The sequence below is a fragment of the Sus scrofa genome, chromosome 3 (assembly GCF_054392235.1).
Source record: "Sus scrofa isolate SSC_HxYL_T2T_F1_AM1 chromosome 3, Sscrofa_HxYL_maternal_Yorkshire_Landrace_v2.0, whole genome shotgun sequence".
In the NCBI taxonomy this organism is placed as follows: Eukaryota; Metazoa; Chordata; class Mammalia; order Artiodactyla; family Suidae; genus Sus; species Sus scrofa.
Window position 1 is genome coordinate 40,258,563 of NC_139385.1, and position 283,566 is coordinate 40,542,128.

The window sequence follows — 283,566 nt, forward strand, 5'->3', positions numbered from 1 at the left end:
TACACCACAATCACTGCAATGCAGCATCTGAGCCATGTCTGCCACCTACACCACAGCTCACGGCAATGCCCCAGATCCTTAACCCACCGAGCAAGGCCAGGGATCGAACCTGCATCCTCATGGCTACCAGACAGTTTTGTTTCCACTGCCTGGGAAGGGTTTTAAGGATTAAACCTCTTTGAGGGGAGGGGGTAGAGATTTGCGGAGATTTCCTCCCCCACCCCATCCCAGCTCCCATAAACCCTCCTGTCCCTGCCAGGCCCTGGGGCACCAGGGACCCGGAGGAAAGGGACAGGACCAAGACTGTCCCTAAGAGTAACGGGGCTGGAAGGAAAGGCAGAGGGGGCGGGCAGGGCATCCTGGAAGTCTCCAGGGGAAGAGTCTGGACATGAGGGTGAGCACATTGCTCTCTTGCTTCTGGCTGGAGCCCAGAGGAGGGAAGCCAGAGCCACAGGCAGCCTCCAAGGGGCCACAGAGGATGGCGACTACTAGGCCAACGTCCAGCATAATCAGAGCCAAAGGTCAGTTCTTTTTTTTTTTTTTTTTTTTTTTTTCTTTTTAGGGCCACACTCCAGGCACATGGAAGTTCCCAGGATAGGGGTCAAAATGGAGCTGTAGCTGCCGACCCACACCACAGCCACAACAACGTAGGATCCGAGCCTCATCTGCGAATTGCACCACAGCTCACAGCAATGCTGGATCCCTCACCCACTGAGGGAGGCCAGGGATTGAACCTACATCCTCATGGATAATCTGCTGAGCCACAATGGGAACTCTTGAAGGTTAATTCTTGCTGGTGTTCATTGAGCTTACTCAGCACCAGCCACTAGCCACAGGTGAATGCTGGCAGGAGTTAAGACTTGGGGTGGGGAGTTCCTGTCGTGGCTTAGCGGAAATGAATCTGACTAGTATCCTTGAGGACGCAGGTTCAATCCCTGGCCTCTATCAGTGGGTTAAGGATCCAGCCTTGCTGTGAGCTGTGGTGTAGGTCGCAGATGCGGCTCGGATCTGGCGTGGATGTGGCTGGCAGCTGTAGCTCAGATTCAACCCCTAGCCTGGGGAACTCCATATGCTGCAGGTATGGCCCTAAAAGGACAAAAAAGAAAAAAAAGGCTTGGGGTGGGATAACAAGGAGGGAGAGAAATCATTGCGGGGCTCTTGCGCTGAGGGACTGGCGGGCTCTGGGATGAGGGGAGGGGCTGCCAGCAGGTGGAAAGAGGGTGATTGAGGCCCAGTGGGTTTGTGGGGCCCCCCGAGCATCCTGGGCAGGCTGTGGGATGCAGGAGAAAGGAAGAGGCCAAGATGGCCCTGGGGGGTACCAGGGTTTCTGAGGGGTTGCACAGGATGTGGCCAGAGCATCACAACAGAGACTCCTGGCAGGTAGGAAAGAGGACACAGTGCCTGGTGGGTGTGGCATTTAGTAGCACGAGGGTCACTGGTCAGCTGGACCATGCCAGGCTCTGTGCCAGGAGCGAGTGGCAGGTGAGGCCATTGCAGGTTCCCTTGCTGGAGTTGGAGAGAAGTTTTCGCGAAGATACAAGAAGCTGGAGCCGATGAGAAGCTGCAGAGCTTCTCTGTGAACTGGAGCTGACACAGTGGACTGCGATTTCCAAGGGCTAGAGGAGAAGGGTGGGCCACCGGGCCACCATCATTCCTCCACCAGGTGAACCACCCCGTGCCAGCCCTCCTCAAACCCAGAAGCCACCCCCCACATACCACACGATGCTCAAGACCCCTGTGGAGGTGAAGGGCAGCCACTAATCTGGCCATGAAGGTGCCGGTGCCCACACTCACCTGGCCTTCCACTGCAGGAGGGCAGGCAGGCACCACCTCAGTCCCTGCATCACCCCTCAGGGCTGGGGCTGGGGGAACCCCAGTAAGACAGATACAGGCAGGCAACAGTCGCTTAATCGGCATTTATTTCACAGGCGTTTGTAGCAGAAGAGCTCCTGCTGGCATACAGGGCACGTATGCAACACGTCCATCAAGCTGTCCACGCAGAAGGGGATAAGGCAGCAGCCCATGATACACCTGCAGCTCGGGGACAGTGGGCCCTGGGACTCACCTGGGGCCAAGCCAAGCCTGGGACCGCCCCACCCCGTTCTGTCCTTAGTGCTGCCTGGCCCCCCAAGGTGAGCTAGGAAATGGCCCCTCCCTCCAGCCCCGTGCCAGCCCCCCAAAACCCGGCAGCCCCCCACCGCGCACACTGATGCTCAAGACCCCTGCAGAGGCAAGGGCCAGCCCCTCACCCAGCCATGCAGATCCCGGTGCACAGAATCCAAGTAAGGGTGCCTGGGACGGCCTTGGTCACTGTGATGATGTGGGTCCCACAGTAGGGACACACGGACGGTGTCGGATCTGGAGACAGCAGCTGAAGCCCGCTGGGAAATGGTCCTTGGGGGTAGGGGTAGGGGGCAGTTCAGAGCCAAGGTCCCTAGTGTCCCCATCACCAGCATCCCCCACTGCAAGCCTGCCTGCACCTGCAGGTTCTCTGGGCTCCCCTGAACACCCCAGGCCACCCAGACAGGCACGGTTTCCCCTCGTACTGCCTCCTACCCACCAGGGCTCCCTCAGTCTAACGGCCCTCCCACCCACAAAGCATCAGGGTATTGGGGGTGTCTTTGGGTATGAACTGGGTCCTTTCAGCTCAGTGAGTTTCCTGGGATAACCCTGCCCCATACAGTCTCCTTTTGGGTGAATTCACTGAAGTTCTCAGCTTCGGTCTGTAACCCTGCATTTTTTTTTTTTTTTGTCTTTTTAGAGCTGCTCCCATGGCATATGGAAGTTCCCAGGCTAGGGGTCAAATCAGGGCTACAGCTGCCAGCTGATGCCACAGAAACATGGGATCTGAGGCACGTCTCTGACCTACACCACAGCTCACGACAACACCAGATCCTTAACCCACTGAGCAAGGCCAGGGATCGAACCCACATCCTCATGGATCCTAGTCAGGTTCGTTAACCACTGACCCACGATGGGAACTCCTAACCCTGCACTTAAAAGCTCTAAGAGACCCCCATGGCAAAGCAGTAGCAAAAAAACCTTCCCATTGGCCTTCTTGTCTCTTCCTCTTGCCCAGGTACAGTAGAACCCCCAAAATATGTGTTTAGCGATTTTTAACATTTTATTTTATTGTATTGTATTGTATTTTACTTTTTAGGGCTGCATCCACGGCCTATGGAAGTTCCCAGGCCAGGGGTCACATCAGAGCTGCAGCTGCCAGCCTACGCCACAGCCACAGCAACACAGGATCCAGTGTAACCCAAGTCTGTGACCTACACCACAGCTCACAGCCATGTGGATGCTTAATTGACTGAGCAGGACCAGGGGTCGAACCCACATCCTCATGGAGACTAGTCAAGTTTGTTACTGCTGAGCCATAACGGAAACTCCTGTTTAGCGATTTTAAATGCTGCAGCTGTTTTTAAAATCTTGGGTGTGCAGAGCAGTGAGGTCTTGGATGGTGGCTGAGTATTTTTTTTAAGAAAACACCATTCCAGCAATTTTCCAGGTTCTGGATGGAAGGCTCAGGGTCTGATCCGGGTGGACTGTCAACACTGTCAGGAGGAGCTTATGACCGGGCTTCTTTGGGGGCAGGGAGGAAGGCTTCCTGGAGGAGGTGCTGTTTGGGCAGAGTCTTGGTGAGCGGTCAGGGCCGTGCTGAGTGAGAGGGCAGGCCCGGAGGTGGGGCCAGCAGGCTGACTTACCTGGGGAGCTGTGCATCGGGAGAGGTGGTCCAGGTCTTGGAGGCAGAGGTGGGTGAGGAGGAGGCCCTTCAGGGAAACAGAAGGGAAAACCCTTCAGATCTAAAGCCTGACTATGGGCCAGGTCTGGACCTGAAAACCTGGCCTGTCTGGGCAAGGGTGGTGGTGGGGGTGTGCCCATTTTATAGGAAGGAAAGCTGAGGCCTGGAAGCATGGATCAAGTTGCCAATGGTAGTTCAGCTAGTAGGTGGAAGAGCTGAGATTCAAACCCAGGCATTTCCGACTCCATTGTGCCCTCATTGTCCTAGGATGTCAGCTCTTCCTGGAGCCAGTGCCAGGAGCCTGAGGATGCAGAAATAGCTCGGAGCCCCATAATATCTCCCTCTCTCTTCTTTCTTCCTTCCTTCCTCTTTCTCTTTTTCTTTCTCTTTTTTCCTTTCTCTCCCTTCCCTTTTTTTTATTTTTTTTTTATTTTTTATTCTTTATTCTTTATGTATCTATTTTTTGGCTGCTTCCAAGGCCTGTGGAAGTTCCTGGGCCAGGGAACAACCCAAGCCCATACAATGACAGTGTCGGATCCTTTAACCTACTGTGCCACAAGGGAACTCCTTTTATTCTTTAAAAAAAATTTTTTTTATCTTTTTAGGGCCGTACCTGTGGCATATGGAAATTCCCAGGCTAGGGGTCATATCAGAGCTGCAGCTGCCAGCCTATGCCACTGCCACAACCATAGCCATGGGGGATCCGAGCTGTGTCTGCAGCCTACACCACAGCTCATGGCAGTGCTGGATCCTTAACTCACTTAGCAAGGCCAGGGATTGAACCCACATCCTCATGGATTTTAGGTCGGGTTCGTTACAACTGAGCCATGACGGGAGTTCTAAAAACTTTTTTTTTTTTTTTGTCTTTTTCTAGGGCCACACCCATGGCATATAGAGCTTCCCAGGCTAGGGGTCTAATTGGAGCTCTAGCCACCACCAGCCTACACCACAGCCATAGCAATACCAGATCCAAGCCACATCTGCGACCTACACCACAGCTCACGGCAACGCTGGATCCTTAACCCACTGAGCAAAGCCAGGGATCAAATCTCAACCTCACAGTTCCTAGTCGGATTCATTAACCACTGAGCCACGACAGGAACTCCCAAAACCTTTTTTCTAATATAACCTTTTTTTTGGCCGCACCCACCCAGGGCACACAGAACTTCCTGCTCCAGGGCTTGAACCTGCCCCACAGCAGTGACCCCAAGCCCCTGCCATGACAATGCTGGATCCTTTAACCACTAGGTCACTAGGGAACACCTCTTTTTTTCTTCTTTAACATCAAGCATTTATTACATGGCAAACTCTGTGCTAACCGCTGCATCTCGTTTCATTTACCTTCGCCAAAACATCAACAAGGCAACTCTGTGGTATTCTTCCAGCTTTGTAGATGTGGAAGCTAGGCTCAGAGAGGTAGAGTACCTTGCCTGAAGTCACCCAGGAAAGAAGCCTGAGAGTCAAGGTTGGAGCATAAGTACACCTGCCTCCGGAGCACAGGCCACTAAATGCCATGCCCCTCGCCTCTGGGCAGGACAGCTCCAAAGGAGCAGCTTCCAGCAGCTCCTCTGAGAAGAACCATGTGGACCCCGGGCGGGCCTGCCTCCGTTCTTCCCAACCCTGTCTCCCTGCTGACCCCCAAGGGATGGTCACCCTGTGTGGACGCCCAGCCCTGCCCTCACCTCCCAGCAGTCAGCCCTCGGCCATCCCCGGGGGCCTCAGGCAGCCTCCCCGCCCAGGCCAAGGAAGCCGGGGTGAAGCTGTTGGGACAAGGGACGCTGGGATCCTGGATTCCCAGAGTGTGGTCTGGGGAGAGGAGGATGGGAGCCCCTTCATCTTAGCGATGGGTGGGGACCTTCCGTGGGGTTTTTTTTAAGCTTTATTTTACAAAATCAGGAGGTAGGCCATATTTGGCCTGTGAGCCATGTTTGCCAAGCCCTGTCCTAGTGCTTGGATACCTGGAATATAGAGGCTGTTCTTTTGTTTTGCCCATTTTGTCTTTTTAGGGCCGCACCCATGGCATATGGAGGTTCCCAGACTAGGGGTCGAATCAGAGCTGCAGCTGCCGGCCTAACACCACAGCCACAGCCACGCCAGACCCAAGCCGTGTCTGCAGCCTACCCCACAGCTCATGACAATGCTGGATCCTTAACCCACGGAGCAAGGGCCAGGGATGGAGTCTGCATCCTCATGGATGCTAGTCAGCTTCTTAGCCCACTGAGCCACACCGGGACCTCCCGGATCCTGTATGTTTTTGTTGGGAAGCTCTCAGGTGCTTTGCATGGGGACCTGCCCCTCCCTCCCAGGCAAGGAGCCTGGCAGCTTGAGGGGGGGGCGCCTGGCCTCTCCTCTGCTCCCCTCCTCCCCGGTGGGGGGCAATGGGGGAACAGGAAGCCCCTCCCCGCTTCTCACCACACTGACACTGTGGGACAGGAGGTGGTGTCACCCCCATCCTGTCCCCAGCAGCCCCACCTGGGACTGGGTTTTATACCCTTTTTAGAGGTGTGGGAACTAAAGGTCAGAAATCAAGTCCCTGGCCCGGGACTCCCCACTGGAAAGTCGTCCTGAGCTCAGACTGAGTTACCAAGTCCCCAGCCCTATGGCCTCCATCTCTTTTAATCCTTTCAACCATGTTCCAGGCAAGAAAAGAGATTGGAAGAGACCACAGCCAGGTGGCCAGGACCCCCACTTCCACCCCCACCATTCTAGCTGGTCTCAGGCCCCTCGGTGGGTGGGTGGGTGGGGGGTCATACCTGATATGGGGACATTAATAGCCTGGTGACACTTTAAGGGTGTGGAGCCCTCACCTTGTCCTCATTGGGTCTCATGGTCCCCAGGTTAGTGGGGGCAGCAGGCCTTGGGGGTGAGCCTGGAATCAGCCCCAGTTCAGCAAGGGGACCCAGAGTCTCCGGAATGAGGGGACCCTCACCCTGGGGGTGGCTCCCCGTGGGGACCCAGGGGGTCCTCTGCTCCAGCAGTGGCATTGGGGCGGTGTTGGGTTCCAAGCTTCTCGCAGCCAAGTGCTGATCTCGAGAGGCCCCCATCGTGTGGCCCAGGCGTGCAGGTCACCCCAGAAACTCTTGCTGGCCCTGGCTCGGGTGGAACAGCCATTGTGATGTGTGTTCTCACAGTGGCCAGAGGGTGGGCTTCGTCCCCATTCCCTGCAGGAGGGGGCAGGGTCTCCTGGGCCCAGCTTGAGGAGCCTTTGAAGGTCAGGTCACCCCTTCCCCAGGCTGGGGGCCAAGCGGACGCTGGGCAGGGGGGCAGAGGGGCAGGGTGGGAGCCTCAAAAATAAGAATCCAATTAGAGCTGGTGATTCTTCTGTGAGAAACTCATCCGGGGGATCCAGGCTGCAGAGATCCAGCTGTGAGGACATGGCCATTTGCATTGGACATGCGGGTAGGTGTATGTCCCAGGCACGCATACATGTATGTACATTTACACGTGTATACACGGATACACATGCATGCACATGTGTGCACATGGTTAGACATGCATGTTGCACTGCGTATGCACGTGTGTTAATATGCATGTACACACACATGTGTGTGTGTACATGTGTGGCCTCACAAGTCCAGCTGCCTCTCCTGCTCGTTCAGCTGTGAGTTTGGGTAAACACCTACCTTTCTCTTCCCTTCCATTGCCTGGCCTCCGCATCTGTGAAGTGGGGATAAGAGAGCTGCCTTAGGCGTTCCCGTTGTGGCTCTGCAGGTTAAGAACCCAGCTAGAATCCACGAGGATGTGGGCTCAATCTCTGGCCTTGCTCAGTGGGTTAAGGATCTGGCCTTGCTCTGAGCCGTGGTATAGGTGGCAGATGTGGCTCTGACCTGGTGTGGTTGTGGCTGTGGCTGTGGCAGGAGGGGGCGGGGTCTCACTGGGCACAGCTCAAGGAGCCTTTGAAAGTCAGGTCCCCCCTGGCAGCTGCAGCCCTGATTCAACCCCTAGCCTGGGACCTTCCATATGCTGCAGGTGCAGCCATAAAAAGTTAAAAAAAAAAAAAAAAAGCCTTCTTATAGACTTATTATGGGATCAAATGCCAAAACCAGGTAATGGGTTCAGACCAGGGAGTGAAGCCAGCTTTTTTTCCCCCGCCATTACAATAGCCATCTTTATCTGTAAAACTCCAGATATAAAATGTATTCTTTCTTTCAGTCTTTCCAAGTTTTCCTTTCTACCAAAAAAGGCAGGCGTTCCTGCTGTGGTGCAACGGGATCAGTGGCATCTCTGCAGCACTGGGTCACAGGTTTGATCCCTGGCCCAGCACAGTGGGTTAAGGATCAGCAGTGACCTGCAGCCGTGGTCACAACTATGGCTCAGATCTGATCCCAGGCCTGGGAACTGTATACGCTGCGAGGCAGTCAAACAAGCGGGGGAAAAAAGCCCCATTAAAACCTTCTTCACTGTTGTTTCCACGGATGGATGTTTCTCAGGCAGCCCTTCCCCTCCCCTGGAAGCCAATCTTTCTATTGTGAAAGGATCCGTGGCCCGAAACAGCCAGAAGAGACAGTCCCAATTGTGAGGGCACTGGCTCAGCCTGGGGCACAGCCAGCAGGGCAGAGCTGGGATTTGTGGAAACAAAGGGGACACCGTAAGGTCTATGGCTTTGCCCACAATGCTACGTGGCTCCTTGTTGTGCCCTTGGATATTGGGGGATGTCCAGGAGAGTCCTGCCGTCTGTCGGATGGGCAGAAACCAGGAGTTACGGGGAGTCCGCTGGGCGTGGGGGGGGGGGGGCAGGCTTTCCCATACAAGTACTATACGGGGGATTTGGTGATGCCTAGCAGAGTTACAGATGTGGGACCCTTTGACCCAGCAATTCTATTTCTAGAAATCCATCCTAAAGATAGACTGGCAAAAATAGCAGGTGGCATAGGTACAAGGCTCTTCAGTGCAGCAACAAACCCCAGAAATAACCCAAATGTCCATCCTTACAGCTATTCTGCAGCTACCAAAAATAGGGGGCCGGGGAGGGGCAGCTGGAGGGAAGAAAGGGAACAAGAGAGAGAAAGGGGGGAACAGCTCCATCTGTTACAATGAAGCAGTCTCTCCAGATATAACAATAAGATATGTATGTTGAGAGTTCCTGCTGCGGCACAGAGGGTTAAGAATCCAACTGCTCAGGAGGTCCCGTTGTGGCGCAGTGGAAACAAATCTGACTAGGAACCATGAGGTTGCGGGTTCGATCCCTGGCCTCGCTCAGTGGGTTAAGGATCCGGCGTTGCCGTGAGCTGTAGTGTAGGTCGCAGGTGTGGCTTGGATCCTGTGTCGCTGTGGCTGTGGTGTAGGCTGGCAACGTCGCTCCGATTAGACCCCTAGCCTGGGAACCTCCATAGGCCGAGGGTGCGGCCCTAAGAAGACCAAAAAAAAAAAAGGATTGATTAAGAACTTAAATGGCTCATGTTGAGGGAGACAGGATGGAAGCAGGTCTTCTCTAAATATACCTTGTTTATAGGTTTGGCTTTGGAACCCTATCATTATTTTTACTAATTAAAAAGGAAGCACATCAAAAAGAAAAAAGCAAAACCAAAAAACGGAAAGCAAACTAAAGCTAACAAATGTGATCTTGCATGAAGATTTCTTACATGAGGCACAAAGCACGAGCCATAAAAGAGAAACTTGAAAGACAACTTAAGCACATCACCTGCTTCTTAAAAGATACTGTAGATACAACAAACAGGCAAGCTACAGGCTGGAAGAAAATGCTTGCCGTCCATATATGTGACAAAGGACTGGTATACAGAATATATAAAGGAATTCCTTCAGAGCTCCTGCTGTGGTGCAATGGGATTAGCCACACCTTGGGAGCACTGAGACGTGGGTTCAATCCCCAGTCCAGCACAGTAAGTTAAAGATCTGGCATTGCTGCAGCTGTAGCTTAGGTTGCAACTACAGCTCGGATCTGATTCCTGGCCAGGAGCCCCATATACAGGGGGGTGGCCAAAAATGAATAAAAGGGAGGAATTCCGTCAACTCAATAATTTTTAAAAATTTGCAATATTAAAAGTAGGCAAATGGAGTTCCCGTTGTGGAGCAGTGGAAACAAATCCGACTAAGAACCATGAGGTTGCGGGTTTGATCCCTAGCCTGGCTCAGTGGGTTAAGGATCCGGCGTTGCTGTGATGTAGGCCAGCGGCTATATCTCTGATTAGACCCCTAGCCTGGGAACCTCTAAATGCCACTGGTATAGCCCTAAAAAAAAAAAAAAAAAAAAAAAAAAAAAAAGCTAAATAAATAAATAAATAAATAAAAATGGGCAAAAGACCCAAACAGACGCTTTGAAGAAGAAAGTATAGAAAAGGCCAACATACACATGAAAAGATGCTCCGCATCCCTATTCATCTAGGAAATGCAAGTTAAAAATCAGAGGTACCACTGGCTAAAATTTTTTTTTCATTTTGGCCACCCTGCGGCATATGGAGTCTCTGAGCCAGGGATCAGACCTGAACTGCAGTTGTAATCTACCCAATGTTGGATCCTTGATCCACTCTGCCAGTCAGGGGGATAGAACACAACACAAGTTTCTGCCAACAGGTGAGTGGAATATCGTATCATGTATGTTTACACCAAAGAATTCTGCAGATCGATGAAAGGAATGCAGTGTTTATGTACTCAGCAAGATGCTTATGTCTGGAAAAAACTATTTTGAGCACAAGAAACTTGTCTCAAAAGGGTACCTCTAGGAGTTCCCATTGTGGCGCAACAGATTAACAACCTGACATAGTGTCCTTGAGGATGCGGATTCAATCCCTGGCCTGGCTCAGTGGGTTAAGGATACAGCAGTGACCTGAGTTGTGGTGTACGTCACAGGTGCAGCTGGGATCCAGTGTTGCTGAGGCTGTGGTGTAAGCCTGCAGCTCTGATTTGACCCCTAGCTCGGAAACTTCCATATGCCACAGAGGCTGGCCTAAAAAGAAAAAAAAAAAGTACATCTTCTACGAGCCTATTTACTTGAAGTTTTGAAATAGGTCAAGCTGTGAGGGCAGTGAAATGGAGGTGCCACCTGCAAAAGCAGAGAATCGGGCATGAAAGCAGGTGCCGCTTACGTCACAGACCCAGTAGCTTTGTGAATTGTTACAACCCTTTTACAGCTTTTGGGGAAAAAGGTGTCTTGGGGAAGCCCTTCATCTGATTCCCAGAGTGACACTGTCTTCATGGAAAAAGGAGATGCCTCTTCTGAGGTCAGAGCCTCGTTCCAGAATCACCTCCCACCCCGAAGATGCTGGGACCTCCTCTCTCTCTGGCTCTTTTACCACTTCCACGGTGTCCAAAGCTGAGAGTCTTGCAAGAGCCAGCTTGGCATTCCTCCTCAGTCTCTTCTCACTGTCCCTGGCACCCCTTTGGACTGGAGTGCATTGCTCTCTGAGCTTTAATGCCTGTTTTCTGTTCCAATCCCTAGCACAGGCTTGAAGGAGATTCTCCTTTAATGTAGACGATTGACTGACTGGATAGATGGATGGATGGATGGGTGGGTGGGTGAGTGGGTGAGCTGCATACTCCACTCATCGCAGCCCTCCCCATTTGTCTTAAAATCCCCCAAATGTTTCACCCTGGAACCTGTGTGGCTTTGTATAGACTTGAAGTTATGCATCTTGGGATGGGATTGGAGACTGCCTTCTCGGCACATTTTGAGGCCAAGGGTCCCCCTAATGCAGGGTTGGGACCCCTGCCCCCGCATCTGAGTTGAGCACATAGCATGGAAGGAAGGAAGGAAGGAGGAAGAGAGACGGGCGATGCTAAAGGATTCCGACCATCCCGGCCATCTCCACCAGAGGACAGCACCAGGCTGCGCGAGCCAGCCTCGTTTCCTCCCTCGGCGCTCCGCAGGGCAGAGAGGTCCCCACCCAGCGCTGGGACAATGTCGCTCCAGCCACCGTCCCTTTAGGGCTGGCCTGGTGCCTCCACACTGCTCTGAGGCTGAGGACTAGCCAGGCTGCAAGGAATGAGGAGGCCCGAGAGAGGGCTTGAGGCCCGCCCAAGGCTATGCCGCGCCTCAGTCCCTCTGCTCCCTGCCCCTTGGGGCAACCACGAGGCCTGGCTGGGCTCCTCCCGGCCCTCTTCCGTGAGAGTTCGTTCTCCAGCCAGGCACAGGGCTCCTGGGGGACTGTGTTGTTGTTTGTTTTTAGCCTTTGCATCCCCCAAATGAGGCTGGCATGGTGGGCTCTGGCACTCCCCGCTGTGTGACCCACGATAGGGGTCTTACCCTCTCTGAGCCTGTTTCCTCCTCTGTAAAATGAGAGTACTACTACTAATAACGGTAGCAATATAACGTCCTACTGAGAGTGTTAGAAAAATTCAGTAAGACAGCTTGACCTCACTGGCACCCACACATGCTTACTGTCTGTTCCTTGGATCCTGCACCTGCCGCCCCCTACCCTCCACCCCCCCACACTCACCCCACCTTGCAGCCTTGCAGCTCCCACTGCCTGGAATGCCCTTTCCTGAGAGATCCCATGGCTCATTGTCTTCATCACACTCAGCTCACCAGTCACTTCCTTATGCAGGGGTGCCAGGGACACCCCCACCCCACCCCCACCCCATTAGAGGAGCCACCCTCTACCACCAACGCCCCCTGGTTCAGCGTTGACAGCAATTCCCTCTGCCCGGAACCAGCCCTGTTTCATTATCTGTTGCCCCTAAAGCTTCAGCTCCAAGAGGGCAGGGACCTGGTCGATTTTTCTCACAGCTGCCTCCCCAGTACCTCCAGGGCCCCCTTGACCCTGGGACATCGCAGATGCTCAGTAGAGATCTGTGCATGGATGATGAATGAAAGCAACCCTCGTGAAGCCCTTTGCTCTGCGCCTGGCATACGGAGAGCTTGTGGTGGGTGAGCACCGGATAACAACACTAATCATGAGAAGAATAATAATCCCAATAATTATTATTAATGATGTAAATCATGAATTAAATAATCAGAGCCCCCACATCCGAGGCAGGCCATCCTGGGAATGGAGCGAGCCTGGAGAACTGGCTGCTGGGAGGCCCCCATCCTCTCCTGCCTGTGACCCCGGATTCCTCACTCACCCTCTCTGGGCTCTGCTTTCTTCTCAAGCCGTAAGGAAGACTCTACAGTCTGAACCACTCAAGGGAAAAAGGAATGGGATATTTTTTTTTTCCCTTCCTGCTCATCCTCTTCCCAGAAGCACCCAGCTCCTGCAGGGAAGCGATGAGATAAGGAAGAAGGAATCCAGAGAGAAGGAGTGGTACCCATAATTACTGTGCAGGTGACAGTGATGGGGGGGGGGCTGCTCGTAGCTGGGGGGAGGGGCAGCCAAAGACGCTCCAGCCTGGGCAGGGCCTGAGCTTTCCCAGAGCCCTCCCTCCCCTCTCCGTGTGCCCTTCAGAGGGGTCCCATCTGGGCGGGAGCTGCTGGCCATCCTGAGAGGTCCCCTAATCTCTCTGGGCTGAATGTCCAGCTCTGCTTTCTCTTCCTCCAGGCTTGTGGTGAACTGGGAGCCGGAGTGGGAGTTTCTCCCCACCCCAAGCCCCATTGCTTACTGGGTGGCTGGAGGAGAGGGGAGAATTCCTGTCCCCTTGAGCAAGGGTGGTCCTCTCTCTGAAGAGCCGGCATCCCAGATGGGGACGGGGGTTGGGGGTATGTCAGGATCACTTCCACCCCCTGCCCTCAGAACTCTGGGATCAAGCCCCGAGGCCTGCCTGGAGGAGGAGGCTGGGGGGGGTGTTTCTAGACTGAGAAAGCTCTGGGGTCTGAAGTCTAAAGGAGACCCCAGGGAGCTGTGTGGCAGGAGAGTGTGTGGTTAGGCATGTGTCCATCTCTATGCGTTTGCAGGGGGGCATGTGTGTGTGATATTGGTGTTGTGTGTGGTGTGTGTCTTGCCTTCTTGTGTGTGCCTTTCCATGAATATCTCCTCTTCATAGAGTGTGTGCCACACAGGTTTGTGTGTGGAGGTGTGTGTGTGCGTGCACGCCTAGATTTCCACGCATCTCGAGTGGGCTCTGTGTCTGTGTTCACGGGGGAGGGTGGTCCAGCCCCCTTGGACTTCGAGGCCCCCTTCCCTTTTGAGTTCCAGCTCAGAGCTGCCCGTGGGGGCCAGTCCGGGGCAGGGGGGGCAGGGCAGAAATCAGGCCTCCCACACAGCCTTGGGGGGAATTTCTATCTCCCTCTCACCTGTAGGCTCTTCGATGCCATTTTGCAGAAGGGGAGACAGAGTCATCAGCCAGGCCCCTCCTGCGTGGCCAGCCTCACTCCACCCCACGACCTTGCCACCAGCCTTGTTCTTCACCAGGTATTTACTGAGCATCTACTATGTGTCAAGCATAAAAAAACGGAGAGAAGTTCCTGTCACAGTGCAGCAGAAACAAATCCGACTAGGAACCATGAGGTTGTGGGTTTGATCCCTGGCTTCACTCATTGGGTTAAGGATCTGACGTTGCTATGAGCTGTGGTGTAGGTCGCAGATGCAGCTTGGATCCGAGGTTGGTGTGGCTGTGGTGTAGGCCAGCAGCTGTAGCTCTGACTGGACCCCTAGCCTGGGAACCTCCATGTGCCACTGGTGCAGCCCTAAAAAAGCAAGAAACAAAACAAAACGGAGCAAGACAGACGAGGTGGGCACCCTGGTGAGCCCACATGTCAGTGGGGGAAACCCAGGCCAAAGACATCCCCAGGGGAGAAGCATGATGGAACAGACCAGATGGGTGGGGAGTCCCCTCACTTGGGCTGTGATGACCAGAAAGAGGCAGCCTGGGGAGGCATGGGGGAAGCGTTTCCCCAGAGCTGGATGTTGGCAGAGTCAAGTCCACCCACCATCTGGCCCCAGAGCCTGCCCTCCTGGCCCCGCAGCACCAGAAGGGGCCACTCATCCCGCTGACCAAGACAAATTCCAGAAAATGTAAAGTAGCTTCTCAAAATGATGAAAGCATGAGGCGTTTCCGTCGTGGCGCAGTGGTTAACGAATCCGACTAGAAACCATGAGAAGGCATCAGGAAATGCCACAGAGAGAATGTGTCAAACCTTAGCAGGGGGGCAAAAACCCCAGAAACAGCAAAGGAAAGGAGGGCCGGATTAGACCCCGAGGAGGGGCTGGACCTGCGGAGGATGCTTGCTGATGAGGGGGTGTCAGTCACCGGTGTAACAAAGGTACCACTCGGGTTGGGACGTTGCTGTGGGGGAGGGAGGTGTGGTTGTGTGGCGCAGGGGGACAGGTCTAGGTAGTGTTCCCCCTACACGTGTGTGGGGTGGGATGCTGGATGCTGTGTGGACGCGGGTAATTCTCCATCAAAACTGCGCAGCATGCCAGCATCTCCTTAATCACAGCCCCTTGTTCTCCACTCCAGGGACCCCCTGAGTCATAGGGACTATCCACGTCCTACCCCATTCCCCAAACCCCTCTGAGCGGCTCTCCTTCTCAGAGCGGGCAGGGAGGGAGGGGTTATGCAAATTCTCTGCCTGGAATGCCCCGCCCCCGTCAAGGCCCTGCTCGGGCTTCTCCTGCTGGAATCCTTCCTGGAGTCTTGGGGCAGGACGAAGAAAGAGAGCCACTCAAATTCCCTAGGTCAGCATTTCTGGGTGTTTGGAGAAGACGAAGAAAGAGATTCTGTAAGAAAGGTATTCAGTCACTGATTGGAGAATACGAACGTGGACACGCCCTGGACATAGGAGCAAGCCGAGCCCAGTGGACAATATTTTGTGTTCCCAGAATTATGGTCTACTGGGGAGACAGAAAATTAACTGGTAGACAAAATAATGAAAGGTTTATTTATTTATTTGTGTATTTATTGTCTTTTTAGGGCCGCATCCCTGACATATGGACGTTCCCCAGACTAGGGATCCAGTCCAAGCTACAGCTGCTGGCCTACATCACAGCCACAACAACGTGGGATTTGAGCTCTGTCTGTGACCTACATCACAGCTCACTGCAAAACCGGATCTTTTGACCCACTGAGCGAGGCCAGAGATCCCACCCGCATCCTCATGGATACTAGTCTGGTTCGTTACCCCTGAGCCACGCTGGGAACTCCAATGAAAGGTTTAGAAGAAAACTCTTAGGAGAGCCCGGAGAGGGGTGAAGGGCTTGTCAAGAGTGTCTGAGACTTGAGGGATGACACTCTTTGCCTCTCCCCTCTAAGCGTGTTTGCTCATGTGTGATGGCTGGAGTTCCAGCAGCCATTTTGGATCATGAGGTCACCTCAAGGTTATTAACCAAACATTATATGATGGTGGAGCAAGAGAATGGGGGACACCCAGGTCCCTAAGGACTAGAGACCTGATGTGTCAACCCCAGACATATTGTGCCCAGTCTTCTTTTACATGACAGATATAAACTTCCACCTTGCATAAGCTTCTAATCAGAGTTTTCTTATATTCAATTAAGTCTCCTCTGAAGTGTTACAGCAGAAGAATGTAGGTTTTTTTCTTTTTCTTTTTTGGGCTGCACTTGCAGCCCAAGTGGGAACTTCCATAAGTTCCCAGACTAGGGGTCATATCAGTGCTGCAGTTGCAGGCCTACAGCACAGTTACCGCAACACCAGATCCAAGCCACATCTTTGACCTATGCCGCAGTTTGCCTGACTCTTAACCCACTAAGCAAGGCCAGGGGTTGAAATTGCATCCTCATGGATCCTGGTTGGTTTCGTAACCTGCTGAGCCACAATGGGAACTCCAAAAATTCTTTGACCAAATTTTAGTTTCTTCTAAGTCCTCTGCTCAGCTAGGTTTGACCTTGGGATTCTGTGTCTGTCCCTGTAGAGTCCATGTTTAGTGAGAACTCTGTCATGTTGGTTTAGCAGAATCCTGCATCCTGCACCTGCAATGTCTGACCAAATTTCTCACCCCCCCCAATGCTGTCTGATCACCTTGACCTGCCTTCAACAAGAATCCCACCAGCTTGGTTTAGCCAGAATCCCCCTTGACCCATGATGTTTTTTTTCTTCTTAGTCATTTTCCATGCATCCTGCTCCCCTCTCCTCCTTGGCTATAAGTTTCCACTTTTCCTTTTTGCACTTGGAGTTGAGCCCAATCTTTCTCCCTCACTTCGAAACCCATTGTGTTGGTCCTGACACCTATTGCGATAGTCCTGAACAAAGGCTGCCTTACTGTGTTAACAAGTGTCATGAGTAATGTAACATTTAACAAAGGTTGGATTTATGCTTTTGAAAGATCACTCTGCCTGCTGCACAGAAAACTGGAGCCTGGGCTTGGATATTAGGGGGAGGCAGAAGGCGTGGATGAAAGCTGCTGCTCCTGGTGAGACTGGAGGGGCCCAAGTCATGGTGGGAAGAAGTGAGGGGAGTATCCTGGTGGTCCAGTGGTTATGATTCAGCACTGTCACTGCTGTGGGCTGGGTTCAATCCTGGTCTGGGAACTGAGATTCCACATCAACCCCATCAGTGGTTGTGGGTTTGATCCCTGACTTTACTCAGTGGGTTAAGGATGTGGCGTTGCTGTGAGCGCTGGTGTAGGCCAGCAGCAAAAAACTCCGATTAGACCCCTAGCCTGGGAACCTCCCTCCATATGCCACGGGAGTGGTCCTGGAAAAGGCAAAAATACAAAAATAAATAAATAAATAAATAAACCCTTAACTGACTCCCATCTCTCTCTAACGGAGACCCATCAATTTTACCTAGTCTAGGGGAGTTCTCATCGTGGTGCAGTGGCTCACGAATCCAACTAGGAACCATGAGGTTGCAGGTTCGATCCCTGGCCATGCTCAGTGGGTTAAGGATCCAGCGTTGCCGTGAGCTGTGGTGTAGGTTGCAGACGCGGCTCAGATCCCGAGTTGCTGTGTCTGTGGTGTAGGCCAGCGGCTACAGCTCCGATTCGACCCCTAGCCTGGAAACCTCCATATGCCAAGGCAGCAGCCCTAGAAAATGCGAAAAAAAAAATTTTTTTTTTGCCTAGTCTAGCAACGACCATTTCATCCCACACTCCCTTTTCTCTATGTCTTAGCCCCACCATGCTCCTCCCTGCCTCAGGGCCTTGGCACATGCTCTTACCTCTCTTAGAAATGTCCTTTCCCTTTTTTTTTTTTTTTTTTTTTTTGTCTTTTGTCTTTTCAGGGCCGCACCTGTGGCATATGGAGGTTCCCAGGTCAGGTTCAACCCAGAGCTGTAGCTGCTGGCCTACACCACAGCTCACAGCAACGCAGGATCCAAGCCGCGTCTTCGACCTACACCACAGCTCACGGCAATGCCAGATCCTTAACCCACTGAGCAAGGCCAGGGATCGAACCCGCAACCTCTTGGTTCCTAGTTGGATTCATGTCCAATGCACCACGATGGGAACTCCCTTTCCTTTTTTTAATTCATGATCTTCTAGAGGATCTCAGGTCAATCAGCACTTTACAGAGTTCTCTCCTGGTTCCTCCAGTCTGTGGAAGTTCCTGGGCCAGGGGTCAAATCTGAGCCTTGGCTGCATCGATGCTGGATCCTTTAACCCACTGCCCTGGGCCAGGGATTGAACCCACACCTCCGCAGAGATCTGAGCTCCTGCAGTCAGATTCTTAATCCCACACAGAGGGATTTTGTACCATGCGTGATTCCTGGTTTAACATCTGCCTCCCCTGTTAGATTGTAACACTCCAGGGGGCAGGCCCAGGGCCAGGAACAGAGTACATGTGCAATAAATATTTGTCAGCCAGCTGGCTGGCTGGCTGAATGGATGATTGGGCATTTTTTGCTTTTTTAAGGCCATACCCACGGCATACGGAGGTTCCCAGGCTAGAGGTCTAACTGGAGCTACAGCTGCCAGCCTACATCACAGCCACAGCAACGCAGGATCTGAGCCACACCTTTGAGGTACACCACAACTCATGGCAACGCTGGATCCTTAACCCATTGAGCAAGGCCAGGGATCAAACACACAACCTCATGGTTCCTCTGCACCACGAAGGGAACTCCTGGGTAGAAAATTTAGGCCAGATCACCTCATCAGCTGTAAACTCCTGTCTGGCCAGCAGGCCAGGGCCATCAAATCGGGCCAGGGTAGTGAGTTGGTATCACCGGCTGCAAAAGACTTAAGTCACCCCACTTAAAAGATGGAACTCCCTGTGACCTGTCTCATCCTCTGGCCCAGGGCGGGCCACTCACTGAGCCTTGAGGCTTATCCAACCCACCAGCTGGCACCCTGGTTATCGGTTAGCAAACCCAACCTGTGGGCCTGCCTCCCCAGGCTGTGGCTCCTCCAGGGTGGGAACCGTATGGGCATTTTATTTCTGGATTGCTCCATACCCAACACAGAACCTGGCACGGATGACACACCTGGCAAGGGATTGTCGACTCAACCTGCACCAAACTCAGGTGTGAAACTCTCAGTGGCTTCAATTAGTTGAGAAGTTGAGAGGGGCTTTGAGGAGAAAAAGGCACTGCCTCAGTTTGCTAGGGCTGTGATCACAGAATACCATAGACCGGTGGCTTAAAGAACAGAAATGTTTTTCTCCCAGTTTTGGAGGCTGAGAAATCCAAGATCAAGGTGGTGGCCAATTCATTTTCTGGTGGAGGACACACTCTCCCAGGCTTGTAGAAGGCTGCATTTGCTTGGGTCTCTTCTTTGTGTGGTTGTATTGTGGAGGAGGGGGACAAAGAGGAAAGGGAGACAGAAGGGGGAGAGTGTGTTTCCTCTGAAAACTGGGTTTGCTTCTTTTTTTTTTTTTTTTTTTTTTTTTTTTTTTGCCTTTTCTAGGGCCGCTCCCTCGGCATATGGAGGTTCCCAGACGAGGGGTCAAATTGGAGCTGTAGCCGCCAGCCTACACCAGAGTCACAGCCACACGGGATCTGAGCTGTGTCTGCAACCTACACCACAGCTCACGGCAGCACTGGATCCTTACCCCACTGAGCAAGGCCAGGGATCGAACCTGCAACCTCATGGTTCCTAGTCGGATTCGTTAATCACTGGGCCATGACGGGAACTCCTGGGTTTGCTTCTTGGTGGGTGTCAGCCAAAAGATATAAGGAAGCTGAAGCTCTGGAGAAGTGTTTATTATTACCTGCATCACATAAGAACACCTGAAATCATCCTCAAAGCTGTGTCTTCCCAACAGCAAAATTGAGGAAGGTTTAAGCTAAGGCTCCACGTGCATAGTCATGAAGGGGCTTGAGCAGAGAAGTCGGCATAGAACTGTGGCCAAGGTGGACTGAGTACAAGCTTTCAGTGACTGAAGTCACAGGGTCGACATCATCGTTCCTTTGCGGAGGAACCAAGACTGTTTCATCCATGATGAAATATTGCGTCTTTTTTTTTTTTTTTTTTTTGCCTTTTAATGCCGAACCTGTAGCATATGGAAGTTCCCAGGCTAAGGGTTGAGTCTGAGCTGACGCCACAGCCACAGAGATGTGGTATCTGAGCCGTGTCTGCGACCTACACCACAGGTCATGCCCACCCCAGATCCTTAACCTACCAAGTGAGGCCAGGGATTGAACCTGCATCCTCATGGTTCCAAGTGGGATTCATTTCGCTGAGCTACAGTGGGAATGAGCTATTGTATCTTGACTGCTTTTCCTTTGCTCCTGCATTCCTTCACTTTCCTTAACATCAATAATTTTCAGACCTGGCAATTACTGCAGGTTCAATCCCTGGCCTCGCTCAGTAGGTTAAAGATTGGTGTTGGCGTGAGCTGTGGTGTCGGTTGAAGATACAGCTCGGATCTGGCACTGCTGTGGTATAGGCTGGCAGATACAGGGCCAATTGGACCCCTAGCCTGGGAACTTCCATATGCTGCAGTTGCGGCCCTAAAAAGATAAATAAATAAAGGCTTAGATCACAAAAGGGCTTCTCATGTCAAGAAAGCCATGCCTGGTTCTTTTTCCTGGGACCCCCCCACTCCCACCCCCACCGCAAGCGATCTGCATATATGAAAGGCAGGCAGAGCTAGTGGGTTTCAGGAGAGACCCCCATGCTACCCCCAATCCTGGACCCTGTTGTCGCAGGACAGTTACAGGATACCTCCCCACTTCCCGCTGCCCCTCAACAGCCAGCCTGAGCCTTGATCCAGAGCTGGGCTCCCTTTCAGGGGCTGTTCCCAACTTGTTGTGTGTAAGGGGTTGATCACCTCTCTGTCTCAGTTTCCTCTCTTGTTAAATGAGAGTAAGGTCATTCACCTGCAGATACAGAGGACTCGAGGAGGAAGTGGAAATTAAGAACAAAAAACACAAACAAAAAAAGAACGAAATCAACAGCTCCCGTTTTTTTTTTTTGTTCTTTCTTTGCATTTTCGTTTTTTTCTTTCCCTCCCTTTGGCAGCTCTCATTCCTTCTTGACATTCCTAGATCTCTTTCTTTCCGCTAAGACGGAGGTGCCCCGGACTCATCCGGATTCTGGAGCGAAGGTCAAGTGGGGGCCGGACCGACCCGGTTGGCTAGGGGAACAACAAATTCTCCCACTTTCCAGGGGCGTTTTCTGGCCGGGGGTGCAGCACAGGCGAGAGATCGGGTTCCCCCACCCAAGGCTTTGCGCCCGGCGATCCCGCCACTCCCGCGCGCAGACACAAAGGTCCGGTCCGGGCTGGTCCCGCCCGCCCCGCTCTTGCTCCAGCCCGCAGCCCCATTGGCCGAGAGCTCTGGGGGGCGGGGCCTAGGCAGGGGCGCCGCGAGACCGTCCCGTGAACCACGCCCCCTTCCCAGCCCAGTTCTCGCAGTTCGAGCGGAGCAGCTGGCGGAGCTGAACGGATCACCAGGTAGGAGCTTCTCCCGGGACCCCAGGAGGGGTGTGGTGGGGTGCCCCTGCCCTGTAGGAGGCCCAGGGATGGCCGGGATGGGACCTCGGCCTCTTCGTCAGCTGCTGCCCCGATGCGTCTCCCCTCTACAGGGTCTTCCGACTCTTCGGTCGGGGTCTCCGGGCTGGGTTTCTCTAGGCCCCTAAAAAAATACCCGGGCCGCCGTGACCTGTTTGGGGAGCACGGGTTACTCATCCTTCCTGGAGAGGGGTGGGTGTGGCAGCAGCTGGAGGGATTTGGGGGCAGACGTCAGGTTGCATTTCCCGCCTGGCCACCTGTTTTCTTCTTGCGGAAAAAGCCTTCCCTCCTTCTCGTCCTCCCCCCCCTCCGCCTGCCCCCCTTATCTCCCTCCCCTTTCGCCTGTGGGCTGGAGCTGAAAGGGGTGACTCGCGGTGCGCTGGGGCGAGGCGAGGGGGGCGCCGCTCCAGAAGGTGGAGCCAGCCCCCAGCCAGGCCTGGTCGCGCCAGCTGTGGACTCGGCAGTGGGACCTCCGCCAGGCCTGGCGGGGTGTGGGGGGGTATCCTGGCGCCGCGCGATTGGCCGCGTCTGGAGAGGAGGAGCCGCCGGGCGCCGGGCCGGTGCGTTTGCGTCGGGATGGGGGGCCCCAAGGCAGTGCAGAGAAACTTCCCCCGCGCCCACAGGCTCCCCTCCCCACCGGCCTCGCTGGCAGCCCAAGTTTTCAGGCCGGAAATGCAACGGTTTTTTTTTTTTTTCCCCCTAAAAAGGAAGCCCCTGGCTCCCACAGCTTTTCTGAGGTTGGAGTGGATGTGTGTCTTGCGGGTGGAGGGCGCGAGACCAGCCCACTCCAGGCACCATCTCTGTTCCCACAGACGGGGGTGTCTCTTTGCAAAATAGGAAGCTTCCCTGAGCCTCCGTTTTCCCATCTGTAGGCTGGGAAGATTGTTTTTCCTACCCTAGCAGAGTGAGTGAGGGTAAAAGGAGATGGCGCACCCAGTGCGGGGAGAAACGTTAGCTATTGTCAGTTTTCACATGCCTTTTTGATATTTCTCCGTCTCTCGGCTCCCATTCTCGCCCCTCCAATCCCTTCGTCACCCTGAACCTAGAGGGAAGTTGTAAAAACAGGTTCAAGTCAACCCTCAGCTTAAAATCATCTCCTAATGTCGCACGGTTGTTTAATTTCCAAACTTGTCCGCAGAGCTTTCTGTTATCTCCTACCCCACCCCATTTTCTGCTGCCTGTCCTCCCTCTCCCTGGCCTTTTGCCCCTGCCGGACCCTCTGCCTGGAATGACTTACCCACGCCCAACCCAGTTTAGGACTCGAAGCAGCAGCCTCCTCAGGCCCGGGCCTCCTCTGAGCCCGCTCTGTGCTTCCGGTACTGGGGAGGTCTTGATGACCACGGCTTCTCAATGCTGGCGTGTCTGTCACCCTCCCCTCCATCCCCACCCCCCAACTGGCGGGGGTGCCCCCGTAGAGCACCAACAGGGCCCTGTAGCGTCGTCATGGAGCCCGGCCTGCAGCAGATGCTCAAAGGGGAATGAGCTGAGCCAGGCCTAGCGCGGGGCTCTGGAGTCCTGGGTGGGGTTGCGGGAGGGCTCCCTTGGGAGAAGAACTGGCCTTTCTTTGTCTCAGCGAGGGGCAAAGTCAGGGCATTTGGTTTGTGTCCCATCAGCAGGGACAGGGATGGGAGGGATTATTCTAGATCCTCATGCCTGACAGTTCCACCATCAGCGGCTCAACTCTTGCTGCCTGAGCCCATTGTCGCTGGCACCCTCTGCACAACGCCCTCGCACGACATCCGCCCGGCTGAGAGGCTGCGCCACAACTGTCTCATTTGACAGATGAGGAAGCTGAGGTGGGGGCGGCGAGGTCGCCTGCCAGGGCTCACGGAGCGAGCGGAGAGAAGAGTTAGGCTGAGACTCAGCTCTGACCGAAGCCCTGGGAGAATGGAGACAGACTGGAATCCAGGAATGCTGGAAGTGGGGGTGACGGGGTGCTGAGTCGACTTTTAGTTACAAACAAGGGCTCGAGCTTCCCCCCCTCCAGGGTGCCCAGGCGGGGGGCGGGGCGGGGCGGGGCGGTCCGGAAGCGCTAAGCCGGGCCTGGCAGTTGTGCTGGAGGGGCGCCTCAGCTTCCCAGGAGCTAGTCCTCGGCTTTCCGGCTTTCCAGCCTCTTCCCAGCACTCTGGGGCGGGCCGAGCGGTTCCGGCTGGGCGCTGGCTGGGCATCACCGGCTGCACCCTCCAAGCCTTGTTTGTACTTCTCTTCGGTGGCCAGGCCTCCCCGCCCCTGCGCCCCTTCCCCTCGGGGTCTCAGCTCCCTCCCCCAGGACTCCCCGCCCCTCCCTTGGCCCCGCCCCTTCTGAGTCTTGCCCCCCCACTCCCCATCAACCTTTTCCCCTTCCCCTCCACTCCCCCACCCCCATCTGAGCTCCCCACTCTCTCCCAAACAATGGAGGTGAGTGTGGCCAGAAGAGTCCTCAGGCTTATTAAGGGCCTCTCCGACTTCCTCGGGATCCCCCTGTCCAGCCTCCCCTGACCTGCCAGGCCTGTTGGCCCATGTGCCCTCAGTTCTTGGGAGGCTGGAGCTCAGCTGGGCTGGAGGTCGAGAGGGGAAGCACTGGCATGGAACCTGGGTCTACTAGGGTGACTGTGACTCATCTAGAGCCCTCTCCCCCTCAATCTCCCTCCCATCCTCTTACTCGGGCTGAGAGGTGCAAGACTGTTAACCCCTGCCACTCTGTGTTGGATGACCAGCAGCATCTGCCTTGCTGGGAGCTTCTTAGAAATGCACAATCTGAGACCTCTCCCCATCTTCAGAATCTGCATTTTCTCACTGTCCCTGAAGAGCAGGGTTGGTTCTCCAGTGCCCTGTCCTGTTCCTTTCAGGTGGGCTAGGACTCATCCCTACCTGCCAGCAGTGGCCTGGCCCCAGGGGTGGAAGGTATCTGAATATGGTGCCCAGCCCTGGCCACCCCCATCCAGAAACCCGTGAAGGCTCAAGACACTGCATTTTTTCTGGTTTTGCTGAGAACCATGCTGAGAATGAAGCTCCCAGCTTGAATCCAGCTTCTCCTATCCAATCTTCCTGCCCTCAAGGGTCTGAAAGCTACTGAGAATGGAGCCTTGTGAAATGAACTGCAGTCTCCTTCTCACTAAAGTGTAAATGACTGATAGAGGCAATGGCCCCTCCCTGGAGTCGAGAACTGGCTGCTTGGCTCAAGACAGACTTGCCTTTGATATGGCTGGTGGACTTTGAGGCCAAGAAGGCAGGAAGGGAGGGGTTAGCAGGGTCTCTGCAGGATTGGGTCTCCCTCACCTTGATAGGTGGGCGAGTGGAAGAGGGGTTAGGAAGATCAGAGCCTGGTGCCCAGCTGAACTCTCAGAACCTTCCAGGAGGACCTGCACAGCCTGTGGAAAATTCCCAGGCTATTTTGGGCTATGGCCCCCCTTCCTGCCCTTTCCCAGGGTAAAGGCCCTGCTGACACACCCCTTCCTGGGGCCATTGGGATGGGAGTGGTTTCCTGGCCCCCCCACCGCCCACCTCTAGGCTCTGGGTCCCCCTCCCCCGCTGGGCACTCTTCAGGACCTAGGGTGTGACAGGAGGAGGGGGAGCATGGCCAGCAGCTCACCCCCACCCACGCCCCCACCCCTGCTTGCTTTTGCACCACAGCATTGTCTGACAGACTGTGAGTTTCACCACTTTTATTTATCAGAGGTGGGACCTGGCAAGTCACCAGAGACCTTGCCTCAGTTTCCCCATCAGTGAAATGGGGCTGAGCTGAGTCGTGTGAAGCGCTGTGAACCCTCCCTGGCTCTGGCAGGCCGCTCTTGTCTTGGTGGTGCTGGGTCTTCCCCTCCCTGAATATAAACCCCTGGAGGGCAGTGGGCGTCTGGTCCACTGGTGTCCGCCTGTGCATCTGGCTTCCGACACACACACACACACCACATGTGCACAGAGCCAAACACACTTGGACAATCATGTGCGCACACAGCCACACACATATGCACACGTGCACACACAGACCACGTGCGCACACAGCTCAGCAGTTGCGACATGGACATGCCTTGGGCGTGACGCTGGTCTGTTTGCTGCAGGCCCGGGGCCCATCTCAGGTCCGGCCTTGCCCCTCCTGCCAGCCCGAGCCTCTGCTCAGGTTTGCAGACGCCCCGCAGCTGTAAGGTAGGGGAGGAGGGCAGTGGCAGAGGGAGGGGCCCTGCCTCCTCCAGGGTGGGCTCCAGGACTGCCCCTGCTGTTGCTGGGAGAGCAGTTGCCCCTTGGGAGCCTGGACTATGCTGGGGGGTGGGGGTGGGGCTGCTGCACCCCGATCTGTGTGTGTTGAGGGGCAGCAGCGGCCGGATCTGGTGGCTCCCGGGGCCTGGCTGCCCCCTCCCCCAGCTGTTTTCCTTACAGCTGGACTTTAACCCAGGCCTCCCCACACAGAGGCCATTCACTCCTCCTCCCACTCTGGCCCCCAGGGGCTGGCGCCTGTCCAGGCCTGCTCCAGCTGCCCCAGCTGCTCTAGCTGCTCTCAGCTCCAGCTCCGAGGGCCCATGGGAGGCGGGCAGGGTGGTGGTTAAGGCTCCCATGTCTCCCTCCCCTCACCCCCCCATGGCTCTGGTGACCCCCTTCCCCCCACCGGGCCTCCGTTTCTCCCACTGCCAGGTGCGTGTAGCCCCTGCTGCTAGATCGTGCAAGGTGCTGGGCGTACAAGTGATCTAATGCAGGTTAGGACCCTGCTCTGTCCCAGCCCCAGTGCTGGGCCCCCATGGATGTGGAGGGCCCCGGCTGCACCCAGGTTGTGCCCCTCAAGACGGTGGGTTCCTTTAGCCTCTGCAGGATTGGGCGGCCTGGGGGAGTTGAGGGGGCTGGAGTGGAGAGAGTAAGGGGGCCACAATTTGGGTCTGCTTCACTAACCCCGGGGCGGGGAGTTGGGTGTGGGAGGGACAAGGGGACAGGCAGACAGGCATGGTGGTGAAGAACAGAGACATGTGGGGATGACAGAGATGCTCCCCAGTTTCTGACCTGGCCCTGCCCTCCTGTCTGCCACGCCTTCTGCCTCTCATGCCTCCTTCCGCAGGACCCCCCTCCCCTGGGCCTGTCCCCTTGCTGGCCTTCAGTCACACCTCAGGGCCTTTGCACAGGCTGCTCCCTCTTCCTGGAAGAGGCTCCCTCTTTTACAAGTGTTCCATTCTTTCTTACTGTTCAGGACCCAGCTTGCACCCTCGATAGGGTGGCGCCCCCGCCCTGTTCCTTTTTTTGTCCCGTGTATTTCTTACTGGCCCTTTCGGCCGTCTGTAATTATCTGATTTATATATTATTGACCTGTTTCTTCTCTGCCTCCAAGTTCAGCTCTGTCTCTAGAACCATGAACAGGGCCTGACACCAGGCACATATCTGTTGAATGACTTTATGATGACAGTTATAACAATAATCATAGCTAATGCTTAATGCTCCCTTGTTCTGGGCAGAGGGTGGGCAGAGTGCCTAGCATGTGTAATTTCATTTCAACTTCCTGACAATGGTGTGAAGTCAGAACTGTTAAACTCTCCATTTTCCAGATGCAGAAGAGGGTTAAGAGAGGTTAAGTAACTCACCCAAGATCACGCAGCCAGCAGGTGGTAGGATTTGAAGTCAGATGTGCCTGACGTCAGGGGAACAAGGGAAATTTGGGATAGAGTGGGGGGAGGGCAGTCCCCCCACCCCCACCCTCACCCCCGTGTCACCAGGCCGTCCTAGAACCCCAGGCGTTAAAACATTCTAGGACTCTATGACCTGCGCTAGTGGGTCGTGCTGGAGCCCTGACCCCCTGGCCGAGCAGCTGGGGCCTTTATGAGGTGGGAGCTCCCCGGACTCGCGGTCCTCCCTGGCCGCGGCTGCCACTGAGAGAAGGGTCAGGAGGTAGGATGTCACTTCCTCCAGGAAGCCAGCCAGCCCTCTCCCTTCCCAGCCAGACAGAACTGAGTCCTGAAAGGGGAGTGTGCGGGACTGCAGGGTGTGGGAGGGAGAGGTTTCTTTCTTTTGGGGGAGGGGGTGTCCCTTTCCCTGAGGAGTCAGGCCTGGTTCTTAGGCAGCTTGAGTTGGGGGCAGAGGGTTGTGGCTGGGTGCTGCAGGTTGAACACTGACTGGTGCCCTGGGCCGCAGACTTACTGCGGGGAGCGGGTGCAGGGGTGGTGGACTGGAGCCTCAAGTCTCAGAGCTGCTGATTTGTTCAGACTGGCTGGAAACCGAGACTTGGGCGCAGACTCTGCATAGCTCATGTTTAAAATAGGGAGTTCCTGGAGTTTCCGTCGTGGCTCAGTGGTTAACGAATCCGACTGGGAACCATGAGACTGCGGGTTTGATCCCTGGCCTTGCTCAGTGGATTAAAGGATCTGGCATTGCCGTGAGCTGTGGTGTAGGTTGCAGACGCGGCTCAGATCCCGCGTTGCTGTGGCTGTGGTGTAGGTTGCAGATGCGGTTCAGAACCCACGTTGCTGTGGCTCTGGCATAGGCCGGCGGCTACAGCTCCGATTCGACCCCTAACCTGGGAACCTCCATGTGCCATGGGAGAGGCCCTAAACAAGGCAAAAAGACAAAAATAAAATAAAATAAAATAGGGAGCTCCTATGGGAGTTCCCGTCGTGGTGCAGTGGTAACAAATCCAACTAGTATCCATGAGGATGTGGATTCGATCCCTGGCCTCGCTCCGTGGGTTAAGGATCCGGCGTTGCCTTGAGCTGTGGAGTAGGTGGCAGACACAGCTTGCGTCCCGAGTGTCTGTGGTGTAGGCCAGCAGCTACAGCTCCAGTTCAACCCCTAGCCTGGGAACATCTATGTGTAAGAAAGAAAGGAAGAAAAAAAAAACGGCCTGGATCTGAATGAGAGGCCTGGTGAAGATGCCACCTTTGAACTGCCCCTGCCCCTTAGGGTCTCGTGCACTCGCCTGCCAGGCCTCCCTCTCCTAGATGCAGGCTTGTGACAGCCCTTCCCGGACCCAGGCTCGAGTCTGAGCCTTCTTTGGTTTGTGTCCCAGTATTTCCTGGAGGAACACTGAGTGCTGGGCCCTTTCTTGCCTTCCCCTTCCCCATGGTGTCTGGCACTTAGGGGTCAGATGTTTGATGAGTGGCTGGAGTCCTGAGCTGGGTCGTTGGCACAAAGCATCCCCGCCCACCCCGCTGCCTCCCTGCCCCCTCCCTCCCTCCCTTTCACAAGGATTCACTGAGAGCCCCGAGCATGCCAGGGTCAGTGCTGGGTGCTGGGGATATAGAGGTGCCGATGGTGTCTTTGTAGGGGGGGACCTGGCATTTCCAGGCAGTGCTATGATGGAGGGAGCCCCATGGCAGCCCCAGGAGCACAGATCAGGCCCCAGGGAGAGCCGGGCGTGTTCCCGGAACAGGTGACCTCTGTGCTGAGCGAGCCTGGAGCCTGCATCCCACAGTGAGAGGAATGAGTCTCAGGCGTGGGGTGGGGATGCATTGGGGTCCCCCTGGCGAGGCGTGAGCCCCTGAAAGCCCCCTGTCTCTCTCCAGGTCAGCCATGTCATCTGAGCCTCCTCCTCCATCACAGCCCCCCACCCACCAGTCCTCGGTCGGGCTGGACACTCAACGGGCCCGAGATCGCTCACCGTCCCCTCTTCGGGGCAACGTGGTCCCAAGCCCGCTGCCCACTCGCCGGACAAGGACCTTCTCAGCGTGAGTCTTGGGCTGACTGGGGGAGGCTTCCTGAGTCCCTGAGACAGAGGGTCTCCGTGACTCTGGCCACCTCTACCTCACGGTCCCTGCCTGTCAGGTGGGAGACTTGGGGTTGGGAAAGGGCTGATGGTGAGATACTGGGCAGGCGCCTGGTAGACTCTGGACCCCAGCACTGCCCCCAGGCCCACTTGAGCCTGTCAAACGCTGGGGGCGAGGGACGACAGTGGCGATGGGTGGGCAACTGCTGGGGCCTTAAATCACTGGGCCTTAAATCACACGTAAGCCTCTTCCCCATCCGCTGCGAAGTGGGAGCAGGAGCAGGTGGCCACGGTGCTGCAGAGCCCCACTCGGGGCCTGGCAGATGCTGCTCTCGGATTAGTGAGCGAAGGCTGTGGCTGCTATTAAAAATTAGCCTCTCGGAGTTCCCGTTGTGGCGCAGTGGTTAACAAATTTGACTAGGAACCATGAGGTTTCAGGTTCGATCCCTGGCCTTGCTCAGTGGGTTAAGGATCTGGCGTTACCGTGAGTTGTGGTGTAGGTGGCAGTCGCAGTTAGGATCCCGCATTGCTGTGACTCTGATGTAGGCTCCGATTCAACCCCTAGCCTGCGAACCTCCATATGCCGAGGCAGCGGCCCAAGAAATGGCAAAAAGACAAAAAAATAAATAAATAAAAATAAAAAAAGAAGAATTAGCCTCTGGAGGGACTTTCAGAAAGTTTTTAGTGATGGGGAAGCTGAGGCCTGAAAACACCTGCTGGTGTCATTCAGAGTCACCAGTCTCTGAATGGCTCCCAGAGTTGTGCAGTGCATAGCTTGCACAGCTGTACATGGTGGTCCTGGGTCCTGGGTGTGCCCCAGAGAGTGGGAGCGCTGTCCTGGAAGGCTCATGGGGCCCCTCACACATCCCCTGTCTCTGTCAGGACGGTGAGGGCTTCGCAGGGCCCCATCTACAAAGGAGTCTGCAAGTGCTTCTGTCGATCCAAGGGTCATGGCTTCATTACCCCGGCTGACGGCGGCCCTGACATCTTCCTGCACATCTCTGAGTGAGTCAGCAGCTGGTCTGGGGTGGGTGCTGCTCTGGCCCCGAGGAGGCGGGGAGAGTTTGTGACTCTGATGAGTGCCACAGGCATGATGAGGGTGTGCAGCCAGGCATGGGCGACTCTGCTTGGGATCCGGACGTGACTGTGTTCAGGGGCGGGGTTGTGAGCCTGAACATGGTGGTGGCAGAATGTTAGAGGCTGCAGGCAACGGTGTGCATGCATGTATGCGTGCGTGCGTGCATGTGTGTGTGAGTTGAGAAGCTCTCCAAGCGGGTCGGAGTGCCTGTGTATCTGGTGGGTGGGGAGGAGCAGCCCTGGGTGTCAGGGGAGCTGTATTTGGCCTGGGAGCTGGCTTCCTGACTGCCTTGGGGGAGGCCGCCTGGTGAGGCTGGGGGCTGCCTGAGCTCCGCTCCAGGAAGGAAGTTTGGAGCTGGACCCTTTCTCCTGCCTCTTGCTTATTGACGTCCTTCCTTCCTGAGTGTCTGGAAACCCTCGGGGGTGGCAGGGGAGTTGGGGGACGCCCAGGGCGGGACCCACACATCCTTGGCCTCTGGACTGGAAGGCATCCAGCAGCCTGGGCTTCACTTCCCATCTGCTGGGCAGCCTGCAGATCTCTAGGGACCTGATCGACACCCTCCCCCACCCTAGTCTTTGACCTCAGAAGCCCCAAATCCTCAGTCCATGGCAGGCAAAGTCTTTACCCTACACAGCAGACATGACAATGTTTTTTTTAGGATCCTTTTGGAAGTGTCTGCTGTGATGGGACTGTTATCCCTCCTTACCTTCCCCCAACATTCTTGGGGGAATGTAGTATAGACATGAGGACGATACCAAAGCAATGCATGTCATATATATATATGAATCATACCTACACGTGGATGTAGACATGTTTCTCCGTATTGGCTTTTTCCAGAAAGGATTTGTATTGGTTTTTAAGGACACACACAGTGCAACAAGAAAAATTAGGAAGGGAAGCATGGGTTTGGGAGCAAATAAAGATGGAGATACTGGGGTGTCTGGTTTCACTGCTAGAAATAGGCTTCACATTTATTCCTGAGCTTCCTGGTGGCCAAATCAAAGAGGGCAATGTGACTTTTTTAAATCAAGACAAACCAGTTCTGGGGAGCTGGCTGGCCTTGACGTTGAGGATCTAAAGGGGATTTTCCTCCTGGAGTCTCATCAAGGGGGCATCAAGAGGGGCACCTCACTGTCACAGGTGAGGTAGTGACTCATGTGTTGCAGGACTTTCTTGAAAGCTCACCAGGATTCTGAGGAGTTGAACAGCCTGGTGTCTGGGACTCCTGGACCAGGGATGGGGCAGGGGTGATGCTCAGGAAATCCTTGCCCAGGCCATCTCCCAATGCTGATTCCCTGGCTCAGACTGGCTCCCCCATGTCCATCCTTAGGGCCCAGGGTGCCCACTTTTTTTTTTTTTTTTGTCTTTTTAGGGCTGCACCTGCGGTATATGGAGGTTCCTGGGCTACGGGTCTAATCAGAGCTATAGCTGCTGGCCTACACCACAGCCATAGCAACGCGGGATCTGAACCACTTCTGTGACCCACACCACAGTTCACGGCAACACCAGATCTTTAACCCACTGAGCAAGGCCAGGGATCGAACCCGAAACTTCATGGTTCCCAGTCGGATTCGATAACCACTGCGCCATGATGGGAACTCCCAGAGCACCCACTTTTAACGCGAGCATACCCAGGGGGCAGAGCTCCATCTCTTTCAGGATCCAGCTCCCAGGGAAGGAGCTGATGGGCTCAGGCGTGCCTCAGCCATGACCAGAGGCTCGAGGTGGCGCCTTCCGGTGGCCGGGCAGGGGGGCAGGTCCTCTGTGTGTTGCATGGCTTCCCTGAGTGCCCACCCTGAGCGCTCTCTCCCCACCCCACAGTGTGGAAGGGGAGTACGTCCCCGTGGAAGGCGACGAGGTCACCTATAAGATGTGCTCCATCCCGCCCAAGAACGAGAAGCTGCAGGCCGTGGAGGTGGTCATCACCCACCTGGCGCCGGGCACCAAGCACGAGACCTGGTCCGGCCACGTCGTCAGCTCCTAGGAGAGGCCGGAAGCATCCATTCTTCCCGGCTTGGGGGAGCCTCGGGGAGAAGGAGGCAGGACCAAACTGGAGAGGACATTCTGTCGCTTGAGATGGGGCTTCAAGGGGGGAGTGTGGTCCCTTTCAAGTGCTCCTGGAGGAAGGGGTGTGGGGGGCAGGCACTGGGTGCTCCTGGCCACCAGCACAGCCTCTGACCATCGCCACCAACATCTCACCGTCTGAAAAACATTAAAAGCATTGAAAAAGGAGAGGTGCCCCGCCGGTGGCTGAGGTGGCTGAGCGGAGGGTCCAGGCCCTGCCTAGGGGGCTGGGTCAGTCTCTGTTCTCCAGCCCACAGAGTCCCTCATCCCCCTGGAACCGAGGGCACAAAAATCCCCAGATCTGGCCCCCTGGGGGGTGACAGGGACCCTGATTGTTTCCCCGGAGGAATTCCCAGCCAAGCGCCCCAGCCCCACCCTTGTGTCTCTGCTGGCCCTGCTGGGCAGAGCAGGCTTCTCGGATTCTCAGCTGGTTGTTCCCAGGGGTGGGGAGGGCAGGGGGCTTTGGTGCCTTGGTAGGGGGAGGTGTCACAGCTGGGTGTCCGGGAGCCCTGAGCCCTCCACTTGGCAGGGATGTGCTCAGGGCCGAATCCTCACTCCCTTGGAAGCCCAGTGTTTCCTGTCTCCAGGTTGAGTGGTCCTGGCTCAGCAGCCCTTTCGCATCCCTGGCGCCGAGGAGGTGGGTTGGGATGGGGAAGGGTGGGGGATGGGCATGCAGAACGGGGAGGGTCTTTGTTTATAAACAGACCTTTTTCTTTTCTTTTTTTTTTTTTTTGAGAGTTTAAGTTTTATTTGGAGTGAAACTAGGACTTAAGCCCAGGAGACAGTACTCAGCCCTGAGACACCCCTCCGAGGAGGTGAGGGGGAAAGCTAGGACATATGAGGTTTTGCAACCTACAAACAGACCTGTTGCCAGATCCATCCAGGGGAGATCGGGTCGTTTGCTTCCTAACAAGCCTGGTAAAGCCAAAAGCTGAAGGAGAAAGACACCTTTGGTGGGGTTTTCTGGAAAAGCGGTCTGAAGAACTGCTTAGGTGGTTGGTTTTTTTTCTTCTCTTTTTTTGCATAACTGAAGTGCTCACCAGAGCTGGCTGTGTTTGCACTTTGCTGCTGACGTTGCGAACCTTCATAGAGTATTTCCAGTAAACCAATCCTTCGGATTTTCTTTGCGTGGTTTGGTTTGCCTTTAGCTATGATTTAAGAAATAGAAATAGCTGGGAAATGTGTGGCTGAGAGGTAGTCAGGATGCAAGTTGGTGCAGGGAGGCCAGCCCAGGAGAGAGATCGGTGGCCTCTCCTAATGTCCTAATTCTGGGTGCCGGGGATTGGCTTCATCTGAAAGGCCTGGAAGGCTGGAGGTATTTTGCCGAGGGCTGGGACTGCTGTGTTTTGAAGTATAACTGACCCACAGCGCTGTGTTTCCCAGCGCATAACATAGTGGCTGGATTTCTCCGTACATCACAGAATGGGCACCATCACAGAATGGGCACCGGAGTTGCTTTAAAATAGGCCAGGAAGTGTGTAGGTGACAAGTGTTCAGTGAAACATCACAGTTAAGGAAGCTGATCCTTTCCTTGGGGCCTGCGGTACCCTAGAAGGGTCCACCCCCAAGGTCCTGCTTCCTGCTGGCCGGTGTGCCTTTCCCCTTCAGCCTTGGATGTGGCTCCTGGAGCCCCCTGTGTAGGATACAGACCACACTTCCAGAGCTACTTGTATTTTTTTTTTTTTGTCTTTTTTAGGGCTGCACCTGCGGCATATGGAGGTTCCCAGGCTAGGGGTCGAATTGGAGCTATTGCTGCTGGCCTGCACCACAGCAACGCAGGATCTTTAAGCCACTGAGTGAGGCCAGGGATCGAACCCACATCCTCATGGATACTAGTTGGTTTGTTACTGCTGAGCCACAATGCGAACTCCTTCTAGAGCCACCTCTGCTGAGACCCACACAGGCCCCCGGAGGTCAAGAGCCTGTGTCTTCACCCCTACCTCAGAACACCGCCCACCGCTGGCAACTTCATCGCTCTGTCCTCACCTGGGCACAAGGTCGGGGCTCCTGTGACCCCACCAGCCCACCGTCACCATCGGGGCTGGGAGCTGGATCCACTCTTAAGAGGCTGCCTCTGGGCTTTCTCGCTGGGTGTCCGCCTTTGTAAATGGCTCTCGCTCTGCGCTTCCTGTGTGACCCCTTCTTTCTCCCTCGTTAGAGCTGGATTCCCCTCTCTGCACAGGCAGAGTCTCAATTTACAGAAACTCATGGGGGCCCTGGGAGGATGCATGGTGTTGGTGACAGAGCTGGGAACAGAATCCGGGATTCCTGACTCCAGATCAAGCCTCCCACCAGCGCTTTTCTCTCAATAAAGGTGGTTTTGCCGTGAGGCTCTGCGTTGTGTGTTCATGTGGACGCGGGCGAGGAGGCCGCTTTCCAGGAAGCTTTTCCTTGCAGCTGGCAGGTGAGGGCCTCTCCCCAAAGGAAGCTGACTCAGTCATTGTACTTCACATTCTGTGTTTTGGGGATGAATAAGAAAATGAGGTCATTCCTTCCTTAATTGTCATCCTCACGCATAGGCAAGCTAAGCAGTAGGATGTGGCTTTTCGACAACAGAAAGTGCCACGTACTTGGTCAGGTGTGGGTAAATGCCCTGGTTTTGGTTTTGGTTTTTGGTTTTTTTTTTTGTCTTTTTGCTATTTCTTTGGGCCGCTCCCATGGCATATGGAGGTTCCCGGGCTAGGGGTCGAATCAGAGCTGTAGCCACCGGCCTATGCCAGAGCCACAGCAACTCGGGATCCGAGCCGCGTCTGCAAACCTACACCACAGCTCACGGCAGCGCCGGATCGTTAACCCACTGAGCAAGGGCAGGGACCGAACCCGCAACCTCATGGTTCCTAGTCGGATTCGTTAACCACTGTGCCAAGACGGGAACTCCTGGTTTTTGTTTTTTAATTTTATGATTGCACCTGTGGCGGATGGACGTTCCTGAGCCAGGAATTGAATCTGAGCCACAGCTGCAGCTATGGCAACGCAGGATCCTTTCACCCACCCCACTGAGCTGGAGATCAACCAGCACCTCTGCAGTAACCAGATCCCCTGCAGTAGGATTCTTTTTTGGGGGGCGTACACACCTGCTAGGCTAGGGATCCAGTTGGAGCTACAGCTGCTGGCCTACACCACAGCCACAGCAAAATGGGATCTGAGCCGGGCCTGTGACCTACACCACGGCTCACGGCAATGCTAGTGGATATTAGTGGGATTTGTTTCCGCTGAGCCACAAAGGGAGCTCCGTCCCTATAGTCAGACTCTTAACCTGCTGTACTGTGGCGGGAACTCTGGTAGATGCCCTGTTGGTGCATTTAAACTCTTACTGGGTGAGCATGAGCAGTCCGGGGAAAGGCCGTCCGGACGTCCAGATGGAGGAAGGGAAGTGGGAGATGAGGTGGCCTTGGTTTCCAGAAGCGCCATGGGGAGATGCTGGGGCTGGGGATCGGGCGGGAGAGGCTGGGAAGGTCTTACTCAGCCCGAGTTGACTTGGGCGGGTGCGGAGGTGCTTTGGGGGGCGGTGCTGATAGTGATTTTTTTTTTTTTTTTGTCTTTTGTCTTTTTTGTTGTTGTTGTTGCTATTTCTTGGGCCGCTCCCGCGGCATATGGAGGTTCCCAGGCTAGGGGTTGAATCAGAGCTGTAGCCACCGGCCTACGCCAGAGCCACAGCAAAGCGGGATCCGAGCCGCGTCTGCAACCTACACCACAGCTCACGGCAACGCCGGATCGTTAACCCACTGAGCAAGGGCAGGGACCGAACCCGCAACCTCATGGTTCCTAGTCGGATTCGTTAACCACTGCGCCACGACGGGAACTCCTGATAGTGATTTTCAAAGTGCATTAGGAAACATTGTAACCAGCCCATCGAACCTGTGATAGGGAAGAACTTTTGTATTCTAGATGTAAGTTAATCACTAAAGGGGGGATGTCTGCAAGCTTAAATTATACCTAATGGCCCACCCGTGGGAGCCCTGCCTCCCAGGTAATGAGCATTAAGCTAAAATACCTTTGTTAGCTCAGGGGAACCAGCCTGACCAGGCCCACGTGCGCATGGCTGCAGGGGAGAGAGAAATTAACACATCCCTTCCGGGCCGGACAGGAAGTAGGAACCGTTGGGCCAAGCTCCCTTCTGTTTTGGTGTAAAAGCAGCCGGAGACCTAACCTGGGCAAGATGGTTCTCTGGGCTCCAAGTCCCCCATCTTCGTGGTCTGCTGGCTTTCCAAAGAAACTCATTCTTCCTTGCCCCCCCAAAACTCATCTCTTGATTTCCTGGCCTGTCGTGGGGTGAGCAGTACAAGTTTGGACGTGGTAGCAAATTTTGGTGAGCCAGGTGGAAGCTGCTCGCGGCCAGCCGGCCCCGGTTGGGGAGGTTTGTCGTAAGGCCCTGGCAGCTACTGAGACCCCTCGTCCCGAGGATCTGCCCTTCAAAATTCCCTGAAGCAGCACCTGCCCCAGCGCTTGGCAGATGGAACAAGGAGTCGACATCTGGGAGCTGACAGTTGGGTAAGTCGCTCCAGTGTGTACAGCTGGAAACTTTATTTCCTCTGCATTTGGGGGCTTCTCTGGAATAAGTCAGTTGGTTTTGTATTTGAGTGGGGTGCCCTTTTGAAGAGCCGCGAAAACTGCTGGGCTTTATCCACTTTGCGAACCACTTGGTTTGTTTCTTGGGATGCGGTAATTTGCGTGTGCGGTTTGTGTTGTGTTTGTCTTTAATTTCTGTCTTTAAAAATGGAGACTATTTCAGGAGTTCCCATTGTGGCTCAGCAGGTGTAAGAACCTGATTAGTATCCTTGAGGATGCGGGTTCAATCCTTGGCTCCGCTTAGTGGGTTAAGCATCTAGCATTGCCGTGAGCCGCAGTGTAGGTTGCAGATGAGGCTCAGGGCTGGTGTGGCTGTGGCTGTGGCATAGGATTCGACCCCTAGCCTGGGAACTAACATGTGCTGTGGGTGCAGCCCTAAAAAAAAAGTAACAGAGAAAAAAAGGGGGAATATTTCAACTATCCCTAAAGAAAGTCCTCCGAGGCGCCTTGCGGGTAAGTGAAGTGATTACAGCTGTGAACGTGGGTGCGAGGAAGATATTTCCGTGTAACGTGTGGCACCTGTTAGGGTCTCCACAAAGGTCTTGGGCAGGGTCATCTTGGGACCCTATGCACCACATGCTGCTGCCCTTGCTGTGTGAATTATGTCATTTGCGGTCTCTTGGGTTGCTGGTATGTGTAAAAATCTCAAGATCAACCTTGAGGGTTTATTTAGCATTTTCTGTTTGCCCTTTGGGTTTTTCATGTCCTTTTGTTTCATACTGTTTCTGCACTTACAGCCAAATCAATGTTGTGATGTATAAAACTTTTATTGATGTTCAATCGAGCTAAGGAACAGGAGAAAAACAACAACTACCCTGTTCTTGTCCAAGAGTGAGGCCCTCCCGGGGCAGGGAGAGGGGGGAGAGAAAGCTTCCACCTGGTTCCTAGAATCCCCAAACGCCCCAGCTCAGAATGCAGGCTGATGGATTGATGCAAAGGCCAAAAGGCATGCTTTCATTTATTTTTTCAATTTTTATTTTATTTTTTTGTCTTTTTAGGGCCGCACCCACAGCATATGGAAGTTCCCAGACTAGGGGTCGAATCAGAGCTACAGCTGCCAGCCTACACCACAGCCACACCAGATCTGAGCTGCGTCTGTGACCCACACCACAGCTCATGGCAACGCCAGATCCTTAACGCACTGAGCAAGGCCAGGGATGGAACCCACCACCTCATGGTTCCTAGTCGGATTCGTTTCTGCTGCGCCATGACAGGAACTCCAAAGGCATGCTGTTCATGGTTAAAGATGATCCCCATCGTGGCTCAGTGGTTAACGAATCCGAGTAGGAACCATGAGGTGATGGGTTCGATCCCAGGCCTCATTCAGTGGGTTAAGGATCCGGCGTCGCCATGAGCAGTGGTGTAGTTTGCAGACGCGGCTTGGATCCTGCGTAGCTGTGGCTGTGGTGTAGGCCGGCAGCTACAGCTCCAATTTGACCCCTAGCCTGGGAACCTCCATATGCCATGGGAGCGGCCCTAGAAAAGGCCAAAAAAAAGATGAAAAAAAAAAAGGTGATCAATTGCTATTTGTGGTTTTACAATGGCTTTTGAATGACTCTGTAGCTATTGTGTGAAGTGGGAAGAGAGATGAAATCCTTTACACGGAAGCTCTTGTGCTCTCACGTGAGGGAGAATGAGGAAGGGAAGGGAACGAGAGTGAGGACATGTTGCGTTGAACCTGAACTCTTGCGGCGGAGCTGGGCTGCCCCAGCTGCCCTGGCTGTTAGGCCAGGATATCCGCCCCTTCCCCGCCTCCCATTCCCGTCCAGCCCGATTCCCGACCCTGGGGCTCAGGACGGTCCCTCCTTAGGAGGACCCATTAAAAATCCTATGTTAGTTTCTGGGGCACAGGCACGTGGTCTGGTATCCCCATCTAAGGCCTGAGAGGGCACCCAGTTGGGGCCAGGAGCCACTGCCAGGGCAGGGCAATTTCCATTGCTGTTGTCTCCTGTAGAGGCTGAATGCAAATGACCAGCCAGCTGGTCATTTAACAGGAAAGATCACAACCCCACTACACCCGCAGCCCACTTGGCCGTACCCATAGCTGAACCACATGTGGGACCCCGGTGAGGGTGGAAGGACCTTATTTAGAACCCTGCTTACTAGCTGGTGCATCTTGGCAGAGCCTTGAACGGGGGAAGCAGAGCACAAGAGTTTCTTCTTGAAATTCAGCAGACACATGAAGACCTCTCTGAGTTTTTGGAAAGGACTTAGCAGGCCTACAGATGTCCTACCAATGCAGATCCCAACATCCCTGAAAATAGTAGAATGGGCAACTGGACCTTGCTGGGGGGTAGGGGAAAGTGCCTCGGGTGTCAGGAGAAAGATGCGAAGGTTAGACATGCATTTGGAACGAACCCTTCTCATTGGTTGCTTTGAAAGTGTTGGACAGGGAATGACCAGGGACAAAATATAAAAAGAAAGGGACATGGTTAGGGGTAGTCAGTCACCAGTGGGGAAAGAAAACAGATTGCCCTGGGCCAAAACATAAGGAGAACAGTAAGCTGAGAGCGTCTCACATGGTAGCGAAAAACACTAACGAAGACGCCGGCTCCCTTGCACTTGGGCCTCAGGTGCACCAAGTTAAACTGACAGTGGAGGAGTTCCTGTTGTGGCTCAGCAGGTTAAGAACCCACCTAGTATCCATGAGGATGTGGGTTTGATCCCTGGCCTTGCTCAGTGGGTTAAGGATCTGGTGTTGCAATAGCTGTGGCGTAGGCCCGCAGCTGCAGCTCCGATTCAACCCCTAGCCGGGGAACTTCTGAATGCCGCAGGTTGGGCCCTAAAAAGCAACAACAACAAAAAACCAAACCTGTAATGAGTCTTACCCCCAGTACCTGCCACCTCAGTCTTAATCAGTGGTGGAGAAATGGTTTCGGAACTGTTTGTCTCAACTGGCATTTAAGTTAAATAGTAAGACAGGTTAATAATTGCACTGGAAAACCTTCAGAAGGAAAGAATATTTTATGGACTGCTATTTGTTATGTATGTGACACAGTTTTGTTATTAGGTACTTTTTTTTTTTTTCTTCTGTCTTTTTGCCTTTTCTAGGGCTGCTCCCGCAGCATAAGGAGGTTCCCAGGCTAGGGGTCTAATCAGAGCTATAGCCACCAGCTTACACCAGAGCCACAGCAACGTGGGATCCGAGCCACATCTGGGACCTACACCACAGCTCAGAGCAATGCCGGATCCTTAACCCACTGAGCGAGGCCAGGGATCAAACCTGCAACCTCATGATTCCTACTCAGATTCGTTAGCCACTGAGCCACGATGGGAACTCCAGTTATTAGTTTTTAAAATCAGTACCTTTTTAATTGGTTAAAGCCCTCTTTAAGGAAATTACTTCTGCTTTGGGTTAAGGCATTGGAACTACCTTTACCCTGGAGGCCACAATCCACAGGAAAAACGGGGGGGGGGGGTCTGTTATGACGTGGCAGGTTAAGAATCCAACTAGTATCCATGAGGGTGTGGGTCCGATTCCTGGCCTCGCTCCGTGGCCAGGCTCTGGCATTGCCGTGAACTGCAGTGTAGTTTGCAGTTGCGGCTCGGATCTGTTGTGGCTGTGGCTGTGCCTGTGGCTGTGGCTAGGGTCTACGGCTGCTGCTCTGATTTAACCCCTAGTCTGGGAACTTCCATATGCCGCAGGTGTGGCCCTAAAAAAATATAAACCAGGAGGAGGTCCCGTCCTGGCTCAGTGGTCAACGAATCCCACTAGGAACCATGAGGTTGCGGGTTCGATTCCTGGCCTTGCTCGGTGGGTTAAGGATCCAGCGTTGCCATGAGCTGTGGTGTAGGTGGAAGACGTGGCTGGGATCCCCCATTGCTGTGGCTGTGGTGTAGGCTGGTGGTGGCTAGAGCTCTGATTCAACCCCTAGCCTGGGAATCTCCATATGCCGAGGCAGCGGCCCAAGGAATGGCCAAAAAAAGACAAAAATATATATGTATATATAAACCAGGAAAAACCAAGACCAGAAGGACTACTTGCACTTGGGCTAAAACGTTGCCAGCTGCCCTGCTACAGATCAGTGGCTCCAGGAGCAGGCTTCATTCAGTTAAGCCCCTTGGAAATACGTATGATGGTCCATCCCAGGTTTCTGCGCAGTTTGGGGAGTCTCCGAATGTTCTGAAAGACCCAGCAGCTGGCAATCGCGTAAAACTTTGGGCGCTGCCCTCCTCTGTCCATGAGGGTGCCTTCGGCAGGCCCGCCTCTCCATCCGAGGGGGAGGTCATTTCATTGCCGCTGGAGAAGGGTCAGCTCGTTTTTGGCCCAACGGTGCAGGAACTTAATACATGTGGGAAACAGCGACCCCAACCCCACCTTCAGTTACACATTTGACCACAGTGGTACGGGGCTTCGTCAGCTTTACAATAGCTACAGACAAAAAAGGACGAAAGCGTCTAAGGAGCATTTGTTGCCTCTGGAAGTAGCCGCAGTGGTGTCCGTCCCCCTTGTCCCACAAGATCAGGGCATGGACATGGACAGTGGGGAACAGCGATAGGGGGAAATCTTTTGTATTTGACGTCAGGTCATCACTGAAGGGACGTTGCCTTAAGCTTGAATTACACGTAACTGCAGGTCTGCAGGCGCCCTGAGCTAATGAGGTTAAGTGGAAACAGCTGTTAGCCCGCGGGGCCTCCTGGCCAGGCCGGCCTGTCACTGGCGGCCTGTGACTGGCGGCAGGAGGCAAGCGGTGCATCCCCTGGGGTGCAGGAGGGTCTGGCTGGGCAGGGCTGACTGCCGCTGGGCTACTCCAGCCCTGCCGCCTCCGCTTTGGTGTAAAGGCGTGATGGTTCTTCGGGACCGAGCCGCATCTTCTTGGCCTGCCAGCTTTCCGAATAAAGTTGCTCTTCCTTGCCCCAACGAGGCATCTTGTCTTACTGGGCCTGTGGTGTTCGTTGGTGAGGGCTGTGAGTTTGGACTCCGTGACAAAGCTGTTTAGGGAGAGGTCCGAAGTAGGCATTTAGCTTCAAACAGACATGTCACCCCGAGGCAGGAGGGAGGGTTTGGCAAAACCTGAGCAGGTGGGGCCGCAGGCCAGGCTGTCTCCGGCTCCTCCCAGCAAAGGGGTGGGATGAGTTCTTGGGGCACTGTGGAGGGCGAGGCGGAAGCGGGAGGGGGCCCAAGGCCCGACTGCCTGGCCAGGTGGCCCCGCCTGAAGAGGACGAGGAAGCAGAGGAAGTGAATCAGGGTTACCCAGGCCTGCCTTGCCTCATCCAAACATCTGCCCAGCTCGTTTCCTGGCCGGCCTGCGGTCACTCCCCACCCGGGAGCGGGACAGACCTGCCGTCTCTCCCAGAGGGGCCTCCCCAGGTCCCCTCCCTCGGGATCAAGTTCAGGCTCCTCCCTGCGGTTTGTAAGGGCCTTCCTGGGGACCTCTCCCACCAGTAGCTGTTGATGGGCTTTCCCTGGAGGCTTCTTAAGCCCTGAGTGACCTTGACCCAGGGCCAAATACTGGGTCACCTTCTGGAGTGCAGGGGGCGGGGGCAGCCTGCTTTCTCATCACGCCAGGCTGACCTCGGGCCACCCCTGCCTCCCTGTTGCTCAACACTGAGCAACTGCTATTTCCCGTGAGGCTCTCGACTGTCGCAGAACGGGACAGGAGGGTCCGGGGAATGACGTGTCTTCATCTGGGGTGACAGTCCCACCTTGGAGGGTTTCTGGGGACGATCACATTAGCGATGGCTCACACACTGTTCCAAGTGCTTGAGTGAGGTTAAGTCCGTGAGGTTAGGTGCGTGGTCGGGATGACAGCCCACTTGGCAGAGGGGCAGACTGAGTGAGGCTGGCCTGCACCCGTCCCTTCGTCACACAGCTGGGCAGCAGCACAACTCGGATCTGCATCTCAGTAGCCGCCCTCTCCCCTGCCAGCTGAAACGGATGGCACTTAGGACTTGAACCCAGCCTAAACCCAAACTGGGACTTGAACCCATGGTTTTTTAGTTTTGCTTTCTACGGCCTCACCTGCAGCATGTGGAGGTTCTCAGGCTAGAGGCCTACACCACAGCCACAGCCACACCAGATCTGAGCGGCGTCTGCCACCTACACCACAGCTCACGGCAGTGCTGAGCGAGGCCAGGGAGTGAAGCTGCGTCCTTACGGGTACCAGTTGGATTCATTTCTGCTGAGCCACAACAGGAACTCCTGGTTTTTAAATTAGAATCATTCACCTGGTGTCTGGACTCACTGAGGTTCAGGGTCTTTGCGCATTAGCGCAGAAGGAATTCAGCAAGAGACGAAGGGATAGGCAAGAAATAGACTAATTAAGATAGGTCGCTCGTGAGGGATGCAAGTCAGCAGGCAAGGAGGCTCTGCCCCCAGGATCCTGTGGGCTACAGTTTTATCCTCCAAGGGGAGAGTGGGGCTGGGAAAAGCCCGCCTCTTCCTTTCTTCAAGTAGTGGCTCCTCCTCGGTATCTGGTTAGAGTATTTGACCCGAAGGAGGTCGAAGGTCGACCAGAGGAGGCCTGTCCTGGTGCTTATTCAAATCAGCAGAAGGGCAGTCCTCAAATCCTGCCCTGGGTCTGAACCAGAATGCAGCCCCCCCTCCCCCATGACCTGAGGCAATTCTTGGCCACTGGTCAAGCAGCCTGCCACATTCTGGTGGCTTTTTTGAACAATTATTAACTCACAGTGACCTCTCAAGGTCCCCTAGGTTTCTCTCTCTACGGTCCCTTATGGGGACACCTGCAGCTACCTGGGGGACCATCTGGCTGTATCACACCCGGAACCCGCTGCCGGGAGCATGTGGAGGCCTCAGCCACCGCTGCCTGGTCTGCTCAGCTACTGTGACCTTCGGTTTGTGGCCCAGAGCCCGGCTGGGGAGGCTGGGGTGGGCGGGTGTCCGTGGAGCGCCCTAGGAGACGCGAGATGGATAAACCTCAGGGGGCGGGGGGCATCACGGCCCCATGCAGGGTGGTGAAACGGTGGACCTTCCACAGGCTGGGACAAGTTTGAGTAGGATGTGTTTTACCTAGTTTTGCTGTAAGAAGTTAAGAAACCTTCTAGAGAATCCTGGAGCCTCACCTAGTGGGTGGAAACACGTGAGGGAAGGGTCTGGGCTGGCAGGAAAGTCCAACCCTCCATGGGACAGAAATGCAAGGGCCATCTCCCTCCGGAATCTGAGACAGTCGGCTCCCCTTTCATGTCACCCCTCAGGTAACAGCCAGGAGGAAAGAGCAGTCAGGAGGAACAGGAAACCTCAGAATCACTTTAATTTGCTCCTTGTCATTTTGGAAGGTCATTACAGTATTATTTGTAAAATTCAACCAGGAAAAGATGCCACTGGATGGGGGTCCCGGGAGCCACTGGGAAACCTCTCCCCTGTGTGTGGTCGGGGGGTGGGAGGAGGGCACCGGGGCTGACCTCACAGCCTGCTTCTTGCTGTCACCTGCGCTGATCCTGAGGGACGCCCGGCAGGGCCGGGGGAGGCGTGGGGAACAGGCTCCTCCGTGATGAAGGGGGTGGGGAGGTGGGGTAATCAGAGCCCCCCCATTGGGTTTCGGGTCCGCCAGCCCCCAGCAGAGGCCCAGCACCAGCCTGTGGCAGGACTGTGGGTCCCAACGTTTCCAGATGCTGAGAAGTGACATGTGAACCGTTTTCTTGGAAGGCTCTGCTCTGGACCAGGGCTGCCTTCCACTTTCGTGAGGACCGCACGGGGGGCAGAGGGAGAGCTGCAGGTCCAACCCGGCTGCTTCCAGCCCTCAGGTCAAAGGCTGGGTGAGGGAGGCCTGGGTGGATGTGCTCAGAGATCAGCAGAGAAACAGTGCAGCCCCTGGTCTGTGAGGAGTTCAGGCCCTTTCCTGATCCCTGAGAAGGAGGGCGAACAGCCCTGGGAACTGCTTCTGGGGTGTAGTGTGCTGCCCCCAGTGCTACCCCGGGCTTGGGCAGGGGAGGAACGCTGGGTCCCTTACCACCCACCCCTTGGGGCTCTTCACAGTGTGGTGGACATAGGGCTCCCCTGCATCCTGGGCCCGTGGGGTGCAAAGTCCTTGGGGCGGTGGTCACTCGGCCAGCTGCTGCCACGCGCAGGTGGCACGGTCATTCGGCTGAGTCCGTCTGATGACCACAGGCCGGTGCAATGCCGCACTCCTTCACTTCCACAAGTTTTGAACCGTCTGCCCTGGGGTTGGAGGTCATGAAGCGTCCTGTCCTTTCTCATCACCAAAGCCCCCTTTCTGGTACCGATGCCGGGGGTCCCGTTAGGGATGTGGTTACATTGTCCGCAAGACCCAGGAGCAGGGAGGGCCCCAGCGTTCTGTCTGCAGTAGGATGATGGCAAACCATGCGCCCCGGGTAGACGGAGTGCCCCGACCAGGGCTGGGCTGGGCGGCACAAAACACCCCTTGGTGGAGGTGGTCCCGTGAACCCCTCCTGACAAGCGTTTTTCCTTCTTCCTGGACTGTACCGTGGTTTCATGCCCACTGTTCTGAAGAACCTCCACGCAGGGTCCGCAGTGGCAGTACTGGGCTCGCTTCGCCTCAGCGGGGGAGGCAGGGGCCGCCCCACAGCGTTGCCAGTTCTTGTCGCTGGACGTCTTGGTGGCGACTGCCGTTCGGACAGGTGCGAGGCGCTCCCTTGCCGTGGTTCTGACGTTCGCTTCCCTGAGGCCGCTGTCTACCTGCCGGCCATGTGTACGTCTTCCTTGGAGAAGTACCTGTGAGGTCCTGTGCCCATCTTTTACTTGGGCTGCTTTTTCTGATAGTGGGTTGTCTGCATCCTCTGTCTTTTGCGGATACGAACTCCTTGTCGGCTTTGCGACCTGCCCGTACCTTCTCCCATTCAGCATGTCGCCTTTCCATTTTGTTGATGGTTTCCTTTGCTGTGCAGAAGAGTTTCAGTTGGATGCAGTGCCACTTGTTTATTCTGGCCTTTGTTCCCCATGCCGCGGGAGACAGGTCCAGAGAGGTCATTGCTCAGGGGATGTCAGAGACGGTGCCGCCGCGCCTTTCTCCCGGGAGTTACGTGGCTGCAGGTCTCACACTTCAGTCTTTAATCTATTTTGAGTTTAGACAAGGCTTTCCTTCTCCCTTCTGCTCAGGAAGAGCAGGGGCTGCAGTGAGGGCTTGCAGGCCGGCATGGTGGGGGGGGGTGCCCCACTGCCAGTATGCCCCCCGTCCCCTCCGCCTTCCCCGGGGAGAGGCACGGTCAGCAGAAGAGCTCCTGGCAGATCCTGCGGGTGTCCTCGGGCGCCGTCACGGTGTAGCTCACGGTCCGGGGGTCCTCAAAGATCTCGTGGTCGTTCCCGCCCTGTGAAGACACGAGCAGATGCAGGTGCCGCCCAGCTGCTCCTGGGCCGTGGCTGCTGCCACCTGGGGCCCAGCACAACAGGGACCCTGTGCGTGTGCTGGGCAGGGCTTACCCTCCCTGAGCTTGCAGCAGAGGGAGGACATAGCCGGGCGTCACCGAGATGGCGTCTTTCACCTTCCCCTGACCTGCAGTTTAGCGTTGGAACATGTAATTACACCTGTGAACAAAACAAGGATGTTCCCGTGCAGATCCGTCTAAGGCTCATGTCTCTATCGAGAGAGCAGGCACAAGGGGTGACAGTTCTCACTGCCATCGATTTGTGTCCGTGGAACCCAGGCTCGCTAACAGGCACTGGGGGCTGAGGTCGGGCAGGTGGTCCCGAGCAGCACTGCCCTCAGAACTGTGACGACGGACACAGTCCATCTCTGAGCTGACAGGGGCCGCTGGCCACGAGTGGCTAGTCTGACAGAGGAACTGAGATTATCTGAGTTTGACTCACTGCAGTTTAAAGAGGCCCGCGTGACTGGTGTCGGAGCCGGGGGGCCTGGGTTTAGGCCCTGGTTCTACCCTTGGCCGGGGGGTGCCGTGGGTGGCTCCCCCTCTGTGGAATGGAGGTGGTGGTGGCACTTGGCCCAAAGCACCACAACCGCTGGTTGATGAGCGACCCTGGGGCAGCCCCCCACTGGGCTAGAGAGTCTTCCTAGCATTTTCCCCTTCTTTCACCTGCTGCGCCCCCAGGAGCGGAGGGCATGTGTCTGAGAGGGCCTGGATGTGCTGCTGGAGTGGGGGGTTTCCAGGCTGTGGGTCCCCAGGCTGTGCTATACCCCCTCCCCAGTCCCACCCCTCTGAGAGGAAGCTGCTTTCACAGGAAAGCCCCTACTTTCTTTTTTTTTTTTTTTTTTGGTCTTTTGTTGTTGTTGCTATTTCTTGGGCCGCTCCCGCGGCATATGGAGGTTCCCAGGCTAGGGGTCGAATAGGAGCTGTAGCCACCAGCCTACGCCAGAGCCACAGCAACGCGGGATCCGAGCCGTGTCTGCAACCTACACCACAGCTCACGGCAACGCCGGATTGTTAACCCACTGAGCAAGGGCAGGGACCGAACCCGCGACCTCATGGTTCCTAGTCGGATTTGTTAACCACTGCGCCACGACGGGAACTCCGCCCCTACTTTCTATTTCCTATACTTTCCTCATAAAAGCAGTCTAACTCAAAATTGTGAAAAAAAAATTATTTCGTTTAGAACACGATGCAAATAATGGCAGAGAAAATGGATTTTTCTCTTAAAGTGCAGGAGTTCCCATCATGGCGCAGTGGTTAATGAATCTAACTAGGAACCATGAGGTTGCGGGTTCGGTCCCTGCCCTTGCTCAGTGGGTTAATGATCCGGCGTTGTCACGAGCTGTGGTGTAGGTTGCAGACACAGCTCGGATCCCGCATGTCTGTGGCTCTGGTATAGGCTGGTGGCTACGCCTCTGATTAGACCCCTAGCCTGGGAATCCCCATATGCCTCGGGAACAGCCCAAGAAATAGCAAAAAGACAAAAAAAAAAAGTGCAGAGCACGAAGCCAATGAGGAGAAAACAATTCTTTGGAAACATCCTTTTAGAGGGCTGACACCTGAAAGTACCTGCTGCTCTCAGCTTTGTAAGAACCACCTCTCCCCAGGCTGACAGCTTCTCAGGCAGAGGTGACGTTCAAGTTCAAGACCCCAGGAGGGAGGGCTGCCGGGGGCGCTGGGTGGGGTCATGCTGGTGCTGGGAGCTGTGGCCTTGGAGCCCCTGGGGGATGTGTTTTCCCAGCGTCGACTGGACCCCCCCGGGGAGGGGGGCTCAGGAACGTCGTCCTGGGCAGGGGCTCAGGTCATTCAGCTGGTCCCTGAGTTCATGGCCAGCAGCCCCTAAACAAGCACATGGGAAACCAGCTCTTATGATGGAAAAAAGGTCAGATTTCTTTTAGGAATGGCTGGGTGGCAGAGAGCACCTAACAAAGGGAGAAGGGATTCTTGCTCGTTCCCCAAACCCCCACATCCACCTGGGACGCGTTCACTCCCGTTTCGTTCACCCACTCAGGAAGGAGGGAGTTTCATGGAGTCGCCCGACAAACCCTGTGCAGCGCCCCCTGCCGTTAGGCCTGGTCTCAGCCGCCGGAGGCACAGAGCCCACTGTCCACCTGGGGGCTGCCCGCAGGCTCACGCGTGAGACTGAGGAGAACCCGCAGCTCTGAGCTGCGTGGCCTGCGTCCGCAGAGAGTGAGGGGAGAGGCCTGGGGGCAGAGATGAAGGAAGAGAGGGGACAGGCCCTGGCACAGGGCCTCTGGGCGGCCCGGCGCCAGGCTTCACACGGTGGGTCTTTCTGGGAAATGGATGGGGGGACCCAGAGCGGAAGCAGAGGGGCCAGGCAGTTGCTGCCAGCAGGCGGGGCGCAGGGCGGACAGAAGCCATTTCCAGACATGCGAGCAGGGCCTCTGGAACCACAAGGCTCACGGCTGCCAGGCCTGCTCTGCCCCAGGGGGGATGTCACGTGTGGGGACAGAGCGGGGCGGGCCGCTCTCTGTGGAATCAGCCGGGCTGAGCTCTGCCGCCAGGCGAGCCAGGTCCAGAGGTGCAGTTGGCCGGGGGTCACACTCCCAGAGGGCAGCGAAGCCCCGCTGCCAACACCGCCAACCTCGGACCTGCTGCCCTCTGCTGCGGGGACCTGGCCTCGGAGCTCGGTCAGGTCAGGAGCAACACCCGTGAGAGAAGAAAGGAGGCTTCCGAGAAGGGGAACTTTCACAAGCAGATTTGCATTTGCACCAAAGGTTACTGAAGCCTGCTGGGCTTGTAGGCCTCCCGGGAGCTCTGTTTCCAGGGAGAAGCAGAGGGAGGGAGAAGGGGAGGGAGGAATGAGGGATCGTGTTTCCAGCGGGTGGGCCTGGCAGGCAGGCCCAGGAGGCCTCGGCTGGGTGCTCTGGCACAAACGGCCTGTTAATATTTAATCCCCGCAAGGCCAAGGTCTGGAGATGAAACCAAAGACAGGGTTTGCCAGGCTAGGCCACGGGGGCTGCCCCATCCAGCCCCCCTGCCTCTGAGCTCTGGGGAGGAGGGTCCTAGCGAACAGAGAAGGGGGGTGGGGGGTCGTGGGGTTCACAGTCTCCTCGCACCATGCCAACTGGAAAGGAAGAGTGTCCAGAGGGGGAGAATGATGGGGTGGGGCTTCAGGTCCCATTAGGGCCCATGGGTGGGCCCCCTCCTTCCCCGGCTGAAGGCTGCAGGGAGGACCCCAGTGGGGCGGGGTGAGGATGGGGAGACGGCCTGGGCCTGATGCTGGAGCACGTTTGAACATTTTAATTTCCTTCCTCTTTCCAATTTGATGTTTGAGTTTTAAAAATTTGATATTTAAAAAATTTTGAATTAGAAAAATTTGATATTTATTTTTCACTCGCTAGCACCTTCCCGCCGTTCAAAAAGTTAAAAACGGGATCCTGTCACAGTGGTAAGTCTCCCCCTTCCTTGTCCCCAGCCCCACGGCGACTGCGCAGTTTGGTTTTGGACGTCCCTTCAGACGCCCATGTGCACCTGCAAGCAGACGGCTAAGACGTGGGCTGTTCCTCCTGTGCTCTGCGCTGGCTGCGGGCCTGGCCACCCAGCATCCGCTGTGGGGCTGGACCACCCTTGGTTTACTGTCTCTCGGCCAAGGGCGGCTCATTCCTGGTCCTGCCCCCTCTGTGGCCCCTTCACATCCTCAGGAGTGAACTGACAGTCGCATTAACCAAAGAGGAACTGGGGAGTTGGAGTCCATCAGTGAGTGACGATTCCCCAGTGTCCACAGGTGTTTTCATGTCGCAGTGGTCTGAAAGCCACGATTTTGTGGTTTTTTTTTTTTTTTTTTGTCTTTTTAGGGCTGCACCGGAGGCATATGGAGGTTCCCAGGCTAGGGGTCTAATCTGAGCTATTGCTGCAGGCCTATGCCAGAGCCACAGCAATGACAGATCCTTAACCCGCTGAGTGAGGCCAAGGATCGAATTTGCAACCTCATGGTTCCTAGTCAGATTCGTTTCTGTTGTGCCACAAAGGGAACTCCATAAAGCCATGATTTTGTTTTTACAAAAAGCATTAAACAGGAGTTCCTTCCGTGGTGCAACAGAAACAAACCTGACTAGGAACCATGAGGTTTTGGGTTCAATCCCTGGCCTTGCTCAGTGGGGTAAGAATCCGGCACTGCCACGAGCTGTGGTGTAGGTTGCAGACGCGGCTTGGATCCCTTGTTGCTGTGGCTGTGGTGTAGGCCGGCAGCTACAGCTCCGATTCAACCCCTAGCCTGGGAACATCCATATGCTGCGGGTACGGCCCTAAAAAAAAAAAAAAGCCATTGAACAGGCACTGTGGCCCAGGAATTCAGAGAGGCTGAGCTCAGGGGACCTGGCTGGCACAGCCCCATCGCCTCGACGCTGAACTCGGAGGTGAGTTTTAATGGACACTGGCTGTTGCAGCTGCCAGGAAGGATGGAGGGGTTTCCGGGACCTACGAGGGGTTAGAAAAGCAAGCACCAGCCTCTCACTTCTGTACTCAGCTTTCGGGAGATGCCTGGGGCGGGGTGGGAGCAGGGACAGACACACAGAGGGGACCCGCTGTGACATCAGACCCTGTCGGATGGAGGTGGAGCCGCTGGGAGGGAGGACGCTGTTGGGCAGGCTGCTGAGGCAGCTGACCCTGATAGGGAAAAGGCACTTAGCTCTGGAGCTGTTTGCCTGGAAGCCAGCAAACACATCTGCCTTGACACAAAGAAAGAAAACTGCTTTCAAAATGTCTATTGCTGAAATGTGAGAAGTTTAAAGCTCGTCTTGGGCCTGCTCTGCGCCTTAACTCGTTAAGGTTGAGACGGCAGCACTGTTACCCATTTCCAGGAAACCGGCGACAGAGGGGCGGGCCGAGGAGGACGCAGGAGTGTCTGCCAGAGTCACACCGGCAAGATGCCACCCCCACCTGGGGCCTCTGCTGGGAAAACAGGTACGTTGACGACGACTATGCCCGAATGCTAGAAAGTGACACGGCCATGCAAAGCTTGGTTTCAAAGAGCAGTCAGGGAACAAAAGCAGAAAAGAGTGAACATGACAGGTCCCACATCTGGGATCGCATACCTGCAAAAGGGCTGGGAGGCGTGTCAGCTGTGATTTGTAGGGACACTGACTTTATACTTCGTTTGATTTTCTACAGTGAACACACATTAAGAACTGAAGGGGGGGACCGCCATTCAATAGTATCCATTTTTTTAAAAAGTAGGTAAGAATTAAATTTCAAGGCCTGAATTCAAAGCACTTCCAGGTCAGAGCAGTGCAACGAAAGGAGGTGTCACAGCCATGTCCACCTGCCCCTAGAGCACGGCAGCCGGACTCAGCTCCTGGGGGGGGGACGGTCTGCCCCCTGCCCCGTGGCAGAGGCGGGCGGCTGTGGTCGGGAAAGTGGACTCATTCAAAGAGCACGGAGTCGGCTCTCGTGCTACTGGCTCACTCAAGAGCTGTGTGGCCTTGGGTAGGTTACTTACTCTTTCTGGGCCCCAGTTTGATAATTGGGAGAGGGGGACATGAGACGGTACTCTCCAGAGTCCCTTTCGTGCTGGAAGCCTAGCACGCGGAGATCTCAGGGAAGACGGCAGGCCTCCGTGGGACAGAACTAGGCGGGACAGCACGGACTGAGGTGGACCAGGGACCAGAGGGATACGGACCTCGGATATGCAGCCTTTCTGATGCACCTGTGGTACCGCACAGCCACAAAGCCTCAGCCAGGACGCCTGACGCCAAGGGAGCTCCCACCACCGGGGGCATGTGGGAGGCAAGAGAGGGACACAGAGGGATGTAGACGAGGTGGTCTGGCGGGCAGGGACCATGGGGCTGCGGCCCCTCGGGGCCTCACTGGCAGCCATACCCCTCCATCCGGCCTCCTTGGGGATCCACAGTCCCCAGAAGAGCCTCGCTCTGCTGCCTGGGTGGCTCTGGGGACAGTCCTCCTGCTGGCATGGGCCTCTTCACACGGGGCTCTGCTCTGTCCCCAGTTTAGATTCAGTCCCAGATCCGGGATTTCCAACGGCCCTGGGAACAGCTCCCTGTCCCCTGTGTGGGAGGCCCGGCCTGTCCCCATCTCGCTCCTGAATTTCAGACTCATGAGCTTCCCCTGCTCCTACTGTTTAAGAGTCCTCATGGCCAACCTCACTCACTGTCCTGGCAGAAAAATAAAACCGGCTGAAGGCTTAGAAATGCCATGAGGACCAGTGGAGAGCATTGGCTAAAGTTCTGGAAGACAGGTGGGTGACAAATTTAAAGCCAAAGTGAAAGGCTGGACCCTCGGAGCCAATGGGGAGAAGAAGGGGCTCCCTCACCAACCCCTGTCACTTGGTTTGAGCTGGGCGGCCAGGTAAAGGGTGGGTGGGGGAGCCCATTTGCACGTCCCCTGCCCGCCCCCACTTCAAACCCCATCTGAACAAGGAAACTGCCAAGGCGCTTCCACACTTACAGGCATAGTTTTGTCTCCAAAGAAATAAATGGTCTTATAGCCGTCCTTCTCCACGTGCCCCAGGCAGTACCTCTTGTCCCAGCCATCAGGGAAGACATCAAAGCTGATCTGGCCTCCTGCGGGCCGGGGGAGAAACACACAGTCAATATGAAAGGGAGGCGAGTGAGATGTCCCGGCAAAAAGTGTGCCCTTCGCTCTTGTCAGCGACTGGAGTGCTGGGGTTGATTTTATTACCCTAGTTCCCAGGGTACAACACTCTGGGGGTAGGTTCTAGAAATTAATTCTTGCATTATGTTATTTTTTCCCCCCAGCATTATTTCACTAAAAATCTAAAATCTAAAAAAGAGAGGCAGAGTGGTGACTTGGAGCAGGACCCACACCTACATCCACGTGCTGGGCCGAGCGCCTGGAGCTGTCAACAGCCTCCCTCGGCCATGCTTGCTCTGGGCCCGCACCTGCTTGGTGGAAGGGCCTGTAAGCAGCCTGCATCCAGCTCAGGGGGCAAGAAAGAAGCCCCTGTGAAAGAGGACTGAGGGCAGCTTTGTTAGGCAACAAAAGTCCTTTCAAAGCTTTGTCAGGAGAACGTTCACCTCCTGGTTCAAGGGCACTGAACAATCCACCTGTTCATCTCTTATACAGGATCTTTCTGCAAGGCCAGGTTTCCAGCAAGTGCATGCTTATTGGAGCTGGTGAAAGGAGAGGGCTTTAAGAAATGGCCCATCAGCAATCCTGGGAAAGAAAAATGGAGCTGAAGGAATCAGGCTCCCTGACTTCAGACTGTATGACAAAGCTACAGGAATCAAAATAGTATGGTATTGGCACAAACCACAAATACAGATCAATGGAACAAGGTAGAGAGTCCAGAAATAAACCCACACGACTATGGTCAATTAATCTACAACGAGGGAGGCAAGACTATACAATAGAGAAAAGACAGCCTCTTCAATAAGCAGAGCTGGGAAAACTGGACAGCACAGGTAAAAGAATGAAGTTAGAACCTTCTCTTACACCATGCACACAATAGACTCAAATGGATTAAAAGACCAAAATGTAAGACCAGGTGCTGTGAAACGCCTAGAGGAAAACACAGGCAGAACCCTTTCTGACATAAATCACAACACTCTCTTTTTGGATCCACCTACTCGGGGAATGAAAATGAAAATAAAAATAAATGAATAGGACCAAACTAAACTCAACAGCTTCTGCACAGCAAAGGAAGCATAGACAAAACAAAAAGACAGCCCACAGAATGGGAGAAAATCTTTGCCAGTGAAGTGGCTGACAAGGGGTTATTAATTTCTAAAATACACAAACAGCTCAGGCAGCTCAATATAAAAAAAAAGTCTGGTCAAAAATTGAGAAGACCTAAATAGACATTTCTCCAAAGACAGACAACATGGCCAAACAGCACATGAAAAGATGCTCAACACTGCTAATTTTTAGAGAAACATAAATCAAAACTACAACGAGGAGGTCCCATTGTGGCTCAGTGGTTAATGAATCTGACTAATATCCATGAAGATGCAGGGTTGATCCCTGACCTTGCTCAGTGGGTTAAGGATCTGGTGTTACCATGAGCTGTGGTGTAGGTCGCAGACGCAGCTGGGTTCTGGCATTGCTCTGGCTGTGGTAAAGGCCGGTGGCTGCAGCTCCGATTGGACCCCTAGCTTGGGAATCTCCATATGTTGCAGGTGCGGCCCTAAAAAAAAAAACTAAACAAAAAAACCCCAATGAGGTACCACTTCACACTAGTCAGAATGGCCATCATCAAAGAGTCTACAAATAAATGCTGGAGTCAGTGTGGAGAGAAGGGAACCCTCTACACTGGTGGTGGGAATGTAAATTGGTAAAACACTATGGAGGTTCCTCAAAAAAAAAAAAAACCCTAAAAACTACTGTATGATCCAGCAATCCCACTCCCAGGCATTTATCTGCAGAAAACCATAATTCGAAAAGATACATGCACCCCGATGTTCACTGCAGCCCTATTTACAACAGCCAAGACATGGAAGCCACCTAAGTGTCCACAGACAGAGGAGTGGATAAAGAGGATGTGGTGTGTGTGTGTGTGTGTGTGTGAGTACACCTATGTACACACACACACACACACACACACACACACACACACTGGGATGTTACTCAGCCGTAGTAAAGAACGAAACAACGCCATTTGCGACAACACGGATGGACCTAGAGACGATCATACTAAGTGAAGTCATACAAAGACAGATACCACCTACCACTCATATGTGGAATCTAAAAAAAAATGATACAAATGAACTGATTAATAAAACAGAAACAAACTCACATACTTCAAAAAAACCTATGGTTACCTAAGGGCAAAGGGAGGGTGGAGGATCAACCAGGAGTTTGAGATTAATATACACACACTACCATAAAGAAAACAGATGAACAGAGATGTGCTGTGTGGCACAGGGACCTCTATTCACTATCCTGCAACAACCTCAGAGTTCCCCTTGTGACTCAGTGGTTCGCGAACCTGACTAGTATCCATGAGGTTGCGGGTTTGATCCCTGGCCTCGCTCAGTGGGTTAAGGATCTGGTGTTGCTGTGAGCTGTGGTGTAGGCCGGCAGCTACAGTTCTGATTGGACCCTTAGCCTGGGAACCTCCATCTGCCCCTGGCACAGCCCTAAAAAGACAAAAAAACAAAAACAAAAACAAAAAAACGGCAATAACCTACGTGGGAGAAGAACCTGCAAAAGAATGGGTATAAGTATAACGGAGTGGATACACATACACCTGAAACTAATGCCACATCTTAAATCAACTATACTTCAATTAAAAAGAAGAAAGGAATGGTTCATGACGGCAATCGGCCTGCTCTCAGCAGGTGACAGGCACGTTCCACCCCCAGGCGCCGCAGGGCAGCTCCACAGCAGACAGACCCCTTCCCCATTCTGGGCCTCGGGTTTTTTTTTTGTTGTTGCGTCCATGGCATGTGGAAGTTCTTGGTCCGAGGACTGAACCTGAGCCACAGCAGTGACAACACTGGATCCTGAACCTACTGCACTACCAGGGAACTCCTCAAGGCCTTGTTTTTCTTTCTTTTGTTTGATATGAAAGTTCCTGGGCCAGGGATAGAATCTGAGCATCATCTGCGACCTAAGCATGGTGACACCAGATCCTTAACCTGCTGTGCCAGGCCAGTGCCACAGAGACAAGCCAGCTCATTAAGCCACTGTGCCACAGCGTGAACTCCTGGGCTTTGCCGTCTTGATTTGTTAAGACTAACCCAAGTGACGAGTCTGGCTCCTCGCCGTTCAAACCCTACAGGAGTCGGAATACACTCAGGCTCCTCAGGGGCCCCGTCCCATCTCTCTCCTGTGGCGTCACCTGCATGCTGGCTTCTCCCAGAGGTATGGGGCTAAGTTCTTCCTCGTCACTACGTAAGAGGCTCTTATTTACTTTATTTTGGCCGGGTCCATGGTGTGTGGAAATTCTCAGCCAGAGATCAAAGCTGTGCCATAGCAATGACAACGCTGAAGCCCTATCCCTAGGCTACCAGGCAACTCCGAGATGCTTTTATTTTTGACCAGGAGAAGCACAGGGAGGAAGAATCCTGGCTGGGTGAGAATTTTAAACGAAACCCGGCAGCTTGGTAGTCACTCCTACCTCGGCAAGTCTCTGCTACGGCTGCTTATGGAGAGCGGTTCCCCCTCCTCTTGCTCAGCCCTCTTCCCATCTGCAAAGCCAGTGCAGTTCAGGCTCAAGAGCGCGATGGCCCCCAACCACCTGCTGGCAAATGGCTTCCAGACGGTGAAACCCATTCAGACATACAATACCTATGGAAAATGTGAGGCCTTTCCCTGCAAACTCTTGCCGCAGATCCTCCACGAATTTTTGTCTGATGTTTTCTTTCTGAGAAGAACAAAAAGGTAAGGATAGGCTACTGCATTAGAAAGTGCACTTTTCTGGGGAATTCCCATTGTGGCTCAGGGGTGATGAACCTGACTAGCATCCATGAGGACATGGGTTCAATCCCTGGCCTCGCTCAGTGGGTTAGGGATCTGGCGTTGCCGTGGTGTAGGCCGGCAGCTGCAGCTCCAATTAGACCCCTAGCCTGGGAATGTCCATGTGCTGCAGGTGAGGCCCTAAAAAAGCAAAACCCCCCCCCCCCTCCCAAATGCAAGCACACTTTCTTGGCCACAGAGACACACACCTCATCTCTATAAACCCAGGCTATTTCAGACTCACTTTGTCAAGTTCGTAGAACTCAATGCGTTCTTCTTGGCTGCAGCTCCTTCCGATGGGAGACACGTTCAACATCCCATTTCGGAATTCAATGAAGGTACCCCTGGCGATGAAAAAAGGTCCCGGAGAGACATCATATTTTTGAGGAATGTTAGGGATGGAGAAACAGGCGAGAAAGTGGGGCAATTCCAAAGGCAGAGGCTGGTGTGTCCATGATCAACATGTGGCAGAGCTGTGCTGGGCTGTGCGGCAGCCACAAGCCCACGTGGCTACAGAGCCTTGAACTATGGCTCATCCGATCTGAGAGGAGTGTTTAGTATCTGCCACGTGTGGGAGTTCCTGGGCCAGGGACTTCAGTAGAGCTTCAGCCCTGACCTACGCTGCAGCTGCAGCAATGCTGGAGCCTTCAACCCACGGCACTGGGCCAGGGATGGAACCTGCACCTCCACAGTGACCCGAGCTGCTGCAGTCAGATTCTTTTTTTTTTTTTTTTTTTTTTGTCTTTTTGTTGTTGTTGTTGCTATTTCTTGGGCCGCTCCTGCGGCATATGGAGGTTCCCAGGCTAGGGGTCGAATCGGAGCTGTAGCCATTGGCCTACGCCAGAGCCACAGCAACGCGGGATCCGAGCCTCGTCTGCAACCTACACCACAGCTCACGGCAACGCCGGATCGTTAACCCACTGAGCAAGGGCAGGGACCGAACCCGCGACCTCATGGTTCCTAGTCGGATTCGTTAACCACTGCGCCACGACGGGAACTCCTGCAGTCAGATTCTTAACCTGCTGTGCCATGGTGGGAACTCCTAGGAGTGTCATCGTCATTAAGGGTACTTTATATTGAATATATTTGAAATAATTACATTTTGGACATATGGTGTTAAATAAAACATTCATTTTAGGAGTTCCTATTGTGGCTTAGTGGGCTAACAACCTGACTAGCATCCACGAGGATGTGGGTTCGATCCCTGGCCTTGCACGGTGGGTTAAGGATCTGGCGTTGCCGCAAGCTGCAGCACAAGTTGCAGCTGCAGCTCTGATTCAATTCCTCGTCTGGGAACTTTCATATGCTGCAGGTGTGGCCGTAAAAAGAAAATAAAATTAATTTCACTTGTTCCTTTCAACCTTTTTTAAAAAACACGGCCACAGAAACTTAATAGGGCTCACATTCTATTTCTGTTGGAGGGCATAACAACAAAGAGCTACAGAAACAACGACCAGAGTTTCAAGTTCCCTGAGAAATCTGAAAATACGGCTGGGCTGTGTGGCAGCCAGTGACCTAGTGAAATGCTGATTTTCACCAAGCAAAGTGACACAGGAAATGGTGCTGAGGACCAGAGATGAGCCTCAGAAATAGCACTTCAAGGACACAGGCCAGGCTGGGGGGTCGGGGCTTGTTTGCTGAGGACAAGGCTCCAAGGCCACCGCTTATGAGGTGACCCTCCCGAAGCCTCGAAGAGGGGCTCGCGGCCCTCGCTCTACCCCTCTGAAGGGGCTCCTGAACATCCAACGCACCGGTTTATGTAAAAGTACTTTGTAAACCAGGAAGGAATTACTACTCAGCAAGTCAAGTAAGACCAGCGAAATCCCCGTCACCGATCCCGATCCCTCCCCTGCGGTGTCGGCGTGCAGGACAGACAAGTGCCGAGACGCTCCGTCAACCCCCCGTCCCGGGTGTCCTGGACCCGGCGCACACCGGCCCGACCCTCCCACGGGAGAGCATTCTCGGGGGTGATCCTAGGGCTGCGGGTGCTCCACTGTCAGCAAAAGAGGTCACTCCCAAGGCAGGGAGGGAGCGGGAGGCGCAGCAGAAAGAATTCCGTTCGCGAGAGCCAGGATTAGGGCCGCTCATCAAGCATCCCCCTCCTCCCTGGAGATGTGGACTCTCTTCACCTGCCTGACCTGCGGGGGCACAGAGCTGGCCCCACGGGAACCATGGGCAGGTGCTGAAGGAGCAGGCCCTCTGCTCTGCCTCTGGAAGGCACCGGGAGCTCAGGGCACAGAGATACGGTGCTGCACGCCAGCCCCTCTCACCAGATGGCGCCCTCTTTGAGGACAGCGGGCACCTCACCCGTTCTCCCTGAGTGCTGAGGCCAAGGCAAAGACCACACCGACCTGGGATACACTCCACACTTCATTTTCCACAACAGAGAATTTCCAACACACAGGAAAGCAAACAGCAGAGGATAACGAGCCCTCACGTGCCACCTCCCAGCTGCCACAAAGACCAGCTCTGGGTCCTGCCTGTCTCATCCATGCCCTTTCCTGGGACAGACTTGAAAAGGGTGGCCCTTGGAGTTCCCTGGTGGCACAGTGGGTTAAGGACCTGGTGCTGCCACCATTGAGGCTTGGATCACTGTTGTGGTGTAGGTTCCATCCCTGACCCGGAAACTTCTGTATGCTGTGGGCTTGGCAAGAAAGAAAAAGAAAAAGAAGGAGAAAAGGGAGGCCCTTGACCTATGAGAGGAGGTACTGGGCAGGGGTGCACTTATTTCAGGAAATCTCAAAACCGCAGCATATCCTGAAATTCAATCACTTTTTTTTTTTTTTCTTCTTCTTTTTTGGCTGCAACAGAGTTCCTGGGCCAGGGATCAGATCCAAGCTGTAGTTGTGACCCACGCCAGAGCTATGGCAATGTATGCTCCCCCAACCCGACCGTGCCAGGCTGGGTATGGAACCTGCATCCCAGCGCTGCAGAGACACTGCCTACGCTGCTGCGCCACAGTAGGAATCCTCAATCGCCATTTAAAAATGTTTCTCCTCCTCACTCTTAAGGTGTTAACATATTAACAGAGCATATTAAGTACAGAAACGGACACGGAATTGTAAAGTATTTCAGAGAAAAAGCACCTGCAACCTCATCACCAAGAAGCAGCCACTGCTAGTGTGCTGGTCCACTGCTGGCCTGTTTCCTGTCAATCTTTTCAAGGCCTGTGTGCACGTTATGTTATTATTTAAGAATGGGAATTGAGGTGACAATATTCAGAGCAAGAGGCAGGTGCCTCAATCAAAAGCCTAGAGGCCAGAAAAAATGAAACTGGTGGCCTGTGAAAGGCTGATGGGTGTGGGTGGGGGGCAGCGCTGCCCAGCTAGCTGCTGCCACTTGGGAGCCGGGTGGGCATCAAGCTGCCCCATCTTCAGACACAACAGAAGCCAGAAATCCAGATATTTTAAAGTGTGAAATCAGACAGTGACATGACAGCACATGGGGAGTTCCCATCGTGGATCAGTGGAAATGAATCTGACCGGCATCCATGAGGACACAGGTTTGATTCCCAGCCTCGCTCAGTGGGTTAAGAATCCCATGCTGCCGTGAGCTGTGGTGTAGGTCGCAGGCGTGGCTCGGATCCGGCGTTGCTGTGGCTGTGGTGTAGGCTGGTGACCACAACTCCAATTCGACCCCCAGCCTGGGAACCTCCATATGCTGCGTGTGAGGCCCTTAAACAACAAAAGAAAAAAAAAAAATGGCAGCACGTAATTCAGGTTTTACTGAGTATCAGGCCCCAACCAAACAAGGTTTTGTGTGGGCTGTGGCCTGGGGGTCTGCAGTTTAGAGCTGCCGACCTGGGGCTGACGCTGTCCTTCCACACTGCTGTTTCACAAGCATCTGCCTTCACCAACAGCCTCCAAAAGCATATAGTTTTCAATTTCCATCATGTGGACGTGCCGTCATTTACAGTCACTGTCTGCTGTGGCCTTTCCAGAAGGTTTCCAGTGGTCCCTTACTAAGCGCTGGGCTTTGGGTTAAATGAGCCCCAACTACCACCTGACGTCATGCTGCGCCCCCATGGTGGCTATTCGCTAAAAAGCAAACCTACCTCGGAGTTCCCGTCATGGCGCAGTGGTTAACGAATCCAACTAGGAACCATGAGGTTGTGGGTTCGATCCCTGGCCTTGCTCAGTGGGTTAAGGATCTGGTGTTGATGTGAGCTGTGGTGTAGGTTGCAGACAAGGCTCGGATCCTGCGTTGCTGTGGCTCTGGCGTAGGCCGGTGGCTACAGCTCCGATTAGACCCCTAGCCTGGGAATCTCCATATGCTGTGAGAGCAGCCCAAGAAATGGCAAAATGACAAAAAAAAAAAAAAAAAGCAAACCTACCTCTTCTTCGGGAGCTTAATTTTCGCAATGTAGCTCAGACAGTAGTTGATTAAATCTTGAATCAGGGCCTCACCCAGGTGACCTTGAATATTCTAGATAAAGAAAACACGGCAGTTACTTGACACATGGTGGGAGGCATCTTCAAAATGCCTCTACAGCAAACCCAGGTCCTCAGCCGCGACGGGGTGGCGGGTCTCCGGGCCGGGCCACCCGCGCGGACAGGACACGGCCTCCTGCCCTGCTCCTTCTCTCCGCTGAAGACCTTAGGCGAACCAGGAAGGGCTTTAGTCAAAAGCATCTTCCGCTTCGTTATCAAGATTTTTGTATCCATCACCTCTCAAGTGCTTCCTGGAAGCCCGCAAGAGTTTATCGCCGCTGCTTTTATTCAATTAAAACATCCACAGACACGGAGAGGAAATGTGTTTGTCCCACTCTGGCCTCCTCTCATGTCCAAATGGAACGATCTTAACGGTAAAGATGCCCGTGGCAAGGCCGCCCGCCCAAGTCCCTGCTGCCTGCTGGAAGGATGAGATTGCCGATCCTTAAGAACAACTATACACATTGAGTTCCAATGTGGAAGGTGTAACAGTCACATGGCCCAGCATCCAAAATGCAGAGGTGCAGACTCGTGGCCACTCAGCTCCCACACAGGCCGCCCTGGGGCAGTCAGTGTCAAAGACCTTCGTAGAAGACACTTCGCAAGCAGCACGGAGCAGCTGGGAGGTGGAGAACTTACCTGTTTAGACACGAGTTTCCCATCTTTGTATGCTACCAAGCCATTTTCTGGAAACACGTAATCGTATTTTTCAACCACTGCAAAGCAAAGAATATTGAGAACACAACGCACAGAATCCTGTGTTTCTATTTCTTAACACTCATCGCCAATAAAACTGCTCACCTCCAGAAAGGACTATGAGAGGCTCTCTCATCCAAACTGACTGGGAGAGTGGAAAAAAAGCTCCTTAAAAACTTCTTTTAAGAGGGCTCTTTAAAGAGCCCCCGCTGGGGCGCAGTGGGTTAAGGATCTGGCTTGTCTCTGTGGCATTGTGGGTTTGATGCCCAGCCTGGCCCGGTGCACAGGGTTAAGGAGCCAGTGGGGCATAGGTGGCATAGGCAGCTGGGATCTGATCGCTGGCCTGGGAACTTGCATAAGGGTGGGTGCAGCCGGAAAAGAAAAAAAGGGAGGGGGGATTCTCTAACATAAATTTAAAAGATGAGGGAGTTCCCTAGTGGCCTAGCACTTAAGGATCTGGTGGTGTCACTGCTGTGATGAGGATCTAAGCCCTGGCCCAGACACTTCCACATGCCGTGGCTGAAAATAAAGAAAGAAAGGAACAGAGGTGACAACGAGGCTGCAGACTGGACAGTCGGTGCTGGGTCCCCTCCCCCTGCAGCTCATCTAGAAAGGAAAATGGGCTCCCAGTGACGGCTCCCAACCCACTAAGAATGTGCCTCAGCAGGGCAGCTGTGTGCAGCACAATTCCAGATTCTGCTCTCAAGCTTTCTTCCTTCCTTTTTAAAATTTTTGGCCACGCCTGCAGCATATGGAGGTTCCCAGGCCAGGGACCGAATCCAAGCTGCATCGCGGAACCACTGGATCCTCAACCCACTGCACCACAGCAGGGAGTCCTCGAGGTTTCCAAATCAGAATCTGTAGGGCCAGATGAGCAATGAGGTTGTTTTTTTTACATGCATTCAGATTTGGAGACCACCGACATAAATCTTAACCGAGTCTCAAACTTCAGGCCCTTGTTAAAAGGCGGCACTGTCTGTTGGGTGAGGCCCCCGCATCTGTATTGTAATGAGCTCTCCGGGTGATTCCGAGATTCCGACACGGGCGGGGGTGCGGGTGACACTTTCTTCTGGCTTGCGACTGTCTTGATTCTGAGGCTTTGACTCATACTCACTGAGATGTGAGACCCTGGCCTACTCTGACAAAGCCTGAGTCTGTGGTGCAGTATAGGACCAGAGGCAGAAAAGGTGATCAGGAGCAGGCAACAGAATTTCCAGGGCTTAAGGTGCTCCATGCTGTTGCTCACAGTGTTTCTGCAGAGCACCTCCAGGGAAAACTACACGTGAATGAAACAGAGTTTGAAAGGGACTCTGCAGATGACTCTTTTGGTAACTGATCCAAAACACACACCCTACGCAAGTGGACTGCAAGACAGCACATCTAGAGCGGTGGTTCTCACTGGCGGGGACTGTGATCCCTGGAGGACACCTGGCAGTGTCTGGAGATATTTTTGGTTGTCACCATGGGTCTGGGGGCTCTACTGGCATCAAGTGAGTAGAGGCCAAGCATGCTGCTAAACACCCTACCATGCACAGCACAGCCCCCGATGACAGGGGGTGGTCTGGCCCCAAATAATTAAGGCCCCCACAGAATGAACAACCTATCTCTCCACCCACTATTTTTTTTAAAGGCACTTAATCTATTTTTCTTTTTTTCTACCCAGTTAGGTGGAGGGTTTCCTGCCCTTTTTTGGAGGTTTAACTTCTCATGCCAGCTCTCAGGAGTCGTTCCGTGTGAACTGTTCTGAATGGAGATGTGGTTTTGTTTGATGTGTTTGTGGGAGAAGGTGAGCATGATGTCTTACTCCTCTGCTATCTTGATCCTTTCTTGGATCTATTTCTAAAGAAAGTTAATCTGCTAGATATGTTGCCAGGATCGACTATCACCCACTATTTCTTTTAAAATTTTTGGTCACGCCCAAGGCCTGTGGAAATTCCTGGGCCAGGGACTGGACCCAAGCTGCTGCAGTGACAATGCTGGCCCCTTAGCCCGCTGTGCCACAAGATAACTCCTTTTACCCACTATTTCTTAAAGGCCAGGCACCGTGGAGATGAATAATCCACAGTCCACGTCTTCTAACCAGTTTGCAGTCATCAGAGAGTGCTACGCCAGCAGGCTTGTACATCAGAATCTCTTGAAAGTAGCTGCTGAAGTACAATTCCAAGGCCTTGCAGCCCTACTGAGTCAGAATCTCCAGTGAAGGGCAAATAAGAACCTCCAGCTTCCTGGGGTCCTGGGCTAGAGATGCCGGTTCACTAGGCAGGGAAGGAGCCCAGGTGACTCAAGACTAAGGACCTCCTGGGAGACTGAGGTCGGGCAACGGGGTTGGGGGGGGGGGCGTGAAGACCCAGAGCTGACACCTCAACACCTGGGTGGGAAGGAGGCAGGAGGCTCGACGGGTGGTGAATAGGGATTGGCAAGATGTTTTCCGGGCAGAGAAACACACATCTTTCTAGGTGCATTTATCCGGGTACCTGAGTACCAACCGCTCCACTAGCAACTCCAGAAATTAATCTATAGGATTAAAAACAGGAACAAAAAAAGGCAGAGAATATATTTCTCCAAACGAGAAAGCAGGACACCTTGAGGATGATGGCGAGGGGCTGCCTCTGATACTACGTGGCTCTAGGTCCCAGCAGCCTCAGAAGAAGCTAATCTTTTACCAGAACGTAATGAGCAATGTGGAGTTTACCGTCGTTTCCCAGTTGCTCTTGTACTTTCTCAAAGTCCGACCCGCCCACGACGCCAATTTTGATCTTCTGCCTCAGTTCTTGTAGAAAGCAATCCATGTCTTCGGTAATTTTCTGCATTTCCAAAAGGAAATAAAAGAGTGAAGAGCCACAAAATAACTGGGAGCCTAAGACGGCAAGAGTAACAGAACCCTTGCCCTCCTCTCTGGCTGCCCGGCAGTGTACGGAGCTCCCAGACCAAGGATCAGATCCGAGCCACAGGTGCGACCTACACCACAGCTGCAGCAAGGCCGGATCCCTGACCCACGGTGCCAGGCCAGGGATGGAACCTGCGACTCCATGCTCCAGAGATGCCACTGATCCTGTTGCACCACAGTGGGAACTCCAGAACCTGCACTTTCTTATCTGCTGATTTGGTTTCTATGTCTATACATAAGACTAATTACTTAGTGGTGATTTGGGGACATCAACTTTTTTTTTTTTTCCCAAACTCATGGCATGTGGAAGTTCCTGGGCCAGGGATCAAACCTGCAGCATAGCAGTGAGCTGAGCCACAGCAATGACGACGATGGATCCTTAACCCACTGCGCCACAACTCCCAGGACATCCACTGTCTTATCAGAAAAAAATCTGTTAAGTTTTACTTATTTTTACTTTGTTTAACACACATAAGTAGGAGTTCCCATGGTGGCTCAGAGGGTTAAGAACCTGACATAGTGTCCATGAGGATCTGGGTTCGATCCCTGGCCTTGCTCAGTGGGTTAGGAGCGGTGTTGCCGTGGCTGTGGCGTAGGCTGGGAGCTGCAGCTCCGAACTGACCCCTAGGTCCGGGGATCTTCCATATGCCACAGGTGCAGCCCTAAAAAAAAAAAAAAAAAGAAAGAAAAAAATCTCCACACAGGTAATACATTTCTCCAGCTCTTTTTCTGTGCATTTATACAAACAGGCCCTAGTTTTTGAAACATAAGTCACTCTACACCTTGTGCAATAGTCTGTTTTCTCAGCACTACGTTGTGCTGATTTTCCATAATGCATATAGACCTAGCCTATTCCTGCTGAACGCTACACTGTACTCTATTTATTTAGTTGATTTATTTGTTTATTTACTTACTTACTTATTTTTGTCTTTTCCAGGACCGCACCTGCGGCATATGAGGGTTCCCAGGCTAGGAGTCCAATCAGAGCTGTAGCCATCGGCCACGCCAGATCTGAGCCAAGTCTGCAACCTACACCACAGCTCACGGCAATGCTGGATCCTTAACCCACTGAGCGAGCCCAGGGATCGAGCTCGTAACCTCATGGTTCCTAGTCAGATTCACTAACCACTGAGCCACAACGGGAACTCCCAGTTGTTGATTTTAAAACAACAAAATGAGATTAAAGAGGAAGTTCATATATAAATGAAACGCATCAGAGTAAGATCACTAGATTTCTGAGTCTCTCCTGAAAGATAAGATCTATAAACAGTGGTCTCAGTGGTACAATTTCATGCTAAATTCCAAACTGTGTGCTAGTTCAAAAGAAATTTTAAACTTAGATGAAAAGGGATATCCCTGTATTAGGACAATCACAATGAATTTTTAAAAGTTTTATTTATTTTTAGCAATCTCTCTTTTTTGGGGGGGGACATTTTTTTTGGCTCCTTCAGGGCATACGGAGCTCCCAGGCCCGAGATCTGATCAAAGCCACCATCATGACCTAAGCCACAGCTTCGGCAATGCTGGATCCCTAACTCACTGTGCTGAGCTGGGGACTGAACTCCACGTCACAGCAGCTCTCAAGATGCCACCAATCCCGCTGAACCCCAGCAAGAGCTCCACTTTTTTTTTTTTTTTTGCTTTCTAGAGCCGTACCCGTGGCATATGGAGGTTCCCAGGCTAGGGGTCTAATTGGAGCTCCAGCTGCTGGCCTACGTCGCAGCCACAGCAACGTCAGATTCAAGCCATGTCTGCAACCTGCACCGTAGCTCGCGGCAACACCAGATCCTTAGCCCACTAAGCAAGGCCAGGGATCGAACCCACAACCTCATGGTTCCTTGTCAGATTCGATTCCACTGCACCATGATGGGAACTCCTAGCAGTCTTAGTTGTACACTAAACATGGAAAAAGACTCACAAATAAAGTTACCAGAAGTTAAAAACAAAAAACCCCTTCAACCTCAGTATAAAAACATCTAGAGTTCAACTCTCTCCTCTTCTTTAAAAAATATGTATGGAAAACTACCACAGACATGAGTAAGAAGAGACACTGTAAAGGAGGGTTCAGAGGAGAGTGCAGTCCGTCTCTCCCACAACTTCGGGTGCAATCCTGACCTAGAGACACAATGCAGTGGCCTCTGAGTCAACAACTGGGAAGATGAGTCCCAGAGTCCCCCCCGGGTGCTTAACTCAGACCTGACGTCAAAAGGGGAGGAAGTGGGGGAGACTCTTGTGATTGCAAAATATTAAAAATGCAATAGTAACGGCGAATGAAACACTTCCGCCCTCAAACCGAAGCCTAAGGGCACAATTTACTCTATCTTGACCCCTGTGCCCACGGATGAGGCAGCTGGTATGATGTGCCTGCACTATGCATGGGCTGTTAGAGGCACCTTTTCAGCTCCAAGTGGCAGCACATGTCTTTTGACAAGAAATTAGAGCTGGCTCCTTGTGACCACAGAGGAGCATCTAAACTACCCCCTACTTCAGGAGAGAGATCTGGAGCAAAATAACCACACGGCAAAATTACTGTGATGTTTCTAAATAGATTTAAGCCTCAAGATGGTGGGTTGGAGGGACTCGAGCTCACCTCCTCTCATGAAAACACCAAAATGACAACTGCCTCTGAGCAATCATCAACAAAATAGACAGGGAATTCCTGTTGGGGCTCAGGGGTAATGAACCTGACTAGTATCCATGAGGATGCGGGTTTGACCCCTGGCCTCGCTCAGTGGGTTAAGGATCTGATGTTGCCATGAGCTGTGGTGTAGGTCGCAGATGTGGCTCGGATCCCATGTGGCTGTGGTGTAGGCTGGCAGCTGCAGCTCTGCTTTGACCCCTAGCCTGGGAACTTCATACGCTGCAGGTGCGGCCCTATAAAGACAAACAACAACAGCAACAACAAAAAAAGACAAAGAAAAAACAAAATAGATTGGAAGCTACCAAAAAAGATATCCCACACCTAAAGACAAAGAGGAAGCCAGAACAAGTGGGGGGGGGGCGGAAATTACACAACAGAAGCAACCCCATACCCGCTGGGTGGGCAGCCCGCAGACTGGAAAGTAATCATATTCCAGAGACTCTCCTTCAGGAGTGACAGTTCTGAACCCCACATCAGGTGACCCAGCCTGAGGGTTTGGTATTGGGAGGAGCCCCGGAACATGTGACACTGAAGACCAGCAGGGCTTGGGCGCAGGAGCTCCAGAGGACTGGGACAAACAGAGACCCTACTCCTGGAGGGCGAACATGGGGTTCTGTGTGCACTGGGTCCCAGGGCAGAGCAGGGACTCCATAAGAATCTGGGTCAGACCTACTTGCGAGCCTTGATGGGTCTCCTGGGAAAAGAGGGGGCGACTGTGGCAGGACACTGGAGGTGGGGGTCCCAGGGAGTAATCATTGGGGTGAGCTCCCCTGGAAGCTGCCATATTTTTTGGAAAAATATGGCCCCACCCATCAGGGCTGAGAAACCCCAAGCCAAACAACAGACAGGGTGGGAACACAGCCCCATCCACCAACAAACGGGCTGCCTAAAGTCCTCCCAGGCACCCAGCCACCTCTAATCACACCCAGAGACAAAGCCCTACCCAGCACAAGGACCAGACTCAGTTCCACCCACTAGTGGGCAGGTACCAGCCTGTCCCATCAGGAAGCCTGCAACCAACCCCTGTACCAACTTCACTCACATGGGGGCAGACACGAGAAGCAAGAGAGGCTCCAACCTTGTAGCCTGCAAAAAGGAGAGCACACATAAAGCTATACAAAAGGAAAAGGCAGAGAAATATGAGCCACATGAGGGAAGAGGACAAAACCCCAGGAAAACCGCTAAAAGAAATGGAGATAAGCAATCTATGGGTGAAAGACTTTAGGATGATACTAGTAAAGATGATCCAAGATCTTGGGGGGAAAAAAAAAACTGGAGGCAAAGATCAATAAATTACAAGAAATGTTTAACAAAGAGAAGACTTTAAAGAATAAACAAGGAGTTCCCGTCATGGCTCAGTGGTTAACAAATCTGACTAGGAACCATGAAGTTGCAGGTTCAATCCCTGGCCTTGCTCAGTGGGTGAAGGATCTGGCGTTGCCATGGGCTGTGGTGTAGGTTGCAGATGCGGCTCGGATCCCACATTGCTGTGGCTGTGGTGTAGGCCGGCAGCTACAGCTCCAATTAGACCCCTAGCCTGGGAACCTCCATATGCCGTGGGTGCGGCCCCAGAAAAGGCAAAAAAAAAAAAAGAGAGAGTAAACAAGCAGGGAGTTCTCTGATGGCCTAGCAGGTTGAGGCTCCTGCATTCTCACCGCTGTGGCTCTGGTTTCTGCTGTGTGGCATAGGTTCAGTCCTTGGCCCAGGAATTCCCACATACTGCCTGTGTGCAAAAAAGAAAGAAAAAAAAAATCCAAAACAAAACAAAAAACCCAAGAGAGAACCTGAAATGAATGTTGCAATTCTTGTTAAAAAAAACAAAAAAAGAATAAACAAGCAGAGGTGAACAATACAATAATTGCAATGAAAAAATTTCATGAGGAGGAACCAGTAGCAGAATACAGGAGGCAAAAAAGTGAATAAGCGAGGTGGAAATTATTGACGCAGAACAGAATAAAGAAAAAAGAATGGGAGTTCCTGTCATGGTTCAGTGGTTAATGAACCCAAGTAGGATTCATGAGGCTGTGGGTTGGATCCCTGGCCTTGCTCAGTGGGTTGGGGATCCAGTGTTGCTGTGAAGCTGTGGTGTAGGTCACAGATATGGCTTGGATCCTGCACTGCTGTGGCTGTGGTCTAGGCTGGTAGCTATAGCTTCAATTTGACCCCTAGCCTGGGAACTTCCATATGCCACAGGGGCAGCCCTAAAAAGCAAAAAAAAAAAAAAAAAAAAAGACATAAAATATCGAAAAGCAACAAATAACATACAAGGGAACCCCAATAAGGTTATCAGCTGATTTTTCAGCAGAAGCTGTGTAAGCCAGACGGGTAAGATATACTTCAACCAAGAATACTCTACCTGGCAAGATTTGAAGGAGATATCAAAAGCTTTACAGACAAGCAAAAACCAAGAGAATTAAGCACCACCAAACCAGTTTTGCAGGAAATAACAAAGTAACTTCTCTAGGAGGAAAAAAAAAAAAAAGAGGCCACAGCTACCAACAAGAAAGTTACGAATGAGAAGGCTCACTGGTAAAGGCAGACATACAGTAAAGGTAGGAAATCATCCACACACACGTATGATACCAAACTATCAATCGTGAGGAGAGTACAAATGCAGGGCAGTGGAAATGCATTTGCAATTAAGACACTGTCAACTTAAAACACACACACATACATATATATGTTCCTATATCAATATATATATATATACATTCCTATATCAAAACCTCATGGTAACTGCAAACCAAAAATCTATAATAGATACACACAAAAATAAGGAAAAATAATCAAAACACAACACTAAGGATAGTCATCAAATCATAAGAGAACAAAGGAAAGGAAGAAAAAAGACCAACAAAAACAAATGCACAACAATTAACAAAATGGCATTAAGAACATACATATCAGTAATTCTCTCAAATGTAAATGAACTAAAGGCTCCAACCAAAAGACACAGACTGGTTGAATGGATACAAAAACAAGACCCATATATATGCTGCCCACAAAAGACCCACTTAGTTCTAGGGATACAGACAAACTTCAAGTGAGAGGATGGAAGAAGATATTCCATAGAAACAGAAATCAAAAGAAAACTAGAGTAGCAATACTCCTATTAGACAAAACAGACTTTAAAATACAGAGTTATTACACAATGATTAAAGGATCCATTCAACAAGAAGATATAACCATTACAAATATACATGCACCCAACACAGAAGCACCTCAAAATATAAGACAACTGCTAACAGCCATAAAAGGAGAAACTGAAAAAAATACAGTAATACTGGGGGACTTTAATACTGCACTCAACAGCAATGGACAGACCATCCAGAGAGAAAATCAACAAGGAAACAAAGGCCTTAATGATGCATTAGACCAGATGGACTTGCTATTTATAGAACACCGCATCCCAAAGCAGCAGAATACAGATGCTTCTCAAGTGAACACAGTACATTCTCCAGGATAGATCACATTCTGGGCTACAAATCAAGCCTCAGTAAACTTAGGAAAATTGAAATCCTATCAAGCATCCTTCCCGAGCACAACATGATAAAACTAGAAATCAACTATAAGAAAAAAAAAAAAACTATGAAAAACACAAACATGTGGAGACAAAACAATATGTTACAAAACAACCAATGGATCACTGGAGAAATCAAAGACAAATCAAATAACACCTAGAGACAAATGAAAACACCATGATCCAGGAGTTCCCATCTTAGAGCAGCGGAAATGAATCTGACGAGGAACCATGAGGTTGCGGGTTCGATCCCTGGCCTTGCTCAGTGGGTTAAGGATCCAGTGTTGCCATGAGCTGTGGTGTAGGTCACAGACGTGGCTCGGATCTGGTGTTGCTGTGTCTGTGGCATAGGCCAGCAGCAAGAGCTCCGATTAGATTCTAGCTTGGGAACCTCCACATGCCAAGGATGCGGCAATAAAAAGACAAAAGACAAAAAAAACCAAACAAACAAACAAAAAACCACAATGATCCAAAATCTATGAGATGCAGCAAAAGCAGTCCTAAGAGGGAAGTTTAGAGCAATACTAGCTTACCTCAGGAGAGAAGAAAAACCTCAAATAAACAACCTAATCTTACACCTAAAGCAACCAAAGAAAGAAGAACAAAGCCTGTAGTGGAAGGAAAGAAATCATCAAGATCAGAGCCAAAAAAAATGAAATAGAAATGAAGAAAACAATAGAAAAGATCAGTGAAACCAAAAGCTGGTACTTTGGGAGTTCCCGTCGTGGCGCAGTGGTTAACGAATCCGACTAGGAACCATGAGGTTGCGGGTTCGGTCCCTGCCCTTGCTCAGTGGGTTAATGATCCGGCGTTGCCGTGAGCTGTGGTGTAGGTTGCAGACGCGGCTCGGATCCCGCGTTGCTGTGGCTCTGGCGTAGGCCGGTGGCTACAGCTCCGATTAGACCCCTGGCCTGGGAACCTCCATATGCCTCGGGTGCAGCCCAAGAAATAGCAACAACAACAACAACAACAAAAAGACAAAAAGACAAAAAGACAAAAAAAAAAAAAAAAAGCTGGTACTTTGAAAAGCCCAACAAAAGTAATAAACCCTTGGAGTTCCTGCTGTGGTGCAATGGGATCAGCAGTGTCTCTGAAGTACTAGGTTTGATCCCTGGCCCAGGAAAATGGGTTAAAGATTCAGCCTTGCTGCACCTGTGGCATAGGTTGCAACTGGGGCTTAGATCTGATCCCTGGCCCAGGAACTCTATATGCCATGGAGCAGCCAAAAAAGGAAAAAAAAAAAAAAAAACCCAAAAGCTGATAAACCCTTAGCCACACACGACCAGAAAAAAAAAGGGCAAAGGCTCAAATCCATAAAATTAGAAATGAAAAAGGAGAAGTTGCAACCGACAACACAGAAATACAAAGGCTCATAAGAGACTATGACAAGCAACTATATGCCAATAAAATGGAAAACCTCGAAGAAATGGACAAATTCTTAGAAAGGTATGATCTTCCAAGACTGAACCATGGAGGAATAGAAAAGATGAATGGACCAATCACAAGTACTGAAATTGAAACTGTGATAAAAAACTAACAAAAGTCCAGGATCAGATGGCTTCACAGGTAAATTTTATCAAATATTTAAAGACGAGTTAATACCTACCCTTCTGAAACTATCCCAAAAAACTGCAGAGGAAGGAACACTCCCAAACTCATTTTATGAGGTCACCATCACCCAGACACCAAAACCAAAGGTACCCCCCCCCCCCCCCCCACACACACACAAAAGGCCAATATCACTGATGAACATAGATGCAAAAATCCTCAACAAAATACCAGCAAACTGGAGTTCCCATCATGGTGCAGTGGTTAACGAATCCGACTAGGAACCATGAGGTCGCGGGTTCGATCCCTGCCCTTGCTCAGTGGGTTAACGATCCGGCATTGCCGTGAGCTGTGGTGTAGGTTGCAAACGCGGCTCGGGTCCCGCGTTGCTGTGGCTCTGGTGTAGGCCGGTGGCTACAGCTCCGATTCGACCCCTAGCCTGGGAACCTCCATATGCCAAAGGAGCGGCCCAAGAAATGGCAAAAAGACAAAACAAACAAACAAACAAACAAACAAAAAAACCCCAGCAAACTGAAGCCAACAATTCATTAAAAGGATCATATATGACAAAGTGGGATTTATCCCAGGAATGCAAGGATTCTTTAATATCCACAAATCAATCTGTGCGATACACCACATTAACAAAGTGAAGAATAAAAACTGTATGATCATCTCAACAGATGCAGAAAAAGCTTCCAGAAAGCTTCTGGATAAAAACTCTCCAGAAAGTGGGCACAGAGGGAACACTTCAACATAATAAAGGCCGTATATGACAGACCCAGGGCTAACATCATTCTCAAGGGTGAAAAGCTGGAAGAATTTCCCCTGAGATCAGGTACAAGACAAGGATATCCACTCTTGCCACCTCTATTCAACATAGTTTTGGAAGTCCTAGCCCTAGCAATCAGAGAAGGAAAAGAAACAAAAAGAATCCAGGGAGTTCCTGTCGTGGCTTAGCAGAAATGAATTTGGCTGGCATCCATGAGGACGCAGGTTTGATCCCTGGCCTTGCTCAGTGGGTAAAGAATCCGGCATTACTATGAACTGTGGTGTTAGGTCACAGATCCGGACCTGTGGTGTAGGCCAGCAGCTACAGCTCCAATTCGACCCCTACCCTGGGATGTGGCCATAGGTGTGGCCCTAAAAAAAAAAAAGAGAGAGAGAGAGAGAGAGAGAGAAATCTCTCACATTTCCATACCCGCAGCAACAAAAGATCAGAAAGAGAAATTAAAGAAACAATCCCATTCACCAGAGCATTAAAAAGAAAAAAATATCTAGGAATACATCTTTCTTTTTTTTTTTTTTTGTCTTTTGCCTTTTGTTGTTGTTGTTGTTGTTGTTGCTATTTCTTGGGCCGCTCCTGCGGCATATGGAGGTTCCCAGGCTAGGGGTCGAATAGGAGCTGTAGCCACCGGCCTACACCAGAGCCACAGCAACGCGGGATCTGAGCTGCGTCTGGGACCTACACCACAGCTCACGGCAATGCCGGATCGTTAACCCACTGAACAAGGGCAGGGACCGAACCCGCAACCTCATGGTTCCTAGTCGGATTCGTTAACCACTGCGCCACGACGGAAACTCCAAACATATAGCTTTTATTTTTTTGTCTTTTGTCGTTTTAGGGCTGCACCTGCAACATATGGAGGTTCCCAGGCTAGCGGTCAAATCAGATGGAGCAACAGTTGCTGGCCTATATACCATAGCCACGGCAACGCTGGATCCTTAACCCACTGAGCGAGGCCAGGGATTGAACCTGCAATCTCATGATTCCTAGTCAGATTTTTTTCCACTGAGCCATGATGGGAACTCCTAGGAATACATCTTTCTAAGGAGGCAAAAGACTGTACTCTGAAAACTCTAAAATGCTGTTGAAAGAAATCAAAGATGATACAAACAGATGGAAAGAAATACCATGTTCTTGGATTGGAAGAATCAATACTGTAAAAATGGCTATACTGCCCAAAGCAATCTACAGGCAATCCCTATCAAATTACCAACGGCATTTTTTCAGAGAACTAGAACAAAGAATTTTAAAATTTGCATGGTAACACAAAAGAATCCAAACAGCCAAAGCAATCCTGAGAAAAAAAATGGAGCTGGAGGAACCAGGCTCCCTGCTTTCAGACTATAGTACAAAGCTACCATCATCAAAGCCTTGTGGTACTGACACAAAAACAGAAATTTAGATCAGTGGAACTGGACAGAAAGCCTAGGAAGAAACCCATGCACCTATGGTCAACTAATCTGTGACAAAGGAGGCAAGAATATACAATGGAGAGAAGACAGTCTCTTCCATAAGCGATGCTGGGAAAACTGGACGGCTACATGTAAAAGAATGAAATTAATACACTTTAACACCATACACAAAAATAGACTCAAAATGGATCAAAGACCTAAATATAACATTATATACTACACAACTTCCAGAGGCAAACACAGGCCCTACACTCTTTGACATAAAGCACGGCATATCTTTTCCCATCCACCCCCTAGAGTAATGAAAATAAAAACAAAAACAAACAAAAGGGACCTAATTAAACTTAAAAGTTTTTGTACACCAAAGGAAACCATAAACAGAGCAAAACAACAACCCACAGAATGGGAAAAAATATTTGCAAATGAAGCAGCTGACGAGAGATTAATCTCCAAAATACAAACAACTCATGCAGCTCAATATCCAAAAAACAAACAGTCCAATCAACAAATGAGCAGAAGCTTGGAATAGACATTCCTCCAAGGAAGCCAGACAGACGGCCAAAAAGCACATGAAAAGATGTTCAACATCCCTAATTATCAAAGAAATGCAAATCGATACTATGAGGTGCCACCTTATACCAGCTAGAATGGCCATCATCAAAAAGTCTACAAACAGGGAGATCCTGCTGTGGCTCAGTGGGTTAAGAACCCGACTAGTACCCCTGAGGATGTGGGTTAAATCACTGGACTCACTCAGTGGGTTAAGAAGCCGGCATTGCCCCAAGCTGAAGCATAGGTCACAGATGCAGCTCAGATCTGGCATTGCTGTGGCTGGGGCGTAGGCCACAGCGCTGATTCAACCTCTAGCCTGGGAAATTCCATATGCTGCAAGTATGGCCCTAAGAATAAAAAAAGAAAGAAAGCCTATAAACAATATATGCTGGAGAGTGTACAGAGAAAAGGGACCATTCTTACACAGTTGGTGGGAATGTAAATTGGTACAACCACTATGGAGAACGGTAGGGATGTTCTTTACAAAACTAAACATAAGAGTTCCCATTATGGCTCAGTGGAAACAAACCAGACTAGCATCCATGAGGATGCAGGTTCGATCCCTGGCCCCACTCAGTGGGTTAAGGATCTGGCCTTGCCGTGAACTGTGGTGTAGGTCACAGACACGGCTTGGATCTGGTGCTGCTATGGCTGTGGCTTAGGCCAGCAACTGTGGGTCCGATCTGCCTCCTAGCCGGGGAACTTCCATATGCTGAGTATGTGGCCCTAAAAAGACAAAACAAAACAAAAAACCCACAAAAAATTAAATATAGAACTACTGTATGAGCCAGGAATTCCACTCCTGAGCATATATCTGGAGAAAACCATAATTCAAAAAGATACATGCACCCCCATGTTCACTGCAGCGTTATTTATTTATTTATTTTGCTTCATAGGCCTGCCCTAGAGGTATATGGAGGTTCCCAGGCTAGGGGTCCAATCAGAGCTGTAGCCGTTGGCCTACGCCAGCGCCATAGCAATGCAGGATCCGAGCCGCATGTGCCACCTACACCACAGCTTTTGGCAATGCCAGATCCTTAACCCACTGAACAAGGCCAGGGATCGAACCCACAACTTCAAGGTTCCTAATCGGATTCGTTAATCTCTGAGCCACAACGAGAACTCCTGTAGCGTTATTTATGACAGCCAAGACATGGAAGCAAACTTTCATCAATAGAGGAATGGGAGGAGTTCCTGTTGTGGTGCAGAGGAAGCAAATGCGACTGGTATCCATAAGGATGCTCATTTGATCCCTGGCCTCACTCAGTGGCTTAAGGATCTAGTGTTGGTCACAGACCTGGCTCAGGTCCCCAGGTGCTATGGCGTAGGCCAGCAGCTGCAGCTCTGATTTGACCCCTAGCCTGGGAGCTTCCATATGCTTCACCTGCAGCCCTAAAAGGCAAAGAAAAAAAAAAAAAAAAGCGGAATGTGGTCCATACCTAAATGGAATACTACAGACGTTCCTCTCCTCAAGAGCTGCAGGAGCGAATATTTAGGGGTGAAGAACCAGGATCACTGCAGCTTAGGAAGCGGTAGAGCAAAGGTTTAAAAAGAGGGACAGAGACAGAGAGGAGAGAGAAAATTAATTTCTTTTCTTTTTTTAAAATATGGAGCTCCAGGGCCAGGGATCAGGTCTGAGCCACAGGTGCCATCTATGGCTGCAGCACCACCAGATCCTTAACCCACTGTGCTGGGCCGTGGATGGAACCTGTGTCCCTGTGCTCCAGAGATGCCATTGATTCCACTGTGCCACAGCACGGACTCCATAGAGTTCATTTCAATCATGGTTGAATTTTAAGTGTTGGGAGTATGGCTATCAGGGTACTATTTTTTTCCAGTGATTCTATATGCCTGAGATTTTCCACGATAGAAAGTTGGAAAACCACTCACGCAGATTTATGCCCTACTTCTCTCTGCAGGCTTTTAAGTCTCAACTGCTTGTAGATGCAATGGCATTTCTTAGGAAAACACGCAAGACAGCAAAATTCTACTACTAAAACACTGAAATGTGCAGAGCTCTGGATTCCACTCTAATTAGATTTTACCTGTTTAGGTCACACCCTGTTTCAGCAGCTGCAAGAAAGATAACCGATTTGATTGCTTCCAGACTGTCCTTGTGCTTCTCAATGTTTGAGAATGAGTATATTCAGGAAGGGAAAGGCTGTCTACTGGACTGTTGCTAAAACATTTTTTACCTAGAGCACTCGGCACACACAAAAACAATTCCCTCTCTTTTTGTCTTTTTTGGGCCGTACCTGTGGCATATGGAGGTTCCTAGGCTAGGGGTCGAATCTGAGCTGTAGCTGCTGGCCTACGCCACAGCCATAGCAATGCAGGATCTAAACTGTTTCTTCGACCTACACCACAGCTCATGGCGACACCAGATCCTTAACCCACTGAGTGAAGCCAGGGATCGAACCCGAGTCCTCATGGATGCTAGTGGGGTTCGTTAACCATTGAGCCACGGGAACTCCAGAAACAATTCTCTTTTAAATTAGACTTTTTTTCCCTTTTTTCTTTTTATGGCCACATCCGCCTGAGCAAGGGGGTGACTCAGAGCTGCAGCTGCCGGCCTGTGCCACAACCATAGCAACACTGGATCTGAGCTGCATCTGCAACCTACACCACAGCTTTTGGCAATGCCAAATCCTTAACCCACTGAGCAAGGCCAGGGATCACACCCACAACCTCATGGATACTAGCTAGGTTCTTAACCCACTGAGCCACAATGGAAACTCCTAAATTAGACCTTTTTTTTGAGCGTAAAAATTACTTATGTTCACAGAAGAATGTCAAAGAATGTCATGTTTCAAATGCTTTAAGGGACTACATTGCAGGTTGCCTGGTGTTGTTATTCCATGCCTTATGCTTCTTTACTGTCCTGAACCACATGCGTAATAACCAGAACAGCCTCCAACCTTTTGGGCGGTGGAAGAAAATGGCCATCTTAGCAAACAACAACGCCCTGAGGCCCAGAGACTTGCACCAGATCTGCTGTGGGAAATCCAGATCACGTTTCACAGAGTCTCAGTTTCTTTATTTAAAACGAAATAACAACTATCCTACCTGGGATCAAAGAGGGAGAAAGGTTGACAGGGTCCAATGATATGTCAAAAGGCTTGGAAGTAAACTTAAGAGAGCACTCCGGCCAATGGGCCAATTAGAGCAGCAGTTTGTGTCCGTAATAAAGTTTTACTGGAACACAGCTGTGCTAGGTCCACATCTGGTCTATGGCTGCTTTTGGATTTAGGTTGAATAGTTACTACAGACCATATGGTCAGCAAACACGGAAGTATTTGCTATCTGGCCCTTTGCAAACAATGAACTGCTGACTTCGGCTCCAGGCCACTCTGAGTGTTTAACAACTTGCAAGTGTGCACTGATTAAGGAGTCAAAAAGGGCCTGTGGAGAACTTACAATTGTGCATCATCAGTACATACAGAGCACCTGTGGCTCAGAAAAGTAAAATGATACATCTAAGGCCACACGCATTCAGTGAGGAATTCTGGAGCACACCAGTGCTACCACCCGACCCAAACGCAGCAGGGTAGAGAGAGACTGAGGCCATTTAGCGCCAGTCTCAAGTTCAAATGGCTGCTCTTCTAATGTGTGCAAAGGGTAGGTCAGGGTAAGCTTCATCACAACGGTTCATCTTGAGACCTATCCGTGCTCGTGGCAGCAAAATCTGGAAATGGAAAGCAAGTTTCCAGGAGTCCAAGAAGGTTCTCGGCAGGCAGCCTGTGGCAATCTAGGTTTCCTCTATCACCCCCTTCCACTGCAAGGCTAGAGCAGGGAGTGGCGGTGGCAGCGAATACTTACTGAGTATTATTGAGCACAGTCTACCGTATGTAAGATAACTTTCAAGAACTTAAATGATTTCATCCATTCATTCAAACATCACATGGAACAGGTAGACGCCCCATTTAAAGCCACAGATGCTGAGGCTCTGAGGTTAACTAACTTGCTCAAGTCACACAGCTGTCAAGCAGACTCTGCTAGGTCTGTTTGGCCTGGAAACCTATGTCTTTCATGTCAGGCTACGGGCGCAGACCACAGGTGATAGGTCTGAAGACGGCACACAAGCTGGTAAACCCGGCTGATCCGGGATTCAAACCCAGGGGTGCTGATGAGAGTCCAGAACTGCGTTTTCCAATCAAAGTTCCTTGCTCTCAAGAGTTCCTAGCCTGTCCCTTCTCTCCGAGGACCCTGAAGTCTCGAAAAGCTGGTGAAGGCTTTCGTCTCATGACTCCAAGGAACCCAGAGTAAAGTTCAGCCCCTCCGTGGGAGGTAGGCGGTCCTTAGCCGCCACAGGCCGCCTACCTGGACGGTCGTTACACCCACCGGGGAGCCGTAGGGAGTTTTGCACCGGCGGCCGCCAGGCCGCCGGACGCCGCTTACCTGCCTGGGAGCGGTCAGAGTCCCGTCCACGTCGAAGAGGCAGAGCGCTGGGCCGGGAGCAGCCATGACCCCAGTTTCCACGTAAACCTTACACGACTTACTGGCACCTGGCACCCGGCCCGGAACTTCCGGGTCCGGCCCCCGTGCCGCAGGGCACGCCGGGAAGAGAATTCCCCTCCCGCAGTGCCCGAGACTAGCGTCGGCTTTGCTGGCTGGACTACAGATCCCAGAATGCAGCGCGCCCCCACGCTGTCCCATTAGGGCGGAGGACACGTTCTCGGAGATTCCCGGAACGCGAGGGACTCGCTTCCAGCTGCAGGCTGCGGGGCCATGGTAAGAAGGCAATTGGTGGCAAGAAAGGGAGGGGTCGTGCTTTGGGGGTCGGAGTCAGGCCCGGGGCAGGGCTGCGGACGCCTTAGGTTCTGATTCGGAGAATCCGGAGGAGGGACCTCCGACGTGGGTTCCCCGCCGTCCTATGCCCCCTAGGTCACGTGGGCCAACTAAAATTTAGCATTCACCGTGCATTACTGCATTTAAAGGCTTTAAAACTGTTACCTTCTTCAGTATGTTACGGATACCCACTTTGATAGAGAAACCAGGGCCCAGAGAGGTGGAGTAATTTGCCCAACGATCCACAGCCGGTGACTGTAGGAGCCAGGGTTGGAACCCAAAACTGGCTTCAAAGCTCAAAGCACCTTTCGGTGCAATATTCAAGGTGTAGAACTGTGCATCTAATAAAACCCTTGTGCTATGAGTTGACGCCTCCATCCCTTCCTCCTCCATTCTATCCCTTCCCTCAATCCAGGCCAAGGAAACAGCGTTTACGTTCTGCCCCCAAGATGACGCTTTTAACCTAACCGAGAATTCTACAGTTATTATGATGATTAGCTAGCGGATTTGTTCCCCACTGGGACACTGATTTAGTTTCCTGCTTGAGGAAGTGTTCACACAGGCCGTGGATCCGGTATCCAGCCAGAACCGGCCCTCCTTGGGTATGTGCTGAATGAATGAAGCCTGCGCCTACTTGAGCTGCCTGGAGGAAAGAGGTTGGGTTTGAAAGTCAGACTGCCCTACTCCCTGACTGTGTGTCTTTGGGTAAATTTCTCACCTTCTCTGGGCTTAGTTTCCTCAGTGGTAAAGTAGAAGCAGTGGTTCCTTTAGCACACAGCTTCCCTGACTATCACGTGAGGTAGAGGTAAAGCCTCTGATTTCAGCTTTCTTTCCATCTCTGGCAGTCATGCTGACCTCACCAGGCCGGCAGGATCCTCTGTAGCAGATGTTTTGCATGTGGTCCTTGTGTGATTAGCTTGGCTGAGTTCCAGAGAGAAATGGTCTCCCTGTCTCCTTTCCAGGCTGCCCTGCTCCGAGCTGTGCTGTGGTCACCAAGGCAGGCTGCATGGGGAAGGCCTTTCCACAGGCTGTGGCGCTGCAGTGGGCAGGATCCTAGGAGGTGGGCGGGGAGCAGGCCTCTGCCATCCAAGAAGAACCCGCTGGGCACAGAGACTGAGAAATTTCAGATGGTGTACCGGTTTGATGCCATCAGGGTCTTCGGGTACCTCTCTCAGCTGAAGGTGGCACAGACAGCGTTGACAGTGGTGGCCCTGCCGCCTGGCATCTACTGGTACTCCCAGGGCCTCATGACCTTCAACTCCCTGTGCCTGGCAGGCGCAATCGCCAGCTTCGCGCTGGCCATGTTGTGCTGGATGAGCCACTTCTTCCGGAGGCTGGTGGGCATCCTCTATGTGAATGAATCGGGCACGGTGCTGCGGGTGGCCCACCTGACCTTCTGGGGCCGGCGACAGGACACGTACTGCCCCGTGGCCGACGTGGTCCCCATGACAGAAAGCCAGGATCGGCCTCAGGAGCTGTTTGTGCGGATCCGGCAGTACAGTGGGAAACAGACCTTCTATCTCACCCTACGCTACGGACGCATCCTGGACCGGGAGCGTTTCATGCAGGTGTTTGGGGCGCTGGACTCACTCAAGTGAAGGACTGGGAGCCAGGCCGCCTGGGTCTCCCGTAGGAAGGCTCAGGGAAGGGTGAGGCTGAAGTGGGGAAGTCAGGCAGCTGGAAACTGTCAGGACCCCAGGGACTTGTCTTCTGGAATTGAGAAATTCACAAGGTAGAAGCTAGCAACCAGGTTTAGGAAAGAGGCCCTGAGTGCAAATTCTTAACTGCACTTATGTATGACATTGACAACAGCCAGAAGTTTCTGTTAAGAGCCAGATCTTGGAGGAAGCGATGCCAGGCTCGTTCCAACAGTGCACTGCTGGGAAATCAAAGACAGAGAGGTGGGGGTGTGTCAGAAGACCTGGGTCCCTCCATTCTCAAATCCCTGTCCTGAGGCGGGTTATCAAGTCTCTCAGATTGTTCTCACATTTTGTAAAGTGGAAAAATCCTGTCTCCTGGGATGGGTGTGAAAATAAACGATATCACTTAGTGCAGAGTTGCTAGTGCTGCAAAAGGCTTCTATGCCTGTGCTGCGCCCCCTGGTGGCCCCAGATCCGAAGGGACTGGGATGAAGCCTGGAGGTGGGTCCTTGGCGCCAGCCCCTCAGGGCACAGGGTCTGGGGTGGGGGTGTCCTCCAAGCAAGTTCACATCCAGAGGTCTAGGGGCTCTCACATGGGCAGGCTCTGCAACGTGATAAAGTCAGATGAGTGATATGCTGGAGCCGTACTTTATAAACTAAAGCCAGCTATATGCAGTGCCCCTGGTAATTAGTAATATGTTTACTACATAATCTGTAACAAAGGGCAAGTCATGATCTTTATAATTCTGCCACTGAAAAGTCAAAAATCACTAGGATTTGTTTTGTGGCCTTCTAGTCTTTTTTAAGAACTGTAGTAAAACAAACATAAATGTATCCTTTCAACCATTTCAAAGTGTACAATAAGTGATATTAAGTACATTTACAGGGAGTTCCCGTCGTGGTGCAGTGGTTAACGAATCCCACTAGGAACCATGAGGTTTCGTGTTCGATCCCTGGCCTCGCTCAGTGGGTTAAGGATCTGGCGTTGCCGTGAGCTGTGGTGTAGGTCGCAGACTCGGCTCGGATCCCAAACTGCCGTGGCTCTGGTGTAGGCCGGCGGCTACAGCTCCGATTCGACCCGTAGCCTGGGAAGCTCCATATGCCGCAGGAGCAGCCCAAGAAATGGCAAAAGAAATTTAAAAAAATTAAAAATTAAAAAATACATTTACAGTGTTGTTCAACCGTCACAACTCTTCATTTCCAGAACTTGTTCACAATTCCAACCAGAAACGTGGTACACATTAAACTGTAACTCCCCAGCTCCCCTCTTTTCCAGTCCCGGCAGCCACAAATCTGCTTTCTGACTCTATGGATTTGCCTATTCTGGACATTTCATATAAATGGAATCATATACTAAGGTGGCATGTTGTGTCTGGCTTCTTTCACGTGGCATAATTTTTCAGGGTTCATCCATGTTGTAGCATGTGCCAGAGCTCCATTCCTTTCTTTTTTTTTTTTTCTTTTTTGCCACACAGGCAGTATGTGGGAATTCCTGGGCCAGGGATTGAACCTACGCCGCACAGCAGCAACAAGAGCCACAGCGGTGAGAACGCAGGAGCCTCAACCCGCTAGGCCATCAGAGAACTCCCTCCATTCCTTTCTAACGTATAGAATGTCTGTCTCTATCCCATTTTATTTATCCAGTCATCTCTTGATGGACATTTTGATAGTCTCCACGTTTTGGCTATTGTGAATAATGCTGCTCTGTACACTGGGGTACAAATATCTGAGTTCCTGCTTTCAATTCTCTCTCTCTCTTTTTTTGGCCTTGTCCACGGTGTGTGGAAGTTCCTGGGCTAGGGATCGAACCCACTCCACAGCAGCAAATGGAGCCACATGAGTGACAAAACTGCATCCTTTAACCCTGGGCCACCAGACAACTCCTGTTCTCAGTTCTTTTGGATATTTTCTGATTAGTGGAATTACTGGATTATAGGGTAATTCTACAATTAACTTTATGAGGACCTGCCACACTTTTCCATGGTGGCTGCACCATTTTCCCACCAGCGATGCATAAAAGTTCCAGTTTACCCACTTTTTTTTTTTAACTTAAATAGCCACCCTAATAGGTGTAAAGTGGTATCTCACTGTGGTTTCAGTAGTTATTTAAAACATAGATGTTATCCTGTATTTGAATTTATTTGTGTGTGAGTTATAGACGCTCATTTAAAATACTCAGTCACAAGGGAAAAAAAACCTTGTAACTGAGATGGTGGATGTTAACTTATTGTGGTAATCCTTTTGCAATATATACATATGTTTGTGTATATATATATATATATATATATATTTTTTTTTTAAAGGGCTGCACTCGAAGCATATGGAAATTCCTAGGCTAGGGGTTGAATCAGAGCTGCAGCTGCCAGCCTATACCACAGCTACAGCTTATGGCAACACCGGATACTTAACCTACTGAGCAAGGCCAGAGATCAAACCCACATCCTTATAGCTACTAGGCTGGCTCATTACCACTGAGCCACAACAGACACTCCTTAATGTTGTTTATCTTAAAAAACTATTATGTCACTTATATCTCAAAATTGGAAAAAAACAGGCAGTATACCTTACAAATAGAAAAAAAAAGGCCCAGATTCTTTTTCTTTCTTTCTTTCTTTTTTTTTTTTTCAGCATGTGGAAGTTCCTGAGCCAGGGATCAAATTCAGGCCACCGCAGTAAGAATGTCAGATCCTTAACCTGCTGAGCCACCAGGGAATTCCTGATTTTTTTCATTTAAATATTTTTTATGCAAAAGGAATCAGTAATTGCACACGATTCCACTGTGTGGATGTAGCCAGTCCTTTAGCCTTTATTACTTAAATGATTTCCATTTTTTCTTTGCTATAAAGAATGTGATAAATATAAACTCTGTGGGGAGCTGGCCTCCCTCTGTGTAGCTTGAAGATGACATTTCAAGGAAAGTGATTTTGTATTCAAGATAACATGAAAGAAGTTAGATCTTCTTAATTTATTCCACTCCACGGAAACGAGCGAAGCCTGTGATTCAGGACAGTCTGTTCCCACAGGCTTCCAAATCTGTCATCATCCTGCCCACACCTCTTGTGCCGGGTGCTGAGGGCACCTTGGTTCATGAAAGGGGAAGATTTGAGCCTCTGTGGGGCTTTCAGTGTCTTGATGGGGAGGGAGGGCAGATGCTAAGTGCCTGTAGAACTGAGGACAAGTGCAGTGAAGCAAAGATTAGGGTTTGAGGCTGACTTTAAAAGTACGACCAGAGGAGTTCCCGCTGTGGCACAGTGGGTTAAGAACCTGACTTGCGGCGGCTCGGGTCGCTGCGGAAGCGCAGGTTTGATCCCCTGCTGGCACAGTGGGTTAAAGGATCCTGTGTGGCCACAGCCGCAGCTCGGATTCATTCCTTGTGTCTTGGATGAGGCCACTAAAAAAAAAAAAAAAGTATGACCAGAACCTGACCACTTACCCACCAGCCCTGCCATCCTGATGAAAGCTGCCCTCAGAGCCTCTGGATTTCTGCAGCCATGGCTTCCATACGGAGTCTGTCCTCACAGCAGTCAAAGTGATGTTTTTAAAAATGAGAATCACGCCCATTGTGGTGCAACTGAAACAAATCCACCTAGTAACCATGAGGCTGCAGGTTCGATCCCTGGCCTTGCTCTGTGGGTTAAGGATCTGGCATTGCCATGAGCTGTGGTGTAGGTCGAAGACGCCACTCAGATCCTGTGTTACTGTGGCTGAGGTGTAGGCCAGCAGCTGTAGCTCGCATTTGACCCCTCGCCTGGGAACCTCCATATGCCGTGGGTGCGGCCCTAAGAAAGCAAAAAAAAAAAAAAAAAAAAAAAAAAAACTGTAGTGATAATAATAAAATCAAAAAATAAAAATGAGAATCATATCAGTGCTGGAGAAGGTAGAGTCCTTACTGGGAATGGCCTGGCCTGGCCTGGCCCCACCCCTGCACAACTGCAGCTTCACTTGGCTGCATTTCCCTTGCTCTTCCTCCAATAATCAAGGACCCTCCAACCTCAGGGCCTTTGCACTGGCAGTCCCTCTGCCTGAAAGCCTTTCTTCCTAGATAGCTACAAAGAAGTGTCTGTCTCTCTGCAGTTTCTTCCTCTGGAGAACAGGGGTGTTACTATCTTTCCTCAAGAAGTTGTAGTGAGGATTCAGTTACACAGAAGACGTAGAAGATGATTATAGAGTTACCTGCAGCTGTGCCTTTCCTTACTCTTCCCTCCCCGTCCATCTGGGCCGTCAATGCCTGTGACGCTCTTCTTTTTTTTTTTTTTTTTTTTTTTTCTCTTTTTGCCTTTTCTTGGGCTTCTCCCTTGGCATATGGAGGTTCCCAGGCTAGGGATTGAATCGGAGCTGTAGCTGCCAGCCTACACCAGAGCCACAGCAACGCCAGATCCGAGCCGTGTCTGCAACCTACACCACAGCTCACGGCAACACCCACTGGGATCCTTAACCCACTGAACAAGGCCAGGGATTGAACCCAAAACCTCATGGTTTCTAGTCAGATTCATTAACCACTGAGCCACAACAGGAACTCCCTCTTCTTCTTCTTTTTTTTTTTTTTTTTTTTTTGGTCCTTTTGTCTTTTTAGGGCCTCTCCAGCGGCATTTCCCAGGCTAGGGGTCAAATCAGACCTGTAGCCACCCATCTATACCACAGCCACAGCAACTCGGGATCCAAGCTGCGTCTGTGACCTACACCACAGCTCACGGCAATGCTGGATCCTTACCCCACTGAGCGAGGCCAAGGACTGAACCCGAGACCTCATGGATGCTAGTTGGGTTCACTAACCGCTGAGCCACAATAGGAACTCCCTGAACCTCTTCTCCCAGACACACTCTGTGCCTACAACATGTCTTAATGATACAAGAGGGATGATTTGGCCTCGACTTATTTTTAATATAAGTTAATCAAACAGGCCTGTTAGGCTACTTGTAAGCAAGTATCTGAGTGAGCTTCATCCCTGGAGATTCTTTTAAGGGCTGCACCCATGGCATATGGAAGTTCCCAGGCTAGGGGTTGAATCGGTGCTTCACTGGCAACGCCAGATCCCTGACCCACCGAGCAAAGCCAGGGATCGAAACTGCATCCTCGTGGATACTAACTGGGTTCATTATAACTGAACCACAATAGGAACTCCACCTGGAGACTTTTTAAAAAATATTGCTGCCTTGGAGTTCCCGTCGTGGCATAGTGGTTAACGAATCCCACTAGGAACCATGAGGTTTCAGGTTCGATCCCTGGTCTTGCTCAGTGGGTTGAGGATCCAGCATTGCAGGTTGCAGACACGGCTCTGATCCCACGTAGCGTAGGCCAGCGGCTACAGCTCCGATTCGACCCCTAGCCTGGGAACCTCCACATGCCACAGGTGCCACCCTAGGAAAGGCAAAAAGACAAAAAAAAAAAAAAATGCTGCCCAAATAGCAATACCGGTCCCATAGGTGATTCTAATGCGTAGCCTGGCTTGGAAACCACTGCCCAGAAGTATGGGACAGTGGGAGGTGGGAGCCCTCCAGGCTCACCAGCCTTGCAAGAGCCTCCACCTGGATGCAAGGTCCGCTCACGCTTTGCCAGCAGAGGGCACACAGAGCCAATGCATCATTCCAGCCCCTTATTCCTGGCCATGGAGCACAGCCCTCCACGTGCTGAGGGAAAGGGCCTCGCTCAGGCTTTGGGACAGTTCTGGGCAGCTGTCCCCACTCCCCAAATCAGCAACAACAGAAACAAGGAAACTTGGCTGTACTCAGCCCCTGCCCCCCCCCCCCCCCCGCCCCAAGCTGGGCATCTGTGTTTTTATGCTTCCCAGGTAATTCCCAGGTGTCTCAGGTTTTGAGAATCCTTGTGTGCAACTGACCTTCCCCAGAGCCTCTCTGATGGTAAAGCAGCTTCTCTGAAAAGGGAGTGGTCTTTGGACTTGGGAGTGGGTATAGTGTCCATTCCTCCCCTTTGGAAACAATTTCAAAATCAGCAACCGAGAAATCCCAAGCTTATGGAGAGAAGGATGTTCACGGAAAGATTCTAATAGTGAAGCCAACACACAACAACAACAGAAAGTAAACTAAGTTTCCATTAGGAGGCAACACAATTTAATAAGCTATGGAATATTATGCCCTTAAAACGAGGGCGGCTAGATCACGTCTGCTGTGAAAAGGTAACCAAGCAGTAGCATTAAACGGAAAAGCAAATCACAGAATCTTATAGCTCTATAGGATCCTATACGTGCCATTTGTTTTTGTTTTGAAAGATGCATGTTGCAAATTGCTCACAGTGGTTAGTTACCTCTGGGGAGAGGATGAGGGTGGCTGAGATTAAGGGAGAACTTCCACTTTCAACTTTAGAACCTTCTAACATTGTTTAAAATTTTCAGAATGAGCGTGTCATCTATCTTAAGAAAAACGCCACCATAAACCCAACCTCTTCTGCCATCCTTTCCCTGTCCTGCCAGCCTTCTAGGTAAAGAGATAAGTTTCTCTGCATGAATTTCCATTCTGGACATGGAAGGAGGGTGGACGGGGAAACGTCCAGTCACTGGGCATATCGGTGAGGTAACCAGTTAGCATTTTGCAGACTGGTTTTCCTTCCCAAGTCTGCTACAAACAGTCTGGACTGTGGGCCCCTCCCTGTCCAGAGACTGTTTTTATTTCTTTCTCTGCGTATAGTTGATTTATGATGTTGTGCCAATTTCTGCTGTACAGGAAAGTGACTCAGCCACATGTATATATACACATACACACATACTTTCTCATAGTATCTTCTCTCATGTTCCATCACAAGGGATTACATGCAGTTCCCTGTGCTGTACAACAGGACCTCACTGCTTATCCCTTCTAAATGGAATAGTTTGCATCTACTCACCCCAAACTCCCCGTCCATCCCACTCCCTCCCCCCTGCCCCTTGGCAACCACAAGTCTTTTCTCCATGTCTGTGAGTCTGTTTCTGCTCTGTATGTAGGTTCATTTGTGCCATATTTTAGAGTCCACACCTGAGTGATATATGGTATTTGTCTTTCTGATTTACTTTACTTCATATGAGACTCTCTGGTTGCATCCATGTTGCAACAAATGACATTATTTCATTCTTGTTTATGGCCGAGTGATATTTTGTTATATATATGTATCACATTGTCTTTATCCAGTCATCTGTCAGTGGACATTTAGGCTGTTTCTATGTCTTGGCTGTTGTGAATAGTGCTGCAGTGAACATGCGGGTGCGTGTGTCTCTTTCAAGGAAAGTTTTGTCCGGATATATGCCCAAGAGTGGGACTGCTGGGTCACATGGTAGTTCTATAGTTAGTTTTCTGAGGACCCTCCGTACTGTTTTCCATAGTGACTACACCAATTTCCATTCCCACCAACAGTGGAGGAGGGTCCTTTTTCTCCACGCCCCCTCCAGCATCAGTTATTTGTAGACTTACTCATGATGGCCATTCCGATCGGTGTGAAGGGCTGTGATAATTTAGATGCAGGAAATGGGGTGACTTGTAGCATGTCCATTTTCATTAGGTGGTTCCTTGTGTCACCTCCTGAAATTCCTATGTTGAAACCACACCCCAGTGTGATGGTGTTTGGAGGTGGGGGGGCCTTTGGGAGATGATCAGGGTTCGAGGAGGTCATGAGGGTGGGGCCCTCACGATGGAATCAGTGCCGTGCAAGGGCACAGGCAGGTAGAGGCCCTCACCAAGGACCCAACCATGCTCTTCAGGCCCCCAGAACCATGCGAAATAAATGCCATTTATGCCGCTCAGCCTGATATTCTCTCAGAGCAGCCAGGGCTGAGATGCTGGTCCCTCAGACTGTGGTGAGAGTTGGCAGTGTATCCAGCTGGGGCACTGGTTACCTTCCTACACTGGTTACCAAATACGAGACTTAGCTTGTCACAGGGCAGATATCCCACCCCGAGCCCCTCATAAATAACCATGCTTGAAGCACTCCCCAGGGCAAAGGTGATGGCCTTCACTGCTTGCAGGGGGCAGCCTGGGGTGCATTAGCCAAATAACTAGGAGCGTGCCCTTGGCTGCTTGAGGACTTGTGAGTCCCCCAAATGGAAAGCCACAGGGTCTCTGTGAAACCCGGGCAGAGTCCAACTTTTATGGCCCTGTTTTGATCCGGCAGCATTCAGCTATAAAATCTTGCCTCATTAGAGTTAATCAGGCAGGGCCAATACCATCTGGCCCTGTTTGTACCAGTTCTAGTGACAAAACATCCTTTCACTGATTAACAGTTGTAATAGATGCCGGGAACTGGTGGGGCGGGTCCCCGGCCTGGGAAGTAGAGTTTATGTTCAGAACTGCGAGTGAGCCCAGAGATCGGTGACAAAGGAACCACTGTGTATTAAGCATACGCTCCATGTCAGGTGGTAATGATGTGATTTCCTGTTGGGGGTGGGCCAGAGAGAGGGCACAGGTGGAGGGTAAAGCACGAGGCCTGGAAGCAAGACTTCTTGCCTGCTGGAATCCCAGCCCTCCTGCTCCCCAGCGGTGACCTTGGGCCAGTCCTATAACCTCTCTCTGTGCCTTGGTTTCTTCATCTGCGCATCGATGATAAAGGCACCTACTTAGGGTAGTTGAAGTGGCAACCTTACTACATGAAAAGCGCTTAAAACAGCGTTTGGGGGAATTCCTGTTGTGGTGCAGTGGAAACGAATCCGACTAGGAGCCATGAGGTTGCGGGTTCAATCCCTGGCCTCACTCAGTGGGTTAAGGATCTGGTGTTGCTGTGAGCTGTGGTGTAGGTCTCAGAAGAGGATCAGATGTGGTGTTGCTGTGGCTGTGGCGTAGGCCGGCAGCTGTAGCTCTGATTCGACACCCCTAACCTGGGAATCTCCATATGCTGTGGGTGCGGCCCTAAAAAGAAATAAGAAAAACAAACAAACAAAAAAAACCCCAGCACTTGGGATGTGGAGAAAAAGGAACCCTCTTGCACTCTTGGTGGGAATGCAAAGAGATACAGCCGCTATGAGGAACAGTACGGAGTTTCCTCAAAAAACTAAAAATAGAGTTACCGTATGGTCCAGAGATCTCACTCCTGGGCATATATCTGGAGAAAACTCTTAATTTGAAAAAACATATGCTCCCCGATGTTCACTGCAGCACTATTCACAATAGCCAAGACATGGAAGCAACCTAAATGTCCATCAACAGATGAATGGATAAAAAGATGTGGTACATATCCACAGTGGAATACTACTGAGCCATAAAAAAGGATGAACTAATGCCACTTTCAGCAACACAGATGCAACTAGAAATTATCATACTAAGTGAAGTCAGACAAAGACAAATGTATGATATGACATATATGGAATCTAAAAAAATGATACAAATGAACATATTTACAAAACAGAAACAGACTCACAGACAGAAAACAAACTTATGGTTACCAAAAGGGAAGGAGCAGGGGTAAACTAGGAGTTTGGGATTAACTTAAACACACTACTGTATGTAAAACAGACAAACAACTGTACAGCACAGGGTACTAATGTCTTATAATAATCTATAAGGGAAAAGGATCTAAAAAAGAATATATAACTATATATGTACTATAAAAGGTATATATAACTGAATCACTGTGCTCTACGCCTGAAACTAACACAACCCTGCAAATCAACTATACTTCAATTTTTTTTTAAAAGTTAATGGATGAATTGTAAAAAACAAAACCAAAACCAAGAACAAAACAGCACGTGGTCCAGAGAAGCCCTTGCTAAGTATTAGCTGCATGCCTGTTACCAGCCTGACTCTGCAGATGATGCTCAGAGATGTGAAGTGATTTGCTCAAAGTCACCCACCTAGAAAGCAGCAAAGCTGGGCCATTCTAGTGCCTTGCCCTGCCTCCCCGGGGCAGGGAAGAAGGGCAGAAAATAGAGTCACTAGTTTTTGTTTTTGATTTACACAGTCTTCACTGATTCCTCATACCACTGCTGTGAGCTCAGTACAATCTGCATTTTAGGAGTTCCTGCCGTGGTGCAGTGGTTAACAAATCCGACTAGGAACCATGAGGTTGCGGGTTCGATCCCTGGCCTTGCTCGGTGGGTTAAGGATCCGGTGTTGCTGTGAGCTGTGGTAAGTCGCAGACACGGCTCGGATCTTGCGTTGCTGTGGCTGTGGTGTAGGCTGGTAGCTACAGCTCCGATTCAGCCCCTAGCCTGGGAACCTCCATGTGCCGCAGGAGCAGCCCTAGATAAGGCAAAAATACCAAAAAAAAAAAAAAAAAATCTGCATTTTATAGGTGAGGAAAGTAAAGCACAGAGAAGGTAGGAAACTTGCTTACAGGCACACAGCAAGTTTAACGATAAATGAGGGTTCGTATTCAGGCCTACAGGATGCAGCTCCCGAGGAGGCTCGGCGACAGTGCCTGGAAATCCCCAAACTCAGAGCATAAAGTGGCCGAAAACAAGCTTCAAGCAGTCAACAAACCCAGACAAGTAATAGAAACTGTGCACACTGTCCAATTTCCCCACTTTTAGAAGAAAATGCTAGAATTTAAAAATATAGTGCATTCAAAACTGACAACACCGAATGCTGGTGAGACTGTAGAATAGGAACTCTGTCCGCAGCTGCTGGGAAGGGGAAGGGGTGCAGATGCTCTGGTGGACAATGCTGCAGACTGTGTGTCCCCAAAGTGCTACAGCCTGAATTGTGTCCCCCCCCAAATTCCTACGTTGAACCCTAACCCGGTGTGATGGATGGGATGTGGAGGTGAGGCCTTTGGGAGGTGACGGGGATCAGGGCCCTTACAGGAGACCCTGGGGCGCGGCCTCGCCCCTCCCGCTGGGTGCGGACAGAGAGAGGACAGGCGTCTGTGAAAGAGGGAGCAGCACCTTGACCTTGGGCTTCCCAGCCCCCAGAAGTGTGAAGATTCCTGATGCGTTTCAGCCGCAGCCTGTGGTGTGAGTGACAGCAGGTTCTTACGAGGCCAGACACAGGCTGACCAGACAACCACCAATTGTGCTCCCGGGCGTTTATGCGGTAACTGTGCGTCCACACAAAACCTGCCCAGGAATGTTTGCAGCAGCCTTGCTAATAATGAGGAAATGCCGAAAACGGGAATCGAACCCGTGTCCTTCAATAAGTGAATCAGTAAACAGACTCTGGTGCATCCACACAGCAGAGGAGGATGAGTCAGGAGAAAGAGAAACGAGCGCTCAGGCTACAGAACTACAGGGACAAACCTTCACTGCACGTTGCTGAGCAGAAGAAGCCGCTCTGAAAAGGCTCCGTACGTGGGATTCCAACCACACGACATTCTGGAAAAGTGAAACTATGGAGGCGCACAAAGATCAGTGGTGGCCTGAGGTTAGGGGGAGGGCAGGACGAACTGGGGGAGCTCGGAGGATTTTTAGGGCAACAAAAGTATTCTGTATATTTTAATGGTGAACACATGATATGATGAGGCCTTTGTAACACGCACTGAACTGCACACAGCACAAAGCCTGGCCGTACTGTAAATGATGGGCTTTACTTAATAAGACTGTATCGGTGCTGGCTCATCAATTTCTTTTTTTTTTTTTTGTCTTTTTAGGGCTGCACTCGCAGCATATGGAGGTTCCCAGGCTAGGGGTCTAATCGGAGCTATAGCTGCCGGTCTACACCACAGCCACAGCAATGCCAGGTCTGAGCCACGTCTGCAACCTACACCACAACTCACGGCAAGGCTGGATCCTTAACCCACTGAGTGAGGCCAGGGATCGAACCCGAAACCTCATTGTTCTTAGTCATATTTGTTTCCGATGCACCATGACCGAACTCCGTGGCTCATCAATTTCAACAAATGTAGCATAACAAGGCAAGTCAATAATAGGGGAAACTGAGGGAGGCCTATAATGGGAACTCCCCAAATTCTTTTTTCCTAGGAATCTAGCTGTCTACAAAAAATATATATATATATATATATATATTTTTTTTTTTTTTTGCTTTTTAGGGCCACACTTGAAGCACATGGAAGTTCCTAGGCCAGGGGTCGAACTGGAGCTGCAGCTGCCAGCCTATGCCACAACCACACCAGATCCAAACTCTGTCTGCGACCTACACCACAGCTCATGGCAACGCCGGGTCCTTAACCTGCTGAGCAAGGCCAGGGATCAAACCTGTGTCCTTATGAATGCTATTCAGGTTCATTACTGCTGAGCCACAATGGGAACTCTTTTTTTTTGTTTTTTGTTTTTTTAAAATGGTCACACCTGCAGCATATGGAAGTTCTCGGGCCAGGGATTGAATTCGAGCCACAGCTGTGACCCACACCACAGCCGCGGTGAAGATCCTGACCTCCCCCGCCCCCGGCCCCCGCCCTTGATAGGAAAACTGAAGGCTGGGTAAGAAGCAGAGAGCAGCAACCCAACACTCGATGTAAACACAACAAAACATCATTCTATACTAAAAACAAAGACTGAACCAGGAGGTTGTTCCCTCACAGGGTCCTGCTAAAAGCTACAAGGCCCAAGTTTAGTTTGGGCCTGGAAGTCTTTGTTTTTCTTTTTGATTGTGCCCAGGGCATGTGGAAGTTCCCAGATCAGGGATTGAATCCACACTACAATAGCAACTTGAGCTGCTGCAGTGACAACACCAGATACTTAACCCACTGAGCCACAAGAGAACTCCTGGAAGTCTTTTTTTTTTTTTTCTTTTTAGGGCCACACCTGTGGCATATGGCGGTTCCCAGGCTAGGGGTCCAATCGGAGCTACAGCTGCTGGCCTATGCCAGCGCCACAGCAATGCAGGATCTGAGCCATGTCTGTGACCTACACCACAGCTCACGGCAATGCCAGATTCTTAACCCATTGAGCGAGGCCAGGGATCGAACCCCCATCCTCATGGATCCTAGCTGGGTTTGTTAACCGCTGAACCATGAAGGGAACTCCTTGGAAGTCTTCTTAATCTTGATTTTGGTTTCAACAAGAAATTCTGAAAGTGTTTCAGAATCCCCAAGTGAAGGAAGAAGGGCAGGCATCACTGCCCCCATCTGTGAGGAGTGGACCTTATTAAGCTTAGGGCTATAAGCAAAAAGAGGACTTTGAGAGGCCCCAGTGCTTAGAAAGTTAGAAAACACGAGTAGGGAGTTACCTGGCGGTTCAGCGGGTTAAGGATCTCGAGTTGTCACTGCTGTGACTCGGGTCACTGGTGACATGGGTTCGATCCCTGGCCCTGGAAATTCCACATGCTGTTGGCTTGGCCAAAAATTTTAAAAAGTAACCCTTTTTTTTTTTTTTTTTTTTTTTTTGCTATTTCTTGGGCTGCTCCCGCGGCATATGGAGGTTCCCAGGCTAGGGGTCGAATCGGAGCCACAGCAACGCGGGATCCGAGCCGCGTCTGCAACCTACACCACAGCTCATGGCAACGCCGGATCGTTAACCCACTGAGCAAGGGCAGGGACGGAACCCACAACTTCATGGTTCCTAGTCGGATTCATTAACCACTGCGCCACGACGGGAACTCCAACCCTACAACCTCACTCCTCCCTGAGCAAAGCTCTCTGATATACTTTTTTTTTTTTTTTTTTGTCTTCTTAGGGCTGCACCCATGGTATATGGAGGTTCCCAGGCTAGGAGTCGAATTGGAGCTGTAGCTGCCGGCCTATGCCACAGCAACGCCAAATCCCAGCTGCTTTTGCGACCTACACCACAGCTCAGGTCAGTGTGGGATCCTTAACCCACTGAGCCAGGTCAGGGACCGAACCTGTATCCTCATGGATACTAGTCAGATTCCTTTTTGCTGAGCCACGACGGGAAGTCTCCTACACTTTTGAGAGTTATACATCGAGTGCTGTCCATTATGTCCGAACGGCACAAGAACCTAAGTTGTTTCAGAATTCGGTTGTTTCTACTGACGGTTCCAACATCACCCAAGGAATATTCCTGTGTAAATCTCCCACTTCCAGCTCCCACATGCTTTCATGAAGGAGATCACGGAAAAATCAGCCCGCTTCATGGCCTGAGGCCCGGCTCGGGGCTGCAGCCCTGAACCGCTCCCATCACCATCACATCCTTTCCCAGGATGAGGCAGGCCCGCCGGCACCACACCTGCTCCAGGCCGAGCACCCAGCAGGCCACGCTCCCGCCGCCACCACCCACGACCTCACCGCGCCCTGTCCCCACACTGCCGCCGGTGACAGCCGCCACGCGCTCTGCACCCACACGGCCACCCCCTGCGTCGCGCCGCGGCTACTCCACCAGCACCTGGAGGGAGCATCCTGGACCGCCGCTGCCTTCCTGCCAACTTGGATGGTGGCAGTGACTGTTTTAACAAAGGCCCTGGCACCTTCCACCCCACCTGCCTTAGGAACTCACTGTAGTGCTGACCGCTTTAAGTCCACTTTCCCAGGCGGGTGGCCAGGCTGGCGGTGAGAAGGGTCCGGAGCGGTGGGTCTGCCACCAACCCCACGCTGACTGCGCCTGCGCGCTCCCACTCCCCGGGGCGGGTCAGCCTTGGCTTCCGGCTTGTGGGATGCTGGGTGGGTTTCCCAACCTTGCTGAGCGTCAGGCTCCTCGTGTTATAAGCAGGCAGACACAGCCCTAGCTTAAAGGTGTGGTGTGAACATTACCAAGGCCCCACAGAATGTGCTTGCGCTTAGCAGATGCTCATCGTGTGATAAATACGATCACTACACACAATCATTCTTAAAAACACATTTAATGGTAGGTACTGCTTTCCCAGTCAATTATTTCATAGACGGGTGTCCGAGCTGAAAGGAACCTTAGAAATCATGTGGTCCACCATCCATGTTCCAGGTGAGAAATATAAGGACCACGGAGACAGCTGGGTGCCCTCAGGTGCCCACGACCCCCGGTTCCGGGTCAGGACACCAGGAGGACCAAAGAGCCAACTCATTCCCGCAGGTGCTGACTCAGCATCTCTTCCGTGTGATCCCAGGCTGCACCTGCCTCTCAGGTGACTCCAGTCAGTCCACTTACCACCTCAATCTGTGATAGAGAGACTCTGACTTAATTGGTTTGGGGTGGGGCCCCAGCCTTAGGATTTTTTTACAAAGGTCTTGAGGGTGATGCCGGAGTGCATCTGATGTTGAATGTCACTGTCCTGGATGTTTTGGATTCTGTACTTTTCCTTCTTTCTCCATCCAACCCATTATTGTCCTGGTCAGGCCACGCAGGTTATTTTGATGGCCACAGTTTTCTGACTGGTCACTGGCCCCCCGTTCTTCACAGCGGACACTCAGGACAATCTTTCTAGAATGCATGTTGGATTACCCTCCCTGCTCTAAACCTTTGGTGACTCCATCAGTGCATGGAAGACCCAGTCTGGCACAAAAGGCCCTCTGGATCCGAGCCCTGCCTTTCTTTAGCCTGGTCCCCAGGCTCTTCTGGTCTCCCTGTCTCTGTGATGGAGTGATGCTGAACACCATGGAAATGCCTGCCTCGCTTGCCCTCGTGCTTTCAGCTAGCTATTCTCCTGGTCTGGAAAACCTTCCCTCTCTCATCTGAGTCACTGGAGCAGAGTTCCTGCCTGGCCCTAAAGATGAAACTCAGAAGCCTAACTTCCACCCTGACTTGGGGTGTATCCTTTGCTCCTGTACAGCATCCTGTATCCTGGTCCTTATGCCGGGCTGCTGTGACCTTTGCCCCACAAGAAGGTGAGCTGAGGATAAGGATGCACTCTGATGAGATAAATGGCCTCACCGTGCTTCCCGAGTCCAGGGCAGACAGGGCCGGTAGAGAATTCCCTTGAGACATCCCTAAGACCACTGTAACAGGTGCTTCACAGGAACCTGTCGAATAAGTCCATACTCAAACCACGTCCAACCAGAAAGGCCACATTTCCTCTGCTGTTTCCATTATAAATACTTTGTTTTTAATTTAAGAACACAGGAGACAATAGATTGAGTTCATGGAATTGTACATACGGTCATCAGTTACACTGTGTTAATGTGACATGTTAATTTCTTCATCATGTATTGGCACTGTCAACAGAATACTGTAAACAAGATCACTTGGTATGCGTAAGTCGGCGAGGCTTCCTAGCTATGGTTTTCTACCATGAGCTAATATATAGATAGAGATAGGTATAGATACATAGATGTATTAATGTACACAGTTCTGCATGGTTTCTGAGTGTCGGTAAAAATTATTAAAAAAAACACCTATTTATAATAAACGTGAGGATGTGCTAAGATTTGCTATTACTGGACTTTGTTTTCTGTAAAAGTGATGAGACACTGACTAAACTCTATGGCACTCATGTATGATGGATTCATTTCCAGACCCTCGGCCGCAGAAGCGCCTCTGCATGGGCTCCGCCCGAGCCAGCAGCCTGTTCCCCTGGGCTCCTGGTGTTTTCAACAACCTCTCACACATTTCCTGACCAACGCCGAGAATTTTTTCCCTTGAAATTCTTCCAGCTACACTCCGACCTCCAAAAGACGAGGATGTTTCAGGAACTCATTATGCCCTGAGTCAACAAGGACCTGCTGATAAATGGCTTAAAAAGTTTTACGAGAAATAACTTCCCTTGGTACAGAGTGAGTAAGTCTGGAAATGACTTTCCAGATAAAAAAGACTTCATTTTTCTGTCAGTGCCCTGTGGGGAGAGAACAAAATATTGGAGCCACTCTATCCACCAAAGACAGCCAAGTTTCTGGTTGTGCCCTGGCTTAAAAACATCTTGGACTCCAGGAACCTCATTGTATATTTGCATCCAATGGTCAAGTTCTCAGGAGAAAGCATACATATGCGAATACATGACTTATGGTTTGGTTTGCATTTTGCTTGTTTGTTTAATAAGGCCTTGAATCTTGGGATATTGCCTGTGGAATCTAGGTCCCCAGTGAAAGATCTGAGATCGTGAATCGAAATGTCTTTGCATATACTGTTCCCTTTCTGCAACACTCTTCCTTGCCTTGTCTGCTTGGTGAACTCTTATTCATCCTGCAAAGCCCCGCTCAAATGTCACTTTCTCCTGGAACCTCCTTGGACCCTTAGGTGGACTGGGGCACTCCCTCTGATTTCCTGATGTTCCTACATATACTACTGTCATGGCACCTGCCATGCTGCTTTAGTTGTTGGTTTAAAAGTCTTTTGTCCCCAGTGGGATGTGAATCCCTTGAGAGAGCAGGGACGAGGTTTTATTTCACTTCAGATTTCTAATGCTCAGCACTGGGCTTGGGACAGAGCAGGTATTTAATGCAAGTGTCATGAATGAATGATGAGATAAATAAATGAATATACAAATGAATAAGCAAATGAGTGCAGGGAGAGGGAGGCTCTCTTTCGTGGGCAGCACAAATGCTTTGGGACACAGCAGAGCTCCTTAGTTCATGGATCCGTCCATGTCTACTAAACATGTTAGTGCATTTCATTCTTGGCAAACACAGGTTGATGACCAAATCTGCTGAAGAGTAGAAGTGGAAAAAACCAAACCACTTTGAGATCTTTGGATGATTAGTTATTAGAAGAAAAAAGTGCTGAATCGAGAACCTTGATCTGCCCAGTCTCCCCCAACAGTCAACCAAGGCACCAGGAGGTGAAGTGGCTTCCGTTTGGACAGAGGGTACAGGCCAGGCTTCCTTCGTCTCCCCGCTAACCAATCCCTCACTCCCGTGGGACCACCGAATGCTCTTTTCAGGAGCATCTGAAGTCAAATCAGCTCCAAAATTGTCTCGCCTGTAGCAGAGACCCCCTTAGCCTCAGCCATGGTCCATTGATGCCTCTGAGCATCCCCTGCCCAGTAATCTCACACCCATTCACTCAGGAAGATCTCTGACTCCGAGGAGGTACAAGGACAAGGAAACCACTTCGCGCCAACAGGCTGTTTCCCTGCTGGTGCCTTTAATTTATGATGCTTCCCTTGGGAAGAAACGTAGTCTAGTCACCGATTTCCTCTGATGGAACAGCACAGCCGTGCCCGGGGCTGCTCAGAAGTGGGGCAGAGGGGGATGAGCAGAAGCTAGAAAGGGTCTGCCTGGCCAGAGGTCCAAAGTCAGACCCTGGATGCTGTGGGGACAGGAGCGTAAGCCCCAGGCCCAGGGCTCACGCTCCCTATGCTTCTGACCCCATGGCTCGTGTGTGTGCACCCCTGCGGGTGATCGGGTCACAGCTTTCCTTCCATAGAGGTCTGGGCTGACATTTAACAGGAGGGAGGGAATTTGGGGACCAGAGGGTGGGGGCAAGACCCATGGGTGATGCCACCCAGAGTTCCTCCCAGGAGAGGCCCCATCAAGGAGAGAATTCACAGTTTAGGGGGGAACCCTCTGGAGGCCAGAGAACCCCTTCCCACACCTCTGAGCTCCATCCTAATGTCCCTACTGGCCTGCCTTCAGAGGCTCTGTCCTGCCTTCACTGGACCGTGGGACGTGAGCTGCAGGGCCCGGGGGAGAGGGTGAAGCATGCTTGTTTGCACAGGGCGAGGGGAGCCACCTCCCCTCATAGGATGTGTCACTTGAGAGGGACGGAACCCAGGAGTCCCAGCCACCAGTCCCAGGAGCAGGTGCCATTCCCTTGACTGGCTTGCAAAGATATTGTTGGGGTCCAGGGCGGCGGATATAGGGCCAGGACCCGCAGGGCCCATCCTAACACTATGTCTAGGGCTCAAGCAGAATTTCTGGGCTTAAACCAAGGCGCGCCATCAGCTCTGCAGGGAGGGAGACCCAAACCGGCTCCCCCTCCCTGCCCCACCAGCCACCAAAAACCCCCTCTTCCCACAAAGAACCCTCCCGTTTGTGCATCACCTCTGATATTTTGAGTGAAAACATGAATTAGGCAAACTAATCACTTGGACGATTGTTGAGATCGGGGCTTCCTCGGGGCGTGGAGGAAATGGCTTTTTACTTGAAGTCGGCTAAGATGTCGCTGAAAATATTGAGGAACAGGTGTGCGTGGTGATCCCTGAAGACCAGAGTGGGACGGAAGCGGATGGATTTGTCGCCACAGCCCCCCAGCATCACACCTGGAAGGAGGGGCGGTGGGGAGGTTAGGCACCTGGGCTCAGAGGCAGAGCCATGAGGACCGGGAGGGGCTGTCCTTCCGCTCCCGTCCTGCCCCTTCCTCCCGCCGCCTCCCTCCCTCCCAGCTCTGCTGCCCTTGAACTAGGTCTGGTGATGGAGAAACCCTGAGAGAAAGTCCTGGCCTTCCAGAAACTCATGGTGCGGTGGGGAAAGAAAATAAGCAAAGAAATACATTACAGGAGTTCCTGTCGTGGCACAGGGGTTAATCAATTCGACGAGGAACCCTGAGGTGGCGGGTTCGATCCCTGGCCTTGCTCAGTGGGTTAAGGACCCCGCATTGCTGTGGCTGTGGTGTAGGCCGGCAGCTACAGCTCCAATTCGACCCCTAGCCTGGGAACCTCCATGTGCCGAGGGAGCAGCCCTAGAAAAGGCAAAAAGACAAAAAAAAAAAAAAGAAAAAAAGAAAAAAAAATACATTACAAAAGTGTGGGCAGGTCAGAAGCACGTATGTGGGATAGAATGTGCTTATTTTATTTTTTCAATTAGCAATAATCACGCTTTGGATAACCTCATTGGCTACGATGCTGCCACCGCGCAAAGCTTATTTTACTTTTTGTTTTTGGCCACCCTGAGGCATATGGAGTTCCTGGGCCAATGATCAGATCTGAGCCATAGCTGCAACCTAAGCCGCAGCTGTGGCAGCCCTGGATTCGTAACTCACTGTAAGGCCCAGGAATTGAACTTGTGTCCTGGTGCTACAGAGACGCCGCCGATCCTGTTGCGCCACAGCGGCAGCTCCAAGAACCTGCTCATTTTAAAGGGTGACTTCACCTTTGACTAGATGGGGGTCCTTGTCTGGGTTGTGCGCGTCTCTGAGGCTCAGTGTTGGCACTCCCCCTGCCTTTCAGGGCTGCAGGGATTCTGTAAGGTGCAACCCCTGAATGATGCCATGCTCGCCCCGCAGCAGGCTCTCGCTCTGATTCCCCACTTAACGCTCTTCCACGGCTCCCATAGCTCTTAGGCCCACGTGAGGTGGGCCTGGCAGCCCTCCCCCTGCCTCGCTCCCTCTGCCTGTCTGGCCCTCCTCAGACCCTACCCCTTCCATTTCTCCCACTGTAAGCCGCACCCTGCCCAGCTAAAGGCACACCGCCCTGCCTCTGCCCAGAATACTCCTTCTCACCCTCTTCATCTGGCCAACCCCGACTCATCCAACAGGACATAAGGTGAAAGGCCACCTCCTCAAGGAAGCCTCCCCTGATTTCCTGGATACCTGCCCCAGCTATTAACTCTCTAGGTCCTTTTCCTCTGTCCTAGGACGTATAACTGCAATAGACCTTAATGAACTATTGTCTTCGTTTTTTTTGTTTGTTTGTTTGGTCTTTTTTTTTTTTGCCTCTTCTAGGGCCACTCCCATGGCATATGGAGGTTCCCAGGCTAGGGGTCGAACTGGAGCTGTAGCTGCCAGCCTACACCACAGCCACAGCAATGCGGGATCTGAGCTGAGTTTGTGACCTACACCACAGCTCATGGCAACGCCAGATCCTTAACCCACTGAGCAAGGCCAGGGATCGAACCTGCAACCCCATGGTTCCTAGTCGGATTTGTTAACCACTGAGCCATGACGGGAACTCCAATGAACGATTGTCTTCCATGTCACCCCTTCCAGTTAGACTGTAAGCTCCTTGAAGGAAGGGCCCCTGACTCCCGGGAACTTCTCTCCAGTGCTGGCCTTGCTGTCGAATATTGTCGAATGAATAAACGGATAAGGAACGTTCCCTGGTGACTTTCTCTTCTACTTCTTTTTTTTCCCCTGGCCATGCTGGTGGCATGCAGAAGTTCCCCAGGCAGGGATTGAACCCATGCCACGGCTGCAACCTGAGCCACAGCAGTGACAAGTTGGATGCCCAATTCGCTGAGCCACCAGGGAACTCAGAATTTCTCTTGAGAAAGGAGATTCAGATTATTTTTAGTCCCCTGAACCACCTGCCCCCCCTTCCCCCCAGAAATGTGGGCACCCCTGGCTGCCTTACCTTTGTTTCTGGCGATGGAAATGAGTTTATTCCGTATGGATTCGTCTGGGGTGTCGAAGGAACAAAAGGTGCCTCGTCCTCTCACTCTGCTGATGAACTGGGGGTACCGGGCCTGGAGTGGGAGAGATGGGGCCGACATCAAAGCCTGTCACCTGGGTAGCAGCTGTGGTGCCTCAAACCCCCCTGAGGGCCCGGAGGGACTGGCAGGGCCACTATGGGGTCACAGCTGGCTCCTGGGACATCAGTCCTGGGGCTAAACCCCAGCTCTGCCTCCTTCACAGGAGCATCCTTGGGCGAGTCACTTACGCGGCCCAGGCCCCCGTCTCATCTTCTGTAAACTGAAGGGTGTCAGTGCCACTGACTCCAAGGGGCCATGGTGAGAGCTCAGTGAGATGGGGTTCTTAGGTCAAGTCTTATGCCCGGGGCCTGGCACAGAGCAGGTGATTTACGGGTGCCAGTCACTGCTGTTTCATAGCTCTTCTTGTACAAAGTGGAGATCCTTCTAGAGAAAACAGCTTGTCCTCACGCAAGGGTTTGAGGATGGGGGTTGCATGGAGTAGTGACTCCCTCCCCAAGTTTATGTCCACCCGGAACCTGGGGATGTGACCTTGTTTGCAAATAGTGTTTGTGGATGAGCTAAGTTAGGTTAGGATGAGGTCTCAGTGGATTCAGTGAGCCCTCAATCTGAGCACTGGGGTCTGTGTAAGAAGGAAATGTGGGCACAGAGACACAAACACAAGGGGGAGGCCATGTGACAAGGGCACCAGAGGCTGCAGTGACGCAGCTACAGCCAAAGCTGGGAAGGGTGTGGGATGGGCTTTCCCTGGAAAGAGCCTCCAGAAACAAGCAGTGCTGGAGTTTCCATTGTTGCTCAGCGGGTTAGGAATCTGATTAATATCTGTGAGGATATGGGTTCAATCCCTGGCCTCACTTAGTGAGTTAAGGATCCGGCACTGCCGAGGGCTGTGCTGTAGGTCACAGACATGGCTCGGATCCCGCATGGCTGTGGCATTGGTTGGCAGCTACAGTTCTGATTTGACCCCCAGCCTGGGAACTTCCATATGCTGCAGGTGCAGCCTTAAAAAAAACAAAACAAAAACAAACAAACAAAGAATCAGCACTGCTCATACCTCGATTTTAGACTTCTGACCTCCAGGATGGGCGGAGAACATATTTCTGTTTTATTTTTGTTTTTCTTTTTTGACTGCCCCCGGGGCATGTGGAGTTCCTGGGCCAGGTATTAGATCTGGGCTACAGTTGGGACCTAAGCCACAGCTGCGGCAACCCTGGAACCTTAACCCACTGTGCCAGGCCTGGGATCAAACCTGTGTCCTGGTGTAGCAGGGACACGGCCGATCCTGTTGTGTGGCCGCTCCTATAGTCCTGTGGTTTGAAGCCACCCGGCTATGGCAGTTTGTTACAGCAGCCCGAGGAAGCTAATGAAGCCCTCCGGCTCAGAGGATCTTGGGTCCCCCACCAGCCCCACACACTGACCGCAGGATGGACAGCAAACGAGGGCTTGGCCAGCCCTGGATAAGGCCAGGGTCCTGGGGGCAGAGGCAGGGGCAAGTGTCACCTCATTACAGCCCCTCGGGAGAGGCTGGATATGGAGTCAGACTCTGGTGATGAAAAGTCCCCGGCTACAGGCCAGGCGCCGTGCTGGGCACATCCTCGCATGGCCTCGTTCCCACGGGGGAGGAAGCTGAGACTCAGGGGTCAGCCAGGACTCACCCCACCCCTCCCTGCACCTGCCGCTGGGCAGGAGCCCTCCCGCCACCAGAGTGTGGTCTCTGGGGAGGCTGGGAACTGGGTCTCGTCCATTCTGACGTCTTGGTGGCTGTGGACCTCATTAACGCTGGACGTGGGACCCCATCCCCTTCTCAATGGAGCTTCCGACGCTGCCTCCAGGCCTGTGCGTCACGATCCTTCTGTTTTTCCCCTTTGTGTAGCTCATTGTTTTAGGCTGTTCCTGTTATCTTTTTTTTTTTCTGTCTTTTTAGGGCCACACCCCTGGCATATGGAAGTTCCCAGGTAGGGGTCCAACTGGAGCATCCACTGCCGGCCTCCACCACAGCCACAGCCACAGCCACAGCCACGCCAGATTTGAGCCATGTCTGTGACCTGCACCACAGCTCACGGCAACACCGGATCCTTAACCCACTGAGTGAGGCCGGGGATCGAACCTACATCCTCAGGGATACTAGGGGGATTCTTAACCCACTGAGCCACAATGGCAACTCCTTAGCTCCTTCTTGCCTATAGCTTTTTAAGGCCCTGATGGGGACCCCTAAGCCGTTCTGTCCCTTCAAATGAGCCAGGCCAGGGCTCCCAAAAGCCAGGTGCTCGTCTCAGTTCTGGGAGCTCTTTCTCATAAAACCCTTTTCTGTGACACGCCCCTCACACAGAAGCCACCCTGGGAAACACTGCCCTCCACACCAAGTCTCAGAGCCAGGTGCCTCGGTCAGCCATCTGCAGGCCTCCAGGACCTGCCCTCGTAACCAAGGCTGGGCGACATCATTTAAGAGACACACAAAGAGAGCATCTCTGGTGCTCCCACGGCACTGGGCCTTGCTTTTCTGGGGTGACATTGCTCGCAGAGTCTGAGCGCCCGTTTCTGCTTTTTGCTTCTAAGCCACCAGGCTATCTCATTATCTGACTGTGACACGGGGGGCATCTCAGACCATCTGGATGCTACTGCTTCTCTTTTGTCCCAGCATCTTCCGTGTGTCCCATCCGTGCCCTGTGCCAGCCTGTGAGCTCTGCCTGTGGCTTTGTGTCCAGAGCCTGGCATGATGCCCACCCATGAGGAAGGCAGCCACCAGTCCACATGGACCTCACGGCCACTCAGGTCAGGGTAGGGAGCAGCCTACCCTGGTGGCAGCCTCAACAAGGTCCCCGCCGACCTGGCCCTGGCGCGTCCTGCACCCTGGCACTGACAACCGAAAGCGGCGTCCAGCTGTCTTTCCCCTCACCCCCCAACCCCCAAGGACCTAAGTGCGTGCCTGACATTTCTCTTCCTGAGCTGGCAAGGCAGCACTGCAGCTGGAGGGAGGGACCTGACCCTTTCACCTTCGACCCCAACCCTTTCACCTTTGACCCTACAGCCCTTGGCCTTTCCTAGCACCTGCCCCTGCCTCAGTCTAAATGCAAATCCAGCCCCAAAAAAGAAAAACTCCACCAAGAGCTGCGCGGCACTGGCAGCGCTGGAGGCTCACCAACTTCACAGCCTCTCTTAACCCCTTCAGAGTCTTTGCAATCAGGCAGATCTGGGTTTAAAAGCTCCCTGTTCTCATCCAGAAAATGAGGGTAATTATATTTTCCTAATTTCAAGTTGCTCTGAATTAGGGTTGCCAGAAAAAAAAAATGACATTTCAGATAAGCAACTTAAAAATTTTTTTAGTATAAGTACATTCCAAACGTTGCATAGGATATACTTATGCTAAAAAAAAAAAAATTCATTGCTGGTTTTTAAATTTCACCAGGAGTCCGGTATTGTAGCTGCAGTTTGCTACATCTGGGGGTCCTGCTCCTCCCCCCCAGATTAAATGAGGATTAAGTGAGATAAGGTACTTAACACAATGTCTGGCCCAGAGCATGTTCTCACATAATGGAAATAATAATCATGCTAATAAAAATGATACATAATGAAATGATTCTCAGACCCTTGATCATGTTAGAGAGGTAACGACTGGCAAAGAACTTGGATTGTGAAGGGTACTAGAGTCAGGGTCAAACCCCAGGGGAAGCTGTGTCACTCTGGACAAGTCACTAACCCTCCACACCTCAGTTTCCTCATCTGTAAAATGGGGATGCGTGTGGTGTCGACGCCCACAGCATTACCGCTGGACTTCAGCGTTTAGGGTGTGTGAGACCCGCCGGTACAGGACGTGGCAGGGCAGCTTGTCAATAAAGGGAAGCTCTGATGACTCCTGTCCCTTCTCCCTTCGTCAGCATCACCATCCCCACCGTCACCGTCATCACCCCTCGGGGGTTCTGCTCAGCTCCCCGGTGACTGGGTGCTTTGTGCTCCTGGAGGAAGGGCTCTTTGTGCCCAGTCTCCTGGGGAGGGTCATCCCCTCCTAACTCCTAGGGTGGACTGGCCCATCCTGGAAACACTGGGGTTCCTCCCAACAGCACCTCCAAACCCCAAATCCAGGAGAGTGTTCTGGGCAGGGAGTAGGCAGAAAAAAGACAAATCATTATAATAAAGAGCTCTTCTGTCCAGGGAGGCGGCCACCTGTGGCTGCAGATGTGAGTCCAAACTGAGATGTGCTGTTGGAGTGAAATATACACCAGGGTTCAAAGATCATCATGAGAAAAAGGATGTGAATGTGGGAAAAAGACACTCTCTTCAGCAAGCGGTGCTGGGAAAACCAGACAGCTGTATGTAAATCAGTGAAACTAGAATACACCCTTGCACCATGCACAAAAATAAACTTCAAATGGTATAAAGACTTAAACATAAGACATGGTGCCACAGAACTCCTAGAAGAGAAGACAGGCAAAACATTCTCTGACATAAATTGTACCAGTGCTTTCGTAGGTCAGTCTCACAAGGCAATAGAAATAAAAAGCAAAAATGGGATCTAACAAAACCAAAAAAAAAAAAAAAAAAAAGGCGGGGGATCTAATCAAACTTACAAGCTTTTGTACCACAAAGGAAACCATACACAAAATGAAAAGAAAACCTATGGAATGGGAGAAAATAGTTGCAAATGATGCAACTGACAAGGATTTAATCTCCAAAATATATAAACAACTCATACAAGTCAACCACAAAAAAACCAACAACCCAATCGAAAAATGAGCAAAAGACCTAGAGAGACATTTCTCTAAAGAAGACATAGGGATGGCCAGTAGGCACATGAAAAAATGCTCAACCTCATTAATTATGAGAGAAATGCAAATCAAAATTATAATGAGATACCACCTTACACTGGTCAGAGTGGCCATCATGAGTAAGTCTACAAATAAATGCTGGACAGGGTGTGGTGAAAAGGGAAGCCTGCTACACTGTTGGTGGGAACGTAAATTGGTACAACCACTGTGGAAAACAGTATGGAGGTTCCTCAGAAAGCTAAACATAGAGCTACCCTATGACCCAGCAATCCCACTCCTGAGCATCTATCCAGACAAAACTGTAATTCAAAAAGACACATGCACCCCTATGTTCACTGCAGCACTATTTACAATAGCCAAGACATGGAAACAAGCCAAATGTTCACCGACAGATGAATGGATTAAGAAGATGTGGTACAGGAGTTCCCGTTGTGGCACAGTGGTTAACGAATCTGATTAGGAACCATGAAGTCGCAGGTTCGATCCCTGGCCTTGCTCAGTGGGTTAAGGATCCCGTGCTGCTGTGAGCTGTGGTGTAGGTCGCAGACGAGGCTCGGATCCCGTGTTGCTGTGGCTCTGGCATAGGCCAGCAGCTACAGCTCCAACTGGACCCCTAGCCTGGGAACCTCCATGTGCCGCAGGAGTGTCCCTAGAAAAAAAAAGGCAAAAAGACAAAAAAAAAAAAAAGTGGTACAGCTGCACATGCGGCCCCCAAAAAACATGGTACATGGAATACTACTCAGCCATAAGAAAGTATGAAATAATGCCATTTGCGCAACATGGATGCAACTAGAAATAATCCTACTAAGTGAAGTAGGAAAGAAAAAGAAAGACAAATACTATATGAAATCATTTGTACATAGAATCTAAAATACAGCACAATTTAACCTGTCTACAAAACAGAGACAGACTCACAGACATGGAGAAGAGACTTGTGGTTGCCGCGGGGGGAAGGGAAGGGAGTGGGATGGACAGGGAGTTTGGGGTTGGTAGATGCAAACTCTTCCATTTAGAAGGGATAAGCAATGAGGTCCTGCTGTACAGCACAGGGAAATATATCCAGTTTCTTTTTATTTTTTTAAATTAATTAATTAAAAAAATTTTTTTTTGCCTTTTTAGGACTGCACCCATGGCATATGAAGGTTCCCAGGCTAGGGGTCAAATTGGAGCTATAGCTGTCAGCCTACACCACAGCCACGGCAACGCCAGATCCGATCTGAGGCACGTCTGCAACCTACACCACAGCTCACGGCAATGCTGGATCCTTAACCCACTGAGTGAGGCCACGGATGGAACCCACACCCTCATGTATGCTAGTCAGATTCGTTAACGCTGAGCCAGGATGAGAACTTCTATATCCAGTTTCTTGGGATAGACCATGATGGAAGCTAATATAAGAAAGGGAATGGGAGTCCCCAGCGTGACGCAGCGGATACAAATCCGACTAGGAACCATGAGGTTGCAGGTTCTATCCCTGGCCTCTCTCAGTGGGTTAAGGATCCCACGCTGCTGTGAACTGTTGTGTAGGTTGCAGACACGGCTTGGATCCCGTGTTGCTGTGGCTGTGGTATAGGCTGGCAGCTGTAGCTCCAATTTGACCCCCAGCCTGGGAACCTCCATGTGGCGCAGGTGTGGCCCTAAAGAAAAAAAAAAAAAAAAAAAAAAGAAAGAAAGAGAATGTATATATATGTAAGACAGGGTCACTTTGCTGTACAGCAGAATTGGTACAACACTAGAAATCAACTATATTCTAATAGGAAATTTTTTTAAAAAGTAACTGAAAAAAATTAAAAAAGAAGGTGAAATATATTATTTTCTATATTGGTGGCATGTTGAAATAATAGTATTTTGGATATGCTGTGATTGTTAAGCAAAATATGTTATTCAAATGAATTTCACCTCCTCTTTTTCCCTTTTAGTGTGGTTACTAGGACCTTTGAAGTTATATGTGTAGCTTGCAATACGAGCCCCTGGAGAGCATGATCAGGGTGTAAATAGAGTCCAGAGGAGGGAATGGGGGACACAGGGGCGGGAGTGAGAAGGAGGGGGGTTTCTCAAAAGAGGGAGGCCTGAACCTGGTATCAGAAGAAAACCAGGGAGTTCCCACTGTGGCTCAGCGGGTTACAAATCCAACTAGTACCTATGAGAATGTGGGTTCAAGCCCTGGCCTCAATCAGTGGATTAAGGATCTGGCATTGCTGTGAGCTGTGGTGCAGGTTGAAGATGTGGCTCAGATCTGATGTTACTGTGGCTGTGGTGTAGGCTGGCAGGGGATGCGCCAATTGGACCCCTAGCCTTGGAACTTCCATATGCCATGCATGGGGGAGGAAGAAGCAGAAGCAGAAGCAGAAGAAGCAGAAAAGAAGCAGCAGCAGCAGAAGAAGCAGCAGAAGCAGAAGCAGCAGAAGCAGAAGAAGCAGCAGAAGCAGAAGAAGCAGAAGCAGAAGCAGAAGCGGAAGAAGAAGCAGAAGCAGAAGAAGCAGCAGCAGAAGCAGAAGCAGAAGAAGCAGCAGCAGAAGCAGAAGAAGCAGAAACAGCAGCAGCCGAAAAAGCAGAAGCAGAAGCAGAAGAACAAGCAGAAGAAGAAGAAGAAGACTAGGAGTTCAGGAACCAGGAACGGGGCCGGGACGGAGCTGTGGGAAAGCAACCCTTGTAGCAACCCCTGCGAGTCACTGGAGCAGCAGGTGCAGGCTGAGGGCAGCCAGGGACAGGGGTTCCTGGGAGGGCTGGGGCGGGGCCGGGCGGGGTACCTGGAGGTCCAGCAGCCCCGTGAGCAGGACCTTCCCGGCGTGGGCTGCGTTGCTCAGCAGGTCCTCCCGCTTGATGATGTTGATGACCTCGGCCAGCAGCAGGTTCTTGGAAGGGTCCCCCAGCCACGTGTTGAAGATCCGGTAGGGCTGGAAGGAGGCACGGGGTGGGAGACGGGTTCCAGGCACGCCTCGGACACACCTCTCCCCCTTTGAGAGGAGGGAGACTAACCCCGTGAGCATCTACTAAGGGCTGGGAGGATGACACACATGGTCTCACCGAGTCCTCTCCGTAACTACCACCCTCCAGGCAGGTACTACTCTTAGGGATACCAACTCGGCCAGGCCCTGGGGGACGTGAGATAGTTGGCCCCTAACTACTACAATCCTTTTTTTTTTTTTTTTTAGGGCCATACCTGCGGCATATGGAAGTTCCCAGGCTAGGGATCCAATCGGAGCTGCAGCTGCCAGCCTACACCACAGCCACAGCAACGCGGGATCCAAGCCGAGTCTGCGACCTACACCACAGCTCACAGCAACGCCGGATCCTTGGCCCACTTAGCAGGGCCAGGGATCAAACCCGCATCCTCAAGGATACTAGTTGGGCTCATGACCCACTGAACCACAAGGGCAACTCCCACAATCCTCATTTTATTAAGGAGGGAGCTGAGGTTGTGAGAGGTTAAGTGATTTGTCCGAGAAAACACAGCTTTAGGCAGTGGAGTCGGGAGTGGACTGAGGGCAGCTTGACCCTCAAAGGGCATGTGATTTACTCTTCCACGAATTATTCAGGGTGTCAATGCAGCCAACTAAAACATACTTCCTAGCCTTTCTTAAAATTAGGAGGAGCCGTATCTGAGTCAAAAGTGGCAGAAATAGAAGTATTCTGGGATTTCTGGGAAGGCTGCTTAAAGATAAGAAGAGGGCCACTTTGTCCTCCCCTTCTTTTTTCTTCCTACTGCCTTGAATTGAGATGTGATGGCTGGAGCTCCAGAAGCTACTTTGGATCATGAGGTGACCTTGAGAGTGAAAACTACCTATAGGAATGATGGAAGGAAGGATCCCAGGCCCGTGTGTATATATGTAAGAGAGAGACAGAGAGAGAATCTGTATGTACATGTGGCAGTATAGCACTGTGGTTAAGGGCACGGGCTCTGGAGTTCTCTTGTGGTGCAGCGGGTTAAGGATCTAGTATTGTCAACAGAGGTGGCTTGGGCCAGTGCTGTGGCGTGGGTTCGATCCCTGGCCCAGGAACTTCCACATGCTGTGGGAATGACCAAAAACATAAAAGAGAGAGAGAGAGAGAGGGAGCAAGTGACCATGGGCTCTGGGTGTGAATCCTAACTTTGTCACTTAACAACTTAAGTGTGATCTTAGACAACTTAATTAACCTCTCTATGCCTGATTCCTCATTAGCAAAGTGGGAAAGAGAAACAACACTTGGTTAGATTGTTGTAAGGTTTAAACGCAGGAGGAGTCCTGAGAACTGGGCCAGGTGCAGAGCAAATGCTCCAACAGCGGCAGGAACTACTAACAGTATCACTGCAGGAGCACAGAGACAGGTTAGCAGCCTGATGACAGACGGCAGTGCAGTCAGCCTTTCAGAGAGAGCTGGGGCCATGGTAACCACGGGCTTTAAGTTAGACCGATGAGGATGGAGCCTCAGGAACCCCCTGTGATCCTGCCCTGGAAAGAGGGAAGGGTGGGCGGGGTCCCCACTCACAGCGTTGGGTCTGAACTCCTCCTTGTGGAAGAAGCCCCCCGTCATCATCTTCTTGCTGAAGGTCATCACATCGGCCGGGTCGTCCAAGCCCCAGTGCTCGTGGGCCCAGAACTTGCCGGTGGAGCCTCCTCCTGTCTGGACCTCATCCACCAAGAAGGCACAGCCGTGCTGGCCGGGGCGGGAGAGAGAGGATGGAGGTGTAAACACCCAGCACGGCTTGCGCCCTCGGACCCCGAGTCCAGCCAGAGAGCCGATGCCGTCTCAACTGCAAATGGAGCCCATGCTCTTGGGCTGGGCCAAGCCAAAGGCTTCAGAAGGGCGGTTCCAGCAGCGCTGGAATGAAACCAGAACACAAGTGCTCGCTGACCGGAAGCCTGGTCACAGTGCATCGGCTTTGGTCCCTGAGCAAGTTGCCGTGCTCAGGAGGCAGTGCGTCCCAGCTGTAAGGCAGCCCCGTGTCCCAAACTTCTGGTGCCGCCTGCCAGCTCTGTTCATCAGCCAGACTCTTATTTACTGAGTTTTTGTGTTTAAATCATGTTATGCCGCCTTTATCTGGGAATTGACTGGTTGCACAGGCCAGCTATACATGCAACACATTTAAATGAACATGCTGCTTTTTTTTTTTTTTTTTTAGGGCCACTCCCGTGGCATGTGGAGGTTCCCAGGCTAGGGGTCGAATCAGAGCTACAGCTGCTGGCCTAAACCGCAGCCATGGCAACACCAGATCCAAGCTGTGTCTGCGACCTACACCACAGCTCACAGCAATGCCAGATCCTCAACCCACTGAGCGAGGCCAGGGATCGAACCCGCAACCTCATGGCTCCTAGTTGGATTTGTTTCCACTGTGCCAGGACAGGAACTCCTATAAATGTGACATTAACACAAAGTTGTTCATTTGACATCTGCTGAGAGTGGACTCCAATGGGCTGAAAGATGAGGTGGGGTCCCTAGAAAGAAAACGGAGGACGTGGAGGTCTCTCCCCGGCAGTCTCTAGGTTGGGAATGTCGTGGACTAAGACGGCAGATGGGAGGCTGGTTTGGGAATAAGATTTTAGGGAAGAATTCCCTGTCCTGCCTTCACTCCTAACGTCTCTCCCCATGAGGCCAGCAGGCAGCTTCTGAACATCTGGAAGTTTGTAAGGACCCCAGGCTCTGGAAAGCCAACTGCCCGTCCAGCCCCGGGCCCGCGTGCTGACCTTCCTGGAGATGTCCCGCAGCTTCCGGAAGAAGTCGTCGGACGCATGGTTGTCCCCGCCCTCAGACTGGATGGGCTCCACGATGATGCCGGCCACTGTCTTCTTCTTCTTCCGGTATTTCACGATCAGGTCCTCCACCTGGATTCCCAAGGGGACGGGACGAGGGCTCGCGGGGGCTCTCTGGAGCAGCCCCTCCGCCCCCCACCCCCCGCGGATGGGCAAGTGGGGATCTGCGGACCCCGGAAGTGCTGCGGAAGATGTGTTTGCGTTGTGCTTCCACTCAGATCCGCCTGCACATGAGGATGGGAGTATGTCCTGCCTGGGGCTGGAGGATCACGGGGATAGAACCTAAGAACGTGGGGCAGATATTTAACCTCCCGAAGCCTCACCTTGCTGATGCGTACTGTGGGCATCCGGATAGAATCTACCTAACGGGGTCGTGGGGAGGACTGAGATCACACAGCACAGTGTCCGACTTACAGAAGGCGGCAGCTGTTACAGCCCTCACCCTGCATCATTACGGTTGTTATTGTTATTGGTAGAAGAGACCTTTCTGGGCAGAATCGAGATGTCTAAAAAACTGTTGTGAAACTCAGATGGTGCTCAGAAATCCAAGCGGTCGTTGCATGGAGTTGGGGAAGATTGGGGGTGATGAACTGACTTCTTAGACTGACCTGGGGAAATTTTCCGGGGTAATAATTCACCCTTGATTGGAAGGATAGTTACATGAGTTATTTATTTCTCAAAATGTGCTGAACTAGGAGTTTCTGCCACGGAGTAGTGGGTTAAGAATCTGACTGCAGTGGCTTGGGTCGCTGTGGAGGCAAGGGTTCAATCCCCAGCCTGGTGTGGTGGGTTAAAGGATCCGGCGTTGCTGCAGCTACAGCTTGAATTCAGTCCTTGGCCTGGGAACTTCCATATGCTGTGGGTGTGGCCATAAAAAAAAGTGTTGAAGTAGATACTTAAAAGAGTACATTTTATGGTATGTAAATTATATATTAATAAAATTAATTTTAAAAGTTTTAACTTAAAAAAATTTTAAAAATTCAAGGAATTAATTTACAATGTTGTGTTAGTTTCAGATGTAGAGCACAGTGACTCAGTCACACACACGTGTATATATGTGTGTGCCTATTCTAATACTTATATGTATTTATAGATATGTAAGAATATATATGTATAATATATATATTCTTTTTCAGGTTCTTCTTCATGATAGGGCATTACAAGAAAAAAAAAAAATTCTGGAGGTCCCATCGTGGCGCAGTGGTTAATGACTCCAACTAGGAACCATGGAGTTGTGGGTTTGATCCCTGGCCTTGCTCAGTGGGTTAAGGATCTGGCGTTGCCATGAGCTGTGGTGTAGGTGGCAGACACGGTTGGGATCCCGCATTGCTGTGGCTCTGGCGTAGGTCAGTGGCTATAGCTCCGATTCGACCCCTAACCTGGGAACCTCCATATGCCGCAGGAGTGGCCCAAGAAATGGCAAAAAGACGAAAAAAAAAAAAAAAAAAAAAAAAAAAAAAAAAAAAGAAAAGAAAAGAAAAAGAAAAAGAAAAGAAAAAAGAAAGAAAAAATTCTTTTTTTTTCTCTTTATGTGGCCAAACCTGCAGCACATGGAAGTTCTCCGGCTCCGGGGTTTGAATGAGAGATGCAGCTGCAGTCTGTACCACAGCCACAGCAACACTGGATCCCAGCTGCATATGCAACCTACATTGCAGCTTGTGATGACACAGGATCCTTAACCCCTGTGAGAGGCCAGGGATTGAACCCACACCCTCAAAGAGACAACATCAGGTCCTTAACCCAGTGAACCACCACAGGAACTCCAGAAAAAAAGCTTTAAGTTAGCAGTGATGGAGCAATGAGAAAAGCATCAGATTTTCCCCAAGTGGTTATATTTCTTGAACTCTTGTTCTAAAATGGGCATCATCTTGTTGATCAAGAATAGTAATTGTGATACGTTATTAATAATTTAATAATTATGTACAATTTAAAAAACCCAAACCACACACCTAGATACAGTAACAAGTGCAATGTGTTATGCAGAATTAAGGAAGAACCTTCTATTTGGATGTGATTTTGACCTCGGCCTCACCAATTGCCCTAAGGAAGTTCCAAGATGCTTTTCTTTGCTTTCAGAGGGTCATTTGCAATTTGTCAGTGCATGCCTGTTTTCTTGTTTATCTGTCCAGCACTGTGGTTCTGACTAGCCTGCTCTCTAGGAGAGACACAACTGGTTCCTGAGCACTGGGAACGGAGCTGGTCCCACTGAGCAGGGCATTGAGTATAATACACACAGGGGTTCAAAAAGGTTTAACATGAAAAAAAAATTGCATCAATAGTCTTTAAATATTAATGACATGTTGACACAATAATATTTTGGATACACTGGGTTCAATAAAATGGAATGATAATTACTTTCACTCAATTCTTTTCACTTTCTCAAACTGTGGTTACTAGAGGAGTTCCCTCTGTGGCTCAGCGGTAATGAACCTGACTAGTCTCCATGAGGATGTGGGTTCCATCCTTGGCCCCGCTCAGTGAGTTAAGGATGCAGTGTTTCTGTGAGTTGCGGTGTGGGTGGCAGACGCAGCTTGGATCTGGTGGTGCTGTGGCTGTGGTGGAGGCCAGTTCGACCCCTAGCCTGGGAACTTCCATGCTCCACAGGTGCCCCCCTAAAAACACAAAAACAAAAACTATGGTTACTGGAAAAGCTGTAATGAAATGCAGCTTGCCCTATGTTTCATTTAGACTCTTTTATTTACCACTAAACACCCAGCACCTAGCACCCTGCTTCACACCTAGAAGGTGTTAATGATTAATTAAAAAGAATGATGCGCCTAAGGGAAGGCAGTCTCAAACCAGGCTTCGTGGAGATCAAATCCACATCTGAAGAGGGGCAGCCATTCCCCACCCCACCCCCCACTGCCCCCCAGCAACAGAATCTTTCCAGTATCTTACATGGAGTCCTGACACATGGAACAAATCAAAGGGGGTTGTTCTGGCTGAAGCGGAGGTGAGGTGATGGGGATTGCCCGGCCTTAGTCCCTCCCCCCTCCCCCACTTTGACCCCCAAAGCTCCCCCAGAGCCCCAGGACTCAGGGGAGGACCAAAGCAGAGGGACCTGAGAGGCCCAGGGAACCACTGTTCCTGTGAGCTGCTCTTACTCTTTCTATGAATCCACTTTCCTTTACTCTAGCAGCAGGGACGCCTGTCCCCAGAGAAACTTAACTGACAGAGAGGATGGTACTGGAAGTGGGGTGATGAAGGCTGGGCAGCAAATTCAATGTCCCGCTGCCTTCCTTCACAGGGAACATGGGAGCACAGGGCCCCTCTGTCCCACGGAGGGAGTGCCACATGCACCCGTGGGTAGACTCTGTGTGCTCGGCTTCTCTGGGGTGATGGGTAAGGAGTGCAGGAGAGGGGAGGGCGTGGAAGGTCCGGCTGTTACCTCTTCCAGACAGCGGGCCTCTTCTTGTTGGTTCTCTTTCACAAACTCCTCCAGAGGATACTTCAGCCGCGGGAATGGTGCGATGGGCCAGTCGAAGGAAGGGATGTCGATCTTGTGAATGGCTTTGGAGTGCGTGGTCGCTAAGCAACCTGAGCCCAGCACAAGAGAAGAGCAGGGGTCAGCTCAGAGGAGGAGGAAGGACCGTTTCTGAGAAGATGGGGCAGCCTGGGGAGGCCCAGTGCCTGCCAAACCCCAGTTCTTACAACATCCTGAAGCTGAAGTGTGTCCGTGTGTGCGCGTGAGCACGCGAGCTTTCTGATTTGTCACAGACTAAGCACAGACTTCGAAGGCAGAGAGACAAGGGTTCAAATCCTAGCTCTGCCACTGAATGGCCTGGGGATGTTCCTTCCTTTGCCGAGCCTTGATTTCCACACCTGCAAAGTGGGAACAGCCATCCCCGCCCCCTGTCTGTGGGGAGTGGTGTGGAATCAATGAAACAAGAGGCAGCAGCCTCCAGCGCGGGACCAGAGGCAGCTGCCACTATTGCTGTTGCTGTTATTATTACTCTACCTGCCATCTCGGGACCGCGGGGCCCTCCTTACCCATGGTCCTCCCGTGGAAGGCACCCATGAAGGAGAGGATGCTGTAGTCGGGGCACCCGGGGGCCTAGAACCAAGAAATGCCATCAGTCAGGGTGGTGAGCTGGGGACCTATGTGGCTGCCCCCCCTGCCCCCTGAACCTAGAGGAGCACAAGCGTCTCAGAAGAGCCAGGGATCCCCTCTCTGGCAGAAGTACTAACTGGACCCCTGACCTCTATATCCAGCCCACGGATTTTTTTTTCTCCATCAAGAGATTTCATGAGGAGTTCCAGCTGTGGCTCAGTGGGGGTCACGAGGTCATGAGGTCGGGGCCCTAAGATGGGATTAGTGCCCTTATAAGAATGGACACCAGACAGCCTGCTCCCTCTCCCTGAGGACACAGTGAGAAGGTGGCCATCCCCAAGCCAGGACGGGAGCCCGGCTGGGGAAACTGGGCTGGCTGGCACCTGGACCTTGGACTTCCAGCCTCCAGAACTGTGAGAAAATACACACTACACGTGTGTGGCTTAGGCCACCCCATCGGGGGTGCTTGCTATGCAGCCCGAGCTGACCAGCTGGAGGAGGACTGGGCCCGCACACCAGGCAGAAGGGCTGCCAGCTCACCTGGTTGATCATGCACGTCTCCAGCTCCTCTTTGGAGAAAGCCGACTGGCCCCTTTCCTTGCTCTGACAAAAGGAACAGAACAAACTGTTAGAGACGCCCTGGGCTAGGAAGGCTCCCACTTTCCACCCCAGTCAACATGTGGTCCTGACAACCAGGGGGCTTTCTCAAGAGCTGATCGCATATGTTCGATATCACGTATATACCGAAGCAAGGGACTGTTCGTTGTGCCTCCAGAGGAGTAAATACACGGATGCATAAGGCGGGGTGGTATTCTTTGGGCAAGAATGACGACCTGTGAGGTGGTGCATGTTATTATTCCAGGGAAAAGAGTGTAATTATTTGGTATAATCACCACACCCCATGGGATGTTTGGAAAGCTCTGACCAAGCAGTGGCCCTCCCGGGATTTCTTTCTTTTTTTTTTTTTTTTTCGTCTTTTTGCCTTTTCTAGGGCCGCTCCCATGGCATATGGAGGTTGCCAGGCTAGGGGTCGAATCAGAGCCGTAGCCACCGACCTACGCCAGAGCCACAGCAACGCAGGATCCAAGCCACGTCTGTGACCTACACCACAGCTCACGGCAATGCTGGATCCTTAATTCACTGAGCAAGGCCAGGGATCGAACTGCAACCTCATGGTTCCTAGTCAGATTCATTAGCCACTGCGCCACGACGGGAACTCCCCCTCCTGGGATTTCGACCACGGACACTGATGTCCAATACTCTGGCCATCAAAGGTCAAGTGAATGGCTAGGAGCTGGGGAGCCTCTGTGTGTGTGTGTGTGTGTGTGTGTGTGTGTGTGTGTGTGTGTGCGCACACACCACAAACCTCACCCGGTGTGTGCATCCACACCACAAACCTCACCCGGTACCACATAAAGATGGTCTTGAACGCATTTTCATTGGAACAGGAGCCGCAGGCCATTGTGATGAGCTGGGACATCCCTTTGGGAGCCACCTGCAGGGAGGGAAACAGCTGTGGGCTCCCCACTCCCCCAGCTGGAGCTGGGCCTCTGCAGGGGCCACGCGCTGGGCCCTGGAAGCTGCGGGAGGCTGGGAGGGAACCAGGGATGCAGTCCCCAGAAGCAGAGGGGAGGAAGGATGAGATGCCCAGGCGGCCCCTGAGGCCGAAGGCCAGAGAAGAAAATGGGTGAAGTAAAGCCAAGACGTGCCCCTCTTGGCACAAGCCCTGTCCAGAGACACCTGCATTTTATGAGGGGGAGTCATTGTAGCAAATGAAACCCCAAGTCGGGGAGGGTTGAAGGACGGAGGCAAAGCTCCTGTCGTGGGACCAATATTCATTTCCCCCAGTTCCCTTTCTTCCACACACAAGGGAGGCCAGCTTTTCCTGCAAAGGAAAGTTAAAAAGACCCTTCATGAAAGAAACAGCACACAGAACAAGCCTGACTGAGAAACACCCCCGCCTTCATCATTATGGATTTCGGTCCTTGCTTCCCCTGCTGGTCTAGCCTTCCTGAGATCAGAGCTGGGGACCAGCGGGGCGGAGTGGGAGGTGGGTCCTCACGGCGCTGGCCATCCCCAAGGACTCACCGAGAGCAGGGACTCCCGCAGCTTCTCCACGAAGTTCTCCGGAGGAAGGATTCCGAGGGCAGGTCTGTTAATGAATGTACTCTGTAAAAAAGCCAGGAGAAGCCAACGATGCGTTAATAAAAAAGGAGACCGTAGAGGAGGTCCTGTTGTGGCTCAGTGGGTTAAGAACCCGAGGAGCATCCACGAGGATGTGGGTTCGACCCCTGGCCTCGCTCTGTGGGTTAAGGATCCCGCATGGCCGTGAGCTGTGGTGTAGGTTGCAGATGCAGCTTGGATCCTGTGTTGCTGAGGCTGTGGTGCAGGCCAGCAGCTGGAGCTCTGACTGGACCCCTGGCCTGGGAACCTCCATATGCTGCAGGTGCAGCGGTAAAAAGAAAGAAAAAATACATTAAAAAAAACAACCACCAGTAGACCAGCAGTGATGTCTCTGCCCGACCTAGGTCCCACCCACCAGTGAGGCTTTTCAGGGCAGAGGTGTTCAAACAGGCTATACAGTGTTCCACGCTGTGGGAAATGACAGACTTCCTGCCCTTTTCGAGAATTCCACTAGGACTGCTCTGGGTTTTTTAAAAAAAAGTCTTCATTTCTGGGTGGAGATATTGCACTATTGCTGTGTCAGAGGCTACCACTCGGGGAAACTGCATGGAAAATACACAAGACCTCTTTGCCCTTTTTTTTGCAGCTCTCTCTGAATCTGATCTTAAACCCCATGAGAATGACGGAAAAACAACACATGGGCAATAACGATGTCGAGAACTTAGAACTCTCATGCACGGCTCATGGGGGTGCAACGGGGTGGAGCCGCTTTGCAAAATAGGTTGGCGTTTTCCTACGAGGTTAAACAGACGCACACCCCGGGACCCAACAATTCGCTCGGAGGGATTTACCTAGAGGAAAAATGAGAGTTCTTGTCAGGCAAAGATATGGATGAACGTGAAGGTTTGCAGTGGTTTTTAGTTTCAGGCACCAGCCCAAATGTCCTTCCACTGGGGAAGTGATGAATAAATAAGCATACGCACACATGGACCTCTGCTCAGAGACAAGAGAGGAACCATCTATTGACAAACGTAACAACATGTGAGAGAGCCTCTAAGTCAGGTCGCCGCGAGAAAGAAGCTGGAATCAAAGGGTCACCCGTGGCGTGGCTCCAGGTAAAGCTGTAGGGACAGAAAGCAGCCCAGGGCTGTCGGGGGCTGGGGTGGGGCTGCCTACAAAGGGCTCAGGGGACAGATTGGGGAGATAAACTGTCTGCATCTGAATTTTTTTTTTTTTTTTTTTTTTTTGCTTTTTAGGGCCACACCCGCAGCATATAGAAGCTCCCAGGTTAGGGGTCTAATTGGAGCTACAGCTGCCAGTCTCCACCACAGCCACAGCAATGCAGGATCTGAGCCTCATCTGTGACCCACACCACAGCCCACAGCAATCCTTAACCCACTGAGTGAGGCCAGGGATCACACTCGCATCCTCACAGATACTAGTCTGGTTCATTACCACTGAACCACAACAGGAACTCCCTCTTTACTTTTTTCCTTTTTTTTTTTTCTTTTTTTTAGGGCTATACCCATGGCATATGGAAGCTCCTGCTTTCCTTTTAAGGCTGAATAATATTCCACTGCCTGGACGTGCCACATTCCCTTTATCCATTCCTCTGTTGATGGCAGACTTAGGTTGCTTCCACATTTTGGCTACTGTGTGTGTACAAACATTTGGGTTTTGACAGTGACTGTAAGATTATCCACTTGCTGAAACCCACAGACCTGTACATTACAAAGCATGGATCTTACTGGAAGTGAATCATACTTTAATTTTTGAAAAAACATTGGGGGGAAAGGTATTAGGAGGATTCAGTAGCTCTGCAATTTCTAAATAGAATGAAGCTTAGGAGAACAATTTTTGGGGGGGCCACACCTGCAACATGCAGAAGCTTCTGGGTCAGGGATCAAACCCATGCCACAGCAGTAACCTGAGCACAGCAGTGACTACGCTGAGTCCTTAACGGCGAAGCCGCCAGAGAACTCCTTAGGAGAGCAACCTGATGAAGGAGCTAGCTGTTGTAGTGAGTGAGCTGAAAGTGAGAAAAGCAATGTTAGAAAAATTACTTGATATCCCCCCCCATAATTCTGATACATGTGGGTCCAGAGGATTTCCCTCTGCAAGGAAATCAGCAGGGCGAGTCTGATGCTCAACAGACATGTGCTTCTGATACCTACGAAACAACGAAGCATTATTCACAACCAAATTAGAGCCAGTCTAAATTTTCATAGGACTCGAACAAAATATTTTAAAGTTTGTTTGGAAGCACAAAAGACCCAGAATAGCCAACGGTATCCTGAAAAAGAAAAATGGAGCTGGAGGAATCAGGCTCCCTGACTTCAGAGTATACTACAAAGAAAGCATCAAAACCATATGGTACTGGCACAAAGACAGAAATATAGATCAGTGGCAGAGTTTAGAAAGCCCAGAATTCAACCCACACACTACAGCCAACTAATCTATGACAAAGGAGGCAAGAACGTACAATGGAGAAAAGACAGCCCGTTCAATAAGTGGTGCTGGGAAAACTGGACAGCCACATGCAAAAGAATGAAATCAGAATACTCCCTAACGGCATACACAAAAATAAACTCCAAATGGATTAAAGACCTAGCTATAAGACCAGACACTATAAAACTCCTAGAGGAAAACATAGGCCAAACACTCTCTGACATAAACGACAGCCCCATCATGTCAGATCCACCTCTCAAAGTATTGACAATAAAAAGAAAAATAAACAAATGGGACCTAATCAAATTTCAGAGTTTCTGCACAGCAAAGGAAACCCTAAACAAAACAAAAAGACAACCCACAGAATGGGGGAAAACCTTTGCTAATGAATTGACTGACAAGGGGTTAATCTCCAAAATTTATAAACACCTTCTTCAGCTCCATACCAAAAAAACAAACAACCCCATAGAAAAATGGGCAGAAGATCTAAACAGACAACTCTCCAAAGAAGACATACAAACGGCCAAAAAACACATGAAAAGATGTTCATCGTCAGTCATTATTAGAGAAATGCAAATCAAAACCACGATGAGGTACCACCTTACACCAGCCAGAATGGCCATCATCCAAAAGTCTCCAAACAATAAGTGCTGGAGAGGGTGTGGAGAAAAAGGAACCCTATCACACTGTTGGTGGGATTGTAAATTGGTGCAACCACTGTGGAAAACAGTATGGAGATTCCTCAGAAAACTAAAACTAGAACTACCATTTGACCCAGCAATCCCACTCCTGGGCATCTATCCAGAGAAAACCACAACTTGAAAAGACACATGTACTCCGATGTTCATTGCAGCACTATTTGCAATAGCCAAGACTTGGAGACAACTTAAATGTCCATCGACAGAGGAGTGGATCAAGAAGATGTGGTACATATACACAGTGGAATATGACTCAGCCATTAAAAGGAATGAAATTTCGGCATTTTTAGCAACATGGATGGACCTAGAAACTATCATGCTAAGTGAAGTCAGTCAGACAATGAGACACCAACATCAAATGCTTTCACTGACATGTGGAATCTGAAAAAAGGACAGACGGAACTTTGCAGAACAGATACTGACTCAGAGTTTGAAAAACTTAATGGTTTCCAAAGGAGACAGTTTGGGGGGTGGGGGGATGCGCTGGGTGTGTGGGATGGAAATCCTATAAAATTGGATTGCAATGATCCTTGTACAACTATAAATGTAATAAATTCATTGAGTAAGAAAAAAATTAAAAAAAAATAAATGTCAGTCTCAGGTTGAGTAAATGAAAGCACAGTTAACCGAAGGTGATGTTACACGGCTGGTAAAATGTTGTGAGAAAGGTTACAATTTTACATCAGGATTGACTCTCAGTGTTGTACCTTCTATGGATTTTTTTTTCTTTTTTTTTTTTTTTAAGGGCCGCTTATGAAGGTCCCCAGGCTAGGGGTTGAGTCGGGGCTCCAGCTGCTGGCCTACAGCACAGCCACAGCAACACCAGGTCCGAGCTGCATCTTCAACCTACACCACAGCTCACGGCGACGCTGGATCCTTCACCCACTGAGGGAGGCCAGGGATGGAATCTGTCTCCTCATGGTTCCTAGTCCGATTTGTTTCTGCTGTGCCACGATGGGAACACTCCTTTTATGGGTTTTGATAAATGTGTAATGACACGTGCCCACTATTATAGAAAAAACACAAATAGGAATGCATGTGGGGATAAGAATAAAGCCGTCCGTCCCTCAGGGTCCAGCCGGTGCCCCCTGGCAGGATGGGGAAGAGTCTGTGCAATGGACAAGCAATGAGGTCACCCGGAAGGGGGTTTGGGTTAGAACACGGGATTGTACTAAATGGAATGTGGCATCCCAGATTGTGTCCTGGGGACCAAAGCATGGACACCAGTCGCAAAAAAAGTCTGAATAAAGTCTGCAGTTCATAAAGCACCATTACTTTTTTTATTTTTGCACCATGGCATGCAGTGGCCTGATATGGGATCTCAGTTCCCAGACCAGGGATTAAACCTGGGCCACAGCGGTGAAAGTGCCAAGTCCTAACCACCAGGGAACTCCTCGTAATACACCTGTGTTAACTTCTTAGGTTTTTTTTTTTTTTTTTTTGTCTTTTTAGAGCTGCACCCGTGGAATGTGGAGGTTCCCAGGCTAGGGGTCCAATCGGAGCTGTAGCTGTCAGTCTACGCCACAGCCACAGCAACGCAGGATCCAAGCCGCATCTGCAACCTACACCACAGTTCACAGCAATGCCGGATCCATAACCCACTGGGCGAGGCCAGGGATTGAACCCGCAACCTCATGGTTCCTAGTTGGATTGGTTTCGGCTGCGCCATGACGGGAACTCCACTTCTTAGCTCTAATAAGGGTACTATGAGGGGAGAGGTGTTAACCCTGGGGAAACTGGGGGAAAGGTAGATGGGAATGATCTTTACAACTTGGAAATCTGAAACTGGTCTAAAAGAAAACACAAACACTGATTTAAAACGTAGAGGAGGGAGTTCCCGTCATGGCGCAGTGGTTAAGGAATCTGACTAGGAATCACGAGGTTTCGGGTTTGATCCCTGGCCTTGCTTAGTAGGTTAAGGATCCGGCGTTGCCGTGAGCTGTGGTATAGGTCGCAGACGTGGCTTGGATCCCGAGTTGCTGTGGCTCTGGCATAGGCTGGCCACTAAAGCTCCGGTTAGACCCCTAGCCTGGGAACCTCCATATGCCGCGGGAAGCGGCCCTAGAAAAGGCAAAAAGACGGAAAAAAAAAATAAAAATAAAAAATAAAATGTAGAGGAGGATAGGAGTTCCCGCTGTGGCTGCTCAGTGGAAATGAACCCAATTAGTATTCATGAGGTGAGGGTTCGATCCCTGGCCTCGCTCAGCAGGTTAAGGATCTGGCGTTGCTGCAAGGTAAGGTGTAGGTTGCAGATGTAGTTCAGATCTGGCGTTGCTGTGGCTGTGGTGTAGGCCAGCAGCTGCAGCTCCCATTGAACCCCTAGTCTGGGAACTTTCATATGCTGCAGGTGCAGCCCTTAAAAAAAAAAAAAATAGAAGTGTATGAATGGAGCCTGAGATCTGGGAACTTCTCAGGCAGCCCCCCTCTGCAGACTCACATGTGTAATGAACTCAGGGCAAATCCAAGCAGCGGCATCGCCAGTAGGAGGAAAGCCCAGGACAGGGAGGCCCCAGCACTCATCCTCCTGGAGGCTCTGGGATCTGGTTTGGACCGCCAGGCAGCAGGGCAGGTTTATACCTTTGTTGCTATTTCTGTTTCAGGGCCAGGCATGTGGGTCTAGGATAAACAGTGGGGGGAGTTCACACTTTTCACTATAGAGCTTGGGAAACTGAGGACCAGAGAGGTCGAGCAACCTCCCCCAAGCCACACAGACAGAAAGAAACAGAACTATGACTCAAACCCAGGTTTGCAGACTTCAGATTCCATCCTTTGCCAGACCCTGCAGGCGGCCTCAACCCAAAAATGTGACTGCTGGACATGAGTGTGCTTGGCACAGCCTGGAGAACTTGGATGGCCTGTGGGGGCCCTGAGGGGCCTCCTGTTTTGCCTTCAAGCTGTTAATGTGACTCTGAAGGAATCAAGCCCATCATGAGATGAGAGTGGAGGCAAACTGCCATCCTAGGTAGCGGGGGAAGCGGCTCACGGAGGGGATGGCCGGGCTGGCAATGTGACTGCCTATCTGGGCCTGGGAAGAGGTGGGGGTGGTGTTCCTGTTTGGCAAAGCGTGACATTGAGAACAGAAGCTATTTGGGACACTGGGTAGCAGAATTAATTGGGGACAGGTTTCTCGAGTCCTCACCATCAGACTCGGCAGCTGTAAAGTGCAGCAGGAAGAGAACGGGCTTTGGTTTTAAGGGGCTGTGCAACCTGAGGGAAGTCATCTAACCTCTCTGGCCTTCAGGGTCCTTATCTTTGAAAATGAGGATCCCTTCCTGAGCGCTCGTAAGGAGCCAGCGACAGCATACAGAGGAGGCAGGAGCTCAGTCTTAAAGGACAATCCTGCAGGAGGACACGCTGACGCCAGACGGCGCTCATCATTCATTGTAATGACCGTGCGAATCCAACGCCCAATAACTATTGCATAACCTGTGGGCAATGTGATGAGGTGACCCTGGTGACACAGGTTCTCACTGGAACCCCGATACTGGATACGGGTGACACGGCACAGGGATGATGTGGTTGGGCTACAAAAGGGCTGATAAATCCCTCTCAGGACTTTGATGATTGGCAGAAGCCTGCCCAGCACAGGTAAAATACCACAACCACCATCTGAGAGCATCTCCTGCTGAGAATCTGGAAGGCCCAAGACATCAACCAATGGCTGTCCTGCCGGATCCCCCAGCTGTACCCTGCCTAGCTCGTGGCAGTCAACCGTTACTCTCTCAGGCTGTGTCAGTCACCTTGCCCCACACCTAGCCCTCTGCAGAACAAAGTCAGTGCAGACGGCCATCTGGAACTTGATCCAGACTGTGGTCTAGACAGTGACCTAGATGGGTCTAGTCTGTGGTGCAGACTGTGGTCTAGATGGCTCTAGACGGTAATCTAGACTGTGACGGTGCCACCGAACCCAGCACCAAGGACCATGCCCAGTACACAGCAGGGGTTCCATCAACCAGGAAGCAAACAAAAGCCAAAAAGATGAGACTGAAGAAGCAGGAGCCAGGTCACAAAGAGCTTTGCACCTGAAGTGGAGGAGCCAGGATGCATCGTGAGGGCAGCAGGTACCGGGAGAGGGTTCCAGGCACTGTGCAGTTTGGGGGACGGTTTGGAGGAGGTGAGAATGAACGTGGTGGTGGGAGGGGGTGATGAACAGGGGCTGTTGGGAGAAATTCACACGGAAGAGGTGGGAGGGGGGAGCTAGGACTGGTCCCCGCTGGGAGGGGGAAGGGAAGAGGTGGTGTGGCATCCAGGTTCCTGGCAGGGACCGTGGGGACAGACCGGCCCCCGGAAACCAGAATCCCAGGGCCTGGAAGTCACGTGCTGTTGGGGCGACTCTGCCTCCGCTGGCAGCTGACACCACAAATGTGTCTGGCGTGTTTGTTGACACAGTTTTTCAGCACCAACTGCCGAGGCATCTGGGATCTGCACAACGTTTCGAAACAAAGCCCAGCTCTGAATGTAAACACACGTGTGGAGCCACCAACGGGCCTCGCCAGACACTCTCCGGAGGACGTGGCTCCCATGAGAGCAGCCCCCGAAGTGCCACCTGATCAGAGGCGAGAGGTGTCCCCAGGCCCCTCCCAGGTAGACACACCCACAGGGAAAGCGCACCCCCGTTCTCTCCTAATGTGTGGACACCATGTCCAGCTCTGAGAAAAATGAAAGCCCCTAAAGACACGTGGCGCCTGGGAGGCTGTGGGGCGGCGGGAGCTCTCACACTGCTGCGGGAGCAGAGATCCGATGCCCGGTGTGGGAAACCGTCTGGTGGGTTCTGACTGTGTGTGCTCACTCCGGCCAGAGAGGCCGCTCCAGCCTAATACCCCAGAGGGATGTGAGAATGTGTCACCGAAAGATACGCTGGAAGGTTCACAGCAATGGCCTTCGTCGGACGCAACCCAGCTGCCCATCGGCGGCAGGTAGGGCGTTAACTGCTGTGTGTCCACACCCTGGGATGCTTAAGGCCATGAGGAGGGATGGTCTGGGGCTACACACACTAACAACCAATCTCCGGGTGGGTCTGGAGTGAAATGAGCCAGCTGTGATCAAGAGGATACACTGTGATTCTACTGATGTCCTGCGGAAGTCAGGGAGTGGTCACCTCATTTGGTCTCGGGGGGAAGAGGAGCCGGGTGGGGGCACACTGTGGGGATCAGTGGAGGTCAGGGAGGGTGAGAAGCATCTTACGCTGGTAGTGCAGAAATCACAGCCGTCTCTCCAGCACAGGTTGTCGGGGTATACACCGCATCATAGACACACATACTATGGATCGCAGGTTGTTGAGGCACAATTACGGCTCCCTCACCCCATCCCGGGCCTGTGAATATGTAACACGTCGAAGGAGACTTTGCCCATGTAGTTAAGCTTCCTATTCAGTTGAGAAAGGAGACTGTTCTGGATGTTCCGAGCGGGCCTAGTGCAGCCCCGTGAACTCTTTGCTAAGGGTTCAGGCAGAGGAGGAAGACAGGGAGAGGGACCGGACCAGCCACGGCTCCTTGACGATGGAGGGACCACGTGAAACGAACTCTGACCTGAACGAGCCCCAAAGCAGCTCCTCTCCTAGAGCCTCCAGCTAAGAGCTGACCCGAGCCTTGTGAGCCCCAAGGCAGAGCACTTGCCTGACTCCTGACCCACAACAATGTGACGCCATATGTGGTTTGAAACCCCTACGCTGGAGGCAGTTTGTGACGGCAGCAACAGGAAACTCACACAGGGTGGTGTTAAAATTATCAGAGGGGCAAGAACAATTAGGAAAGCCATGTCTCAAAAGGCTCCTTGGAGTTCCTGTTGTTCCTGTTGGGGCTCAGCAGAAACGAATTTGACTAGGATCCATGAGGGTGCAGGTTCGATCCCTGGCCTTGCTCAGTGGGTTAAGGATTCGGCGTTGCCGTGAGCTGTGCTGTAGGTGGCAGGCACAGCTCAGATCCTGTGTGGCTGTGGCTGTGGCTGTGGTGTAGGCCAGTGGCTGCAGCTCCAAATCGACCCCTAGCCTGGGAACTTCCATATGCCACGGGCGTGGCCATAAAAAGACTAAAAAAGGAGTTCCCGTCGTGGCGCAGTGGTTGACGAATCCAACTAGGAACCATGAGGTTTGGGGTTCGGTCCCTGCCCTTGCTCAGTGGGTTAACGATCCGGCGTTGCCGTGAGCTGTGGTGTAGGTTGCAGACGCGGCTCGGATCCCGCATTGCTGTGGCTCTGGCGTAGGCCGGCGGCTACAGCTCCGATTAGACCCCTAGCCTGGGAATCTCCATATGCTGCAGGAGCGGCCTAAGAAATAGCAAAATGACAAAAAAAAAAAAAAAGCTCCTTAAGGAGTGATAAAGGGGAAACGTTGAGAATCACAGGGTCATATGCAGTGGACTCAGTATGTATGCGTGGCTCTGCATGTGCGTTACAGCCAGTGTCGTCACTCCAGCCCCTCCTCGGGCCCTTCCTGGGTCTCTGCTCTGGCTGCCCTGTCCTCTTCTGTTACTCAGTCCTGCTGCCCCTCTCGCTCCCACTCTCCTCTCTCCGCCGGGTCCACCCCTCCCTGGCCTGTCCCCTTTAACCCCTCTGCCTTCAGATCTCAGCTCAAACATTGCTCTTCCCTGACCCTCAGCCCCTGCATCCCTGAGAAGTCCAGTCCCTGTGGGCTCTTTCCAGCACTGCCTCTGGCTGTGTGACGGTGGACAAATACATAGCCTCTCTGTGCCTCTGTTCCCTCATCTGTAAAACAGGGATGACAACAGCAGCTGCCTCGTAGACTTGGCAATATCCGATCTGTGATGTGCTGGGTACAGTGTTTATACATGCTATGCTTCTAAATTTCATTCACTTTTTTTTTTTTTTTTTTTTTGTCTTTTTGCTATTTTCTTGGGCTGCTCCCGTGGCATATGGAGGTTCCCGGGCTAGGGGTCTCATCGGAGCTGTAGCTGCCAGCCTACGCCAGAGCCACAGCAATGCAGGATCCGAGCCGTGTCTGAGACCCACACCCTAGCTCACGGCAACGCAGGCTCCTTAACTCACTGAGCAAGGCCAGGGATTGAACCTGCAACCTCATGGTTCCTAGTCGGATTCGTTAACCACTGTGCCATGATGGGAACTCATCATTCACTATTATTATTGTTACCATTGTTTTATGCCCATGCAGCGCTGCCTGCCTCGCTCTGCAGCACTTAATATGGTTGCAATTCCCTACCTATGTGTATGGTTAATTGACTGCCTCCATGGGAGCAGGGCGTTGTGTTTTCGTTTGTCCAGGCAATCCAGATGCCCAGTGCATAGTATGTGCTCAGTAAATATTTAGAGGATGGATGGATGGATGGATGGATGGACTATTTCCTCTGAATCCCCACAAACCCTCTGCACAATCCGAGGACTCACCACATTCTGAGGCTGTTGGACGAGTTTCACGAGAGCAGGATGGCTGTAACCTGGGGAGAGGAAGACACGGTTAGAGACCAGCCTCGTATCTGGGGCGAGGCCGGGGGGGGGGTCCCCCTGCTCCTCGCCCCAAAGATCGTGCCCTCCCTTCCCTTCCACCCTTGTGACTCTCTTCACACACAAAGACCCACGCCTGGGGACTGCCCCAGATGCCCTGACTCTGAATCTCTCAGGGCAGGGCCCCGAAATCATCCATAAATTCTCCGGGTGATTCCAATGCTCAGGTTTGAGACCCAACGGATCAGACAGATGGTGAATGGAGGCTAAAGCAAACCCCAGGCCAGGGCCAGAGGGATTCACAGGCTGGTGTGACACATGGCAAACGTGGCCTTTGCCTTCCCATCCGGTGCCCACCATTTGAGTCAAATCTCAACAAGCGTTGGGTCAGGGAGTGAAGGATGGGAACTCTGACCAGCCCGGTCAAGGCTGCCTGCAAATGTGGGCTTGTTCCAAGTTCCGCCTTGTTTACTGTCCAGCCCGGGCCTGTCGTCTTGAGACAAGGCTTTGGAGGCCCTTTGATTCCACAATTGCTCTTCCACGAATTTACCCAGCATGTTATAAAGACCTGTGTCCACCATCGCCAGGCTTGAAAGCAACCCCAAAGCCCATCAATACCAGATCGGTTGTTGCCAGGATCAGCAATGATGAACACAAAGTCCCTTGCACGCAGCAGATGCTTGATAAACGGGAGCGTTTATCATTAATGGGGAGGAGTGAGACAGACCTGCACGGCCCAGGAGCCAGAATCCTGGGAGCAGAGCCTTTACTGCCATTTGCTGAGCATCTGCTGTGTGCAGGGGGCTCTCTCTTCCTTGTTGCCAATCCTGGCAACAGCTCCTGCAGGAAGGCCACGTTTGTTGGAATCAGGAGACCAGACGTAAGACCCTCAAAGGCAGGGGCCAAGTGTTCATCCAAACAGGTGTAAGTTGCATGAGTGACCAAGTGAAGATTCAGGGAGTTCCTACTGTGGCTCAGTGGTAATGAGCCCGACTAGTATCCACAAGGACACAGGTTCAATCCCCGGCCTCACTCAGTGGGTTAAGGATCTGGCATTGATGGGTTGCAGATGCGGTTCGGATCCTGCCTTGCTGTGGCTGAGGTGTAGGCTGGCAGCTGTAGCTCCGACTTAACCCCTAGCCTGGGAACCTCCATATGCCACGGTTGTAGCCCTAAAAAGAAAAAGAAAAGAAAAGAAAAGAAAAAAAAGAAAGAAAGAAAGAAAGAAAGAAAGAGTGAAGATCCAGGGACATGGGCTAGAACCAAAGATGAGAAAAAGACTAATCAGTGACTCTTGGAGCAAGAAGTAGCCTTTGGAGAAAAACTCTCAGTCTTCAAGTATAAAGCCTTTTTAAAATTATACATACCTTGTACCTATTTTCTTTAAGTAAATTCACTTTTTCTCCCCCCCTTGTCCCTGCCCTGAGGCATACGGAGTTCCTGAGCCAGGATCAGATCCGAGCCGCAGTTGTGACCTAACCCACTGTGCTGGGCCGGGGATCTGCATCACAGCACTCCCAAGATGCCACCGATTCTGTTGTACCACATTGGGAACTCCTCAAATCACTCTTTTTTTTTTTTTTTTTTTTGTCCTTTTAGGGCCACACCGGCAGCATATGGAGCTTCCCAGGCTAGGGGTTGAGTCAGAGCTACAGCTGCCAGCCTATACCACAGCCACAGCAACGCCAGATCCGAGCTGCGTCTGCAACCTACACCACAGCTCACGGCCATGCCACATCCTCAACCCACTGAGCGAGGCCAGGGATCAAACCCGCGTCCTCATGGATCCTAGTCAGATTCATTTCTGCTGAGCCATGACAGGAACGCCCCAATTCGCTTTTTAATTTATAGAGATTTACCCGGAATGGACACTTGGCTATGGCTAGAGTGAGAAGCCTGCCCAAGTCTCTGAACCTGGGGCCTGATCTCCATAAGAAGGGATAAGCAAGTGTAGACACATGTTCAAGACCCAGTGTCACTCAGGGGAGACTCTCCTTGATGGAATCAAAGAGTGAACAGACTTGAAAAGCCTTGTGGTTGCACTGTGCCTGCTGCAGGGAGCCTGGGCTGGGGCAGTGATGTGGGGGTGGGATGGGGGAAAGTGGTTCGTGTTCTTCCTCTGCCCCCCTCCACCCCACCCCAGCCCCCACCCCACTCCCAGATGTGCTGGGACCAAGGCTGGGAAGCACCTCTTACTCAGGGAAGGAACACTCTTGGGGTTCTTCCAAATGACCTTTGCCAAAGGTCTTTCAGCTCAGACTCTTTATCATACCGCCTGGGTGTTTATGACTTTTCTGCCTCAGTAGATAAGGCAGTTTCAGCGAAATCTTCTTAAGCCACAGCTGCAGCTTTTCTTACTGGCTTCAGAAGGAGAGATGCAAGCAGAGCTGGCTTCTCTGATCTGGGAACACTCCGCCTGGGCCTTTGAAGCCTGGGCCCCCCATGCTGCCAGGTACAGGCAGCTGTCTGGAGGCTGCTGATCTAGAAGTAAGCTTAGGGGGCAGAGTCACTCGTTCAAATCCCTGGGCTCCCTGGACAGCTGGGCAAACCCTGCAACTTCGTGAAACCCAGCTCTCCCTCGGTAAACCGGAAGGGATATTAAAAGATCTGATGTTACAGGACTGTTGTGGGGATCGAGTGAAATAACATCTAAGGCACTTAGCAACATATATGCTAGACGTGTAGTAAATTCTCCATAATTCCTTGTTTAAAAAAATCACCCTGGGGAGTTCCTGTTGTGGCTCAGTGGTTAACGAATCCGACTAGGAACGATGAGGTTGCGGGTTTGATCCCTGGCCTTACTCAGTGGGTTAAGGATCCGGTGTTGCTGTGAGCTGTAGTGTAGGCTGCAGATGCAGCTCGGATCTGGCGTTGCTGTGGCTCTGGCGTAGGCCGGTGGCTACAGCTCCAATTAGACCCCTAACCTGGGAACCTCCATATGCTGTGGGAACAGCCCAAGAAATAGCAAAAAAAAAAAAAAAAAAAAAAAAAAAAAAAAAGGACAAAAACAAAAACAAAACAAACAAACAAAAAAACCACCCTGGGAGTTCTTACTGTGGCTCAGCAGGTAGGTTAAGAACCTGACATAGTGTCTGTGAGGATACAGGTTCAATCCCTGGCCTCGATCAGTGGGTTAAGGATCCAGCATTGCTATAAGCTGCAGGATAGGTTTGAGACTTGGCTTGGATCCCAAGTTGCTGTGGCTGTGGTGTAGGCTGGTGGCTGCAGCTCTGATTTGACCCCTAGGCTGGGAACCTCCATATGCTGCAGGTGTGGCCCTAAAAAAAAAAAAAATCACCTCAAAGACTACAGATAAGGGAGAAAAGCTGGCCAGAGAGAGAACTTCTTAGAATGTCTGCTTTTTATTTTTTATTTTTTTATTTTATTTTTTTGTCTTTTCTAGGACCACACCTGCGGCATACGGAGGTTCCCAGGCTAGGGGTCCAATCAAAGCTACAGCCGCTGGCCACAGCCACAGCCACAGCAACGTGGGATCTGAGCCACATCTGTGACCCATACCACAGCTCACGGCAACATCGGATCCTTAACCCACTGAGCAAGGCCAGGGATCGAACCTGCAACCTCATGGTTCCTAGTCGGAGTTGTTAACCACTGAGCCACGATGGGAACTCCAGAACATCTGCTTTTTTAACAGCCGCTTTTGACCTCTTCTCCCCTCCCTACTACTCCCCCGATATATGTACTGGCAGCAGGGGATGTGACCTGAGGGGGCTTTGAGCTGCTGGGGGGACAGTGTGGGAGTTAGCCTGGAAGGGACTGTCTATAGGATGCTGCCAGGATTTGAGTCCCGGATAACTTATCCCTTTCACTCCAACATGAAATAGAGACAGGGGTTTGTAAATCTTGGATCCTAAATGCCTTCAGAGGCCAAAGCATCTCTGAATGATGAACTGCCCCCCCAAAATGAGTCATCTGCCTACCTTCAGGCCTCATCTTAATGGGAAATAAACAGGTTTGAGGCACTGGGCAGAGGGACAGCAGAGGAGGCGAGGAGACCTACTGGGGGAGTCTCGAGGGAAAGGCCCCAGGCAGCTGACTGTAGTGGTGCGGGGGTGGGGAGCTATTGGTGGGAAGCAGAGGCTGCTCTGGCATCGCCCACGAAGGAAGGGACAGGCTTCATCAGACGCTCAGCCTACAGACCAGTGGATGCAGTGGGGACTCCCCCGACCAAGGAAACATGGACCATCCAAGCTACAAACAGCAGCCACCTGCACATGCAAATCAGTCCTGTCTGACGTCTGCCGAGCCCTCCTAGAGCTGCAAGTCTCGCTCTGGACGGCCAGGAGGTGAGCCTGGGGAGGCGGATGCGGTTGGTGCCCCTCCATCCAGGTCACCTTTCCAGAGTAAGCTGCCCCCTCTCCCAGCTGCTCTGGGTTTGTGGGGGGGGGGCACTGACGGTGGGGGGCATGTGGTGAAGCTGCCTCCTTCATGTGGGGAAGCCTCATTGCCCAAGAGACGGCACATGTAAATTCCCTCTGGCAGTCGATGGGCAATGGCTGACCGGCTCAGGTACCCAAAGGCCAGCCCCTCTGTCTCATCTGGCACCGACTCTGGGGTGCAATGCATACTGCAGAGCCCCCTGTGGAAGCAAGCTGTGGCCAGTCTCAGGTTGAGACCTGGACCTTCTTAACCCCCCGCCCCCTGCTGCTTCCCTCCTGCTCCTTCTCCCAAGAGCTCTCCTCCCATCACCTCCTTGCACTGCATCCCCACCTGGGGATCTTCTCCTGGGACTCCTAAGGCTGCTAACGCTGACGCTGGGTTCACACCTTACCCACGCTTCCTCTCCAAGCTCTGCTTATCTACCTACGCAGCAGGGACATCTACCCAGACCTGGGGGAGGAGGAAGTGGGAGAAGACAGGCGAAGTCCTTAATCACGCACCCTCTGTGAGGTACCTGTTCCTCTTCCCTGCCCTTGAGGGAAGCGCCGGGTCACACGCAAGGACCTGCCTCTCGGAAGGAGCGGCGAAAGTCAAGACCCACAGAGAGAGCGCTCACCCTCCAGGACTGATTCTCCAGCTCTTACCTATGGGGATGGAGGAGATCTGGGAGTAAAGATCCAACATCCGGTTGCCGTCCACGTCCACCAGGTAATTGCCTCGGCTCTCTTCGTAATTGCAGAAAAAGTGCACAGCCTCTGCGTTCTTGGGGAAGGAAGAGACCGCGTCAGGCTTGCTGTGGTTCCCTAGCTCCTCAGTCTTTGAGGATTACCCTTGAATTGCTGAAATAAACCATGTCCTGCCCATTTATGGAGACGTGGAAGGTACACCTGGGTGCTGGCAATGCTCTATTTTTTTTGCCCGGGGGTGGGAACATGATTTGCTGTATAATAGTTTATTGGGCTATAAATTTGTATTTTACCATTTTTTTCTGTATGTGTTTTAGATATCACAACCACAAAGATTGAGAGAGAAATCTGAAGGCAATTCTGAAAAGTTAAGATGTATGTGGTAAGTGTTAGGGCCCGAGGAAATAAAAAATATAGAGTGATTGCGAAAGAAATAAAAATGTTACACTAGAAGATAGCCACGTTAAGTTTTAAAAAAGTCGTAAGAAAGGAATAGAGGGACAAGAAAGATATAAGATAGAACACAAATGGAAAATGTAAATACAACTACCTTAATCATAACACTAACTGCACATGGATTAAACAACTCAATCAAAAATCAGAAGCTGGGCATTCCAGTGGTTAATGAACCTGACTACTATCCATGAGGACTCAGGTTCGATCCCTGGCCTTGCTCAGTGGATTAAGGATCTGGTGTTGCCGTGAGCTGTGGTATAGGTTGCAGATGCGGCTTGGATCCTGTGTTGCTGTGGCTGTGGCGTGGGCCGGCAGCTACAGCTCCAATCAGACCCCTAGCCTGGGACCCATATGCTGTGGGTGTGGCCCTAAAAAGACAAAAACAGAAAAAAATCAGAAACCATCAGACTAGACAAAAATGTTCAAGTGTATGATGTCTTCTTGAGACCTACTTTTTTTTTTTTGGCTGCACCAGTGGTATACAGAAATTCCCAGGCCAGGGATTGAACCAGTGCCACATCAGTGTCCTGAGCCACAGTGGTAACAATGCTGGATCCTTAACCCATTAGACCACCAGGGAACTCCCTTCTTCTTCCTCCTTTTTTTTTTTTTTTTTGGAGACCTACTTTAGATTCAAGAGTACAAACTGGGTTGAAAGTAAAAAGATGGAAAAAGATATATGATTCTCCCAGTAATCATAAGAAAGCTGGAACAGTTTATACTAATATCAGACAAAATTGACTGTTAAGCAAACAAAATGTTCCTAGAGGTAAAGAGAGGTATTTTATGAGGACAGATGGAGCTGTCCACTATGACGACTATAAACATATAAGCACCTGATAACACAGCCCCAAAATACACAAAGCAAAACCTGACAGAATTGAGGGGAAAAATACAATTCTGCAATAATAGTTGGAAACTTCAGTACCTTGATTTCGACAGTGGATAGAACAACTAGGCAATTAACAAGGACACCTGTTAATTAATACTAAATCAACAGATCTGACAAACGTGTGTGGAACACCCCTCTCACAACAACAGTAAGGTACAAATCCCTCTCAAGTGCATAGGGGACATTTTCCAGGATGGACCATACATCAGAACAGAAAAAAGGCTCAATACATTTAAAAGGATTGCAATCACTCAAAATCAGTTTTCCAACCACAACAGGATGAGATTAGAAATCAGTAACAGAAAAAAGTGTGGGAAGTTGAAGGAAATGTGAAAATGACGTAACGCATAAGTAACCAGTAAGTCAAAGAGGATGTGCAAGTTAGAAAAAAAAGGTTTAGAATAAAAGTCAGCTGCATTAAAAAAAAAAAAAAAAAAGTACAGATTAAGTATCTGTATCCTTCATCTACACTGTAAGAAGCAGTCATGGAAAGATGGCTCTTTCACCCCTACTCACCTGAATTATATTCAGCTGTTTCATTAACTCCTGCAGAGGAGAAGAGAAAATTATCACAGCAAGGATACATTTTTCACATCTTCCCAAGTATTGGGGCTTTTCCCCATTCATTCCAATAACCATAATTAGTCAACAACATTATATATATATTTTTAATTTTAACGCTGTACCCTTAAAATGGTAGTTTTTGTGGAAACTTTGTGGAAGTTGCTGGGCCTGGGATTGAATCTGAGCCACAGCTTTGACCTGCATTACAGCTATAGCTGTAGCAATGCTGGATTCTTAACCCCCTGCACCAGGCTAGGGTTTGATCTCACACCTCTGCAGTGACCTGAGCCATTGCAGTCAGATTCCTAGCCCACTACACCACAGTGGGACTTCCACAAATGTTTTTAAATTGCTTAATATAAATAATTGGCATGAAATGATTCCTGTCAGTTAAGTTACTAGTACAACAGACTGGAGATTTAGACACTTCAAAGATAATAATAAACTAAATTTTTTTTTTTTCCCGTACCCACAGCATGTGGAAGTTCCTGGGCCAGGGATTGAATTTAGGCCACAGCAGTGACCCAAGCTGCTCCAGTGACAATGCTGGATCCTTTACCCACTGCACCACAGAACTCCTAAACTTTTTTTTTTTTTTTTTTAAATTAAGCTGAAGGCATTTATCTAATGTCCAGAAAGGCATGGATTCTCTTTCAGTCAGGGGGAAAAAAAAAGGCGGCTTTAACAACACTCCATTGGGAAAATAAAATTAACTGAAAATAGAAATTTGCACACCAAGAACCATTTATAATTATAATCTGAACATTCCATAAACTACTTATGCAATTCTACATACAAACTAGGAATTAGGAGTTCCTCTTATGGCTCAGCGGGTTAAGAACCTGACTAGTATCCATGAGGATGTGGGTTTGATCCCTGGCCTCACTCAGTGGGTTAAGGATCCAGTGTCGCCGTGAGCTGTGGTGTAGGTGGCGGATGCAGCTTGGATCCTGAGTTGCTGAGACTTTGGCATAGGTGGGCAGCTGCAGCTCTGGTTTGACCCCAGCCCTGGAACCCTTCCATATGCCGAAAGTGCAGCATTAAAAAAAAAAAAAAAAAAAGAAAGAAAGAAAAAAGAAACTGGGAATTACTAACTAGCGGCTTTACTGTTACCAGGATTTCGCCCAAAAAACATATCAACAAAAACTTTAGCAATTAGTGTCATAAAATTATGTATTTCCACAAAAACACAATTGTATTAATGACATGAGTATAAAAAATTATTCCAAGTATTTTACTATTATTAAATTAAAATCTACCCCTCCTCAATAGAACTATGCATGAAAAAGTCTTTTTGCAAAACACTGTGCAAAATAATTACAATCACTTACATCAGTACAACAATTTCTGGATTTAAAATAGTTACATGGAGTTCCCATTGTGGCTCAGTGGTTAATGAATCCGACTAGGAACAATGAGATTGCAGGTTTGATCCCTGGCCTCGATCAGTGGGTTAAAGATCCGGTGTTGCCGTGAGCTGTGGTGTGGGTCGCAGACGAGGCTTGGATCCTGTGTTGCTGTGGCTGTGGTGTAGGCTGGTGGCTATAGCTCTGATTAGACCCCTAGCCTGGGAACCTCCATATGCCACAGGTGTGGCCCTAGAAAAGACAAAAAGACAAAAAAAAAGTTACAATGACAAAAGAGATATCTTTGACTGTTAAAAAAATGACACTCGATAAAACCTGCAAAATGTGCAAAGAGAAAAATCAATTTGTATTAAAAAGGTTTACAGTGTTATTTTTTAGATGCAAAGGTCAGAAACAGGGAGTTATTTTTTAGATGCAAAGACTAGAAGCAGGGAGTTCCCATTGTGGCTCAGCAGAAATAAATCTGACTAGCATCCATGAGAACACAGCTTTGATCCCTGGCCTCACTCAGAGCGTTAAGGATCTGGTGTTGCCATGAGCTGTGTATAGGTTGCAGACGTGGCTTGGATGGATCCTCCGTTGCTGTGGCTGTGGTGTGGGCTGGCAGCTGCAGGTCCAATTCGACCCCTAGCCTGGGAAACGCCATATGCTGCGGGTGTGGCCCTAAAAAGAAAAAAAATTAAAAAAAAAAAAAAGACATAGTCTTGCACATCAGAGCAGAGTCAAGGTTAACCAGCCCTCCAAAGTGAGTTGTATGCAGGCTTTGCAGCTTCTCTGAGAAGCCCTGCCCACCATCAGACTCATCTTGCGTCTCTTCCGTCCCACAGGCTAATGTCTACCCTAGGATACAGAGCTGCCCACTATCTCTCATACTCCATGTACTTCCCCCCCGGGGGCCTCTCCATACACCATTCCCCTCGCCTAGAACAGAATGCACATCTCTGGCCAATTCCTCCTTGTGGCCCTGCAAGTTCCAGCTCGGCGGGGGGGTGGGGGGTGGTATCTGCTACACACGCCCTGTGCCAGGTCACACTGTCATGTTCTTTCACTGTTGGTGGGATGTTCTACCCCAGCTCCTGACTGGGGCTTCAGAACTAGCCATGTGACTTGCTTCTGCCAACAGAATGAGGTGCATGATGGAACCTAGACATCGAGAGCAAGCGCTCCTCTTCCATCACCCTGGGAACAGACCCAGCCTGGCTTGCTGGAGCATGGGACACATGAAGCAGAGCCAAGTCACCAGGGACCCAAGACAAGCCTGGCCTAGATCAACGGGTGGCCAGCCATCCCACAGGCATATAGATGAGCCCAACAGAACTGCCCACCTAACCTCCAGCTAACCCTGGATGCATGAGCAGCTTGTACGCTGCTGCTGCTGGGGTTCTAGGAGTGCTATGCAGCATTACTGTAGCAATAGATAGCAGATACATCTCCTCGGAGAAGACAATGCTTTATAGCTGAATGGCCCGGTTTAGGCTTCTAGATCTCTCGTGGTGACCCCTTGGAAAGCAGCTAAGAAAACAGGGCCCTCAGCTTGGCTGCATTCTTGCCTCAGGGACCCCTTGGCTCTTTTCTGAAACACGCCACCCAGGTATGCTCAACTCACCCGAGATCTGGGCCCTGGGACTTCCGTCTTCATCAAAGGCCCGTCATAATCAAATTCAACGTCCACTTTGGCTGCGGCCTGACTGATGTGTCTCCATCCTGCGGTAAACACAGATGATGAGAACTCCTGGGCACAGCAGATTTGAGAATCCTGCCCTTACAACAGCCAGTGTCCCCAACACAGGCAGTGCCAGGACCTCAGCCCCACCCCAGCCAGACAGCCCCAGAACTCTGAGTCTGGCCAGACCCGGGCAGCACAAGAACTCTGAAGATGAAAGGAAATGGGAAAGCCTGGGGTCAGTGACGCTGCAGGCAAGCAGGCCTGCTCCCGGCCCGCTGCTGTGAGGATAAGCTGATGCCGGCTTCCTGGTCCTTCCGACTGAGCGAGCTCAGGTTTTAGAACGCATCCCAAGAAAATAACGGAAGGGTGCTTGAGGAGGTAGGTTAAAAACTGTGATCCTATTGTTTCTAACAACAGCAATGAGGAAACAACCTCGATGTCCAATGGAGGGTAATTACATAGAATATGCCTTTTCCTACCATTGTTTGGACAATGGAATATTATGTGCATCCATAATAAAAATTATCCGAATTTTGTAAAAATGTAACCTACATCCGTATGTATACATAGACCTGAGTTTCTCAACTTGGGACTCTTGTCATTGTGGGCTGGATGACTCTTTGCTGTGGGGACTGTTCTGTGCCCTGAAGGATATTTAGCTGCGTCCCTGGCCTCCAGCCACTAGATGCCAGAAAACTTTTCCCTGGAGTCGTGCCCCCAGTTGTGTCAATCAAAAATCATCCCGGAGGAGTTCCTGTTGCGGCTCAGTGGATTGAGAACCTGACATAGTGTTGGTGGGGATGCAGGTTCACTTCTAGGCTTTACTCAGTGGGTTAAGGATCCAGCGTTGTTGCAAGCTGTGGCATAGGTCGCAGAGGCAGCTTGGAGCCAGTGTCGGCCACAGCTGCAGCTCTGACTGGACCCTAGCCCAGGAATTTCACAGAGTGTGGCCACTAAAAAAAAAAAAAAAAAAAAAAAAAATTACCCTGGAGAGGAGTTCCTTCCGTGGTGCAGTGGTTAAGAATCTGACTGCAGTGGCTCAGGTCACTGTGGAGGCATGGGTTTGAAGCCTGGTGTTGCCACAGCTGCAGTGTAGGTCACAGCTGCAGCTTGGGAACTTCCGTATGCTGTGGGTGCAGCCACACACACAAAAATCATCCAGGAGAGAATAATCAAATGTCTAAATTCAGGTGGTCCCAACTTACAGGTTTTGTTGTTGTTAAAATATATCTGGGGCACAAATCATTCCTTGCAACTGATTTCACGTTTTGCTTAGTAATACACTTGTTGAGGCTTAAATAAACTTGAGGTCCCAGGCTAACCCCAAGGGGCTTTCTAGCTCATCATGTTGCTGAAATGAAGGGAAGTTTCAACCCAAGTATCACTGATGCCTGAACAAGAGACTGCTGTGCTGAATCTAAGGTAAGCGTGTAGTGATTTAGAATCTTATCTAACCCCTAGAAATCCCTTTAATGTCTCTGTTCATCTTTTCTTTTCTTTTTGTCTTTTTGTTTTTTCAGGGCTGCATCCATATGGAGGTTCCCAGGCTAGAGGTCCAATCGGAGCTACAGCTGCTGGCCTACACCACAGCCACGGCAACGCAGGATCCGAGCCACGTCTGAGACCTACACCACAGCTCATGGCAACACCAGATCCTTAACCCACTGACTGAGGCCGGGGATCAAACCCACAACCTCATTTGGATTTGTTTCTGCTGCGCCAAGACGGGAACTGCTCCCTGTTCATCTTTTATCTTTCTGGCACATATTTGTGGTTGGGAACTGTCAGTTCCTTGTGCAAAGGATGCCACAGATGCTGATGCAACTTGGGAATCCCTAGATGCTTCATATACATCATATACATGATCTTATTTTATCTTTACACAACCCTGAGGAATAGATGTTATGTTTGTATTACATAGGAGTAGAAACTAAACATGTCAGCCTCTTTCTCTCTCACACACACACAACTTGCCAAACTATACAGAGCCATGATATTAGAAAACATATTTAAATTTACCCTTAATTTTTCATAATTGCTCTGGCTATCAAAGAAGGTTTCTGAATTAATTACAATCAAGAGTAGCCCTTCGAACATAAAATCCAGTAAAAATGCAACACTACCTTTATTTTGAGGCATGAAGATACCAGCTTTTATCATCCTCCGTTTGATCTTACAATGAAAAGGGAATTCATACGTAGTTTATTTTCCATTAGCAGACAGTTCAAGGTCATAGAACATACTGGTGATTTTTTTTTTAAACACTAAATTGTTTCTCTCTTGCTTGGCCAGAACTCAGGGTTACTGGTCAAGACTGTTTGCAACTAGATCTGCATTCAACAGGGAAGCATGTTTGGATCAAAATAGCTCTTAACCAGTGCTGGTCTTGCTTTGTTTCCAGCAAAAGGGGGAAAGTGAAGAATTTGAAATTAGCAAGCTCTCCCCTACTGAGAACACACATGTCCTTGCTTCCTTTCTCCAGAAAAGGTCATTTTTTTTTTTCAAAAAATATCTTGGTGTGCATCGCAGCAATCAGACTTCTTGGGGGGTGGAAAGTGAGAGCACCAGGTGGGGCAGTTAGCAGGGGGAGCTGCAGCTAAAAGGGTCCTGAGAGAGATGCTGGGAGGGTGCTGGGTCGCGTGGAGCTGTGGTCGTGAGGTCGCCAAGACCAGGAGTGAACAGGACTGGGGGTGGGGGAGGGGAGGGAACTGGGAGAAGCCGTGCCGGGCAGAGGGGGATGGGGCATGAGACGGGGTGCCAGGGCCAGGTGCAAGGCGGATGGGTCTGTGTCAAGAACTGCACCGGTTCCTACCACGTGCAAGTCTTTGTGGGTATGGATGGAAGAAGGCCAAAACCCCTGGGCAGAAATCCTGAAAATCAGCGTCTAGTAAGTCTTTTGGCAACTGTGCAATCTGAAAAAAGATAGGGAAGCTAACACGTATTCAGTTCCTACTTTGTGCCAGGCAGCCCCTACCTAGGCCAACTCTCACCTGTTGTTTTAATGAATCCACAACCTTCTTGTGAGATGATATTACTGTCCCCATTTTACAGATGAGGATCAGAGAGGTTATGCAACTTTCCCAAGGTCACACAGCTAATGAGTTGCAAAGCCAGAACTTTGAATCCAGAATACTTTTGCTTTTCCTACTAAATCTCCATTTTGACTTTTTGTAGAGGAAAATAATAAATATCAACACAACAAATTTTCTCTTAATGACGCTAAATAATACGATAACCCACAGGAGAAAAAGAACAAGATTTGAATGGTTAAGGAAGACTTTTCTGGGGTCCCTTGTAGCAAGTTGCATGAGCAAAAGCCCACTTATTGAGCACGGATGGTGAACGTACTGGGCATTATTCTGAGCAATTTACATAGATTACCTCATGTAATCCTTCCAACTCCCTAGAAGGTAAATGTTATTATCATTCTCATGTTATCGAAGACACTAAGGCTCAGGAAGGTCAATTAAGTTGCCCAAAGTCACACAGCTGGTAAGTAGCTAAGCTGGAAAGTTGTTTGCCAGACCTCTCCTTTGCTAAATATTGTGAATGTAGGAGTTCCCATTGTGGCACAGTGGTTAACGAATCTGACTAGGAACCATGAGGTTGTGGGTTTGATCCCTGGCCTTGCTCAGTGGGTTGAGGATCTGGCGTTGACGTGAGCTGTGGTGTGGGTCTCAGACACGGCTCGGATCCTGCATTGCTGTGGCTCTGGCATAGGCTGGTGGCTACAGCTCCGATTCGACCCCTAGCCTGGGAACTTCCATATGCCTCGGGATCGGCCCTAGAAAAGGCAAAAAGACGAAAATATATACATGTATAGTGAATGTACCTTCCACCTCATCCAGTGTGGGTCCTTGTTTTCTGTTTTCGTTTTTTTTTTTTTTTGGTTTGCTTTTTAGGGCCATACCCTAAATCATATATACACACACACACACACACACACACACTCTTTTTCTCACATAATCCTCCATCATGTTTCATCACAAGTGACTGGATATGGCTCCCTGTGCTTATACAGTAGGATCTCATTGCTTATCTACGCCAAATGCAAGAGTTTGCATCTATTATAGAGTTGTGTCAGTTTCTACTGTACAGCAAAGTGACCCAGTCATATATATGTATATATATATTCTTTTTCTCACATTATCCTCCATCATGTTCCAGCACAAGTGACTGGATATAGTTCCCTGTGCGATACATCAGGATCTCAATGCTTATCCAGAGTCGGTTTTTAACTCCAGTTGTAAAAGCAGCCATCCAGGGTTTTAACATCCTCTTGATCTTCTGAGAGTAATAAATGAATGACATTTTCCCAAATGACGAGGGCTCTGTATGTGAGCCTGGCCAAAGTCGAGGTCAAGTTCAACTGGAGGTGTTTGCTCTGCTTTTGTGTAAAAACAAAATACCTAATCCTCCGCTCAACTGTCCAGCCCACTTATTCTTATCAAGGAAGATATCAATAGGCAGCAATGAAAAAACAAACACGTCTAATTTCACAACCCAGAGAGAACCACTCTGCCGTCTGATCTCCAGGTCTGTCCTCTGTTTGTTGATGTAAGTTGGGAACATGGTCTCAGGTCATGAACTATCAGCATGTTCACCAGCTTCGCAGCGATCTGATGGGTGGAGGCACCACACGGAAGCACCTGAACCCAGTTGGGGGGGGGTGGCAGGCTGTGCTCCCTGCCCCTACCCCGTGGGCACCCCCTTCTTCCCCCCACTCTGAGGAAGCAGCTGCCGTGTTGGGATCTGCTCCATGGAGAGATCTGGACAGGTCACTCGGCACGGAATCCAGCCACAGCCACAGCCACATGAGGGAGCGTGGGAGCAGATCCCTGGCTCCCCCGTGAGGCTGCATGTGAGACCGCAGCCCTGGGGAACCAGCTCAGCGCACCCAGGAGAAACCTGGAGCCGGAAGGTCCTGCTGAGCCACCCTGGATTCCTAACTACAAAAACTATAAGATAATAAACATGCATTATCTTCGCCTGCTGAATGTGCAGTATTTGCTATATGGCAATAGGTCATTAATACAGTGGTTAAGGGTGTGTGTGGGTCATGGGGTATCTGGGTTTGGCTTAAAGCCTGGCTCAGTGGCTTGCAGGCTCCAAGGCTCTGGGAAAGTTACATAACCTCTCTGAGTCTCACTTTCCTCATCTAATGGAATCGGGCTGAGGACTAAATGGGTCAAAACTAAGCCATCTCTTTTTTTTGGTCTTTTTAGGGCCGCACCCATGGCACATGGAAGTTCCCAGGCTAGGGGTAGAATCGGAGCTGTAGCTGCCGGGCTATGCTACAGCTCCAGCAACGCCAGATCCAAGATGCATCTGTGAACCACACCACAGCTCAGGCAATGCTGGATCCTTAACCCACTGAGCGAGACCAGGGATCGAACCTGTGTCCTCCTGGATGCTAGTCAGATTCATTAACTGCTGAGCCACAACGGGAACTCCTAAGCCATCATTCTAAAACCATTCCCCTATTGCTACTTGCAGTGTATGAAAGAGTTCTTGTATTTGTGTATCTTTGCCAGCACTGAGGTTTAGTGTTTTAAAAGCACATTGATCAACCCGTCATGCTAGATATGCCCAATTGATAGGCCAAGAGAATTTAAAAAACTTCACTGTATGGTTCTGGAAATCTGGCACAAGTGTGCCAACAAAGACTTAACTCTGGCCAGGAAAATAGGGAGCTGAGTATCTCTGATTTAGCCATTTCAGTTCTTTTTTCTTTTTTTCTTTTTTTTTTTCCTTGTGCCTCCATATCCATGCTCACAAAATGGAAGGTGAGGTCCTTCCCCACTTCCCCCCACCCCTCTTTTTAGGGCTGCACCTGCGGCATGTGGAGGTTCCCAGGCTAGGGGTGAAATCAGAGCTACAGCTGATGGCCAGCAGCACAGCCACAGCAACACAGGATATGAGCCGTGCTTGCAATCTACACCACAGCTCACAGCAACGCCGGATCCTTAGCCCACTGAGAGAGGCTGGGGTCAAACCCGCGTCCTCATGGATACTAGTTGGGTTCTTAACCTGCAGAGCCACAATGGGAGCTTCCTTCCCAGTTATTGTAAATATAAATGGAGTGTGTTCACACAGATGATATTTTGAAACAAGAAACTTGTGAAGCAGGGAGGGTGCTATTAGTCTCCCCACTTTCCTGAAGAGCAAACTGAGGCTTGAAGACGTTCTAACCAATCGGTTAGGCGCACCTGGCTGATACGTGGTAACTGAAGCCAGCAGCCCCATCTTAAGAGTCTTAATCCACTGGTCTTTCCTTGTCATCTCCCTGGGAAGGCTTGGAGGTCCTTGAGAATGGCCTTCAGAGGCCAAGCCACGAGCGTCATGGGCTAGAGCCCCACAGGAGTTACGTTCTTTCTATAAAACCTAGTGGGTGCTCGACTGCAATGGTTCCTTCCGGTGCAATGACTCCCGCTTCTACTGGGCACACAGCACACCTGCATCATCTAGGGTTTAGTTTCCCCGGAATTACGGGTAAGCCTCAATAGGCTGCTCCTAGAATTCTAAGAGAATAAAACAAAAGCAAACCTCAAAACCTACGGATAACTCCTCAAGGCCGTCAAGGTCAAGAAAGGGGAAAACTGAGAAAGAGACGAGAGGAGAAGGCTCCGGGTGAGACACCAAGGTCGGTTCCCTGGCTGTGACAACTGCATCCTGGTGACCTAAGATGCCAACACTGGGGAACACTGGGTGAGGCCTGGGTCTCTTTGTGCTCTCTTTGTAATTTCCCTGTGTATCTAAAATATTCCAAAAGTAAATGTGTATTTAAAAAACAAAACCTGTGGGAGAAGAGGGAACATTCCCGCTTCTTAGCCGGCCCAGGATATAAACACCCGCAACGTCCACCTTGCAAACCAGGGCCTCGGCAGACAATTTGTTTTCAGAAGGCAGATGGGACCAACAATTAGGAGGACATGTGGTGACAACATGCTCGGGGCTCAGGAAAGTGGGGACAGCCTGGGGGTAAAGGAGTCTAAAGGAGGCTACAGGGAGCCTCCCTCCCCCAGAGCCTCCCTCCCCCAGAGCAGCTCAGAGGTAGGCTGGGAGGCACGCAGAGGAGAGAAGATGATAACGCAGTGTCTGGAGCCCCATTCAGAGAAGCAGAGTCATACAAGGGGCTTCATGACTCTGCTTCTCTGAGCCTCAGTTTTTTCAGCTGTCAAGTGGGATTTACTCGAGCCCTCCTCGTGCGACCCTAGGGAGGGAGGCCTCCTGCGATCTCGCAGGCAGGGCGCTCACTTGGCCGAGCTGCCTGAACCAGAGGCAGAGAGAGAGGGAGGCATCCGAGAGACGGCGCTGTGGGCAGAATGAGCCGGAGCTGCTGGCCGGCGGCTGGGGGTAAGTGGAGGTGAGCAGCGGGCAGTGCCGGGTGGGACCTTCCTGGGGTGGGGCCTCCTGCCCTGTGCCCTTGAAGCTCAAGTTGAACTACAAGGACTTTTGTCATGTTCTTATTTCTTGGCAGTAAACCCAGCTCTGTTTCCCGCAACAGTCCCTGCCGGGGATGGCCTGGGCCCTTCTGGCTCCCGGGGCCACCAGCTCCGTGCAACCAGAGTGGTTCCAGGAGGCATCAGCTCCCTGCCCAGTGCAGAGCTGTCCCCCTGGGGACAGGAGCACAACATGGAGATGGGAGGGGTGGCCATGGGGACAGTTTTTATGGGGGCGGGTGGGACAGCGGCACTGGCTGGCAGGTCCCTTTATCCCTAGGGAGTCTTCTGGACGCCAAATCCCCAGTCTGGACAGCGTCTCCCACTAGGACAGTTCTTGCCAAGACACCCTCCGCCCCGTCCCCCAGGCTTACCGGGCACCAGCAGGCGGTGGTTGTGGCGGAAGCTGCAGGCCAGCCTCCGGGTGAGCAACACGGAAGCCATGGTCTCCTCTGTCGCCAGCAGAGCCCCTCCTCACACGCTGCTGCCCTGAGAGAAACCGGAAACGCAGAGTCAGGCCAACAAAGACCACGCCCCTGATGGGCAAGTCTCCACGCCCCACCACTTCCCCACAAAGTGGGGGGTTTTCTAACATCAAATCCTTGGGAGTTCCCGTTGTGGCTCAGAGGTAATGAACCTGACTAGTGTCCATGAGGACGCAGGTTCAATGCCTGGGTTCCCTCAGTGGATTAAGGATCCGGCATTGCCGTGGGCTGTGGTGTAGGTCGTGGCTCGGATCTGGCATGGCTGTGGCTATGGTGTAGACCGGCAGCTGCAACTCCCATTCGACCCCTAGCCTGGGAACCTTCATATGCCACAGGTGCAGCCCTAAAACCAAAAAAAATTAAAAAAATAATAATATCAAATCTTTTTGCTTTCACACAGAATATAGACTTTAAATGAAAGCCTGTGCACACGTGTTTTCATTCGACCTTGCAGCCAGGTAGGAATGTTATGCCCATTTTCTAGATGGAACAACAGAGATGGGAGTTGGCTTTGAGGTGAGCTGCAGGTGAGCTGACAGGCTCAGGGCATTGTCCACCTGGGACGAGCAAGGCAGGCCTGTGCTCTGCGAACGGAGGAAACCTCAGAGTGGACGTCATGGGGAAGCCAGGAGCTCCCTCAGCCCTGTTCCCATTCGGAATATTGGCGGTTGGGCTTCTGGGAATCCTGCAGACCCAAAGGAGTGGCCCATTTTGTGGGGTGTACTTCTCCAGCCCCTCCAACCACCCTGGGTTTGGACTGAAAAGATTCCGGGGGTAGGCCCACTGTGCTCAGCAGGTTAAGAATCTGACTAGTAGTACCCCTGGCCTTGCTCAGTGGGTTAAGAATCCAACTGCAGTGGCTCAGGTCATTGTGGAGCTGCCACTTTGATCCCCTGGCCCAGAACTTCCATATACTGCAGGTGCAGCCAATAAAAAAAAAAAAGAAAAAAGAAAAACCTACAACAATGCTATGTGGCCCTGATTTTGTGTGTGTGCGTGTGCTTTTTAGGGCCGCACCTGAGGCATATGGAATTTTCCAGGCTAGGGGTTGAACTGGAGCTATAGCTGCTGGCCTACACCTCAGCCACACTAATGCGGGATCCAAACCATGTCTGTGGCCTACACCACAGCCTACGGCTATGCGGGATCCCCAACCCACTGAGCGAGGCCAGGGATCAAAACCGTATCCTCGTGGATACTAGTCAGATTTCGTTTCTGCTGAGCCAGAACAGGAACTCCCTGTTAAATTTATTTTTTTTTGGCTGTGCCTACAAAGGTTCCAAGGCCAGGGGTTGAACCTGTGCCACAGCAACCAGAGCCACAGCAGTGACAGTGGCGTATATCCTTCACCTGCTAAGCCACCAGGGAACTCCCTGTGGTCCCCTTTTGACAGATAAGAAAAGAGGCACAGAGAGGCTAATGGTGATATGAAAACAGAACTCAGCCGTCTGACGCCAGAGTCAGCAAACATCAGCATCCATCATTCTCAGAAACTGCCCCCTCTGTCTACAAGGGTGCAGACCCAGCAGTTGTGTCTGTTCCGAGTGACCCAGCCCCATCGGCCACAGATGACTGGACCTGCTGGGCCAGAGTCCTGGGAGTTGTGGGGCCTGTCACTTTCTATCTTGTGAGGGGAGCCAGCATTCAAACAGGGTCTTTTGATGGAGAGGAATGTGGCCTATGCACCAGACAGAAGCAGCCAGAGGAGAGAGACAGGGTTGGGGGGGGTGTGTCCTGGATTGGGGGTCCTTCCTGGCTCCATCTCAAGGCTGCAGCTCAGCTTGGCCGTGAGTGTAGCACTCACTGCTGAGCCTGCTGGGGGCGGTGGGATTTGGGGGGGCGATCAGAACCCTCCCTGGGGGGAGGTGAGTGAGTGGGTGGGGGCAGGGCAGAGCTGGGAGTGTGAGGCTCAGAGAGGTCCCTTCACAGTATTAGGACGAGGAGGGAAGGGTTTCCATTCTAATGGCGCCTTGGTAAGAACGTCCAGAAAGCTCCCCGCTCTCCCCCTTTTTTTTTGGCTTGCTTGCATTACTCGGAGTGGGTTTCTGTTGCTTGCAAACAGAATCCTAGCGAATAGCACGGTTCGAGCCTCAGAGCCCCACGTCTTGGGAGTGCCCTGGGAGTGCCAGTGCCTCTTGTATCCAGCACTGTAGGTGGAGCAAGGCCCCAATGGGGAGCAAGGGTAAAGTCTTCTGGGCCAGCAAACCTTCTCTCCCCACGGGGGAGGGGGGTTCCTCCAGGGTGGGAGGCACTGTTCTGAAGGGTATTTTGCCCTTCAATCCGCTCAACCCCCCATCGCGTAGGGGATCTCCCCCTTTCAGAGACAGGAGATAGAAGCTCGGGGTGGCAGGGGCGGGTATGGTATTGGGCCTTGGTCATAGGATTGCCTGGGACTCTCTGGTCCCAAACCCTCACTTTTTCTCATGACAACATCGATGAATTCCGTGGATGACAAAACACCCAACTGTAGAAGCAACTGGGCTTGATGAATACAAATGATCTACTCAGAGAGGAAAGTTCGTGGCTTTTCACCAGAGAAAATATCATGGAGCAAAGCCTGCGCTTGGAAAGTGTGACCATAAATTAACCGAGAAACCATATCCTTTCCTTGATAACTCAGTGGCTTTTTTGATCTGTTCCAGAAGAGCCAACTCAATGTGAGCCTTTTAATTTAGCAGCACCTTTAACTAGTTAGTGAGAACGGTTGCTGTCTCTCATTTAAAACCATTTGTCTCAAACAGGAGCACTTAAGACTCCACGCAATTCAATTTCCATGAGACATGTTTTTGAAAAGGCGAGAATCTCAGAGAGCGCCAATATTACCATTTGAATGCTCTGCAAGAGTAAAAGTCACACCCGCACACTTTCAATTGTAAAATGTCACATTGGGAAATATAGCTCGTGGTGACATTTCAGTGGCCTGCAGTGGAAACTGACCTTATAACGAACCTTGATCTCCAGAGACATTAATTCTTAGCGCCATATATGTCCAACAATCAGAAGAGGGAGTGTCATGCATTTGCTTTCTCTGGCCCACGAATTCCATCAACAAAATGAATTAGGCACCTGTTTCAGGCCAGGCACTGCATTCTTTAGACAGAGGAGAAAACAGAGATGGATAACAGAGCTTCTTTCTGAAGCTCGTTAGTGTCGGAAGAATGAAGGGGGGAAAATGGGAGAATTTAATGTAGTAGCTGCTTTACCCATCATGTCAATAAATTCTGAAAATAACCTGGCAAGACATGTATGTGGAAATCTTTCTAATTTACTGCCAATGACAATTCTGTATAAAGACGGAATGAGATCCTGACTTTTGCTGGCAGAAGCAAGGTGCCAGAGGAAGAGAGAAATTAATTCGGGGGTGGGGGGTTGTGACGTCATTGGGGGGCGTCACCCGAGCTGCACCTTGAAAGGCTGCAAGATTTTCAGAAGCCACAGGGGAGGTAAGGCCTGAGCAAATGCTGGGAGTGTGAAAGGATGTGGAATGGCCAGGGATTCGGGCATGAACTCAGAGCAGCGGAAGGGACGATGAGGGGCAGGATCGACCAATCATGAGAGCGAACCCTCTGGAGACCCTCCCAAGGAGGGAGGAGGGTGCCAGCTGCTCTAATCTGATCCACAAGGATCCTGTTCAGCCAAGTCCCAGAGGGCAGGGAGGGACCAGATACTTGGCTGGGGTCATTGCTGAGCTGGGGAGGGGGGCTTCCTAGGGTGAGCTGAGAGGAGGGCACCAACGATGGTGGGAGTTGATGCGGAGGAAGAAGCTAAGGACCAGCTCCTAACGCCCCAGCTTTAGAGCTAGTGTGGCCTTGAAGAACTATGGGCTCCTTCGCAGGGATGGACCTAGAAACTCTGATACTAAGTGAAGTTAGTCAGTGAAAGACAAACATCACATGGTATCACTAATACAGAGAATCTAAAAAAAAAAAAAAGGCTACAAATGAACTTATTTGCAGAACAGAAACAGAATCACAGACTGTGAAAACCTTCTGGTTACCAAAGGGGACAGGTGGGGGGTGTTGGGAGGGATGGACTGGGGGTTTGGGACTGGAACATGCACACGGAGGTCTATGGAACGACTGGCCAATGTGGACCTGCTGTAGAGCACAGGGAACTCTATGCAATCTTCTGTGATAACCTCTGTGGGAAAAGAATCTGAAAGAGAATGGATGTGTGTATACATATTAAACGAATCGCTTTGTCGTATAGTAGATTCATTGCAACCTTGTAAACCAACTATAGGTCAATAAAACTTGATTGTGTGTGCCTGTTTAAAAAAAAAAAAAAGATTTATGGGCTCCTCAAAAGGTGAAATACAGAATTACCACTTGGCCCGAGCATTTCCGCTAAGTATATACCCAAGAAACTTGGAAACAGGAACAAACACATGAAGACGCGTATTCACAGCCACACGACTCACAATCACCAAAAAGTAGAAGCCCCCGCAACGTCCATGGATGGAGGAGCATATGAACACGCTGGGGTCTGTCCCTCTACCGGAGCATTATTCAAATATTAGAAAAAGGAAAGAAGCACGGACACATGTTGCAACGTGGATGAGCCTCGAAAACATTATGGTAAGTGCAAGGATCCAGACATAAAAGGACACAGATTGGAAGAGTCTGTTGATACATGAAACTTCAGATAAGTAAACCCAAAGACAAAGAAAGCAGAGCAGGGCTGGCCAGAGGTTGGGACAAGACCATGGGGGGCATGATTGTTTAAGGGATGCGGGTTTCCATGGTGGGGGGGGAAGTTCTGGAACCAGACAGTGGTGATGGTTGCCCAATGTGGTCTGTGCATGAAAAGGCACTGAAGTGTTCACTTAAAACGGCGGACAGTTACCTTTGTTACATGAATTTGACCTCGGTAAAAAAGAGAACTGTCCAGTGACCTCTCCTCTTTGACAGAGGAGAGAAAGGGCAAGCGAAGGGTTAGAGAGGAATGACCCACTCTGATCACAGAGGCCGCGTCTGAATTCCTGCCGCTACGGGCTGTGTGAGCCCAAGTTTTCGTTTGACCTTGGGGTTGAAACTGGCTGCTTCATTCATTCACTCAGGAGATGTCCCCATGCCCCCGTGATACTCCAGGCACCGCGTGTAGGCACTCTGATGAAATGCTGAACAAGACTCAGATGAAAAAGAGCCGTGTAACTTGGTCCCCATGCTGTACAGTGGGAAATAAATAAATTAAAAAAAAAAAAAAAAAAAAAAAAACAAAACCGTGATTGGAGTTCCTGTGATGGCTCAGTGCTAACGAACCCAACTAGTATCCAGGAGGATGCAGGTTCAATCCCTGGCCTTGCTCAGTGGGTTAAGGGTCCAGCGTTGCCATGCGCTGTTAGGTCGCAGACACAGCTGGGATCCCAGATCCTGCATTGCTGTGGCTGTGGTGTAGGCCAGCAGCTGCAGCTCCCATTCCACCCCTAGCCTGGGAACTTCCATATGCCTTGAGTGCAGCCCTAAACACACACACACACACACACACACACACTCAAAAGATGTGCACCCTAACAGACAGTACAAATATGCATGCTGTGCACGGAGGTGGCATCCAGCCTGGGCTTCAGGCTATAAAGCTTGGGTCAAAACCATCACCCTGTCTCTCTTAGGGAATTTTCTCACAGTGGGGTCAACGAAAACTCTCTGAGCCTCAGTTTTCTTATTTGTGAAAAGGGGAGCGTGCTGTCCGTCCAGGGAATTAGATCATGGATGTAAACGGCCTGGCAATCACTGGCTGTCAGACTTTGGAGTGACTCTGCTCCCGAACTGCTCCTCTCATTCACATTCTCTGCTGCTGATTCCAGACCTCTGCTGTCTTGAGATTCCTGGAGGTTTCTGGGGTCACTGAGGAGAGGGGCCAGGAGACAGGCAGACTCTCCCTGTGGACTTGCTCTGGGGCTCCTCTGGGGCAAGCTGGCCACAAGGGAGGCTCCCTTCCCCTGCAGAGGTCTGGGTGCCCAGGGGTCTTGCTGGGGGCCAGTCCCAAAGGGCTCTGGTGCAAGCTGCCCCGCATTTGGCCTGGAGGAGCAAAGGCATCCTGGGGTGGCGGTTTCAAGGCTCTCGCTCTCTCTCTCTCTGGCTCTCCTTCTATCTGTCTTCTAATTGGTCTCTTTTTTTTTTTTTTTTTTTTTTTGTCTTTTTAAGGCCTCACTTGCAGCATGTGGAGGTTCCTAGGCTGGGGTGGAATCGCTGGCCTACACCACAGCCACAGCAACATCAGGTCCAAGCCCATCTGCGACATACACCACAGCTCATGGCAATGCCAGATCCTTAACCCAAGGCCAGGGATCATGCTCATGTCCTCGTGGATACTAGTTGGGTTCATTACCACTGGACGAGCCACACTGGGAACTCAGATCTCTGATTTTTTAAAAGGATGACTCATCTTACATCACTCTTCTGCCTAAAACCCTCTGGTCACACTTAGAAAGATGCCAACCCCGAGAGGGTGGGGATTGAGTTTTCCCTGTTCACCAGGTACTCAAAGCTCTCAGCACAGCTCCTGCACTCAACGCATCTCAGCTGGGACAGGGGGACAGTCACCTGCTCCTTTTAAGATAGACCTGAGGACTCATAGTTAAAATTAGTGAGTGGGTCTGAAGTTTGCATTAAAACAACAATTTGCCAATACCCCCCTCCTCTCAATCTGAAGTCCCCGTGTCACTAGCTGTCCACCATAGCCCTCGCGTGGCTCAGGAACCAAAGCCACATCCCGCTCCTGCCTCAATTTCCTCAACCGTAAAATGTGGGTGTTGGACGGCATTGTTTCCAAGGCCCCTTCTGACCCTGAAAAGCATCTGGCGAGCAGTTTACTGAGAAGCCCCTGCAGCACAGCTTCCCACCCCCAGTCCTACCCCAGCAGTGGGACCCGCATCGCCCTGCCAAGATCTCTGCAACCTGCAGCGCATCTGGAAAAAGGATCGGTGGCTTGAGGGATGCTGGGTCGGAGGGGGAGCTTTCGGAGCACTGGTACACGCGAGGCTTGGGGCCAAGAAATCCCAGACTCATGGAACCCGGACTGGCTGCTGGCACCCCGGTCCCTGAAATCCTGTGTGCCCCTGCGTTTTCCAAACCTCTTCACAGCACAGTACTTCTTGCTCACATTCATCATCTCCTATAACATGTAATCACTTACTATACTGCTTCTCTTTGTCTTTTGCTTTTTTAGGGCTGCACCTGTGGCATATGGAGGTTCCCAGGCTAGGGGTTAAGTTGGAGCTGCAGCTGCTGGCCTACATCACAGCCACAGCAACGCCAGATCCAAGCCACATCCGCGACCTATGCTGCACCTTGTGGCAATGCTGGATCCTTAACTCACTAAGGAAGGCCAGGGATCAAACCCACATCCTCATAGACACTAGTTGGGTTCTTAACCTGCTGAGCCCCAGTGGGAACTCCTTAATGTATTTCTTGAAATCACCTTGCTCTTTAACATTTATGAAATTCTTTTCCTGCAGCCCTTACGAGTCACGCCCCAGCCCCTGTCCCTGAAAGTTTCATTTGCTGCAAACAAAGGTGACCGGGGAAAGCAGGTAGTAAAACCAAGGCAGGCTGTTCCTTTAAAAGCTGGATAAGGTTGGGGCTGGCGTCTGGCAGCTATTAGACAGCTGTTAAAGGCGGGCCAGCCATCAGACAGGAAATTTTCTCCTTGATGAGATCAGAACCAAAAGAGAAATTTCAATCACTCAATAAATGAAATAGAATAGGAACCATCGGGGTACACGGCCAAGGGGAATGGTCTTTGTTTCAGACACGGAGCACCTACCACGAATGCTGTTTCTTACTGTGTGGTTCAGTGGAAACAAGCTGAAACCCTGGTCTCTCCAGATATGGGAGCCCAAGTTCCGCCCGCCACTCCCTAGCCCCTTTCCTTTAATTAAAATGCTAATTAGTTCTCTCGGCTCCCTCTTATCTGCCGGGTGCATTTGGAGGGTGGGTTGGGCTGGGTGAAGGGAATGTTTAAATCAATACGGTGGAAGGAATTCAGGGGAAAGGGCAAAAAAAAAACAAAAAAAAAAAACAAAAAACTTCCTATTTGCTCTGGAGGGAGAATAAACGTCAAAGAGCTGGCTGTTCACCGCTCACCTGCTCTGGATGGACCTTCCGTGTCACTTCAGGATCTGCCTTGGATGACAGGCTCGGAGGTCAAGGTCTAGAGCGCTCCACCCGCACGGATGTGACCTGGGCCTTGGTGAAGTTCCCCAGGCAGGGTTAGAACCACCTTCCTAAGGTTGGATGGTGGACCCTGTGCTGGATCCAGGTCTGCGGAGCACCCAGATCCATGGGAATGCTTTCCCATGTTGAAAGTTAAACATCCCAGGAGTTCTCCGGGTTAAGGATTAAGGATCAGCATTGTCACTGCAGAGGCTTGGGTCACTGCCAGGGTGCGGGTTCGATCCCTGGCCCAGGAACTTCTACATGCTGTGGGCGTGGGCAACCAAACTGAACAGCCCAGAAATGAAAAAGAAGGGAAAGAGAAGACTAGGGTGGGGCCTTAGGGAGATGGTGTGCAGGGCAGCCTCTTTTGCCTACTGTGTGACCTTGGGCAATGTAAGGAATCTCTCTGTGCCTCAGCTTCCCCCTCTGTACAGTGGGGCAATACCAACTGCACCTAACTCATGGACTAGCAGAGGGCGAACGTGGGACAGTCCCTGCTGTACCCCCTGCCCCAGAGCAATCACCGAATAAACAGTAAATACTCTGTGAATGCCCTGCCCTATCAAGGTGGGCTCATATCTCCACTGTGCTGCCTCCCAGGCCCCGTGAACACAAAGGCTTTGCATGTGTCACTGGCTAGAGCTGGATCCCGTGGGCCTCCCTGGGGCCCCAAAGATGCTCTTTCTCATTCTCCTATATGCTCTTGAGTCTGAGACAAAAGCGCTGGCAGAGGCTGGGGACATTCCTTTCCTGTCTGCAGCCCTAGCCGGTGGCTTTTCTGCAGGCTCAGTGGGACACAATGACACCCTCAGCTAAGTGGGCCTCCATTGTCAAGGCTGGGGGTCGCCATGGCAACCAATAAAGCCAGAGCCCTGGCCATTGCAGATGGTTAGCAGGGCCTCATTCACGGGCTGTAATGGTGGCCTTGGGACAGAAGGTTTTATCTCAGAGCTGGCTCTCCTCCTCCACCCCCTGCCACCACCCCACCCCCACCCCCACCCCCACCCCTCCACTTTGTTTGCAAAAACAACCTTGGCCCCCCCTCCCTCCTCGAATTCATGATTTCCTAACCTGCCTCATGGAGTGTCACACAATCGTCAGGGGCTTGTACAAGGAGAGAGGAATACTGTTTTTGGAAGCAGACAAGTGTCGACGCCTAAGATGGGCTGAGGGTGCATTTGAGAAAGTAACACAAGCCAGAATTTGGGTCCAAATGTGCTGTCTATCGGCTTGACGCCTCTGGGAAATTGCTCAGCTCCCCAAGGCTCAGTTTCCTTGTCTGAAAAATGGGGAGAATAAAACCTACCCATGTGGTTGAGAGGCATAGAATTTGGTTCTGGCCGCCTGAAGCCTGCGCGAGGCTGTGGACGGGGACACTCCTCCCAGGCCATGTGTGTTCTCAGTTTCCAAAGAACCCTCGATCTTCGAGGGAAGGCATTTCTTGTACAGCCTCAAGTGCTGTGAGCTTGAGGCTGAAGGTCCCGCTTCCAGGAGACAGAAGCTGGTCTGCCCCAGCCTCTCCCATCCTCAGGCTTCTGCCTCCAGGTTCACCTGCCCACCAGGCTCCATTAAGAAGGATGCGGTGAACGTAAGCCTCACACGCAGGGGGCAAGAACACCGCGTCGCCGGAACAGAGCAAAGGGAGAAAAGAACAGATATGCCTCAAATCCAAGCTCTCCGAACGGAAGAGACGGAGGCTCTGTGCTGGGGGCAGGAAATGTGTAGAAAGATGCAAACGGCTGGGCTAGCTTGGATTTCCCACCCTACAAGGGAGCAGGAGCGAGAGAACAGAAACTGCGTTGGGAAGGGTGCTTGTACCAGAGCTGCAGAAGCTGACCCAGGCCCACACACAGGCGTCTGTTGGCTCAGCCTCACCAGTGTTAACGGGGCGCCTGTAATGAGTCTGCCTGCAGGTCCCTGCAGAGCAGGCACATGCCCTCCTCTGTCCTCGGGACCCAGCGGTCCCACATGGGGCGGGGGCAGCCACAAACAGATAAGGTCACCCTGATGGGAGGACACATGCTTCGAAGAAACCACATCATTGTAAGGACTCCGGGAAGTGGGAAGTGCGAAGTATGCGAATACCACAGCAGTTAACAAACCAGGCCATTGATTTGCTTCTGAGTCAGCACCTTGGGCAACTTGGAAACACTTTTTTTTTTCTTTTTAGGGCCACAGGTGTGGCATATGGACGTTCCCAGGCTAGGGGTCCAATTGGAGCTACAGCTGCCGGCCCACACCACAGCCACAGCAATTCGGGATCCTTAGCCCACCGAGCGAGGCCAGGGATCGAATCCACATCTTCATGGATACAAGTCAGGTTTGTTTCCTCTGAGCCATGACAAGAACTCCTGGGAACACTTTTTTGGTGATTTGAGTTCCGGTGTGTGCCTGACGGCATTCCAACAGTCCCTTGGAAATAACTGCTCAGTAACTCAAAGGATCTTGCATTTAAGCCCAATGCGGGCTCTGCTACGATTCCGAGAATGAACGCTTACTGTGCCACATGTCACCCGCGCCATCTCACCTACTCCTGGAAGGCCAATACTCCTCTTCCCATCTTCCAGGTGAGGGAATAGGCACAGAGAGGTTCTGCCACTTGCACGAGGACACACAGCTGGAGCTGGGTTAGAACCAGGGCCAAGATCTGGGCACGAAACCTGGTTGGTGGTCACGGTCCTTACCCAGAAGCCTCATCCGTAACTGAGACCAATACACATCTCCTTTACGGGGACAAAACAACTCCACACCAACAGCTATCACTGTCTGCCGCCCTCCTGAAGGCCTGCATCTTGGCCACATACTCACTCCTAACCTCAGCCCACACCTGGCACTTTCCCTACACCCCAACTCCTTTTTTTTATGTTTTCTTTTAAAAAAATTATTTATTTATCTAATGGCCTCACCAGCAGCATATGGAAGTTCCCAGGCCAGGGACTGAATCTGAGCCACAGGTGCAGCTGCAACAACACTGGATCCTTAACCCGCTGCGCCAGGCCAGGGATCAAACCCACGCTTCTGCAGTGACCCTGCAGTCGGATTCTTTTTTTTTTTTTTTTTTTTGTCTTTTTGCCATTTCTTGGGCCGCTCCCGTGGCATATGGAGGTTCCCAGGCTAGGGGTCGAATCGGAGCTGTGGCCACCGGCCTACGCCAGAGCCACAACAATGCGGGACCCAAGCCGCGTCTGCAACCTACACCACAGCTCACGGCAACGCCGGATCGTTAACCCACTGAGCAAGGGCAGGGACCGAACCCGCAACCTCATGGTTCCTAGTCGGATTCATTAACCACTGCGCCATGATGGGAACTCCTGCAGTCGGATTCTTAACACACTGCACCACAGGGGGAACCGCTACACCCCAACTCTAGTCCCACAGTCTCTTCCGAGGTGCAGAGGCTCAAATTCCACTAGGAGTCCTATCCCGCCCTATGGCATGTGAGGTCCTTGCGGTTGGAGAAGTGGCATCTTTACAACTCCACGGAACTCAGGACAGCTCCAGGTAACAGAATGCTTACTGGATGTTTTATACAGCAATGTGTGACACAGAATTTGCCTACCTTTTCTTTCTTCTCTTTTTGCTTTTTAGGGCTTCATCCACAGAATATAGAGGTTCCCAGGCTAGGGGGTCCAATGGGAGCCAATCCAGCCTACGCCACAGCCACAGCAGTGCAGGATCCGAGCCATGTCTGAGACCTACACCATAGCTCACAGCAACGCCGGATCCTTAACCCACTGAGCGAGGCCAGGGATGGAACCTGCAGCCTCATGGTTCCCAGATGGATTCGTTTCTGCTGCGCCATGACGGGAACTCCCGTTGCCTACATTTTCCTGCTTCCTAATTCTTCCAGCCAACTCTTTAAACATTTTGGTGCAGGACAGACATCGAAGGGGAGGGGGAGGTCCAAGAACAGAGTAAAGAAAAGGCCCCCGACTCATTGCCTTCGGAACCAATCAATCAAGCAGGCTCTTCCCTTGCTGCTGATGGCTGTCAATCCCATGACAGTCCTTCTGGGTGGGCCAGATCCTCAGGGCAGCCTTACTCCCTGCTCGCCCCCCACCTGGCGGGTGTCTGAGACATTTGATGAAATCTGTCGGTTTAGGGAGTCTTCCCCCTGGACCGCGGAGGGCACACAGCTGAAGCCCCTGACCCTACGGCTCCCAACTCCTGGTTTGGCTTCTTTATAGATACGAGTGGGGACCCAAGGACAAAACTTGGCACCAAAGAAAGAGCTGGAACATGAACTGGGGAGGAGGGCTGATCACAGATGCTGAGGATTACCGACGTGCAAGGCTGGAAAGCGTGTCACTTGAGTGCGAAACATGAACTGCTCCCCCGGGGCTTTGTCCACACACAGAATCACACATTCGGACTCAGTAACACTGGGAGGGAATGTAACCCCGGCCACATCCTCCAGCCCACCCAGGGGTCCTCACACCCCCCTCTCATCAGTAGCTGCTCTCCAACTTCCCTCCAGAAAAGGCCTCCATTTTATGGCTCTTTGATACTTTTAGGGAAACAAATTCCCTAAGGAACAAACACACATCTCTAAAAGGATACCTCGTGAGACACAAAACCCCCAGCCAACCTCCAGGCAAAAAGACAGGGTTGCGGGAACAGTTTGAAGGCTTTAAATGGAAACCATCTTATTTTTCCGCCTGGCACGGCTGACTCAGAGGCTCTCTCACTTGAATAGGCCTTGGCCCCCCGCTCCTCCCAGGATAAAGCCCAGCTGCTTGGCTGGGCACCTGTCCCCGAGGCCCTGTATGACACTGACCTGCACACACTCTGTTCTTTCCTGCCTCCAGGTCGTCACCTACAAGGTCATGTCTGTTGGAATGGCCTCTCTGCCCCCGACCCTCTGTGGATATTCCCTTAACTCTTGTCCACCTGCTCAGAGTGGCCATCTCCGGCCATCTACCCCAAGAAACCTTCCTGACTCTCGATTCAGGGTTAGATGCTACTTACCTCTATTTCTTCAGCAGTCATTCCTCTTTTTTCTCTTTTCTTTTCTTTTTTTTTTTTTTTTTTTGACTTTTCAAGGCCACACTCACAGCATATGGAAGTTCCCAGGCTAGGGGTCCAATCGGAGCTGTAGCCGCCAGCCTACACCACAGCCACAGCAACGCAGGATCCGAACCACATTTGCGACCTACACCACAGCTCATGGCAACACTGAATCCTTAACCCACTGGATGATGCCAGGGATCAAACCCATGTCCTCATGGATACTAATTATGTTTGTTACTGCTGAGCCACAACGGAACTGCCGCCTCCTGCCCCCCTTTTTATTTTATTTTTATTATTACTATTTTTTGCTATTTCTTGGGCCGCTCCTGCAGCATATGGAGGTTCCCAGGCTAGGGGTTGAATTGGAGCTGCAGCCACCGGCCTATGGCCTAGGCCAGAGCCACAGCAACGCAGGATCCGAGCCACGTCTGCGACCTACACCACAGCTCACGACAATGCTGGATCGTTAACCCACTGAGCAAGGCCAGGGACCGAACCCGCAACCTCACAGTTCCTAGTCGGATTCGTTAACCACTGCGCCACGACGGGAACTCCTCCCCCCTTTTAAATATAAATTTTCAAACACACAAGACAAACTCGGCTATACCTACCACCTAGTTCCAACAGTCAACACTCTCATGTTTAGACAAGTCAGATTTTTTTTTTTTTTGTCTTTTTAGGGCCACACCTGTGGCATATGGAGGTTCCCAGGCTAGGGGTCAAATCAGAGCCACAGCTGCCGGCCTACACCACAGTCATGGCCACGCCAGATCCGAGCCGCGTCTGTGATCTACACCACAGCTCTCAGCAACACTGGATCCTTAACCCACTGATCGAGGCCAGGGATCCAACCCCTTATGGTTCCTAGCTGGGTTCCTTTAACCACTGAGCCGTGACGGAAACGCCTTTTTTTTTTTCCTTTTTTTGGCTGTGGCAAGCAGCAACTTGAAGTGGGATCTCAGTTCCCAGACCAGGGATATTTTTTTCAAGTAGAGTTGATTTCCAGTGTTGTGCCAATGTCTGCTGTACAGCACAGTGAGCCAGTCATACATACACATACACTCCTCTTATATTTTCTTCCATCATGTTCTATCCCAAGTGATTGACAGAGCTCCCTGGGCTGAACAGCAGGACCTCATTGCTTATCCATTCTAAATGGAATAGTTTGCATCTACTGACGCCCACCTCCCAGTCCATCCCACTCCCCCCGACCCCGGCAACCACAAGTCTGTTTCTTTTCTGTAGACAGGTTCATTTGTGCCACATTTTAGATTCCACATATAAGTGATATCATATGGTATCCGTCTTTCTTGTCCTGACTTGCTCCAGACCAGGGATTGAACCCAGGCTGCAGCAGTGAAAGAGCCATGTCTCAACCACTAGGCCACCAGGGAACTCCCTAGAATTATACACATACTCTTTTCCTATTCACCTGTAATGTGACAATCTGTTCACATCTCTGACTCTGCATTTGGCTTGCGAAATTCATGTTTTCATTCATTCATTCATTAATGGGTCCGGCATCAGGCGCTGCTATTTCCTGATCACTACCCCCTGAAGACTCAACACTAAGGATCCAGGTGGCAGTGGTGGGACCAGAAGAAGAGATGGGCAATGAGTAACCAAGCAAGATCAGGTCACACTGTGATGAGGGCCGTCGGCATAACCTGACAGCCAGCGACACCCAGCATGTCCCGAAGCATCGACACCACATCACATGCAGAGACTGCTCAGCAAACTGTGCACGACGGGAGCTGCTCCAGGCACAGGGTCCCGCCGAGGCAGCCTGGGTTCTGTGGTCACTACGGTGATGTCCTTCCTTCCTGTCCACCTCCTTGGAAGGGGGATGAAGGAAGGGAACCGGCATGACTGAGGAGCCCCCCACCCTGCTCAGGACTGAGATGACCCCCACCAGGCCCTGACCCCCCCCCCCCAGACTGCTCTCAGGATGACTTTTCAAGTGTGCGGAACATCTGGTTCACAAGACCAAAGAGCCAGGAATGAACACTCCCCATCTGGGTTCTTTCTTGGATCACTCTGAGGAGTCACCCCTATTATATTAAGGTGGGGAAGCAACACAAAACAAACTCTGGAGACTCTGGTGAGCTCACAGGCTTATGGGCTCTGCCTGAACAGGTGTATGCTTCCTCGAAGGGCTTTATAGGGCACCTGAGTCACTGGTTTGCAGGCAAGTCATGGAGGGCAGTTCTGCTGGGAAGAGGCGGGTTAAGCAGGCACCTCCCTGACTCCCACCCCACCAAGACCTCGGAGTATTCACGAGGGGCCACCTGCCCAAGAGGGCAGCTCTAGAAAGCAAGCCAACACTGGGTGCGGAAGAAGAAAACCCTCTGGTTTATCCATCACTAGCTGAGGCAGGGGTGCTGAGGTTAAAAGAACAAAAATAACAACAAGAGCAGCAACAAATATTCAGCAGTCACTTACTCTGGGCCAAACCCTTTTTTAAGCTTTTACATATAGCACTGCCTTTAGCTTTTATTTATTTATTTATTTTTTGGTCTTTTTTTTGTTGTTGTTGTTGTTGTTGTTGTTGTTGCTATTTCTTGGGCCGCTCCCGCGGCATATGGAGGTTCCCAGGCTAGGGGTTGAATCGGAGCTGTAGCCACCGGCCTACGCCAGAGCCACAGCAACGCGGGATCTGAGCCGCGTCTGCAACCTACACCACAGCTCACGGCAACGCCGGATCGTTAACCCACTGAGCAAGGGCAGGGACCGAACACGCAACCTCATGGTTCCTAGTCGGATTCCTTAACCACTGCACCACGACGGGAACTCCTAGCTTTTATTTTTAAATTGAAATGTAGTTGATTTACAGTTGTTGTGTTAGTTTCTGGTGTCCAGCAAAGTGATTCAGATATATATACATATATATATGTGTGTGTGTGTGTGTATAAAATAACATGTATGTATTATATATATATATTTCCGTTTTATTAGAGTATATTGAATATAGTTCTCTGTGCTATATAGTAGGACTTTGTTGTTTGTGCCTTTAATTTTAATTAATTGATTAATTTATTTTTGGCTGTGCTCAAAATAAATTTCTGGGCCAGGGATCAAACTTGAGCCACAGCAGTGACAACTCTGGATCCTTAACCAGCTGAGCCACCAGGGAATGCCTAACTTTTAGAACAATCCTCTGAAGTAGTAACAATTATCATCCTCTCCTACCAACAAAATTAAAATAAGGCGTTCCCGCTGTGGTGCAATGGGAGCAGCAGCATCTCTGGAGTGCTGGGACGCAGGTTCGATCCCCGGCCTGGCACAGTAGGTTAAGGATCTGGTGTTGCCATAGGTCACAGCTGTGGCTGGGATCTGAGCCCTGGCCTGGGAACTCCAAATACTGCGAGGTGGCCAAAAAGATTTTTAAAAATTATTTTTAATTTAAAAAATAAAAATAAAAAGGGAGGAGGTGGGAAATGGAAGCACAGAGAGGTTAAGTCACTTGCCCAACAACACACAGCCACTACGTAGGTGAACCAGGATACAAACCCAGGCTGGCTCTAGATCCAGTGCTCATAACCTCTGCCCCACAGTAAAGAGGTGAGGTCACTCAGACTGGGACTGGCAGTGTGCAAGACTGCTGAGTTATCCTTAGGAATGTCACAAGAAGGGTGGCAGTGGAAGAGGGGCATCACGTGGGTTTTGGTTGGGGCTTGAATCTGGCTCTACCTCTGTTTTCTCAACCAGAAAATGGGTATGATAGAGCCCGCCCGCCCTGAGGCTGCTCTGATGATGAAAAGAGGCAATCCACGTACAGAGCTAGGCGGCGTGCCCAGCACGTGGTGGGCCCTCCAACTTTTTCAAACCTGCGGAAAAGTTGCAAGCATGGCTCAAGAGCCACCTGTGATCCTGGAACCACCAACTGTGAATCCTTGGCCACAAGGGTACCCATCCCATCTGCCCATCAATCTATGCGTGTGTTATCGATCTTGGGAGATCTCTCAGAGATGGTTGCAGACACGGTGCTAAGTCATCTCCTAATCCTTCAGCCTGTGTCTCCTAAGAGCATAGATCTTCTCTATTGAACCTCAGCACACATGTTCTGAGATACGCGATACTTCCCCTTCAGGAAACTGATCATTGATATAACTATTATCCAGTATAATCGATACTCAAATTCCCCTGTGTGCCCCCCAAAATGTCTTTGGTGGCTGTTTCTGTTTTCCACCCCAGGATTACTCATCAGGGCTCTTGTGGGCAAGGCTCTTTCGTCTCTTTTTAACCTGGAACCACTGCTCAGCCATTTTGCCTTTCACGCCACTGATGGTCTAAGAGCTCAGGCCAGTTGCTTTGAATGCATTTCGTCTTAATAGATTTCTCTTTAAGTCCTTGAAACCTAAACTGTAGGTCATGGGCACATGGAGAAAGAGCTCTAGAGGGGACTCAATGCCAAAGGTACAGGGGGCTTGGGGGCAGGCAGAGGAGGGCGTTTAGCATCGGCTCCACCTGAGTGTAAGCTAGAGGTTCCCTGGAATCAGTGACAGAGGATGTTTAAAGGTGACTCGAGCTTTGGCAGGTGGACCAAGGTGGCAAGGCCACTGCAGACAGAGGCTGCGGCGAAGGGAATGAGGGTGGTATCTTGAAATTACAAGTGGCAACGCTGCCCCGGAGGGCGAGGGCACTGCACTGAATGAGCAGGGTCTGTGCCTCCGTGGATTGGAACCTTCCTGAGGCCGGTCCTTGTCTCTGGGTCTGTCCTCTGCTCCAAGAGGCCAATGGTACTGCCCAGACCAGAGTCAGCGTTCAACCAGAGCTGCCGAGCCTCCCAGACACTCGGGGATGGGGGAGCACAAAGGATTCCCCTCCAGGGGTGACGAGGCTGCCCGCTCTCACGCCCTAAGACGCAGCAGATCTTAAGTGGCAGGCTGCCAGGATTCCCACATCTCATCCTGCAAAGGAAATCTCCCTTTGTAAACCGCCACCCTCCTGCTGCCCTCTGGGGCCCAGGCTGCTTCGGTCCAAAAATTCAAAACAAAGACTTAAGAGACATGAGGGTGTCGCCATGCAAAGTTTCCTCACATCTCTCTGGACATAAGCCTTCCAGGCTGTCAAGCAAACTCCTTCTGTCTTGAGGAGAAAGAAAGCAAAATGCCCCCCCCCGACCACGCCCCCCTGAGCCTTCCACTCTCCTGGGTTTCAAAGAGAAAGGGGGGTGTGTGCGTGTGTCTGTCTGTCTGTCTGTCTGTGGTTTTAACACTTAGGACAGAAAGGAAGGATCTCTTTCGGGGAGTCTGAGCAAAAATGCCCTTGCAAGGTGACCGCCACTTCATTTCCTGGGGCCAGAAGGCAGATGCATGTCGAAAGTGGTTCTGCAAAACTACCGATGAATGCAAACTCCTTAGCTATCGTTTTAACATCCATCTTTGTATATTTTGTTCCCACTTTAAAGGAGCTCATCCACATTTCAAACAAGTCGACTCTACCTCAATAAAAAATTAAATTAAAAAAAGGGAGGAGAAATCTGTCCTGTAGGTCTGTGTGTCCTTCAGAAAGAAAGCCACACACAGGTGCACCTGCACCCGTGCACAGGGATACACCTGCACGCAACACACTTGCACACCCAACACCACAAATAACCAGGTCACTGACACACCTCTACATGTCAGCATATACGTGCAAACACATGGACAGACAGACAGAGAGACACGCATCTGCACTCACAGAGTCTGGTCGTCAGGGTCCTGCAGCAAGCCCAGCTCCTGCCTGCTTTAAACGCCTCCTCTATGCCATGCTGCAGAGTCCCAGGGCCTCGGCCGCTGGTTCATCCTAAGCAGTGCCGCTGGGTACCAGCTCCCCCTCGGGAGGCTGCTCCAGCTTCCCAAGCCGTCCCCAGAACATGAGCTCAGAAGCAGGAGAGAGAAAACGGGTCCTCGGGAGCAAAGCAGATTTGGAAAAGGATGCGCTCGGCTGGTTCTCAGCAAGTGCTTAGAGGGAGAGGGATGGGGAGAAGGTGGGGAGGAGGGAAGGGAGAGCGAGAGAGGGGTTCAGAGGGAGAGACTTTCCAGACCGAAGCAGAAAGGAAAAGAGCCACACGAAGCACCTGCTCTGGCACTTTCTGAAACAGGCTGTTTTTTTCCCCTTTATCCTTCTGGGGGCCTCACCCTAGATTTTTCTCTAACAGGCTCAGGAATCCCTGAAGCTACAAAGCAGACTCCAGCTTCCTAAATGGCTTCCCCAGGACTCGGTGGTGGCAGCTGCAGCAGATCCAGCCTGTGATGGGGCCACAGCCCTGAGGGGCTCTGAGGGGCGCCAGGTCATCTCCAAGACCTCCTGGGGCTGAGGGGCTGCCCTGGCTCTTAAAGTCCATCGGACCCCCCTCTCTGGGAGGAGTCTGGGGGGTTAATCTAGCCTCCCCATTACAGCCTGAGCTGGGGTCAATGCCTGTCCACAGGGGGCCCAGTGGAAGAAGTGAGAATGTTCAAAAAATGGGGAGGGCGACTGGAGGGTGGGGGGACGCAGAGCTTTCGGTCACATGCTGCTCATCAGTTGCCATGACGACAGCAAGGGGGGGGCACCCAGACCGGAGGCTGCAAGGGAGAGACGAGTTGGTTCTAAATGGTTCTAAATCACCGTGACAGCGCTTCAGTCGAGCTATTTCGCCGTTGCTGTGGCAACCGATGGGATCAAATCGCAGAGGAAATCTATAATTATTACAAGCCAGATACCGGCGAACTCGGTGGGGTAATCAGCACGTTGGGACCATTCGACCTGAACTCTGGGGGTGGTGTGGGGGACAGTGATCCCTCAGCCCCCAACTCTGGGAAAAATAAGGCCAAAGGAGTCTTAGCAAGGCAGATGTGGTGATCCCACAGAGAGGAAATTGGGAAGGATCTTTTGGCCAAATAAGGAGTAAACATTAGGTGAAAGCACATGAAAAATGTCAACATCTGACTATTGAAAAACATTTCCCCTGAATTTATTATGGCAACTTCCAACACACAGTAAAGTTCAATCTAACACCGAATACCTGTCCACCCACACACCCATCCCTCTCTCCACCCAGTGACGCGCCCTGTTTGAGGCCTTCCAAAGTAAGCTGCAGATGTTAGTAAATTCCCCCTGAAATACTTCAGCATGCTTTTATTAAAGTATCTGATCATTTTAAACAACAAAAACAGCAATTTCATCCAATTCAGTCTCAGTAGAATAAAATCTAGATTTCTATCATCTAGCTGTTCATCCATATATCCATCCACCTGTCCATCCATTTACCCATCTATCTTCTCTTCCATCTATACACCTACCCAGGCTCTGAATCAGCCATCCATCCATCCACCCACCCACCCATCTATCCATCCATCCGCCCACCCATGTATCTATCCATCCATCCATCCACCTATTCATCCATGCATCCCTGGGAGATCTCAGGTTTCCATGAATGATTCACCATCCCTGAATCTTTTTCCCTGTTCCAAGAGGGGCTTTTGCACATTAAGTTCCACATGTTCTCCGCCAAAAATCATAGTTTTCCCCTTCCCCCCAACCTATTCCCTTTCCTGTGCTCAGCATCACAGTACATAGAACCCACTGTCAACCCATTTATTCAAGCCAGAAACCCGAGACACACCCTGGATTCCTCTCTTCTGCCACCTTCACGCCGTACCACACCCTTGGATTTTACTTCCACACTAGCTCTTGTCTCCATGCTCTCCTTTCTCCCATCCCAGTTCTGGCACCCATCATTTCTTTGGTGGACAGCTGACTGGTCTCCTGGCTGCCCTGTCACTGTCCCTCTGCTTTCTCTACACTGACTTATCATCACGAAATATCTGGTCACACTGGTGGGGGCACGAATGCATACAAATACCTTGGAGAGCAACTTATCAAAATTTAAGTCAAAGAAGTGGCAGAGGCTCATGAATGAGCAATGTCTCCGGAGTCCCCAGCAGCCCCTATGCTTGGGTCTACACCCGAGACTTCTGTGAGCCCGTGTGTCTGGGGAACAGGGCTTTAGGGGCTGCCTCTGCTCTGTCACAAGTGTCAACATCAGCTCTTCCCAAGAAATACCTTTCCTGCCTTTTGATACTCCCAGACAACTCCTGCCTTTTGATACTCCCTTTTGAGAGTCCCAGCTGTGTAAGGTCAGCCCTGCAGTGGTCAGCTGTGCTGGGCAAAGGTGTTCTCCTGTGTCGGGGAGACTGCGGAAGCTACCTAACCAGAGAGTGAAGCAAAGATTCGAACACACGCTGAGGCTTGGCAGGTTTCGAGGGAGCAGGACGGGGTTGACGCTTGGTTCTAGGTCCCACTCAGACCTTGCAGGGGTGGTGTGTCTGCCTCTCTGGTTCTATAAGGGGCTGACCACACCTCCCAGGGTGGTTCCGAAGATCAAAGGTGACGACGGAGGTGAGAACAGCATGATGACATCATTGCGATACACCGGTGACAGTTACTGTTACCAGTTTATCTTCAGGTGTCCTTAGCCCACTTCTGAACACTAACCACTCCCAGCACATGGAGAACAAGCTACCTGTCGTTTCTGTCGGAGTGTCTATTTTGTGCCTAGGACCGAGCTAAGCACTGTACCTGTACCATCTCATTTAAGTCTCAAGGCAACTCTTTTCTAGCAGGGAGTTTTGCTTCTATTTTGCAGATGACAAAGAGGCACAAAGAGTAATCCCCTAATAACATACAGAGAGTGCTGCTGCCCCGATACCCCCAGATCCTTCTGACTGAAAAGTCTATGCTCTTTCCATTTCTCATTCATTCTCCTTTTTATTTTTTATTTTTAGTTTTTTTGCCTTTTAGGGCTGCACCCAAGGCATATGGAGGTTCCCAGGCTAGGGGTCAAATCGGAGCTACAGTTGCAGGTCACAGCCACAGCCACAGCAACTCAGGGTCTGAGATGCATCTATGACCCACAGCATAGCTCAGGGCAACGTTAGATCCTCAACCCACCGAGCAGGTCAGGGATTAAACCTGTGTCCTCATGGATACTAGTCAGATTTGTTTCCGCTGAGCCACGACGGGAACTCCAAACCCTAGTTTTTGTATTCCACATGCTGTGATCTCTAATTCAACACAAAATTTCCCCCACACTTAAAAATCTGTAACATGGAAAGAGAAGTACTAGGTTTACTGAAAACAATCCCTCAGAGAGCTGAGGGTATGAAAGAAAAGAAACTTCTCCAAATGACACAACTATATTACAAAAAACCACTCCATTCGGAATGGATAAGCAATGAGATCCTACTGTACAGCACAGGGAATCCTATCCAATCGCTTGGGGTAGAACATGATGGAAGATAGAATGAGAAAAAGAATGTCTGTATACATATGACCGGGTCGCTATGTTGTACAGCAGAAATTGACACACCACCATAAAACAACTATAAATAAAAAAAATAAAATACTGACATCGATCACATGATGTCACTTACCTGTGAAATCTAAAATATGATACAAAACGGAAACATACACACAGGAGTTCCTGTTGTAGTGCAGTGGAAACGAACCTGACTAGCATCCAAGAAGACGCAGGTTCGATCCCTGGCCTCGCTCAGTAGGTTAAGGATCTGGTGTTGCCATGAGCTGTGGTGTAGGTTGCAGACATGGCTCAGATCCCACGTTGCTATGGCTGTGGTGTAGGCTGGCAGCTATAGCTCCGATTCAACCCCTAGCCTGGAAACCTCCATATGCCGCAGGTGAGGCCTTGAAAAGACCAAAAAAAAAAAAAGAGAGAGAGAGAGAGAGAAAAAGAAACATACTCCCAGATATAGAAAAAAAGCTTATGGTTACCAAAGGGGGAAGGAACAGGGAGGGATAAATCAGGAGTTCAGGACTGGCAGAGACACACGACCACACATGAAACAGATGCCGCGGTCCTACTCTATAACACAGGGAACGATATTCAGTATCTTGTAACGAACAATAATGGAAAGAAATGGTCAACATCCTCTTGTGTGCAGAGTCCGAACCCACAGGGTCTAGACGGGTGTCCTCCTAAGACATGGGCCAGTTCGCTAGCACATAGCTATACTCTAGAAATTGCACTGCTTGCCCCCAGCACTGGGAGGCCTGCCTTCTTTCTCTTCAAGGTTTTGCGAAATTGAGGGTGTGTGGGGTCCATTTCCTCTCTTTGAAATGAGACCCAGAAGGTAAAACCAGCCAACGAACCAACCAACAAACCTACCAACCATCTGGGAGTTAGGCTATTTGCATTTCTGATCTCAGGTCTGAGGGTCAGAACATTAACCTTTGCTCTTTCTCCAAACAGACCCTGATGGACAGCACTGGGGTCCAATCCTTTTGGAAAACAAGGGAGCCTCAAGGAATCAAGAGATATTAAACATCCCAACCCCAGATAATGCCATCTCCAGAGATGTAACTAATGCAATTGATCCTAAATAAAGGATTAGTTCTGTGCTCAGCGTTGTTCAGAGCAGTGGGATTTAGAAGAAGGACCCCTGAAAACAATGTGAACGACCAACAGTAGAGGACGGCTCAAATAAGTTGTGATCACAATCATTTACTGAAAACCACGTAAAAAGGCAGGGGAATGATTTTTGAAGCGGATGTAATGAGAGAGAAAAGACCATAAAATTTTATATGCAGTCTGGCCATAATTTTGTAGAGGTGCAAAAACAAACCATAAACCCATACCCAAGAAAGGAAGGCTGGAAAGAAATGCATTTTTCTGTTCAACACTGTTTTGCCTTGGCTATGGGGCTATGGAGGGGAAGTCTCCTTTTTCCCCATGTTTTTGTATTTTCTGAATCACCGCTAATAACCTGAAAGCAGCCTCTCCTGCTGTCTCTAACAATATACCAACAAACGATATCAGGAAGCGAGGGCCACCTCAGCTGATGGCAGCCGAATGTGTCTAGACATTTAATTACAACCAGGAAAACAAGTATTAAATAACTTGACACTGGGTATGAACAGAGAGCCTCAGGCACTCTAACTTTGATCTGTGTTTGGTCTGGTTCCTGGAAGTGAGGGGGGTGGGGAGGTGAGCTTCCTTCCAGATGGACTCTAAAAAGGACGTTCGGACAGTTTGGGGGGTGGGGGGATGTGCTTGGGCTGTGGGATGGAAATCCTGTGAATTTAGATTGTTACGATCATTATACAACTACAGATGTGATAAATTCATTTGAGTAATAAAATAAGATAAAATAAAATTTAAAAAAAGGACGTTCGTTTTTCTGGCCTTGAACCAGGTAGACTGGATTCCCATCCCCCTTGTAAATGTGTGAAAGTTGAAAGTAGGTCAGCAGTGCCCGGGGGGGTTCAGGGCACGTGTGGGTGACACAGAGTGCAACTTCTCTAGTCCTCCCAAGACACAGAGGAAAGGGAAGCTCAGAGTTAAAGTTAATTCCTGGAGGGCCAGGAAGGAGGATGTCCTGAGGTTTGGCTGCCCGGGAACTCCAATTCTCAGTGATGGGTCTGCAGGCTGCAGCCGGCTGATTTTGCAAATGCAGGTCTATCTACCTCCGTTTGTTTATTTCTGGCCCCGGCAGCCGCCCTTAAGTGTTACAACAGCAGCTGAGTAGCTGTGACAGAAATCACATGACCTCATGGCCAAACATATGGACCATGAGCCCTTTAAGGAAAAAGTTTGCTGAACACTGATCTAGGCTTTGTGAGCCTGGAAACTACAGGTCCATCCTATCTTCCTAATGACGTGTTGGTGACCCACGTCTGTCCATGTCCAGAGTTCAGTCTTTGCAGGAGGCGCCCACCCGCTGCTTGAGTGGAACCACTTCCACCTCAGACACTATCTCTTTTTCCTGCTACCACAGGAGGAACGTATTTCTCCAGAGCCAGCATCTGCTGTGTTCCACCTTGTTTTTCTGCATTACCAACATTTATGACGTTTTTTTTCCCCCTTGAAGTTATCTTGACAATTTTTTTTTCCCTTTTTTGGCCACCCTGCAGCATATGGAGCTCCTTGCATCAGGGATCAGATCTGAGCCGCAGTTGCGACCTAAGCCACAGCTGCAGCAATGCTGTCCTTGACCCACTCTGCCCGGCTGGGGATTGAACCTGTGTTCTGGTGCTCCCAAGATGCCATGGATCCCGTTGCACCACAGCAGGAATTCCCATTCTGATTTTTTTTTTAACAGAATTTTTCTTTTTTCTTTTTTTTGTCTTTTTGCCTTTTCTAGGGCTGCTTCCCGCAGCATATGGAGGTTGCCAGGCTAGGGGTTGAATCGGAGCTGTAGCCACCAGCCTACGCCAGAGCCACAGCAATGTGGGATCTGAGCCGCGTCTGCGACCTACACCACAGCTCATGGCAATGCTGGGTCCTTAACCCACTGAGCAAGGCCAGGGATTGAACCCGCAACCTCATGGTTCCTAGTCAGATTCGTTAACCACTGTGCCACGACAGGAACTCCAACAGAAAAAAATTTAAGTGAGGACTTCTTGCTGTGGTGCAATGGAATTGGCAGCATCTCTGCCGCGCAGGATGCAGGTATGATTCCAGCCCAGCACAGGGGGTTAAGGATCTGGCACTGCTGTAGCTGCAGCATAGATTGCAAGTGTGGCTTGGATCTGACCCAGGAACTCCATATGCCACGGGGAAGCCAAAAAGGAAAAAAAAAAAGACTTAAGTGAAAACTTGTATATCACTTTTGTGTCTGGAAAGCAGTATCACATGGTCTACACAGAGGGTCCCCGTAAAAACAGCACAATGACAACAGAGCCGCATTCATCAACTCCACCTGAATTTCAGTGCCTGTACGGGGCTCTAAGCCACTCCACGCTTCCAGGTGCCCTCAAATTCAAAAAGATACAAGCTCCCACACATTCGCAGCAGCCGCCAAGGCATGGAAGCAACCCAAGCAACACACAATTGGCTTAAGATATCACACACACACACACACACACACACACACACAAGAATATTACACAGCTATGAAAAAGAACAAAATCTTGCCATTTGCAGAAACATGGATGGACCTAGAGAATATTATACTTAGTGAAGTGAGTCAGATGGAGAAAGAAAAATGCTATATGATGCCACTTATATGTGGAATATAGAAAATATGTCTGAAAAAAGGACAGACGGAACTTCTTTGCAGAACAGATGCTGACTCACAGACATTGAAAAACTTATGGTCTCCGGAGGAGACAGTTTGGGGGGTAGGGGAATGTGCTTGGGCTGTGGGACAGAAATCCTGTGAAATCAGATTGTTATGATCATTATACATCTACAGATGTGATAAATTCATTTGAGTAATAAAAAAAATGAAAAAAAAGAAAATAACATGAACGAACCTATATGCAAAACAGAAGCAGATTCACGGACATGGTTACCAAAGTGGAGAAGGAGGAAGGAGGGTAGAGGGAGATATTAGAAGCATGGGGTTAGCAGATACAAACTACCACACATAAAATCGATAAGCAACAAAAGATTTACTGTACAGCACAGGGAATTATACCCAATATCTTATAACAACCTATAATGGAATATAATCTGCAAAACCCCCAAACCATTATGCTGGACACCTGAAACTAACACAATATTGTAACTCAACTAGACTTCAGTTAAAGAAACAAAATTAAAAAAAAAAAAAAAAAAAAGAGAGAAACAAAGTTGTCTTCTGTACACCCCTGAAAGACTCAAGCTGTAAAAGCAGAGCTCCCTGTCTGCTTCTGTCTATTTTTAATGCTGAAATCTGTGAAATTATCAGGCAACTGTCATTATTCCAATTGTACAAAAAGGGAAACCAAGGCACAGAGAGACTGAAGAAACCTGCCCTGGAGTTCCCGTCGTGGCACAGCGGAAACGAATCCAACTAGGAACCATGAAGTTGCCATGAAGTTGAGGGTTCAATCCCTGGCCTTGCTCAGTGGGCTGAGGATCCGGCGTTGCTGTGGTGTAGGCCGGCAGCTGTGGCTCCGATTGGACCCCTGGCCTGGGAACCTCCATATGCCATGAGTGTGGCCCTAAAAAGACAAAAAAATAAAAAATACAAATAAAGAAACCGGCCCAGAGTCACGCCCGAAGGTAAACGGCAGAGGTGCGGTGCAACCCCGAGGGGGATGGTCCCAGAGCCTGTGGCCTTCTGCCCATGAGTTCATCGTCCCCATGATAATCTGAGGCAGGGCCTGGCCCATGATAAGTGTTTGATAAGGGCGAGCTCCTCTGTTACTCGCACGGGGACGATCCTCCATGGACTTGGCTCTTTTCTTTTGTTCCCCAGTGTTTAAAAACAGCTTTACTGAGGTACAACTGACAAACAATAAACTGCCATATTTAAGGTGTATATAATTAGATATGCTATAAACCCACGAAATCATCACTGCACCCTAAATAATGAATATATACCCATGACCCCCAAAGTTTCCTCTTCTTGCTCTTTTGTAATTCCTCTGTCTAAGCGTCCACACCTCTCCATCCCTAGGCAACCAGCGATCCAACAGTTGTCACAACAGACTAGTTTGAATTATCTAGAATATATGTACATCTATATATAAAATATACAAAATACAGTACGTACTTTTTTTTATTTTTAGGGCCGCACCTGCAGCATATGGAGGTTCCCAGGTAAGGGGTTTAATCGGAGCTGCAGCTGCTGGCCCACACCACAGTCACAGTAATGCAGGATCCAAGCCGGGTCTGCGACCTACACCACAGCTCATGGCAACGCCAGATCCTTAACCCCCTGAGTGAGGCTAGGGATTGAATCTGTGTCCTCATGGATGCTAGTCAGATTCATTTCTGTTGAGCCGTGACTGGAACTCCCAGTATATACATTCTCTCTCTCTCTCTTTTTTTTTTTTTTTTTTGGTCTTTTTGCCATTTCTTGGGCCGCTCCCGCAGCATATGGAGGTTCCCAGGCTAGGGGTCCAATCGGAGCTAGAGCTGCCGGCTTACGCCAGAACCACAGCAACGCGGGATCCGAGCTGCGTCTGCAACCTACACCACAGATCACGGCAAAGCCGGGTCCTTAACCCACTGAGCAAGGCCAGGGATCGAACCTGCAACCCCATGGTTCCTAGTTGGATTCGTCAACCACTGCACCACAACGGGAACTCCCAGTATGTACATTCTGCGTGTCTTGTTTCACTCAGCCTGGACTTGGTTGTCTCACTCAGCTCTGCACTCATAGCCTTACTGTCCCTTCACAGCCCCGCTACAGCCTCTAACCACAGCCTTAATTGTGGGGTGTTGCCAGCAGGGTGCAGGGAGATGTCTGACACCAAAGGGTTGGGGTTGTTCATAGGAAGTTCAAAAACAGACACAGCTAATCTCTGGGGGTTATTAACTGGGAAGGGGCCTGAGGGATGTCCTGGGGTTGGGAATGGTCTGGCTTGTGATCCAGTGCTGGACCCGTGGGTGTTTCTGTCGGTGAAAACGTTCAGGAGCTGTGCGTTAAGTTTAGCGCGGTTTGCCACATGAAGCCATCCCTCAGAGTTCCCTGGTGGCCAAAGGATCTGGCGTCACTGCTGTGGCAGGGGTTTGATTCCCTGGCCTGGGAATTTTCGCATGCCCTGGACATGTTCCCTCCTCAAAAGCTAGCCATCAATTTTATTGATTAATTGACTGATTGATTGGTCTTTTTGTCTTTCTAGAGCCGCACCTGCAGCATATGGAGGTTCCCAGGTTAGGGGCTGAATTGGAGCTGCAGCTGCCAGCCTACACCACAGTCATAGCAACGCCAGATCCAGGCTGAGTCTGCAACCTACACCACAGCTCAAGACAACACCGGATCCTTAACCCACTGAGCAAGGCCAGGGATCGAACCTGCAACCTCATGGTTCCTGGTCAGATTCGTTAACCACTGAGCCATGATGGGAACTCCTATTAATTTTTAAATTAGAGTTGATTTACAATGTTCTGTCAATTTCTGCTGTATGCAAAGTGATACAGTCCACACACACACACATATATATATATGTACATGCACACACACATTCTTTTTCTCACGTTACTCTCCATCATGTTCCATCAAAAGTGATTGGATATAGTTCCCTGAGCTATACAGCAGCCTTCATCAATTTAAAATAAGGTAAAAGGAGGAGTTCCTGTCGTGGCGCAGTGGTTAACGAATCCGACTAGGAACCATGAGGTTGCGGGTTCGGTCCCTGCCCTTGCTCAGTGGGTTAACGATCCGGCGTTGCCGTGAGCTGTGGTGTAGGTTGCAGATGTGGCTCGGATCCCGCGTTGCTGTGGCTCTGGCGTAGGCCGGTGGCTACAGCTCCGATTCAACCCCTAGCCTGGGAACCTCCATATGCCGCGGGAGCGGCCCAAGAAATAGCAACAACAACAACAACAAAAGACAAAAAGACAAAAAAAAAAAAAAAAAAAATTAAAATAAGGTAAAAGGAAGAACAAAAGGAATATCTAGAAAACCCAGCTCCCTTCCTCCAAAATTAATTGCCTAATTTTAGTTCAGGACTCTCTCCAAGTAACTGAGCTCTGAGATGGCAGGAACCACATGTTGGATGTTCTTGGCTATATTCCCGTCCTGGTGCCGCCCTGGCAGAGCCGGATGCGTCAATAAATACTCACTGAAGGTAAGAGTGAACTAACCAGTGGGCGTTTGTTTCCAAGGTGCCACAGCCATACCTCCCCACCTGCAGATCCTGTCCGTGACCTTGCTCCCCCATCCAGAGCTGGGGGTCCATCTCTCTACCCTGTTCAATCTGGAAAAGCCCTGTGGCTACTCTGACCCATCAGTATGGCACACTGTGGAGAACAGTTTGGCCATTTCTTTCTCTTTTTTTGTCTTTTTAGGGTGGCACCCATGGCATATGAAAGTTTCCAGGCTAGGGGTCCAATCGGAGCTGCAGCCGCTGGCCTACGCCACAGCCAAAGCAACTCAGGATCCAAGCCGCGTCTGCGACCTACACCACAACTCACAGCAACGCCGGATCCTTAACCCACTGAGCAAGGCCAGGGATTGAACCCGCAACCTCATGGTTCCTAGTCGGATTTGTTTCTGCTGGGTCACAACGGGAACTCCAGCTGCTGTTTTAAGTCACTACGTTTGAGAGGCTCTGCCCCCTTCTCAGCCCTTCGGGAGCTGGTGTCATGGGAGGAAAGCCCTTGCCAGGAAGCAAAGTACACAAACCCTAGGTCATGTTCCAGTTCAAACAGTGGCTCTTCTAGTCCCTACCTGTTGGCTCCACCTCTTTCAACCCAGCTTCCTTAAAACGAGGGCTGTACCTGCTTTCTCAGGCGGTTGTCGGGGGCGAGGACACCTCCAGGACACTAGCCCGTCTTGTCCATCTCTTGGCTCACCTCTGAGACTGTGATGGGGCCTTTAGGGGCCTGGGGCTGGCGATCGGGGGGATGGAAGCTGCTCCATCCCCTCTCTGGCAGCAGGAACGCTCAGGCCAACGGAGCAGGAGGCCCTGCAGACTTCTTGATTTTGGACTTCTCGCCTCCCACACTGTGAGGGAATATGTTTATTGTTTCAAGTCGTGCTTTGTTACCGCAGCATTATCTCCATGAGTGTTTTCTAACAGTCACGACAGTCGGGCGCTGTCACCTCCAATTTACACACTCCAATTTACACACTGTTGGCACCTCCATCTTAGCAATCTCACACGAGGAAAGAAAGGCCCAAGCTCGTACACCCATCACTCGGGCTGTGATCTGAGCCCAGGCACCGCCGACGCCACTCCCTCAGGTCCTGACTTCATTCCAGGCATTTCCGGGACATTCCCCACCCCCCTGGTCTCCACCTGAATCCAAGCCACCTCTGCCTGTAGTTGCAGCAGCCACCTCATGCCCGGTTCAATCCACATTCCATGGGGCGGCTGGAGGGGCTGCTTTAAAGGGAAACAGATCATGTCACTCCCTGGTTAATAACCTACCAATGGTGTCTGATTGCAAAGAAGATAAAACCCCACCTTCTCATGGTAACCTCAAAGTCCTGGGCAGGGTCCTGCCTGTACCTGCTGGGCAGAACCCTACTCCAATCTGGGGAGGTGCCTCCCTGTCTCTGCCTGGCCAGCGCTTCGGCTTCCACAGCCCAGAAATCACCCCTGCAGAGAGGCCTTCCTTGACTCCCATGACCAAAAGTCACCAATTTTTATTTTCACCCGTCACTGTTTCCCATTTGTGCAGGGACGCATCTGGCCCCCGCCCCAGCATGCAAGCTCCTCTTCACCTGTATTTCATCGTGGACGCCAAATATAACTTATGGGTGGAATGTTGCTAAGTCCTTGGGAGGCGGACACCTCTGTCTGCGTGGTGGGGGATGGGGCAGGGGGCTGACTTTGTAAGAGGAAAAACTAAAAGCGACCAATGGGCACTCACCCTGGGTAGCTTTCTCCTGGGGAAGTACGCAGCCATGGGCCAGCTGGGACAGGCCTGTCCAAGACCAGTGCCCTTAGGCCTGCCCCAGAGGGAAGCTGGCTGCTGGAAACATGGCCCTGCCTCCCCTGCAATCCTCCCACTGGGTGGTCAGCATCTGCGGACGAGAAGGGCTGATGGGGACTCAGGGACACAGTCAGAATCTGATTCCCCAGACTCCAGAGAGTTCTCCAAGCAGAGAGAACAGCCTTCTTCCCAGGAGTCGCCCTGCGTGGTCACAGTGGGTCTGCTGTGTGCCCAGAGTCCTGAGCAGAACGGAAGGCAGCAATAGGACCCCGAACAACACAGGGGGCCATGGGTGTGAGTTGATCACTGAGACCTGGGTTCAAGGCCCAGCGGTACCTTGTGCTATGGCTGTGACCTTGGATAAGTCACAAAAAGGAATAACCAGGAATTCCCATTGTGAATCAGCGTGCTAAGAACCCAGCTAGGATCCAAGAGGATGTGGGTTTGATCCCTGGCCTCGATCAAGAATCTGGCATTGCCATGAGCTGTGGTGTAGGTTGGATCCCACTTTGCTGTGGCTGTGGTGTAGGCGGGGAGCTGTAGCTGTGATTTGACCCCTCACCTGGGAACTTCCATGTGCTGCAGGTGTAGCCCTTAGAAAGAAAGAAGGAAGGAAGGAAAGAAGGAAGGAAGGAAAGAAGGAAGGAAGGAGGAAAGAAAGAACCAGAACAGGCAGATTTAGGTTCAATGACTAAAGAAGCTCCTTGTGTTGCTGGGGTGGGTTCAACTCCTGAGACTGGGCGTGTTCTCATCTAGGAGGCAGAAGAGGGGCTTTAAGCATCAGTTGGACTCCACCAGCTTAGAGGTTCCTCCTGGTCCCAGGTTCTGAGATCCTGTGCCCTGTGTGATTGTCTGCTCCCCTGGGGCCACTGCTCTGCCCCAAGGAACGATGGGTGTCCTGGGGGCCAGCTGCTCTGGTTGGTTATCACCAGGGACTGCTCCGTGTGGCTCTGCTCATCACGAGGGCTATTTGCTTTGAAATAAAACATTGCTCCATCACAGGGAAGACGTCTTCCCACTGACTGGATGAGGAAAACAAGGCAAAGAGAGCTGAAGGGCCCTTTGGGGGTCAGACATCTTGTGCCATCATGGCAGAGCCATCATGCAGATGGGGAAACTGAGACACACAGAAGGTTAAGGAAAACTCACCCCCATTCTTGAATCAAATAAGTGACCATTGGGATTTGATCCCCTGTCTATCTGGCTGTCTAGCTTTTCTGCAGAAGCATGAGCACAATGCTATGGGGGTGATTCTACAGATGCAGAGAAGCGCAATCTTTACAATCACTTGGCTCCTGCAGCAAATGGGAAGAACATCAAGTCACCGGCCTCTTATCACAGCCGAAACAAACCATCTGCTTCTCAGACCGGTGGTTTAAGAGATATCTTGGAGGAGTTCTCCGGTCTCTCCCCCAGTGCCAACTCAAGCGCAGAGCTATCTTGTAGACTCAGCAACTTTCTCCCCAAACCACGCGGTCTCGATATGCCACTTTCCTTTCCAAAGGACGTCCCCAGGCGGACCCGGGCTCCTCCTCCGGGCTCCTCCTCGCACAGACTCAGAGAGAGGTGGGGAAAACGTTCTCAGAGACACGGGCTCCGGCCGGATAAGGGCGGATGCCCATGCCCTTGGACCTGCTCAGCTCTCAGGCTGTGCATCTGTAAAACGAGTCTGAAACCACTCACAGGGTTGTTACGGCTTCGAGAGAGGGTAACTGGACCCAGCACACAGCCATGCACAGAGCAGGTGCTCGGCAGACAGCAGTGAACCAACACGAGAGCGTGGTTTGCACAGGGAGGGACCAACAGGAATCTGAAGTCTGCTGCCCCCGCCCCCAACAGATCCCACCGTGGAGGGGAGAGCCCTCCTTGTTCCAAAACTACATCGTCTCTCCAGACTCTGAAACCTCCCTGAAAGCTCCTGGCTTCTTTGTTCTCTCGCCAGCAAATTCCTGCCTTGAAAGCCCACAAGGAACACCAGACTCATGAAAACACCATCAATCTTGTTGGCTCTGCCTGGCTCTCCTGTCCTGAAAGAGGGGACAGACCCATATAATGAGCTTTTAAGTGCTGGTGTAGCTAGATCTCCCCCTCCGGCACCCCACCCCCACCCCGATTCTGTAAAAACCCGGCAGACACACATCTTGACATGTTAAAACCTTCTCAATTACTCTGCCCAGTGCTGAAAGAACCCAAACCCCATGCTGGCTACCAAATTAAAAAATTAAAATTAAATTTAAAAAGCAGGGCCAAGGGCAGCATGAAGGGTCTCAGGCTTCAGTAATCATCAGTGCAGCTCAGGGCCCAGATTTGGGAACATTTTAGACTCAAAACGGGGCGGGGAGGGGGGGAAACTATGCAAGGGAAATTGCTGAAGAGCCTAAAACTCAATTTTGAAAAGGAAAAAAGTACCGTGCAAGTTTAGAAAATAAAATATTTGGAGAGGAGTTCCCGTCGTGGCGCAATGGTTAACGAATCCGACTAGGAACCATGAGGTTGCGGGTTTGATCCCTGCCCTTGCACAGGGGGTTAAGGATCCGGCGTTGCTGTGAGCTGTGGTGTAGGTTGCAGACGCGGCTCGGATCCCGTGTTGCTGTGGCTCTGGCGTAGGCTGGCGGCTACAGCTCGGATTCGACCCCTAGCCTAGGAACCTCCATATGCCGCGGGAGCGGCCCAAAGAAATAGCAAAAAGACCAAAAAAAAAAAAAAAAAAATCTGTGGAGAGCTGGAAACGGTCATGTTTGTCCCTTGGAAGTTGTGGGCTCTTGGGCAAGTGACTTGCGCTCTCTGAGCTGCTATTCCCTCATCTGTGGGGTGAGGAGTGGAGACGATGAATGAAGAGAAGCAGCTTGAGGGCATGGCCTGGGGCCCGGCACCAGACCTGTCCCACAAACGTGAAGCAGGCAGGACACACTCGCCAGGCTGGGGAGGGAAGGGTTTCGGGCCTGATGCAGGGCCGGGCAGGTGCCGACCGTGAGGAGACCCTGTTGCCTCTGCCACCGGTGCAACCCAGACACTCAGGGCCGGAGGCTTCGGGATGAGGGTACTCAGATGGTGGGGTCACTGCAGAGGTCGCTGCACAGATTGCCCCACCCATACTGAGAACGTGCTTGAACCGCCCTTAATCTGGAATATTCTTGCTCCTTTCTTAGGTGGTTGTTCTGGGGATACACACCAGCTCTCAAATGCGGTTCGGAGCCTTGAGGTCGGATCCCTGACCTTCTCCATCGTCACGCATCCCCTCCCCTTTCTCTCTCTGGGTTCTGCCACGTGGATTGAGGCTCCGTCCTGCATGGGTTTCTATGCAAGAGCCTCTGCAGATGCTTTCCTGCTGCCTTGAATGGTCTTAATTCCTGCAGACCCTCTGTTTCAATTCATGATGCACCTCCTCTGGGAAGCCTTTCTGGATCTCCTGCCCACCAGGTCAAACACCTCTGCACCCTGGGCACACTTAGCCCCACACACCTCCCCTTCTGTGGCACCACGTTGACATGGCATCTCTGTTGTATAATTATGTGTCTTGTCCCTTAAAAGACTGGAAACCTCTTTAAGCTGCATGGATGCTTAACATGGTAGCCCCATCCTTACACCGTCTGGCATCACATCAGGCCCTCAATCCACATTCATTCAGTTGTTAGTCAAAGGGTTGATTTGTTCAGTCTATTTATGTGTTTTGTTTTGTTTTTCTTTTTATGGCTGCACCTGTGGCACAGGGAAGTTTCCGGGCTAGAGGTCGAACTGGAGCTGCAGCTGCAGGCCTACACCACAACCATGGCACCGCAGGATCTGAGCCTGCATCTGCGACCTACACTGCACCTTCCTGCAATGCTGGATCCTTAACCCAGTGAGCGAGGCCAGGGATCGAACCCACGTCCTCATAGAGACAACACTGGATCCTTAACCTATTGAGCCACAATGCCTCTTTAGAGGCAACCTGGAATGTTCTATCATATTCTAAGGCTACAGTAGTTAAGACGATGTGGCATGGGGGCAAAGAAACATACTTACCAACGAAGCAGAAAATAGAAAAACAGTTTTTTTTTGTTTTTTTGTTTTTTTTTGGTCTTTTTGCCATTTCTTGGGCTGCTCCCACAGCATATGGAGGTTCCCAGGCTAGGGGTCTAATCGGAGCTGCAGCTGCCAGCCTACACCACAGCCACAGCAACGCTGGATCCGAGCTGCGTCTGCAACCTACACCACAGCTCATGGCAATGCCGGATCCTTAACCCACTGAGCAAGGGCAGGGGTCGAACCCGCAACCTCATGGTTCCTAGTTGTATTTGTTAACCACTGCACCACGACAGGAACTCCTAGAAAAACAGTTCTATGCTTATCTGAACTCTCGATTTTTCCACAAAGAGCCAGTGATATTGGGTCAATGGGATTATCTATACAGAAAAAGGCAAATTTATCATGATCCTACCTCACCCAAGTCCTAAAAATCAGATTCTAGAGATAAACATGAAAAGCAAAATACAAAAGCTTCTAGAAGATAATAGAGCGGGCAAGATGAATGACTTTCAATTTCTGAAACAGAACACAAAAAAGCATGAACTGTGGGAAAAAGATGAATATGAACTATGTAAAAAATAAAAATTCCAATAATCAGAAGTGACCATTTTTGGTAACGAATTAGATATGTAACTTACAACTAGCAAAGGGATCATTATCCAACATGATTACAAACAGCTCCTACAAAGCTATAAGAAAAAAAAAAAAATAGACAGGTCCAAAGAAAAATGGACAAGAAATCTGAACAGGCACTTCATAAAACAGGAAATCCAGGAGTCCCCGTCGTGGCGCATCGGAAACGAATCCTACTAGGAACCATGAGGTTGCAGGTTCGATCTCTGGCCTCGTTCAGTGGGTTAAGGATCTGGCATTGCTGTGAGCTGTGGTGTAGGTCACAGATGTGGCTCGGATCCAGCGTTGCTGTGGCTGTGGTGTAGGCTGGCAGCTGCAGCTCCGATTAGACCCCTAGCCTGGAAACCTCCATATGCTGTAGGTGCAGCCCTAAAAAGCAAAAAAAACAAAAAGCAAAAAACAAAAAAACAGCGAAATCCAAATGGTCAATAAACATATAGAAAAGATGATCAAATTCAGTTAGAGAAATTTTTTTTATGTATGTATGTCTTTTGAGGGCCGCACCTGAGGCCTATGGAAGTTCCCAGGCTAGGGGTCGAATAGGAGCTGCAGCTGCCGGCCTACACCACAGGCACGGCAATGCCAGATCTGAGCTGTGTCTGTGGCCTACGCCATAGCTCATGGCAACACCAGATCTTAACCCACTGATCGAGGCCAGGGAGCGAACCTGTGTCTCATGGATGCTGGTCAGATTTGTTTCCACTGAGTCACAGTGGGAACTCCCAGTTAGAGAAATTTTAAAAACTACACACCCACCAGAATGGCTGAATTGACAAAACACAATTGCAAGTCGAGTTGCTGGAGCTGGACGTGGGGGAACTGGGTCTCCCATTCCCCCCACTGGTGGAGTCTAGGTGGGACGACCACTTTGTCCTAGAATGCTCACGGCGATACTATTCATAGCAGTCTTGCCATGGACTGAATTACGGTTCACACGTCCAGTTTCTGGCCCTTCCTACCCGTGACCTTGACCAAGAAACTTAAAACTCTCAGATTCTGTGTCCTCATCCACAAAAAAAGAGGTTTCCCACCTGTATTGCTTAGAGCTTTCAATGAGATAATCCAAACAGAGCCCAGTGCCTGGCAGGTAGAAGGCATCTGACCACGGTCATGCGTATCATGCAATTTAATCCCCATCAATACGCTGTTGCAGAGGGCAGTACTGCTGCCATTTTACAGATGAGGAAACGGAGGCCCTGAAGTCACAGCCTCGAGGGCACTTGGGCGGGGGGCGGGGGGGGGGTAGCAACAAGCTGCTTTTCACATACAGGACTTCTTCCTTGACCCCACAGAAGCATCTAAGAAACACACCCCAACCCAAGCCCAGAGAGTGCTGTGCAGGGCTTGCACAGAGCTGCATCTGATCAGTTAGCACAATGATCAGAGCCATGGGGAGGCGGCGGCCACTGGAAAGGCCTTGGACTTTCTCCTGCTTTATTCAGTGTGTTTGACTTTCGAACCTGCCTTCTTATCGGCCGTGGCATCTGGTCCTCCCAAACTCTGCTGCAATCGGCAAGGGACAAGACCTTATCATCCCCACTGACTGGTGAGTAAACTGAGGCCAGTGGGAGCAGTGGGCACACCTAGAGACCTCTGTGCAGCTTAGGAGTGGATGGCAGGGGTCTGGGTTTCTCCACAGACTTGATGCTTTTACTATAAGAGCCTGGGTGAGTGTGTCTTCCATTCTGAGGCTCCATTTCCCACCTCTGCAACCTGATCCGTCTTTTCCTCCTTAGGCTTCTGTGAGCAATGAGACAAGCAACATACGCATAAAACCCTTAGGACGGTCCTAGCACCCACTGGAAGCTCAGCAAATAGGAGCCGCCACTGTTTAAGGGTTATTACTAAGGGTTATTGCATTAGGATGGGCAAGGCCTGGCTTGAAACTCCGTTCAGAGTCCTGGGAAAGTTTCCTCTTGTCCCTCTAGCTTGTCATTACCCTGACAGCCCAGCCCTGAATCCCTCCACACCGCCCCACTCGACCCTGTCCCCAGGTCAGAACATCCATGCTCTTCTCTGAGTCCTGCTTTCCGCCCCTGGGAGGACTGTGCACTTAGGGCTGGGGCAGGATGCCAGGCATGCAAATCCGCATGCAGGCAGTAATTTGCACAAATGCTCCTTGGTGTGCTCATTTCCAGCCTGTCCCCAGAACTGCGCTCAGCTTGCAAAGCCAGCAGAGAGCTATTTACAGCTCTGATCTCGCACGGGAACAGCCCTACCGAGGTGGTGGCTTGCTCTTTTGGCTGCTTTCAGAAGCTCTTCAGCCAGTCTTGCCCTGAAGGCGCTCCGACTTCCTAAAAGCTTTTGCTGGAAGGGGCGTGATCCGCCCCAGGGACTGTCTGGTTCCCTCAGGGATCCCACATTCAAAGGCAGGGGAGCAGTGTCCCTGGGCTCCCACCAATAGCTACCAAAGAAACCAGACATCTAGAGGAAGAGACACAGGAGGCCTGTCAAAACCATGGACAGCTCTAGCCTCTCTGACACTGCTCTAGATCAGGGGTGACAAACTGTGGTTGGGAGGAGGGGGACATCCGGTCCCCCATCTTGTTTTTGTAAATAAAGTTTTATTAGCACACAGTCCATTCATTTGCATTTCATGGTATAGTTGAATAGTTGGGATGTAATTGTGTGGCCATAAAGCCTCAAATATTTACCATGCGCCACTTTATAGAAAGTATTTGCCAAGCTCTACTCTACCTAAAGCCCTCACCAGCTTATCTTTTCACAGGCTTCTTTGTCTGCGCCTCCTACAGCCAGTCCACTCTCCACGCAGCTTCCAGAAGGATATTCCTCAAGGGCTAATCAAATGGGGTCACTTCCTGGCAAACCCTTCCAGGTTCCCCAGCGGTCTCTGGGTCAAGTCGAAACTCATTATCAAGGCTCACTGGGCCGTCATGGTCTGGTCCTCCGGCAGCTTCCCTTCTCCTCACCCATCCACCCCGTGCTCTGCAAAACGCCTCCCCCATTCTCTGCACATTGGTATTAGAGAGAAAAAAATTGCATCTTGATGGAAAATTACGTGTTGTTTATATGCAACACAAACTTTTAAGATACCTGATTCTGGGTTCCCTGGTGGCTCAGTGGGTTAAGGATCAAGCATTATCACTGCTGTGGCTTGGGCTGTTGCTGCGGCATGGGTATAGTCCCTGAACTTCTGCGTGCCACAAGTGTGGCCAAGAAAAAGAAAAAAAAGATATCTGATCTAACCCTATTCATTATCTTCGAGCTGTTTCTTTTGCCAACTCTTTGTAAGTTGTAGGAATCTGAAAGAGAAGCCAATTCTGTCTTGTTGTCTTTTGCCTCCATTTGCAATTTATTTCAACATTCCTTTACTCCATGGACAATTGTGCTTTATTTGATTTTTCCTCTGAACCGTTTCTAACATCTGCCTGGTTCTCTCACTGAATGAACTGAATAAAATCATTGACAAGTATTTGTTTTTGTATCTGTATGGGAGCCATGGTTGTATTCCTTTTTTTTCCCTGAAGATTTTCTTTTAATAGTTTTCCACAATGTCTCTGAGCCCCTGTGGGTGTTCTGTCTGTTGAGAAGCATCTTTCTTGCTCTTTCCTCCTGAAATTTGTTTCCCAGCATCCCCGGGTATGGGGACGGGGAACCTCTTCCTTCTCTGAGTTCTGATCGACCCACTCCTACCCACCTGGCACTCATCTTGCTGGATGGTTGTTTATGGGCCTGTCACCCAGGAGCTAGCCTAGAAGATTTCCTGGTGTAGTAGCCGAGTCTTCATCTTCCCCTCAACACACACACACACACACACACACACACACACACACACACACACACCACTAGTACCATGTAAGATACATGGAAGTTGTACAAAGGGCGGACTCATGTGGGAAGGAAGGAATGAATGCCCATCTAGACAGAAGCCCCTAAGAGGAAGACCTTCTTTTCCTTGCTAATATCAGACACATGACGCTGATGTCTGGCATCCAGGAAGTACGCAATCAATACTTGTTGAATAAATGAAAAAACACCATTTCAGTTCCTGTTCCTGGCCCGCATTTAAATTACCGCCCAGCTTTCCACATTTGAAGAGCAAATGTAGGAGCCGCAGAATGCCACCCTCCCACCCTGCATTTCCATGGGTCTCCACGGTGGCCTTTCGACAGCTCCCCTTTAGGGAATGGGTGGCCATGACACTGTTCTGCACCATGGTCATCGTGTGACCTTGAGCGAGATGCCGCCCCTCTGGTTTTCCCAAGGGTAAAGCAGCGTCCGTTCAGGCATTCCAAGACATAAAGCACATCAGGGAAAGATAGGACCCAGTGACGCCCTAATGATGATCCCAGGTACCATTTACGCTGTTAACAGGTGCTGTCAATGTAACTCATCAGGGAAGCTACAAGGGGTGAGCTCTGGGCTGTGAGTATTAGAGGCATCCTCGGTCAGGGTTTCCACACTCCTGAAATGTACACACGAACCCCCTTCCCACCAGGATACTGTTAGAATGCAAATAGCATTCTGTAGGCCTGAGACAGAGCCCCGGAGTCTGCATTTTTTTTTTTTTTTTTTTTTGCTTTTTAGGGCCGCACTCATGGCATATGGAGGTTCCCAGGCTGGGGGTCGAATTGGAGCTGTAGTCACAGGTCTATCCCACAGTCATAGCAACGCAGGATCCGAACTGCATCTGCAACCCACACCACAGCTCATGCCAACGCTGGATCCTTAACCCACTGAGCGAGGCCAGGGATCAAACCCACAACCTCATGGTTCCTAGTTCATAGTTTGTTTCTCTGAGCCACGACAGGCACTCTGAGAGTCTGCATTTCTAACCAGCTTCCAGATGATGTCGTGTTGCTGGGCGCTGGACCCCACTTGGAATAGCAAGGTGTTAGGATGAAGTGGGTCCCAGCTTTGGAGGAATTCTCAGTGCAGTGGCTGAAGGGCAGGTTTCCAGCATGTTGCCTATAGTCCAAGGCCACAAACGATAGCACCCCAGTGGGAGATGTTGGCGGGTGAGACTATGAAACCTCTGAAAACGGACAGTTGGCGAGGTGGGGAGGCCTGGTGCAGGGCTCCCAAAGGACATGGAAACAAGGTGGGGGCGATCTGCAAGGCTGGTGATTCTGCGGAATCAAATCTGGTGCTGGGACCCATCAACCACTGTTTTAACACACCCTCCAGGGGATTCTGATGCTCAAGTCGGGGGCGGGGGGGACCATGGCCCTAGATAGAAAGGGACAGAATATTTCCATTAGAAGAAGAGTATTTTGTCTCACAGGGTAGAGTTTCAGGCACATGTCCAGACCCTGTAAATGACGTTAGTTCACCCATCCACCTGGCCATCCACCATCCAACAAATACATCCTGAATGCTCCCTACATACCTTCCTGTTTAGGAACAGGAGATGGGATGGAAATTAAAGATGCACACCTGTCTGAGCCTCCAAACCAGTCATTCTCAACCAGGGGTCATTTGGCAATGTCTGGAGACATTTTTGGTGTCACAACTTGGGGGGAAGTGTTCTACTGGCACTGAGTGGGGTAAAAGAGCCTAGAAATGCTGCTAAACATCCTACAGGGCACAGGACAGCCTCCCCACCCCACCCCAGCAATGTCAGTAGCGCTGTCAAGAAACTTTGCTCTCGGGGTTCTCATTGTGGCTCAGCGGTTTAAGAACCAGACTAGTATCCATAAGGATGCAGGTTCAATCCCTGACCTCACTCAGTGGGTTAAAGGATCCAGCAGTGCCGTGAGCTGCGGACGTGGCTCGGATCTGGTGTTGCTGTGGCTGTGGTGTAGGCTGGCAGCTGCAGATCCAATTCCACCCCAGCCTGGGAACTTCCATGTGCGGCAAGAACAGCCATTAAAAAGAAGAAAGAGGGAGTTCCCGTCGTGGCGCAGTGGTTAGCGAATCCGACTAGGAACCATGAGGTTGCAGGTTCCATCCCTGGCCTTGCTCAGTGGGTTAAGGATCCGGCATTGCCGTGAGCTGTGGTGTAGGTCGCAGACGTGGCTTGGATCCCGCGTTGCTGTGGCTGTGGCGCAGGCAGGCAGCTACAGTTCCGATTGGACCCCTAGCCTGGGAACCTCCATATGCCATGGGAGCAGTCCTAGAAAAGGCAAAAAGACGAAAAAAAAGAAAGAAAGAGAGAGAGAGAAAGAAAGGAAAGAAAGAAAGAAAGAAAGAAAGAAAGAAAGAAAGAAAGAAAGAAAAGGAGTGTTGATAAAAATGTGGGAAAGTTGGAACCTTCACACATTGCTGGTGGGGATGTAAAAGGTGTCTGGTCTGTTAAGCCAAGAATGACCCGCCACACGAGCCAGCAGCTCCACTCCCCAAAGACCTGAAAACAGATCTTTACACCAAAACTTGTACTCATGTTCACGGCTGCATCATTCGCAATCACCAAAAGTTGGAAACCCCAATGTCCATCGACTGACGAATGGATAAACTGTGGCACATCCATGCACTAGAATATTATTCAGCCATAAAAAGGAATGAGGTACTGATGCTGCTACAATGTGGAGAAGCCATACCCAACAGACCGTGTACTGGATGATGCCACTTACATGAAACATTCAGAACAGGCGAATCGACCAAATCAGAAAGCGGAATAGTGCTTGCCAGGAGCTGGAGGAGGGGGAGTGATGGTTTCATGGGGGCAAGGTTTCCTTATAGGTGGTGGGGTTCTGGAATTAGACAGCGGTGAGGGGTGTGCAACTTTGCGAATGTACTTTTTGTTTGTTTGTTTGTTTTTAGGGCTGCTGGTGCAGCATACGGAGGTTCCTAGGCTAGGGGTCAAATCAGAGCTACAGCTGCCAGCCAACCCCACAGCCACAGCATCAAGGGATCTGAGCCTCGTCTGCAACCTACAACACAGCTCACGGCAATGCCAGCTCCTTAACCCATTGAATGAGGCCAGGGATGAGTGTGGCTAAGCCACGATGGGAACTCCCTGCGAATGTACTTAACGTCACAGAAGTGTACACTTGAAAATTGCGAGTGTTATATACCATGCAGTCAATGCGCTTGAATCTCTACTGTGTGCCAGGGAACGGCGCTCTGCACTCTGGACACAGGAGCAAAGGAGACCTGGAGCTCACCCTCCGGGGATACCGGAGGGACGAACCCAGCAAAAAGACTCACGGAGGCCTGGGATGTGAGTGCCGGGAGTTCAGAGGGGAACTGGATCCCCAGGCTGGGGGCGGGGAGGGGCAGGGAGATAGCTTTCAAAGAAGGACAGAAATCTGTCCTCAGGGAGTTGACCCCATTATTGATGGAAGGAAAGTGTGACTGTGGGGCTATCCCATTCCTGGGAGGGTAAAGCCAGTTTAATGCCTGGAGCATCTAGAAAAGAGAGGATGGTCAGACACAGGGGAGAAGGGCGGGGAGCAGATACTACTCCTGGACTCTCTCGGGAGGATGCTTTGGAGGGAGGGGGTTGACCATTCAGCGGGCTGGGCACTCTGGAAGCCCTCAGGCCTCCCAGCTATCATGAGGCCTTGTTCCTGCCTCCGGGCAAGGAGGCAGGAAGCGGAGAGATGGGGGAGAACCAGGGCTCGCATTACTTAAGCAGGACTGGGTACCAGGTATTCGAACAGGGGCTCAGCTAATCCTTGTGGTAACCCCGAGCTGAGTTCTCCTATTAACCCTCCTGCCTTCTTTGCTTGCTTTTTTTTTTTTTTTTTTCCTTTTTAACTATCATTGCCCTTTCTTTTCTTTCTTTCTTTCTTTCTTTCTTTCTTTTTTTTTTTTTGGTTTTTAGGGCTGCACCTGTATGTAGCATATGGAAGTTCCCAGGCTAGGGGTTGAACTGGAGCTACAGCTGTCAGCCTAACCACAGCCGCAGCAACTCGGGATCTGAGCTGTGTCTGAGACCTACACCACAGCTCATGGTAACGCTGGATCCTTAACCTGCCGAGGGAGGCAGGGATCAAACCTGCATCCTCATCGATCCTAGTCAGGTTCCTTAACTGCTGGGCAATAAAGGGAACTCCCGCCCTTCCTTTTAAAGATGGGGACGTGTGACTCTGAGAGGTAAAATGGCCGTGGCTTGAGGCCATCATGCTGGTGGAAGCCCAGCTTAGCTCTGGTCAGTGTGACCTCAATGCCCACCAGGATGCTGGTTGAGACAATCCCCAGGATGCCAGGAAAGAGGCTCGGCCTGGGGACACGAGGCCTCAGATTCCTGTCTCCAGAACTCCAAGGAAGCTCAAAGGGCTGAGTATCTTCCACAGGCAGCTTCTGGCATAACCCCAGGAGAGAGGGACCAGGGTGTGCAGGAATGTGCAGTCCTCAGACCCCTCTCCCCCGCCATGCTGACCTGGAGGGGGGCTGGGCAGCTGAAAAAGCCCCAGCCCGGGGTGAGAGCCTGGGCTGGCATCCCCCACTGTCTCTCCTGGCTAAGGGGCTCTGAGCCAGGCTCAACCTCCAGGGGCTGTGCTTGGTTCATCCTTAAGGCGCGAGAACCTGGCTAGAGGATTCTTTCTCATCTCCTTCCCCCAAGGATAGACTCATATATTCATGAACATTTACATGGGCATGCACACACATGTGACTTTGGTGCTCCTCCCTTCCCCGTGTGCATTTACACATAGTTAATCAACTACTGATATGTTGATCCGGTGACTTTATCATTTTCACTAATTTCTTGGAGATCTTTCCAGGTCAGGAATGTAGCTCTGCCCCATTCGTGTAAGACAGCTCCGTCGCTCATGCAATGTAACCCCTTCCCATCCTGGATGGCCAAGCCCTTTGGCAAGCCTTCTGGTGTTCGCCTATTGTGTGCACGTGTGAGCATTTCTGTGGGAGATTCTTGGAAGTGGGATGGCTGGGGCCCAAGGGCATGCAGTTTAAATGCTGTAGGAGACTGCCAAGTGATCTGAGAAGGCTCCAGAACTAGGTTATTTCTAAAACTGTTTCTGGCACGGAGGTGTCTGACCTTTAAGCAGGGAAGGGGGTGATGCCTTGAGAATCGTCCTTTAATCTTTGTGAGCTGCCCACCTGTAAAATGGGAAACCTACAGTAACACATGGGAAGGTGCTCCAAAGGCGTAAAGCCCCGTTTTAATGGGAGGGACTCGTACTGCCCTTACCATCGGGGGTGTGGGGGAGTGGGGGGGTGTGGGGGGGTGTTCAGCTGGTGGACACCAGCCCCTCTGTGATGCACAAAGCAGAACAAGAAGCCCGAGTAAGACAGATGCTCTCATGTCAATCATCAGCTATCACGAGCACCTGCATCATTGGGCCAGCAGTTCTCAATGGGGGCAGGGGGACTCTGCCCCCCAGGAGACATCTGGCAATGCTTGAAGACAGTTTTAGTTGTCATCCCGAGAAGCAGGTGCAACTGGCTTAAACGGGTAGAGGCTAAATATCCCACAATGCACAGGACAGCCCCCGAGACACAGAACACCCCAGCCCCACATGGCAACACTGCTGCGGATAAGAAGCCCTGGCCAAGACCTCGCATTTATCTGATGCCTACTCCCCCATATACCCAATTCAAAGATGAGAAAACCGAGGCTCAGAGAGGTGGCTGACCTGCACAAGGCTCCCCAGCTAGCAATCGAGGGAGCAAACTCCCAGCTCTATCTGACTGCAGGGCCTATAGTGCCTCCCCCAAGCTGTATGGTCCCTCTGCAAAGACACGAGCCTTGTCTCCAAGCAGGGCTGACTGTTCGTTGCCTTTGCCCCTGACAGATTATCTACTCTGCAGATTATAAATTTTGCTTATAAGCACAACCTCCCTATCCAGTGTCAGAGGTTTTTCACTTGCAATCATAAGCACTGCTTCCACCACCAGCTGTGTGCTGGGCACTTTACAGAGATTAACTCACTTCACCCTGATAAGGACATGGAAGGAACTGAGTCACAAAGAGGTTAATAATTCCTCCAAGACACACTCTAGGTGGCAGATTTGGGCCCTCGACGCTTGCTCCATGGTTCCCCGTCACACACGGACCTTTCACCTTGGCGCCTGCTCTACGGTGGAACGTGACAACTACCTTCTTACCCGGAGGAAGGGCAAGCTGCCGCCTCACAACCCTTCTGTTTGTAGGGACCTGGTCCCTGCTGCCCTGCTGGGCGTCCAGTGCCTCAGGAAGGAAGCCGGCTCTGAGCTCGGACGGGAGTTTGTTGCAGGAAACTAGGGGCCAGAGTGAATGTTCGGTGCGGGAGGGGTGGGGGCAAGGGCAAAGCGCCTGGAGCAAGCCTGGCCTGCAACTGCGATTCCTGCAGCAGGGCTGGGGGCACGCTCTGTTCCAGCCCTGCCCCCTCCTTGGGTCACAGAGAAGCTGTGACCAGCTTTGCCACCCATTGGCTGGGTGACCTTGAGTAAGTCCCTTCCCCTCTCTGTGCCTTCTCTTTGCTCCAAGTCAAATGAAGGAGCAAGATCTTTGATCCTGAGCCCCTGGGCGGTCTCAGGACTCCAGACTGGGCCATTTCTCTCCCCCCAGAGTTGACCTCTTTGGCGCCCAGCACACACACTTCTCCTTATTCCACGTCTCGGGTGCAGCTCTGAAGAGCAGAGCAAAGCTCCTCGCCTTTCTCTCCCTGCCACCTGCCCCCCACCTGGCCCACCAGATTAGAGGGGCCCCTAGCCCCTCAGGTCACCAACAGCCTGTCTCTCAGTCCAGCTTCATAGAAGCCGGCCCAGTGGATGAGTCCTGCAGCATCCATCTTCCTTGGCCAAGGGCCTAGGGAATTCCACGGGGCAATGCCCATAGGAGCCAGGGGAGGGGCAGCCCCAGAGAGCAAGCTGGGCACTTCTCTCTGCAATGACACCCTCTTCTTCAGGAGAGGGTTTGGACCGCCTCAGGGGGATATTTGTAACACCGTCCTTTGTGTGTGTGTGTGTGTAGGTGTCAGTACGTGTGTGTGTGTGTGGGGGGGGGTGTCTCTACTGGTCCTGCTGCCTCAGAGGCCATCTCTGCTGGCAATTTGGAGGCTCCTAGAGCCATCCCCAGGCTCAGGGTGCCAGCTCTAAGGTTTTCAGCCTTACTGAACTGTCTCAGTCAGCCTCATCCCCTGGTCTGGTCTCTGGCCAGGGTGGATGAGGAGAGGTGAGATGGGATTCCGTGAGCGGCAAGGTGGGAAGGATGGGGCCAGAGAGGGTGTGGGGGTGTTAGTGGGATGGGATTGTGTGAAAGGGTTACAGAGGGGTGGAGTGAGGCAGGGGATGGGATCCCTGCCCTGTTTCTGAGTATGGAAACCCGTTCTCTTACATCTTTACTGGAGAAAGAGGGGAAACCCCCAAAGGCATTTAGTGTGGAGGGGTCTGAGGTGACCAAACACTGGTGGGGGGAGCACGGGGGAGGGAATCCTCCACTTCTAAAGTGAGTCGCAGGGTCCCATTTCTGGGGTGGGGGGGGTGTAGGAAGGTCTGTACTGGGTGTGAGGGTGACACACTGTCTCTAAGGGGGGCGGGGGGGGGTAGTCTTGTCTTAGGGAGGGGCTTACTGACCCTCCAGGGGGCTTTCACTTTCCCTGGAGGAGACATACCCCGCTATCTATGATCCGGAGAAAGGAGGGTAGGGAGAAGAAATCCAAACTTAGCTTTTTAGGGAGGGGGAAGGGATATGGGTCTCCAAAGAGAAGAGGGGGGCCCTAGACACCTGGGGAGGCTGGAAACCACTTGGGGGAGGGGGCATGTTCCATTCCGGGGGGGTAAACTAGGAAGGGATTGTTTCTCTAGAGCCTGAGGCCAGGAAGGAAGGACCCATTTCTGAAGGGAAAAGGAATCTATTTTCCTCTCTGGAAGGTGGGAGACCCTCTCTTTTGAGGGGAGGGGATCTGCGTCTCAGGAACAAGAGGGCTCAGTTTCAGTGAGAAGATGCCCCGTTTTTGCTCCCTGGGGGCAGGGCTGAAGGATTCCATCTCAGCTCCCGCGGACGAGTCCGCCCCACATGACTTGGCGCCAGGTTCTTACCTCCAGACCCCGGCTCCGACGTGCGGACTCCGACCTGCCTGCCAGGCTCAGACTTGAGGGATCCGCGCCTTCGTTCTGGCTGCGCCGGGTCTCTGCCCCGCTTCCCCCAGCGACTCGCCGGGCTCCTTGGCTCCGCTGAGCCGCGATGGCCAATCAGCGTTGCCGGTCCCGACCCTCGCTCGCTCCGCCGCCAATCAGCGAGCCCGCCACGGGCCGCCGCCCCCGGGAGGGAGGGGAAGGCGGGGCGGGGGCAGAGTCCGGCCTCCGGGGGCGAAGGAGCCGGGGGCCTCCAGGAGGGGCCGCGAGGGCCGGGAGCTAGGATGGGGCTGTGGCAGAGGCGGTGAGCAGCCCCTTCAAGCTGGAGGAGAGCCTATCTGATGGGTGGGGGGTGGGGGTGGGGGGGTGGGGAGCCCGTCTCTCTATAAAAGGGGGCGGCTCTATAGGTTGATATAGGCTGATTTAACCTAGACCTTAGTTATCCCCTGCCTCTTTTCTCGACCCTCGCGGGGTGCGGGCGACTGTAAGTGCCCCAACTGCACCCTGCGCCCCGGAGCCCTAGATTCAGTAATGCAAGGTTCCGAATGAAAGGGAAAGGAAAGAGCATCGTGCCCTCCCCCGCCCCCATCCCCCAGCAGGTTGTTCAGGGCCTTCTTGCTCAGCCCTCCCTGCTGCCATTCACTTAACACCTCCTAGCCCATCAGCTCCAGAATAGCTACTGCATCCTGGGGGCAATGCAAAGAGCACTGGACTAGGAATCGATGGTTCCTTCTGCATGATCTGGGGCAGGTCACTCACCTCCCCATCCTCAGTTTCCCCAGTAGTAAATGGAGACAGTAGTGATAGTACCTCCTTCATGGCCATAGGTGAGAAGGTAGATGTGATGAAGGTGCTTCTATAAAAGTTAAAACGCTGTATGAAAACTAGTTAATACCGAAGTGGGACTGACCAGTAGCTTTCTAAAGGTATTTGCAACCAACAAGGACCTACTGTATAGCATAGAGAACTACGCTCAATATTTTGTCATAACCTCTAAGGGAAGGGAATCTGAAAAAGTTACCTACATAACCCAATAGCTGTGCTATACACCTGAAATTAACACGATATTGTAAATCAACTACACTTCCATTTTAAAAAAGACTAAACACATACATCCCAGTGAAATCAGCATGTAACTATAATCATAATCTGTTGTTTGGATTAAAGTGCAAATGAGAGCAAAAAATAAATAAGGGCATTTGGAAAGAGGATGCATTCATTCAGTGGTAAAATCGAAGGCACAAGAAACTACCCATCAAAACACAAATGCCATATGATACCGCTAATATGTGGAATCTAAAATATGACACAAATGAAAACATATCTGCAAAACAGAAACAGACTCACAGGTAGAATAGAGGCATGGTTGCCAAGGGGAAAGGAAGGAGTGGGGGAGAGAAGGATTGGGAGTTTGGGACTAGCAGATGCAAACTATCTTATATAGAATGGATAAACAATAAGATCCTACTGCATAGCACAGGGAACTATATTCAATATCCTGTGATAAACCATAATGGAAAGCAATATGAAAAAGAATATATATATTTACATATATACATATATAACTGAATCACTTTGCAGTAGAGCAGAAATCGACACAACATTGTAAATCAACTATACTTCAGTAAAATTAAAAAAAATATGTGAAAAGACTATTTGAGATTACGAAGAGCTCATAATGAATAGATAAATGGAGATTCCAGAATTTCTTTCCTTTTTTTTTTTTTTTTTTAAACGGCCAAACCTGTGGCACATGGAAGTTCCCAGGCTAGGGGTCGAATCAGAGCTATAGTTGCTGGCCTCTGCCACAGCCACAGCCACAATGAATCAAAGCCACATCTGTGACCTACACCACAGCTTGCAGCCACACCAGATCCTTAACCCACTGAATGAGGCCAGGGATCAAACCTGAGTCCTTATGGACACTATGTGTTCTTAACGCGCTGAGCCACAACAGGCACTCCAGAGATTCCAGAATTTCAAAGACCAAGAAAGAATACAGCTTGGTTTTCCCTACCCATGCTTATCAAGTAACTATTTCCTTAGTCTGCTGGCATCTTGCAAAACCCTGAGGTCCTTCTTTCCTGCCTTCCATGATTCCAGGCTGCCCTATCTCTCATTAAGGGACTAGGACTATAGTCCGAGGAATTGAGATAAACACAAAGCAAACAAACAAACGTAAAAACTGCCTAAAACCCCCCACCTGCACCCTAGTGTGGTCTGTGACTGGGGGGACCAGAAGAAGTAGTAAATAAGAATACCACAAAGAAACAGACAGAAAATATAATTGATCCATAGTTCTGCAGAAACAGAGAACTGAGCCAGACAGGAGTGACATACCTGTGAAAGTTCACCATGGAGAACTTTATGAGGGCCGGGTTATAAATTGAGCAATTTTTCCATGCAGATAATCCCTTTTACTGCCCAAGACGCACCCAAAGAAATAAAACGGTCAGTAAATATGGCAGGAAACGAAGTTCGTCAAAGCAAGTCAACTTAGGAGTTCCCCTTGTGGTGCAGCGGAAACCAATCTGACCGGTATCCGTGAGGACGCCCCAATCAGTGGGTCAGGGATCCGACACGGCTGTGAGCTGTGGTGTAGGTTCCAGATGTGGCTCGGATCCTGCGTTGCTGTGGCTGTGGTGTAGGCTGGCAGCTGCAACTCCCATTAGACCCCTAGCCTGGGAACCTCCGTATGCTGCAGGTGCAGCCCTAAAAAGCAAAAAAAAAAGAAAGTCAACTTTAAGAGATGGAAAATTTCATCTACAAATATGGCCTCGTTTTTTATTATAATTTCTGTTATTTGTGGAGGTTTCAAGGAAGTGGACACTTTCATGAAATGCCATTGGGAGTATAAGTGATCAAAACCTTTCTGGAAAGAAACTGGGTATTCCTATTTAAAAAAAAAAAAAATCTTAAAAATGAGCTTACCCTTTGACCTTGCAGTGAAATCTTTATGAAATTATCCTAAAACAATCTGTACACAAGTTTAGTGATAAGGCGATTTACTGTCATTGTGTTTCCTGTGGCAAAAACCTGGAAACAACTTAAACGTACAACAGGAACTGGAAGGGACATCTGTTGCATGAAATGGAATGTCTCCAATAAAGCATAGGTATAGAAGACTGAAGAGCTGATTAAGTGAATACAAGATATTCACCAGAAAAAGTTTGCTTAGTGGTGTTCTATTTTTGCTACATCTATATAATTGGTTATAGCTAAGTCAGTGCTGCCCAGCGGAACTTTCCATAACCATGGAAATGCTGTCTCTGGGTTGTCGGATATGGGAGCCACTGGCCACAGCAAACAGGTATGGAACACCTGATGTGTCACTAGTTGACTAAGAAAGTGAATTATTATTATTATTATTATTATTATTATTATTATTATTATTATGCTGTGCATGTGGAATTTCCCAGGCCAGGGATCAAACCTGCACCACAGCAGCAGACTGAGCCATTGCAGTGACAACACTGGGTCCTTAACCCACTGTGCCACAAGGAAACTCCTGAATTTTTAAATATTATCTAACTTGATTTTTTTTTAAAGGAACATCCCTGTTTTATTATTTTATTTTTATTTACTTATTTTGGCTGTGGCGTGCAGCAGCTTGATGTAGGATCTCAGTTTCCAGACCAGGGACTGAGCCTGGGCTGTAGCGGTGAAAGCACCAAATCTAAACTTCTAGACCATGAAGGAACTCCATATTTAATCGTACTGTTTGTTTTTGTTTTTGTTCTTGGCCGCACCCGCAGCATGTGGAAATTCCTGGGCCAGGGACTGAACCCATGCCACAGTGTAACCAGAGCCACAGCAGTGACACCATCAGATCCCTAACTTGCTGAGCCATGAGGGAACTCCTAATTTTAGTTTTAAGTTAAATAGTCACATGCGGCCAGTGGCTATCACACTGGACATCACCAATATAGATGATAAACAGACAGACTGAAAAAAATAAATGCTCTTTAGTAGAAGTAGTTATCTCTGCATGTTGAAATTATGGATGATTCTAATTTTACTTTATCTTCATGTCACTAATTTCTTATTATTCTACAGGGGATATACATTGCTTGTGTACTAAGAAAAAATATTTAGAATGAAAACCAAAATCAAAAATCCAAGTCAAGGGGAGTTCCTGTCGTGGCTCGGTGATTAGCAAATCCAACTAGGAACCATGAGGTTTCGGGTTCGATCCCTGGCCTCACTCAGTGGGTTAAGGATCCAGCATTGCCATGAGCTGTGGTGTAGGTCACAGACTCGGCTCGGATTCCACATTGCTGTGGCTGTGGTGTAGGCCAGCGGCTGTAGCTCCGATTAGACCCCTAGCCTGGGAACCGCCATATGCCGCGGGTGCGGCCCTAGGAAAGACAAAGAAAAAAAAAAATCCAAGACAAATACAACCCACCTTTTATCTGTGTGACCTGTGAGCTATGATATAAAATGGGTTTTACATTTTATTATTTATTTATTTTTTGTCGTTTTAAGGTTGCACGTGTGGCATATGGAAGTTCCCAGGCTAGGGGTTGAATCGGAGCTGTAGCTGCCAGCCTACACCACAGCCACAGCAATGCCAGATCCTTAACCCACTAAGTGAGGCCAGGGATCGAACCCGCATCCTCATGGACGCTAGTCGGGCTTGTTACCACTGAGCCACAACGGAAACTCCCAGGTTCTACATTTTAAATGGTAGGAAAAAAAATCTAAAGCAGAATAATACTTTGTATCACGAGAACATCACATAAAATTCAAATGTCGTTGTGCATAAAGCTGTACTGGCCCCCGGGCCTACCCACGCACTCATGCAAGTCTGTGCTGCCTTTGGCTACCACCACAGGCTTGAGGAGTAGTTGGGACAGAGACCATATCGCCCGCAATGCCAAAAAATATTTCCCATCTGATATTTTAGAAAACTGATATTTTGCCAAGCCCCGGTCTAAGGCAAACAGGAGAGACAAAGCGTGTGGAATTATCTCCATTCATCTGTTCCTTCACTCAGGCGTCTACGTATGAGTGTCCACTGTGGGTTAGGCTCTGGCACTGGGTGTTCAGGGGGAGCTGCATTATTTCTGGTGCTGGAAGGGCCTGAGAGGGATATTTAGAGCCAGGTGCTTTGCAAGATGCTTCTCAAATAGCTTCGTTGTGACACTTGTGAAGGAAACTGTGAGCAGGTGGAGAAAGCCCTTCTCACACTGGCTTTGCTTGGGTTTTCCACAGTGCCGCGGGCTCCCCGTGGGGCTGCAGGTGTCTTCCAGGGGAGGCTGAGAATGTTTTCCAGAGGCTGGCTGACACCCTGGATGGGCGCTCTTGCCAGAAAAGTAGCTCTGGCTGGGAGGGCTCCTACTCACCTCCTGAGAGGAGAAATGAGGGCAAGGGAGCCTGAGGCTCCTGGGCACCAGCAGTCTGAGAACGAAAGACCCTCAGCAGTCAGCAACCCATTGTACAGAAGCAGAAACTGAGACCGAGAGATGAGGACGGACTTGCCCAGAGCCAGATTAGAATGTGTGCTTCCTCCTTCCTTCCTTTCACGTTTGCTTTTTAGGGCCACACGCATGGCATTTGGAAATTTCCCATCCAGGGTTCTAATTGGAGCTCCAGCTGCCAGCCTACACCACAGCCACAGCAATTCGGGATCTGAGCTGAGTTTGCGACCTACACCCCAGCTCAGGGCAATGCTGAATCCTAAACCCACTGAGCAAGGCCAGGGATCGAACCTGCATCTGCACGGTTTCTAGTCAGACTCATTATAGCTGAGCCACCGTGGGAACTCCCTGTGCTTATTTCTTAGGTCTGTGCTTTCCACACTCTCTGCTGATAAGATAAAAAAAGGATGTCAGGAGTTCCAGCTGTGCCCAGTGGGTTAGATTTGCCATTATCTGTAGCGACTTGAGATGTTCCTAAGGTGTGAATTTGATCCCTAGCCCAGAGCAGTGGGTTAAGGATTTGGTGTTGCCACAGCTGAGCTGTAGGCTGCAGCTGCACCTTGAATTCAGTCCCTGGCCTGGGAACTTCCATATGCTGCAGCTGCAAGGAAAAAAACAGGGCTGTCATAGAGGGCCTTTGGGTATGAGGGAAAGGGGACCAGCTTGGGACCCAATATTGAATTCTGGTTTCACCTCCCAATGGGTGTGTGATACTGAGCAAGTCATTTACCCTTGGTCAACCTCCAGGTCTTCATCTGCAACCTGGATAATTAAAGTGTCTACTGCAATATTCACATGGAAAAGGATGAAGCTGGATCTTTACCTCACGCCATATATGAAAATTAACTCGTAATGGAGCAAAGACCTGAATATCAGTCTTAAACCTATAAAACTCATTTTTTTTTCCTTTTTAGGGATGCACCTGTGGCATATGGAAGTTCCTGGGATAGGAGTCGAATTGGAGCTGCAACTGTAGGCCTACACCACAGCCACAGCAACTCCAGATCCAAGCTGTGTGTGTGACCTACGCTGAAGCTTGTGGCAACAGTGGATCCTTAACCCACTGATCGAAGAGGCCAGGGATCAAACCCACATCTTCATGGATACTACTGCTCGCTGAGCCATGATGAGAACTCCAAAACTATAAAACTCTTAGAAGAAAACAGAGGAGTAAATCTTCATGACCTTGGATTTGGCAATGATATATTTTTCTTTTTTTGGCCCACACCCATGGTATGTGGAAGTTCCCAGGCCAGGGATCAAACTCATGTCACAGGAGTGGCCAGAGCCACAGCAATGACAATGCTGGAACCTTAATCTGCTGTGCCACCAGGGAACTCCATGGCAATGGCTTCTTAGATATGACACCCAAAGCATAAGGGACAAAAGAAAAAAAAAAATAGAAATTCCTTGGTGGAAAAAAATAAAGTGACATTCGTCAAAATTAAAAACTTTTGTGAGGAATTCCTGTCATGGCGCAGTGGTTAACGAATCCGACTAGGAACCATGAGGTTGAGGGTTCGGTCCCTGCCCTTGCTCAGTGGGTTAAGGATCCGGCGTTGCTGTGAGCTGTGGTGTAGGTTGCAGACACAGCTCAGATCACACATTGCTGTGGCTCTGGCATAGGCTGGGGGCTACAGCTCTGATTGGACCACTAGCCTGGGAACCTCCATATGCCGTGGGAGCGGCCCAAGAAATGGCAAACACACACACACACAAATAAAATAAAATAAAATAAAATAAAATAAAATAAAATAAAATAAAATAAAATAAAATAAAATAAAATAAAATAAAAAAGTAAAGATTAAAAAAAAAAAACTTTTGTGAATCAAAGGACATTATAAAGAGAGTGAAAAGACAACCCACGGCATGGGAGAAAATAGTTGCGAATCATATAATCATATATCAGAAAAGAACCTAAGAGTTCCTATCATGGCACAGTGGAAATGAATCCAACTAGGAAAGATGAGGTTTCGAGTTCGATTCCTGACCTCGCTCAGTGGTTTAAGGATATACCATTGCCGTGAGCTGTGGTGTAGGTCACAGATGCGGCTTGGATCTGCCGTTGCTGTGGGTCTGGCATAGGCCAGCAGCTGTAGCTCCAATTAGACCCTAGCCTGGGAAACTCTGTACACCACAGTGTGGCCCTAAAAAGACAAAAGACAAAAGACAAAAAAAAAAAAAAAAGACAAAACAAAAAACAAAGACATATGGAGGGCCAACAGGCACATGAAAAAATGCTCAACATCACTAATTATTAGAAAAATGCAAATCAAAACTACAATGAGGTACCACCTCGCACCAGAATGGCCATCATGAGTAAGTCTACAAGTAACAAATGCTGGAGAGGGTGTGGGGAAAAGAGAACCCTCCTACACTGTTGGTGGGAATGTAAATTGGTATAATCACTGTGGAAAACAATATGGAGGTTCCTCAGAAAACTAAAGAGAGAACTACCATGTGATCCAGCAATCCCGCTCCTGGGCTTATATCTGAACAAAACTTTCATCCAAAAAAAATACAAGCACTCCTGTGCTCACAGCCACACTATTCACAAGAGCCAAGACATGGAAACAACCTAAATGCCCACTGACAGATGAATGGATAAAGAAGGTGTGGTACATATACAGAATGGAATACTACTCAGCCATTAAAAGGACAAAAATAATGCCATTTGTAGCAACATGGATGCAACTAGAGATTGTCATACTAAGTGAAGTAAGTCAGAAAGAGAAAGACAAATACAATATGATAGCACTCCTTATATGTGAAATCTAAAATATGGCACAGATGAACCTATCTACAGGTCAGAAATAGTCTCACAAACATAGAGAACAGACTTGTGGGTGCCAAGAGGGAGGGAGATGGAGTGGGATGGATGGGAGTTTGGGGTTAGCACATGCTAACTATTACATTTAGAATAGATAAGCGATGAGGTCCTGCTGTACAGCACAGGGAACTATATCCAATCATATAGATAGACCAAGACAGAATATGAGAAAAAGAATGTATATATATGTATGACTAGATCACCTTGCTGCACAGCAGGAATTGACAGAAAAATGTAAATCAACCATAATAATAAAAAAAAAAACTTTAAAAAAGAAGAGAGAAAGTGTTCAAACAAAAACTTGCATACAAATAAATACAGCAACGCTATTTACAATAGCCTGAAGTGGAAATAATCCAAATCTACCAACTGATGGACAGATAAACAAACGACGGTACATCCACACAATGAAATACTATTCAGTCATAAAAAGGGATGAAATACTGATAGATGCCACAACATGGTTGAATCCTGAAAACAGAAGACCATATACTGTTCAGTTACACCTACATGATATATCAAGAGCGGGCAAACCCATTGAGTCCAGAAGCAGATAGGTGGTTTCCAGGGACAGACGTGGGGTGAATGGGGAGTGTATACTCTATGGGTACTGGGTCTCTTTTTGGGATGACAGAAAAATTCTGGAACGAGACAGTGGGGATGGCTGCACAAGATTGTGAACATGCTCAAAGCTACTAAACTGTACACATTAAAATGGTTGAGATGGAAAACGTTGTTGTGTTGCATGTATTTTATAACAGTAAGAAAGTGGAGTTCCCGTCGTGGTGCAGTGGAAACGGATCTGACTAGGAACCATGAGGTTGCGGGTTCCATCCCTGGCCTTGCTCAGTGGGTTAAGGATCCGGCGTTGCCGTGAGCTGTGGTGTAGGTCGAAGAGGTGACTTGCATCTGGTGTTACTGTGGCTGTAGCTGTAGCTGGTAGGCTGGTAGCTGTGGCTCCAATTAGACTCCTAGCCTGGGAACCTCCATATGCCAAGGGTACGGCCTTAAAAAAAGAAGAAGAAAGTAACTACCACAGTGGGGGGTCCCTTGGGGTGAAGGGGAGGGGTTCACTCCTGGTCCCTGGTCCGTGGCCTTACATTGGCAGCTGTTATTACTTGTTTCACTTAGGTACGACCTGGCTGTGAGAGGGTGGCCAGAGCTCCTTCATTCACTCAGTAACGTATCTGTTCAATCACCCATTCTGTCGACAAATACGCACTTAGCACCTGCTCTGTGCCAGCTGCTGAGCCCGGGGATTTGAGGTCCCGCCCCATGGAGCTTCCATTCTGGCATTGGGAGACAGCCCATAAAGAAAGGCGAAGGTATAAACAAGGGAGCTAATTTCTGACAATAAGCACTTTGAGAGAAATGGCAAAAACAATCAAGTTCCCAGGGTAGGAGCAGGTACATCAGCCATGATGGCCAGAGGGTCGCCTGGAAGGCTGGGATGCTTAAACTGAGGCCTGAATGCTCGGAGGAAGCCTAGATGGGATTTTCTTGTGCTGGTTCCCAGGCATCTGTCCCCTGCCCTGGGCTCCCAGACGACCTGGGGCTGCCTCTAGCTTCTCTTAGCTGAGGGACAGGTGAAATGGGGACGGTGATGGTAGGTGTGCACACGCAGCAGAAGCGGCTGCTGCATCTGTCACGTCTCAGACACATCACGACTATATTCTGCTGTCCTTGTGACGACCAGGCCCTTCAGAGTTGCCAGCCCTAAGGAGACATGACAGTGCAGTTGCCCTGGTAGCTCAGGACACACAGAAACGTCAGGGGGACTGTGTCATCCCCAAGTGCCAGCCCCGTGCCCTGCACGGCTTCCTTGAGGCAGAAAACACACAAAGCAGCCCCTGGCAACAAACACACATTCTGCTCAAAATGTCAGCAGTGCTGAGGCTGAGAAACCCTGTCTGGACATTGATGTGGTTCCGACAACAGGGAAGGAACTTAATGCATCTGAGGTCCCGTCCTCCTGGCTGGAGACGCCCTCACATTCACCCCATTTCTTCTTGCTGATGTACACAAGGGCCTGTCAGGGTTCAGATGGTGGGGTGTGCTCCCTCTTTTATCTCCACTGCTGGAGAAAAGAGCTAAGCATTTAGGTCTCTCCTGAGATATTTGAGGACAGTACTTGATATGCAGCAGGTGCTCTATTTTTTTAAGTTTTTATTATTTATTGATTTGCTTTTTGTCTTTTTAGGGCTGCACCACAGCATATGGAGGTTCCCAGGCTAAGGATCCAATTGGGGCTGTAGTCGCCGGCCTACATACACTACATACACTACATATACAACGCCAGATCCAAGCCGCATCTGCAATCTACACCACAGCTTGCAACAACGCTGTATCCTTAACCCATGGAGCAAGGCCAGGGATTGAACCTGCGTCCTCATGGATGCTAGTCAGATCCGTTTCCGTTGAGCCATGATGGGAACTTTTTTTTTTTTTTTTAATGGCCACACCTGTGGCAGAAGGAAGTTCCTGGATCAGGGGTTGAGTCCAAGTCACAGTTGTGACCTACATGGTAGCTGGGGAATGCTGGACCCTTTTACCCACTGCACTCGGCCAGGGATTGAACCTGTGCCTCCTCGGCAACCTGAGCTGCTGCAGTCGGATTCTGAACCCCTGCACCACAGTGGGAACTCTGCAGGTGCTCTATAAATACTTGGCCTTCAAGCTCCCTGGTGGCCTAGAGGGAACTTCCACATGCTGTGGGCACAGCTAAAAAAAACGAAAACCTTGGCCCTGACAACTCCCGGCTGAAACTTCACAGGGGAGGAGAAAACCCCAACTGAGACCACACCTCCCGCGACCAGCGGATCCGAGATTCTTTCTCCCCCTTCATCCTCTCCTCTCCTCTCCTCCCCAGAAGCTCCACCCTCAACCCCTGGGTTATGGAGATCCTGGCTCTCGGGTCCTGGCTGTGGCAGTTGAGCCCCCCAGCATCAGATCCACAGTGAAATGGGGGGGTGGTTACAGTGTCTGATGCCTGCACGACTAGGGTCTGGCAAGTGCTCAGCTGGGGAAACCAAGCGGGGAGGGGGACATTCCCCACCATAGCAGCTGTCATCAGGAACAGCGCTAAGTCATCATGTCACAGAGCGGCCTCCTCCAGACACAGATCCTGGAACAAGGGCTTGAGTGTTTACCTGGGACGTGACCCCCAGGAGACCCTGGTCACCACTGCCCTGGGGAACACGGAGCTAGCCTGGGACGCTCCCCTCAGAGTCATCCCCCGCTCCCGGACCCCAAGGGGCAATGGCGTTGCCCACTGGGGGTGGCAACTCCTCCCTCTGGCTTGTCTCTTCAGGGTTGAGCCGGCTGAGGGGGGCCGCTGAGAGCCCTCAGGCTGACTCAATACCATCATTAGAAGGCGAGTGAGCACAAAGAGAAGGAGGAAATGCTGGGCAGCAGCAGAAACGACGGGAATGTACAGCGATTCTCATGTACCTCCTGCCTCTGCACACACGTGACCTGCCCCCGCATCGACACCCTGCACAGAGTGGTATGCACGTTACCGTCGATGAACCTGCGTTAATACATCATGATCGCCCCAAGTCCACCGTGTCCAGCAGGGTCCACTCCTGGTGTTCTCCATGCTGTGCGTTTGGACAAATGCATAAGGACACGTGTCCAACGTCATGGGATCACCCAGAGTGTTTTCATGGCCCTAAAACCCTCTGTGTTCCACCTGTTCAGCCCTACCTCCCCCGTAACCCCTGGCAACCACCAATCTTTCCCGTCTCCATAGTTGTGCCGTTTGCAGAACATCACATTGTTGGAATCACATAGTCGGTAGTCTTTTCAGACAGGCTTCTTTCACTGAGTAATACACACGGAGGTTTCTCCCATGTCTTTTTATGGCTTGATAGTTTATTATCAGCAATGGATGAATATTGCATTGTCTGGAGGTACCAGAGTTTGTTTATCCATTCATCTTTGGAAGGTCGTCTTGGTTGCTTCCAAGTTTTGGCAGTTATGAACGAAGCTGCTCTAAGTGTGTGTGTGCAGGTTTTGGGGTGCATACAAGTTTCCATCTCCTCTGGGGAAATACCAAGGAGCTGGACTGTATCGCAAGAGTATGTTTAGTTTTGTACGAAACTGCCAAACTATCTCCTAAAGCGGCTATCCCTTGATGGACACTCACGAGCAATGGATGAGAGTTCCTGCGTGCTCCACATTCAGTATTTGGTGTTATCAGTGTTCCAGATTTTAAAAAAAATTTTTCCTCCTTCTCCTCCTCCTCCGTCACCATCATCATATCACCATCACCAACTTGGATCACTGCGAAGGTTTGAAATGCTACTCCACCAGGCTCTCCTCGTCTGCTCACCTCCTTCCTAGCCCTTATCAACTTCGCTAATTCGGTCATCCCATCATGAATTCACTAGCTGATGCAAGTCCTCATGTATTCATCTGTTGACACACTCACAACCACCTACTATGTGTCAGGCACCAGGGTGCCTATTCCAGGGTCTCCTCTGGCCAGGGAGGCCCTTGGGGACAGGCCCTGGGCCCGACGCATCATCCTATGAAGCGTCCAAGACCAGAGAGGGCTTGGTAAGCGTCTAAGGGAATGGAAACAAATTAGAGCAAAGAGTCTCCTTTTTATTTATTTTTCTTCCTGAAACAGAACAGGCCGTAAAGACCCAGGCTTTCTGGGAAGTGGAGGCTCACTTAATCACAGGAAGGGTCTTTGTTAAAACGAAGCTGGGGGGTCCCTGGGAGCTTTGGGACATGAAGTGCACGCAAATGCACATCCTCCTGCTGTATTCAGAGGCAGCGGTGGGAGAAGCCTTGCCTGGAAGTTACCAGACTGCATGCTGGCCCCTGGAAGCCGCTCCTCTGCTGGATTCACCAGGGTTCCAGTCCCAGGTCAGACGTGACTCCCCAGCTGTGTGACTTTGAGCTCGTCTCGGGCTCTCTCTGGGCCTCAGCTTTCTCAGTGAGGATGGTGGTTTGTCCCCGCTGGTTGCTGAGGATGGAATGGAGTAGCCTGTGCACAGAGCTTGGGAAATCAATGCCTGGTCCCATCCGACTATGAGGCCACTGCACCAAAGCTACTCAGCCTCTGCTCTCCTCTGTAACCCCAGGCAGGTGAGAGTCCTACCCCGCATGGTCCTGTGTGTCACCAAGGACCTGCCGTCTGCCACACTGTGTCCCGAGCCGGGTGCCCACGACTCCAGGCTGTCTCAGGCCGCCCTCAGGTCTGTGACACAGCACGGTAAGCTGCGCTGGGGGGGGGCGTGTTGAACAGATGTGACCTTTGGGACCTGGAGTCCTTAGAGATCATGGTGGCAACCACTCACTGGGTACCCACCAAGCCCTGCAGCTCTTAGGCCCCAGGACCCCTCCTCCTCTCTGACCCACCATTTCTTTGTGCAGAAAAAGAGGTGACCCCAACGGGAAGGAGGTCAGAAGGCTGAGTCTCTCCCTGATTTCCCAGGGCCCTACCTTGACTCAGGTACTGGGCTCGTCCCAGGGACCCAGCATCCTCAACATTAAGGACCCCAGAGTCACGTGATCACACATGATCCCCTGAGACAGGTCCTGTGAAAGAGCTTTATACATGCAGCATCCGTACAAGCCTAAGGAACGACTATTAGTCTAGTGCAGGGGTGCCCACCTGGCCACATCTGTGGATGGTTTGGGTTGTTAAGACCAGGGGAGGAGGGGCCGCTCCTGGCACCTCGTGGGTGGAGGCCAGAGAGGCTGCTAAACATTAACAGTGCACAGGGCAGCCCCTGACAAAGAATTATTTGGCCCTGAATGTCAATGGCGCTGAGGCTGAGAAACTCGGCTCTAGTGTAATTGCTCTAGTTCCACAAGGCTGACCCTGGGTAAGTTTTAACCTCTCTGGGTCTCAGTTGCTTCATCTGAAAAATGGGGGTAAGAATAACAGTACTTTCCCCATAGGCTTGTGGGGAGGCTCAAAGAGAAATACATACATATATACATAAAAAGCCCCGGACCCAGCTGAAAAGCAGGAGGAGAGGCGGGCGCCATCCCCGTTTCTGGATTTTAGTCCCGACTCTTCCTGCAGACGCTGCCCTCCCCAGGAGCATCCAGGTGCGCGTTGTCGTGGAAACCTTTCAGGGACTGAAAGATCGCGACTGATTTATTTTTCTCCCCCTAATAACCCATCCTGTCAGTCAAATAACACTTAGGCGAAGAGATGAGGCAAGTGAGACTGCTTTACCATCATTAACCACTGAGCAAGGCGGCTGCTTTCCATCCCCCAATGAGACGGCAGTGAGTAAAATGCAGCAGCGCACAATTAATGACCGTGGTGACGACGGGCATGGTGGTGATGCTGGTGGTGATCTGATGACAGGGTGGCACGGAAGGTGGCAAAGACGATGACCACCAGCTCCTGCCCCTCTGTCCTGAACTAGGTCATGTGCTGTGTGCTCTCCGTGTGTTTTCTTTCTTTTTGCTTTTTAGGGTTGCACCCACGGCATATGGATGTTCCCAGGCTAGGAGCTGAATCAGAGCTGTAGCCACTGGCCTACACCACAGCTCACAGCCCCCAACACCGGATTCTTAACCCACTGAGCAGGGCCAGGGATCAAACCCGCATCCTCATGGATCCTAGTTGGGTTCATTATCGCTGAGCCACAACAGGAACTCCCTTTGTGCATTTTCAAGTACAACCTTTTTATAGACACAAGTGCTGAGGCTCAGAGAAGTGAATGATGGGGCTGGCTTGAGCCCAGTGCAGATGCCAGGCTCCAACCACCAAGCCTGACTGCCTTTCGGAAGCCTCCAGCGGAAGAGGGTGTGAGGAGAAGGTGGAGTCCCCTTTCCCCCTGGCCCCAGCATCCAAACCCTCAGCTCCAGGCTCTCTTCTTGGCAAGATGGAAGCTGGAAACACCACGACTGTGCCTGGACCTCATCATGACCTTAACTTGGTCCAGACACTCCTGCCCCCAAGAAATGCTCCTGTATGACTCCAGTGTCCACTGTTTCCTGAAGCCTAAAGCAGAATCATGTCTCAGTCCTGGCACGTCAAACCCTTGGGCAAGCCCAGCACAAGGGCACAGCGTACTCTCAGATCCACAGGGCCCCTGCGTGCCAAGTTTGATCAGCCCGCACCCCTGGGCAAGGGGTAACTGTAAGGATGCTGGCTGCAGCCATGTAGACCTGGATTCAGACCTACACAGATCACCCTCAGACAGCCTCCGTGTGCTCTTCCAGCCTCAGCCCAGTCACCTCTGAAATGGGTTCAGGGTTGGTGTGCTGACTAACACAAGGAGAGGCAAGTGTTATAAAACGTGGGTTAGATCTGAATCACGGTGTGGGACTCGCTGGGTGCTGGCCGCTTTCGGAACGAATGTGCCATTGGCTAATGTGGAGCAGGGTGGGAGGAAGAGTCCCCCGTCACTCGTGCGGTCCACTTTGGAGCGGCTGCCGGTGGCCAAGGGGACAGATGACTATGTGCTGGATTCCTCGCCTAAGGGCGGGCAGTCGATTCTTGAGGCTGGGGCGCCACCTCGCGGCGAGAGTCGGCCGGGGAGCCCGCAGGCGGCGAGGGGACGAGCGCCCGCCGCTCAAGCTCGGGATCCCGGGGGACGAGAAAAGGACCTCCAGGCTCTGAGCACTAGCTTCGCCCCCGTCATCACCCGGACTTCTCACTCCGCTGCCCAGACGGCTCCTCGGTCTTCAGGACCCGCTCCCATTTCCTCCCAGCCCCGAGACGGCTTTATTTTTCTTCGTCACACTTATCAACGCCGTCGAAGTTATCATTCTCAAGCTGTTAAAACGTGATTGTCTTCAAGTTGATAGCAGCACGCGGCGGGACCTTGTTTCATTCACTCAGGAGGGACTACGCACGATGAGCTGGTTCAAAAGGGGATGCGAGGAGCTGGGATTTTTAGAGTAAGCTGGGAAAACTGGTGAGATAAAATGGTTGTATATAGACAGAAATCTGGTTAATGTCCTACAGAAGCACTGTACCTCTTCTGAGAGAGCTTGAGATAGAGGCATCCAGTTAAGCCAAGCCCAGACTCCTGACCATAGAGGATAAACGTCCGAGTTTAAGCCTCTGAGTTTTGGGGTATTTTGTTGTGCAGGGAATGGATAACTAGTACAATCTCTCAGCCCTCTCAGAGGGCCTCACGTAAGCAGAGCTCTCCAGCCACAGGAGCTCTGAGTCATTCCCTCTGTGGAGGGTGGGTTTATGCCTGCCTTCTGTTTGCTGCTCCCATAAAGTTGGATTTTTTTTTTTTTTTTTTTTGTCTTGTCTTTTCAGTCACCCGAGGCATATGGAATTTCCCAGGCTAGGGGAATTTCCCAGGCTAGGGGTCTTATCGGAGCTACAGCTGCCCGCCTCCACCACAGCCACAGCCACGCCAGATCTGAGCCACCTCTGCGACCTACACCACAGCTCACAGCAACACCGGATCCTTAACCCACTGAGTGAGGCCAGGGATCGGACCTGCAATGTCATGGCTCCGAGCCGGATTCGTTTCCGCTGCGCCACGATGGGAACTCCATAAAGTTGGATTTTAATCATTACAATTTTGCTGCTTAAAATTGTCAAGCCAATTCAAGACCCATTTCCACCAGGCACCTATCAATCAATCGAGTTTGGTTTTTCCACTGATTTGTCCACCGCACCTCACTTAGTTTTACGTCCCCTGGGTTGGACCACTGCTGGTGGCCTTGTTTCCCCTCCGACCCTTCTGCTCTGGCTCTTTGCAATCAGCCCATGGATATTCTGCTGTCAGCACAGAAATCACACTCAATGGATGCCAGCGCGGTCTGGAGGAGAGAGCCGGTGCTGGGACAGAAATCAGGGCTGCCCCCGAAAGTCCAGGGCACCTTCGTCACCTAAGTCCATGGGTCTCTTTTTGGTCTGACTCTGCCCTTTGTGGTTTTAACAGAGGACTAAAATGCACCAAACCATCAGGCTGATTTCTTGGTCTGTTGGTGGAGCGACCCTAACCCACTTACTTGTTCCTGGATTTCAAAACCACCAGCTGGCTGGCCCAGTGTTGCTGGGCAGAATCACTAACCAGTGCTAGATAGCTAGTCCTGGCGGATGTCCGCTCCGGGGGCAGGGTACTGACCCGCGAGTGAGGGACAGTAGTCTGGGAGGTCTCCCTGGTTCTAGTCGGGACCAGAGTTGAACCCCTGACTTCCTCCACCATCCACGTTGTCAGCCCGTAGTGCTGGCTGAGTGGCCGAGGTGGGTTCAACCTTGCAGTCACACTCCAGACCCAATATCAGTCATGGAGCTTTCCAGAAAGCTGCGGGGCAGGGAACACACCACGCACAGTGCCCTCATCCCAGTGGGGGACCAGCGTCCAGGCACATGGCTTCTTTGTCCAGGATGCTGCTGCAGCTGGGAACCCAGATGCCAGAGTGTCACCTGGACGAAGGGACACAGCAGGCTAGGGTCTCCTACCCGGACACTTCATCTCAGAGTGATGGAGGCCCAGGGTCAGCCCCATGCGTGAGTGTCACTGCAGACGGTGACACAACATCCCACTTCTAGCTCCACCCTGTATGACACCTGGACTCCAAGATCCATTTCCCAGGCGGCGGTCTTCTCTACCAGAGTTGTGAAGGTGACTTGCCTATTCTTTTTTTAAATTTATTTTTTATTTTTTTTTGCTCTTTGGGGCCATATGTGTGGCACATGGAGGTTCCCACGCTAGGGGTCGAATTGGAGCTGCAGCTGCCGGCCTACGCCACAGCCACAGCGACACCAGAGCCGAGCCGCATCTTTGACCTACACCACAGCTCACGGCAACGCCGGATCCTTAACCCACTGAGCGAGGCCAGGGATTGAATCTGCATCCTCATGGATACCAGTCGGGCTCGTTACCGCTGAGCCACGAGGGGAACTCGACTTGCCACCTGGGTCCTGCAAAGCAAGCTTTGAATAAAACATGGAACCTGGAATTTAAGGCAGGCCTGTTCAATGTGACTCTTCAAATTCACTCCCTGCCCAGCTCTTCTGGCAGGATAGGTAATGTGCAGGATCTGCTTTATTTACCCAGCTAGGTAGAGACAGGTCTCCATGATTCCTCTGGCAGGTGACTATGACAATCAGACCTGATAAATCACGCAGGCCATGGTGTACAAACCAAAAATGTCCCCAAACCAAGAAACTCTCCCTTAGGACCACACTTTCACTCTACAGCACCCGCTCCCTGCCCCCAGTGCATCCTACTTGGATTATCTAATGCCACCTCCACAGGAAGAGGGAGTCTTACATTTACACATGAGGAAGCTGAGGCTCAGAGAGCTCAGGTGGCTCATCCAAGGTCATCTGGCTGGTCTGAGCAGGAGCCAGGACTGAACCCTGCTCTGCCCCACCCGAGTTGGTGCCCTTAATTAACCAGAGGTGACACGTCACAGCCTTGCTCTTCACGGACCAGCATCCCCCGGGCGCCTGTTCAGCTGCAGGGCTGAGCCTCACCCAAGATTGAGTTAGAATCTGTGCCTGGCAAAACCCTCACTGATGTGCGTGCACAGCATGTGAGAGGTGCCGGGGCCTTGGCATCACCATTTGTTGGTTTTACCAAATCTTTCCTGGGCAGGCTTGAACCACCAAGTCCCCTCCCTGGACCATATATTCTCTGAAAAGGTTCGAATATGTTTAAAAAAAAAAATTGAGTCCAATAGCCTGGGTTAATTTAGCAGAACACCTCCACGGTGTGTGATTCTGAAATATCGCTGCCAAACAAGCATTTACACAGGCTCAAGCAAAGCCATAAGACATCATGGTAAGGGTGCATTTTGATGCTGAGAAGTGATCATCTGATGATACCTGGAATTACAGTGAATCAAGATTAATTCAAGGCTCCTCTTAGAGGACGCTTTCAGGCTGAGTGGTGTGGACATAAAAGAACCTGCCCAGGTGGAAGGCGTGACACTTCTTTCTTTTGTTGCTAATTAAAAAGCACATGGACGTTCTCAGGCTAGGGGTTTAATGTGAACTGTAGCCACTGGCCCACACCACAACCACAGAAACGGCAGATTGGAGCTGCGTCTGTGACCTACACCACAGCTCACAGCAACGTCGGATCCTTAACCCACTGAGTGAGGCCAGGGATTGGCCCTGCATCCTCATGGATGCTACTCAGATTCGTTTCCGCTGAACCTCATGGATGCTACTCAGATTCGTTTCCACTGAACCACGATGGGGACTTCCCTGAAACACCATTCTAAGCAACAGTTCCTACGAACGGTTCATGCCACAGTATGGGTTTGTTTAAGGGCCTACTCTGGGCCAGGGGCCCATGCCGGGAATATATTGATCTTCACGACAAATGAGGTCCCTGACCTCATACAGATTTTTCTTCTTTGGAGCCTTAGTTTTCTCAACCATGAAATGGGTATAACCAGGCCACTGACTTCCTAGAGTTGTGGAGAAAATGAAATGAGTCAGGACCTGCAAAAGCTCAGCTGTCAGAATAAGTCAGTGTCTGGGGAGTGTGACGGGCTGGGAACTGGGCCTGGGCTTGGGGAGAAGGGGCATAAGCAGGGGCAGCTGAGCTGGGGCTGGAGGGGCAGCCGAGAAGCACTGCGCGGGGCCCTGGAGGAGGGCGGGCAGGAACAGCAACAGGGGAAAGGGGGCTGCAGGGAGGGGAGGCAGGAGAGGAGGGAAGACGGTGGGAGGGCCCAGAGCGGCCAGGTCAAAAGGTCGGAGCCAGCCAGACAGACACGGGCACGTGGGATCTGCGGCTGGGAGGCAGAGGAGGGGAGGAAGAGAAACGCCCACGAGGCAGTTGGCCGTGTGGACCCTGCGCCAGGCCACCCGCAGGACCCAAAGCAGCAGCTCTTAAGTCCCTACAAAAGCACACCCGACTCTGGTTATAAAGGGTTAAAACAGAAAACCAAGGCCACCACAGGTGGGTTCAGTCACTCCAGCCTCTTCTTCTTAGGGGCCCCAAGAGCGGGACAGGGCCGGGCACAGGGCGCCTTGAAAGCAAGCAGGCTTCCCTGCCCCCTTCTGCATGGCGCTTGTGTGGCCTCTGTGGAGACGGCATTAGACTCAGTGGGAAGCGCTACACACCACGGGCGCAGCCCGGGACTTCTGCCACCAAGGGCAGCGGGTGGCTAAGGCAGTCACCTCCGGGCTAGGCTGCTGACTGAGCAGCTCTCAGACGCCCTGGAGCAGGGGGTCCCACCAAAGGGACTCCCAGCCCAGAGGGGCAGAGCAGGAATGCCCTCTGCCGGATGTTGGGAGAGAGTGACAGACTCCAGAATACTACCGGTTCGCCCTATTATTAAAAAGATAAAAATCTCAAGCACATGACTTTGTGAGCTTTCGATTTTATTAGAAACATCCAAGAACAGTCAAAAAGCCATACTTGCAGATGCGACGGGTCCCGTTACCGGTTCCACAAAGACCTTCCAGAGCTCCTGCAGCAAACAAAGGTTCCCCAGACGCACAAATGAGACCTCACGGCTTCATAAAGGGACGCCATCAGCAAGAGAAGTGCCACACGTGAAAAAACGGCCGTGCACAAACTACTGAGCGCAGGGAGCTTCCTCTGCCCCTGCTGTGTTGCTCTGGGTGCTTCTGCGGAGGAGCGGCTTGACACTGGGTCCCCACACTGAACCGAGAGGCATCGGGCTGCCAGGCAGTGACAGGGCCCTGAGGACGCAGCAAGTGGAAGCCCTTCCCGTTGTGGGGTCCTTAGCTCTACTGCTGCATTTCAGGAGCTGATTTCTGGCCACGTGATGCTGCCCGTAAGGCAGGTGGAGAAGGTACAAAACCACGCCCCCTTCTTCGTGGCAACCCGGCGTTCTCACCAGCAGGAGGAGCCTGGGAAGCCGCCCAGAGGCGGCCTGCCACACGGGAACCACACACCCCAACGCAGCCGCGCTTGCTGGTGGAACCAAGCAGGGCGGACAGGCCCTTCGTCAGTCCTCAGGCCCTGTCTCCACAGACCCAGGAGAAGGGCGGCCACGGACAAGAGGCCAAGAGAATGAAAGACCTTCCACTTCTAGGAATCTGGATCCTGGGGATTTTCAAGGGTACCTTTTGACTTTTCAAATTCCCACAAATGCTGCTTTTAAGACTGTGATAGGAAGTGGCGGCTGTAGGATCGGGCCCAGCCCTGTTTCCTGACTGGGACTCACCCTGTCTCGGCCCTGAGACAGCAGGTGAGCTGGGCTGGCAGCAGGGTGGCAAGCGCCATTAGGATGATGGCTCCAGGGCCGTGTGGTGGAATCCCACCTGCCCCGGTCACTTGGGCCGTCGGCCAGGCCACCCCCAGTGAAGACCTGCCCACCAGCACTGGGGCTCCTGTATCAAGATCTCTGGCCCAACGCAGAGCCCCCACTGCCGCCCGCTTACTATCACACCACCCTCGGGGAAGGAAGCGCTCCAAAGCCAGGTGCTGTTGGCCCGGCGGGGCCCTCCCGGGCCTGGAAAGACCCCAGCACCGGCGTCAGCGGGGACGGCGCTGCGGCCCTCCTCCCAGAGCGTGGCCTCCCGGCCCTACAGCGGACGGCCTCACCCCAGAGCAAGCAGCCCTCTGGCCGGCGGCACCTACCAGCTGCTGGATGCGCTCGTAGACCAGGTGCTGCGGGAAGGAGGCGTCCACCGGCTCCACCGAGAAGCGCAGGCGACCGTCAGCCAGCTTCTCCAGCCTCCGCAGGCAGGAGCGGAAGTGGTCGTAGGCCTCGCACGTGACGTCCAGGTGCCGCAGCGTGAAGTTGAGCCTGCACACAAGCCGCGACACACGCCCCGCCCATCACCACCCGAGGCGCTGCTGCTCCCTGGGGCGGCCGCCCTTCCGCGTCCGTCTGTCTGCCCGTCCGCGCATCCGCAGGAGAGCCTGGGAGTGGGGACGGTTACCGCCGCCACTGTACACGCGTGGGGACTGGGGCTCAGAAAGGGGGCTCACGTGCCTGAGATCACACGCTCTGGGGACAGAGGGCCCCTTGCGGAGCACATATGGGAACAGCAGGCGACAGAGAACCACCCCTGAGGACCAACCTCCCTGCGCCTGGACTGCCCATGACTGTGCCCAGAAAAAGAGGGCCAGGAGCCCTGATGGGCGGAGGGGCAGCGGGCAGGCTGCGGGGTGAGAGTCCAGGGAGGGCGGCTTCTGAAGGGCGACTTCAGGGGGCTACCCTGGTCCACAATGCAGTTTAACTTGCGGTTCAAGCTCTTTGCCCCGTTACCTTTTCCACAATCCTATTATGAAAAATTTCAAGCATATAAAAGGAGCGAGGGCAGTATGATGAAATGCCCAGCTCCAACCACTGTCAACTCTTGGCCACTTTGTCAGCTCTGCCCCCACCCCCCAGTTCATTAAGAAGCAAGGCAGGACATCGCAGCATCTTCTCCATAAATGTGTCAGTATGTATCTCGAAAAAGGGCTCTTTTTACCTGAAACAGACTTAAATTTTTTTTTTTGCTATTTCTTTGGGCCGCTCCCGCGGCATATGGAGGTTCCCAGGATAGGGTCTAATCAGAGCTATAGCTGCCGGCCAGCCTACGCCAGAGCCACAGCAACGTGGGATCTGAGCTGCATTTGCAATTTACACCACAACTCACAGCAACGCCGGATTGTTAACCCACTGAGCAAGGGCAGGGACTGAATCTGCAACCTCATGGTTCCTAGTCGGATTCCTTAACCACTGCGCCACGACGGGAACTCCAAAGATAATTCTTTCACATCAAATACTCAGTGTCGCTTTTCCTCACTGCCTCACTTTTTCCCTTTAAAGCCCATAAAATCCAAACCCGAGTGAAGACATCCACAGGCCGCCGTGGGTCACATGGACCCCAAGGGCATCCTGATATCACTGGTATCAACAGCACTGCAGTGGATGCACCCATCTGGACGACTCTGGGCACGGCCCGCAGGGCCTCCCCAGGGCGAGGTCCAAACGCTGAGGTGGGGTCATTCGGCGTGTTTGGTTTCATGGCTTTTGCTACCCATTCCCAACTGTCTCCAGAAGAGCTGTGGGGACGACTGTCAGAATTAGAGGAAACGTGTGTAGCACGCCCAGTACGGCAACTGTCACTCCAACAATAGGAGCCCTGAGGTTTCAGGACGTTCTTCAAGGCTCAGGCGTGGAGAGACACACGGTGTCCTGGAGCGAATGTTCAGGAAGAGCAGGGGCCCTGGGCGGAGTGTGGCGTCCACACGTCTTCGTGTGGTGCAGGCATGTGCAGCCGTGGCCCCAACGGGTCCCTGACTCAGCCCTCCTCTCCTGAGCTGTAAAATGGGGGCTGCAGTGCCTACACCTGCGGCTGGCGAGCAGATGACGTAAGGCCAGGCCTGTGAGGGCCCGGCCCGTGTGGCACACAGCAGGCACCTGCCGAGCGCGTGGCGAGGACGCCCCTGGAAGGTGAGGGTCTGGCTCTTGGGGACGCCAGCTGGGCCGCGGAGCTCACCTCTTCTCCACGGAGAGGACGGCCATGCAGGCATTCTTCAGCCTGTGAGCCAGCCGGGAGAGGGTTTTAAACACAGCGTCTGTTAAGTCGTCATCGTAAAACACTGCGGGGAAGAAGACGGGCAAGGGTCAAGGGACTTGATCCCCAGAGGCCCGGGAACAGCCGGGACTGGATCTGTACGGACGGGAAGAGCTAGTCCCCAGGGCGGAGCCTCCAGGCCGATGTGCTGCGACGCCCTCACCTTCGGCCGCGAGCAGAACGGTGGTGTGGCCGTACAGGTCGGAGACGTCCTCTTCCGACCAGCTGAAGGGGACCTCGGGATCTGTGGAGGCAAAGGACACCTTGGGCTCAGTCTTTTCTCTAAGGGCCCCCAGCTCTCAGGGAGACGGACTGAAAGAAGCTTCAGAAGAAACGGGGCTGGGTAAGCTCAGGGCAGGGGGCTCCACCAGGCGGCCGCGCCATGGAGAACCTCAGGGCAGGAGTGCCCTTGCTGCTAGGGGCCTGCCTCAGCCCGGGGGGCGGGACGACTGGGGCCTGACCCACAGACTCGGTGGGGAGAACATGATCTGCCCCTCTGCTCATGGCCCTCCTGCCCCTGGGCACTTGCTGTGTGACCCCAGGAAAGGTGCTTCACCTCTCTGGGTTGCAGTGTTCACACTAAAGTGGAAATAATGCTCCCCTCACACGACTGTCAGGGAGACCCAAGGGCCTCAAGTGTGCCAGGTGCTCGGCAGGTGAGGCACTCGAGAAGCAGCGATTTCCCTCACCTGCCGTCTGACAGGGAAAGCAGAAGTTCCTGGCAGAGAAAGACCTAGCGTGCAGGCCGGAAACAGCAATCTCCTGCACCCAGCAGGCCCCCAACTCCCTGCCGTGGGCAGAGGCCAGGTGCCAAGTGGGAGGCTGCTCCCTGGCAGGCAAATGGTCTGAGCCCTGGAGTCCCAGACTCCAGCTCCGACCCTGACCTGCCAAGCACCCGTGACCCTGGCAGGCACTGAGCCTCTGTGAGCGTCCGTCTCCCCCGCATTCGGGGACTGACGCAGTCTGTACATGATGTCGAATCTGAACGACAGGGCAGGCGGCACTGAGAATGACAGCTGTCACCCTCGGCCAGCGGGGCAGGGACTCTGCTCATCAGCCAAGGCCACGGGGCCGACAGCCGCGAGGCTGAAGAATCGATGGGACACAGGAGGTGGCCACGCACCAGTGCAGAGGTCGTCTTTCAGCCAGTCCAGTTCCTTGACCTTAACCACACCGCCTGCAAGACAAACAGGGGAACTCCCCAGACGCTGAGCACAGCAGGGAAGACGAACTTCCCTCCCCCCGAGACCCACCCAGCCACCGCCTTCCCCGCCGTCTTCCATCCCACGTTTGTGGAGTGCCGGGCAGTGGCCCATCTGCCCAGGAAGCAGGCTCACAAGGCATGACCCTGTCCCAGGGGACTGGCAAGCAGCAGTCGTGCCTGTGAGAGGGCCGTGCCAGGTACCCCAGAGTAGAGGGACTCCTGTGGAAAACGGGGAGTCAGGGAGGCCTTTGAGAAGGCGCTTTGTGCCCATGCCTTCCTTCCAGGCCTGCTGACAGCCTGCTATGCCCCAGGCTTTCCACAATGAGACACAGGGCATCAACCACAGATGGGGCCCTGCCCTCACAGAGTGTGTGGTCTAGTGGGTGGCAGAAGCCAACCACTGGTCACACAAAGTGTTGGAAACACAATGGTTCAAGGTGAGAGTTTGTCAGGAGCCTGTGACCCTGCCTGGAGGTCTCAGCATGATTAGGAACCAACAGGAGGACAGGAGACCATTCCAGGTGGTGGAAACAGCAGGGTAGCGGCCCCAAGGGGCGGGGGCCCTCCAGCAAGGCCGAGGGCTGCTGAAGCCTGTGGGGCCAGAGCAACCTGATCTGATTCTGGAAAAGTGTCCCAGGCTGCTCAGAGGAGGAGGCCCAGATAGACAGGCCAATCAGGAGCTGGCAGCCGGCGTCCACACAGCAGCTTAATCCTGCAGGTGGTGCAGGAATCTGCCGGTCAGAGGGCGGGGGCACCCCACGCAGGGGAGTGAGTTTGCAGCTCGCTGGATGCAGGGCTGGGCAGTGGTGCTGTCAGGAGAGGGGCAGGAAAAGCGGGTGGGGCCAGACCAGGAGGTTCAAAGTGGGGGGAGGGGAGCATGGACTTCACTCCTGGAAGACGTCAGTAGGAATCAAAGGGTCAGGCTGCATCTTAGAAAGGTCACTTTGGATGCCTGGGCCCCTGCAGCCGCCAGGGAGGGGAGAGCTGAAGCAGGACGTGCCGTGGGCGTGGAGGAGATGAGGCCAGGACAGAGCCACCTTGGATCCGGAGCAACATGAAACCGTGTCGGCTGCTCCCTCCACTCGGCGGCATGTCCAGGGTGCCCCGGATCTGGGTGTCTGTCCCACCTGCCAAACAGGAAACCCCCAACCCCGGGCAGGACCCTCTGGGCCTCACCTCCAGTGGCAGTCAGGTGGCTGTTGAGGGCAATGTTTCGCTGGCACATGGCCAAGAGATCGGCACCGACGTCTGGAAAAGACAGAAGGGGGGGCTGTACAATGCTGGCCAAGACCACGCCTCCGCCCGGAGAGAGCGGGGCTGGACCGCTGACCCCAGAAATGCCCAGAACTACCACAAAAGTTTCTCTGTGTTTTACACCCAAATGAAGTATGTTCAGCCTGACGCTCCTTTTAATGATTCTCCTCCTTCAACAAGAGAAGCTCATCCCGTGGGGACAGACATCTTGAGAGCGTATGAAATGTGCACACACTTCCCAGGTCCACTCTTGGCATTTTTTAATGACCCTAAGAGCTGGTGTCATGGTCCCATTTCACAGATGACATGGCTTGGGTAGAGCCAGCGCTGGGATTTGAACCCAGGTGTCTCTGACTCAAGAGGCTTGCTCTCTGACACCCCAGAAAACTGAACAGAGAGAGAAGAGCGTCTGGATGTGACGTGTGGAGACAGAGCAGACTCGAGGGCTGGAAGCCTAGCCCTGGGGCCTGACTCACTGCCGCAGCCATGGAGCAGTCTGCTGCTCTGATGAGGTGGGCTTCCCGCCACTTCAGCGGAACTGAGTCAGTACAGTGAGCCCTTGATGGTGGGGTGGACAGGGTTTTACCCAAATTAACTTTCTTTCTTTTGGCTGCGCTCATGGTGTGTGGAAGTTCTGGGGCCAGGGGTTGAGCCTGAGCCACAGCAATGACAATGCCAGATCCTTAACCTGCTGCACCATCAGGAAAGCCCCCAAATTAAATTTCAATGGAGAATGTGCATGTGGCAGGCACACACAGTCCTGTTAATGGCATTTGCCTGCCATCGTGGTTGTGGCTGCCCCCACCTGACTGCAGACCCCCAGGAACTAGACCACTGTCTGCATCCCGGGGTGTGTGGGTGGGTGTGTGTGTGTGGGTGTGTGTGTGTGTGTGTGTGGGGTGTGTGTGTGTGTGTGTGCGTGTGCATGCGCGTGCGCGCGCACACTGAGCTCTCTGTTCGCTGAGGGTATGCAGCTGGCCCTTTTCCTGGGCCCCTGAGTAAAGAGCATACTGACAACACAGGACTCGGTCAGCAGTTTTTTAAGCTTTTCTGCTATTTTTTGTCACAAGAGATGAGAGAGAAGCTGAGTGGGGGTTGGAGCCCCAGGGCTGCCCTCCATGGGTCTGCTGACCCCCAAGGGACCTCATGAAACTCTGCTCCACAGAAAACAGGCTGAACCCCCCTGCCCCCAGAATGAGGCACCAGGCTATGAGCCAGTGGCTGCAGGACCTTGGGCCAGCAACCCCACCTCAGCCTTAGCCTGTCCATTTGGACAGAGGGGACGGTGACAGGCACCCTGGCCACTGCCCAGGGTTGCTGTCAGGTTATACGTGCTGATGTACCCGAAAAGCCTTTATTAACTGTCACATGCTGCCAGGATGCAAGCACTCTTCATGTCTGTGACTCTCCCTCGAGGATAAGGTAACTCGATTAGATGCTGCCATTAGCCACCGGCCCGAGCACAGCCCTTGGGCGTTGCTTCATGGCCTGACTCTGAGAAGCGCACACTGGTAATTTACGCCAAATTGCTAAGGAGCAGCTAGGAGCATGGCTGCACTGCAGACTCCTGATCAGTGGTTAAGGCAGCGTATCTGAAAAGCACGCCCCCAGCTTTCTGTTTCCAAGCTCAGAAGCAGAAGATGAGTGGCCGTGAAAACGGAAACGGAATCGATGAAATGCAAAAGCCTGTCAGCAGAGACCACTTTCTGCAAGGAGATGTAAACACACGCTCATGAGATAGCACTCGCTTATAAACTGGTGTCATCTTCCTACAAGAGCACGTTGGCCAAGCTGGAGCATAGCTGGCAGCACTGCCCTCTGGCAACGTGACCCCAGCACACTACCATATGCAAGATGCCATCAAGGGGGGCTGGGTGACAGGTACGTGGTACTTTCTATTATATTTGAGCAACTTCTATGTTAATCTCATATTATTTCAAAATATAAAAAATTAAAAAGCAGTCATTTAGCAATAAGTACCAAAAGCTTAAGAAAGATTCGGCTCACTTCTAGGAATCTAGTCCAAGGATTATCAGACAACAGTGCACGGAGAGGTATTCGTTGCAATGCAACTGGTAAATGCAAACAAAACAACAGCTAAAATGCTCAGCAACGCAAACATGGTTAAAAAAGAAAAGGCTGAACTATTACCTGATCATTAGAAAAGTCATTTATAAATCATTTTTAATGACAGTGGAAAATGCTCTTTTTGTTTTTCAACATTCTTGGCAGGCTATGGCACTGAAATATACATGGTTTGACTTCAGCTATGGTTGAGAGTATGTACACACAGGGGAAAAGGAAAAAGATCATAGAAATAGATATACAAACAGTTTAAAACAAAAAAAAAAAAGAAAAGAACAAATAGATTCTACAGCTCTCAGCTCCCTGAGGACAGCGACTGAACCTGCTGCACTCACTCCCGGGTCTCCCATAGGTAGACTGTCTGGGCGTGAAGTACGCGAGCAGTGAATTGTTGGATAAATCTGGGGGTTATAAAATTATGAGTCTATTTTATTTGTTCTACAAATTTCCCACAAAGGGTAAGCAAGAGTTCCATACTCAGGAACAAATGATAAGCCTACTTTTAAGCCTTATGAAAGGCATATTCCTCCAGGCTTTCTGAGATGTTCACTCTCCTGAAGGGGTGTGAGCAGGGGTCCTGCCCCTGCTGGGGGCAGCTGGGTCACCCTGGCATCCCTGGGAAAACAATGCAGGGCAGAGCGGACCAGTGGAGAGGACGGCAACATCAAAGCAGCCAAGGTCCCATCTCCAGGGTCCCTCCCTCCCTTTTTTCAGTATGCGCTTTGTGAAGAGACGAGCCCCATCAGCCTGCGACGTCAGAGCGTTACCTGTACAATAAACAGTCCGCGCCACGGTGGCCGCGATGATGCTGGTGAGGCCCGTGCCTGCCCCCAGCTCCAGCACGGTGCGCCCCTGGAAGAGGTCCCGCCGGAACAGGATGTAGTCCGCCAGGAGCAGGGCGCCCCGCCACACCTGGAGGGGGTAGGGACAAGGAATGACAGGTGACGTGAGGCCCCAGAAGAGACCCTTCAGGGCCGAGGGGAGCGGACGGGACCTACCCACCTGCTTGCCAACATCCTCCAGTGGGGTGGCCATGGTGTGCTCTGAACGGGCAGAAACCGAAAGAGAAAGGGCCACCGTGAAAACGGGGATGGACAGAACCCAGACAGACAGGGTGCAGGGGAGGCGGGTGTCCTAAGAGCAGCAGAAACAGGCTGCGCCACCAGGAGGGGGTGTGTGAGCGTGACTCAGGCCAGGCACTGCAACTCACTCTCAGGTCACTGGGTCTCTCTGCCCTGAGGCCCCCAGACACGGGTCATAAGAGGACTTGGCCCAAATCAATCAAACACTCATTCCCCACACTGTACTTTTATTCATTTTATTTTTTTCCTTTTTAGGGCCGCACCTGCAGCATATGGAAGTTCCCAGGCTAGAGGTTGAATCAGAGCTGCAGCTGCCAGCCTACACCACTGTCACAGCAACACCAGATCCAAGCCGTGCCTGTGACCTACACCACAGCCCATGACACCACCAGATCCCTAACCCACTGAGCAGGGTCAGGGATCGAACCTGCATCCTATGGATACCAGTCAGGTTCATTACCGCTGTGCCATGAAAGGAACTCCTTCCACTTTTAAATATCTAATAACTGAATGTTATGATCATGACATATTTATGTTGTTCTGATCAAATGTATGCTAATAATAATCACAACTCATTTCAAAATATTTTCTAACACTCAGAAATACATTAGAAGTTAACCAAATAAGTCTGAATCTTACATCCTTTTTTAGGTGAAAAGAAGTCTGTGAGGATGTATTCTCAAGCACAAAATACGTTAGGATAAAATCTGGTGCTGGTCGGGGGTGGGGAGAACAGAACTATGGGGTCAGGGAGAAAAAGGAATGACCACATTTTTCTTGTTAAGTAAGAGCTGGCTCTTGTGTCTTTCAGCAAGATGATGATGGCTATCACATCAAAGCCCCAGGACCCAGGCATGGCAGGGAGGCTTCACACGCTCTCATCAGACCAGCTCTAATCAAATCAAGGCCGGGTTCACATGAAAACAGGAGCGGGGAGTGAGGGGAGGGGCGAGGAGAACACCAAGGCTCCAGCCATGCTCTGGACGCTCAGTGTCAGCTGGCCCCACCGCCCTCCCACGCCTGCAGCCCACGGAGCCCTGCCCCTCATGTGGGTCCTCTCCCGTCTCCCCCACTCCAGCCCACCTGGATGAGCCTCCTGGTATGCTTGGCACCCTCCCATTGGGATCTTGGTCCTTCCTCCGAGGGGTCTCATGGACTTAAATTTTGCCTCCACCTGTATTCAAGAGGTGCCTGGACCACGGGCTGAGCTCAGAGAGCCCTGCGTGTGAACCAGCTCGGTCACGCTCCAGCCGGTGGTGGGTCACTGAGCTTCTCAGCCCCGCAGCCACAGTTTGCTTCTTTCCAAAGTGCACCTAGAAACTATCATGCTAAGTGAAGTCAGCCATACAATGAGACACCAATATCAAATGCTTTCACTGACATGTGGAATCTGAAAAAAGGACAGACTGAACTTCTTTGCGGAACAGATGCTGACTCACGGACATTGAAAAACTTACGGTCTCCGGAGGAGACAGTTTGGGGGGTGGGGGGATGTGCCTGGGCTGTGGGACGGAAATCCTGTGAAATCAGATTGTTATGATCATTATACAACTACAGATGTGATAAGTTCATTTGAGTTAAAAAAAAAAAATCAAAGTGCAGAAATAGCATCATCCCCTCCTCCATGGGCTCAAAGGCTCCCTAACCAGGCTCAGGGGCGGGGGTCCTGCCCCAGGGGAAAGTCCGTTTATACGTCAGCAATTCCAGAGGCACCGTAAAGACCTAAGCGCCCAGCGTGAGGAATGGACCCACGAGACCCCAGGGTTAGCGAAGGGGGTGAGAGAGTCTTGGTACCTGAGCCGTGTCCGCCCTCTCAGGACAGTCTCCAGACCTGCAGGCACCCAGACTCTCCTGCTCAGCCTGTCTTCTCCCCCCACACTCACGTCAGTTCCCAGGAACGAAGCTGCGGGAGCTCACGTTCACGAGCACCTACGATGCGCTAGGCACTGTGCCGTCTCTCCCGACTGGAGTTCCTCACGACTGGAGAGGGTTAAACCCATTTCACAGACGAGGAAACTGAGCTCTGAGGGGTCAAGGGGCTTGTCTAAGTCACAGGCCAACAGGAAAGGCCTGTGACTGGGGAGCCGAGAGCCTGAGTCCAGCCCTGCCTCTCCTGAATTCTCGCCGGGGCCCAGGTTCTTTATCTACAAAACTGGAAAAATGATCATGATTTATCTCGAACCTTGGGACTGTGGATTCCCAGCAGGCCCGTGGATTTACTTTACATTTTTGACAATCCCCTGAACGAATCTGGAAAACATTCACCTCCCTCCAAGGAAGTTTTTGAAATGGGCCCATAACCTGGAGGATAACAAGGCTCGGTTCAGGGATCGGAGGGACAGGGTGGTCAGGACGGGGCATCTCTTAGCACCTGCTCTGGGCCGGGCCCCGCAGGAGGCACCTACTGGGCGGTATTTAACCCAGGAGGGCAGCTTCCCTGAGCCCACTGCAGGGGGTCCCCAAACTGAGGCTCTGGGTGGGCAAGACACTCGTCCTGGGTCCCCTGGCTCGTGAGGAGTGGAGGAAAGCCACAGGACACTTGCATCCAGGACCCCGTCCCCTACATCACGTTTTACAGATGTGAAGGTAAGCTGTGGATGGGCAAGTCCGGAGTTACTGCTTCAGCTCAGTGTTTAGTTACCATTTCCCTCTCCTCTCTCGGGGCCATGGGCACCAGCTGACGGTGAGCTGGAAAGGAAGCTAAGCTTCCACATGCTGTGACATGGGGCTTCAAGGGGAGGTGAGAGGGAAGAGGCAGGCGGGGAGCTGGCCCTGCCCCGTGGGCCTCTGTTCTTAGCCTGCAGGATGCGAAATCCCAAACCTTTCCTTTTGGCCGCTCCCACGACCTACAGAAGTTCCACAGGACAAGGATCTAACCGACGCCATCACAGCGACAATGCCAGGTCCTTAACCTACTGTGCCACAAGGAAACTCCAAAGGCAAATTCCAGACCTTTAAACTACAAAACTGGAAAAGTGATCATGATTATCAGGCGCTTGCAGGCCAAGAGCTCGCTGTGGAAGAGCCAAGCCTGTTGCCCCCTGCTCAGGGAGGCCAGTTAAGGGAGCCTTGGGCAAAAGGAGCATTTGTCAACACCTGTGCTCCAGAAGAACAAAACTCCCTGATGTTCTGATCACATAACATGGGTAAGAAACAGGAGCTGTGGCCTCAGATCTACCTGGGTATGAATCATGGCTCTGCCACTGACTAGCTGTGTGGCCTTGGGCAAGTTCCTTAACCTCTCTGAGCCCCAGGTCCCTTCCATCCTCTGTGAAACAGGAATACTCATCCCTGGAAAGGCCATGGGGACTGGAGGTCATCCACAGGAAATTCAGAGCAGGGCCCCCACTGGGGTGGTGAGGGACACAGCTCGCCTGGGACCCAGCAGACTGCTGTCTTCTGAGGGGATGAACGGGCAGCTGTCAGAGCTGCTGTGCTGTCTGGGTTTTGGGAGGGCCCAGTGGACTCCACGCCCCCAGCCCGGGCCAGCCCTGGGGAAGGCCTTTTCCTCAGGGACCACCCACGACCCTGGGTCTCAAAGAACTGACTCAAGTCGGACCTCCTCCGCCAGGTGAGCCGTGCTGGGGAGGCCAGAGCCCTGGCCGTGCAGGTGACTGCAGGGATTCAGAACCCTCCCTCCGCCACCACACTGCACAGCTCAGCCTGCCACCTCATTTGTCTGACCCTCCGGGGGCAGGGGGCGGGGGGGACCAGGCAAGGGGATGGCAGTAGACGGCAAAGCACAGCAGGTGCTCCGCCACTGCCGGCCTCCTCCTGCGCCTCCAGGCTAATTCGGGATCCAACCCTTGCGTGCCGCCCTGCTCAGCTCTGCAATCTGCCAGGGCTCCCTAGTGCTGGCCCGGGCTGGCCAAGTCCGCCACCCACTCACCCCGACCCACACCCCAGCACACTGCGTCGGGTCAGGATGCTGACGCGGGGTGGCAGCAGCAAGGCTTCCGGAGCAGGTGCCAGCCAAGCTGGGACTGGTATGACAATCAGGAGCGTGTCAGGAAAGCAGAGGCAGGGGCAGGCCCTCTGGGATGGAGGCGGAGCACAGCAGAGGTGAGAAAGCACACGGAAGGGTGAGAGGGTGGGGGTGGTGGAGCTGAGGGGCAGAGGCGGGCAGAGCCCCTCACACGGGGCCTCAGAGGCGAGGCTGAGCACTGGGACTGTGTCCTGAGGGCAACGGGGAGCCACTGAAGAGTCTTGAGCTGCACAGGGACCCAACCTCTTGGAAAGCTCCCCTGCTGGCAGCAGCATGGGGCCCCCCATCCCGTCAGTGGTTCTGCTAACCTGTGCTGCCCCTGATGCCCTGGACTGGCCTGAACACAGAGCCAATGCTCAAAGACACCTGTGCAGCCCTCTAGTTACCTATTTTGATGACATCACGGGCGCTGCTCTCTCTCGCCTCGTCTCCCAGGACGTCGTCCTCCTCCTGGCTTAGAATCATGGGATGTACCTTGTCTCTCGGAGGCCCCGAGGGCTCAGAGGCAGAGGCGGCCTGAGGTCTCCGCACTACGTCCAAATCCCCATCCTCGTCCAGTTGAGCTCCCGCCCCCTCCTGGCAGGTGGCGTCCGCGCCCTCACTGCTGCAGCCACTTCCCGGAGGCGACCCGGTGGGAGAAGCCACCTCCGCTGGATCAGCTCTGTGATCACCACCTTCGGCCCCTGAGTCTGCATCGCAGTCTTGGTTCCAAAGAAGCTTAAACTGGGACAGGAAAACTGAAAAGCAAGACAAGGCAAGGAACTGAAAGGCAAGATGAAACCCAAGAGAACATTTTCACACAGTCACCTTTTCCTTCCTCTTTTTTTTTTTAAGGACCACACCACGAGCATATGGAAGTTCCCAGGCTAGGGGTTGAAAAGGAGCTTCAGCCTCTGGCCTCCACCACATTGACTCGGGATCTGAGCCGAGTCTGCAAGCTGCACAACTCACGGCAATGCCAGATCCTTAACCCACTGAGTGAGGGCAAGGATTGAACCTGCATCCTCATGGATACAAGTTGGATTCGTTTCTGCTGCACCACAATGGGAACTCCTTCCTCCCCCCGCCTTTTTTTTGGCCGTGCCCGCAGCATGCAGAAGTTCCAGGGCCAGGCACCTGTGCCACAGCAGTGACAATGCTGGATCCTTAACCTGCTAGGCCACCAGGAAGCTCCAGGCTGGCTCCTTTTCTATCTCCCTTCCTTGATCCCCACCCGGCAAGTGCTGTAAAGGCCAGGTGGAGACATCACAGCGCCAGGAGCAGAGGCCTCTGTGGCTCCGCTGTGAGCCTGCGGCTCCAGGGCAGCTCCCCCTGACAAGTTCATCCATGGCAGGCACGTGGCTCCCACGGTCTCACCTGGTTCCCACAGTGGCTATGAAGAGAGCAGTGTTGCTCCATTAAACAGAGGCAGAAGCTGAGGCTTAGAGGCTGAGTGAACTTACCACAGCCACGCTGCTGTGGCTGCGGCCGAGGCAGGATTCAAACCCCATCTACTCGGCCCTACGCTGATGCCCTCCTCATCTTGAGGTCTGGAGGCTGGGACAAGGGTGCCATGTCCCCCATGGGGAGGTTTTGGTAAGAGGCTGGGTGTCAGGAGAGTTGGGCTGGAGGTGGGGAGGGAGGGTGCAAGGACTTGAATGGACAGTCCAGGGCCTGTCCTTCCTGTCCCCAGGCTCTCTAACCACGGGGCAAGTCCCTTAGCTGCTCTGACCCTCGGTTTCCTGAATCCAGGGATCCAAATTGGAACATGAGGGAAACGGGAGTTACTAATGATGCCAGGACAACGAGCAAATATGAGGAGATCAGAGCTGGGGCAGGGGCAGAATGTTCTGGGCAGAGCAAGGTGCTCAGAGAGGAAGGCAGGTGGCTGCAGCATGTGAGGGATGGAGAGGAGTGGAAAGTGGCTTCGAGGCAGTGAGGGACAGAGAGAGAAATGTGGACACAGGGCGGGGCTGGGCCTTGGGCCAAGGTGAGGACCTATCCTAAGAGCAGGAAGCCACTGGAGGGTCTAATCAAGGCAGTGACTGATTTGCATGTTTCAAAACATCCCCTTGGCTGCTGGGGACAGGAGCTAGGGATGATGTGTGGGGAAAAAAACCAGGAAGCCCAAGCAGGGGGAACCAGAGGCAGCCAAGTCCGTGCTGAGGGGGCTGGCCTCGGGCAGGGGCAGTGGAACCTCAGAGCCCATCTCCCCACAAGCCCATGGGCTCCCTGAGGGCAGAGCTCGGCTCATTCCCCCTGCATCTCCAACATCAGGTCTGGGCCTGGAACAGAGCAGGTGTGGGGAAAACAGGCATTTATGCAGTGAAAAGGGGGCACTTGAGAAGCGGTGTAGGAGTTCCCATTGCAGCTCAGCGGTAACGAATCCAGCTAGTATCCAGGAGGATGCAGGTTTTTGATCCCTGGCCTCGCTCAGTGGGTTGAGGATCTAGTATTGCCGCGAGCTGTGGTGTAGGTCGCAGATGCGGCTCGGATCCCGCATTGCTGTGGCTCTGGCGTGGGCCAGTGGCTACAGCTCTGATTGGACCCCTAGCCTGGGAACCTCCATATGCTGCAGAAGCGGCCCTAGAAAAGGCAAAAAAACAAAACAAACAAACAAACAAAAGAATCAACTATACTTCAAAACCTCGCAGTGCGAGGCTAAGTCTTCCCCATCTTTCCTGTGAGAAAGCAGGAAACACGACCGGCCTGGGGTGTGGGGACCCTACCGGGCTGCCCCATGCCGTTCAGCCGCACCATGAGGTGTCTCTGGTTCGGGGTGTAGAGGTGGACGTCTGACAGCACGGTGTCGCTTTTGAAGGTGATCTCGTCCATGGTGGGGGTGGGAGCCGGCGACCATGGCCCAGGCGCCACATTAACCACGGGGCAGCAGCACCTGAGAGGTGAGAACAAGTCCTGAGTACAGCAGGTCGCAGAGGGGAGCAGTGTGAAGGGGCTCGGTCAGGTGGCAGATAGCTCAGCATCACCCCGGGAGAAAGGCCTCCGTTTTCAACCCTCATTCTTCCTGAAGGAGAAAGTCTCAGAGCCTCGGCAAGGGAACGGAAGCCAGCTAGAGCTGCTGTTATGGCTTTGCACGGTTTCATTTTCATAGCCATCTTTGATATTTATGGTAAGGATCTAAATTTCCATTTATACTGATAAAGTTTTTCTTCCCTTTTAATTTTTCCCAACTTTTTTATTATGAAAAAATTTGGAGTTTCCATTATGGCTCAGTGGATTAAGAGCCCGAATAGTATCCATAAGGAAGAGGGTTCGATGCCTGGCCTCGCTCAATGGGTTGAGGATCTGGCATTGCTGTGAGCTATGATGTAGCTTGCAGACACAGCTCCGATCTGGTGTTGCTGGGGCTGTGATGTAGGCTGGCAGCTGTAGCTCCTATTTGACCTCTATCCTGGGAACTTCCATATGCTCTGGGCGCGGCCCCCCGAAAAAAAGGCCAAGTTGAGGGCACAGTAAACAGCCATGTACCCACTGCTTAGAGTCAGTGATCTTTAACACCCAGTCATGTGACCAATCAATCTACGTAGGTTGTTTCTCCCCTAAACTGAGTACCTTCTAGACATCACAACAGTTTAACCCTAAATTATTCTTCAGCATCTGTCTAAGAACATGCTTCTACATAACCAAAAGACCATTAGCAGACTTAAAATAATTAATGACGCCTTTATGACTTAAAACCCAGTTCACGGTCAATATTCTCCATGTGTCACCCAAATGTCTTTGGCAGCTAGTTTTCCTAAACCAGGATTTAGTCACCATCTATGCTTTGCACTTAGCAGTTGTTTTCCTCTAGAAGTTGACCCCAGCTGCCCATACATCATCTGTAAAACTTTTTAAGTTAAAAAGTGAGAGGATTTAAAGGAAAAGCAATTAAGAGAATCATTATGCAGGTGAAATATAGACATGGAAAAGTTATGAGGGTGTCATGACAATAACTAAAATTTGGAAAACCATGCCTGAGGCAAAGTGGTCAAAAACAGGAAGATTTTGCCATTCAAACGTTCCACCTCAACAAAAAGCAGCAAACATCAGCAGCGCGCAGACAGAGCCTTGGGCTGTGATGCCGGGCAGAGCAGGTGTACACCCCCGTCTCCCACCTCCTTGCGATGTGACCTTGGGAAAGTTACTTCACCTCTCTGACTTGTTTCTTCAGCTATATTCTCTCCTTGCATGGTTCTGCGGGTGGGAAGGGTGGAGGGGGGCAGGTGACAAGCTCTGAGCAGTCTTTGGCCCAGCAGTTGTTAATAAATCCCAGAACTTCCCTATCTTGGAGTTGGTTTCAGGTGTTTGACCCAAACCTGCCCACGATTCCTGACCTCTTACAGGAACCAGTCCTTTCTAGGTCGGTGTGTGCACTAGCTGTGTGCTCCATGCACGTCATGAAACCTCTCTGGTCTCTCCATTCTTTCAACCGGAAAACGGCATCATCATAACCCACGCGGTCTGTAACTAGTTCCTACATTTAAGTACTTGCCCTGCGGAAGCAAAAGTTGTGCCAACACAAATTTTTTTTAATTAAAAAAAGCCACTCCCTTGCTCCATTATAAATTAACCTCCATGCTGGCTTTCCTATCCGACACCATAAGGCAGCACAAAGCAAGTGGGTTGTGAAGCGAGGCTGTGAATATGGTGATGGATCCAGGATCTCCTGGTGTCGAGGAAAGCCCTCAAACAGTGAGGACTAGAGATATTAGGATGGGTCCAGGAAGAGGATCCAGTCTACATACAGTTTAGTTAGATCGACCACAACCAATTGCTGGAAAGGCAGATTTGGCTGTTCCAGAATTGAAAGATGTCCTGGGAGAAAATATTGCAACTGTGCACCCAGGGTTCTTATGTATAGATGTTGACTAAAAAAAATTCAATGTGAAAGTTGAGAGTTAATTTTATTTGGGGTGACATTAGGACTTAAGCCCAGGAGATGGCATCATCAGGTAGCCCCAAGAAACCGCTCCGAGGAGGCAAGAGGGGAAGCTAGGATACAGGAGTTTTTGCAACAAAGGGGAGGCAGGAGGAACAAAAGATTGACAGAAAGCCGTTTCTCTGGGAAGACGGAAAGGTCTGGGTCTGGGCTTACCAGAACGGCTCCTTCGATAAGCTTCCCTGAGTTCCCTCAGGGCTCACTGGCCCACCCTTGGGAGTGGCTGTTCTCTCAGATGACTGTGACATCTTTTTTTCTGCCCACTAACTACAACCCAGGAGGCAGTATTTCAGATAGCCCTGGAATCCTGCCCCAAAGAGGAAAGGTGGACTATGGAGATGAAGTCATAAAGGTGTGTGTGTGGGCGGGGAGCCTGCAGCCAAGCACACATCTTACACAAGTTTGCTGCTGGTCTCGTGAAGGTTACGACTAATCACAAGGAGCAGATCTCATCACTGTGTTTTTCTGGATATGAGGAAATGCAAGAATTAGGCTCATAAAATTTTCTCCTAAAAATATCTATCTGAAGTCTTATTCTTTTGGTTTTCCCAGAGCGCTGACTGAGTGCCTCCCTCCTTGGTCTCCACCCTGAGCTCCAACTCAGGGGCTGCTGCGGATTGACAGCTGCAGTGGCTTATGTTTTACTCCAAGCAGAGGCTGATGGCAAGTGCCAAACTTCAGCTCACATAGACAAATAAAATAAACTCATATTATTTTCTAGCTGAAATTTCTATTTTAAAATTTAACTTGCCCAAGCTTCCCAGGATACACACTCTACCATTGAGTACTTGGTTTAATGGAGTCGTTTTAAGGGGGCTTTTCCTAGAACCAGATCTCCGGGAATAGAGAGGCACCTTGTACTGGTTTCCAGGTCTGTGTGAGAATTAAACGAGTGATGACTTTCAGGGATCAGGACGCAGTAAATGCTCAGCAAATAACAACAGCAAATCATAGCACTGATAAGAATAACTATTAAAGGGTGTGCTGAAGATGGAAAAAAGGTTAATAGTTTCTCTACTTAGGAATAGCTAACTCAGTCTCTGTCGGGGAATGCTGGGCCTGCACGGGCTTCAGTCCCCTCCTCACTGGAGAGGAAGGAAAGGACATCCCGACTGCAGACGGGATCCCCGCCCCCTCCTCTGAGCTGCAGGTTCACCCCACGGCAGTTAAATGCCCTTAGCTCTTCTAAGGAGCCAGATGCGGATACTGCCATCGGTCATCCTCCTTAAGAGATCTCCAGTTAGGGCTGTCCCCTCAAAGCGGTTTTGCTGGGATCTAGGGATTGAAATACTTCTCTGTCTTCCTAGACTTTCTCTTTGGGGGTGTCACAAGCTCATCCACAACCAGGACTGGGTGCGGAGTCTGGAATTCAGGCCCGGGTATGTGGACAAAGACACAGCACTGGCCACGGCGTGGAGAGCTGGAGACGGGCTCCAGGGCCCTCCTCCCCTGGGGCTCTTCCTTCTGTCTTGCAACCTCCCTGAACTCCACTCTAGCGGGTTAAGCATGGGTCTCTCAAACTGCAGTCGCGGCCCGGGCACCACCCTCCCTCCCTAATCCGAAACCCAGAGGGGCTGTTTGGACTGGGGACTGAAACCCAGGTGACAGCAGGGACTTCTTCCAACACCCTTGCCGAAAAGGGGAAACTGAGGCTAAGTGGGAACTTAGGATTCAGGTCGATGGGAGCTTGCACCTGAGAGCCAGGCTCAGAGCCAGGAGGCCCCTCGGACCCCACTCCGTGCCGCCGCCTCTCCCCGGGGCTTACCTGCGGCTGGCCGCAGCCTGAAGTTCCACCCGATCCACTCACCACTGTGCCCAGGCAGCCGCCATGAGGGGCGGCCTGCGCAGGCGCGGCCCCACCCCCTAAGCGTGCGTCTCTCGAATCACCCTGTGGCCACGCCTACCTGCCAGGCCGCACATGCGTGCTAGCGTCGCCGGCAGACAGGTGCAGCCCTGTGGAGGCGCCTGCCTAGGTTTGCTCTCACTTGTCCGGCTTTGCCTGCGCGGTTGACCAGCGTGCTAGCTATATATTAATTGTTATCCTTGCTTTTAGTACTCATTAAAAATAGCTGGTACTCATTTCATTCACTCCCGCACTCAGCAAGTCGCCAAAACCAGGCGAATCAAAAATCTCAGTGTTAATTGGCGTCTAACGGGAAATGAAATCTCATGCAATTGTTGCACTTTGGGTAAACTTCTAAGCACAGAGGACCACAGATGTAAAATGTGCACGCACTTACATGCGCATCTGAGGGTCCACATCAGATTCATGGGGCGTTATTAGAGTGACCAAGCAACAGAAGTAAGTGTTTTTAAAGGAAATGGGTTATTTCCTAAACTCCCCAGGACAGTATATGGAGAGCTAGCTAGGTATCTTAGGATCCCATGAAGTCTTGGTTGGGTTGTTCCCAGGGGACGTTGGTGTGCTAGGGGGGCGCTGAAGAAGGTAGTGTAGACACCTCTGGGTTTTTGTTTTTGTTTTTGTTTTTTTGTCTAAAAACTTGTGAGAATAAAGCAGGCAGAGCTATCTTTTAAAAACAAAAGTCAGGGAGTACCCGTCGTGGCTCAGCGGAAACGAATCTGACTAGCATCCATGAGGACGCAGGTTCGATCCTTGGCCTTGCTCAGTGGGTTAAGGATCTGGCATTGCTGTGAGCTGTGGTGTAGGTCACAGATTCGGCTTGGATCCTGCGTTGCTGTGGCTGTGGCATAGGCTGGCAACTACAGCTTGGATTCAGCCCCTAGCCTGGGAACCTCCATATGCTGCCAGTGTGGCCCTAAAAGATAAAAAAATAAAAAAATAAAAATAAAAACAAAAGTTAGATCACATCCCTCCTCTGTTCAAACCCTTGGAGGCACCCCACCTTGGACAGAAAGAGAAGCCAGGATTCTTACAGTCGCTCCCCCCTCCCCATCTCCAACCACCCCAATCAATCATGGTCCTTTCAAGTGCTTTGTACTGACTAGCCTATTCACCAGGGAAGCATCTCCCCAGGACACCCACCTGCTTTGGGCCTGTGCCCAAGCCTCCTTTTCTCAGTGAGCTCTTCCACGAACATCCTATTTAAAATAACCACCTCTCCCCACCCAGGCACTACCTGGCACACAGGAGCTGCTCAAAAAGTTCGATTTGTCCAATGAACTGCACAGGGTGTTCAGAGAGGGTGGGCAAATACAGACTCAATGTCACCGGCCGTCTCTCGGCTGCTCTAATTCATTAGGGAGTCGGACAGATAGCTGCTGGGGGTCTGGGCAGCTCCTCCCTGTGATGTTGAGGTAATTCACGTCATCACAGGCTTCCTATCATCATCAGGGTCAAGTTCAAACTCTCCCTCTGGATTCTGTCAACCTTTCCTCCCTGAAGTGAAGCCCCTATCTGTTCTCCTTTCCTTTCTTAGTTGTATAATATATTTGCTGGGCCCAGGCCTCCCTCACATGAAAACTATTTCCCAGCCTCCCTTGCAATAATGAGATCATGAGGTTAAACTAATGGGATAAAGCCAATAGGATGTAAGGGGAAGTATCATGGAGCAGTTTCTAGGACCTAGAACCCTTCCTCAAGTGGGAAGCCGAGGAGTCCTTGGTCCCTAATACTTTGTCCTTACATCATTCATGAGGTCCAAAGGAGATTTGCCGTGAGAGCCCTACACTAAGTTATGGCAGAGTGGGAACCCTGCTTGGGGGGTCACCTCCTCCAGGAAGCCTTCCCCGATTTTCTCCTCCTTCAGCTTACATGCTGAGACTCTGGATCCTCTCGGTACTCTCTACCCTCCCTATCAGAGCACCTGTGACTCTGCTTGTTGTGACCTGTTTACCTGTCTCCCCCACCAGGTTGTGAGCACCCCAAGGGCAGAAGCAGCTACTGGTTCCCATTGGCAAACCATGCTGGATTTCTCCGTATCTGCAAGGGAAAAGAGAATAAAACTCGCAAAGCAGTTAGCATCCTCCTTGGCATGCTGTGAGCACTCAAGAAATGGCAACAGGACTTATAAACCAATACAGGTGACCCTTGAACATGAGTTTGAACTGTGCATCATGAGTCAATTCATAGGTCTTTTTTTCTTTTTTTTCCCCCACTACGTAGGCACTACAGTACTACACAATCCATGACTGGCCGAATCTGCAGACTGTAAGGTTATATTTAGATTTTTGATTGTGCAGGGGGTCGGTGACCCCAGCCCCTGTGTTGTTCAAGGGTCCACTGTTATACCAGTCCATTCAGGTGGTAAATATCCCGGATGTGTTGGGGTGGGGGGGAAATAGCTCAACAGGCCCAGCTGAATCCACTGTTCACTCTCTGGCCAGGCCCTGCAAATGTGATTGATGGAAAAGTTTTTTTTGTTTGTTTGTTTACTTTTTTAGGGCCATGCCTGCAGCATATGGAGGTTCCCAGGCTAGGGGTCCAATTGGAGCTACAGCTGCTGGTCTATGCCGCAGCTGTAGCAACAGAGATCTGAGCCACATGTGCAACCTACACCACAGTTGACGGCAATGCCAGATCCTTAACCCACTAAGGGAGGCCAGGGATTGAACCTGCATCCTCATGGATCCTAGTGGGTTTTTTTTTTTTTAACCGCTGAGCCATGATGGGAACTCCAATGGAATGGTTTTAAGGTCCTATGGATGCTGTAACTAATGACCACAAATTTGGTGGCTTAAAACAAAGTGAATTTATTTCCTCACAGTCCTGGAGGCCTGAAGTCCAAGATCAAGGTGCCGGGTGGCTGGGTTCTGGCGAGGGACCTCCCCTTGGGTTGCCGATGGCCACCTTCTCACTCTCCTTACATGTCTCTTCTCTGAGTGCCTGAAGAGGAAGAGAGGGAGCAAGCTCTCTGGTGTCTCTTTTTATGTTTTTGGTCTTTTTAGGACTGCACCTGCAGCATATGGAGGTTCCCAGGCTAGGGGTCGAATCAGAGCTGTAGCTCCCGGCCTAAGCCACAGCCACAACAGTGTCAGATCCAAGCCGTGTCTGCGACCTACAACACAGCTCACGCAACTCCAGATCATTAACCCCCTGAGCGAGGCCAGGGATCAAACCTGCGTCCTCATGGATGCTAGTCAGGTTCGTTTCCACTGAGCCACAACGGGAACTTCCTCTGGAGTTTCTTCTTAGAGGGCCACTAACCCCATCAGATCAGGGCCCTATTCTTATGACCTCATTTAACCTTAATTACTTCGTTAGACACCCCATCCCCAAATATAGCCACAGTAGGGGTTAGGGCTTCCATATATGAATTCGGGGAGGCACGTTCGGCCTGTAATACCTTTCTTGCCTCTCTCCTAGCTTTTGGTGACTCCTGGTGACCCCTGGCTTGTAGATGTGTCATTGCCGTGACAAGTGCGGCTCCATCTTCACCTGGCCATCTTCCCTCTGGGTCTCTGTCCAAATTTCTTCTTCTAAGGACATCTGTTTACCCTGCAAAGACCCTATTTTACGATTAAGTTCATGTGCACAGGTTTAGGGTTAGGACTTGAACCTATCTTTTTTTTGGGGAGTGGGGGACACAAGCTGATTCCCAGTGGACAATGTCTTGCCAGGGATGCTCCAGACCCAGTTTTTCAGCCTCTGGCTGTGTGAGTCACCTATGCTACTGGGGTCCTCCTAGCTGAGGCTCCAGGACATCATGGAGCAGAGACAAGCCAGGCCTGCTGTGCTTTGCCTGAATTCCTGACCCACAGAATCCATAAACATAACAAGAGTTATTATGGGAGTTCCCGTTGCGGCTCAGCAGGTTAAGAACCCTACTAGTATCCATGAGGATGTGGGTTTGATCCCTGGGCTCGCTCAGTAGGTTAAGGAGTCAGCACTGCTGTGAGCTTGGATCCAGCATTGCTGTGGCATAGGCCTGCAGCTGCAGCTCCAGTTCAGTCTCTAGCCTGGGAAAGTTCACATGCCACAGGTGCGGCCCTAAAAAGACCAAAAAAAAAAAAAAAAAAAAAAAGTGTTACTATGGTCTGTGCTACTAAATTTTAGGGTAGTTTGCAACACAGCCACAGATGATCAGAATAAAAGGAAAGAGAAGTCATCCGTCTTTTTTTTTTTTTAATGCACCTGTGGCATATAGGAGTTCCCAGGCGAGGGTTCAAATAGGAGCTGCAGCTGCCAGCTTATGCCACAGCCACACAGGATCCAAGAGCCGCATCTGCAACCTACACCACAGCTCACAGCAATGCCAAGTCCCCCTAGTCCCCTGAGCAAAGCCAGAGATTGAACCTGTGTCCTCATGGATACTAGTCAGGTTTGCTACAGCTGAGCCATGATGGGAATTCTGAAAAGCCGTCCCTCCTTGCAGAGCTTTGCTGGTTAGGAGGTGAGGGCCCCCCTGCATTTCTGAGTCTCAGTTACATACAAAAGCATCCCTGAGGCTCAGACAGGTGAGGGGCTTTGCTCAAAAGGACTCATCTACTGAGTGGCAGAGCTGGGATTCGGACTCAGGTCTCAGAAATGTCTCAGCGCGTCTGGTGGATGGAGCCTTAGAGTGAAAAGCTTTCTAGTATCCCAGGCATGTCTCTTCCTTTGAGAGTCTCCCCCAGGCTTGGCAATACAAGGGTTACTGTGCCAACTCCCACAGGCCGGGGTGTACACTCCCGCCCCGCCTGGGCTAATGACACATCATGTATGCAATAGAGGAAGGTGGACAGAGGGCCAGATGTGTGATAAGAAACCAGCGTGTAGGAAATTGACATCAGGTGATAATTATTAGCCTGGGTATTCGGAGCAGCTGCATTTCCAAAGGTCGTGTGTTTACCAAACGCTTGAGGTGTTTTTTCCCCAATCAGCCCTAGAAGATTTTGTCCTCCTGGAGAGAGCTCTTCCCCTGGGTCTGCTGAAAGCAAGTGATGATAATTCTGCCTCCTCAAAGCCCAGCTAGGCCACTGGGTAATCATTTTCACTCACTTGATGTGTGATTGTGGAGAGCTCTCCCCAGGCTAGCTAGTCGGGCAAGTTCACTTCTTTGAGATGATTTTTTTGTTTGTTTTTTTTGGTCTTTTTGGGGACGCACCCCAGGCTAGGGGTCGAATCGGAGCTGTAGCCACCTGCCTTGCCACAGCAACACCAGATCCGAGCCACGTCTGCAACCTACACCACAGCTCATGGCAATGCTGGATTCCCCAACCCCCTGAGTGAGGCTGGGGATCGAACCTGTGTCCTCCTGGACACTGGTCAGATTTGTTTTCTGCTGAGCCACGATGGAATGAATGACAGAGAATGCGGCGTCAGGCATGACTTTCCTATACTCCTTGAGGTGATCTGAGAATATCTCTTGCATTTTTAAAAAATTAAAAAAATTTTTATTATAATTGATTTATAATGTTCTGTCAATTCCTGCTGTACAGTTATCTTTTTCTCAGTTATCTTCCATCATGTTCCATCACAAGTGATTAAATACAGTTCCCTGTGCTATGCAGCAGGATCTCATTGCTTATCCACTCCAAATGCTATAGTTTGCATCTACCAAGCACAAACTCCCAGTCCATCCTACTCTTTTCCATTATATCATTATCCCCCACCTTTTTTTTTTTTGTCATTTCTTGGGCCGCTCCCGCGGCATATGGAGGTTCCCAGGCTAGGGGTCGAATCGGAGCTGTAGCTGCCAGCCTACACCAGAGCCACAGCAACACGGGATCCGAGCTGTGTCTGCAACCTACACCACAGCTCACGGCAACGCCGGATCGTCAACCCACTGAGCAAGGGCAGGGACCGAACCCGCAACCTCATGGTTCCCAGTCGGATTCGTTAACCACTGTGCCACGACGGGAACTCCTCCCCACCTTTTTTTTTTTTTTTTTTGCCTTTTCTAGGGCTGCTCCCTCGGCATATGAAGGTTCCCAGGCTAGGGGTCTAATTGGAGCTGTAGCTGCCAGCCTACGCCAGAGCCACAGCAATGTGGGATCCGAGCTGCATCTGCAGCTTACACCACAGCTCACGGCAACACCGGGTCCTTAACCCACTGAGCAAGGCCAGGGATCGAAGCCACAACCTCATGGTTCCTAGTCGGATTCGTTAACCACTGTGCCATGACGGGAACTCCCCACCTTTTTAAAAAATGGTTACACCTGTTGCATATGGAAGTTCCTGGGTCAGGGGGTGAATCAGAGCTGCAGCTACTGGCCAATGCCACAGTCTCAGCAACACCAAGATTCGTGCTGTATCTGATCTGTGCTGCAGCTCGTGGCAACGCAGGATCCTTAATCCACTGATCGAATCCAGGTACTGAACGTGCATCCTCACCCACACTGTCTTGGGTTCTTAACTGGCTAAGCCACAGTGGGAATGCCTCTTGTAGTTTAAAGAACTCACCGATTTCACTAATTTTACCAAGTCATGTTGAAACTGACAGCACTAACAGCCTGAACCTACCTAAAGCCCAGATTGGGACTTGAACCCATGTGCCGGGACTCGAACCAGATTGGAACTTAAACCCATGGTTTGAAATTCGAGTTACTCACCCAGTGTCTGGACTCACTGAGGTTCAGGTTCTTCCCGCCTCCGCGCAGAAGGAATTCAGGGAGAAACAAAGTAAACAGCAAGAAACAAATTTATTAGGATAGGATGCTTGTGAGGGATGCGAGCGGGCAGGCACGGAAGCTCTGCCTGCGGATCCGGTGGGCTACAGTTTTATCCTCCAAGGGGAGTGGGGGTTGGAAAAGCCCGCCTCTTCTTTCTGGGAGTAGCAGCTCCTCCTTAGTATCAGGTAAGGTGTGAATTCAAATAAGCTAAGGGGTGGTCTTCAAACTCTTGGCCTTGGTCTGAATCTGAATGCAGACCTCACCCACCTACCCAATGATCTGAGGCAATTCTCGCACCTCCACTACTTAAGCAGGCCTGCCTGGTTCTGATGGCTTTCTTTATGGTGGTCTCCCACCATCCCCCGGGCTTTCTTTTTTATCTATTATTCCCTATATTATTCCCTTCAGAAACCACCTGTGCCTACTATCAATACTGTTAGATTTTAAAAAAGCAAGTTATAAGAGTTCCCACCATGGCTCAGTGATAATGAACTCAACTAGATCTGTGAGGATGCAGGTTTGATCTCTGGCCTCGTTCAGTGGGTTAAGGATCTGGCATTGTGGTGAGCTGTGGTATAGGTTGAAGACACACCTGGGCTGTGGCTGTGGTGTAGGCCAGTGGCTACAGCTCTGATTCAACCTAGCCTGGGAACCACCATATGCCGAGGGTATGGCCCTAAAAAGGCAACAACAACAACAAAGTTTAAAAATAAAAGTGCAGCAGTTCCTGTCATGGTGCAGCAGAAATGAATCCAACAAGGAAAGATGAGGTTGGGGGTTGGATCCCTGGCCTCCCTCAGTGGGTTAAGGATCCGGCGTGGCCATGAGCTGTGGTGTAGGTCACAAACACGGCTGGGATCTGCTGTTGCTACAGCTGTGGCACAGGCCGGCGGCAATAGCTCCAGTTAGACCCCTAGCCTGGGAACCTCCATATGCTGCAGGTGAGGCCTTAAAAGGACAAAAGACCAAAAAAAAAAAAAAAAAAAAAAAAAAAGCAAAGGGGTTTACACTGGTCAAATGTGAGACAAGGCAAGGCTTTAAATAAACACTGGTAAGAATAAAACATAACATGTTGAATAAAAGCAATCTATGTAAACAGGCACTCACACAAATGTGCCTTGGTCTGTTCAGACTGCAGTGACAGCATACCATAGAGCAGGAGGCTTCTAAACAACAGAAGTTTATTTCTCAGAGTTCTGGAAGCTGGACCTCCGAGATCAGGGTGCCAGGACAGTCAGGTTGTGGTGAAGGCCCTCTTGGGATGATGACAACATTCAGACCATAGCAGAATGCTTGTACATGAGTGTTCAGAAGTCACTACTCCTAACAGCAAAAAGAAACAACCTAGGAGTTCCCTGGTGGCTCAGCAAGTTAGGGACCTGGTATTGTCATTGTTGTGAGAATGTCTCATACCTGGCTTGGGAACTTCTGCATGCCAAGGGCATGGCGAGAGAGAGAGAGAGAGAGAGACAGAGAGAGACAGAGAGAGACAGAGACAGACGCAGAGACAGAGAAGCCAGGAGAGAGGCAGCGAACAGACTGTACCTCAGAGTCTCTTGCAGGAACCAGTGCTGTCAAAACCCTGATTTCAGACCTCTGCTGTCCAGACTCACGAGAGAATAAACTGCTGTCCTTGAAGCCACGTAGTTTGTGCTACCCAGTTAGGAAGCTAATGAAGGTCTCAGCTGGTTTGTGCCTCGAAGCTTTGGTGTCCCCTCGGCCCCGAAGGCCGTTGCCCAGCCCAGTTTCTCCATCCAGGACCCGCTCCTCCTGCAGTTCACAGCTGCAATGCTTCCTGCTCCGATAGTTCAGCCCTCCTCTCCCCATCCTGTCATGTGTCGCCCCCTACCATCCACGCAAGGATCTCCATCACACACCTGTTTCATTTTCCTCCTAAGCCGGTGGCTTTCTGGAATGACCTCTTATCTAAAGATGCTTATCATCTTTTGCGCTAGAATGAAAAACTCCTGACGGCAAAGCCTCACCTGCCTGGTTCATTGTTATCCTGAGCACCAGAATGAACAAGAGGCCGGATAGCTTTGGGGCACTTCTGGAGGCGCTATTGCTCTGGATGTTGTTGGCGGGGAGGGAGGAAGGGACTTCAGAGAAGCTGGTCCTTGACACCCAACCCACTCCCTGTGGGGAGAGGAGGTTTTGGTGATCCACTTAGACCTGGATCAAAATGTTCTCTTTTGAGCTGAGCTTAAGAAGTCACCCTGTTCTTTCTGCGGCTTCAGGAGAATAACGAATATTTCCAAGTGTCACAAGCCTGCTGTGTTTTTCTTCTTCCCAGATCACCCAGGATGCTGGTGGGAAGGCTCTGAATGGCATCTTTTCCCAGCCAGGCTCCGTCCCTCTTTTTTTTTTTTTTTTTTTTTTTTTTTTTTTTGTCTTTTTGTCTTCTTGTTGTTGTTGTTGCTATTTCTTGGGCTGCTCCCGCGGCATATGGAGGTTCCCAGGCTAGGGGTCAAATCGGAGCTGTAGCCACCGGCCTACGCCAGAGCCACAGCAACGCAGGATCCGAGCCGTATCTGCAACCTACACCACAGCTCACGGCAACGCCGGATCGCTTAACCCACTGAGCAAGGGCAGGGACCGAACCCGCAACCTCATGGTTCCTAGTCGGATTCATTAACCACTGCGCCACGACGGGAACTCCTCCGTCCCTCTTTTGATGACGGCAGGCTCCTAGCAAGGTGTCCCATTGCTGCATCTAAGCAATTATTGCAGGATAGCCGTGGAAGGGCCAGGACCCATGCACCAGGGTATATCCTCGGAATAGTGAGAGCAGTATGATGGGGTGATGGCAGGGGGTGGGGTGGGGGGATGCACCATCTCCCCAGGGAAGGATTAGCTATGTTTCAACAGTCTCTGCCCAATAACCTCTTTGATATCTATTTCATTTATTATTTAAAAAATTTGGGGGGTCTTTTTAGGGCCACACCTGCAGCATATGGAAATTCCCAGGCTAGGGGTCAAATCGGAGCTGCAGCTGCCAGCCTACACCACAGCCACAGCCATGAGGGATCCAAGCCATGTCTGCAACCTACACCATAGCTCATGGCAACGCCAGATCCTTAACCCACTCATCGAGGCCAGGGATCAAGCCCATGTCCTCAAGGATACTGGTCAGGATTGTAACCACTGAGCCATGACGGAAACTCCTATTTATTTATTTACTTATTTACTTTGGCCGCATCCACGGCATATAGAAGTTCCCAGGCTAGGGGTTGAATGGGAGCTGCAGCTGCTGACCTATGCCACAGCCACAGCAACGTGGGATCTGAGCCACATCTGCAACCTACACAACAGCTCAGGCCCATGCTGGATCCTTAATCCACGAGCGCCGAGGCTAGGGATCGAACCCGCCTCCTCATGGATACTAGTCAGGTTCTTAACCCACTGAGCCACAACAGGAACTCTTCATTTTATTTAACACACATGTTTTCTTCTAGCTCGGGCAGGGATTGATCTTGGCTAGCTGAGTAAGGGGCAGTGACTCTGGAATACGAAGCCAAGTCCTCGTTAGTAAATGCAGACAAATGGAGGCCGTGCCTGGCATCTCACATGTTTTATTACTTTTAGTCCCCAGAACAACCCCGTGAATGAAGAACTGTTCTCCTTTAATAGATGAGTTCAGAGAGGCTAAGCCATTGGCCCAACATCTTTCCTTCCCTTTTCTTTCTCCCCTTCATTTCTTAAAACATTAAAAAAATAGTAAGCATTATTTTTTTCAGAGCAGTTTTAGGTTCATAGTAAAACTGAATGGAAAGTACAAAGATTTATATCAAATATATCCCCTGCAACCCCCCACCGCCACCAATCCATAGCCCCAGGAACCTCTCCAGCTGAGCTTACGGTTTCTCAGAGTGTCTTGAAGTTCGCTGTGCAGGTGTGTAATCATGGCCTTGACATTCAGGAAAATGGTGACTTGATGGACGAGCATGGCCCCTCTCATAGAGATGCTATCTTGTTTGTTTCTGAGAGTCCTCTGGGGGCGGGGTAGCGGGGCGTCATGGCTGTACTGAGTAAGAACGTCCTAGAACACATTGTGTTTTGAAATGCTGGACTTGGAGAACAAGAAACATGCTGGGGGATGGAGAAAAGGATGGACTTGAGGTCAGGAGGGACCCTGGGCTGCTTAAGGGAAGCAGGGATTGAGTCTGGGGTCTGGACTTGAGACGACCCGGATTGGCCTCACCTGTGAGACTCTGGGTGCCGGCTCTGAGCATCAGCTTCCTTCTGAGTGAATCGGGACAGGCTGATTCAATGCCTTCTTCCTACAATGCACCCCCATCCCATTTCAGGACCACCCCCCTGGAGGACAGCAGTGGGGGGCTCTCGTGGGAGAATGCAGATGGCCCCTTTCATTCTGTTCCCAGCTTTTGTGATCTATTTTTTTTTCTCTCCCCAACTCACATTTTCCTCTTTTTTTCTCCACAAGCCTTCAGATCTCCCAAATGTGCTTTGATCATATGGCTCATCATCAGCTCCTTTTATCTTGGGGACATTTGGCAAACCAAGTCTAATCAATGCGGACGGCAGAAGGCTTGTGGAAGGTCCACGTCTTCCAGGGTCTCCTTCAAGGGCACGGCCTCAAGGTGAGGCTGCTTTGTCTGCAAACTCACATCCAGCTGGACATACCCACCCTGGACCCACCCAGCCGTGCAGAACACAGCAGCCCTGGCTCAGGGCCTGCTGCTCACTTACCTACATCATCCGCAATTCTCCAAGCTACCCTGAGAGGGATGTGCCCAGAGGGGCCCCATTTTGCAGATCTGCCAACTGAGGCTCAGAGATGTGATGTCACTTGCCTGCAGCTGCTCAGCTCCTAGGGGGCTGGCCTAGGTGGGTCTGACTCTGAAAAGTTGTTCCAGAAAAGTAAAGTGAGTTGTCTAAAACATGCTTCCAACTTTCTGGAATTGGGCAGCCTCAATGCCAAGCCTGGCCCTGGTCCTTATCTCCAGTCTGAGGCCAAGTTCTCCCAGAAGCAGACCCAGAGGTGGGAATTCACGTGCCAGTGATTTATGCAGGAAGGGTTTCCAGGAGAAACTGGAAAGTGAGAGAGACAGGGCAGGGATAGTGAGAAGAGCGGCATGAGAGCCCTCAGGTGGAATTCCAGCCCCAGCCCCACCCCACAGGGAGCTCTGGAGCGTAGGTGACAACAGCCTTTCTCCTGCCTCAGAGGCAAGCAGAGCAGCTTCCTGGGGCCATTGTAAGAAATGAGCACAGGAGTTCCCGTTGTGGCTCAGTGGTTAACGAATGCAACTAGGAACCATGAGGTTGTGGGTTCGATCCCTGGCCTTGCTCAGTGGGTTGAGGATCTGGTGTTGCCGTGAGCTGTGGTGTAGGTTGCAGACGTGGCTCGAATCCCACATTGCTGTGGCTCTGGCGTAGGCCGGTGGCTACAGCTCCAATTCGACCCCTAGCCTGGGAACCTCCATATGACATGGGAGCAGCCCAAGAAATGGCAAAAAGACAAAAAGACCAAAAAAAAAAAAAAAAAAAAAAAAAAAGAAAGAAAAAAATGAGCACAAACTGGGGGGCTTAGAACAACAGAAGCGAATTCTTTCACAGTTCACAAGGCTAGAAGTCCAAAATCAAGGTGCCGGCAGGATCATGCTCCCTCTGAAGGCTCTTGGGCAGGATCTGTTCCCTGCTTCTCTTCCACCTGGCAATGCTGGGCCTTCCTTGACATGCAAACCGAATCACTCCAATCTCTGCTTCCCTCTGTGCATGGCCTTCTCTTCTGCGTCTCCGTCTTTTCTTCTTACAGGACATGCCATCAGATTTAGGGCCCTAACAAGTAGTCCAAGATGAGCTTCTAACGACAGGCTCACTCCTCTGATGTCTAATCCATCCTGCACTCTTTCCCAGACTGTGTGATGCTGCACAGTCCTACACCTGTTCAGATATCTTGGTTGGAAGCCCTGAAACCAGCCATGGCTAAAATATGCTAAAAAATCTGACAGTGTTTAGAGGACGGTTGAACAAAATGGATGGAAAAGCTGGGAAAGCAAGGCCATGAAAGGGACGGGATCCAGAGAGCTCCGGAAATTCAAGATGGAAGCAAAGGGACCTTCTTCAAGGTGTAACCTTAGAAACGGATTAGCCCTTCGCCTTTCCTTCAACCCATTCTCTATTCAGGATGCAAATTCAGAAAAGAGGAGCATCTGATTGGTCTATCTCGGCTGTGAGGGGGCGGGGCAACTTGATTGACAGTCTCGCTGATGCTGCGCCGGGGAGGGGATGGCCCCCTTAAAGAAAAATTAGGGTACTATTGCCAGAAAAAACAGAAGGCATGCTGGGCAACTTCAAAGCCCAGGTGCCCACCGCACAGTCCCTTCTCACTCCTGGTGTGCCAGCCACACCAGGTCCCGCAGAGACTGTGTACCCAGAGTGCCCTCCCTCGTGACTTGCCCTTTTATGAGTTTCTATACATCTTTCAAGCTTTCCACCCGTCAGCATCTTCCCCATTCCCTCATCAGGCGCAACAAAGGGAACTCTGGGCTGCCCCAGGAGGCCCTGTGTCTACTTCTGAAACTGACAGCACTAACCACCTGAACCTAGCCAGAACAGATTGGGGCTTGAACCCACCTGCCGGGACTTGAACCCAGCCTAAACCCAGATTGGGACTTGAACCCACGGTTGTAAATTAAAATTACTCACCCTGTGCTTGGACTCAGGGTAGTTCTTGGACTTGAGGTTCAGGTTCTTCTTCTTCTTTTTTTTTTTCTTTTTGCCTTTTTCTAGGGCTGCTCCTGCGGCATATGGAGGTTCTCAGGCTAGGGGTCTAATCAGAGCTGTAGCCGCCAGCTTATGCCAAAGCCACAGCAACGCAGGATCCGAGCCGCATCTGCAACCTACACCACAGCTCACGGCAATGCCGGATCCTTAACCCACTGAGCAAGGCCAGGGATGGAACCTGCAACCTCATGGTTCCTAGTCGGATTCATTAACCACCGTGCCACGACGCGAACTCCCGAGGTTCAGGTTCTTTATGCCTTGGTGCGGAAGGAATTCAGCAAGAGACAAAGTGATAGGCAAGAAACATTTATTAGAATAGGACACTAGTGAGAGATGTAAGCGGGCAGGCACGGAAGGGCAGCCCAAGGATCTGGTGGGTGACAGTTTTATCCTCCAAGGGGAGTGGGGGTTGGAAAGGCCCTCCTCTTCCTTTCTGGGAGTGGTAGCTCCTCCTTAGTATCAGGTAAGGTGTGTATTCAAATCAGCCGAAGGGCAGTCCTCAGACTCTTGCCCTTGGTCTGAATCTGAATGCAGGCCTCATCCCATCCCCCACCTAATGACCTGAGGCGATTCTTGCTCCTCCAACTAGTCAAGCAAGCCTGCCTTGTTCTGATGGCTTTCTTGAACTTAGAGTGGTCTCCCAACATCCCCCCGGTTTCCCTCTTTATCGGTGGTCCCCTATTGGGACTTGTACAACCACCTGTGCCTACTCCATCCCTAGCACCTCCCTCAGCATCTTGAGCAGGTGCTGCTGTGTCATTCTCCTCCTCTCTCCAGCCTCTAGCCAGCTTCTGGCCAGGGTGCTCACTCAGCAAATACCCACCTTTGGTGTGGCTTTGGATAGTCTTTCTGTTCTGTGGGGGACTTTCGGCCACAGGTGCAAAGGGTAGCTTTTGTGCAAAACCAAAAATTTCGATTTCTTCTTTCCCAGTTGGGAAAATGTGTTGCCCTTAGGGCAGCGCTGAGCTTGGTGGAGAAAAGAGCAAGAGAGCTGAGGGGGGATTTCGGGGAAGAAAGTGGGCTGGGCAGAGGGCAAGCTAGAGGCGCTTCTCAGAAGTTCCCAGCAGTAACGAGCCTCACTAGTACCCATGAGGGTGCAGGTTCAATCTCTGACCTCGCTCAGTGGGCTAAGGATTCAGCATTGCCAGTGAGCTATGGTGTAGGCCGAAGATATGGCTCGGATCCCCCGTTGCTACGGCTGTGGTGTAGGCTGGCAGGTATGGCTCCGATTCGACCCCTAGCCTAGGAACTTCCATATGCTGCAGGTGTGGCCCTAAAAACAATAACAATAACAACAAAACCCCGAAAAAACCAAGAGGCGCTTTGCTGCTCTGGGACAAAGCTGGATGGGGGGAGAGGCACGCAGGGTATGAGGGACCAGGAATGGATGGATATGGACGCCAGCAGCCATCCCTGGGGGGGCAGTGTGACGTGAGCCTTGGACTCAAGTCCTGACTCTTGCGAATGAGCTACGTGAATTTGGGCAAGTTAACAATGTCTCAGAGCCTCTGTTTCTTTCTGTAAAATGGGGATAGTAGGGAGTCCCCTGGAGGCCTAGTGGTTAAGGATTCAGCATTGTTACTGCTGTGGCTTGAGTTGCTGCTGTGGCTGGGGTTTGATCCTTGGTCCTGGAACTTCCGCAGGCCATGAGTGCACGGCCAAAAATAAATACCTAAATAAAATGAAATGGGGATAACAGTGCCCCATTTTAGGGAGTTGTTTTAGGGATTAAAGGGAACAGCTCAGCTTGGTTCTTGGTTTATGATATTTGCTCAAAAGACACACATTCCTCTCTTTAGGGAAATCAGTCTGTGTGCGAGCTCACGAAGGGCGGCTGTGGCTATTTCACTCAGCGTTCCCTCCCCGGGGCCTGGCACATGACCCAGCACATAGCAGATGCCCAATAAAATCGTGTTAAAGACTTTCCATCCTGGAGTTCCCATTGTGGCTCAGCGGAAACAAACCTGACCAGTGTCTATGAGGACCTGGGTTTGATCCCTGGCCTCGCTCAGTGGGTTAAGAATCCGGTGTTGCTGTGGCTGTAGTGTAGGCCGGCAGCTGTAGCTCCAATTCGACCCCTAGCTTGGAAACCTCCATGCGTCACGGGTGCGGCCCTAAAAAGACAAAAAAAAACCAAAAAAAAACAAAAAAAAACCCAAAAAGAGTGGGACCTTCTGGGGCACGTGGCTCTCCTCCTCCTGGGCTCTGAGCGCATTGCTCCTCTTTGCAGCAGGCATTGGTGCTTAGGAACTTTGGTCCTGGGCAAGTTACATCATGCTCTGTGTGCGTCAGTTTCTCCCTCTGTAAAATGGGAGTGATGACAGCACACTTCTCATAGTCTTGATGCCAGGATGGAGTCAAGGTGGGTCAAGTGTTTAAAACAGGGCCTGGCACACAAGCAGGCACTCAAGAAACATCAGCCAAGATTTGGTTGCTGTCGTTGGCTGGGTGGGGCCACAGAGAAGCCGCCAGCCCCTCCCCCTCCTAGAGTTGCTCTCCGGGGCTCGCTGTGCTGCTGAGGACGCTGGCAGCCCTGGAGCCCTTGTGCCCAAGGACCAGGGCGCGCGTCAACCCCGCCCGCGCTGACCTTTGCGTCCAGCTGGCTTTCCTTCACCGAGGCTCTTTTGCGAGCGGTTGCTTTTAGCTGCACGCTGTCGGGCAGCTGACAGTGCGAAGTGTGAAAAGGTTAGAGCAGGGACGTGAGAGATGAGGCGTGTGTAATGGAAACGACGTGAGTTCCCGATCAGAGCTGGGCGGGGAGGATCTGATCGTGATTTTCTGTCAGTATCCACGCTGGAGTCGTAATTGCTAACTGGGGGTTGCTGTGCCCCTTCTGTGCCCTCCCCGTACTCCTTCCCCAGTCACTCTGCTGACCCTGGGGCTTCTAGGTGGGAGGGAGTGCCAATCATGACACTCTTGCCCCGGAAGATGGTCATGCGACCCAGGAGGGCCAATCATAGAGCCCTCACCTCCTGGTGATGTAATTCTAGGAAGGAGCATGTGACCCAAAGCAAGCCCAAATCAGATTCTTTTTTCATATTAGCCTCTGGATTTGGGGAGAGGGATGTTTTTGTGCTCCCAGGCTTGCTAGGCCAGGAGGAAGGAAATAGGTCTGTCATGAGAACAGAGCCTGAAAAACAAGCAAGCAGAGTGAACAGATTAATAAAGACAAAGTCCTGCGGATAGATATTTTTCCAGCTCCTGGATACAGCCATGCCTGGAGCCAGCCATCCATAACGCTCCAATTTTGAAGCTCTTTTTAAGCTTAGACTATTTTGAGTTAGTTGGGTTTCTGCAACTTGCAGCTAAATGAAGACAAACACTGTGTGATTTATTGAGCATCTGCCTCATGCCAGACACGGTGCTAAAAATTTGATGGGCGTCGTCTGATTCATTTCTGGTGAGTCACTTCATCTCTTGGAGACTTCATGTGTTGGTGTGAAAAATGGGTGTAATATTATAAGAATAAGATTGTTGGGAGACTGAACTGAAATAAAATGTACCAGGCGCCTGGCATGTCGTAGGTCCTCACAAATTGTTAGATACTTTTCTCCGACCAGGCAACCCAGGGATGGATATCTTTGAATGTACTTTTTGGAGCAATTGCCTCCATTTCTCAAATTGGAATTGCAGAGTCAATGGATGTGCCCTTGTATAATTTTTATTTTTTTAGGGCCATGCCCTCAGCACATGGAGGTTCCCAGGCTAGGGGTCAAATCATAGCTATCACTGCTGGCCTACGCCATAGCCACAGCAACGCCAGATCTGAGCCTTGTCTGCGACCTACACCACAGCTCATGGCAATACTGGATCCTTAACCCACTGAGCGAGGCCAGGGATTGAACCTGCGTCCTCATGGTTCCTAGTCAGATTTGTTTCCACTGAACCACGACAGGAACTCTGGTGATAAGATCCTCAACACACAGCCCCAGACTGCTGTCTAGAAACATGCCAATTGTTGTAGCTATCTGTTGCTGCATAACAAACCACCATAATTGTTGTGGCTTAAAAGAGCACACATCTATTAATTTCACCATTTCTGTGGGTCAGGAACCCAGGGATGGCTTTGTTGGGTCTTCTGCTTCAGTCTTTCATAAGCCTGCAGTCAAGTCAACAGCTGAGGCTGGGGTCTCATTTGAAGGCTTGACTGGGGCTGGATCTGATTCCAGGGTCACTCAGGTTGTTGGCAGAATTCAGTCCTTCCAGAGCTGTTTACTGAGGGCTTCACTTCTTTACTGGCAGTTGGCTAGAGAGCCATGGACAGTTACTGGACACATGGTCTTTCCAACATGAAGTCTGCAAGCTGAGAAGGCAACTGAAGAAAGTGTGCCAGCAAGATGGAAACGAGCTCATATAATGTAATCAGAGACAGAAATGATGTCCCATTGCCTTTGCTGCTTTCTCCTAGTTCAAAGCCAAGCCCAGGTCCCATCCACTCTCACAAAGAGGGGGATTACACAAGGGTGTGATTCCTAGGAGGTGGGGTCATTGGGGACCATTACTTTTTTCTCTTATGAATTGTGCTCTTTGTGCTAAAAAATCTTGCTTAACCCAAGGCCATGAGGATTTCCTCCGATGTTCTCCTTTAGTTTTATAGCTTTTTACACTTGCATCTTTGATCCATTTGGAGTTAATTTTTATATTTGATGTGGGGTACAGATAGATGATTATTTTCACTTTTGCAAATGATGTCCAAGTGATGTAATTATAGTTGAAGAGAAAATTACATGTGATGTTATTACAATTCTAATAATTAGATCTTACATATGGTGACTACTTACGCGGTGTAAGGCTCTAGCTAAGTGTTGCTTTTCTGTTTTGTTTGTTTGTTTGTTTACTTTTGTCTTTTTAGGGCCAAATCCATGGCATATGGAAGTTCCCAGGCTAGGGGCTGAATTGGAGCTGCTGGCCTATGCCACAGCCATAGCAATGCCAGATCCAAGCCAAGTTCACGGCAATGCCAGATCCTTGACCCACTGAGCGAGGCCAGGGATTGAGCCTGCAACCTCATGGATCCTAGTCAGGTTTGTTCACCGCTCAGCCATGATGGGAACTCCTTCCTTTTGAATTTTAAAACTTGTATATTTCACAACGTGTGTTAATATTACCTGCATGAAGAATTGCAATGTTAGAGAAAAAGAAAAAAGCTTCAAAGCCTATGCTTTTCCCCACCATCCTGGCTCTATTTATCATTTTATTGCTTCGTCTCTCTTAGCATCACTATCCCTCCCTGTTAACTGCGGATGGTGATAGCATCTACCTTGTAGAATTGCCCTGAGGACCGTGCAAAGCACTCAGAGCCGGGCCTGCACCCAGAGAAAGCTTAATAAATGCTACTATCATGATTTTATTCATAGGGAAAAGTAATGAGAAAGAAATGCACATGACAGGTTAATAGAGGTTTCTCCAGTTCCTGGATAATGAACAACTTTAATTTTTTCCTTTTCTCCCCAAGATAGAAAAGTTACATACCATTTTTATACTAAACATTTCCATTCCTTCCTGGCCCAGCCTGGCCCAAAAGTCTCTGTCTGCATGTTCTCTTGGGGATTCTATTCAGACTTTAAGTAATGGCCAGAGTTGGATAAGGCCGGTCTTGTTTGGCCCATGTCTAGACGCCTTATTTCCCTCGGTTGTCATAGAAAAGAGATACTTGTTGACACTGGAAAGATGTTTCTGAGCAAAACTCCAGGGCCAGGGAGAAGAAGGGTGGGAGGCAGGGAGGGCAGTGAACATACTTCCTTGAACAGGCATCAATTAACTGCCATCGTTCCAATGGAGAGAAGGATGCTTGTGAAGGTTCGGACATTCCAATGAGCTGGAGACTGGAGGGAAGCAGCCAAGTGGTTGAAGCATCCAGCTCAGCTTTCATTTCTGTCTCAATGATGTGGAACGACAGGAGAAAGTGGCCTGGCCTGTTTGGGGACATCAGGTGTCCGGTTCCCCCCAGGTTGCATGTGGAGATGTTGCTCTGGGGGGCAGGGTGCAAAGGGCAGCCAGGTGTTCTGCAGTTCAGCCCCAGAATGTCCTGCTTATGCCTCAATTGCAAAGGCAGTCTGGGGAGTTCCCATTGCGGCACAGTGGAAACAAATCCGACTAGGAACCATGAGGTTTCGGGTTCAATCCCTGGCCTCGCTCAGTGGGTTAAGGATCCGGCATTACCGTGAGCTGTGGTGTAGGTCTCAGAGGCGGCTCGGATCTGGCGTTGCTGGGGCAGTGGTGTAGGCTGGCAGCTGTGGCTCCAATTTGACCCCTAGCCTGGGAACCTCCAGATGCCATGGGTGCGGCCCTGAAAAGCAAAAAAGTAAAGCAAAACAAAGCAAAGGAGTTTGGCTTGGGAACCCTCTTTCGGGAAGTCTCCCTTCACTGGCTCTGGACCTCAACCCTCTGTCTTTGTAGCAGAGCAGAGGCCAGACCACGCTCTCAGGAGTCGGGCAAACCCGCTTCAAATCCCTTCCCCTCTTGTGACTTTAGATAAGTGACTTTACCATCCTAAGCCCTGGTTTCCTCATCTCTAATGTGGGTGATAGTGGGTCCCTACCTTTTAGGGTTTGTGCTGGGCAGAATCAGGATCTTCCAAACTGTCCAGGGTCCGAATCCCCCAAACCTATGACTGTGTTACTTTCTTCAGCAAAGGGGACTTTGCAGACGTGACTAAGGATCTCGAGATGGGGAGGTTTTCCTGAATTACTTGGGTGTGCTCAGCAGGGTCACAGAGAGAAACTGGACAGTCAGAGAGGGAAGGGACGAAGGCAAAGGCGGTGGTCAGAGAGGCAAGAAGATGCTCGTACCCTGGCTTCAAAGGTGGAGGGAGGGCTGCAAGCCAAGGAATGCGGGCAGCCTCTGGAAGCTGGGAAAGCCCAGGAAACAGGTCCTCCTGTAGAGCCTCCAGGATGAACACAGCCCTGCCTACCCCTTGAGCTTAGCCCGGGGAAACTGATTTCAGGCTTCTGACCTCCAGAGCCGACAGAAGAAATGGGTGTTGTTTTCAGCCACTCAGTTTGTGGCAATCTGGCACAGTGGCCACTGGAAGCTCATGCAGGGTGGCTGTGTAGATGAAACCTCACCAACGTGACGTGTGCAGGAGGGTGAGCGGGTGGAGGCAGGAGTGGAGGGGGTCTCCATTCTAAATGTAATAGTTTGCATACCCTGCTATGGGAAGAGCTTTTTTGGGGAGCTGCACCCATGGCATGCAGTAAGTTCTCAGGCCAGGGATCAAACCCTTGTCAGAGCAGTGACTCAGGCCACAGCAGTGTCAACACCAGATCCTTAACCTGTTGCACCGCCAGGGAGCTCCACGGGAAGAACTCTTAAGTCAGCCCTCTGCAAGTGGTAGCTGTCATCAAACAGTATGATTCTGACCTACTTCTGTGACTGCACGTGCTCCACTGTGTGGAGTGTATCCCTTTCCTGTTCTGCGTCTCCTGGAACGATGTGCGGTCCTCAAAGGAGGAAGGCAAATTGTCCTATTTCTAGTGGATTCTTTGTGCCTGGCACAGAGTAGCTGCTCAATAAATGAAAGCTTTGCGGGCTGAACAGAGGGCTTGGGAACATGCTCCTTTCCTGGCTCCTGCTTTCCTCCTCCGTGAGATGACTGATGCTGTGGTTTTCCCCAGCTCTGCAGTTCTACGCCGCTCCCCGCCCCAGCCCTGGCTGAGCTGCTGTCCAGAGGAGGACCAAATCTGTCTCTCATGGTGGCAGGTCCTGACTGGGGAAAGGAAGCGACAGTGGTCCCAGCAGAGGCAATTTCAAGAGAACATGACCTCGGAAGAGCTCCCACTGTGGCACAAGGGGATGGGCAGCCTCTTGGGAGCCCTGGAATGTGGGTTCAATCTCTGGCTCAGCACAGTGGGTTAAGGATCTGGCGTTGCCACAGCTGCAGCTTAGTTCAAGGCTGTGGCTCAGATCTGGGATCTGATCCCTGGCTCGGGAGCTCCTTATGCCACGGGCGGCCCCAAAAAAAGGAACATGCCCTTAGAGATCTGGCTGATTTCAGACCCACCCCCTGTGTTGTTCAGAATCTCTATCAGCGAATTTCTAGCTTGGCCTTTGCTTGCCCCAACAGGGAGCTGGGTGGAGGCTGGCGCTGGGCACCGATGTGGCAATTCTGGCACTAACAATCTGGAGAGATGCTGTCTCCTTGGGAGCTGCAAATGATTGGGGGGGGCGGGGGGGATGGGGGGAGGAGAACGGGGGAGGGTTGGGGCCAGGTGGCTGCATCTGCCATGCTGGGGCCATTGAAGATGTCAGACCTAATTGTTCAGATTCATAGCCGGGTGGTGGCAACAGCCCAGAACTGGGAGCTGAATGCCCAATCTGTGTCTTATTAGCTATGTGACCTTGCTGGGTCAAACTCTGAACCTCTGTGTGATATTCTGCAGAACCGGGAGCCACGCTAATGGCCTGAGCTAACATTTATACTGGCTGTTGTCGATCGGTTACCTGGGGGCTCTGCTCAGAGCTTCACATGCTTCATTCCAGGTCGTGTCCTTGCAATGTCAAGGTCAGGATCATTTTTCTGTCTTCCCTCTGGATGGAGAAACTGCAGCTTAGAGAGGCTTTGGAACTTGCTTGTGGTTCCAGGCAAGAAAGGATGGCAGGTGGGGTTTGATCCTGGGTAGCCTGCCTCCAGAGCTGTGTGCTGCTCGTAACCCGCCAGCCTCTCAAGCCACAACCACCTCCCAGGATCTCGGTGTTAATGAAATGAGACCATGGCTGCCACGGTGTCTGACACAGAGCAGAGGCCACTTGCAGGAAGCAGTGCTGCTGTGGTTACTGTCATTCTAAATCCTCCACCATTGTTGCCTCACTACCATTTTCATTATTCCTGAGCTCATCCCTTTCTGTTCCTTTGTTCAGGCCTGGGCAAGTCTGACCTAGGCTTTTACAAATTTGCATGTCTATATCTGTATATACACACACACTATATAGCGTGTGTATGTACATATATCTAGTTTTTAGTATACCTACAGAGTTGTGCAACCATCACCACAATCTAGTTGCTGTTTTTTGGTTTCGTTTTATTGTTTGTTTTTTGTTCTTGTTAGTGCCTGCGGTGTGTGGAAGTTCCTGGGCCAGGGATCAAACCTGCTACACAGCAGTGACAATGCCAGGTCTTTAACCCGCTGTGCCACACGGGAACGCCACCATAATCTAGTTTTAGCACATTTGTTTTCCCCCCAAAAGCAACCTCATGCCATTCACAGTCATTCCTCAACAGCACCCCTCCCCAAAACGGTTAATTTTATGTGTCAACCTGACCAGCCACGAGATGCCCAGATCAAACCCTATTTCTGGGTGTGTCTGTGAGGTGCCCCCGGAGGAGTTTAGCATTTGTTAAGAGGGGCGGTCTCAGGTTAAGTGTTCTTACCACAAAAATAAAAGCAACACAGTAACCACAGCAAAACAACCCAGGGACACAGGGAAACCTTTGGAGGTGGTATGTTTATTACCTTGACAGCAGTGATGGTAGCCCGTGTGTGTACATGTGTCTGAACTCACTGAATTGTATACATTCATTCTGTGCAATTTTTGGCTACTGATTGTACCAGTTATAAGTCTGGGAGGAAAAAAAAAGCATATTTCTCTCTTAGGATTGATTTCAAGTTTCAGAAAGGAAACCTGATGTGCCTGATACACTGTAACAATGCACCACATAAACTGTCTCACGAATAGATACCCAGAAGAGTACTTTTATTATCCCTTTATATATATATATATATTTTTTTTTCTTCTTCTTTTCAGGGACGCACTTGTAGCATATGGAGGTTCCCAGGCTAGGGGTCAAATCAGAGCTGCTGCTGCTGGCCAGCGACACAGCCACAGACACACCAGATCTGAGCCGCCTCTTTGACCTATACCACAGCTCACGGCAACGTCACCGAGCGAGGCCAGGGATCAAACCCTCATCCTCTGGATACTAGTCAGGTTCTTAACCCACTGAGCCACCATGGGAACTCCTAACCCCTTTTATATATGAGGAAATGGAGGTTCACAGAGGGGAAGCAAACAGTTCAGATATCTCAGCAGCCTAGTGGTGCCGGAACCTAGGCTCGCTGGCTCCTGGTCCTAGCCGATACCCTACCCCACTGCTCCTAGAAGATGCTTTTCTCTGGCTGGGGGATTTTTTTAATTTCAATTTGGGAAGAGGTTCCCTGAAATGGAGAAAGGGTAATTCAGCCTTCATCTCGGCATCACGCCAGGCGAGTAATGGGAAAATTAACCCAGTAGGTTACGAATTCCTTTTCATTCTGAGCTAATTACATCATATAGGATATGAAGAGTGGCAGCCAGCCCCTCTAGAAGTCTCTAATGGGTAGATGGGGATTTTGCACTTTAGTGGGTATACATGGGTCAGGTCCGTGGAGTCTACTTGGCCAACAGAACATCACGACCTCATGAGACTTAATAAACACAGGCCATTTCTCTCGAGTGCGGTGATGTTAATAACTGCATGGACATACTGGCTCTAGGTCTGAAGCCCTGAGTTTGTTCCTTAAGCATCTGCCACACAAAATAAGCTCTGAGCTTGCAAGAAGAGACTTTGGGGAAGACTTTTCATTTATTGGATCGACAAATCTTCATTGCACCTCTACTGTGTACCATGTGCTAACCTAAAACCAATGATATGCTCTGGGTCGAACCAACATAATCCGCGTCTGTAGCAGTTCACTTTTATACCCATCACCCTCACACCCTCGTGCCATCCTCATAGTTCCCTTCTGGAATTGGTAGGTGTAAGTAACCTCAATTTACAGCAGGGGAAACTGAGGCTCAGAGAAGAGAAGCCACTGCTCTGGGCTTACAGAGCCTGTAAGATGCTGATTTAAACCTCATGACCCACGTCTGGAATCCCTGTTCAATGCCATTCTCCATCAGTCTGGTACCCGGCATGGCGCCTGGTGTGGATTTAATCCTAAATGCTGGGCTTTATTTGGATTCTGTGTTAGGAGCCTTCAGGGTTTATCCTGCCTCTTTAGCTGGCTGGCTGCGTAATGATAGCCTCCGATGTTTGATGTGCTCCATCACCGCCCCCCCCTCCCCGATTCATTGAAAAACATTACTTTCTGTCCTTCTTTTTTTTTTAGAGTGACTGAGCATGATTCAGGTAGATTATAGCAAAATCCTCAGGGAAAATAGAATGATCAAAGCCTACAAGGTTGCCTTTGCAAAGGGACCTGGAAGAAGTTCTCCCTATGTAGATGAGGGAAGTGGGACCCAGGTGGCTGGAAGGGGCATCTGATCTGTCACCCCTTCTCCTGGTTCTAGTCGCAGTGCCTTCGTTTTCCTTTGGGAAGCCAGCTATGTTTGCCAGGTAAAAGGCAAGACCCCCAGTTAAATGTGAACTTCAGGTCATACAACAACAATTTTTAAAAATTAAGGTATAGTTGACTTACAATGTTTTGTCAATTTCTGCTGCACAGCAAAGCGACCCAGTCATAGATATATATATATATACCCCTTTTCTCATGTTCCTCTATCATGTTCTCTCACAAGTGATTGGACAGAGTTCCCTGTGCTGTACAGTAGGACCCCATTGCTCATGCATTCTAAATGTAATAGTTTGCATCTACCAACCCCAACCTCCCAGTCCACCTAACAAACATAGATTTTTAAAGTATAAGTATATCCCTAATATTTCATGGAACATATTATACTAGATTTTCTTCATTGTTTATCTGAAAATTTAACTGCCTCCCCTTCCCATACTTTATTTGCTATATCTGACAGCTATGACACCGTCTAGCTCAAATGATTAGGATGGAACCATCTCACCCTACCTTGGCTCCAGGAGGGGGCAGGGGATCCATGCTTGGCCAGTCAGTGTGTTCTATCCCTCTCGCTCATAGAGACTGGTTCAGAGATGGGGATATGGGCTTCAATCCTGGAAATCTGGCTGTCACCATTGAGAAAGATATTTGTTCTTTTTGTTGGGATTATTAAATGGTAAAAGGTAGTTCCTGAGGTCCAACAAATTAGAGTGTGAATTAGAATGAAGCCAAAAGAGGAAAAACAACGAGAGATGGAGAGAAATGGAGAGAGGAGAGATTAAACCTTAGAGAGAGTATTAGGGGTCCTGGGATCAGCCTTGTTGAATTTGACCTTCATCTAGGCTCCCTAATGTAGATAGGACAGCTGAGGATGGTTTGGATGATAGTGCAAAGATAGGAATAATAGTGACAGAGTGGAAGGCAAAACTATCAGTGGGGATGGTTCTGGGAGAGGTCAATTTTAAGATGGTAGTTGAAGAGGTGATGTGGGATAGGATGGTGAGTTCTTGCTGGTGATAGCTCTGTCCAGGGTGCTGATGCTGCTGATAACAAAGATGAGGATGCCAGTGATGACTAGTAAGATGGTATTGGTGTGAGAGAATAAAGTAACAAGGAAGAGAATGATTCTCAGCCTCAGCCCATCACCAGGTCCTATCAGTTCTACCCCTCTCGATTAAAAAAATCCATTTATTTCCCTCCCTCCTCACTGCCACCAGCACCCTAGCCTAAGCATCTGAGCATCTTTTGCTGCTTCTACTGCTGTGTTCCTCCTCACTGGCTTCCTTGCTTCCCTTCGTAACCTCCTATAGTCTATGCTCTACACTGACACCTGTAGGGAGAGTGAGATTTTTAAAAATGTAAATCAGAGCATTTCACATCTCTTCTCTAAACTGGGAGCTTAGACTAGAAACCAAACTCTTTATCGTGACCCAAGACATGCCTGACCTGATCCCAATCTGTCCCCCCAATCTCAATTCCTTCTATTTGCTCCTCTCTCCCTTTGTACCATCCTGAATGCTCTTGTTGCAGTTTTTCTAGAATGTACCAAGTGCTTCCTGTAAGCCATACCCTAGGCATGAAATACTTTTACATCCTTTATGTCTCAACATCAATGTCACCTCCTGGATTTTGAATCCCAGTGAGACCTCCCCTCTGTTGCCTGCTCTCATGGTACCCTATTCAAAGCAAGCTTTGTTGCAATCTTGAAGAAAAAGAACAAAGCAGGAGGCATAGCCTCCCAGACTTCAAACAATACTACAAAGCTACAAGTAATCAAAATAGCCTGGTATTGGCACAAAAACAGATGCATGGCTCAGTGGAAGAGAACAGAGAGCCCAGAAATAAACCCACACACCTATGGACAATTTATCTTCAACAAAGGAGGCAAGAATATTCAACAGGAAAAAGTCTCTTCAGCAAGTGGTGTTGGGAAAGTTGGACAGCCACATGTAAATCGATGAAGGTAGAACATACCCTCACACCATACACAATAAACTCAAAATGGCTTAGAGACATAAACATAAGAAGACACCAGAAAACTCCTAGAGGAGATCATAGGCAAAACATTCTCTAATGTAAATCATACCAATGTTTTCTGAGGTCAGTCTCCCAAGGCAATAGAAATAAAAACAAAAATGAACAAATAAGACCTAATTAAATTTACAAGTGACCTAGATGTCCATTGACAGATGACTAGATAAAGAAGATGTGGTGTGTGTGTATATATATATATATAATATTAGTCATAAAAGAACAAAATAATGCCATTTGTAGCAATTTGGATGGAACTAGAGATTCTCATATTAGGTGAGGTACATCAGAAAGAGAAAGACAATACCATTTATATCACTTATATGTGGAATTTAAAATATGACACAAAAGAACCTATTCACAAAACAGAAATAGACTCACAGACATAGAGAACAAACTTGGGTTTGCCAAGGGGGAGGGACTTGGGGGAGGACGGAGTGGGAGGTTGGGGTTGGTAGAGGTCAGCTCTTATGCACAGATGGGAGAAACAGCAAGACCCTACTCTAGAGTACAGAGAACTATATTCAATGTACTGAATCACTTTGCTGTACAACAGAAATTAATACAACACTGTCAACCAACAGTACTTAAATAAAAATATTTAAAAATTTTGATTCTCTTCCCAGTTCATCAACTTTTGGGTCTTAGCATGATGTTTCCTTAAGAATGTGTCAGAGGAGTGCCAAGATTTTGATCTCTTAGCCATAAGGGCGGCCTCCAGGGGACTTTGGTAGCTGCTGCTCCTGCAGCTGGTCAACTCCAGACCCTTGAAGCTTCTTCCAGGTAACCCTGTGTGCCCTACACTCATGATGATTTTCTCTGCATTCCTTGTTTGGAAAAGATTGGGAGGCCACATCATACACTTCCTTAAAGGCAGGGCTGTGTTTCAGTTGTTTATGGCTTTATTTTTAATATAAACTATAGTGCCTGGCACCTAGAAGGGCTCAAGAAGTATTTCTTGAAATAATGAAAGGTTTTATGGCAGTGAAAAGGACAGTGGAACTGACAAGGGTGATGGTGACAATTAGGAAGAGAACGGTGATGGTGGTGCTGGTGGTGGTGCTGGTGATGGCAGTGACGGTGATGAAGATTTTGGTGATAGAGCTGACGGCCCCCAAACTATAGTGTCTGGAGTGGATAGGCAATGGGATCGTGCTGTAGAGCACAGGGAACTCTATCTAGTCACTTGTGATAGAACAGGATGGAGGAAAATGTGAGAAAAAGAATGTGTGTGTGTATATATATATATATGTATAGCTGGGTCACTTTGCTGTACAGCAGAAATTGACAGAACACTAAATCAACTATAATAGAAAAAATAAAAATCTTAAAGAGATAATGGCCTCAGAGGACATGGCCTGGTCCATGGCTTTAAAGCATACATACATATATGTATTTATATACATATATATATGCATATATGTACCCACACACACACACACACACATCTGTTCCTCTGCAGCCAGCCTGGAAAAATCAACTGAAGATGGATTTTAGAGGAAGAATGATTGAAACTGGAGGGAGAGGCTCTTAAATAGATTACTTGCAAATCCCAGAGGCGCTGCCTGGCCTTCTTACTTTCCCAGTTTATGGGAAGGCCGCCCTCCCCTCCCTAAGTCACCCAGCCTTCCGCCCTCGGCAGGGCGCCCCGGCGCTGGGCGCGTTGGAGGAAGGGGCGCGCGGTTGGCTGCTCGGGGAGCTGCAGGGAGGGCGGCGGAGGGAAGCGTCCGGGTGCCACGCGCGGGAAGTGGGAAGTTGAGTCCGTGGTGTAGGGAGAGAAGGAGGGCTGGGAGGATAGGCAGAGGCCGGGCTGCGTGAGGAACAGCTCGCGGAGACTGCGGGAAGGGTGGGAGGGAGAAGGGTCTGCGGAGGAGGAGGGGTGCGCTTGGCTGGGAGGGGGGGCCGAGGTGGGCTTCAGGCTGGGGTCTGGGGGAGGAGCCGGTACGGGTTCCAGGGCGCAGGTGAGAGCCTGAGGGGGCGGAGCCGGGGTCGGAGGGAGGGATCGAGGTGCCCAGGCCGGGGTTCCGGCTCCCAGCTCGGCACGCGGGAGGCGGCGCTGCGAGCTCTGGGCAGCCGGTGGGGTCCCGGCGCCGCGATGCGGGTGCACCTGGGCGCGGTGGCCGGCGCGGCGGCGCTGACCGGGGCGCTCAGCTTCGTGCTCCTGGCGGCCGCCATCGGCACGGACTTCTGGTACATCATTGACACAGAGAGGCTGGAGCGGAGCGGCCCGGGGGCGCAGGACCCGGCGGGGGGCGCCAACCGCAGCCAGCTCGAACCTCTGAGCTCGCACTCCGGCCTCTGGCGGACCTGCCGGGGTAAGGATGCACCCGGGGACCCCAGCGCCCCGCTCGCTCGGGACCTGTTGCTTGGCGCACACCCCTCCCCCAGACCTCTGAGCAAGAAATGCGATGTCTTGGGCCGGAGGGGAAGGTGGGCAGGGGGCTGGAGCTGCCAGTGCCCTTGCGAGAGTTGCTTGGTTCAGCTTGCTACTGCTCTAGCTCCGCGTCTGCCCTCCGGGGTGGGGCCCCGGGGGCGGGCGTGGGGGCGAAGCCGCGGGGCTGGGGTCCGTACCCCGGGGGCCCCCGCCCACCGATGCTCTGCTCCATCCAGTCCAGAGCCCGTGCGCGCCGCTGATGAACCCCTTCTGGCAGGAGAACGTGACGGTCAGCGACTCGAGTCGACAACTTCTCAGTGAGTCCGGGGAGGGTGGGATGGGGGAGAATCCCGGGCTGGGCACCAGTTTCGGAGCTTTTCTCCAAACAGCAGTCGGGGACACCGCGAAGGAGGGGGCGGCGGGGGGCGGCCTGTGACACCTGCGGAAGAGGGGGATGCTGTGGGCAGCAGGGGGCGGAGCCCTCTTGTTCCACCCAGAACGCTGTGTGGTTGAGGATGCTTTCTGTGCACCGGGCACCGTCCTGCTGCTGAAGCTCCAGGCCCGGAGCTCAGGGGGCTCAACGGGCTAGCCAGCCGGAGAGATCAAGGTGGCAGTGCGCAGTTCCATTTCAGAGTGACAAGCAGCACGAGGGAGGGTGGCTGGGAGCCGGAGGAGCCACCTAAACCAGCCCGAGGAACTGACTGTGGCAGAGAGAGGAGGTTATCCCAGAGACCAGAAGGCACACCCCACGTCAGCCTCCACATCCTCGGTGCTGAGACCAAGCGCTCGGCAGTAGCACGGATGCAGTAAATATTTGCCGAATGATTCAAGAGAGGCAATCAGGAGGCAGAGGACTGTCCCCTCTCCCCAGGGGCCCTGTGTCTGTTGTTCATGGCTGACTTCCCAGTGCCTGGCACAGTGCTTGCCACTCAGTCATGACGTGAGGGCTGAATGCATGAAAGCAAACAGGTTAAATAAACACGGGAGGAAGAAGGGAAAGAAAAGGGCTGGGTCCCTTCACGGAGGCTGGAGGCTGGCCAGACACAGAGCTGAACACCCTCCATCTATGTTTTCATTTAATCTCCTCTGCCTCCCTACAAAGATATGGCCATCAGCATCTTCATCTTTTTTTGCTTGCTTGCTTGTTTATTTTCTTCTTAGGGCTGCATCCGCCAGCATAATGAAGTTCTCTGGCTAAGGGGTCGAATTGGAGCCATAGTTGCAATTGTGTCATAGCTGCAATCGAATTGTGCCAGCCAACGCCACAGCCAGAGCGACGCCAGATCCAAGCTGTGTCTGTGACCGACACCACAGCTCTTGGCAACTCTGGATCCTTAACACGCTGAGCAGGGCCAGGGATGGAACCTGCATCCTCACTGGATACTAGTTGGGTTTGTTCCTGCTGAGCCACAACGGGAACCCCCCTCTTTATTTTTCCAATGAGGAAAGTGAGGCCCAGAGAGGGACTGAGAAAGGATCTGATGAGGAAATGAGAACTGGGTTCCATAGACCCTGAAAAGCATGGGCAGTTTTTCACAAGCTTACTTGAGGCTTGCTGGGTGTGACTCTTAGAATAAAGACAAATTCCTATCATGGCTGACGAGGGCTGTCAGGGTCCTTCTTTGACTCCCCTCTCCCCTTTGCACTTTCCTCTCTGGCTGTGCTGGCCCTGGGCTGGTTCCTGGTATGTGCCAGGTTTCCTCCTGCCACAGGGACTTTGCACGTGCCATTGCTGCCGCTTGGCCTTTTCCCACTACCATCCTGCCAGCTTGACTTGGTCAGCTCCTATGCACGGTACAGGTTGTGTGACATTTTTAGAGTTAAAATCTGACTCTCTCATCAGACCCTGAGCTCCATGAGGGCAGGGACCATGTCTCTTGTCACGGCAGGATTCCCAGTATTTAGCCCAGAGCCCGGCATGAGCCAAGGTTTGCCGAGCAGATGTTGAAGGTGAATGCTAACTCTGTTATCTAGAGGTGGAACTCAATCCATATTTGTTGAATGAACCAGACTTTTGCTAAAGTCTAGCAGTGTGCTAGAAAATTCTTGACAACTGATGGCTGGGGGATGGGATCGTCTTGATTTGTGGCATTTGCCCATTTCTGTGGTGTAGGATATTCCTGCCACCGTCCATTTCTAGCTGCCAATATGATGTCAACTGGCTCCCCCAATTCCTGAAAACTTAACAAGTGACTCTGATACAGTCCAGCTTCAGCACATTGCTGCATGAAGTCCCATTGAAGGAGAAAGCCCTGAAGCACTTGGGAACATGAGGGAACTGAGGAAAGGAAGTGGGCTCCTGGACTCTGTCCCCTCCCCGCAAAACTGTACCAGGAGGAACTTAGGGCATTCTCAGAGCATCGTTTCAAGAAAAATCAAAAATTCTTGCCCATGAAGTGAGATGGGGGTCCAATCCCAGCTCAGACCCTACCAGGACCCTCTGTGATCCTAGGATAAGTGTCTTAACCTCTCCGAGCCTCAGTTTCCACATCTATCAAAATGGGACATCAAATCCATGAGACGGTGTGGCCAGGATTCTGCAAAGTAGCTGAAAAAACTGACCTTACCTGGGGCTTCGTTTAGTGCCTGGTTGTTGTGGGATCTGTTGCAGGAAAGAATGACTTGATAGAAAAGTGTGAGGCACGCAAGGGCTCAATAAACGCTAGTTCTCTTTGCCATTCCTTCCAGCCTCTTTTAGAGGCTGTCCCATCTGTGGCCCTTTGCTGGGCTGGGTGCTGACATTCAGCCCACTTGTCATGTCAATGTGTAAACTGGATGGCTAACCACAGTCAGCACTGGGCTCTTTGCGAAACTAGATAATGTACCAATCCTTTGTGGTCCAGGATTCTGAAAAACAAGCAAAACTCACACCTAGAGTCTGCTCATTTCTCACCCTTGAACCTAGATCTAAGCCCCAGCTTCTCCACCAACTAGGGCCATGGCCTTGGGGAGATTCCTATACCCCTCTGAGCCTTAGTTCCCTCCTGGGAAAAAGGCAGATAACTGTCATAAGGATATTTTGAGGGTGAAATGGGAGGGTGCCTTTGGAAGCCTCATGCTGTGTCTGGCCCCTGGAAGTGTGCTTTTAAGTATAAGCTGCTATTATTACCACCGTATCATCCACCACAGAGAGGAGACCACCCCTTCAGACCATGTGCTCACCGCAAATCACCCCCAGAGAGGGCTTTTCCCCAGAATTTCTTTATCCCCAGAATTTTGAATGTTGTCCAAGTTCTCTTATTAAAGGGAAATGTTTCATTTCTTTTATGATCTGCTGCAGAGCTGAAAGAGGAGGGAAGCCAGGTGACAAGCAGCATGTTTTGCGAGTCAGGTTTCTAGACAAATCCTCGGGTGTGTGTGTGTGTGTGTGTGTGTGTGTGTGAAGAACTATTGATTTTCCCTCCAAGAAAATCCAAGCAGGCAGCCCATTTCGGTACCCAATAAAAATCGACCTTGCTTGGATGTTTTGTCTTCTTGATTAGCTCTGGGTTCCTTAGTTGGGGACTAGAATTATTTTTGGTAGAGGTGGGGGGGATGTCATCAAATTCGACACAGTTTAGATAAAGGAGCCACAGTCTAGAACCAACCAGGCTAGCCAGGAATCTTGGTGGCAAGCGACAGAAACTCAAGTCATACCCAGTGAAACAAGAAGGAATTGCTGGTCCATGTAAGTGAAAAGCTCCAGCCTAGTGGGATCCAGAGAGCAAAACTCAAATTTCTTTCCTCTCCTCTCTGGGCTTTGCTTCTGGTTGGGTTTTGCTTTCAAGGAAATCCCCTCTACTCCTAGCAACCCAAGCAGAAGTAGACTGTTGCCCAAGAATTCTCCAAAACTTCCAGGGAGGTGTCTCATTGGACCAGATGGGATCACATGCCCAGATCTGAGCCAATCACTGCAGCTGAGAAGATGGAATGTGCTGATTGGCAAGGCTGAGCCATGTGCAAGGTATGGGGGTGGAGTCAGCCTCATTAGATAAGGTTTCCCAGCTTCTTACCAGCTGTGTGACTTCTGGTCACTTGCTTCCATAGATAAATGGGCTGCTTTGAGATGAATGAGATCATATAAGCAAAGCACCCAGCACAGGCCACCACTCAAAGCAGGAGGTCAGTTACTATCTCCCCCTTCTGACTCCCTGAGCCTCAGTCTTCTCATCTGTGAAGTGGAGCTAATCATTGCAAAGGCACCTGTTTGCTTAGTGTTAGGGATAAAACATGAGGAGACGGTGAGGTCCTTGCCACATCGAGCTTAGTGTCTAGTGCAGGAGACAGGTTGTAGACATATGGACCAATAAATCAACACAAAATGGCTTCAAATTGTAGTAGGTGTGACAATATAAAACAAAGGCACATCATCAAAGGCAGTGGGGACCACTTTCAGTGGAGTGGTTGAAGGGCAATGAAAATAACACTCAGGAGTTCCTGTTGTGGCTCAGGGGTAATGAATCTGACTAGGATCCATGGGGACTCGGGTTCGATCCTGGCCCCGCTCAATGGGTTAAGGATCGGTGTTGCTGTGAGCTGTGATGTAGGTTGCAGACATGGCTGGGATCCGGTGTTGCTGTGGTGTAGGCTGGCAGCTGCAGTTCCAATTTGACCCCTAGCCTGGGAACATCCATATGCCGAGGTTTCAGCCCTAAAAGACCCAAAAACCCTCCATAGAAACTAAAAACAAAAGTCAGTGCTTACAAAATCGGTGCTGTGTGCCAGACCCTGTCCTGAGCCCTTTGCATGTTTCAATTCAATCTTTACAGCAGTTCCATGAGGCAGGTACTGTTATCATCCCCCTCACTTTTCAAATGAGGAAACCGAGGCACAGAGAGGTTAGGTAAGTTACCAAAGTTTGCGCAGTCACTGGGCAAGCTGAGATTTGAACCCAGGCAGTTCCTACTCTTTCAGATTGATGCGACACCAAGTGTAATTTCGGTATAAAGGGAGTCCAAGGCAGCCCACAGGTAAGGTTCCTAGCCTGTTTCTTAGGTTCAGAGTCCTGCTCTTCTAAACTGTCTCCTTCAGTGTTTCCTTGTTTTTTTCTAAGAAGAATGTTATCAGGTGCATATCGCTATAAAACACGCCCCAGGAGGACTGCCCTAGAGGCTGGATTTCTCCTGAGCATGGCTGATGGAACTACTTGTGACCCCTGCCCATCTCTCCAGGTGCAAGAGATATCTTCTGCTTTGGAGTCTTGGCACATCCTGTCCCCTCTTTTGGGAACACTGTCCCCACCTCTCAGCTCTCACCTCTCATCATAGGTTTCAGCTAAGACCTCCCCCCAGCCCTTCCTAACTTCCAGGCTGGGTTAAGTACTCATTGTCTTTGTCAGCCTCCTTTGTGGCTCTATTCCAGCTCTGACACTTCGTAGCTCATTAACCTTGAGCAACTGACCTCGGTACCTTGAACCTCAGTCTTCCCATCTGTGAAATGGGCACTAAAAGACGCTCACCTGGCAGAGCCTCTGGTATTCGAAGATAAGAAACAATTATCCTGGGAGTTTCCCTTTGCAGTGCCACAAATGAATCCAACTAGTATCCATGAGGATGTGGGTTCGATCCCTGGACTCAGTGGGTCAGGGATCCAGCATTGTTGTGGATTGCAGACAAGGCTCAGATGCTGTGGTTGTGGTTGTGGCTGGCAGCCATAGCTCCTATTGGATCCCTAGCCTACGAACATCCATTGTCGGGGTGCAGCCCTAAAAAGCAAAAGAAAAAAAAAAGAAGAAGAAAAACAAACAATTATTCTCACATTCGGTGCTCACAATAGCTCCGCAGGAGCCCATGGGCTAACTGACAGGGGAGGAAACAGGCTTTTAAGAGATGATGTCATTTGCTTGGTATGAGGTGGAGCTGGGATCTGAACCCAGGGCTTTGCAAAGTCCTCCTCTTACCAAGTCAGAGCATTGCACCTTGGAGACCAGGAAGATAACTAAGATGTAGTCCCCTTCTCCAAGGAAGCTATGTTCTGGTGACCAGAGACTCAAAAATTTACAAAAAACATCCACTTCCTTACCAGGCATAATAGAATGAATATCTCTGAGTCACAAAGTCACATGGACAAGGTTTGAAAATAAAGATAGTGACATTTCCCCTTTGGGAGATGGCTCCTGAGACTCTCTTCTTTTGCTAGAGCTCCTGATGCTTGTGGAGAACGAACCTCTTTGCTCTTTAAGACCAGAACTATTACTTCATGATCCACCCTGGGGCTTCCTGACCTCGCAAGCATTCTGGAAGCCTGGTTTTCCCATCGAGCTGTCCTTTGAACAGTGCGATAATGGAACAGTCACAGTTTTCCTTGGCGTGAACATCTTGGCTTCCCTGCCTCCCCCACCCAGGCTTTTCCTTTGCAACAAAGCATTTCTGAGTCAAAAAGATCTCTTGCACCTGGGTCCACATTTGCTCTTAAGGAAACAATGACCCGTCACCATCACTAGTATTCTTAATTCTACATGGTACTCTTACTTCTCACCTATTGGGCTTCTACTGTAAACATTGTAGTGGATTGAAAGCTTTCATCCCCAGTGATACGTCCATGTCCTAACCCCCAGGATCTGTGAATGGGACCTCATTTGGAAAAAAGTCTTTGCGGATGTAATTAAGGCTCCTGAGATGCGATCCCTGTAGATGAGCAGGTGGACCCTAAATCCTATGACAAGGGTCCTCCTACACAAAGAAGAATCACAGAGGAGAGAAAAGGAGGTCATAAGAGGACAGAGGTGGCCGTCAGCGTGATGCTGCTGCAAGCCAAGGAATGCCAGCAACTGCCAGAAGCCAGAAGAGGCAAAGGATTCCCCCCCCCAGAGGCTCCAGAGGGAGCGTGGCCCTGCTGACACCTTGATTTTGGACTTAGCACCTCCAGAACCGTGAGAATAAACTCCTCCGGCTCTTAAGGCACCCAGCTTGTAGTAATTTGTCATGTCAGCTCTAGGAAATTAAAACAACCATCTCAGCTATAGAAGTGCCTGCTAGTCACTGCCCCCCACCCCGTATCATCACTCACATCCTTTGTGATACTCGATCTGTAATTACTAGCCCCCACCCCCGCTACCGCTGCTTTCTTTCCTGCTAGTCCGTCTCCTGCCCTGGGCTGTGCTCTCCATGAGGGCAGAGACCTTGTCCCCACAGACATCTGTTTCTGTGGCTGGAGAAGGGGATGTTTCTGTGGAACAGAACTCAGAATCAATATTTCTGTCCCCAGACAGCAGTCTTGAAAGTCAAAAAATAACAAAGACCAGAGCACACACACGGAAAACAAACAAAACAAAACACAACAGAACACGGCACCAAATTTCAGCAGGAGATCTTAAAACTTTCCCAGGGGGAGCCTTGTTCTTGCCCAGACATTTAATTGAACGTGTATGTGAAGTCAGCCTGCAGCATGTCTGGGGAGCTCACTCGTGGGGCTGCCGGGCTGAACCAACTCCAGGAAACCTCATTACTTTCTAAACAAGAAACGATTTCATTTCCCAGCCATCCTCCGGAGGCGATGCCGTGCAGGGGACAGATCTTACAGATCCAGGTTCTCACGCCAGCTGTTGTGCTCCTTTGCCCAAGGTTTGTCCTTAAGAAAGGAAGGGAGGGAGTTCCCGCTGGGGTGCAACAGGATCATCGGTGTCGTCTCTGGCGTGGCACAATGCAGGTTCAATCCCTGATCCAGCACAGTGCATTAAAGGATCTGGCATTGCCACAGCTGTGACACAGGTCTTGGCTTGGATCTGATCCCTGGCCTGGGAATGCCACACGCCGTGGGGCGGCCAAAAAAGAAAAAAAAGAAGAAAGGAAGGAAGGAAGGAAGGGAGGAAGGAAAGAAGATGACACATCTTGTTCCCTGGAATCCCATCTTATCGTGTGATGGTCACAGGAGGGAGATCAGTCCCTGGACTCCCGGAGGCTGGTAGCCTTCAGGGCCTTGAAGACAAAGTGGTTTGATCACAGTGGATGTCAGACTGAATGAGTATCTTCATCATCGTTGTTGTTGGCAGGGTTACGGTTTATTTAATACCTGCTCCAGGGACTTTTACGCCTCTGAGTTGCCCCACTGTCTCCACATTGTGAGCTGCATATTATCACCCTTCTCATAGGTGTGCATAGAGATGGAGGTTCTGAGGAGTTAAGACACCACCAGAGGCCGAATTCAAATGCAGATCACCTGACTCTAATGCCCATTGGGCACTGGTGAGGTCATTTCTGAAGCTCATTGGTTGCTTTTTTTCTTTTTTCTTAAGGGCTGTGCACATGGAAGTTCCCAGGCTAAGGGTTGAATGATAGTTGCAGCTGCTGGCCTACACCACAGCCACATCCATGCCAGATTTGAGCTGTGTCTTCAACCTATGCCACAGCTCATGGCAATGCCAGATCCTTAACCCACTCAGGGGGGCCAGGGATCGAACCTGCAGCCTCATGGATCCTAGTTGGATTCTTAACCTGCTGAACCACAATGGGAACTCCTTCCTTGGTTTCTTTGTTATTTCTTAGAAACTGCCACATTTTATTTTCTTGCCTTAGAGCCACAGCATCTGGCTCTTAATCACTTAGTTAATTAGGTGAACAGATACCCGCTGTGCTCTCGCCAGATGCTAAACCCTCTACCAGGAACTCAGGGATGCAGCTGTGCAGAGGAGACAAGGTGCATGGTCAGGGGATTCACAGCGGAATAGGTGACACAGAAAAGTGCCTGAGGTGCCTTCCACACCGGGTAACTAATGCCAGGAGGGGGCGACTGTGGGGACCTGCAGGGGCACAGAGCAGTGACATGTGATGGTGGACAGTGGAGGACATGAATGTAACGAAAGACTTCCCCAAAGAAATGAGTGCTGATTTTGCTTTGAAGGATGACAGCATTTCTTTCTATCTTTTTTTTTTTTTAGGGCCGCACATGCAACATATGGAGGTTCCCAGGCTAGGGGTTGATTAGGAGCTGCTGCTGCCGGCCTACAAAACAGCCACAGCAACGCAGGATCCGAGCCACATCTGTGACCTACACCACGGCTCATGGCAACATGGGATCCTTAACCCACTGAGTGAGGCCAGGGATTGAACCCAAGTCCTCATGGATCCTAGTCAGTTTCCTAACCCACGGAGCCACAATGGAAACTCCAGAAAACATTTATTTTTATGCCTATCCTGTGGCTGAAGGATTTAAAGAGGTTCTGGGCCCAGCCCAGGGTAAATGGCCAATAAATATTTGGTAAATGAACGACTGGTGGAAAAATAAATTTGCGATGGTTTCCTTTTCTGCTTTGCCTGCCAGGAAGCTCAGAGCCAAAGTGGGAGCATATTTATTTGGTCTTTTTAAGGCTGCACTCACAGCATATGAAGGTTACCAGGTTAGGGGTCAAATTGGTGTGGTAGCAGCTGGCCTACACCACAGCCACAACAATGCCAGGTCTCTAACCCACTGAGCAAGGCCAGGGATCGAACTCGCGTCCTCATGGATAGTAGTCAGATGTGTTCCCGCTGAGCTACGACAGGACTCTGGGAACAGATTTTTCGACCTTGCGATCTTGAGACCCCAGACTTTCTCCATCCCCTTCTCTCCAACCCCGCCACTGCTCCACCCGCTCCCTGCGGCCTCTTGCTTCTTGCCCTTCCTTCTGCAAGGTCTTTGCTCCAATGTCACCTCCTCAGTGGAGCCACTGCTCCCACTCCTTCTCTGCATTTGTCATCATCTCTCAACTTTGTCACTTATTTGTTCCCTGCTTGACTCCACGCACGAGAATGTCAGCCCTCGGGAGGCAGGAGTCTTGGTGTATATTTGCTGCTGAATCCACTGCACCAGGGATGGTGCCTGGCACAAAGAGCACACCTGATACACCCATGCAGAGTGAACAAGCCAGTGAACAAGAAACAATGCTTACTTTGCAGGACGTGTGAGAATTAAGCCAGACGATACCTGTGCGGCACAAAGCCTGGCACAGGTGAGCCTCAATAACTATTCATGATATTATCACCATCATTAGTAGTAGGAGTAGTAGTGCTAATTTTTTCTCCAGCATTGGCCCACAGATGCTCAGTGAACGTTTGTTGATTGACTGAAGGATGTTAGTAACCTGCGGTCCTCCTCTCTCCCCTAAGCCATGCACGGGACCTTTGTGATTCTGCTGCCACTTAGCCTGATCCTGATGGTTTTTGGGGGGATGACGGGGTTTCTGAGCTTCCTCCTGCGAGCCTCCCTCCTCCTCCTGCTCACTGGGACCCTCTTTCTCTTTGGAGGTAGGTGCCCACCTTGCATGGGGCCCGGGTCCCAGGCAGGGCTGTGCAGGAAACCCTAGAAGGGGCTCCGTTTCCCCCTGCCGTGATCTCATAGCTGGAATGGAGCCACGACAGGAACTCCAGAAAATAGCATAAGTTTAAACAGCCATGGCTGTGGAACTGGACAGAGCATTCTAAGGCATGTGGATGGAGACCTGCTCTGTGCTGGGCACCATCTGGGTACTGGGCAATCTACGGTCTGCCTTCTGGGACTCTCGTGGGGACAGACAGACATTCGTTAGCTAAGTGGTTTCACAAAGTGAATTGCAAAGCTGCAGTTCTGATGTGGGCAGTGCAGGGGAGGCAGTGCCGTGAAGCCAGCTCAGGGGGTCCAGGACTCACAGGAACTGAGATGCCCATGGACAGGAGTTACTCATGGCAGGAGGGAAGGGGGAGGGGGGTGCCCTGGGCTGAGGGACCAGCGGGGGGTGGGGGGTGAGCCTGGGCTGGCGAGGTTTGATCTGCTCTCCTTTGCCCCCTGTACCCCCACCCTGCAGCCTTGGTGACCCTCGCCGGCATCAGCGTCTATATCGCGTACTCGGCTGCTGCCTTCCGGGAGGCGCTGTGTCTGCTGGAGGAGAAGGCCCTCTTGGACCAGGTGGACATTCGCTTTGGCTGGTCCCTGGCCCTGGGCTGGATCAGCTTCATCGCTGAGCTGCTCACCGGGGTGGCCTTCCTGGCAGCAGCCCGTGTGCTCCGCCTAAGGCAGAGGCAGGACCAGGCCATCTGAGCCCGGAAGCCTGGTCACAGTGTGTGCTGTGTCCATGTGGAATGGAGGAGGCCTAGAGTGCGGCGCTCCAGAAGGAACCAAATCGCTCCCTTAATCATGTGCAGACCTTACAGAATGCCACCTCCGTGCATTTCATTTCACCCTCACCCCAGCCCTTTGGATGCGTTCCTCTTCTTTGTTAAGGAAACAGAAGACCAGAGAGGTTAGGCAAGTGGGGCAGAGACACACAACGAGCTAGCGGCAGAGTTTTCGCCCCGAAAACCAGCGCTCTCTCCTTTATCACAGCTTTTCCGTGCAGGCTCCTGGCCGGGCTGGCTGCAGCGTGGTTCCTGTGTGGAGGGTGCTGCACCAAAGACCCTGGGCTTCTTGCTTCCTGTGACCCGGGACCATGCAGGAGGCCCCGGGGGACACCTGAGGGAGGACGCAGAGATCCGGGCTCCTCAGCAACCAGGCGTGGGGCATGGGATGGTCGTGTCACCAGCCCTGGGGCAGTAAAGGTTTTGCTGCAATGACTTTCTGTGGCCAGACTAGCTTGTGAAACCTGCTAGTCGTCCCAGAGTTGCAAGCCCAGAGTCATCCCTGAGTTGAAAGACCCTGCTGGACAGTCTGATGGTCCGTGGCCCCGTTCGTTCGTGTGTCACTTCACCGATGCCAGGAGGCGGGGGCAGGCCAGCAAGCGGACAGTTGGCAGAGAGGGTGATGCTGAGGGCTCACCAGCAAGCTCGCCGTGGGGAGAGAGGATTATCAGCACTCACAGCTCGTGGGGAAGAAAAATCCTCAAAACACCACCAACGACTCTGGCTCTGCATGTAGCCCTCATTCCAAACACTAAGCGAGAGCTCAAGACACCCAAGCCTGGGATAGAAAGGATTTCCATCGAAGTGTTGATGGGATTCAGTTTCCAGGGGGTAAAGTCCAAGACTGGTGAGATCCAGACACCTCCAGTGTCACCCGCTAAGCCCTCCCGCACCCCCTGAGCAAGGCCACTGGGATCAGTGGATCTCAGCCCTGACTGCCCCCTGCAGTCACCCAGGGAATGAAAAGAATGAGGGTGCTGCCCCAGGCCACGAAGGAAATCACAGTCTCTAAGGGTGGGGTCCCAGCATCACCAGCTTTGCAAAGCGCGCCGTTTTCCCTGGGATGGCCTGGGCTGGGCTGTCACAGACGTCTGCGTGTGACTTTATCTCTGCAGGGAGGGCTCCCTGGGGTGCCAGTCTCAGGTTCTGTTGGAAACAAACCTTAAGAAATGCCTGGTGTTTGGTTCATACCAGCACCTCTCAAATTTATGGGAATCTTAGGAAAATGCAGCCTCTAGGCTGGGGGTAGGACCTGCGACTGTGCGAGGATTGGTAAAGTGTAAACACACACACACACACACACACACACACACACACACACACACACACACACACAGAGTCTCCTGCAAAGCAGCAGGGGTTTTTAAGTTGCTTCTACGCCAGCACCAGAGGTCTGTACTCAGTAGTCAGGGTCTGGGTCCTGGTGACGTTACAGCAACTCCGTGACATCCTGACACCCCATAAGGGTTGTGCGGCTGCAGGAAGATGTTTTCTGGGTGTGGCCTTAGTGGGTCTGGGTGGGGCTGCGGCCCCTCCTTGGCCCTGTTGGCACTGAGCCCTTGTCAGAGAAGAGGTGGCTCCTTTTGAGTGAAACTAACTCTATTTTATTTTTTTGGCCACACCCATAGCATGTGGAAGTTCCCAGGCCAGGGATCGAACCCGCTCTACAGAATGACAACACCTGATCCTTAACCTGCTGAACCACCAGGGAACTCCAAAATAACTCCAGTTTTCCCACAGGCTTTGTATGGTGTGGGGTGGAAGTTAGGTCTGCAGTATGAAGTTGACCGTTTCCCTTGGAGTTGGTCAATGGATACAGCGATTTCTGGGACTAATCGCATCCCTTCTTCGCTCTCCTGGAAAATCTCATCCCTTTTTTATCCTGGTCTTCTGGCCCATGGGAATGGGGTCCCCAAGTGGCTGCATGTCCCAACCCCCTGGGGAGGAGCAGCTCACACTTCAGCAGGCTGGGTGTCCAGAGCCACCTGAGGGGTCCCTGAGTCAGGGGCCCGGGTGGGGCCCCAGAGTTCACATTTCTAAGCAGTTAGGTGATACAGATGCTCCTGGTCTGGGACACACTTTGTATCGTGCTGACCTGGGGGGCTGTTAAATGTCAGGGCTGGCTGTCAGCTTGACTCTAATGAGTCACCAGGGCATCTTAAACCCCTGGTGCCAGGGCTGAATCCCTGCTCTGAAAGTATCTAGAGGGAGTCCAGGCAGGGATAATTTTTCATTTTTTGGCCATGCCCCTGGATATGGGAGTTCCTGGGCCAGAGACTGAACCCATGCCACAGCAGTGACAATGCCAGATCCTTAACCTGCTGAGCCACAAGGGAACTTCCCAGGCAGCAATATCTTTAAGACCTCTTCAGCCGATTTGCTTGATAACCTGTTCCTGTAAGATTCTGAGTCATGAGATATGGGGAGAGCCTGGGGAAGGTCAAGTTTAAGAAGGGCTGATAGTTCAAGGAGTTTGGGGACCACTGGTATGGACCATGAGATGAGGACACCATTATCAGTTACATGATGTTATCACCCTATCATGGCATCATCACCCTCTCCATGACATCACTGCTTTCACAGTGACATCATCCTCTTGACCATGATGTCACCACTTCCACCATGATGTCACCACCATCACTATGACGTCTTCCTCCTCACCATCACCATGATGTCACCCTCAGCATGGCCCGATCCTCATTACAGCTGACACACATTGAGCAGTCCCATACTATGCACCTGAATTGTTCTACACGTCCGTCCGTCAGTCAGTCATTCAACAAACCCCCAATAGAAGGCCATCTCATGCTAGGGACGAGGGGCCATGACCCCACCAGGGCAAGCCCTTGCTCTCTGAGCTGCCATACAGTTGCTAGAGACAGAGGCAAGTGAAACATATGATTGTTGGTGATGATTAAGGAGATGAGAGGCGGGGTACAAGTCGGGGAACTGAGGCACAGACAGGTTAAGGAGAGGGAGAGGTGCCACCGGATTGAAATTCAGATCTGCCTGATTCCAGGATGAATTTCTTTTCACTTCTGCCGACCCTATCAGTGCCTGGGTTCAGGACATTGCTGCAGTTTCCCTTTCTGTCTAGTTCGAAAAGTGCAAACTGAGTGGATTGGTCATAAGGCCCCGTGGCAGTAAATGGGCGTGGTTGCAAAATCGGGTTCGAAGCTGGGGAAAGAAATGAGAAAGTTTTCGCAAAGTGAAAATAACCGATGCCAGCGAGAGAGCGGTCTTTGCTGCCACCTGCTGGTCACTTGGCGGAACTGCACCAAAGGCAGGCCTGGCGATTCAAATCGCTTTGAGTGCTCCCTAACGGGTGTAAACACTGAAGGGCAGGGGTTCTCATATGGGGAGAGTCGCCCCTCCCTCTCCACCTGGGACGTTCAGGGCTATCTGGAGACATTTTTGGTTGTCATTACCGGGATGAGGGCTACTGGCATCTAGTGGGCGGAGGCCGGTCTGCTGTTCAACTTCCACAAACGCACAGGACACTCCCGGTCACAAAAGGATTATCTAGCCCTCACATCAGTAGTGCCGAGAGTGAGCGCCCTGCTAGGGGAACGGAGTGGAATAACAACGGGACAAAGCACATGTGTACTTGAGGAACTGACAGCATCGTCGAAAAGAACCTCATTCATTCAATAAACATTTGCCAAACGCCTGCTATGTGTCAAGAACTGTTCTGGGGTCCGAAGACCCATTAGTTGGGATGGAGGACAAGCCCCCTGCTGTTACAAGGAAACAGACAGTACACGCACGAACCAATGGTGCATATGAGAAAACGTGTAGTGAGGAAAACAGGGTCATGAGATAGAGGCTGGCGGGGAGGTGTTACTTTTGGAAGGGTAGTCAGGGAGGGCCTCTTGGAGGCGGCGGCATTGTTCTGAGACTCCAAAGAGGAACCTGCAGATCAGGCAGGTGACAGCAAGTGCAAAGGCCCTGAGGTGGGAACAAGCTTATGTGTTTGAAGGAAAGAAGGAAGGACCATGGAGGAGAGTGGTAGGAGGTGAAGTTACAGAGGTGAGGAGGAGGCAGAGGAGGTGGGCTGGGTGGTGCCCATGGGCCATGGTAAGGGGGTGCTGGTGATTAAGCTGGTTTGGGATTCCATTCACGATTCATTTCAATCCTTTTCCATTCCATTTCATCCCATCCCATCCCATTCCTATTTTTGGAGCAAAGGGACACCTCCAGAGGTGCTGCAGATGTGCACTGGCTTTAAGACAGCAGCTCTCAACCCAGGCCTCCCATTGGCATCACCCAGAGATTTTATTTTATTTATGCATTATTATTATTTTTTGTCTTTTTTTTTTTTTTTTTTTTTTTTTTTTTTGCCTTTTCATATGGAAGATCCCAGGCTAGGGGTCCAGTCGGAGCTGTAGCTGCTGGCCTATGCCAGAGCCACAGCAACACCAGATCTGAGCTCTGTCTGCAACCTACACCACAGCTCACGGCAACACTGGATCCTTAACTCACTGAGAAAGGCCAGGGATCGAACCCACAACCTCATGGTTCCTAGTCGGATTCGTTAATCACTGAGCCATGACAGGAACTCCACCCAGAGATTTTAAAATAAAACCAAATTTCTATCCACTGATCCCAAAGAATCTAAATCTCGAAAGTGGCCCAGAGTTGAGACCTAAGCTCCAGCTGTAGCAACACCAGATCCTTAACCCATCGTGATGGGCTGAGAATTGAACCTGCATCCCAGCACCCCCAAGACACTGCCGATCTCACTGCGCCACAGCGGGAATTCTTCCTTCTCCTTTTTGAGTCCCAGTGTCTCCCCCACCCGGCGAGTGTGGGCTTGTCACGGGAGGACCGACAGATGGTGAGGGAGGATGTCACCTCCCCGCTGCTCAAAGGTCTCCCTCCAATTGTCCCCAGAAGGCTTCTCCCCTGGGCTCAGCCATGAGTCATCGTCATCTGCTCTGGCCTCTTCTAGAAGCCTCCTGGGAACCTTGGGTGGGTCCCCCTGCACACACCCCTTTCTCACACTGCGGATTATTTTCCAAGCAGGCTCCTGGTTCTCACCTGACACTTGCTGTTGTCCTGCAAGGGGCGGGGGCGTCCACTGTGGACGTGCCTACTGAGGCTCAGTGAAGCCAAGGATATCCAAGGTCATCCAAGGTCATCCACCAGGACCAAGACTCAACCCTGTCCTCTGACTGCTGAGCTGAGGGCTCCTGGCTCCTTGCCCATCATCCCTAGAGTCTGAGGATCCTTGTGGACCGAGGATGGAACTTGTGCTGCTGTGGCCTCTGTGATTCCTGGGTCTCACACACATGCAGCCCTTTAACCAGCAACTGCATTAGACCGACAGCCAGGAAGACGCAGGGATTCTGTCAGAACACTGGCATTTGTTCCATCTTCATCTCTATTTCCTTAATTAGAAATGCTTAATTTAACGGAATCCTCAGAGCCCCAGAGGAGGAAGGAGCCTGTGATGAATAAAATATGTCTGTGTGGGGAGAGCCGGTCCCCGGTCCCTGCCTCCTTGCTTCTTTGTGGGACTTGCTCTCCCGCAGCCCCTGGGGTGTGGAATTCCTGCAGCTTTGGGGAGCCTGAGAGGCGAGCTGAGGGTCCCAGAGCCCAGCCTTGGTTTTCCTCCTCATCTGGCACTCGGTCCTGCTCCTGCAGCACAGAACCAGCTGGTGTCAGACCTGAATGACCTGCTACCGCTACCGCATCTGACCTTCACCTTGAACCCACGAGGCCCTCAGAGGTGAGGTGTGTGCTCAGGGTGCCGTAGTTACCTACCTAAAAAGGGGACTGCTGTGGGCACAAGCATACACCCAGAAAGGTCTACCAAAGTCATAATTCTTTTTTTTTTTTTTTTTGGCTGCCCTGTGGCATATGAAGTTCCTGGGCCAGGGATCAGATCCAAGCTGTAGTTGTGGCCTAAGCCACAGCTGAGGCAACACCAGATTCTTAACCCACTGTGCTCGCATGGGGATCGAACCTACGTCCCAGCTGTCCCAAGATGCTGCCAATCCCACTGCGCCACAGTGGGAACTCCAGACGTTGTCATTCTAGTACCTGTGAATGTGTCCTTATTTGGAAGGAGGGTCTTGGCAGATGTAAGTAGCTAAATTGAGATGAGGTCTTACTGGGTTAGGGTGGACCCCAAGTCCAATGACAGATGTCTTTATAAAAAAGCCACTGGGAGACAGAGATACACAGGGAGGGAGCTCCCGTCGTGGCTCAGCGGTTAAAGAACCCGATTAGCATCCATGAGGATGAGGGTTCAATCCCTGGCCTCGCTCAGTGGGTTAAGGATCTGGCATGGCTGTGGCGTAGGCCAGTGGCTACAGCGCCATTTGGACCCCTAGCTTGGGAACCCCCATGTGCCACGAGTGCGGCCCTAAAAAGCCAAAAAAAAAAAAAAGAAAAAAAAAAAGGCCAAAAAAACAACCAAAAAAACAGAGATACACAGTGAGGAGGCCAGGTGAAGACAGGGGCAGAGGTTGGAGTGAGGAAGCCACAATCCAAGGACACTTGGGGCCTCTGGAGATGAGAAGAGGCAGTGGGATCCTTCCCCAGAGTCTTCAGAGGGAGCAAAGCCCTCGGGACAACTTGATCTTGGACTTCTGGGCTCCAGCATCGGGAGAGAACGGCTCTCTGTTTTCTGCTGCCCAGTTTGGGGTCCTGGGAGATTCAGAGGGCATGACAGCAGGGCACCCCTTTCCCAGTCATGACAATCAAAAAGGGCTCCATTTTTTGGCTTAAAGACTTGAACATGACACCAGAAAACTCCTAGAAGAGATCATAGGCAGAACATTCTGTGACATAAATCATACCAGTTTTCTGAGGTCAGTCTCCCAAGGCAATAGAAATAAAACCAAAAATGAACAAATGGGACCTCATCAAACGTACACGATTTTTGTATAGCAGAGGAAACCGTAAAACAAAATGAAAAGACAAGATACAGGATGGGAGAGACTATTTGCAAATGATTCAACTGACAAGAGCTTCATTTTCAAAATATACAAACAGCTTGCAATCCAACAGCAAAAAAACAAACAACCCAACTGGAAACCAGGCAGAAGACCTAAACAGACATTGCTCCAAAGAAGACATCCGAATGGCCAACAGGCACGTGAAAAGATGTTCACCACTGCTGATTATCAGAAAACTGCAAATCAAAACTACAATGAGGTACCACTGCACACCTGTCAGAATGGCCATCATTAAAAAGTCTACAAATAACAAATGCTGGAGAGGATGTGGAGAAAAGGGAACCCTCCCGCACGGTTGGTGGGAATTTAAGTTGGTACAACCACTATGGAACACGGTATGGAAGTTCCTCAGAAAAAGAAAAATGGAATTTTCATATGATCCAGCAATCTCACCCCTGGCCATACATACAGACAAAACTATAATTTAAAAAGATACATGTACTCCCATCTTCATAGCAGCACTGGTCACAATAGCCAAGACATGGAAACAGAGTCAACAGGGGAATGGATCAAGAAGATGTTGTACATACATAGACAATGGAATACTACTCGGCCATAAAAAAGAATGAAATCACGCCATTCAAAGCGACATGGTTTCAACTAGAGATTTTCATATGAGGTGAAGTAAGTCAGAAAGGAAAGACAAATACCGTATGATATCACTTCCATGTGCAATCTAGTATATGGCACAAACGAACCTTCCACACCACAGAAACAGATTTATGGACAAGAACAAACTTGGTGTTGCCAAGAGGGAGAGGTTTGGGGGAAGGAAGGGTTGAGAGGCTGGGGTTAGCAGATGTAAGC

At 51.1% G+C, this 283,566-nt stretch overlaps 6 protein-coding genes, 1 long non-coding RNA gene and 1 other non-coding gene across 18 annotated transcripts; 4 read left to right on the forward strand and 4 right to left on the reverse strand.

Annotated features, from left to right (window-relative positions):
* The first annotated feature begins 21,328 nt into the window (after positions 1–21,328).
* On the forward strand, positions 21,329–34,548 carry CARHSP1 (calcium regulated heat stable protein 1). 3 transcript variants are annotated; one of them, XM_003124608.7, is made up of 4 exons: positions 21,329–21,369; positions 28,878–29,039; positions 29,960–30,082; positions 31,977–34,548. In XM_003124608.7, the coding sequence occupies exons 2-4, from the start codon at positions 28,885–28,887 to the stop codon at positions 32,137–32,139; spliced, it is 441 nt and encodes a 146-aa protein (XP_003124656.3). In that variant the 5' UTR covers positions 21,329–21,369; positions 28,878–28,884; the 3' UTR covers positions 32,140–34,548. The 3 variants fall into 3 exon arrangements, with proteins under 3 accessions (XP_003124656.3, XP_005662204.1, XP_013851113.2); XM_005662147.4 differs by lacking the exon at positions 21,329–21,369 and adding an exon at positions 25,403–25,548; XM_013995659.3 differs by lacking the exon at positions 21,329–21,369 and adding an exon at positions 25,403–25,522.
* Positions 34,549–43,975: 9,427 nt separating this feature from the next.
* Positions 43,976–95,764, reverse strand: PMM2 (phosphomannomutase 2). Of its 4 annotated transcripts, XM_085017634.1 has the most exons (10): positions 95,648–95,764; positions 80,603–81,626; positions 76,399–76,474; positions 64,308–64,419; positions 61,559–61,635; positions 60,823–60,914; positions 56,734–56,833; positions 56,322–56,397; positions 52,518–52,633; positions 43,976–46,034 (listed from the first exon to the last, which is right to left on the reverse strand). In XM_085017634.1, the coding sequence occupies exons 4-10, from the start codon at positions 64,402–64,404 to the stop codon at positions 45,933–45,935; spliced, it is 660 nt and encodes a 219-aa protein (XP_084873760.1). In that variant the 5' UTR covers positions 64,405–64,419; positions 76,399–76,474; positions 80,603–81,626; positions 95,648–95,764; the 3' UTR covers positions 43,976–45,932. The 4 variants fall into 4 exon arrangements, 3 of the variants coding, with proteins under 3 accessions (XP_084873760.1, XP_084873759.1, XP_020942313.1); XM_085017633.1 differs by lacking the exons at positions 80,603–81,626; positions 95,648–95,764 and adding an exon at positions 79,358–79,459 and having other exon boundaries at positions 76,399–76,480; XR_014840843.1 differs by lacking the exons at positions 76,399–76,474; positions 80,603–81,626; positions 95,648–95,764 and adding an exon at positions 79,358–79,459 and having other exon boundaries at positions 52,518–54,603; positions 54,657–56,397.
* LOC106509702 (uncharacterized) lies at positions 48,230–53,753 on the forward strand. Of its 3 annotated transcripts, none has more exons than XR_014840847.1 (4): positions 48,230–48,374; positions 49,457–49,503; positions 50,915–51,017; positions 53,157–53,388. It is a non-coding gene; the product is annotated as an uncharacterized LOC106509702 (long non-coding RNA). The 3 variants fall into 3 exon arrangements; XR_014840845.1 differs by lacking the exon at positions 48,230–48,374 and adding an exon at positions 48,597–48,829; XR_002342432.2 differs by lacking the exons at positions 48,230–48,374; positions 49,457–49,503 and adding an exon at positions 50,332–50,470 and having other exon boundaries at positions 53,157–53,753.
* On the forward strand, positions 79,638–82,744 carry TMEM186 (transmembrane protein 186). Its single transcript, XM_003124605.5, has 2 exons — positions 79,638–79,690; positions 80,710–82,744. Exons 1-2 carry the CDS (start codon positions 79,688–79,690, stop codon positions 81,343–81,345), a joined length of 639 nt encoding a protein of 212 aa, XP_003124653.2. The 5' UTR covers positions 79,638–79,687; the 3' UTR covers positions 81,346–82,744.
* Positions 95,765–100,077: 4,313 nt separating the features above from the next.
* On the reverse strand, positions 100,078–147,557 carry ABAT (4-aminobutyrate aminotransferase; the record flags this gene model as incomplete). The annotated part of the gene is given in 15 exon segments (NM_214263.1): positions 100,078–100,256; positions 102,285–102,396; positions 109,874–110,020; positions 111,594–111,761; positions 112,790–112,927; positions 116,244–116,392; positions 116,846–116,909; positions 117,447–117,509; positions 118,309–118,401; positions 118,995–119,075; positions 129,536–129,585; positions 134,638–134,755; positions 136,544–136,573; positions 139,565–139,662; positions 147,441–147,557. Coding segments are annotated over 15 exon segments (1,503 nt in total). The 3' UTR covers positions 100,078–100,134.
* LOC146404555 (U4 spliceosomal RNA) lies at positions 100,718–100,856 on the reverse strand. The gene has a single exon (XR_014842633.1). It is a non-coding gene; the product is annotated as a U4 spliceosomal RNA (small nuclear RNA).
* On the reverse strand, positions 147,447–235,646 carry METTL22 (methyltransferase 22, Kin17 lysine). Of its 3 annotated transcripts, none has more exons than XM_085017631.1 (11): positions 235,582–235,646; positions 231,604–231,770; positions 229,282–229,632; positions 224,831–224,871; positions 224,596–224,740; positions 221,666–221,737; positions 220,409–220,462; positions 219,449–219,529; positions 219,208–219,310; positions 217,352–217,520; positions 147,447–147,555 (listed from the first exon to the last, which is right to left on the reverse strand). In XM_085017631.1, the coding sequence occupies exons 2-11, from the start codon at positions 231,707–231,709 to the stop codon at positions 147,541–147,543; spliced, it is 1,137 nt and encodes a 378-aa protein (XP_084873757.1). In that variant the 5' UTR covers positions 231,710–231,770; positions 235,582–235,646; the 3' UTR covers positions 147,447–147,540. The 3 variants fall into 3 exon arrangements, with proteins under 3 accessions (XP_084873757.1, XP_003124665.4, XP_084873758.1); XM_003124617.7 differs by lacking the exon at positions 147,447–147,555 and adding an exon at positions 216,107–216,212; XM_085017632.1 differs by lacking the exons at positions 147,447–147,555; positions 224,831–224,871 and adding an exon at positions 216,107–216,212.
* A 28,749-nt stretch (positions 235,647–264,395) lies between these two features.
* On the forward strand, positions 264,396–279,464 carry TMEM114 (transmembrane protein 114). 2 transcript variants are annotated; one of them, XR_014839624.1, is made up of 5 exons: positions 264,396–264,690; positions 264,986–265,066; positions 274,601–274,653; positions 274,811–274,948; positions 275,485–279,464. XR_014839624.1 is itself a non-coding variant. In XM_003124618.6 (4 exons), the coding sequence occupies exons 1-4, from the start codon at positions 264,471–264,473 to the stop codon at positions 275,715–275,717; spliced, it is 672 nt and encodes a 223-aa protein (XP_003124666.2). In that variant the 5' UTR covers positions 264,396–264,470; the 3' UTR covers positions 275,718–279,464. The 2 variants fall into 2 exon arrangements, 1 of the variants encoding a protein (XP_003124666.2); XM_003124618.6 differs by lacking the exon at positions 274,601–274,653.
* Positions 279,465–283,566: the final 4,102 nt, after the last annotated feature.

What these genes read in the sequence shown, in the direction of transcription:
- TMEM114 (XM_003124618.6), top strand. Translation starts at nt 264,471, where the DNA reads ATGCGGGTGCACCTGGGCGCGGTGGCCGGCGCGGCGGCGCTGACCGGG. An exon ending in CTCGAGTCGACAACTTCTCA is followed by an intron (nt 265,067 to 274,810) that starts GTGAGTCCGGGG and finishes CTCTCCCCTAAG; the next exon opens with CCATGCACGGGACCTTTGTG. An exon ending in GACCCTCTTTCTCTTTGGAG is followed by an intron (nt 274,949 to 275,484) that starts GTAGGTGCCCAC and finishes CCCACCCTGCAG; the next exon opens with CCTTGGTGACCCTCGCCGGC.
- PMM2 (XM_021086654.2), bottom strand. Translation starts at nt 79,423, where the DNA reads ATGGCTGCTCCCGGCCCAGCGCTCTGCCTCTTCGACGTGGACGGGACT. An exon ending in AGTTCTACGAACTTGACAAA is followed by an intron (nt 56,398 to 56,733) that starts GTGAGTCTGAAA and finishes TGTTCTTCTCAG; the next exon opens with AAAGAAAACATCAGACAAAA. An exon ending in TTGGAGACAAAACTATGCCT is followed by an intron (nt 46,035 to 52,517) that starts GTAAGTGTGGAA and finishes GTGTCTTCACAG; the next exon opens with GGCGGGAACGACCACGAGAT.
- CARHSP1 (XM_003124608.7), top strand. Translation starts at nt 28,885, where the DNA reads ATGTCATCTGAGCCTCCTCCTCCATCACAGCCCCCCACCCACCAGTCC. An exon ending in CGGACAAGGACCTTCTCAGC is followed by an intron (nt 29,040 to 29,959) that starts GTGAGTCTTGGG and finishes TGTCTCTGTCAG; the next exon opens with GACGGTGAGGGCTTCGCAGG. An exon ending in ATCTTCCTGCACATCTCTGA is followed by an intron (nt 30,083 to 31,976) that starts GTGAGTCAGCAG and finishes CCCACCCCACAG; the next exon opens with TGTGGAAGGGGAGTACGTCC.
- METTL22 (XM_003124617.7), bottom strand. Translation starts at nt 231,709, where the DNA reads ATGGACGAGATCACCTTCAAAAGCGACACCGTGCTGTCAGACGTCCAC. An exon ending in CCACCTGACTGCCACTGGAG is followed by an intron (nt 220,463 to 221,665) that starts GTGAGGCCCAGA and finishes TTTGTCTTGCAG; the next exon opens with GCGGTGTGGTTAAGGTCAAG. An exon ending in ACGAGCGCATCCAGCAGCTG is followed by an intron (nt 216,213 to 217,351) that starts GTAGGTGCCGCC and finishes TGTTTGCTGCAG; the next exon opens with GAGCTCTGGAAGGTCTTTGT.